The sequence below is a fragment of the Mytilus edulis genome, chromosome 8 (genome assembly GCF_963676685.1).
Source record: "Mytilus edulis chromosome 8, xbMytEdul2.2, whole genome shotgun sequence".
NCBI classification, from domain to species: domain Eukaryota; kingdom Metazoa; phylum Mollusca; class Bivalvia; order Mytilida; family Mytilidae; genus Mytilus; species Mytilus edulis.
Window position 1 is genome coordinate 66,466,471 of NC_092351.1, and position 265,192 is coordinate 66,731,662.

The 265,192-nt window shown below is 32.5% G+C and overlaps 9 protein-coding genes across 17 annotated transcripts; 7 read left to right on the forward strand and 2 right to left on the reverse strand.

Annotated features, from left to right (window-relative positions):
- The first annotated feature begins 1,683 nt into the window (after positions 1-1,683).
- LOC139486104 (GDNF-inducible zinc finger protein 1-like) lies at positions 1,684-9,256 on the forward strand. Of its 2 annotated transcripts, XM_071270816.1 has the most exons (4): positions 1,684-2,806; positions 5,051-6,717; positions 6,800-6,935; positions 7,121-9,256. In XM_071270816.1, the coding sequence occupies exons 1-2, from the start codon at positions 1,807-1,809 to the stop codon at positions 6,562-6,564; spliced, it is 2,514 nt and encodes an 837-aa protein (XP_071126917.1). In that variant the 5' UTR covers positions 1,684-1,806; the 3' UTR covers positions 6,565-6,717; positions 6,800-6,935; positions 7,121-9,256. The 2 variants fall into 2 exon arrangements, with proteins under 2 accessions (XP_071126917.1, XP_071126916.1); XM_071270815.1 differs by having other exon boundaries at positions 5,051-6,935.
- Positions 9,257-12,174: 2,918 nt separating this feature from the next.
- On the reverse strand, positions 12,175-32,333 carry LOC139486106 (tRNA (carboxymethyluridine(34)-5-O)-methyltransferase alkbh8-like). Its single transcript, XM_071270817.1, has 10 exons — positions 32,195-32,333; positions 28,048-28,291; positions 26,824-26,943; positions 25,503-25,694; positions 24,238-24,308; positions 23,584-23,834; positions 20,368-20,434; positions 15,750-15,905; positions 14,200-14,349; positions 12,175-12,808 (listed from the first exon to the last, which is right to left on the reverse strand). Exons 1-10 carry the CDS (start codon positions 32,318-32,320, stop codon positions 12,203-12,205), a joined length of 1,983 nt encoding a protein of 660 aa, XP_071126918.1. The 5' UTR covers positions 32,321-32,333; the 3' UTR covers positions 12,175-12,202.
- A 137-nt stretch (positions 32,334-32,470) lies between these two features.
- LOC139486825 (THO complex subunit 2-like) lies at positions 32,471-91,598 on the forward strand. Of its 5 annotated transcripts, none has more exons than XR_011655640.1 (40): positions 32,471-32,550; positions 35,561-35,711; positions 36,560-36,611; positions 37,010-37,080; positions 37,351-37,472; positions 38,605-38,738; positions 42,271-42,431; positions 42,688-42,774; positions 45,962-46,105; positions 47,114-47,286; positions 47,825-48,014; positions 49,678-49,838; positions 51,040-51,141; positions 52,888-52,972; positions 53,719-53,812; positions 54,472-54,552; positions 55,789-55,885; positions 56,667-56,784; positions 57,344-57,523; positions 58,439-58,603; positions 58,961-59,023; positions 59,908-60,002; positions 60,607-60,733; positions 61,206-61,347; positions 62,562-62,719; positions 64,483-64,611; positions 66,281-66,594; positions 68,568-68,634; positions 69,262-69,358; positions 69,786-69,915; positions 70,519-70,961; positions 73,362-74,902; positions 76,840-76,878; positions 84,545-84,613; positions 84,958-85,024; positions 85,752-85,849; positions 86,804-86,878; positions 89,160-89,243; positions 89,969-90,057; positions 91,381-91,598. XR_011655640.1 is itself a non-coding variant. In XM_071271819.1 (40 exons), exons 1-40 carry the CDS (start codon positions 32,486-32,488, stop codon positions 91,409-91,411), a joined length of 4,791 nt encoding a protein of 1,596 aa, XP_071127920.1. In that variant the 5' UTR covers positions 32,471-32,485; the 3' UTR covers positions 91,412-91,598. The 5 variants fall into 5 exon arrangements, 4 of the variants coding, with proteins under 4 accessions (XP_071127920.1, XP_071127921.1, XP_071127922.1 ...); XM_071271819.1 differs by having other exon boundaries at positions 73,362-73,402; XM_071271820.1 differs by having other exon boundaries at positions 73,362-73,402; positions 84,961-85,024.
- Positions 91,599-100,837: 9,239 nt separating this feature from the next.
- Positions 100,838-108,031, reverse strand: LOC139486827 (arfaptin-2-like). Of its 3 annotated transcripts, none has more exons than XM_071271826.1 (6): positions 107,951-108,031; positions 107,101-107,332; positions 105,146-105,556; positions 104,469-104,562; positions 103,084-103,258; positions 100,838-102,532 (listed from the first exon to the last, which is right to left on the reverse strand). In XM_071271826.1, the coding sequence occupies exons 2-6, from the start codon at positions 107,318-107,320 to the stop codon at positions 102,380-102,382; spliced, it is 1,053 nt and encodes a 350-aa protein (XP_071127927.1). In that variant the 5' UTR covers positions 107,321-107,332; positions 107,951-108,031; the 3' UTR covers positions 100,838-102,379. The 3 variants fall into 3 exon arrangements, with proteins under 3 accessions (XP_071127927.1, XP_071127926.1, XP_071127928.1); XM_071271825.1 differs by having other exon boundaries at positions 107,932-108,027; XM_071271827.1 differs by having other exon boundaries at positions 107,158-107,332; positions 107,932-108,025.
- Positions 108,032-112,880: 4,849 nt separating this feature from the next.
- On the forward strand, positions 112,881-116,930 carry LOC139486107 (uncharacterized). Its single transcript, XM_071270818.1, has 2 exons — positions 112,881-115,294; positions 116,756-116,930. The coding sequence occupies exon 1, from the start codon at positions 113,539-113,541 to the stop codon at positions 114,889-114,891; it is 1,353 nt and encodes a 450-aa protein (XP_071126919.1). The 5' UTR covers positions 112,881-113,538; the 3' UTR covers positions 114,892-115,294; positions 116,756-116,930.
- On the forward strand, positions 115,201-116,157 carry LOC139484294 (integrase/recombinase xerD homolog). Its single transcript, XM_071268030.1, has one exon. The coding sequence runs from the start codon at positions 115,201-115,203 to the stop codon at positions 116,155-116,157; it is 957 nt and encodes a 318-aa protein (XP_071124131.1).
- A 13,821-nt stretch (positions 116,931-130,751) lies between the features above and the next one.
- On the forward strand, positions 130,752-132,273 carry LOC139486108 (uncharacterized). The gene is made up of 2 exons (XM_071270819.1): positions 130,752-130,876; positions 131,487-132,273. The coding sequence occupies exons 1-2, from the start codon at positions 130,856-130,858 to the stop codon at positions 132,147-132,149; spliced, it is 684 nt and encodes a 227-aa protein (XP_071126920.1). The 5' UTR covers positions 130,752-130,855; the 3' UTR covers positions 132,150-132,273.
- Positions 132,274-171,883: 39,610 nt separating this feature from the next.
- Positions 171,884-238,189, forward strand: LOC139486829 (carbonic anhydrase-related protein 10-like). 2 transcript variants are annotated; one of them, XM_071271832.1, is made up of 11 exons: positions 171,884-172,076; positions 201,543-201,590; positions 205,554-205,690; positions 207,165-207,350; positions 227,301-227,396; positions 228,629-228,698; positions 230,157-230,311; positions 232,078-232,197; positions 236,520-236,562; positions 237,194-237,268; positions 238,000-238,189. In XM_071271832.1, the coding sequence occupies exons 1-10, from the start codon at positions 172,010-172,012 to the stop codon at positions 237,235-237,237; spliced, it is 966 nt and encodes a 321-aa protein (XP_071127933.1). In that variant the 5' UTR covers positions 171,884-172,009; the 3' UTR covers positions 237,238-237,268; positions 238,000-238,189. The 2 variants fall into 2 exon arrangements, with proteins under 2 accessions (XP_071127933.1, XP_071127931.1); XM_071271830.1 differs by having other exon boundaries at positions 171,921-172,076; positions 237,127-237,268; positions 238,000-238,068.
- On the forward strand, positions 209,234-224,917 carry LOC139486826 (uncharacterized). Its single transcript, XM_071271824.1, has 8 exons — positions 209,234-209,349; positions 213,323-213,739; positions 214,146-214,234; positions 215,232-215,363; positions 216,386-216,505; positions 217,599-218,549; positions 218,842-219,063; positions 221,578-224,917. Exons 1-8 carry the CDS (start codon positions 209,334-209,336, stop codon positions 223,090-223,092), a joined length of 3,462 nt encoding a protein of 1,153 aa, XP_071127925.1. The 5' UTR covers positions 209,234-209,333; the 3' UTR covers positions 223,093-224,917.
- Positions 238,190-265,192: the final 27,003 nt, after the last annotated feature.

Genomic DNA, 265,192 nt, shown 5'->3' on the forward strand with positions numbered 1-265,192 from the left:
AAGTCAGATGGACTATTAGTGAATTCGTGATATTCTTTTTTAGAAACTCTATGTAAAATTTATGCCAAACAATAATGATATTGTTAGATAGAAGTGCAGATAAAGTAGGATATATGGGTTCCGGCTGATTGCCATTCAAAACAATGATTTTTCCCCCATATAAGTGGGAGGTTTCGCTAGCCATAAATTCAGGTTCAACCCATCATTTTTTTTCTTATTTTTTTTTGTCCTGTACCGAGTCAGGAATATGCCAGTTGTTATCTTAAAATTAAAATCACAAAAATACTGATCTCCGAGAAAAATTCAAAACGGAAAGTCTCTAATAAAATGGAAAAATCAAATGATAAAACACATCATGGAAAAATCAAATGATAAAACACATCAAGTGTTATCATGGTTATCTGATAGTCTCTATATTTTGTTGTAGTTCAGTGTTATAGTGCCTAACAAGATTTTGTGAGGTAGACGAAATTGACTTTAAAACGATCGTATTGACTTTTGATGTCCAGAAATAGGCAGATCGGACATATTTTGACTTTATTTACTTACTTTTTAAGTTTGTGATTAATTGTAATTAACATATTCCAATGAGACTGAAAAATGCTTTTTTTTTGTTATGATAAATAATAATTTTACCTGCCGTAGTCGTGCGTAAAATATATTTCGGCATTTCTCTTAAGAAATGACTTGTTTAATGGAACAAAACGTCTTATTTGTAAACTTTCTCTTTTATCTCCACAATAGGCTTTTAAAAAATAATCTTTCAACTGTGTATTCAGAAAATTTTGTGAAAATAGAAGAAGTGGCAATTCTTACCTTTCATACCTTAACTTTCATTGATAAAACATAATATTGACTCGTCCAGTGTCCAGTTTGAAGGTCATTTTAGTTACCGTACACATTCATGCACGTTCTAATTAATCAATAGTCATGTATGAAAAGCATAAACAAGTTTGTAGGTAAACTAATAACAACTTAATCCAATCAAATTGCCTACGATTCAATAACAATGACCAGTCCACATCATAAAAATTTATAGGGGTAAACTGGGTAGGGAGAAAATGTCAGATATTTTAAGTTCATTATTTTGCAACAACGAATAAAAATTTGTTAACCAATAGATTTGCTATAATTTCATAAACATGTCATTCTGTATTGGTATAGTTTTTGGATCTTTTATTTGCGTATTTAAGGCTGTAAAAAGTTTGGCCTTCAAAAGTCAACATAATCATTGACTTTCTACAGAAAATTCGCCTTTTTAAAACATTGAATGTATCACGAATAATACGCGACAACAAAGTAAAATCATTTCTTAAAACACTGCAAAAAAAATCATTCTGATTGATACAGTGGTGTTGTCATAAATTGCGCTGGAGTGAACAGTGGTAGAGCAAACGTCGAATTCCCTCACACAATGTTATCACACACTATAGCTCAAATTAACTTCCGTCTGGATAATATCCGTTGCGAATGTGTTCAACAATTGGACGGATATATACATATAGAAGAAGAAGTTAGTCGTAATTTTCTCTTCATATCTCGAATAAAGGATAAAAAAATAATAATAAGTGCCGAATTGACTTTAAATATGTGCCGATTTGATTTTTTATAGGTGCCGAATTGACTAGGGGACGAATTGACTTGTATTCCAGAGTGGGGTTATGTCCCGTGTAATAGTTTTTTGTTGAGGAGGCGAAATCTGTGGTCCGGACAAGTTTTGTTGTGAAATGTGAAAATCAACAAAAATAAAAACAAACTAGCATGAAAATTTGAAATACTTGAAAGAAATCTCAAAGAAATAATATAATGGCATTTACAATATTTTCCCATACATCAGCAATTCTTTCATCTGAAGTCTTAGCGAAATGTGGAGATTTCCCATGGGACCCTAACAGTCATCTCCACAAAATATGCTTAGATAACGATGTAAAAACTTCTTTCACTGAACAGAAGCAGTGCCTGATGGAAGGCAATTGGGCTGCTATTATCGAAATTTACAACAGCATTTCAAGATATCTGCAGACGAACTATAATATAAACCCAGGTATACTAACCATACACAACTTGGACATGGAGAACACCGATAACCAAATTCAAGTTCAGGATATGCAATTAGTCAGTTTGCCACAAGATGAAATTCCGACAACGACAGATCATGGTACTGCTGACAAAAAGCAAACAAAATTGAAGATACCAGATCCAATCGTGTACTCGTTTATTACCAGTGACACTTTGATTAATAGTAATACACATCCAGTAATTGAGACGATAACTGACACAGTCACAGAATACATCAAACAACACACTTCTGAACCAACGCAAGATCATTCCCAAGAAGAAAAATGTCCAGAAATTAAAGAAGAAATGTGTGAACCTCGTACAAGTAGTCCAATGTTGCAGCAAAAAGAAACAAATAACAGGAAAAAGACTGACCGGTCATTTACTAGAGTAAGGAGGAGGAAAAGTTTGACTCCCAAAAAATCGTCAAAATCATCGTCAACCAAGAGACAAATAAACAAAAAAAGCTTAACAGAAAATAAACAAGATAAAAACATTGCAAAAAGACCATCAAGTTTAAAACCAAAGAAATCTTGGAGTCAAAAGCTTTTGCAAGATGAATTTTCTGTTAAAAACCTAGAAGACCAAGTAAACATGAGAAATGAAATTAAAGATAATGAAGTATTTGTTGAAAATGGAACAAATGATAATAATCTGACCAGTGAAGTTGAAAGTGTTAAAGAAATGAAAAGAGATTTAGAAATTGACTGGACACCAGAGAACAAGGGAGAACTATTTCAGGTGAAAGGTAAAGTTTCATTTATACTATATAAATCTGATGTAGAGTTATCACTGGTTCAGATGTACTTATACATATATCATTATCATGATTATAGTGCTATTTCTGATGTTCTGTATTGGCCCTGTTATAGATTCCAGGTTAGCTGTATTGGACCCGAGACTTGAAAAGTCGAGGGCCAATACAGCTGATTGCGAATCTATAACATGTACAGGGCCAATACAAAAACAGCCAGTTCATAACACTTTTATTAAATGATTTTAAGAAAATTAAAAACTGGAAGTGAACATCCAGTATTAGCCCATGGGCCAATACAGCATTATCCATATTGGCCCTGTTTTTTCCGTTTCAAGACTTTTTAAAGACATGAACACTTTTCCATATTGGCTCTGTTTTTTCCATATTGCCCCTGTTCAAAAAGCAATATTAACTCTCGATTTTTATCTACCGTTGAACGTTTTCAGTATTTGATTTATCCATATACTAGGGCTGATTTGCTCATATCATTTAATAATACTGTACATACTTTGTTATAGTTAGCCAGAAACAGAGGATCACAGATATCAGGATTGAAATTTTGTATGACAGATCGGATTCACATTTTATATACAAAAGACTCATCAGTGACACTCAAATAATGAATTTGAACATGTTGAAGAGCCTGAAAGTTTGCCAAATCAAATGCAATAGAATTGAACCATACATTGTTAACCTCAAATTTGTAAAAAATATTGAATACACACAAAGCTTATTATATTTCCAAAGTTTGACATGAAGGTACTTATGTACCTAATAAGTTTCAAACATGTTACAAAGGGGAAACTTTATAAAAATTGCTGTTGTAAAAGCGGAGGTAAATCTACTTAAATGTTATTTATATATATATGTAGGACTCAAATCTATCATTGTCTATGGCGGGTTCCAAATCTATGGCAGATTCCTAATCTATGGCAAATGTGACGTTACAAACGCCAAACAACTCAAATCTATGGTAGATTTTTGTTTTCCCTAAATCTATGGCAGATCTTTGAATTGTGTCACAATTGAATAACGCCATATTACATTGTCGCCCCCACAAACGTTGGCGGAACCCATAAATTTGAACACCATTCCAGATATAGGCATTTCCCTCGACAACAATTTGCGGATAGTCTCAAGGAAGATGTGACCTATTACTAGTATTCGGAAGGCAGATGAAATGTGCTGTACCGACCAAAGCCCGCGATGAACAGCAACACCGATTTTTTCTTCGATTTTTTAGATAAAGGGGTTATAGAAAACATTTTGCTGTCTACGGCTGGCAAAGTTTATAAAGTGAAAGATAAAAAAACGGATATCAATTTGATTTAAATCGTCATTTAAGAAAAAAAGATGCATTTTAACGAAGAAATGAATATTACTTGAAAATTGAAACTGATCATTTCTGTTTTATAAAAAAAATACCTTCTTGTTTGTTAAGGGACTTACTAGACTAGTTAGTTTAATGAATGGGTTAAACAGGTACCATGCAAAGATAAGAAAATGTTTATTTTTACAGGGCACATCCTTTCAATCTTGAAGTCTGTATTAACATGATTAAGGTACATGTATTTGAATTTATCATTTACGTTTTATTTTTACCATCACGATTTGGTTGACCATAATTGAATGTTTATTTCACAAATGTTTATAGACATGCTTCCATTGTCTTACATGTCCACTTGTTTAAGACAAATCATTGGTCGTATAGGTACTGCATTATTTTCCATTTGCACATCATTTGCAATAGATTTGGAAACCGTGAACATAAATCCGCCATAGATTAGGAAATTACAAAACTTGCCATAGATTAGGATTATAAAAAAATCTGCCATAGATTTGGGATGGCATGACGTCACATTTGCCATAGATTAGGAATCTGCCATAGATTTGGAACCCACCATAGATTTGAGTCCTACATATATATGCCAATTCATGCAAAGACAAAAAAAAAGGATGAAGGTATAAACAAACAGAAAACATGTCATTTTTTTTAGGGTCCTTTGTATATTGCTTTTCTGTGTGAGCTTAAGGTCCCTTGTTGAAGACTGTACTTTGAACTATAATTGTTTACTTTTACAAATTGTGACTTGGATGAGAGAGTTGTCTCATTGGCTCATACCACATCTTCTTATATCTATTGTAAATGTCGCATTTAGTTTAAAGATTTATTAAAACAGAAGAATATGTTTTTACTATATATAGCATGTTTAATATACCTTCATTTTTCAACAGGTACCAAAGCTCTGAAGATAACACTTAAGAAGCAGCAAAAACCAAAGTCTTTGAAGAAACGAAGTAATAAAACTGAAGAAACAGAACCAAGCAAGCAAGAGTTTACCTGTACCCAGTGCTCCTATGTATCTAGTAAACGAGCAAACCTTAGAGAACATGTACAGAGAATGCACAAAGACAAGATATGGTCGTGCGAATTTTGTGATAAAATATTTAGCATTCAAAAAGATTTGGTTCGACATGAAAAATGTCATCTGAATCCACAGTTATGTTGTGATTTCTGCGGTAAAATGTATAAATCACGCCGAACATTTATCCAGCATAAGAAAAGCCATGAGGAAAATTATATAAAACCTGAGTATGAATGTAAAGTTTGTAAAAAGTCTTTCAGCACCAAATATGTATTGAATTATCATGTAAAATCAGAGCATTTAGGGATGAAAAAACAATTTCTTTGTCCAACATGTGGGAAAAGTTTTACCCAGAAAAACTCCTATGTTCAACATGCCAATGTTCACATGGGACTGAAGCCTTATCAATGTGAACATTGTGGTAAAAGCTTCGCATATGAAAAATCTCTGAAAGAACATCGTTTTATGCATGATGAAGTGCTACATTTTAAATGTGATGTTTGTGATAAACTATTTCGCCAAAAGTCAGCATTACAAATTCACAAGAAAATTCACAAAGTTACAAAAGATCATTTATGTGGTACTTGTGGTAAAGGTTTTACTCAGAGACAAGCATTATTACGTCACGAAAGAATACATAATGGAGATAAACCTTTCTCTTGCGCTATCTGTTCTCGTTCTTTTAGTGATGCATCTATAATTAGACGTCACATGATACTGGTACATAAAAAGCATACTAAAGAATGGAGAGAAGATGTCATTTGTGATTTGAAAGGAGCAGAAGATTATTGGATAGAAGGGAAAAAACCTGAAGGTCGTATTAAAAGATTGCCAGCTAAAAAGACGGACAATATTACTGAAGTTCAAGGTCCGCAAGGCAACAATAATGAAATTAGTCAGGTAACTGCTGATGACACCATTACTAACATTGTTGATGAATTGAGTCTACATCAGCAATCTACAGAAGAACAAAGTAGGTTACAAAGTGATGCAGTAGACCAGTCATCCCCGGATGGAAGGTACATACAACAGTCCCTATACAGTGTATCTGAAGAACAAATGAAAGAAACTGCCATCTACCTTAGAAAAAATCCCACAATGCTTCAGACTGCTGCTGACACGTCAGAAAATGATATGCTGCTGAGTTCGTCTAATATATCTCAATACTTACATAACCCACAAGACAGTAACCATTCCGTTAACCTTGATCACACATTTAATGAAACTTTCACAAGTCTTCATGATCGGAAGAGTGAAGAAAGATTAACTAACCCTTTTCATACCAACGTTCAAATGAGAACAAGTAACCAATGGACTGCAGAACCTTTCTCTTATAATACAGTACATTATATGTCACAGTATCAAAACTATCCAAACCAATAATACAGTACATTATATGTCACAGTATCAAAACTATCCAAACCAATAATACAGTACATTATATGTCACAGTATCAAATCTATCCCAACCAATAATACAGTACATTATATGTCACAGTATCAAAACTATCCAAACCAATAATACAGTACATTATATGTCACAGTATCAAAACTATCCAAACCAATAATAAAGTACATTAAATGTCACAGTATCAAAACTATCCAAACCAATAATAAAGTACATTAAATGTCACAGTATCAAAACTATCCAAACCAATAATGCAGGTTTATATTTCATTATTTTTATTACAAGTGTGCCTTACTTATGTTACATGAACAAGGAGGGAGAATTCTTTAGTTTTTGACATGCTAGCAGTTACTTAAGGGGGCAGACCTTGGTTCAGGGAGATAACTCTTTAAATCAGTTAAGCGTTTGTAAAAGTCAAGTTCATCAATGTAATTTGAAAATAATCAATGTAACCTAGAAGCTTAGAATATATTTTTGAAAATGGTTGACACAAACGTACTGATGATTTTAAGAGTTATTTCCCTTAACCTAGGTCTACCTCCTTAATAAGTTTTTTTTTTTTTATTGTACGAAATTTTTTCCCCTTACTGTCATTTAAAAAAAATATTGAAAGAAGTGATAGTAATCATAGTATTATAGAATTTTAAAAACTCACACTTGATTCCCAAATTTTGTGTTACATTTTGAATAAACACTAAAATTTGGAAGAAAAAAATACTAACGAATTGCTTTATCTCTACATGTCTTATGTTTCTTAAAACCTTATTGGAATGTTGATTTCTAATTGACATTTTTATTTGTTTATTAAAGATTAGATGTTATTGATAATGTACTGAAATTTGTTTTCATTTTCTTTTATCAATATACATATAAACATAGACTTAAAAACAAGTCTTTCATTCATAATTTTGCTAGACTTAAATCAAATGTCAGTCACTTAAAAAGATTTAATGTGGGTATCTTGTTTCATTGTGAGTTTGAAATAATGTTTTTATTTTGTGAGAAGTATGTTTTTTTTTTATTGTTTGTTTGTTATTTTGATATATATAATAATATCAACAGAACTAAGCTCTAATTTTAAATCATTGAGGTGGCAATAAGGCCAGATGTCAGAGTTTGTCATGTATTTTAAAAAATTAAAACCTACATGCACATTCTTATATTGTTATAAAAATGTATACATTTTATTTAAGGGTCATTAGGGGGCATTTTTATTTCGCCTTACATGTAGTATTTACTTCCTCAATATTAATTTATGACAACATTAGCAGTGACTTCACGCTGAACCACAGGCCACGCAGTCCAGGCTAGTAAAATTAATGTTGGGCCTGTAAAAATCATCCGTACAGGCCAACAGAGTCCATCTAAAATTTTCATCAATTAAAATTTCGGGTATGTAGATTTGAAAGTTTATTGTGAAGACTGCATTTAAAAGGATAACCTACAGGTAGCTCTCTTTATGCAATGTAAAGAAGATGAAACTAGTGGCATTTGTTTATCGTGTGATGACTTTATATCAAATGTTTATAAGTTAAATAAGATATATATGAGTAAAATAAGCTTATCTTTTTTATATTAAAAGATCAATAGGGAAAAGTTCAGTCTTTTTTAAAGCCCAATAATTCAAAAAATACTAATTGCAGCTAAATGCAAAACAAGCATTTGGAATTGGCCGTGGGAGATATTTTGAATTCCCTTTACAATGTATCTTTTGGTTACCACAGAAGTGTCATTACCTGGTTAGTTTGATATTTGTTATACAATTTATTTTTTGGTAAAATGAAAAGTGAATTAGAGAATGGACCCACACTTTTTACCAATTGTATTGTAATTGTTAAATTCATGAGTTTAGTGCCTTTTCATTAAATATGCAACATACTTTTTAACATAAATGTATCACTGTATGCTATATAAGATACTATATATATTATATTTTCTATTAAATCTGATAGATGACTTTATTAAGGGATCTATCCTACCATTTCCTCTTTGGATGGTAAGGGCTATATTTGGAAGTTATATTTGCGCTAGATACTTTTTTTTTAACATTCATTATAAAAAAAAGGAGGCTATATTGAAATCGTCTTATTCTATAATCATATATTCTTCCAACAAATATTTTAACCACTCTTTTACCAGAAATTACTAAACAGAATGACTTTATAATTGTTCAGCAGCTTGGCTGTTATTTGTTGTCAGGTGTACATGTGAGCACTTTTGGAATTGTTAGATACCCACTTCCTGTTTGTGGATATCATGACTTACAAAAAAAATGTCATATATTTCTTGATACTTCTGAATAGAATACATTCACATTTGGTCAACAGCTCAACAATGATGAGTTGTAATGACTAATGTAAGTGTGCTTTTTATAACTGTCTTAATCTTCTTCCTGTTTTCTAATACCTTAAATGATGAGTGGGGGTATGGTAAGCACCACAATATGTGTGTTCTTGTTGAGTTCTTGGATTACTGAAATTAAGAGCCGAGACAATTTTTAGGTAATTTTAATGATATTTATGAAATCTTTTTACTTCTAAAAGCTTAATTTTTTATACCGGATTTATTTCTAGACTGTTGGCTTATTTTTTATTTGTTGTACATGTATATAATGTAGTGAAATATTTATTTAGACTTTTTATCATAAATAAACATTATGATTCATTGATTTCTTTTATTCTGCTGTGCTTAACAACACTTCAGTTTGTTTCCCTGTACACTGGATATTGCTAGTAGTGTACTATAGATTGAAGCCAATTTACCTGAAAGTAGGAGAGCTGAAGCGCATCATGATATCTGTCTTTCTATGTGGTTGAATTTTACAAACTACATCTCAAAATTATCTCCCATATGTGAATGTTCCTTGCAACACCAGTACAATACAACTAATACATGTACATGTATCTGCATAGACAAACATTGAAAATTAACATATATTCCCAAGAGGTTGTGACATCAGAAAAAGAGCAATGCAGTAGGAATGACCTCTTGAAAAAAAGATGTTAAATAAGCAATGACAGATATTATATCTATGATTTAATGCAAAATGTGAAAAAAATACCTGACTTGTGTTTGTTGCTTGCCTCACAATTCCCAGTACAATCTATTGTACACTAATGGGTAGACAGTGGACAGGAATTTGATGATAAATGCAGTTGATTCCCTACACAGAAAAAGGTTCAAAATCAGTTTTCTTAACCAATCATGCATATAAAAGTCCTTATCAGAACTGGTATCATGATATTATGTCATATGTTGGTTGAATATTTAAATCTATCAACTGTTGGTTAATTAGGTAATCAATTCTGTCATCAGTTGGTTGGGTAATCAATTCTGTCATCAGTTGGTTGGGTAATAAAGTCTGTCATCAGTTGGTTAGGTAATCAAGTCTGTCATCAGTTGGTTGGGTAATCAATTCTGTCATCAGTTGGTTGGGTAATCAAGTCTGTCATCAGTTGCTTGAATATTCAAGTCTGCCATCAATTGGTTGGATATTCAAGTCTGTCTTCTGTTGGTTTGGTAATCAAGTCTGTCAACTGTTGGTTTTGTATCACGAATGTCATCTGTTGGTTGGGTAATCAAGTCTGCCAACTGTTGTTAATCAATAAAATTGAGAATGGAAATGGGGAATATGTCGAGGAGACTACAACACGACCATAGAACAGACAACAGCAGAAGGTCAGCAACAGGTCTTCAATGCAGCGAGAAATTCCCGCAACTGGAGGCGTCCGTCAGCTGGCCCCTAAGCAAATATATATACTAGTTCAGTGATAATGAACGCCATACTAAAGTCCAAATTGTACACAAGAAACTAAAATCAAAAATAATACAAGACTAACAGAGGCTCCTGGCTTGGAACAGGCGCAAACATGTGGTGGGGTTAAACATGTTTATGAGATCCCAACCCTCCCCTATACCTTTAGCCAATGTAGAAAAGTAAACGCATAACAATTAAAATTCAGTTCAAGAGAAGTCCAAGTCTGCCATCTGTTGGTTAAGTATTCAAGTATGTCGTCTGTTGTTTTGTAATCAAGTCTGTCGACTTTTGATTAGGTAATCAAGGCTGTCAACTGTTGGTTGGATATTCAAGTCTATCATCAGTTGGTTGAGTATTCAAGTTTGTTATCTGTTGGTTGAGTATTCAAGTATGTCAACCTAATATAGTTGTCCCTAACGATATAGTTCACTGAAACATGAAAATGACTTTAAGGACAATCGATATCTGCCAGAAGTAAACTTCAGTCTCTGGCCTTTGGTTATAGTCTTGTATGTTTTTTTTAAATTTTAGTTCAATTATATGTTTTGAAGTTAAGGGTGACTTCCATTTTCACTGAACTAGTACACAATTTTATTAAGGACCATCTGAGGCTCACCCTGGGGTGCAGGTTTTTCTTGCTTTGTTGAAGACCTATTGGTGGCCTTTGGCTGTTGTCTGCTGTTTGGTCAGGTTGTTCTCTATTTGACATATCCCTATTTCCATTCTTAATTTTATTCAGTCTTAGATGCATTTTGTTATTAGTTGTTATTGGCATCAAACTAGTTGTCAGTAACTGTGAGTACTCTCAAATTTGTACTTAATTGTCTTTTTGCTGTTGGGATGGATAAGTACCCACCCATGTCTGGTCTTTGTTTTTATTAGATGTATTTCTGGTGTGTATCAATCTGATAATTTAAGCCTTGATTTTTCAAGTTTGTTCTCATGTTAAACTGTTACACCAATGTCCCAGCTTAGCGAGAGGGTTGCACCTTCAAATTAATTTAACTCTGCCACATTATGAATATAATATTGAGAATGGAAATGGGAAATGTGTCAAAGAGACAACAGCCGAAGTCCACAAATGGGTCTTCGATACAACGATAAACTCCTGCACTCAAAGGTGTGCTTCAGCTAGCCCCTAAACAAAAATGAACTGTGTACTTACTGCCTGTCCCAAGTCATATTTGTTTTTCGTTCATTATTTTCTACATAAATCAGGTTGTTAGTTTTCTGGTTTGAATTGTTTTACATTTGTCATTTATTTAGGGGTGTTTTTATAGCTGACTATTGGTATGGTTTTGCTCATTGTTGAAGGCCGTACTATATAGTTGTCTCATTCCTCACTGGCAATCATACCAAATCTTATTTTAATAATAACAAGAATGTGTCCCTAGTACAGGGATGCTTCATCTGCACTATCATTTTCTATGGTCAGTGGACTGTGAAAATGGGGTAAAAACTCTAATTTGGCATTAAAATTAAAAAGATTAATATTCTAGGGAACATGTGTACATAGTTTCAAGTTGATTGGACTTCAACTTCATCAAAAACTACCTCAACCAAAAACTTTAACCTGAAGCAGGCGGACAAATGGACCAATGAACCAACAAACAAATGGACGGAGGGACAAACGAACAGACGCACAGACCAGAAAACATAATGCCCATAACTGGGACATAAAACACAAGGCATCTGTAAACAAGAATAGCCTAAATGGGAGGCATATCTCTTTTTTGTGGATATTGTGTACCGGTAAGTGTACTTTTATGTTGGTCTAAGTGCATCTTCCCCCAATACAATACTTAGTAGTCTGGTGTTAACAAAATAAGTAATAAATAAAATTTATTTTTCTATTGATCATTGTTTCTGGACAATAACTGCCCAGTTTCCTTGATCATAATATTTTTCAAGCACATGACATCCACTTATTCTACCACACATTTCCTCTAATTCTCCTTCCTTAAAAACATGATAGTATCTATGGAAACTTGTGGTATTATTGTCCTGATCTTTCCTTTCCCATGGCACCAGAACATCTTGCTGTTGAAAATAAGTTCTATTTTTATGCACAGTTAAACAACAGTTTGTTTTGTTGTCAGCCTGACTGACAATTGTTTCTTCTGTCCCTTTTCTATCACTACCATCAAATGAATCTTTCTTATTACTTTGACTATCACATGCTAATTCACTGTTTGAATCCTTTTCGCTCTTATGGTTCATAACTTGACTGTCACCTTGTTGAGTGTTTTCTTTGCTTGCCGATTCCTCACTCGTTAATTTGTCAGAGCAGTTAACATTGCTGCACAAACTATGATCTTTGTCAGTGTTGTGTAATTTGCTCTCTTTCAGATATTTTGATTTGATTTTATAGCGTTCCTGTTCCATGGCCCATACATATATCAGAAGTTTTCCACCTGATCGTAAGATTCTTAATAATTCTATTATAGCTGCCTCTCTTCTTTCCTGTAATGTAACAAACAATTACAATACTGTAACCAACTTATTTTCGTGACTTTTGCAAATAGAAAAATGATGCAAATATAAATCATGTTGAATATGTAAAACTTGGATTTTTCCTTATTTATTTAAATCAAGTCAATTTAAGAATTGCAAAATTAAATCATTGCGAACTAGACTAAAATTGTTAAATGCAAAAATAAAGTATCCGTGAAAATAAGTTGGTTTACAGTAACTCACTTAAAGCTCTGATATTTATGCTAAATGAGTTTAATAGTTTCTTGACTTTCCAAACTTGATGATACTGATATATGTTAATCTATAAAGGAGTAAGGGCCTTTTTTCGCCCCAAATTTCAATTTCATCTGAAGAAAGATTATGGACACTTTTTTAAACACTTAAGGATGTACTTAGGTGACTCATAAAAGGCCATTTTCCAAAATTTAAGCAATTTCTTAATTTTCGTTCCATCGATTTGAGATCCAAACAATACCAAGGCAAATGTTAGGTAAAAGTCTGAGTCAGCCTTTTCAGGCTTTTTTTTAAAACTCAAATATCTTGAAAAGGAGGTCCATGATCTATCAATATTTTTAGCTTATTTTGTTCCTTAACTGGTACTCTTTCAAAATGTAGTATCAATTTTAATTTCTTGATTTTTTAAATTTCACCTAAGTCATTGTAAGTACATCCTTAAGTGTCTACTTCAGTTGATTCAATTAGTTTATGTGAAAGATTTGAACTGATTTTGTCGTTTTGGACACTCAAATTCAATCTTAAATATGAAAATCTATCAAATATGCCATAATATGTTAGTTTTCGGAAGATTTTTGTTTAAAATGAAAGTGACTACATCCGTGTTCACTCTCAACCTTTATATATAATATGTATTATCATCAAATACAACTAACATTTAAATATTAAGAATGAACACAAATGCAGCCACTTCCATTTCAGACAAAAATTGTCTAAAATTTAACTCAAGTGCTAGAATTTTCAGGATTTCAGTAATTTAGCATGACTTAATGATGAAAGTACCCGATATGTGTGCATTGTATGGTAAAAAAACAGCCCATATTTATGTAGCAGAAGTATTCTACTTTCAAAAAAATTTCTTAAAGTTTATTTTTTAACAATTATGTAAAACTGCTATATTTTGGGGCCAAAAAGAGGTCTTACTGAACGGTTGAACCTACTCCTTTCCTTTGTAGCATATACATTTCGAGGGATATGTTCAATCATCTTAATTAAATTCAATTAAATGTGTACTATGATAACTAATAATAACAAATTTTCCAGGCTCATTTACTTATTTTAAGTATGGAAGGATCTATGCTAGATTGAATCATTAAAAACTTTACAATAAGTAACTTTCATCGCAGACAATAAGTATGGTTTACCTGAGTAGACATATGATGAATGACAGCTATACATATACAGAAATCAAAGGAAGAGGAACGTAATGGAATGTGAAGGACATCTCCAACATACACCTCGTGGGAACGGCCATGACAAATCTCTGATAGGTTAACACTCCGGTCTGATCCAACCTACAACAAAACAATAAATAAGGTATATACCAGTATATGGAATCATAACATTGTGATCAAACATAAAAACAGAACTACTCACTAATAAAAGCAATACTCGATTTCCATATGACTGAGGGAGGGAGACCATCTTACTACATTCTAATTTCCCAAATATTTTGTGCAGTATATAATCAAACTTTTTCACCTGTTTGCTCAACATGTGTTGGAAGTGATGGAAGTCACATGACAGATTCCTTTATACTGTATTCTGTAACTGCTGTATAACGGTAAAATCCATGAAATTTTGTAATCAACGGAGACAATAAAGAATCAATAGTATTTATGTGGACTTTTATTTAAAAGAGAGTGGATGTTGTTACCACTATCTGACTGTACTCATCTATAATACTAAAATTACGAGGTCCAATTTGTCAGCCGTCATCACATAAAAACGACGAATCAAAGAATTCAACTTTATACACAACTAATATAGTACACAGGTGTAGATTAAAAATTACACCACTCCAGGCCCTTTTGTTTTCCACGTAATTAATATTGCCAATAATTAAGAAGTTCCGGGTCCAGTCCGCTACCGATACCAATAGTATAATCACCTGTTACCTATTACCTTATCTGTACGTTCCGCATCTGACAGGCGCACCACCAAACGGTGTATTCAGGATTAATATGCTATTTACACGGGTCATAATCACAGGGTTGACACTACTAAATTGTCAAATTGTTACCTATTGTAGTATTTTAATCCGTAAGACTTTCTAAGATAACAATACGAATACTAAAAATCTGGACTAAAAATAAGTTTCAATTTGTTAGCGGGCATGACGTAAAATAGCGAATCAAAGAATTCAACTTTATTTATAACTAATACAGGACAATGCTGTTGATTAAAAAATACTCCATTCTAGGACCTTTTGTTTTCCAAATAATTAATATTACCAATAATTGATAAGTTCCAGTTCGACGGGTTCAAACGGAAAGATTTGAAAGCAGAGAAAATTGTGTATCTTATAATCGGCATGACTTTATCAGATGACAGTACTAATACTAAAATAAGGCTTGCGCATAGTTATATACTTTAATTCAGTCATGGACCCGCGATATCACGGGTGTGTTCTTGTAGTAATTTAAACATCCTCATCTCTCTCTTTCTGCAAAATTCATAAAAGGGGAGACAACACCTCTTTCTGACATACTTATTTTTGCATTTCTCATAAACTTTCTTTAGTCCTGAAAACAAGTCTCTTTTATTTTCTATGGCAAAAAGTTAATGTTACATGTTACATACAACACTCAAATCAAAACAATTACCAGAGATTCAAATCAAAATGTCAAACTCTAATAAACAAATGTATTGTTATAAATTGAAAATATTTGTTTTTCTTATCATTTGCTCATACCTCATATACAGACTGATTGAGACCAAGATATTTTCCATTTCCACAGCCAATATCTGCCATCAATGATCCTACAGGCATATCTTTGATAAACTGAGATATCTTAGGCCATGGTGTGTGTCTTGTTCCACTGAAATGATCTGCTATTTCTTCATATACCTGTAAAGCAACATGTTTTACTTTAGTTTACACAATATTGGATGGTGCAAAAATACAGTTACTAGTAATTATTTTCATTTGCATATATCTTAAATGGAAAACAGTTACTTTGAGATCAAATACAGATAAAACTCAACAAGATTTCTTACATTAATATCAAGTTCATTTAATGTATGAAAAAAGCAAGAATTTTTATGAAAATGATTGTAAATTATCGTACCAAACCATCTTGGTTGCAAGTGTGTGTCACTATTCACCCTGATCACACAATGATAATGACTAAATAATGTTATAAATCAAGAGATCAAGATTTGGAATCAGTACCAAACATCTAAGAAAATACAGTAATCTTCAGGTGTAACACCACTAATTAAGGCACCGGCCAGAAAGCACATACCAGAAAGTAGTACATATTTAACTCAAAATAGTTCCTACGCATGAGTGTAACTTTCAAAATATGTAGAATATTTAGGTATTTTTGGTATGAAATGAAAGCTGAAGGACTGGTGATCATTGTAGAACACTTTTTGACTTTTAATTTTGAATATTTAAAAAACTGCATCAAATTTTAAAAAGAGGGTACATCCGAAGTTCTGGGAACCAGTTCTTTCTTATATGCCATTTAACTTTTAAGGTATGTTGATTTTTGCAGTACAAGACACCATATAGTGTTGCTTGTAAATGCAATGATTGCCACTTTATTTGAACTTAAAACAAAAGAGTTGTGCCTGCTAGAAACGGAGGAATTTAACATAGAAAGCAATGGGACCATGAATTAGTGGTGTACTCCCTTCAGACTGTAGAAACTAGGTTCTAATTGAATAAACTAACCAAGATAATCAGACAGTCATCTTTACAAAGACCACATATAGTTAACTACTTTATATTATAATAAATGCTTCGCTGAGCGCAGCCTGATATGACCACAAAGGCCTAACTCTGAACAGTTGGGGCAAATTTGGAAACAATATTCAAGCTTGATACTGTCTGAATTTGGATTGTTATCAAATTTTTGACATAATAAGGCCCCATAACCCCTAAAATGAATGCAAACCTTCTACTTGTGGTATCAAACATGGTGGTACAATTTAAGAGCAATCAAAATATTTATACACAAGTTATTATCCTGAAACTAGAAAAATGTTTGTTTTTTTGCCCCTTTTTGACCCCTAAATCCTAAACTGTTGGCCCCATAACCCCTAAATTGAATCCCAACTTTAATTTTGTGGTATGGAACCTTCTTTAATAAACTGTTATCACAGAGATATGTCTCGCCTTTTTGCAAATGTTGAAATCAAAATAGCAATACTTTTAACATCTTATACAAGTTATGCAAATACAAAGTCAATGAACCATGACTTAGTAACATGGCTAAAAAATCTCCATGTAAATGAGATGTGCCAATGCTGATACGACTGCATACCAAATACCATTGAGTTATTATAATTCGTTCCCAAACCTAAACACAAACATTAACTTGTAAACTATGTAAAAGTTTCAGTCAATGAACCATGAAGAGGGGGTGGGGCTATATGATCTCTATGGAAACGATACTTGCAAATGCCAATAAATTTGCATACCAAATATCATTGACTTAACATTAGCAGTTCATCTTAAACTGATTTAATCACAAACTAATACATGTAAATTAAGATAAGTTACAAAGTCATTAGACTGTGACTGAGGGGCGAGGCCAAATATTCTCCATCGAGGTGAGATGTGCCAATGCTTTTACAACTGACTACCAATTAACATTGGCCTACCACTAATGGTTCCCCTAGAATTGACCTTATCACAAACTAATACATGATAACTTAGAAAAAATTTCAAAGTCGACCATGACTAAGGGGCAGGGCCAAATGCCAATGCTTATACAACTGCATACTAAATAATACTAACCTACCAATTGTGATTCCCCATAAACTGACCTAATCACAAACTAATATATGTACAGTAAAATAAGCAAAAGTTTCAAAGTCCATTACCATGACTGAGGGGGCAGAGCCAAATAATCTCCACGGAAATGAGATGTGCCAATGCTTATACAACTCCATACCAAATATGATTGACCTACCACTTGTGGTTCACCATAAACTAGACCTATTAATCACAAACTAATACATTGTTTATACCATCGTCCTCGCCGTCGTCGCTGCCGCCAGAAACAGCATACCTTGGTCATTATAAAAAAAAGTGCAAATTTCGACGAGGTAATATTTTGAAAAATGATGTCATTGTTTAAAATATTTGAATGTGGCCCTCTATTCTATAGTATGGTAGCAACGATATTCAGAAATATGCAATGGGGAAAATGAAGAGTTCCTTCAATTTTAACAATTTTAGGTCATCCTTTGATAGAATCGTGTCAATGGTGTTACCAATTTAAAACATACATTTAGGTACTAAATATTATTGTTAAACATCAAACAACTGTTCCAATTTGTTGTTTAGGTTTAAATTACGACTTATTGACATTATTCATATAGCTGTGCATTCTATTCAAACATAAATCTCAGAATACATTGTCATAAAAAAGTTGGCTGTCCTAATTATGGCCGTTGTAAATACACTTTAACTGAATATATGTAAAATGTATCAGATTAAATGATAATAATATACCTAATCCTTCGTATACGGCCTAAAAACACTTTCATTCATGAATAAAAATAAAAAAATGTCGCATTTTTATATAGTTACACCACCGACCCTTCAGCAACTCCAATGACACAAAAGTACCACCATTGACATCGCATTTCAGATTTTACTTTTAATAAGTACTGAACACAGAGCAAAGAACACTGAGCAAAAGAAAAAGAGGAAAAAATAATTCTTATGCTAAAAATTCTCAAATTATATAACATAACATCCATAACTAAAAATGTCAATAGTGTTACTAAATAGTGTCATTGTTACCAGCATACATCAGTTTGTGAAAACTTTGTAAATGTAATACATGATATTGTTAAAACATTGTTAAATAAGTATTGTTTCATAAATAATATGATGTTTCGCTTGTTAAACATGAAATAAGCACAAAACAATGCTGATTTTCATGATATATTCAGTGGTGTTACTTAACTGGTCAATGGTGTTATTTTATCAAAATGGTCTCACCATTGACAAATTAAGAATCTACATACACAGTTAGATTCGGCATATCACAGAACCCCAATTATTCAATTTTTGATGAAATCAAACAAAGTTTAATTTTGGACCCTTTGGGCCCCTTATTCCTAAACTGTTGGGACCAAAACTCCCAAAATCAATCCCAACTTTCCTTTTATGGTCACAAACCTTGTGTTAAAATTTCATAGATTTCTATTTACTTTTTCTAAAGTTATGGTGCGAAAACCAAGAAAAATGCTTATTTGGGCCCCTTTTTGGCCCCTTATTCCTAAACTGTTGAGACCTTAACTCCCAAAACCAATCCCAACCATCCTTTTGTGGTCATAAACCTTGTGTTTAAATTTCATTGATTTCTATTCACTTTTACTAAAGTTATTGTGCGAAAACCAAGAATAATGCTTATTTGGGCCCTTTTTTGGCCCCTAATTCCTAAACTGTTGGAACCAAAACTCCCCAAATCAATCCCAACCTTCCTTTTGTGGTCATAAACCTTGTGTCAAAATTTCATAGATTTCTATTTACTTAAACTAAAGTTATAGTGCGAAAACCAAGAAAATGCTTATTTGGGCCCTTTTTGGCCCCTAATTCCTAAACTATTGGGACCAAAACTCCCAAAATCATTCCCAGCCTTCCTTTTGTGGTCATAAACCTTGTGTTCAAATTTCATAGATTTTTTATTTACTTATACTAAAGTTATAGTGCGAAAACCAAATGTCTCGGACTATGACGACGACGCAGACGAAGACGCCAACGTGATACCAATTTACGACCAAAAAATTTTCAATTTTTGCGGTCCTATAAACAAGAGTGCACACACTGAAATGTCTCGCTTCTTTACTAATCATTGATATTATGTTGATATTCCTTCCATACACCAAATATACTAGCCCTATTACTTATGAGGTCGAGGTCAAGTGTAAACTGTCTGACAGGCATGAGGACCTTGCAAGGTACGCACATACCAAATATAGTTATCCTATTACTTATAATAAGAGAGAATTCAACATTACAAAAATTTTGAACTTTTTTTTCAAGTGGTCACTGAACCATGAAAATGAGGTCAAGGACATTGGACATGTGACTGACAGAAACTTCGTAACATGAGGCATCTATATACAAAGTATGAAGCATCCAGGTCTTTCACCTTCTAAAGTATAAACCTTTTAAGAAGTTAGCTAAAACACCGCCGCCCTCGCTGGATTACTATCCCTATGTCGAGCTTTCTGCAACAAAAGTTGCAGGCTCGACAAAAATTGAGCTGGGTAAAACTGACACACGGAAATCTATTGAATGTAAATTAAATAAGTGGAGCCTTATAGCAAGTATCATCCATTACCTGTTGAACATGAGAATTCTCTAATTTTTCTGCATCTGTGTCACATTTTGGAAGCATTATACTTAAACTGAAAGGAAAATAATCATAAAAATCAATACATTAATGTTTGGAGGCTTAAACACAGGTCTCAGATTTTTATTGTGCCCAGTACGTTTTGATATTTCAAGATAACAGTGTGAGGGATGATTACTCACACAACCCAGATGCTCCGCAGGGCGTAGCTTTATACGACCGCAGAGGTTGAACCCTGAACGGTTAGGGCAAGTATGGACACAACATTCAAGCTGGATTCAGCTCTAAATTTGGATTGTGATTAAATAGTTGACACAGCATAGATTTCTGACACAGAATGAATGTGTTCTAATGAACTTAAAATTTTTGTTTCTCTTAGAGCAATTCCCTATGCTGTTGAATATTAATCCTCTCAAAAAAATGTTTGAAGAAATTTTCTTTTTTATTTATGAAATTTCAAATGAGAAAAATTGAACCCAATTTTTTTAATCACATCCCCCTTTCCCTTATTCCAAAACTAATCTCAATTAAAATTTCTAATGGAGTTTGCAACAATAACTACTCATTTAAATACATCATAAAATATTAAGATGTAAAAAAACTGCTTGTTAACACTGAATGGTAAAGATTATTTTAATTTATCAGTTGGTAGTAAAAAGTGAATATACATTGTATATTGTATATAACAAAGATTTAAGTTGATTCTGGACAAAGAAAGATAACTCCAATTAAAAAAAAATCTTGCTATTGCACAATATTTTGCAATTAGATATTTCTTGCTTACTATTCTGGACAAAGAAAGATAACTCTAATTAAAAAAAAAATTGATATTTCACAATATTGTGCAATTAGATATTTCTTGCCATTGCGCAATACTGTGCAATTGAAAAGACTTGCTATTGCACAATACTTAATATAATAATTTTAGATCCTGATTTGGACCAACTTGAAAACTGGGCCCATAATAAAAAATCTAAGTACATTTTTGGATTCAGCATATCAAAGAACTTCAAGATTTCAATTTTTGTTAAAATCAGACTAAGTTTAATTTTGGACCCTTTGGACTTTAGTGTAGACCAATTTGAAAACAGGACCAAAAATGAAGAATCTACATACACAGTTAGATTTGGTATATCAAAGAACTCCATTTATTCAATTTTTGATGAAATCAAACAAAGTTTAATTTTGGACCCCGATTTGGACCAACTTGAAAACTGGGCCAATAATCAAGAATCTAAGTACATTTTTAGATTCAGCATATCAAAGAACCTAACTGATTCATTTTTTGTCAAAATCAAACTAAGTTTAATTTTGGACCCTTTGGACCTTAATGTAGAACAATTTGAAAACGGGACCAAAACATAAGAATCTACATACACAGTCATGACAGTTAGATTCAGCATATCAAAGAACCCCAATTATTCAATTTTGATGAAATCAAACAAAAGTTTAATTTTGGACCCTTTGGGCCCCTTATTATGTTGGGACCAAAACTCCCAAAATCAAACCCAACCTTTCTTTTATTGTTTAAATTTCATAGATTTCTATTTACTTATACTAACGTTATGGTGCGAAAACCAAGAAAAATGCTTATTTGGGTCCCTTTTTGGCCCCTAATTCCTAAACTGTTGGGACCTAAACTCCCAAAATCAATACCAACCTTCCTTTTGTAGTCATTAACATTGTGTTTAAATTTCATTGATTTCTATTTACTTAAACTAATGTTATTGTGCGAAAACCAAGAATAATGCTTATTTGGGCCCTTTTTTGGCCCCTAATTCCTAAACTATTGAGACCAAAACTCCCAAAATCAATCCCAACCGTTCTTTTGTGGTCATAAACCTTGTGTCAAAATTTCATAGATTTCTATTAACTTAAACTAAAGTTATAGTGCGAAAACCAAGAAAATGCTTATTTGGGCCCTTTTTGGCCCCTAATTCCTAAAATGTTGGGACCAAAACTCCCAAAATCAATACCAACCTTCCTTTTGTGGTCATAAACCTTGTGTTAAAATTTCATAGATTTTCATTCACTTTTACTAAAGTTAGAGTGCGAAAACTAAAAGTATTCGGACGCCGGACGACGACGACGACGACGCCGACGTGATAGCAATATACGACGAAAATTTTTTCAAAATTTGCGGTCGTATAATAATATACTATACTATTACATGTATTATACAAATATATGTAAAATGAATTCAGAACTAGTCTAGACTAACTGTGATAAAGAGCTTAACATGGTCAAAAGATATTTTCTATTTTTACTCAAAGGATTAATAGTGCTGAATTCATTAGCAGTTAAATGTGGTTTTTTTTCTCTCTTTTGGTTGCCTTACTCAATGATTTTGACCAGTCATCATTTTTAATTGATAAGAAAATGAAATTTGGCTGGTCAATATAATTTTATAGCTAAAAGTTGAACTATCTTGTTTTCAACAAAAAGTACATATATTTTATTCATTTGTCAAAGACTGAAAAATAGATTATCAAAGTGTCTATAATCATGTTCATTGGCTTAAATCTTTTTGTACTAACACTACATATCTTGTCTATTCCCCATTGACTTTGCTCAGTATTGTTTATTCAGTTATAGTATATTTTTAAAGCTTTTAATTTCAAATCATTAGTTTATAAGATAACTGAAAATAAAGAAAGTTGTTGAGAGAAAATCTGAAATTCTACAAAATTCAGCTTAATCAGGTGAAACAATATTCTGAAATGACAAAAAGTAAAATGGTTACAATAGAATAGACCCTTTTTGAGTTATGTCCTTCACCAGAAAAGTTTGTCAATTATGCCACCTTTATGACCTCATTTACCAGATAGAGGCTGTATCCCTGCACTATTAAAGTTCATCAAGCTTCTTTGTGATTGTCATTATGCAAGATAAACTAGAAATATGGTTTGTTCCGTAGCTACTTAATCACAATCACCTAATGACAGCAGTGCTGATTATCAATTCATAAGAATTTAATTTGATGAATAATTCATGCAAGATAGCATTACATTTTTTCAAATGCTCGCTCAACATGGGAAGGTAGTGATCATGCCCCTAAACTCATGAATGGTGTTCACTAAACCCAAAATATTTTGACTGAAATGCAACTAACTGGAAAGTGGTCTATTGATTTTGCACTTTAAGATCAATATCATAATTGAATGGTGCTTATTCTGAATAAGTAGAACATCTTTAATCACTTACTCTGCAGTTTGGAATGGTACAATTCTACCAATTCTATCTTTTGGATGAATTATTTTTCTGAATGTAAACGATACCCTGGTTTCCCTCATAGTTAAATCTAAGCCATCAGCTGTTGTGATGATATCAGACTTTCGTGGAGTTATACCATGTGACCAGAGATAACGGGACTCTCGAGTCATAATTAACAAACTACGTCTGGGTAACAAAACAGATATTTGTTGACCTTCAGGATGACTGAACTCCATGACAATCTATAAAAAGGTATGTAAGATATAGAAAATCATAATTCAATAAATTATCCATTACAGTAACAAAATAAATGCAGGTATCATTCCCTATATATCATTGTATAAACATGTATATTTGTGTATTGAAATTTACTATATTTTGTGATATAGATATAAAAAGATTTGGTAGGAGTGGCAATGAGACAACTATCCATCTAAGTCACAATTAGTAAAAGGTAAACCATTATAGGTCAAAGTACGGCCTTTAACACATAAAACTGTTTTGGTTTTAGAAATCAAGCATTCCTAAAAAAAGTCCAAATTCATCTGGCTTACATTAGAATTTTGGTACAATTCCTTGGTTAGCATATCATATCTGTAACAATAGGCTCTAAAACAATGATTAGAAAACACTGTAAACCTTTACCTGAGATAACAAACTTAACGACATTATTCCGTCTTCAAAAGCTGGTGGTGTGTCAACATGTGGAGGAATTCCTATAAAACAAAACTGTTCAAGTTGATTGCATGAACACAAAGTGTTTCCAAAGTTAGCAACTAGTTATAATATATAAACATACTAAAACTTAAAAGAAGCAGTATACAAGGAAATATAAAGGAATTACCGGCACCTCTTACAATTACACACTGGGTATACTTTCAAATTATCACGAAATGATCTATTTTTGTCTTTTTTGTTGTTGTACTGTTTCATTTGTGTTTCATCAATATACATCTAACATCTCCTTTTAATCATACATTTGTACCTATGGAGTGGTTCACCATTGTTATCTGGATAATTTAATCTAATACAAGGATGTGTGTCATTTCTTGTTCACATACATTTTTGGAGGATTTTTCTTCATAGAAGACTTATGCCTAGGTATATTTGTTAACCTTTGAACAATAAATTTCTTTCAAAGTGAGCCTCTCTTTTATAATTACATGCTATACATAACATTTCATTAACAAGAATGTGTCCTCAGTACACGAATGCCCCACTCGCACTATCATTTTCTATGTTCAGTGGACCGTGAAATTGGGGTAAAATCTCTAAATTTGGCATTAAAATTAAAAAGATCATATCATAGGGAACATGTGTACCTAGTTTAAAGTCGATTGGACTTCAACTTCATCAAAAACTACCTCGACCAAAAACTTTAACCTGAAGCGGGACAGACGGACGAACGAACGAACGGATGGACGAACGAACGGACGGATGAACGGACGGACGGACGCACAGACCAGAAAACATAATGCCCCTCTACTATCGTAGGTGGGGCATAAAAATCAATCTATTGTTTGTTCAATTCCAGGAAACAAGAAGAAAATACAATATTAAATTATTTATTCTCACAATTGGTATCTTGTCCCTCTATTTTTCACAGACCTTTATAAAGGTGGTTATTTCTTTTCTGACCTTGTCGAAGTGTATTTTTGCTAAACTGGCCTTTCCTTTCTTATCATACTGACCTTTTCTGTACAGTTTGTTACATTGACCTTGTCTCTGTACATGTTTGTCCAATTACAGTTATCATAAAAAAGAAGATGTGGTCATTGTCAATGAGACAAATATTTACAAGAGCAGAAATTTATAACTATAGGTCACTTTATGGCTTCAACAATGAGCAAAGCCATACAACATAGTCTGCTAGAAAAAGGCCCTGAAATATAATGCTTGTTACTACTGACCTTGCCCTTGAACATATTTGTTGACTGTAAGTTGATCTGGTAAGTGATTGATATATCCTGTTTGAAGGGCCTTCTGAAGTATTTCATTACATTCTGCTGGTATAGACTGAGGCAGAGGGTCATCAGCATCCACATCATTAATGTCATATCTAAACTCGTACCCATAATGCAGCACTTCTCTGTGCTTCATCTCTGAAAATAAATAAAAATTCTCCCAAATGCTTCAAAACAATCATACAGTATAGTTTACATTACCAAAGGACAATGGTTAAGGCACTCAACTACAGAACAAAAAACAGGGAAACTGTATTCTTTTTATTCAATGATGTGTTTTGATGTTTATTGGCATTTTGATGTTTTAGAAAAAGTAAAGTAACAATAAATGGGGAATGTGTGCATGGAAGACAGATGATGCCCCTGCTTGCATATAACGTTATAAAGGTATAAAGGGACATAACCCAAGAACTGTCAAAGTAACACTTCCCAATCTGAGTTTTGTAGTACAATGTAATAAGTATTGTGTACACTTTTCATCACATAAGTTAAGAGAACGAAAAAGAATATTTCAATTTGTAAAGGTATATAACTCTAGAACACTAAAAGTGATTCCACCAAAATTTAAACCCTATCTGTTTTTTGTGATATTAAGCATTGTGTATCAGTTTCATAACATTAAGTTGAGGCAAACTCAAGTTAGAGATTAGATATAAAAAATTCAGCAATTTTTCCATTTGTAAAGGGGCATAACTTTAGAATGGTAAAAGTGACAACAACAAAATTCAAACTTGTTTTGTGTTTTTTTGGAATTAAGCATTGTACATGTTGTATTTAAGTTTCATAACATTTGTTTGAGGCAAACTAAAGTTAGATATTGGAAACTAATTTTGGGATGTACAGACATATGTAAGTACGGTCACAAGGGTAAAACTTAATGCTTCCTCTACTATGGTGGGGGCATACAAATACTGAACTCCAAGGTAAATTCTAATTGGAAACTTCCTTGTCAAATGGCAAATTCAAAAGGTCAAACATATCCAATGAAAACAACAGTCATATTCCTGGCTTTGTACAGGAATTTCCTAATTGTAGCAAATGGTGGATAAAACCTGATGTCATAGCTAGCTAAACCTCTCACTCGTATGACTGTGACATGATATAAGGCTTACATTTATCAAATTGCCAGTGTAAAATGGATATCAAGTACTTCTTTGCTTCTTTAATGTGATGTTTTAGACAATTACCAGTGAAAACTCAATATCAACTGATTCTGTTCAGGTTCTTTAATGTGATGTTTTAGACAGTGAAGTTATCTTGTACTTACGATTATCATTTTGCCAGTGTAAACTGGATATCAACTGATTCTCTTCTGCTTCAGACACAAAGTTTTCAAGTACAATCAGTCCAGGTGGTAGGTCCTTACAAGGTAAAATATTGGATGGAACTATAACATATAAACCAAATTTCATTCAAGTAAAAAATATCAAGTACAACGTACGATTAACTACTTTTAGTAACCTTTATCAGTAATAAATTTAATGATTGAATTAAATCATACAGTGTAAAAATTCAATTGTGCTTTTGAGAAAACAGACAAATTTTAATGATTTATTTTTTTCTAATTAACAAGACAAATTATTCAGTTATTATACTCTCCTTCCTGAACAAAGACCACAGAAATGAACATAAATCAGTTTAGCTGTAAATAGTTTGATTTCTATTTATTCTCTTTAAATGTGCATCTTTAACAATTCTTAACCACCCAGAAAACTTGAATACCAGTCTTAAATGATTTTCTTTGTAGCAAACATTTAATGAAATAATTATATCTTTTCAACCCAACAGTTTCCCAAAAGACCCTATAACATGTATAATGAGTTTTGTGGAACATATATGTTTTTTCTTCAGATTACTTTTCATTTGTGTACTACTTGACTTTTCCCTTTCACACTCAGTCTATTTTTCGCTGAAATTATTATACATATGAGAATAAGAATATGTGATTACCAATGAGACAACGCTCCAACAGAGACCAAATGACACAGAAATTAACAACTATAGGTCACCATATGAGCAAAACCCATACCCCATTGTCAGCAATAAAAGGTCCAGAAATAGTCCATCAAAAATGATTGCACTATATATTTATAACACATTATTTCCTGCCAAGTTATTTAGCATATATGTTGATGTGCCTCATGGTTGTATGAATCCTTTACAGTTCTGAACTTTTTTTATATTTTAGAACAGTAACTGCAAAATTGCATTGTCTGTTATTGACTGAAGGTTGTTGATCATGTTGATATTATAAACCCATTGTTTGTGTTCTTTAATTGGAAATGTAGTATCATCAACACCAAACAAATATTTTCACTCAAACTAAACTATGGGAGCCTTTAACTTGTACTAAGGCCAGTTTTGAAGGCCTTGGTGTGACTTTGAGATGAAGAACAGCATTCTTCTTTCCCTTAAGTTCAAGAAAGGAATTTATGTCATGTCCATCAATCTGTAATATAACCTTCCTTGGTAAAGAGAAATTAAAGTTTACCTTTGTTTACATATGACAAATAAAGTATAACAGAATGTTTTCTTTTCCCATTAGGTGGCATCTCAAGGCCATTAAACTCTTCACAACATTTTGTTGCGTCTTCAGTTGTTTTAAAGCAGACAATTGAGTATGGTTTCTTTGGCAACATGATGACATCAATGAGAGATCCATGTTTGTCAAGAGCTGTTGAAATTTCCTCTCTACTCACAGAATTGTCAAGTCCACCATTGTGAACACATATAATCTGTAATGAAAATTAACAAACTATATTAGGCCACACCAGTTTAATTTCTTGTTCTACGGACTTTTGGACTCCAAAATTTGGGGCGAGCAAGCAATTTGAAAATTTTAATAAAAAAAATATTTAATTTGCAAATTTTTGAGGCGAAGCTTGAAAAGTTAAGGCGAGTAATTAATTTTTTTTTTGTAAACATAAAATAGTAGGTTTTTACATTTATTAAAACTTGATTTATCACTTGTACTTTGACATTTCTTTAATTCTTTAATTTATGAAGTATTTTTCCCTCTTCACCAAGAAATAACTGAATAATTAAATCTGGTCTATGAGACAATTCTCCATCCAAGTCATAATCAGTTTGGGAACAACCCCTTAATTTTATAAATATCCCTTTTATGAGGGGTCAATATAAGCAGGGACTTTCTATACTAAGTAAGTAAGTATAGAAAGTCCCTGATATAAGTTGTAATATATATTTTTTTGTGAAAAAAACCCCACTTTTTAGTAAAACTAGAGGCTCTAAAGAGCTGGTGTCGCTCACCTTGCTCTATGTGACTATTAAACAAAGGAAGCAGATGGATTCATGACAAAATTGTATTTTGGTGATGGTGATGTGTTTGTACATCTTACTTTACTGAACATCCTTGCTGCTTACAATTATCTCTATCTATAATGAACTTGGCCCAGTAGTTTCAGTGGAAAATGTTAGTAAAAATTTCAAATTTTATAAAAATTGTTGAAAATTGACTATAAAGGACAATAACTCCTTAGGGGGTCAATTGACCATTTCTGTCATGTTGACTTATTTGTAAATCTTACTTTGCTGAACATTATTGCTGTTTACAGTATATCTCTATCTATAATAATATTCAAGATAATAACCAAAATTTGCAAAATTTCCTTAAAATTACTAATTTGGGGGCAGCAACCCAACAACAGGTTGTCTGATTTGTCTGAAAATTTCAGGGCAGATAGATCTTGACCTGATAAACACTTTTACCGCAGTCAGATTTGCACTAAATGCTTTGGTTTTTGAGTTATAAGCCAAAAACTGCATTTTACCCCTATGTTCTATTTTTAGCCATGGCGGCCATCTTGGTTGGTTGGCCGGGTCACGCCACACATTTTTTAAACTAGATATCCCAAAGATGATTGTGGCCAAATTTGGATTAATTTGGCCTAGTAGTTTCAGAGGAGAAGATTTTTGCAAAAGATTACTAAGATTTACGAAAAAATGGTTAAAAAATAACTATAAAGGTCAATAACTCCTAAAGGGGTCAACTGACCATTTTGGTCATGTTGACTTATTTGTAAATCTTACTTTGCTGAACATTATTGCTGTTTACAGTTTATCTCTATCTATAATAATATTCAAGATAATAGCCAAAAACAGCAAAACTTCCCTAAAATTACAAGTTCAGGGGCAGCAACCCAATAACGGGTTGTTGGATTCATCTGAAAATTTGAGGGCAGATAGATCTTGACCTGATAAACAATTTTATCCCATGTCAGATTTGCTCTAAATGCTTTGGTTTTTGAGTTACAAGCCAAAAACTGCATTTTACCCCTATGTTCTATTTTTAGCCATGGCGGCCATCTTGGTTGGTTGGGCGGGTCACCGGACACAACTTTTAAACTAGATACCCTAATAATGATTATGGCAATGTTTGGTTAAATTTGGCCCAGCAGTTTGTAAAAGTTAACGACGCCGGACGACGGACGCCGGACGACGACGGACGCCAAGTGATGGGAAAAGCTCACCTGGCCCTTCGGGCCAGGTGAGCTAAAAAAGGGCTCATATTTTCCCAAAGAACTGTATATTTATCTGATATTATGGGGACGAAGTCATCAATTACGGTAGAAAAATCAATAAAAAATTTTTTTTTTTTAAATCGGGAAAATTTTCCCGACTTTTTCATTCTAATAATGAACTCAAAATCGTTAACTTTTTTTTTTCAGATCTACTTCCTGTTTCGGTCTTGTTGCTTCCTATTCCAGTCTTGTTGGAATGAGACTTTGAATAAAATGTATATTTATCAACATATCAACAAATATATTTTAAATAATTGTTTGATATGTCCCCTATTACAGTAGAAAATTCAATAAAAAAAAAAAAAAAAAAAATCGGGAAAATTTCCCAAATTTCCATTGTACTAATGAACTCAAAATCGTTCAATTTTTTTTTTGACATGTTTTTTAATTTCCGGATCTGTGTAGAACACATAACTCTACTTCCTTCTTCCGGTCTTGTTGTTGTGAGACTTTGATTAGTCTAGTAAAATATAGGAACTCAAGGAACACAATACCAATATTTCATTTTTAATCATTCTTTGTCTTTGGTATGAATAAACGTTAGGCCTACCTGATGCATTGCGTTTCTTTGTTTACATTGAACATGACGTCATAACTTAAATAACGTCACAAGTAAAATCCCTAACAACAGAACCAAAATCGGAAACGTTACCGTATTTCCGTATCTTTTTTTTAACAAATATTTAAAATACAAAAAAATAATTTAAACAAACTTCGTCCCCATTCACAGGTAATGCCTGCCTCATATTATGAAAATAACGTTACCTGATAACAGCGTTTCTTTGTTTATATTGAATATGACGTCGTAACTTAAATAACGTCACAATTAAATCCCTAACAACAGAACCAATATTGGAAACGTTACGGTATTTCCGTTTATCAACATGTTTGAATAAAAAAAAAATAATACAGACTTCGCCCCCAGTCACAGGTAAAGCCTTCCTCATATTAAATGGTCAAAACATGTCCAAGAATTTTTACGGTAGAAAAATTAATTAAAAAAAAATAAAATAAAAAAAATCGGGAAAATTTCCCGAATTTTTCATTCTACTAATGAACTCAAAATCGTTAACTTTTTTTCAGATCTACTTCCTGTTCCGGTTTTCTCCGCTTTTGCGCAGATATCTGTCTTGTTTGCATGAGACTTTGAAAAAATTTATATTTATCAGTCTAGTAAAATATAATCTCAATACAAATTCAATTTTAATAATTGTTTGATATGAAAAAACGTTACCTGATAAAAGCGTTTCTTTTTTTTACATAGAATATGACGTCATAACTTAAAGAACGTCACAGTTAATTCCCTAACAACAGAATCAAAATCGGGAACGTTACATATTATTTTGGTTTCTTTTATCAACGTGATTGAATTAAAAAAATAATACATACAGACTTCGTCCCCATTCACAGGTTATGCCTGCCTCATATTATTCCTGGACGTTTACCATGTTAACATCAGAAGGGTGATTGGAGCAGATTTCAGGTCATTCTTAATTCCTAAATAATTTGTCTACTGTAAGTGTAATATGGGGACGAAGTCCCCAATTACGGTAGAAAAATCAATAATAAAAAAAAATTAAAAAATCGGGAAAATTTCCCGAATTTTTCATTCTACTAATGAACTCAAAATCGTTAACTTTTTTTTTCAGATCTAGTTCCTGTTCCGGTTTTACCCGCATTTGCGCAGAAATCTGTCTTGTTTGCACGAGACTTTGAAAAGAAAATTATATGTATCAGTCTAGTAAAATATAAGATTGGAACTCAATACAATTTCATTTTTAATAATTGTTTGATTTGAAAAAAACGATACCTGATGGAAGCGTTTCTTTTGTTTACATTGAATATGACGTCATAACTTAAGCAACGTCACAGTTCAATCCCTAACCACAGAACCGAAATCGGGAACGTTACGGTATTTCCGTTTCCTTTATTATCATGTTAGAGGTAAAAAAAATAATACATACAGACTTCGTCCCCATTCACAGGTTATGCCTGCCTCATATTAAAAACTGTAAATAGTGAAGAGAACACTTTTTTACACATTTTACAGACAACACCTGCCTAGTACTAAACTAATTGATTCTTAATGTGTTAAACCTTTGTTGGTGTTTCAGTAATTTGTATCCCTTCATTCTTTTCTAACATGTCACGAAACTTCATCTGCTTTTTCTTTAATTTTTTGTCGACTTTTGACATTTTTGTCGTGGCACTGGGCGCTGCCATCTTGAATTTAATCTCTGGTAAAACTGATATTTGAGTTTTTATAATTATTACTATTTTAATTTTAAGATATATTATTTTTATTAATTTTTATTCTCAAGTATCATGTTTTATGTTTTGTACAACAACGAAAGTTATTTAGAGACTAAATTATTTGACGTCAGAAAGATGGCGGCGATGGTGCTAGCCGACGTGAACTCTAAATCATGGGATAAATCAGTAAAACATGACTTGTAAGAATGAAATCCTTGTGACAGTATATGCTTTCTTATAGAAACAAAAATATATAACATTTAAATTTCAAAATAAGCTCGGCATTCCGTGTATTTGCGGAGAATATTTAGAAAGCGAAAGTTGATCTTGTCCATGTGCAAAAGCCAAAACAATCAACACTGGACATCACTGACCAAAGATTCTGATTTAGTGATGATATTGATATAATTTAGCAGTATATGAAACACGATAAACCTCAAAGTCAGACAATAAAAGCACTTAAAATATGTATCACTGCCTATAAAAAGACAAAATAATTGGAAACAAGTAAAAAAAATCTTTCTTAAAAAAATAGTGAAGACCATGGGCATGGCATGAGTTAGTCTGAAATTACTCTGACGTCCAACAGCTATTTTGCCAGACAAACTGGGGCTGTGGGATGTCTGAGCTCGTTTTACATCAAAAAGTGGATATTTGCCCGTCCAAAATAGATGCGCTGCTTTGTCGCTTCTAGTGCCAACTAACGGCCTAGGAATCATATAAATAGGGTATCAATTTGTTCATTTTTCATTTATCTCTTCGTTAATGTAAGTTTCATCTACCTGCCACCCTTTATTTTCTTACATTCAGACAGTTTTCGCAGTGACCCATCGTTTCAGACATTTTTATACGACCCCAAAAAAAATTTGGGATCATATAAAGGTATGATGTCGTCGTCGTCCAAAGACACATTGGTTTCCGGATAATAACTTTAGTTTAAATGAATAGATCTTTATGTAATTTTTTCAGAAGGGTCAATACCACAAAGGGAAGGTTGGGATTGATTTTGGGGATGATAGTCCAAACTGTTAAGGAATTAAGGGCCCAAAAGAGGCCCAAAACAAGTATTCTTCTACTTTCAGGATAATTACTTGTGTACATGTATTTCAATTGCTCTGAAATTATACCACATTGTTTAAAACCACAAGTAAAAGGTCTGGATTCATTTTAGGGGTTATGGGGCCAAAGTTTAGGAATTTTAAAGGGCCAACACAAGAAATTTTTTAGTTGCCAGACAATAACTTGTGTGTAATTGTAAGGTTCTCTCTGAAATTGTACCACAATGTACCATATAACAAAGGGGAGGCTGGGATTAAGTTTTTGGTTAATCACCCAAAATATGTAGGAATTAGGGGCCAAAAAAGGACCAAAAAGAAGCATGTTTCTAGTTTCCAAACAATCATGACAAAACTTGTGTTTAAGTGTATGGATCTCTCTGAAATTGTACTGCAAGGTTCAATACATACAAAGGAAAGCATGGGATTGAGTTTAAGAGTTATTGCTCCAAGGGGGGTTTTAAAACAGGGGGGGGGGGGTTGTTTACCATTTTTTTAAGGAATTCCTTTTTTTCAAAATTTTCAAATTTTGAAAAGTTTTAAGAAGAATATTGTGCAATAGATTTGTTAGATCTTTGACCACATTAATTTTGTGACATAAACCTATATTATGTCAAAAATTTGATCACAATCCAAATTCAGACAGTATCAAGCTTGAATATTGTGACCAAATTTGCCCAAACTGTTCAGTGTTCAACCACACTGGGGTCGTATAAAGCTGCGCCCTGCGGATCACTTGGTTACAATTATTTTCAAATGGTTGTCAAGTTACGTGAGACTTTATGACCTCGAGACGCAAAAATGCAAATATTTATACTTTTTTCAACTCCTTTATAGATCCGTATTTTTACATTTAGAAGCCAACCACAATAACAGTCGGAAGCTCTCGGACATTTAGATTACTTGCATCGTAAATGAATGAGGTGTTAGATTATGGTCATTTGCATAAATCATCACTTTTTTCTCGTGGTCACGTGATAATCTTTGAAAGTGAAAGTCAAAATGCAGAAATTGATGGGTCACTGTGAAAACTGTTTAAATATGGAAAAAATAAAGGGTGGCAGGTAGGTGAAGCTTACATAAATGAAGTGATAAATGAAAAATGAACAAATCGAGACCTGATTTTACAGTCTTCACGCTGAGTGGCAGCCCTGGCAGCCCAGGCTTGTAAAATTGCTCTCGGGCCTGTAAAAATCATATCTACAGGCCAACAGAATCTAACTAAACATTTTCAAAAATTGAGCTCCGGGCCTGTAAATTTAGCAGTTCATCGTGAAGACTGGATTTATATAATTCCAATGTCGTTAGTCGACACCAGAAGCGACGAAGCAGCGCATCTATTTTGGACAGGCAAATATCCTCTTTTTGATATGGGACAAGCTCTGACGTCCCCAGCTTGTCTGGCAAAACAGCCGTTGGACGTCAGAGTAATCTCGGACTAGGCATGAGGGTATTCCAATGTTATTTTACAGCAGACATTTCTACCCACAAGACTTGCTTTTTTGATTGATTACCTAATGTAGTTTGTATAATTACGCAGATATTGTAAAGTGCAAATCAACATTCCCTATCACTTGTTATGCATACATTAATTTCAATAATAAATATTCTTACAGTGCATCCCAAACTCTGTTTAACTGACAAAATGTCAGACAAAAAGTCATTTGGTCAGACAGAATTTAAAAACATTTTTAGTTGAAAATATATAGTCGAACGTGTACAAATGATGAAGAAAAAGTTTCTTTTTCAGTCAGAAAAAATTTTAAAACAGTTTGGCAGAGGGAGAATGATTACCTAAAACATAGATAATGATAGATAATGACATGAACATTTTTTATCGTAAGAAAAATATATACAGGGATTTTCCAACCTTCATTTTGGGTCCAAATTTGGGCCCCAACCCTAATCTCGTTAGCTGGGCTCACTCTCCAAAAATGTTCACATTGTGTCTCACGGCAGATATTTTACAATATCGATGTGGAGAAAACCCGATAATCTATACTTAAGGTGCAGGACATACTGCTTTTAATAATCAGAAATAGTTTAACATTGAAACTTATTACCTTATGATATTATTTTTTAACATGATTAACTTCCAGCTTCCAACTATTAATATATTTTGAAATGCAATAATTTTCTTTCTGTTTCTTTGCAGCTTGAAACAATGTAAATCATTTGTAAATGATAACAAATTATGGACTCCAGGACCCAAGTCACTTAAGCAAGCTTTCTATGACTTGTGTTCAGTTGTATCTAAAGGCCATGTCAAACAGGAACAAGCTGTATCAGTATTAACAGATCTCTGCGTGAGTAATCCACCTTCATATCAGGTTTGAAAATACATAGGCTATAAGAAATAGAAAATAAGAAAAAAATTATATCGTCGCTGTTATGCAAAAACCTCGTATCTCAATTTTTTGTGGAAATCTTTTTATTGATTATTTAGAATTAAATATGTATGTTCCACTGTATGCGAAAATATCTGATCTTCTAACCAATCATTAACCTGAATTCTGACATGTGACGAAAAAGTGTAGTCGGATTGGTGAGAAATTTTGTTGTTCGAAAATATCGTATCTCAAAAGAAAAACACACGGCACGGCAGCTGGCATCATAACAGCTACAGTTTACTGAATCAATTTTAGGTTCTCAAAGCTAATAAAGCTTAGAAATAATATGAAAAGCTTTTAAAATACAATATAGGTGCAGACATTTTTGCTCGTCTTGGTAATTTATTGGTTAGAAGATCAGATATTTTCGCATACAGTGGAACATACACATTTAATTCTAAATAATCGATAAAAAGATTTCAGTTTTTACTGCCTGGTGTAAAATAATCAAAACCTTAGATACGAGGTTTTTGTATAACAGCGACGATATTTCTAAGGTCAATATTAAAGACTCAAACTGTAAACCAGTATCCTGAGGTTTGACCAATTATCCAATGTCTCATTAACAGATAGAAAAGACCTTTTATATCAAGTAAAAACAGTTTGAGAATCAAACCATTAGAAAACCTTTAAAACAAAGGTTGAACCAATAACATTTTTGCGATAGTTTCAACCAATGAAATGTAATTTAGCTATCAGTATTTGCACAGTCATGACAGTGGAATGATACTTATAATAAAACACATTTTCTTTTATGATTTCAGGATTTCAAGAAGGAGGTTCCATTATTACTTGTTGATGTCTTTTCTATATTTGGTAAGATTCTTTTAAAGTAGAAAAGCTACTGTTCAATGTTAATTATTTGGGTACTGGTTACTGAATACACATTACATGTTACTGGTTACTGAATACACATTACATGGTACTGGTTACTGAATACACATTACATGGTACTGGTTACTGAATACACATTACATGTTACTGGTTACTGAATACACATTACATGGTACTGGTTACTGAATACACATTACATGGTACTGATTACTGAATACACATTACATGTTACTGGTTACTGAATACACATTACATGTTACTGGTTACTGAATACACATTACATGTTACTGGTTACTGAATACACATTACATGTTACTGGTTACAGAATACACATTACATGTTACTGGTTACTGAATACACATTACATGTTTTATTTACAGATATAGAGACAACTTGTTCTGAGGATAAACAAGAAAGAGACAGATTTATCTCATTGGTATCAGCTATAGAGGTAAGAGTTATTTATGAATTACAAAGGGATTGATGCTTGTTTAAAAAAGGTATATACAAAGCTCCGCCTCATTATCATTAGATAACATGGGAAAGAGCATTCATTAACTGAAAATTACTGTAAGATCTTGGATGATCATATTACTCTATTAAATGTTTGACAAAGCATATTGATTACAAGGCAACCCAAAACAAAACTATCTTTTTGTTCTTTTTATTAGGTAATCTCAAAATCATGTATTTGGATGTTAATGTGACTTGTTTATTTCAGGGATTAATAGCACCAACAGTGTTTAAAGAACGTCTGGATTTTGACACATTGGAAAATGTAGGCTTGATTTCCTCTAGACAGCAATATCAAGCCAAATATGTCAAAACAAAAACACGATTATTGTAAGTACAGCAGTGTTATATGGAGTAATGTACATTTATAATTAAAAAAATGTGTAAGGGTTCCGCGGAACCCAGTGTCTCACCTACTTTTGCTGTTAATCGCAGGCTAAACAAAAATGAGCAAATAACTAATAAGAATATTCCTCTGTATACTATCTTTTGATTGCAAGAAGCTTCTGACCAAGTTTGGTAAAAATCCACGATAGTTTATGAATCTAGTAAATGTTTTAAAAACTTTATCTGCAGACTGTATGTAATGTAAACTGGAAGAAAAACTAAGTCCATTTATAAGTAAAATACGGAAAACAAGAACAAATTTTTAACAAATTTAATTATAGATACTAGCTTTAAATCATAAACAAGCTTACCAGTATGTCTAAGTATGATACAAAGCCAAGATATTTAAAAAAGTTATTAAAATTTTAAAAAATTTAACCACAGAGGGAAAGTCATGTTTCCTGGCAGAAAAACTAAGTCCATTTATAAGTAAAATATGATAAAAAATGGTTTGTTTTTTTTTCACAAAATTTACTTCTGTATACTACCTTATGAACATAAACAAGCCTCAGGCCAAGTTTGGTAGAAATCGGGATAGTTTAAGAAAGTTATTAAAATATTTGTGGACACCAACGCAGACAGAATGTAGGATCGCTATGTCTTGCTTTTTCGACTAAAGTTGAAGGCTCGACAAAAAGAAAGAATTTATGGATTATCTATTAAACTAGTAACTTGACTTTTATGCACAAAGTTCTCAAATTTACTCAAACATCACAGCAGTAAGCACTTGAAGGCTTTATATTATATTAAACCACTGGACAGAAAGTTGTTAAACTTTGGTGACTGGTCTAAATCTATTAAAAATAACCTCCCTTTAGTTTATTATAAATTTTTGATAAAACATTGAGAAGTTATTGAACTTTATTCTTTGAATAAGCAACAACTGTATCATGCTCTCATGCTGCAGGTTTTTATTTAGAATTTTGCATTTAATATTAAAAAAATTAATAAATGAAATGGTTAGAAATCTTGTCATTTAAAAGATGTTATTCTATGGTATTCTGAATTTTACCTTAAAGAGATTTATTTTTTATGGTTGGATGCTATCTTCTTAAAAGATTTAATTGATTTGTAGTTACAAACAGATGAAATTTAATTTGCTGCGGGAAGAAAATGAAGGATATGCCAAACTTGTAGTGGAATTAAATCAGGAAATAACAGAAAAAATCACACCTTTACAAGTTATAGAAAATCTCAAATCACTGATTGGTAAGTTAAAGAGAAAAAATATCACCTTTACAAGTTATAGAAAATCTTAAATCACTGGTAGGTAAGTTATTAAATATTTATAGATTATCGTTGTTTATCTCAACGTGATTGATTTTCCTACTTAAGCCGGTATAGCAAAAGTGAGAAAAGCAATCAAGTTGACATGACCAATGATAATCGGCTTATGGCTATAAAACCTTTGACAGTGTTGTTAATTCCATTGACAATGGCATGTGCACCCTTATTTTCTAGCGATAATTTTTCATATCACTCTACTGTGCTGAGAACGGATCAGTCAGTAATATCAAAGGAAAATTTGGTTAAAAGGCAATAACAGGAATCCTCACAAGATTCTGAAGTTTGGGAGAAAATCAGTAACATCTGTTGGATGAAACAGAATTTTTATAACAGAATACTTGTTATACTGTGAATTCATTTACTTTCATGGGTACTAATTTTCGTGGATTAAGGACAAATTATAATTTTCATGAATATTTGATTTCATAGTTGAACATACAAACATTTAGAAAATTTGAAATTAGTTAAACATATAGAAAATTTGAAATTAGTTACAGCTATTTCCTAATGTATGTAGTTTAAAGGTTTGGTTGGCTTGAAAATTAGTATCACAAACACTACTTTGCAGATCGGCCATTGGCTGTAGAGAAAATCAAAAGAAATCTACGCGAGACAGCGTTTCATTGATGAATATTTCATGAATGAACATTTTCCTGCACTATTTTTTACTATGTACGATATTTACAACTGTTCATTATTGAATAAGTAAAGGCATGAGTGTACCGAAAGAGTGCGGTATGCGAGAACAAGTTGATATTTGACCAAGTTGTCAGATAATTGACAAGTGATAATGGTTTGATTTATTTTAACAATACAAAGGTGAAAGAATATAAAATAATAAATAATTATATGGCTATGTCTCACGCCAAGGACGAGTAAAGGTAAATACCGGCTTTAATAGAAAAGTGCATTGTTTTTGTCAAACTGACAATGATCTGAAAGTTTTGATGCCAAAAATCATTTGAAAACTTTTAATTCCGTTATTTAAATACTAGCTGTTTCACATTCCAATGTGGATATAAGGACTTTCACTCATTCAGCATGCTCAAATGGATCAAACTGACAACAGAAATACATTGTCTTAATGACAATTAGTATCATAGCATCCGTATAATTTAAAAGCAACCGAGTCATCATCTACTTCTTAGAATATTATAGTTCATGACCGAGATCAAGCTACAGACAACTGCTGTAGAAATTATTAAAATGATTTAATAACATTTGTTCATGTACTAGCAAAATGACTTTCTTAGTGCTTAAAAATGCAGTAGCGGATCCAAAACTTTTTATCCTCACGCTTTATTCCTGGGGCAGTATGATTCTTTTAGATTGACCTATAATTAACAATGTGTCGTCCTAACACAGAGGCAATGATTACTGGTATATCAATAAATGGCTTAAAACAAAAATCTCAAATGTCATTGCCTCAATGGTAATTACACAGCAGCAACTAAAATGTGTTACAGGGTTATACAGATCAACATTGTATGAATCTAGTGTATATAAACTTTTTATTCCTGAGGTCATTCTACTATTGTTATGCCCACATCATATTGGGTTTTATCCTGTTTTTTTTCTGTAAGTATGTACGTCCCTTGTATATGTCCATACATCCCAAAATTGATTTCTGTTCCGTCTTAATTACTTTAGTTTGCCTGAACCAAATTTTATGAGAAACTTATATGCACTGCTTATAACCACAAAACACAAGTCAAGTTTGAATTTTGTTGGCGTCACTTTTACCATTCTAGATGTAAAAGGGTGAAATTTTCAGTATATTCTATCAAGTATATATACCCTTATATATAAGTTTGACTTGTAGTTTTCTTTGGTTATACATTTATCAGGTTAACATAAAAACAGTCTTTAGATTTAGAAGTATAGATATATAAAACAAGAATGTGTCCATAGTACACATATGCCCCATCTGCACTATCATTTTCTATGTTCAGTGGACTGTGTTGGCGTGAAAATTGAGTAAAAACTCTAATTTGGCATTAGAATTAGAAAGATTATATCATAGGGAACATCGATAATACCAAAATAACGAGGTCCAATTTGTCAGCCGTCATGGGGTAAAAACGACAAATCAAAGAATTCAATTTTAAATATATCCAATATAGGACAATGGTGTTGATTAAAAATTACACCACTCCAGACCCTTTTGTTTTCCACATAATTAATATTGCCAATAATTAACAAGTTCTGGGTCGAATCCCATACCGATACCAATAGTATATTCACCTGTTACCTATTACCTTATCTGTACGTTTCTTATCTGACAGGCACACCACCAAACGGTGTATTTCGGATTTTGCTACATGTATATACATGGGTCATAATCACAGGGTTGACACTACTTAATTCAATCATTGTCAAATTTTTCCCTACTGTAGTATTTTAAACAGTAAGACTTTCTAAGATGACAATACGAATACTAAAAATCAAGACTTAAAATAAGGCGTATAGGTACAGTTTTCAATTTGTTAGCGGACATGACATAAAACAGCGAATCAAAGAATTCAACTTTATTTATAATTAAATTAATTAATATAGGACAATGCTGTTGATTAAAAAATACTCCATTCCAGGACCTTTTGTTTTCCAAATAATTAATATTACCAATAATTGATAAGTTCCAGGTCGATGGGTTCAAACAGAAAGATTTTGAAAGCAGAGAAAACTGTGCATCTTATAATCGGCATGACTTTATCAGATGACAATCACAATACTAAAATAAGGCTTACACATAGTTATATACTTTAATTCAGTCACGGACCTGAGATATCATGGGTTTGTTCTAGTGTGTATTAAGTTTCAAATTGATTGGACTTCAACTTCATCAAAAACTACTTGACCAAAAACTTAAACCTGAATAGGACAGACAGACAGACGAACAGAAGGAAGGACGGTACAATGAAAGGATGCACAGACCAGAAAATATAAATGGGGCATAAAAAGTGATTTTTGGAAATTGCTGGCGAGACAATGGTTTAGTTTGAAAAAATCAAAACTGTGATTTAATACATATTTGAAATAATACACGTCTATAACCTTTTTGAAATAATACACATATACGGTTGCAAACTTTCCCGAGGTGCTATCCAGCACTTTGATTAATTTTAGTTCTGTTTATCCATTTGAAATGTTATTTATTGAGTTTTAGTGTCTAAATATATAAGTACTAGACATTTATATGAGGATTTCTCTTATTTTTGTTTTATTTTCGCATTTTCCGAGCTGTTCTCAGCAAATGATTGGTCAACAGTTTAATTTAAATATTTAAAAAACCTGGCAAGCCACACGCTTTTTAAAAATATTAAAATAAAACTCTTGAGTGTAGAAATATTGTAACACACTTGTTTTTGCAGTGATAAATCTATATATAATTATCAGGGATCAACCTACATGTAATACATATAGTATTAGCTCAATGTTTTCATATTTATTTTAGGATGCTTTGACCTTGACCCTAATCGTGTGTTGGATATATTGTTGGAAACGTTTGAGAATCGGCCAGAACATGATCAGTTTTACATTCCCATGTTTAGAGAGTATGTCAGTGAGCCGAAGACACTTTGTAACATCATGGGATTTAAGTTTAAATTCTATGCTGTAAGTAAATTTAATACGGGAAATAAATGATGTCTAGAGGATTGATACATTTTGTCTTGGAACATTTTTATACGATCAACTTGAATAATATTGAAATAAAGTTGACATTACTTAAAGGATAGAGGTCTTCATTTCTTATTTTAATTTCATCAAGATCTTTCTTAATTTTATTATAAAAAAAACACATGAAAAGTAGAGTTTTGAAATTGATATTAATTAATCAACATTTTGTGTAGTTGTTTATTTTATTTTATAGTCAGAAGAAACTCCACAGTCTCTGTATAAGATGGCAGCTGTTTTATTGGAAAATGGATTGGTTGATTTAGACTTACTTTATCCACATGTAAGTATACATTCTATTCATCCAACATTTACCTTGAGGTAAAATCTTTGACTATCAGATTTTAGTTTTTAAAAAAACACCATTTAGAGACTTAATGTACCTATTGGTTGTCTAAGATTGTCTTATATCCCCACTCAAACCCCATACTCTGTCAATCTTTTCTGAATACCTTTTAGAAAGGAACAATATATACATCATAAAGCTTCATGTAATTAAGCTGCATTATACTAACAGATAACTTTTCTGTTTATTTAATATCACTTCCTGTTTTCCAAAACCTTAACTCTTTCAATTTTCATGCTCATATATGATGTTTTGTCTAATTTAGTTGACAGCATTGAACAAGAAATAGTTAACCCTTTCCTCCGTAATGACGCCTTTGACACCACCCCCTTTACTCCATAATGACGCCTTTGACGCCACCCCCTTTACTCCATAATGACGCCTTTGATGCCACCCCCTTTACTCCCTAATGACGCCTGTGTAGTGCCTCAGTTAAAACATTCTCCTACGAAAAATCTGTGTCAGACCTAATAAAAATTTGTATCTAATTTAAAAAGGATATTCATGAGAATATACGACTGAAATTTCATTAGGGCTATTCCAGTAAAAATTATCCAGGGGGGGTGGAACGCCACTTATTTTTTGACCCCCCACCTATGGAAAAGATTAAAAAAATACACCCCCACCTAGAACATGTATTTTCTTCCAAGACCCCCTACCTAGAGAAAAAAAATAAAAGTTAGCTAGTTTTTTAAAGTATACAAAAATGTTGTATCCTGTCAAATAAATGTAAAATTTGTTGGTTTATCTATTTCAGTGCATCCAAAAAGGGGGGCCCCCTGGCCCCGTCCTAAATCCGCCTCTGGTCTCAATGGCAATCATACCACATCTTCTTTTTTATACTAGCTATGTTGCTATTAAAATATAAAATGAAACATGTAACAATGTTATGGAGCAGCAGACGACAGATGCAACATGACGACAATAGCTCACAGTGACCGAAAAAGGGGGGTGTGATTTTAATTATGGCCCATTTTATTTTTAAAACTGTCAATAACATTTTCAGGTACGACATATTCTTCAGGTGGGGAAACTGGTTGGCACCAACCATTTGATGTTTCAGAGTTTAGTTTGAGCCATAAAATATTTTTGGTAGGCACAATGTAATTCTTTTTTTATTTTTTGTATTTCTTATATACATTTTTTTTTCAATAGGCAAATGTTGAGGAAGATGATATACTCTCCTGTGTAACAAGGCCATATTTTTCCGCAAAAATTAGGCCATTTTTTTCCTTCAATACCACCCACGCAACATGTGCAATAAAAATCTAATTGACTGTGCCAAATATAAATATTTTTTTATGGACCGCATAGTTTGGATGTCACCCACACATATTTTTTTGTGGGGAGACGGTATACAAGGGAGAGGGTACTTGAAGTTGTTATAAACTGTATGCAATAAAATATTATTTGGGACAAAAATTGCAAAGAATTGGCCAGTCCACCTTATTAAAGACATATTCTTTGCAAGGAAAGAGATTTAAGTACAGCAAATTCTGCCATTTCAATTTCAATGAATATACAATAACTTCTTCCAACCGCAACAATATTTAAGTTAACCTTTATTTACAATGTTTAAACTGGTACTGTTGCCTTGTTCATGTTCATGTTGGTTTTTTTTACATTAAATTTGGGTCTTCGTCGATACCATACTTATTCCAGACGTTCCTTTCAGAGGACATTTCAGGCAATTCCTCTGCACTTCTTGTATCATTATATCTTCATCACGGTGACAAGAATAACAGTATAGAGTACCATTTATTCATAGAACAAAACAACAAATCGCTGAAGAAGTCATGTTTACAAAATGTCAAAATGAGCCAAAGACCAAAAAATGACAAGGACAGTTAAGCGTCTTTTATGGAGACAAAAACTATATTCCTAAAAAGTCTTTGGGGTTCTTCAATCGAAATAATAGCAAGCTAAACTAAATGAGATTATTATAAGGGCTAAATCTCGTCTGTACTAGCCAAATTTAACAAATTTAAAGTTGTTTATAAAAAAAATATATATCATGAATGATGGTTAATTACGTTTTTCGGGTTATCAGTTAGACCGCATGGTTTTATTATTACAATAGGAAAACACCCGAGACGTGAAATCGCATGGTTCTATTATCATAGGTAAACATCCGAGACGTCCCAAAAATATATAGGTGCTCCTATTATTGGAGGAACATTACACAGTTGTGTACACACACATGGCGGCATGGAACACGATCGGAAACTTCATTTGACGATATCTAAACGTTTCGAAACGAAGTGAAAAGTATCGTGCGCCACGTGGGCGCTTACATTTGTCACTGTATGCGCCATTTCTTTTCAATATGCGCTATAGGCGCAGGGGGCACGTCCTTCCCGATCACTGGTTTGACAAGAACAAAAACGGACGCTTAAAATTAGTGGTCTGCCAACTTTATTTGCAGTCGGATGACCTTTTCAGGAGAATCTTCCTTCATAACAGGGGGAACAATATGTTTAACCTATCATTCAGAAACCCCGGCCACCAACAGAAATGAATTTAAATCGGGACCACCACCCTCCAGAATACAATTATGTTGATAACCCCCACCTATGGAAAAAAATATCGTCGGCGTTCCGCCCCTCCTAGGTAAATTTTACTGGAATAGCCCTTAATGAAATATTTGTTTTCCCAATGCATTAAGACTTTAAACCTGACGAATTTTTTTAAATTGAAAAAATCCTATGCAAATCAAAGTATGTTAAAAAAAAAAATCTATGGAGGAAAGGGTTAACAAAACTGACATGGAATGTAGTCTGTAAAATTATTATTGTTCTTATACATTGTTCCTGTACATATTTCTCAATTTTAAGCCTGCCATGCACGTAGTGTAGACTTTTTCAAATGCATATGTATTTAAAGTAATTCTATGTTAAGAATTCAGTGAACAAGACAAAAAAAAAATCATAAACAAACATGACCAGAATCACAAGTTGACAATTAAATCCTAAATATAAAATAAAGCATTTGCTTCTGCATTTACTTTCTGTAATGAATTAATGAGATATCTGGTGATTGTAAAAAACTGATGACAAGGTAGATGACACCTTTCATTGTAACCAGTTAATATAGTTATGATTATAAACATTTTAATTTTTTAAAGCTTTCCCCAGCGGACAGTAAGATTTGGGAATATCATGAGAAAGATGTGAACAATGCCAAAGCTCATGCCAGGAAGCTGAACATTGTATCGTTAGCTGATAAAGCTGAGGATAAAAAGACAGATGAAGAGGCTATGATAGATGTGGTAAGGTTGAATTATCATTGCTGGAATAAAAGTATTTATTACATAATTTTTTACATTTATCTGTCACATAAATTTATCATATTATCTTCTCAAAGTACAAACCAGAGCTTCTGGAAATTTGGTAACACAATTCTTGTGAGCATGATATACCGTGTGATAGATATAGGAAGATGTGGTGTGAATGCCAATGAGACAACTCATCCAAATAACAATTTAAAAAAAGTAAACCATTATAGGTCAATGTACGGGCTTCAACACGGAGCCTTGGCTCACACCGAACAACAAGCTATAAAGGGCCCCAAAATTACTAGTGTGAAACCATTCAAACCGGAAAACCAACGGTCTAATCTATATAAAAAAAATGTATGTTTTATCAATTTCCAGTTATTGAATACTGGCTATGTGGGAAATTTTCTCATGAAATACAATTCAGAGCTTTTTGAAAATTGTTATCACCTTCAAGTAAGCATGCTATTTTGTAGAACACATATATATTCACATACAATGCTCATCAACTTTTTGTTTACCAAATTCTTGTATGTTCTCACTCAAATTTTATTTGTTTATATGAGCATCAGGTTTACAATTTAGATAACAATGGATTGATGAAAATTAAGTTAAAGCTACAATGATGACAATTGCATAAGTTTGAATATTGACAAAGATGCTTATAAAAACCAGTTTCTATGCTAGATTGCATATGAAATGTCATGAGAGTAATAAAATTAACCCATAATTTAAAAGATTTAAAAACGCTGTCAATATGTAAATCTCACTTCTATACATATAAATGAGAAAAATTAACTACAAAAACATTTTACAGAATTCCCCCAAATTGATGTGTATGGTACAGAAAGACAAATCTTCTGTTTACAGATAATTTGAATTCTTGTCAACTAATATTTGAAGAAGAATTAAAAAAAAAATTACAAAGAGAAAATAAACCTTGCTATTTATAAGTCTTTAGAAAAGAACATGTGTTGACTTCATTCTATTTGATTTGTTTAGCATCAGACCAATCAGAAGTTAGGATTATGTGGAGAGTTACTACAGTTTGGATGTTGGAGTAGTGTGAAGCAGATTCTAGACAGATTACCAGAGTTCTTTGCCACATCATATAGACCTGTTACTATGAAGCTATGTGAAACTGTCCATAAGATGATGGAATCTTTTTATAGAGAGTATGTTTCCATGCATTAAATACCTCACCAGTATTACATTTACTTTGTTCTTTCTATTTTCATATTTACTGTTGGTTCAATCCTATTTTTGCAGCTATTGATTAAGCAGCCATCATTCAATCAATAAATCCCGTTTGATCAATGATCTAGTAAAGGTTAATTTGGTCACAATTTACTACTTGTTAAAAATTATGAAAAATTTATTTGTTACATAAAAAGGTGTACGATATAAACCAAATAAAGTCATAAAACCTAACCTGATATCCTGATCAATTACCTCAGGAAAAGAATAGGAACCAATTTTTCAGCATATGTATTTTGCATGGAGTTGGTCGTCTGTAGGCAGTATTGATTTCCATGTGAAGATTACATTTTATCATTAATTTGTGATATACATGTATAGAATACAAATTAAAAATAACTTGTGTGTACTGTAATGATCTGATTGTTTAATGAATATAGTTTTCACTTTTAAGAATTTCAGAGAAAGGGAGACAAATAATGGATCTTATATCTTTATCTTTTGTTTTCATTTCAGAAATTGTGGCATTCCTAAGAAGATATTAAAAGGAAAAATAAAACAAGACAAGAAGGTTCCACAAGTGACTTCTTACAGAGAGTTGCACTTACAAGTGTTTTCTATTTTACGTTATTTGGGCCCATACACAGCATATGACCCAGTTCTTATTTCCAAGATAATCAGACTTGGAAAGACATTTATGTCAAAGGTAAGATGTTATGTATTGAACATCACTGGACGTTAAGCAACCAACAATTAACACATATTGAAAAATGGTCATTTGAAATCAATTTAAGATGTAGAAAAACTAGAAATCACCAATAAAATTGAGAATGGAAATGGGGAATGGGTCAAAGAGACAACAACCCTACTATAGAGCAGTAAACAGCCAAGGCCACCAATGGGTCTTCAATACAGCGAAAACAAGAACTATCTTTAAAAAAGATATCCAACGAATTTAAATTTGAGTATGTATTTAAAACTATCATTTCGATAACCTTCAGCAGCACAAAGATACCATCTAAATAACGTTTTCTCTGTTTGTGTTCAGTATTCTCGGTCCTCGTATCTTTCTGTTTACATTCACCAAAACCCTGCGGAAATCTCACATACGTAGGTGCGTTCTAAAAGTCATGTACGCTCGTACAACAAAGTTTACATTAAACATATAATTGTCCCGAATAAACAGCTGTCACAGATGCAAAGAGCTATTGGAGAAACAATTATTTTAATAAAAATATAAATCTTTGTAAGATCTAGTTCAAATATTTATAGTTTTTCACTTGCTTTCCATCACGATATAATTAACATAGATGCCAACCATTACGATTTTTCCGTAGTTTTTCCGATTTTGCGATAAAAACTACGCTATTACGGTCAAAGTCGAATAGTTACGGATTCCCAATCATCGACGTTCAATTTTGTAAAACACGGATTTTTATCATTACTTTTCCGTCCTGGTCCAGTATTTAGGAAACGCCAATGTAATGCTTCCGGTTTCTCGGGAGTTATCAACCTATTGTTGGGTAACTAACTGACTTCCGAAGAGGCAAACTTGCATTTTATTAAGTAGCTTTCCCCCTTTCTCTACTTCTCCTTGACAAAACAAAAATGTTTGAGTCGAGAACATCTGAACAATCAATGAACGGAATACATACTACAGACAACATGTTAAATGACAAATTTTAGTGTACATCACTTTGCAACCACTCGTCAGTAATTTTTATTGGTAAATGCACGTTTATGAATGATTACTGAAAACTTTTCAAAAATACGGAAAATTTGATAGTTTGTTACTGATTGTGTCAAAAGGGGGTTGGCATCTATGAATTAACGAGACGTTTTTTCAAACACAACCAAATCACCCACCATGACAGCATTTTGTCTAATCACAGAAAGGATTTCCGAGCATGTGTATTCTGTTGCCATAGTTAAGCGTTCTTCAGTTCAAAGGGCACAAACCGAAATTATACTGACTATGTCGGAAAAAGTTCAGCATGATAGTAAGAAATTCTATTTTTATTACAGAGACAGGATGGAGGCATTACACCAGAAGATGTTGGGTTACTAATTATGATATTGTTTTGTTATTTTATTACAGAGACTGACAGGATAGAGGCATTACACAAGAAAATGTTGGTTTACTAATTATGATATTGTTTTGATATTTGGTTACAGAGACAGGATCTGGATGGAGGCATTACACCAGAGGGTGTGTGTTTATTTGACATATTTATAACATCTTTGTTGTTATTTTGTTACAGAGACATGATGGAGGCATTACACCAGAGGATGATATAGCTTACTATGGCTTCCTCAATATGTTGGTTCACTTGACTTATTTATAACATATCTTTGTTACTTTGTTGCAGAGACAGGATGGAGGCATTACACCAGAGGATGATATAGCTTATTATGGCTTCCTCAACATGTTGGATGAAGTACTCCTACCTAGTATGTCTGTGCTGGCCAACAATTGTTGTTTGTCCGAGGAGTTATGGTCATTTCTCAAATTATATCCGTATGAACTCAGGTAAATTATTACTGTTTACAATAAGTGTATTGGAATTTCCTTTTCTTTATTCTTGGAAATGATTTATTTCAAGTTCAGCTTTCAATTTTCTAATAATATTGCTTTTATGTTCTAATCTGAATCAGAAACTCAATAGAATCATTTTTGAATACATACAGAACAATTTATCTAAATGACCATTAAAAGTATAGTAAAAACTTGTTTAAGAGCAGCCTATTTGAATACTAGCAGTGTTTCAGAAATAATTGATAATAACATTAACGGTACCAATTTTTCTGCACCAGATGCGCATTTCGACAATACATGTCTCTTCAGTGATGCTTGTGGCCAAAATATGTAAAATCCAAAGCTTATATAAAAGATGAAGAGCTATAATCTAAATGTTGCAAAAAGTATAGCCAAATCCGTGAAAGGAATCAGAGCTTTGCATGAGGGAGATACATTCCTTAATTTATAAAAAAAAATAATATTTTGTAACAGCAAATTTAATAACACAAAAAAATCCGTATTTTCATGCCAGTACCGGAGTACTGGCTACTGGGCTGGTGATACCCTTGGGGACTAACAGTCCACCTGCAGAGGCATCGACCCAGTGGTAGTAATAACATTAACGGTACCAATTTTTCTGCACCAGATGCGCATTTCGACAATACATGTCTCTTCAGTGATGCTCGTGGCCAAAATATGTAAAATCCAAAGCTTATATAAAAGATGAAGAGCTATAATCTAAAAGTGGAAAAAGTATAGCCAAATCCGTGAAAGGAATCAGAGCTTTGCATGAGGGAGATACATTCCTTAATTTATAAAAAAAAAAAATATTTTGTAACAGCAAATTTAATAACACAAAAAAATCCGTATTTTCATGCCAGTACCGGAGTACTGGCTACTGGGCTGGTGATACCCTTGGGGACTAACAGTCCACCTGCAGAGGTATCGACCCAGTGGTAGTAATAACATTAACGGTACCAATTTTTCTGCACCAGATGAGCATTTCGACAATACATGTCTCTTCAGTGATGCTCGTGGCCAAAATATGTAAAATCCAAAGCTTATATAAAAGATGAAGAGCTATAATCTAAAAGTTCCAAAAAGTATAGCCAAATCCGTGAAAGGAATCAGAGCTTTGCTTTGATAATATAGACAGAATGTTTTGACCATATTTTCCATATTGATCATATACATGATTTTACTTTATCTACAGGTATAGATTGTATGGAAACTGGAAGAATGATACATACAGTCAGCATTCTAAGTTAATCTGTATCCGAGCTGATTGTTTGGAGAAAGCTAAATATATCATGAAGTAAGTTCTAGAAACATATATAGAGGCCACATAATATTATACTTCCCTTCAAAATTGTTATTGGAGCTAAAACATTTACAATTCAAAAGACAGACTTACAAAATCGATTGTTTGATTAATTAACCAAATGAATTAAAAACTTACCTATATTTTATTAATGCATATGTGTGATTTTCTTGTCAGCTGACTGCATCTGTTTGGTTGCAGTAGCATGTTGGTCTGGAGTACAGGAGGTTGTGGGTTTTAACATCTGTTTGGTTGCAGTAGCATGTTGGTCTGGAGTACAGGAGGTTGTGGGTTTTAACATCTGTTTGGTTGCAGTAGCATGTTGGTCTGGAGTACAGGAGGTTGTGGGTTTTAACATCTGTGTGGTTGTAGTAGCATGTTGGTCTGGAGTACAGGAGGTTGTGGGTTTTAACATCTGTTTGGTTGTAGTAGCATGTTGGTCTGGAGTACAGGAGGTTGTGGGTTTTAACATCTGTTTGGTTGTAGTAGCATGTTGGTCTGGAGTACAGGAGGTTGTGGGTTTTAACATCTGTTTGGTTGTAGTAGCATGTTGGTCTGGAGTACAGGAGGTTGTGGGTTTTAACATCTGTTTGGTTGTAGTAGCATGTTGGTCTGGAGTACAGGAGGTTGTGGGTTTTAACATCTGTGTGGTTGTAGTAGCATGTTGGTCTGGAGTACAGGAGGTTGTGGGTTTTAACATCTGTTTGGTTGTAGTAGCATGTTGGTCTGGAGTACAGGAGGTTGTGGGTTTTAACATCTGTGTGGTTGTAGTAGCATGTTGGTCTGGAGTACAGGAGGTTGTGGGTTTTAACATCTGTTTGGTTGTAGTAGCATGTTGGTCTGGAGTACAGGAGGTTGTGGGTTTTAACATCTGTGTGGTTGTAGTAGCATGTTGGTCTGGAGTACAGGAGGTTGTGGGTTTTAACATCTGTTTGGTTGTAGTAGCATGTTGGTCTGGAGTACAGGAGGTTGTGGGTTTTAACATCTGTGTGGTTGTAGTAGCATGTTGGTCTGGAGTACAGGAGGTTGTGGGTTTTAACATCTGTGTGGTTGTAGTAGCATGTTGGTCTGGAGTACAGGAGGTTGTGGGTTTTAACATCTGTGTGGTTGTAGTAGCATGTTGGTCTGGAGTACAGGAGGTTGTGGGTTTTAACATCTGTTTGGTTGTAGTAGCATGTTGGTCTGGAGTACAGGAGGTTGTGGGTTTTAATGGTCTGGAGTACAGGAGGTTGTGGCTTTTAATGGTCTGGAGTACAGGAGGTTGTGGCTTTTAATGGTCTGGAGTACAGGAGGTTGTGGGTTTTAATGGTCTGGAGTACAGGAGGTTGTGGGTTTTAATGGTCTGGAGTACAGGAGGTTGTGGGTTTTAATGGTCTGGAGTACAGGAGGTTGTGGGTTTTAATGGTCTGGAGTACAGGAGGTTGTGGGTTTTAATGGTCTGGAGTACAGGAGGTTGTGGGTTTTAACAAGTGCTGGTTCAAACCAAAGACTTAAAGTCACTTTAAAGTGATATTTGCTGCTTGTCTGCTAAGAACTCAGTATAAAGAAGTAAAATCTAGGACTGCAAAATGTATTCTCCAGTGTAGCCTTAGTTGAACCTAGTTAATTTATTTAAATCACAGAAAGTTATTTGAATTGTTGTTGATATTATTTACACATACATATTGTCAAAAAAGATTCTGACAACTTTAAACTGAATTATTACCTTGTATTCCCCTAATTGATGGACAATTTTTTTAGACGCTTGTCAAAGGAGAATGTGAAACCATCAGGAAGACAGCTTGGGAAACTGAGCCACAGTAATCCTGGTGTATTGTTTGAATATGTAAGTAAATAGATCAGTGATTTTTGGACTGCTCTATTTTAAAATAACAATCTTTTTAAGACTGTCATAAATTGATGTTTTGTGAATAAAGGAACAAATAAGCAGAAAAAACTGAAGGGTCCATGTGCTTGTTTTTCAAGATATGAGCCAATGAAAATTTGGATGGAAATTATTCTCTTTACATTTTTCATACATTGAACATTGACACATTTTTATCGAGCCTTCAACTTTTGTCGAAAAAGCGAAACATAACGATCCTAGATTCCAGTGGCGGTGGCCACGTCCACAAATATTCACTCTATGGTTAAAGTTTTTGAAATTTTAATAACTTTCTTAAACTATCCTGGACTTCTAACAAACTTGGACTGTTATAAAAATTTCCTGTTTTTCCACAAGTACCTTTATATGGACTCAGTTTTCCTCCAGTTAACATTACATACAGTCTGCAGTTGAAGTTCTTCAAACTTTTATTAGATTCATGAAATAGGCTAGACACTGGATTCCACAGATCCCTTATAAATTTTTCCTTTCAAAAACAATGAAATAATAACAAGGATTTTATTGGATTTTCAATATGACTTTAAACTATATGTATTTTAATTTTGAAAAGAAAAGGACTCAGAATATCTAAATTCAAAACTGAAAAGGGAGGGAAAACATCCTTTACTGCAAATGCAAAAATTGAACGGAATTTTAGGTTGTACAAAGTATGCAATAGAAACATAAATAATGATATATTTTTACAGGTATTATCACAAATCCAGAGATATGACAACTTTATTGGACCTGTTGTTGATTCACTGAAGTACCTAACATCACTATCATATGATGTCTTAGCTTGTATCCTTACAAAACAAGTTGTTGGTTAAATGGTCATTACCATTTCTGTTATAATATCAATGAACACATTTTAAGAATTTCTGAATGGCCATATACCTTACTCTCAACATACTTTAACATCATTGGAAATCCTTTAAAACTGAAATGCCTTCATTAAACTGTTACTTTTCTTGTTTCAAGAAGAACTCACAAGTGTTAATTCAATTTTCAATAATGATTTTTCAACATAAAGATCTGCTTGTCAAACATTAATTTCAAAATAATCCAGAATTATTAGATTTCTGTATGTGAGTGTATGACATAAATGTAAATTTTTAGCGTCCAGATAATAGGTTTACTTTTCTACATTGGTTAGAGGTATAGGGGGAGGGTTGAGATCTCACAAACATGTTTAACCCCGCCGCATTTTTGTGCCTGTCCCAAGTCAGGAGCCTCTGGCCTTTGTTAGTCTTGTATTATTTTGAAGACCTGTTGGTGACCCTCTGCTGTTGTTTTTTATTTGGTCGAGTTGTTGTCTCTTTGACACATGCCCCATTTCCATTCTCAATTTTATTACACAATTATCATCAATGGCAAAATGTAGATGATACTCAAGTTTGGACATTAGTGGGTTCTGATTTATATGTTTACAGTAATTATTCTTCCTTAATTATAACCAGACTGTATCATTGAAGCTGTAGCCAACCCAGACAGGGACAGAATGAAGCACGATGACACAAACATATCACTATGGTTACAAAGTAAGTTACATTCAATAAACTTTACATCATATCACTATGGTTACAAAGTAAGTTACATTCAATAAACTTTACATCATATCACTATGGTAACAAAGTAAGTTACATTCAATAAACTTTACATCATATCACTATGGTAACATAGTAAGTTACATTCAATAAACTTTACAACATATCACTATGGTAACATAGTAAGTTACATTCAATAAACTTTACATCATATCACTATGGTAACAAAGTAAGTTACATTCAATAAACTTTACATCATATCACTATGGTAACAAAGTAAGTTACATTCAATAAACTTTACAACATATCACTATGGTAACAAAGTAAGTTACATTCAATAAACTTTACAAATGTATCGCTATGATAAAATAGTAAGGGACTTAACAATACAGATGGATAGAAAGAAGTGTGATGAGATAAACATCCCAATTTTGTCACAAAGTTGGACGTTGAAAGAGAAAATAAAAAACGATAAGAGATTACTGTGAAAGTACTTTAATTCATGGGTATCAATTTTCGTGGTTTGAGCAATATTTACATGTTTGTGGGTTTTTAAATTCGTGTATTTTAGTTTTCTAAAAAATAAATGAAAAATTAAAGCCTTTAGAAACGAAGGTTACAAATAGTCTGGATTGAGGAAATTGTAAATTTAACATTGAGCCAACATGTAAATCGTAGTAATAACACTAATTAACCCATGATAAAGTGATCAATAGATTAAAGACCATCGAAGGTGTTAATTAGGCCATACACATCGTGACATGTCACCTAAAGAAAACAGTAACATAAACAAATACTTTAAACATATCTTGAATTGTCAAATCATTCTTATCAAAATCAAGCCCAGCATGAAATTATAATTTCCCATATATACCAGAACTTTGAGGATATAAAATGAACACTTTATCATACTAGCATATCAATACTGGAAATCCGATTTTCATTGATCAAAAATATGTTTTAAGAGAATTAAAAGATCAAAAGTTGTACAGTTTAGGTTATTAAAGATAAAAAGGTTATAATCCTTAAAATTCGTAAAGTCATCCACGAAAAACAACGAAAATTGCTACACCATGAATAAAAGTACTTTCACTGTATATAAATGTCAGAATATTTCGTTTAGTCCTTTTTCTTGGAGACTTAACATTTTTCATGACATAGTTGAGGGATTGTAGGGATTGAAATTTACCCTCTAAGTCACTTTCATATTTTTGTATTTTATCTGCACAGGTCTTGCCAACTTTGCTGGTTCTATATGTAGAAAGTACACCGTAGAATTAGCTGGACTTATGCAGTATGTAGCAAATCAGCTTAAAGCTGGTAAAAGGTAAGTTGAAAGGTGTTATATAGAAGTAAGGACATGTGGCATGATTGCCAATAATATATTCATCAGGGTCTAATTGATGTAGAGATAAATAATGAGCTGTTTTTGTATTTGAATACTTTTGTAGTATTTGGTTAGGGAAAAATGTTTGCTAATGGTGTAGAAACACTAATTAAGGCCCTGTCGGAAAGAACATACAAGAAAGTAATACATAGTTTAAACAAAATAGTTCTTAAGCATAGCTGTATCTTTGTCAATAGGTGAAAAATTGGGGTAGTTTTGGTACCAAATGAAAGCTTGGGGACTTGGGACCACTGTAGAACCCTTGTTGAAGATTCTTTTAAATAATGAAAAAGAATTTACATTTATAATAGGAGGGCACATTTGCCCTGTTGTTTAGATCAGAAGTACCTGTTTTTGTAGTATGTAACTTCCAGTAACCAGTATACTCTTAATATGCAGGATAAGGTATAATTTGGACATGAAATGACTGCAACTTAATCTAAACTTAAAACAACGTAGCCATTAATGCTTGTAATTACAGACTTTAACATAGAAAGTAATGGGGCTATGAATTATTGGTTTATACCTTATAGGTTTTAGAATTAAGCATTTCAATCATTGAGTTGGACAACTAAATATACTGAATAAAAAGTCTATTTGTTAACATGTCTATATCATAGCAAATATACTTGCAAGACTCATTATATGATGTCCAAAAGAAAGATTATATTTAAACATTGCTCATAATCTTAAATTATATAGTTTTAATGTATTTATCTAGTTTTGACCTTCTGATATTGAGGGAAATTGTACAGAAGATGGCAGGAGTTGAGATGTCTGAGGAAATAACTAATGATCAACTAGAGGCTATGTCTGGTGGAGAATTACTAAGACAAGAGGTGTGTAGGAATAAGGGATTTTATAGGCTGTCACAAAAGTTTCTAATACAGAAAAGTCAAAATGGTGTTTTGAACAAAAGAATATTAAATTTTGTCTATAAGATGCATCCCCTTTTGCCTTCATCACAGATATACATTGCTCATATATTGAAGTTGTGTACCTGCTATTATGGATTTGCTTCATTTACTTTTATTTCCATTTTTCCACACTTGGGTACTTGTTGGGTTTTTTCAGAGAAATTTTCAAAAGATTGTACCAATTTTTGTTTCCAACCCAGAAACATTCTGTACAACCTTGCCATTTGAATCATTGATCCATTTTATTATTTTAAAATGGACAGAAAGGTGACTTTTATATGATGAAAGTTAATCTAGGATTGTGTTTTAGACACAATTAATTAATGAAGGGCTAATGTTTACATTTCCTAGTACCAGGTCAAAATCTCTTCTGATTATCTGCCAAAGTTAGCCCATTAGTGGAAAATTTTAAAGGAATGAGTTGAGTACCTGTTAGACAAAACATTTATACGTATCATGTGTATTTTATTATGTTTTATAGGGAGGTTACTTTACTCAAGTAAGAAATACAAAGAAATCTTCGACTCGGTTGAAGGATACTTTACTGGAGCATGATTTGGCATTGTCACTCTGTCTGTTGATGGCACAACAACGTGATGGTGTGATATTCCACGAGAGTGCTGCCGGACATCTCAAACTGGTGGGGAAACTCTATGATCAGGTAAGTCTTTTGTAGCTGGTACATCTTGGTGCACAATGTAATATACATCAGTTTACAGTATCTCTTAGATTTCATATTTATACTCAAAGCTTTTGAAGATTGCAAATCTCTGTTTGTCTTTTAAACACTGTAATTTGGTCAACTAGACATAAATACATAATTCTAATGCAACAACGTTTGTAACGTTCATTTTGATTGGATAACGTCACTTTCTTACATGGCATCAATTGACAATTGATGCTATGGGACGTACGCGCAAGCGCAGACGGCATATGACAGATTTTAAATACATGTTTTAACGTTGTTTTCTGTCAGTTTCATTAGAATGGAGATAACAATCTTGTATTTTAAGCTCCGATGGCATCAGTTTGTGATTTGATGGTCGCAAATACCCGTTTACTGTCTCCGCTAACGCGTCGCCAGTAAAATTAATTTGCGACCATCAAATCCCCAATTGATGCCGTCGGAGCTTAAAATACAATACAGTTATCTCCTAATTGATTTTACAGTTTGGAAAAAATCATTCAAGTAAATGTCTTAATGTCATTTAATACATCTTGCCAACTAAAACATCTGTTAAATTTGAGTTACAATTACCTACATTTTGTATATACAACATATTTGAGTTTGATTTTAAACTTCATTTTTTCTAAGACATTGCATAATATTTGTAAAAAATTGTTTTTATAAACATTTATAAAGATTTTAACCCTTCATTAACATTTGTGGATGTTTTGAAGACATGTGTATATAAAACGTGTGGTTTTGAATGTATTTCATGGAATATTTTGGGAATATATTTAATGATGCCGCCAAGGAAGCTTCTACTCCTATTATATCTGATCTTCTGCTCCTATTATATCTGATGAAGTATTTTAATGCTGTATCTTGAACAGAAATATTTGTTTGTTGCAGTGTCAGGACACATTGGTACAGTTTGGTAGCTTCCTGTCCATGCAGCTGAGTACAGAAGAGTTTGTTAAACGCCTTCCCAGTGTAGATACTCTGATAATGAGTTACAATGTGCCAGCTGATGCAGCATTCTTTCTCTGTAGAACACAGTATGCTTATGCAATAAATGTAAGGATACATATAAGTTTGTGTACAAGTTCAGGCACTAATGAGACAATAATCTTTTTGTTAATGTTTTTGTTCTTGGAAAGAAACTGTTAAACCTTGAAGCTAGATAATTACTTTTATAATAATTCTATCAAACTTAAATGTGTTTCAAAGTCCTCTAAAAAGTTATGAGGAACAAAACTTCATTGTTAGTTGTGTCTCTTTTTGTTTAATTCTGGAACAATTGTTCTTTTCTTTTTATTCATATATTGCAGATTGATTTAAAATTAAATATCACATAAATTAAGAAAATATAAAACAAAGAAATCAAAGTAATCACATTAACTTTGTGTAAAGAATTTATATTTATATTTTCAGTTGAAGTATGATGAATTGAGGAAGATTGACAAAGCTAACAAACAGACCTCCAGTCAGCAAAAGGTATTATATATATATATATATATGCTTTGAACAGTGGTGATGTTTCAGGTTGATATATGCCTTGTTTCTTAATAAACAGACATTTTGTAATTGCAGTTCTGACTTTTGTGTCTGAATTGGAAACTTTGAATACAAGTCTTATGAAAAAAACTCATTTAGACAGGAAACTTTGAATACAAGTCTTATAAAAAAACACTCATTTAGACAACTTTTGAAAATGTGGAGCAAGCGAGCATTTTGAAACTTGTACATGTTGTAAAGTTTATGAACCATTTTTTAAGCTTAGTTTGTTGTTTAAACAGGACCCTAGAGAGCTTCAACTGGTTTGAAAGAGATGATTAATTCCAGAACTACTCTGTTTAATTCCAGAACTACTCTAGAATTGAATAAATAGCGATAAGGTGTACTGTGGATTCATTTATTTTCCGTTCATACTAATTTCCGTGGATTGAGGAAAACGTACATATTTGTGGATATATTATTTCACGTTTTTGCCGAAGTCTGCATAACAAGCCTTCACAAAATTTGGTATTTGTTTGAACATTTATTGATAGCTTCAACTGTATTGAAAGAGTTGTCTAATCTCGAAGCTACTCCAGAATGGAATAAATATGTATGGATAAGGTGTATACCGTTTATGAAATAAAGTTTTATACTAGATTTGATATGTGTCTTTTTATTTCTGCTTTTCATCTTATACAGATTTTTATGCTACACATATGAAAGTATGTGGTAGTATGATTTCAGTCTTGTTTCTTCCTTATCAATTTACAAGATTTCGTTTAAGGTAGTTAACCCTGACATTGCAGGACATGGTGGCCTATGGACACATAATCTTATTTGTTTTAAAAACATGTTTATATAGACTTAATTGTTGATTACAGACCCAGAGGTATATAGAAGCATCAGAAGGTGTTATGGAACCTGTGATAAACTCAATACGTCCTGTGTATAATGCTAAAGTATGGGAAGATCTCAGGTTAGTTTTTGTCGCATGCTTATGTTTAAGGATTATATTTACATCAGTAAAAGATGCCTGGGGTATGTGTCAATGAGCCATCAAACCAGAAGTAAACATATATTACTAAGCCTTACATATTCAAGTCACAGAAGGGATACTATGACATCTTCGATTCAGCATTTTGCACATCAACATTTACATGATTTAGGTTCAGTATGTGAGGAATTTTAAGACATCAATTATTTTGTGGATAGTTGTAAACTTGTACAAAAGCTAATCTTCAAATTCAAGAAATAGCATCTGTAGAAGAAAGTTATTTTATTTTCATTAATATTTTATCGATAAATAGACTCACTTTTGAACAGCCTTCTTGCACTGATATACTGAAAGAAGCAATCACAAGCAGGACACAGAGTTCAGTGAATTTGTTTAGGATAACAGAAGTCCATCGAAAATTTTATGAGATTTTATGGACTTGTTCTTCCATAGGACATACTTTTCATTTTGCTTTCTTGTATGTTTGTTATTTGTTGATTTCTATATTTGATTGTCATTCCCTTCACTGTACAGCAGTTGATCAATACCAAAATTGATAATCATTGTTTTTATCTTTTTTCCACAGCCCTTATTTCTTCGTGACATTCTGGTCTTTATCAGTGTATGACTTAGCTGTACCTACCAGTGTGTATGAGAAACAGAAGAACAGCCTGGACTCACAAATCAACACAATTGAAGATAACAAAGATCTGGTTAGTCATTTTATATCATTGCATTGAGGAATAAAAAAAAAGGTTGCATTTTGTTTTTTGAAAAAATCATATTTAAATGCCACAATGATTAAAAATTCCTAAATGATTATGTGATCTGAATTTGAGCGGTTTATATGACGAAGTTAAGTGTATTCATGTCTAATGCAAAATTACAAAAATTGTATCAGTAATAGAATTGAGAATGGAAACAGGGAATGGGACAAAGAGACAACCCGACCAAGGAGCAGAAAAAAAAACCAAGGCTACCAGTGCATCTTCAACAGAACAAGAAGTATTTAAATGCAAGTTCTTCTAAGTAAGGGCAACTTTTAACTTCTTGGATTTACCTCATACTTTCACTTCTCTAAAAGATTATAATTTGTAGAAATAGAATGAAAATTGATAAACTACATTGTCTTCTTTTCAATGTCTGAATGGGTTAAATTATCTTTTAAATATGTAAAATTTTCAGCCACAAAGCAAAAAGAAAAAAGAAAAGGAAAGATGTACAACATTATTGGAGAAATTAAAAGATGAAGAAAAGAAACAGTCTGAGCATGTCTCAAGAGTTCATTCCAGATTAAAGGCTCAGAAAGAACAATGGTTTATTTCACGTATGTATTAAAAGCTAAGATTTTGGTTTATTTATTTTGGTTTTTTGGTATATGCCTCTGGTCTCTCGTTCCTGTTTTTGTTAGTTTGTCTGTTTGGCTTCAGGTTAAATTTTTGGTCAAGGTAGTTTTTGATGAAGTTGAAGTCAAATCAACTTGTTCTCTATGATATGATCTTTCTAATTTTATTGAAAAATTAAAGAGTTTGACCCCAATTTCACAGTCCTCTGACTATAGAAAATGATAGTGCAAATGGGGTATCCATGTACTATGGACACATTCTTGTTAAGTATATTTTAAAAGGTCAGAAACAATATTTATCTATAGATACCTTGTAATATAAAATCTCTGAATGTCTGGTATTTTTTAAATGTCAGACACTTCATTTTGCATTGTTCATTTTGTACATGTAGTTAATTTCTGCATTTATTTTTTATGGTCTAAAATAACCTATTGTTGAATAGAATTAAGGATTTGTGGTAATGTCAACATTTAAATAGAATGCAAGTTTATAAGTTTAATATATATTACTATGTGTTGCCCAATATAAATATTTGAAGTTTTCAATAATTCAAATAAGAAGTTACAAATGCAAGCAGTAGTTAGAATAGATATTCAAATGTGTGAAGTTTCAATTAGAAATTTTATTAAAAGAAATATTTCAAACATATTGTTTAAATTGATCTAGCATTTGGTAAGTTGAATTAAATTTCATTATGGATTTTTCTGGGAAAAGTTTGCAGTGCCTGATAAAAACAGCATTGTTTTGTAATACTGGTTTGGAAGGGCACCACATCATAATCTTTTTGTGCAAAATATGTATGATTTTTGTTTTAAAGGAAGGGAAATTCTATTTGTTAAAGAACTACCTACAAGGACCATCAATTATAAATTATACATGAAATATTTGCTAATTGACATTAAGCAGACAATAAACAGATTAAGAAGTTCACAGTCTTATGAACAAATCCCATTGTATACTTTTGTTTTTGTAATTAGTTAGGTAGAAGTGTTCTCTGTCAGAGAATCGTCATTATTCTATGACAATATGCATCTTAGTATTCCTTTTGATACTATGCAAGATTTATTCATAGCAGTTTTTATAGAAACTTTTAATCCCTATTTTACAGATATCTTTAACGATGAGGAATAGTTTATAAAAGTATGATGTAGTGGCTTCAGTACTATTTTTAAGTTGATTTTAATTTGTGTTGTAGGTTCCACAAAGAATGAGACAATCACTCAGTTTCTACAGCTGTGTATTTTTCCTCGCTGTTGTTTTACTGCCAGTGATGCTGTATACTGCGCCAAGTTCATACATATATTACATGATTTAAAGACTCCAAACTTTTCTACACTCATCTGTTATGATAGGGTAAGATTTGTTATGATAGGGTAAGATTTGTTATGATAAGCTAAGATCTCACACCTTTTATGAAATAGTGAACTTTGATAATACATTCATGACATTATTGAAAGAAGACAAATGTGTATTTGTGTGAAAACATTTGGTGTAATTAAAATATTGGCATTTAGGCCAACTAAAATTAATAAGTAGATTTTCATCCAAATTTTTGAAAAAAATGGGGCGGGTGGGAGGATTTTATTTTTTAAATTTGATTTCATATGAAACCTTTTTGTCATGTGTTATTTATATATGCAAGTGTTATAATAAGCTTATATCATGTAAATACATCCATAAGGTATCGTGTATCAGACAATAACAATCAAAACCAAGGAGTAACCAAAGACTCATAACCAAAAGACATTTACATCAACAGTTACAAATAATAAGTAGGTAACAACACAACTCCACTAAAAACCAGGGGTGAAATCTGGTGCTCCGGAATGGTAAGCATTTCCTGCACCGTATACGACACACGTCGGGTTATTTCTTTGTTCAGTTCGGTAATGATGAAAGGTTGTTATTACTGAGGAAGAATATCACTGAGACATGATTTCTGACACACTTTTGTCATAATGGCCAGTCAGGTCATGATGGCAACCATTAAATTGCTTGAGTGATGACCTTAATTTGATTGATTCATAGCCCTGTCTAAGCAACTTTTGAGAAAGTAGTATTCCTCTTTCAACAAAATCAACGTACTTTGAGCTAGCTCTAGAGTAACGTATCAATTGAGACACATATACTCCATATGCTGGTTCCGCTTTCTCAAAATTATAAATATAAAAGCTAAATCTAAATCTAAGAGCTTGCTATGAATTAATAAATTAAAAAAGCGTATGTTTGTTGATTTTTTTTAACTCAATATACGGTAACCAATCTAAAAAGTTCATGCTTGTGTCATTTCCTTTATTCCGGTCAAATGTGTTCCACGATTCTAACACTTTTGGGTTTCATTCACAGTCCAAGTTTTTTGACACAAAGTTATTGCATACATAAAATAAATCCAAGGTGTTTTACTCACAAACACTTGTGTCATTTGTGACATACGCTACGTCGATTTGCGTTCTTGGACACAGCGTATTACTCGTAACCTGAATATTTCACGCCCTTCTCGTAATCAATCTCTATTCTCGGTAAATGATGTTGTCATCATAGATCAGCAGAATATATCGACTTAATCATTCAGTAAGAATACTCTACGAAATAAGAAAACCAAAATTTAAACAGGAAGTTTTACATGAAACGAAATTATCGACAGTTACCGGTAACGAAAATGAACAAAATCCGGAAATTGTATTTTTTTTCAAAAATAAAAAAAATCGGGGAGGGAAGATTTCAGAGTGGTGGGCGGGGATGAAAATCTATCAATTAATTTTAATTGGCCTTATTGGACTGAACTGAATTTTACTGTTCCTTCATAAATATTAATCTCCCAATCTTCCGACTACTGGAATAAGTAAAGTTTGTATATTATATTTATAAGAAATGACTGAAAGTAATGGTATTTTTCTGACATTGGCCAAATATTGTATAATGTATGCAGAGACCTACCCCATTGCCTTTCAAGACCATATGTTGTAAAGTAAAACATATTGTAATGACTAAGGAATATAAAAATCAATTTTTCTCAGGATTAAAAAAAAAAATGTTTATTGGAATAGATACTCACAAGACTAGTAGGTAACTGTTAAGCAGGTGTTAACTTAATATTATATATATATGTATTGTAGATATTCTGTGATATTACTTTTACTGTGACAAGCTGTACTGAGAATGAGGCTCATCGGTATGGTAGATTTCTGTGTTCTGCATTAGACACAATCATGAGATGGCATAGTGAGAGGAAAATATATGAAAAGGTAAAAGTGTGAATAAAAGTAAGAGATTGAGACAGCTTTGTACAACATTAAAACCAGTGAAGAACTGCACATTTATTAATGTATTTGTAGGTGTATTTCTTTTGGTGAAGTTGTACTGACAATTAGTTTCACGCTCTTAAATTGTAATATTGGTGAAGTATATATAGCCTTATGGCTACTCCTGAACGATGCTGTTGAAGGTTAAACTGGCATGTATTGAAAAAAGAAAAATAGGGAAGTCTATGGTCTTAATAATTATTAATCCAACATTTAGAAATTGACCAAATTATTCTCTCAGACCAAACATCTTGGAAACTACTTTTACGAAGATAGACCTCATGCACAGAATGTATCCACAGGGGTAAAGGATTACTGTAAAACAACATATAAAGTTTTATTTTATCTTTGTTAAATAATTGAATTAACATGTTTTCACTACAAATGTATTAATTGAACATGAACCTGTTCAAATTTAGTTTGTGTTAAAATCAAATAGATAACTATGGTATTATAACTTATCCTAGAATTGAACATTGGAAAATATTTAATATGTTTAACTTCTGACTGAACAACACTTCAATGCATGAATGCACATAGTGGATGAGTGATTTATAAGAGTAGTTTGGTAATGAATGTTTTTTATGCCCCACCTACGATAGTAGAGGGGCATTATGTTTTCTGGTCTGTGCCTTCGTTCTTCCGTGCGTCCATCCGTTCATTCAGGTTAAAGTTTTTGGTCAAGGTAGTTTTTGATGAAGTTGAAGTCCAATCAACTTCAAACTTAGTACACATGTTCTCTATGATATGATCTTTCTAAGGGCTATTCCAGAAAAAAATGTATGAGGGGGTTGGAAGGCAGTTTTTGTCAGCACCCGCCACCCAGACAATTGTAATTAAAAATTATAGTGCATTATAGTGTGTAAAGTTGCTCTGATACCCATCACCCATGTATTATTAATACAATGTGCCTTCCAACCCCCCCCCCCCCCCCCCCCCCCCCCATACATTTTTTTCTGGAACAGCCCTAATTTAAATGCCAAATTAGACTTTTGACCCCAATTTCACGGTCCACTGAACATAGAAAATAATAGTGCTAGTTTCAGGTTAAAGTTTTTGGTCAAGGTAGTTTTTGATGAAGTTGAAGTCCAATTAACTTCAAACTTTGTACGATCTTTCTAACTTAATTGCCAAATTAGACTTTTGACCCCAATTTCACGGTCCACTGAACATAGAAAATAATAGTGCAAGTTTCAGGTTAAATTTTTGGTCAAGGTAGTTTTTGGTGAAATTGAAGTCCAATCAACTTCAAACTTGGTACACATGTTCCCTATGATATGATCTTTCTAATTTAATTGCCAAATTAGAGTTTTGACCCCAATTTCACGGTCTACTGAACATAGAAAATGATAATGCGAGTTGGGCATCCATGTACTATGGACACATTCTTGTTTTTAAATAAGTTATTCATTGTATTATATTATATGACAATAATCAATGATAAAAAAAAAAATCCTTGATTTTCCTCCCACCCTCATTGAGCAAATAAAAAGGATGTATGTTTCAAGAGTCCTCTACTCAAGAAAAACACTCTAAATCTGGTCATTATTGACCATAATTTACCCAGGATGTAGGGTGGTTTTTAATGAAAATATTGTTTTTTATGTTTTAGGAGTGTGCCAGTTACCCTGGATTTGTAACGGTGTTCAGGAAAGGAGCTGACAGTGTTAATAAAGCTGATCAGTTAGACTTTGAAAATTATCGCCATGTTTGTCACAAATGGCATTTCAGAATTACAAAAGCTATGGTAGCATGCCTGGAAAGTGGGAACTATATACAAATACGCAATGCCTTGATAGTACTGACCAAGATCTTACCAAATTATCCCAAGATCACACAGTTTGGTCAGGCTTTGGAGAGGAGAGTAGATAGACTCAGACAAGATGAGAAAGAGAAAAGACCTGATATCTATGCCTTAGCTATGGGGTAAGTGTCATAGACATGTTAGAGATGCCTTAGCTATGGGGTAAGTGTCATAGACAAGATGAGAAAGAGAAAAGACCGGATATCTATGCCTTAGCTATGGGGTAAGTGTCATAGACAAGATGAGAAAGAGAAAAGACCTGATATCTATGCCTTAGCTATGGGGTAAGTGTCATAGACAAGATGAGAAAGAGAAAAGACCGGATATCTATGCCTTAGCTATGGGGTAAGTGTCATAGACAAGATGAGAAAGAGAAAAGACCTGATATCTATGCCTTAGCTATGGGGTAAGTGTCATAGACAAGATGAGAAAGAGAAAAGACCGGATATCTATGCATTAGCTATGGGGTAAGTGTCATAGACAAGATGAGAAAGAGAAAAGACCGGATATCTATGCCTTAGCTATGGGGTAAGTGTCATAGACATGTTAGAGATGTAATGTAGACTGAGACAAGATGAGAAAGAGAAAAGACCTGATATCTATGCCTTAGCTATGGGGTAAGTGTCATAGAAAGAGAAAAGACCTGATATCTATGCCTTAGCTATGGGGTAAGTGTCATAGACATGTTAGAGATGAGAAAGAGAAAAGACTTGATATCTATGCCTTAGCTATGGGGTAAGTGTCGAGAGAAAAGACCTGATATCTATGCCTTAGCTATGGGGTAAGTGTCATAGAAAGAGAAAAGACCTGATATCTATGCCTTAGCTATGGGGTAAGTGTCATAGACATGTTAGAGATGAGAAAGAGAAAAGACTTGATATCTATGCCTTAGCTATGGGGTAAGTGTCGAGAGAAAAGACCTGATATCTATGCCTTAGCTATGGGGTAAGTGTCATAGAAAGAGAAAAGACCTGATATCTATGCCTTAGCTATGGGGTAAGTGTCATAGACATGTTAGAGATGAGAAAGAGAAAAGACCTGATATCTATGCCTTAGCTATGGGGTAAGTGTCGAGAGAAAAGACCTGATATCTATGCCTTAGCTATGGGGTAAGTGTCATAGACATGTTACAGATGTAATGTCTTATAAACAATAATTATTAGTCCCCTACCGATGAAGTCTAAGAGGACTCTTAAGTTTGCACTCTGTCCCGTCTGTCCGTCCATCTGTCAGTCCGGCAAATCAGTTTTCCAGAATTTTATTCTTCATGCTTGAAGATATTGATTTGATATTTGGTTATTGTTTTATCATGAAAAGTTAAAGGTCAAGTTCAGCTTTCACGATTTTAGCTTTTCTCTTTGAACAGAGCACTTTCAATAAAATGGATTTTTTATGACATACTTAATAATTAGTAGATTTCTGAACAAAGGGAAATAACCCATTTTTTAAAAAGACAAAATGATATTCTGGATTTTTTCCCTTTTCTTTGGTAAATTGTTTGAAGAATTTAGTGGTAGGTTTGTTTGTCATTCTTGAGGATATTGATTTTAAAATTTGCATGTTTTAACATGACAAATTACAGATCAAATTTTAATTTTGTTCCAGTGTGATGATTTTGTTCAGATTTATGGTTGTTCCATTACAATGAATTTTAAACTGGTATGGGACTATGTATTACATGCAATACTCACAGAATGCTTGTTGGAATATTAAATTGGTCAATACAAAGACAATAAAGACTATTGAACCATATTTACTGATGGAATAAAGTACTATACCTAAACTATTTAGTTTTCTCAACATCATATTAAATAGTTATAATGACACATACTGTACATTTACTGATGACTCCACAAAGTTCATCAATATTCATTCTTGATTAATTGTTTAGCTAAATAGTCTTGAAAAGTCAACATGATGAAAGACCATTTAAAAAAAAAAAAAATGGAGTTTTTCACTGATGTTTTCTTATGTAAGTATGTTGTAGACATACAGATCTACAAATATAGATATGTGTCTTTATCATGTCAGGCTGAGTTTTCGTCTGATGATATGAGTGATCAATTTTAAACGAACATTGTTATGTTTTTTCTAGATATTCAGGTCAGTTGAAAGGAAAGAAAACATCATGGGTGGCAGAAAATGAGTTTCATCAAAAAGATGTAAGTAAACTGTCCATTGTTGTATCCTGCCTTTTATATCAATTAGTCAAGTAATAATTTGATTATCATTTAACCAGTTACAAACAGTCGTAAAAAGATCAAATTGAAGAGGAAATAAAAGCTGTTGTACTGAGAAAAAAGAAAGAAAAAAAAAACTTATGATGACATTTTTTTGCCCACGCAGTAGCTGAGGGGGGCATTATAAGTTTTATTGTTGTACTTCTGTACATGCCAGTTTATCCCAGAATTGGTTTGTGTTCTCTAACTTAAGTTTGACTCCAAACCAAATTTTATAAAACTTATACACAATGCTTATTACCACTAAACTCAGATCAAGTGTGAATATTGGTGATATCACTTTGACTGTGGACAAAGTTCTGCCCGTTTACTAATACCTCTACAAAATGTTATGAATTTTAAATACTAAGCCTACTACCACAAATCTCAGATCAATTATAAATTGAGTAGTTTGTCTTTACCATTCTTGAGTTATGTACCTTCATAATGTTATAAGCCAGCTGGGGCATCATCTGGGTCCCATGGACACATTCCCATGGACAGGTAACCATTTATTTAGAAATTACTCAGAACAAACAATTGTAAAGGATAAGATTTGTTAATTTGTAGAATAAAGCTCAAGCCAAGGTTCAGTCATCTAAAGGTGGTACAGCTACACCTACCAGGAAAGCAGCAGACGACACTAAAACAGGCAAACAGAATGATGGTAATAGATTATATTTAGATCTTTTGATGGGTTTCATCAAAGTAAATTTATCTGTCAGTTGTTACTAAAAATTGTTGAACCTATTTTTATTGATTTCAACATACAAGCTGCGGTTGATAGAAATTGACCTTATGCAAGTGCATGTATGTATGTACATGTATAACACTTTGATTGATTTTGACACATTCAAATACGTAATAAACGAAGAAATTTGGTTATCATGAAAACTTAAATCATATATCAATTTTCTATTATTAGATGAAATAAGCTCTGCTCCATGAATAATGCAGATAATATAAAATGATTCATGTAAGATATCAGATCATATACTTGACACTTTAAAACAAATCTAGCAGAGCGAGAAAATTTATCAAGGGGAACTCCTGGTGAGGATCATAATAGTTTATGAACTTGTTTGTTTTTACAGTCAAGATGAAGGATAACAAAGATTCTAAAGATCAAAAGGAGAAGAAAGTAAATGAGAAAAAGGAGGTGAAGACTGATGTCAAAGTTAAAACAGACAAAAAGAATGAAGAAAAGAAGGAACTAGTGAACGGGTTAGTAGCCACACAATGTTGGTATACCTCTAATGTTGCTCCCGACATTGACCTGGAGATCAATCTGCTGATATCTTTGATTTGTCTGTTCCCACTGAGCAGCCCGGTGGTTCTCTCTGAGTACTTCCTCCACCAAAATAACACATTCTACCGGGTGTCCTAACACTCCCTGGTGTTGGTGTTGTAAATATTGAACATTGTATATACACTAGTGACACATCTCTATTAGTCCTGATAGGGAGTGTACATGGATTCCACTGTACCTTCGCAGCTGTCGAGGGATTTTTCGGATAACAGAGGAATTTGCTAGTACATACATACAGTACTGGAGTAGCATGTTTTATATTTTTTGTGTGATTAGTTCAATTTAAAAATTTTGGTTTCAGTTAGTCTGTTATCTTGTCAATGTGAAACTCAGCAAACATTTTCATTATTTGTATATCAAATAAAAATGTAACACATAGCCTTATTTCCTAAGGTACTGATGAATGGACTTAGGTTTTTGGGGGAGGAGTATGATTGCTGTTGTTGTTTATATTTATTGTAATTTGTATGATTAAAGTCATTTTAAATAAGGAATTTTACTGGTTATTTTATTTTTAGAACATCAAAAGAAAAAGATAGCACTAAAGAGAAGGTAGAAAAGAAAGAAAAAATTAAAGAGGAAAAGAAGGAGAAAAATAAGGAAGAAAAGAAAGAAAAAATTAGAGACAAAGATGAGAAAAAGAACAAAGAGGACAAGAAAGATAAGTCCAGTAAGGAAGATAAAAGAGCAAAGGAAAGTAAACACAAAGATGTATCAGATACAGTTGTAAAAGAAGAGAGACATGATTCTCCAAGAGAAACTAAGGCAAAAGAAGACCATAAAGACAGAAGAGAGAAGGAACGTCAGGAAAAACATGAGAAGACTTTAAAGAGATCCTACACACCAGACCATGAGCACAAAGAGCCAGAAGGACGGGAGAAGGAGGTACACAGAGTGGAGAAGTCATCAAGCCATACACACCATAGTCCAGAGATTAGCAAAAGTCATACTGATGAAAGAGGTAAGCATTTGTACAAAACATCAAAGTTATATAAATTTCACAAATGATTTTACAAACTACTGTAAAAGCAGAAATTTTTTGTGGAGGATTTAATTTCATTTATTTCATGGAAAGAATATATCAATGAAATTAAAACACCGACAAAATTTTAGTTTCATATGATATCACTTCCAATTGATGGAAACCACGAAATTAAATCCCCATGAAATCTTATAAATCTACAAAACCATGACATTTTAACCCCATGAACATTAATGTTTCTACAGTAAATGAAATTGAGGTCATGTTCCACATGATACAGTTCAAATTAATATGGATACTAAATACATGTCATCTTGTAACTGTAACCTTCTTGAGCTAACACATTAAACATTTGGCTCTGTACGGGTGAACATGGTTTTATATTGTTATCATATTTGTATGATTTCATTACTGAGAATGATTGAGAGATTGATCATTTGATTTTGAATTTGTGTCTTGCTTCTTTTATTTAGTATGGTAGGGTCTTTTAAATTCTTCAGCCGTAGGAAGAGAACCTTCTTTGAGAACATTAAGGCATCTGTTGCAAGGCAAATATTTTATCACTATTAAATATGCCTCCTGTTTTCAGTGTCAATAGAAAGTTATTGCCTTTCATCCTGATTACTCCACGTTGGAAAACCTACGTATATGAGAATATGGGCCAAAAACTCATATAGCAGGGGTTGAATTTAAGCTTTTTTATGTACTGGCCAGCTGGACCAGTGGACTGAAAACTCTACTGGTCGGGCTCCAAATCTACTGGTCCTGCAAAAATGACATTCATTTGACAAACTAATAATATAAATGATAGATGTTTAATTTTTAACCGGATTTTTGTGTCAAAAATGTCGGTTATTGATTTGGGGATGTACGGCGGGCGGGCGGGCGGCAACCAAATGTTGTCCGTGCATTTACTCATGAAGCGTTCAACCAAACCTTTTAAAATTTTAATATGTTGTTACTGACAACAAAATGGAGGTCAAGTTCAATAATGACGATTTTGACTTTTACCGTTCAGGAGTTACGGTTCTTGAAAGTTTAAAAAATGTTGTGTCCGTGCATTTACTCATGAACCGTTCAACCAAACCTTTTAAAATTTTAATATGTTGTTACTGACAACATAACAGAGGTCAAATTCAATAATGACGATTTTTACTTTTACCTTTCAGGAGTTACGGTTCTTGAAAGTTTAAAAAATGTCGTGTCCGTTCATTTACTCATGAACCAGTCAACCAAACCTTTTAAAATTTTAATATGTTGTTACTGACAACAAAATGGAGGTCTAGTTCAATAATGACAATTTTGACTTTTACCGTTCAGGAGTTACGGTTCTTGAAAGTTTAAAAAATGTTGTGTCCGTGCATTTACTCATGAACCGTTCAACCAAACCTTTTAAAATTTCCTATTAGGAGTTTTGGTCCTTGTAATATTGATAAATGCCAGAACACAAATAAATGTTAAAGAATCCGGTTTACTGTCATTTGGACAGCTCTTGTATTTTGATGCTTTCGTTTACATAAGTTAGACAGGAACAAAAGGATCGTCTTGATTCTGATTTTGATAAAGGCTTTGATAATCTCAATGATTTTCTTTATCAAAATCAGGATCAAGGACAGAAAAAATATCAACATTTTCTTCTACGTCATCGCAATCCTCACGACGACCATAGGGTGCCTGACTGGGTCGTCTGGAGCGCTGTCCAGAAATATACAGTTCATTAAATTCCGATCTACTATATAATTCAACCATTCACGATCTTTTCCCCATGACTTTTAGCATTTGCGTTTCCTTTTGTCAATTTCATATACTTTTCACTTATTTTAATTTTTTTGTCCTGCGGTTTGACTCCTTCCAAAAATTTCCACATTTTATAGTGTTGTGAAGGACGCTCACCCCAGATATTAATTAACTTTATCAATTGTAATATCCCAGTACCCTGTAATTGATTTCACAGGTAAATTGTTTTGTAAACAAACGGAGATTGCGATCCAATCAGTGATTTTTATTGACAAATTTCTATTGGTCCACCAGACCACCAGCTGACAAAATCTACTGGTCCCTGACCACCGGACCAGTGCTAATTTTGACCCCTGTATAGTCAGGAACATATACATAACATACTTTTATTTTCACAAAAAAAACTGAGAAAAATACAGAAAAAGTATGAATGCTGCTATTCAGAACTCACAATATTTAGAGTTACAGATTTGCAAAACTGTCATGAAATTCAATCAAGTTGTTTTTTAAGATCATGAATTCTAAGCCAAATCTTGGCTAATTTATTTACTCTAAATGTTACTGAATCTAGTAAAAAAATCAGTTATAGTAAAAAAATCCTGTTTAAAAGAAATTAAAGATTTGTTTCTTTAATCTTTGTAGATGTTAAAAGACGCAAACTGGATTCTCCAACTGGGTCAAAGGTTAGTATGTTGGAAATGGTAAATGGTTGACCAGTGAGAGGGCATAAAGGGACACTTGACCAGTCCCTTTTGGTATTTAATCCATCTTTTTAAGTTACAGGGTTATTTTATGAAGTCAAGGAGATTAAAGAAGAAGATAAAGTTCAAGAGTCTCGCGACAGAAGTCTCAAGACCACCACTATTAAATATATGAAGAGAAAGCGTGCTCTTAAAAAAAATGGAAGTGAAGGAAAAGATAAAATATAAAGGAAAAGGCAGATATTCAAAGAAAGATAAAGAAAAGGCTGTTAATAAAATGGGAAAATAAGGAAAAAGCTGAAATTATGATATGCATAAAAAAATGTTTTCAAAAGCTGCTTTCAGGCAAAGTCTGGGTTTTTGTATGTCAAAATGAAGGAGTAAGCTGTTTTTCTTTCCTATTTTCATGTTTATCCAGAAGTTGAAAAGACTTGAGGTGCTATTTATTATGCCATTTTTTTATCGCAATATTGAGAACTGTTTGTAATAAAGGGGAAATCCAGTTGTTTAAGTTTACGCATAATAAAAGAACTCATGATAGAAGTTCAGAAGAACTTTTATCATTTTCTGATGGTGCCATTTAGTGCTAAAAGTCCCTCCTCTCATTTTTCAATGACGTTTGAAGTTTATAATAGAAATGGAATTACCAAGTCTCATTTATCAGGAAGTTTTCTCAGGAATGACCCGATCTCAAGTTTATGATGGTCACAGGAGAAAGATGTTTCACTCAAAGCCATAGAACTTTGCTATATTGTTAATGCTAAAATGAGGGTAGAGCCAAAGGGAGCATGGAGATATATGCCACTTTCTGAAGGCCGTCCATTCAAGAAGATTTAACCCATTGCCAATTGGATTTATGAACTTTTAAATGGTTAAGATATTTGAAACAGTTTCAGTCCAGAAATTTAACATGATTAAGACTCAAATTCAGCTCTTCCATAACTGTTTTAAGATGAATTTCGAAATCAGAGAGATTGAGATATATAATTTCGATTTTTTTTACATTTTTATTTTATATTATTTTTGTTTTGGACATTTTACATTGTGTTATTTTTACATGAAATTTACAATTCAGTTAAAGTTTTTAATAAAAGAACTATTTGCATTTGGTTTTCTTCTTTTTTTTTTTATTAATTTAAAAATACTTTCTTAAAGTATTGATGATGGGAAGTACGGCAAATGTTATTTTCGGATAGAAATCACTTTCGTAGAGCCGTTGAAAAATTAGTTTTGAATGGATGATGTTCAATATGGATTAAAAAGGAACCGTTCTCAATTGGAAAGTTACCGTTTCACTCAAATGATATCTTATTGTTGAGATAAGCTGTGCATTAATTCGCTGGAAAGATCTTTTAGAAATGCAATCTCTGAAGATTTCTGTATTAGGGAAGACGAAAATAATGTGGAAATATCATCACTGATTCCTGAAGGAAGTTTTTGCTTGAGATGAAGCAGAAAAAGGAAGGAGATTAAGAGTGAAAGGTCTCTTATGTATTATATAATGTATCAGATGTAAATATTTTATTTTGTTAATACTTGTTTTTTTTTGCTTTTTTTTTTTAGAAATTTAGTTATTATTGTAAAAAGCACATACAGGACAATATCTGTGATTTTTCTCTAGTAAATTTAATTTTTAAGTGACACACATAACTTGGGGGGAAAAAAGTCTTCTCATTTTAATGTCAAATTAAAACCAATGTTAAGAAACTGTAATGCTTCAGTGGTATGCTTTGTTAGATTGATCTTCTGGTCAAATACATGTTATTAGGTGTGGACTAAAATAAGGGGTGTGTCTCAGCCACTAAATCAAGAAAATGAGCACTCTGTGTAATTAATTCACATTATCTTTGTCAAAGAAGACACATTGCACAATGTCATATAAAGAAATAAGAAGATGTGGTATGAGTTCCAATGAGACAACTCTCTATCTAAGTCATTATTTGTAAAAGTAAACCATGTTTATAGGTCAAAGTACAGCCTTCAACATAGATCATTGGCTCACACCCAGCATATGCACTGTTTCAACTGGGTTTTAAACAAAACCAAACTTATTAAATATCTCTATGTCTATAACAGTTTATTGATCAATTGAAGTGTTCCTCATTACCAAAGATTTTTAAGTGTAATTGTAAAATTGGTAAAATGGAACTAACAAGTTAATAAGTGTATTAGTATATGTTTTTTTTTTATTATGTAAAACATGTTGGTGTGACAGAATTCTTTTCTATAGAGTTTGAATAGAATTTAAATATTTTAAAATGATAGCTGAAATAAAGGATATTGGAAAATATGAAGCATCATTCTCAATATGTCCTGAGAAATAACCATACATTAGAGTAACATTCATTTTTATGCTGTTCTTCATCTTACAGTCATTTGACATGTCACTTGAATATCTTCAATTTTGAATTTATTAATAACCAAGGAGCAGCTTTCAATTGTTGAATAGCTACAAGAAGATGTGGTATGAGTGACAATGAGACAAGTCTCCATCCATGTCACAATATGTAAAAGTAAACAATTATAGGTCAAAGTGCAATCTTCAACATGGAGCTTTGGCTCACACCGAACAGCAAGATATATAGGGCCCCAAAAATGACTAGTGTAAAACAATTAAAACGGTAAAACCAACGGTCTAATCTATATAAAAAACAAGAAAATAGAAACACTTTTGAACCACATCAACAAATGACGACTACTGAACATCAGAAGACTGTATATGGACCTCTAGGTGTTTAAGTTGCTGTCTCATTTACATTTAACCATCATTGAAGCTACTTCTGAGGTCTGTACAAAGCAGAGAAGTTTCCTTTCTATAAAAGTCACTACAAGGCCTTCACCAATGAGTTGAACACTTATAAACCAAAAATAAGTACAAGTTGATCCGTATAAACTGTTCATAATCATATGTAGATGCATGCACATATACAGGGTATATTAATCGCTAACATGATGGAAAGAGTCATCTTGTTTACATTTTCACACTACTGATGCAATTATAGTAAAACATGTTCAGGTTTTAGGAGAAAATGTGTACAAATAATTGTTTCATATAAATGTGTATGATGATATTTATTATGTCATGTCATTTGGATCAATGTATTGTTATGATAATATTGAAATGATTAAGATAATGTTTTGTTGTTATTTGATGTTATTTGTTGTTATTATAATTGGTAGAGAATTTTGATGACTGTAAATCTGGGATACATCAGTAGGATATATTTCTTTGTTATTCTTTAGAATTTTTTATAGAAATAAATATTTTTAAATTGGGGGGGAAACATCCAAAGTAAAATTGTATTCTAGATTCTAGAAGTGACTTTTAATTATATTTTGTATCATACATTATTTGTTGTGTAAAAGTCATCAAAATCCCCTGATCACAGATATTTTGAATGTTTTGTCCATTACTATAGGAGAGGAGGAGAAGCCAGTCTAAAGACACCCATAAAAGGGTAGGTACAATTTCATTCAGGAGATACCATCAAATACAAAACTTTTGTATTCCTCCAGGGGGGCATTAAGTTTTACCCTTGTCTTTCCGTAGGTCTGTACGTCCCAAAATTGGTTTCTGTTCTCTTTACTTCGTTTGCATTAACCAAATGATATGAAAATTATACACAATGTTCATTACCACAAAAAACAGATTAAGTTTTAATTTTGGTAGTGTCACTTTTACCTTTCTTGAGAAATGTCCTTTTATAACATTATATGCTAGCAGGGGCATCACTTGTGTCCCATGGACACATTCCCTATTTATTTATGACTTTTTTCTAGCTGGACTGTTTAGTTCAAGTATTATATTCAAAGAGGTTCTTGGCAATTGGAAAAAAAAATCATGACTATTCTTTGTTACTTTTATATGACTGAGTGTCCAATGCATTTCAAATAAAGCAATGTGATAAAATCAGAGAAAATAAAACCCTTCCCATTTTCACACAGCGGCAGATCAAGGGGGAGGGTTACGGGGTTTGAAGCACCCTCTTTTTTTTGATAATCAATGTACTTCAATTGAGACATGGTTGGAACCTTCCCTTTATCATGCGTTCTGAAACCCCCCGCCCCTGTTTCAAAAAAGGCTGTGTCTGCCCCTATTCAAAGTAAATTTAAATGTGTTGCGAAAGGAGAATAATGACCAGTTGGAAAATGTAACTTCCTTTCTAAGGATAATTTGAAGAAATAAAACCCTAAGACACTGATCTACTGTATCACTAGCTTGTCAACACTTAGGTTTTGAGTTTGAACCCCACACGTTTTCTCTGTACATTCTAACTTCCTCCACCAATGAAAACTGACAGCCAGGATATAACCAAAAGTGCTGAAAGTGGCGTTAAACACCAATCAATAGATAAAACCAAAATTTGAAATCAGGAAAAAATGTAACATTTATTTTAAAAGTTGTACTGCATTACTAGACAGAGTTAACATGGAAAACTGAAATTGATTATTGGAATACAAAACAAAATAATGGTTCAACACCTTAAAAATACAATAGAAGCAAAGTTTTCATTATTGTTATTGAAAAGATGGGAGATGGTTAATTAAGGAGTGGGGGCTATATTTGGCCATTTAAGTTAATGTCTGCTAAAGGGGGATGGATGGTCCTTTCTGAGGGGTGTAAAATTTATACATCTAAGGGGATGTAATTCTGTTCTTGTTTTTTTTTTATTTGAAATGTACAATTATACGCAAAAAACTTCTGAGGGTCATGCAGCAATAAATAGTTTGCAAGGGTCAAAATAATTACATCTTAGGGGTTACAAAAATGCCTATTTCAGATCTTAGGGGTGCTTTGGTATCTAGACAGTTTTGTATCATACATTGTCTTGTATTGTATTTGAGTGTCAGCAAAATTCTGATGGGTACACCCCTTGCAGTAAAAAATTCTAATAGGTCAATTTTCCCCATGAAAGCCCATCCACCCAATATGAACAGAAACTCTACACCTGATAGGTCTTTTAATATCTAGATCTGATAGGTAGTTTTTCATGATGTTTTTTCTGATACATATAAAAAAAAAATCTCCCCATCTGATATTAAGCAGGTTGCCAGCACTTGAATGTGTTAGACACCTCTTTAGCAGAGGGGGCATTAAGTTTTACCCTTGTCCATCTGTACGTACGTATGTTCCATAGTTGGTTCTGTAACTTTAGTTTGCCTCAAACAAATGATATGAATCTTATACACAATGCTTATTACCACATAATACAGATTATTTTCGAAATTGGGTGGCGTCACTTCTACCGTTCTTGAGTTGTGCCGTTTAATAAACATAAAAAGGTGCTGAATTTTTTGTGTCAGTTCTCTAACTTAAGTTTTCCTCAATTAAATGTTATGAAACTTTTAAACTCAATGCTTATTACCACATAATACAGATTAAGTTTGAAATTGGGTGATGTCACTTTTACTGTTCTTTAGTTATGCTCCTTTGTAATTCCATTCTCTAACTTTGGTTTGCCTCAATCAAATGTTATGAAACTTATAAACAATGCTTGCTACCACATAATACAGATTAATTTTGAATTTTGGTGCTGAAACTTTTACCATTGTAGAGTTATTCCTGTTTACTCATGCAAAAATTGCTGTTTTTTTTCGTTTCTGTTTTCTAACTAAAGTTATCCTGAACAAAATGTAAAGAGACTCTACCAAATACTTATTACCACAAAACTCAGATCAAGTACAAACGTTTACTGTTCTTTAGTTATGTCCTATTATAACTATATATGATATACAACTTTGGGCACCTATCTGTGTCCTATGGACACATTCCCCATTTATCTGATATTTTAAATAACATTAGGATATGTTTAGCTTGTCAAATTGTGTATTCTTGTTAATTAAAGAAACAAAACGCTAAAAGCTCTTAACAAAATCTCATGCAACTGTTGATCACTTTTTTTACTGATTTTCATCTCAGAAAGTGATGCCTCCTGCACAGAACAAATGTACACACCTCACTGCAAGTTCTTGTACATATTTATTGCTTACTCAGGTCAAATTCACACATTTTTAAGAATGAATGAATCTAAAATACAACCAATGGATGCAGAGTTGCAGACATGTTTTTTAAGTGTACCAAGTCTGGTTACTTTTACCCTGATGAAAAGTCAAATATTTTAAAGGGGTCCAATTTGTTTGATTTTCAAAGAACATTGAAACCCATCTTGGCTGATTAAGTCAAAATTTCTGATCCATGATGTAATGATTCCCATTAGCCACAGTTTATGCTATGAAGTATAACATTGAGAATGGAAAAGGGGAATGTGTCAAAGAGACAACAATATGATCAAAGAGCAGATAAAAGTTGAAGACCTCCAATGGGTCTTCAATGTAGCGAAAAAATCCTGCGACACGAGGTGTGCTTCAGCTGGCCCCCAAAGAAAAATGTATACTAGTTCAACGATAATGGAGGTCATACTAAACTTCGAAATTTATAAAAGAAACTAAAATTTAAAATCATACAAGACTAACAAAGGCCAGAGGCTCACGACTTGGCACAGGTGCAAAAATGCTGCAGTGTTAAAACTTTTTTTTTTTTTAGATTTCAACCCTCCCCTGTATACCTCTGGCCAATGTAGAAAAAACAAACACACAACAATAAGCATAGTAAAACTCAGTATAAAAGAAGTCTGAGTCTGATGTTAGATTAGGAAACTAAAGAAACTAAACAAAATGATAATGATACATAAATTAAAAGGACTACTAGTAGTTACTAACATGCCAGCTCCAGACCTCAATTAAAAAATTATGAATATCAAGCACAATCCCTCCTGTTAGGGGTTTAGTATTATACCATCATAAAAGTGTCTGTTTGTCTGTTTGTCTGTCTTATGTCTTGGTGCGAAGGGGGCAATAAGTTATACCCTTGTCTGTCTGTATGTACATAATTCCCAAAGTTGGTTTTTGTTTTCTAACTTTCGTTTGCCTCACCAAATGTTTTGAAACTTATACACAAATCAAGTTTGAATTTTGGGTCATAACTTTAACCGTTATAGAGTTGTGCCTCTTTACATTTGGAAAAAAATCACATACAATTTTCTGTCTGTATGAACTAACATCCATAAGTTGGTTTCTGTTCTTTAACTTAAATTAGCCCCAACTAAATGTTATGAAACTTATACACAATGATTTTTACCACAAAATACAAATCAAGTTTGAATTTTAGAGGTGTCACTTTTAAAAATATAGATCAAGTTTGAATTTTTAGGGTGTCACTTTTACTGTTTTAGAGCGATGCCTGTTTACATTTCAGTTCTCTCAAAAAGCTTTAACTAACTTCTTAAAAGCTTAATATTTTAGAAGGTGAAAAACCTTGATGCTTCATACTTTGTATATGTATAAAGATGGCTTAAGTTACTAAGTTTCCATCTTTCCCATGTCGTTTGTTCATGACTTCATTTTCTTGCTTCAGGTACTACTTGAGAAAAATAATTAAGAATTTTTGTAATGTTCATTTCTCTCTTATTATGAGCAATTAGATATGTATATTTTGTATGTGCCTACCTTGCTAGATAGTTATCACTTAACCTCGACCTCATTTCATAGATCAGTGAACAAGGTTAAGTTTTGGTGGTCAAGTCCATATCCCAGATACTATAAGCAATAGGTCTAGTATATTTGGTGTATGGAAGGATATAAGGTGTACATGTCCAACTGGCAGGTGTCATCTGACCTTGACCTCATTTTCATGGTTCATCTGTCAAAGTTAAGTTTTTATGTCTTGGTCTGTTTTTCTTTAACTATGAGCAATAGGTCAACTATATTTGTTGTAGGGATGGATTATTAGCTGTATATGTATGTCTGGCAGGTATCATCTGACCTTGACCTCATTTTGGTGGTTCATTGTTCAATGTTACATTTTCATGGTTTAGTTCTTTCTCAGATAATATAAGCAATAGGTCAACTATATTTAATGCATATATTGATTGTAATGTGTATGTTCCAGACCGTATGAGTATTTGGACCGTACGCGTACGGTCTGGACCGTATGCGTATATTTTCAAAATACGCATACGGTCGGACCGTACGCGTACGGTCTGACTAATATTAAGAAGTTGGTCACGTTTATCAGATACAAATGTATATAACAGATCAACATAGCTTACATCTCAAATTAATGTAAAAAGTTCAATAGTAATTGAAATAAAACAAAATAATGTTATAACTATTTTAAAAAATCATGTTTATTTAATCTGTTAATCTCATTTAGCATGTCAGTAATTCATATATTGAAGCCAAGTATGCTAATTAAAATTGAAGTTATCGGAAGTAAACTTAGAGTGGGAGGACAATCGTTTCAGAATATTAAGAAACTTTACAAAAAAAATGCAAAGCAACGTGCATGAACAAATTATGTTACTGTAAAAAAAATATGACGTTCTTTGTGGAAGTCAGTGTCACCATGAGTACCAAAATAGGAATCACGGATATTAAAATAAACACATATTTAATTTCAATTGTTCGCTTAATCATTTCATCCATATACATGTAATAAAATCAATTTGTATAACTAAAAATAATGATTTTGATAAATATTTGTTTAAATTTAACCAATGTGATCCCAAAACATCAGCTGGACCGTACGCGTATACTCATACGGTCGGACCGTACGCGTATGGTCGGACCGTACGAGTATACGTATACGGTCCGGACCGTACGCGTACGGTCCAAATACTCATATGGTCTGGAACATGTACATGTCTGCCTGGCATGGTTCATCTGACCTTGACCCCATTTTCATGATTCATTGGTCAATGTTTACTTTTCTTGGTTGAGTATGTTTCTTAAAAAATATAAGCCACAAGTCAACTATATTTAGTGTTGAATGATTGTAAAGGTGTACATGTCAGTCTGGCAGGTGTATTGGCCTTGACCTCATTGCTTGATTTATCAGACCTTGACCTCATTTTCTTGGATCATGTTAAATTTAATGTGATTAATTTAAACAATATTTTATTCAAATAAATATTGAATTGGATTGGGCAACAGGCATAGCCTATGTAAGCCCTCTCCACAATGTTAATGTGATAGTTGTAGTAAGGCAGATATATTTAATACTATCATTATAATACCAATGGTTATTAAAGAAGGCTAGACATTTCAGCATGTTCTTTTGTTTATGTTTCGATATGTTTTCTTAAACTATTATCAAAAGTTCAAAAATGTTTACAGTATGGACTGATTGTCAGGTGTAAATGTCACTCTGGCAGGTGTTATGACCTTGACCTCTTTTTTCACAGTTCATTGCTTACTGTTTTAACTTTTTATGATTTGATCTGTTTATATAAGACAGCAAAAAAAAATTGTGGTCATATAAAGGTATCATGTTGTAGTTGTCCCAAGACATGGTTTACGGATATCTTTAGTATAGAAATCTATGAAATTTAAACACAAGGTTTATTACCACAAAAGGCAGGTTGGTATTGATTTTTGGAGTTATGGTCCTAACAGTTTAGGAAAAAGGGCCAAAAAGGGCCCAAATAAGCACTTTTCTAGTTTCCAGACAATAACTTGTGGAACGGTGTATGGATCTTTCTGAAATTATACCACCAGTTTCCATACCACAAAGGGGTGGTCAGGATTGGCTTGGGGGAGGAAAAGAGGGGGGGGGGGGGTTATGGCTCATACTGTGCAGGAATTGGGGGCAAAAAAGGGGGAAAAACAAGGGTTTTCTGGTAAATGAACAATTACTTAAGACAATTTAAAAGCAGTCTTGTATTGTCTTGAGGTGGTTAGCTGTCAATTTATTTTTAGAAGTTTCTATTAAATGCTGATTAAGGAATATTGATTTTAACCATGATGATTATGCATGTCATTTTCTATTTTAAAGGGGCACTAGCTACGAAATATATAAAAAATTTAATACATTATTTTTATTGCTCAATCATCAATGAAATGCAAATGGTGGAATAATGATTCCCTTTTAGCAGCCAGTATAGTTTAATTTTGTCAAAATAAGCTAAAAAAAACCATTGATTATGAATTATTCACTTGCGATTTAACCATTAGCTTGAGATGGATAACACGTGATTTGTATGTGTAAAGTTATTTAAAGGAAAAGAATGTCAACATTGAAAGTGAAACAAAGGTAAATCATTTGGTTGACTGATTCGATCCACATAAAATCATTCTTATACAGGTAAAAACAGCGACAAACATTTATTTTTCATCTATAATATGAATTAAATTAACCCAGAAAAATCCAAAAGCACGAGTTTGCTTAATCTATTTATATCTATATTTATGTTTACATTGCTAATATTGTCATTGGATGACTATAGAGATCAACTAGATAGTTAATAAGATGGGGTCTAGACTAAAATACACACGAATCGAAGTTATGTATTTTCATGACCGTGCCCTGTAAGTTGTTTATTTTAGACTTTTAACAGTTTGAATAAATGTTTTAAATTGTTATAAATCAAATATGAGAATTTGATTAAAATCGGTGAACATGAATTTGACAGCTAGTGGTGCCCCTTTAAGACTTTTATGATGTATTTAAATGGGTAATTGTGGTTCTTCAAATAATTTTTTTTTGGCCAAAAACGGGGGGGGGGGGGGGGGGGGGGGGGAATTATTTATTTCAGGTATGGGGCCGATAAGCAACAGCATAGTGAATTGCACAAAAGCATAAAAAAGTGGGGTACATTTTTTTATGGGGAGGTCAATTCGAAACAGCATAGTGTATTGCACAAAAGCAAAAAATTAAATATAAATTCAAACCATATTACCAATTCTAAGTTCTTTGACCACAGTTATTCTGTGTCAGAAACCTATTTTATGTCAAATATTTAATTAAAATCAAATTCAGACCTGTATCAAGCGTGAATATTGTGTCAATTTTAGCCCCAACTGTTCAGGGTTGGTCCTCTCAGGCTCTGTAGTCGTATGCAGCTGCGCTTGGCGAAGCAATTTATTGTATTTTGGGTAAAAATTAAAGTAGATAAAAAGAATCTGAAATCAGAGAACAAAGATCAACAAAAAAAGATACAAATATCAGACCTAAATTATTAATACATGTTAAAAGAGAAGCTGTTGTTGAAAATTCACATAGATCCTGGTGTTTAATTATAATCAAAGCTCTTATCAAATTATTTATACATATGTTTACAATTTTAGAGTCCATCACCAGTTCCAGAAGTAGACAGACACCGAGAACGTGATAAAGAAAGAAAAGATAGAAAAAGAGTTAGTAATTTCAGTTTTTTAGGGGTTTTTTTTGTTTGCTACGGAGGGGGCAATAAGTTTTACCCTTGACAGTTCTTTGGGAGAGAGTGTCTGGCTGAGTCCAACAATAAACTTGGAAATTAGTATTTGCTAGTTCTTTGCGTGGCACGCAACATTTAGGAGTAAGAACAAACACTGGTCAGCTCATAATCAGAATAAAGGGTTCTGAACTCTCATAAATTATTCCTTCATATTTGTATGTTCGATTAACATTTTCATTAAAAATCGCATTCAATAATTTCTTAATTGTCAGTACAGGCATTATAAAGAAAGCATTTTTATAATTTTGATTTCATTGTTTTTAGCAGGATTGGGAAGATGATGCTAATCATGATGAGGTGAAGAAAAGAAGAAGTCTTGAACCATCGTCAAGTAAGTAGTTCCAAAGTACAAATAATATTTCTGAGAAGATTTTAAAGTTTTGTTGGAGATTTTTCAGTTTAAGAAAAAGTGACTGTTTTGTTATTTTTCTATTTTTATTTCCTGCTTATAAAAGAAAGTAGCAGTAAGTTTTCTGGTCTATATCAGGTTAAAGGTAGTTTACAATGACAGTCTTCACACTTAACCACAAGTCTTACTTCATTGGCTTGTAAAATTAGAATCCAACTACTGGTAAAATTTTCAAAAAAACTAAGGCTTGTGGACTCAAAAGTTTATCATTGAGGCTGCAATGAAGTTGTGGTCACATGTACATATGTTCATTTTGATGTGATTTTGCTTTTGATAGTTTATAAATATATACCAAATTAGGGACCAAGAATTCATGGTTCACTAAACATGGTAATGTTATAGTGCAATTTGTGTATGGTGTCCTCTGGACACATTGTTATTGTTTCTCTTATTTATAATTTCTTACCCACTAAATCTATGAAAAATAAACATAATCTAGGTTGAAAGATTTAGTTGCTATGACTAACACCAAAGCCAGATGGGATTCTGTGGAGACCATATTAATATATCCAAAACATGTAGCAGGTAACAATTCTGCACTATATATGTCTTGGATCGTCAATGTCTTGACAAAATAAAACGAGTTCCAAGGCCTTCTATCTTATCAATAACAAAAATCCATAACAGTTTATAATTTATTTTATTACAGGTCGTTCTAGTCACAGTAAAATAAATGGTGACACAGAAAAACATCTAAAGAGACGAGAGAGTGATTCCTCTAAATCTGAGGTTCATCTGGTTAAAAAGGTAGGTCACATGATAATGTGTTGGTAGGATATGTCACATGATAATGGGTTTAGGATTTGTCACATGATCATGGGTTGGTAATATAGTTGCATGCTTTAGAATTAGATTATATAGCACGCATCACATCATATCATCAAAAACTAAATTGAAGGATCCAAAATAAGAAAATTCCAACTTTAACTAGATAAAACTCGATAACAGCAAAAGAAATGACTGTAAATATGAATTTTACAAGCAGAACTAGTAATAAGATATCCCCAGATTTTTGTTTGATTTTCATCAGACCAAGAATACACTATTCCTTTGAAAATAAATGACATTACATAGACCTGTTTTAATATAGAATAAAATTCAGTAATTTTCATTATTAAAGTTTACTCCATGAATAAAGTCATCAGATACTGTAATAACACTTATTTTCTTTGGTACCAATTTTTCATGGATTAAGGAAAACTTACATATTCGTTTATATCAAATTTTATGGTTTTTATCGTGGATTGCATACAAGCCTTTAGGAAATTTGGCATTCGTTGAACAGTTTAAATTTCATGGTTCACCTTTATCCCTGAAATCCATGAAAATTGGTATCCAACGAATAATAATGAATCCACAGTACCAGCTTTTGACATAATCCATATCCGGTAAACACAATCCCATATATTACAGTTCACTTAAAAATCTTTTCCTCAGTTTACATGCAAGTAATGAAGACCCCTTACACAAATATTTGCAAAGCAATAAGGGAATGGAATAAAAAGAAAAAATGTAAAGATAAAAGAATGTAAAAAAGATGTGATAGAATTGCAAATGAGACAACTCTCCGCCAAATCAGAAGTTACCAACTCTAGGTCACTATATGGCCTACCTATTCTTTATAGAAGGCTAACTAAGCCTATGGAAACAAGACATGTTTATGTTATAAATGGAAGGGAATATCCTTATTGTTTCTTATAGGAACCAGTCGCCTCAGATGATGAATCTCCGACAAGAAAGTTCAAGTCTGAATGTCAAGTTGTTAAAATAAAAAAGGTTAGTTTGGTCATTGTACACCATACATGTTAAGTCAAAGATTCCAACCCATCAGAGCAGTAGATTGGTGTTTAATGTTTAGTGGCAAACATTACAGGCATATCTTGACATGAACATGTTGATATGATTTAATAATAAACCCTGATTTTTACTAGACCAACTGGCAACACTACTTTAGAAGGTAACTGTCTGTAGTATGACATGTCAACTTTTTGACACACATTATTCTGACTCAGAGCGAACCAGAATTTGATATCTCTTCAAAATGTGGTGCATGTAGCAGAGATGCAAGAAACACCTATTTCCAAATGGTTTGACCAGACTAGTGATTAAACAAGTATCTCCCTCACTTGAGGAAAGCACACAGCCTAGAGGCAGTAATTTTTATCCAAGTCTGACAGAAACATATACATGTCAATTCTTTCTATTACCAATTGTCAGAGGGTCAATATTTAAAGTTACACTCTGTAGGTATAAGAATATCAGTCATTGGTAGGTGCTTTGCACTTTATACATTCCTGAATTTTCCAAATCATCTTTTTTTGCATTAAAGCTTTCCTTATTTGAAGGAAAATCAGGCACTTTGTTTTAGATAGAAAAAACATTTACCTCATTATAACACAATTACTGCCCTGAAAGAATATTTTTATCATCAAAACACAACGACTGTTCTTGATTAAGTATATTTCTACAATCAACTCTTGTGATAACACTGATGCATCACAATTTATCATAATTAAAACCATGACTAGATATGAAATAGGTCTTTTTTTTAATATATAATATGAAAATGTAAAGCAGGTTATTTTTGGCGTGTGTAAAGTTTTATGAATTTCATTGAATAAGATATACAAAATATTTTGGCAGTTATTATTTTGGCGTATTCAAAACTCTTATCAATACCTTTTGGATGTACACTTTTAAATTGGCGGAATTTATTTCAGCAATTTTGTTCTATCCGCAAAAATAAGCAAAAATTTACACCCCATGAAGATAACCCACTATACAGTATATAGTTTTGTCATGTCTTTTATACGTGTACTTTCTTTCATATTAAACAGAAAAGAGTTGATTGTATTTATATTTAGTGAATGGGAACGCAGCATTTTGCCCACACACATTCATAATGAAGCAGCTTCTTGCATGATTGATAAACTTGCTAGTTCACTGCATTTAATTGGTTTTTTAAAAGGCAATATTTAGAATGTTGCATGCAAGGTGCTGGAATCTGAACTAATCTTGCAATGTTTTATGTATTATAGGGATTTGGTGATAGTGATATGTTGTCATGGTTTCTGTTGAATTAATTTACAACTTTTATATATTCTAGAGTTAAAACTTGACATATTGTATAGACACTTGGGTTTATTGTTGACCTGAACAGTCTTTCTGGATTGTTGTATTTTTTGGTCAGGTTGATAGTTTTATTGATGTTTACCAGTAGGAAGAAACAAATTTAAATTAATATTAACATTTTTAAATGTACATATTTCAAGTTAATGGTGTGAAAGTTGTAACAAGTATGTCATAACTTTATAGCCACTAGAAATGAAGAGGATAGGTCATTAAAAAACTAAATAGACAACATTCAAGTTCAATACATTTCTGACAAAAAAATTGGTTTTATTGAACATCATCTATATGTTTAGGGGCATCATCACTTCCGTTCCCATGTTGAGGAAGTGGTTAAAAAATATGATGCTATACTCCACAAATTATTCAGCAAAGTTAATTCTTATAATTGGCAATTAGTACTGCTGTCATCAGGGAATTATGATTAAGAACCTACAAAAAAAACATTTCGTCTAGTTTAACCTGCACAATGACAATCACTAAGATGCTTGATGAACGTTAATAGTGCAGGGCACAGGCAATCTCCTCTTTCTGGTCAATGATGTCTTAAAGGAATAATTGACGATTTTTTATGGTGAAGAACACAACTCCATAGAAGTCTATTCTAAGCCTAAGGAGGTATGGCTGGCTTACCTTGAAATCAGATAGAAACCCAGCCAAAAGAAAAACACATAAGAAAGAGAACCACAATGGGCATTGTTTGACCTTGTCTTATAGGCCTTTAAGAGATTCTATGGAACTTATATGAAAAAGAAAAAAAAACGATTTACTTTTAGCAATTTTACTATAAAAGAATCACAAAGTGACTAACAAACTCAGAATATAAGGGTTCCTTGTTAATAACATACTTGTGTTTTAGCTAACATGAGAAAAAATGACAATACTGGTCCATATTTTAAAGTTAACTGAGGAGTAATTATATTTACAGGAACCACATGAGCCTACAGATGATTCACCTCCAAGGTCGAAATCAAGGTCGACCCAGGAGAGCAAAGTTGTCAAAGTGAAAAAGGTTCAAATATTATTCATTTTGAAAATCAAAAATTATCAGACCTAATAGCAACATTTCAGATATAGCTTGATATAATAATTCCTTTAACCACTAAAATTTCTGATTTGTTCTGTTGAATTTGTTATTGACCTATATTAATTTTTGTAGTTTAAATTGTGCTTTATTTTCTAAATTATTCACAATGCACAAAAATGAGCGACACCTGAAGGCTCTTTAGAGATTCCAATTTTATTGTGTGAATCTTTTCAATATTATTTATATATATATATATATATATCACAATTTGGCCTGTGTCACTGATCAAAGACAAAATTTTCAGAATCAAAGTGTTTCACATGAACAGTATTGATTGATGTTGTAAAAGTAATCCATTACAGGTCAAAGTACAGTCTTCAACACAGCATTGTCTCACCCCGAATAGCAAGCTATAAAGGGCCCAAAAATTACAAGTGTAAAACCATTCAAATAGGAAAAACCATGGTCTTATCTATATAAAAAAAAACAAGAAACATTTGTGAAACATATCAACAAACAAAACCACTGAATATCGGGTTCCTGACTTAAGACAGGTGCAAACAAATGCAGCAGGATTAATTGTTTTAATAGGTACCAACCTTCACCCTTACCTGAAACAGTGTTACATGACAACATAGAAAGACACAATATAGCTACATGATATTTGTAGGTTGTTATAAGATATATTATAATGTGAGATATCTTTGTAGGACAGAGAGAGTGTTGAAGAATCTCCCACTAGAGTCAAGACAAAAGAAAAATCAAAGAAGAGTGATAAAGACAGAAGTCGGGATAAATCGTATCTTTTTTAATACAGCCTGTGAATTAAAGAAATATGCCTTCTAGAAATATGAGGAAAAATTTCTTAGTACATGTAGAACCTTTTTACACCAGAGAGAGAAGATTCAATATTCATGATTTTTTATGTTATTTTCAAGATTATTTCATTCAGTATTTACTGTGAACAATTTACTACAAAATTCATTTGAAAGGTAGGAGCAATGGTTTCCATCTAGCAGAAATTTGCAGTATTGATTATAAATTTTGGTAGCGTTGTAAACTGTTGAACTTTACTAGTTTAACATATGCACACTTTCAATCAAACAATCATTTATGAATTAATATTTGTAATATTTGACAGTGGTGAGTTGTAACATGTTTCTCTAATTTTTAGCTATTTTCACATTTCTTGATATATGTGAGAAAAATATTTCTACTCACTAGTGAAAATTAGATTAGACTAAAATTAATTATGACATCAAATTTTCTTGATTTCCTCTGAAATTTACTATTGCGAAGTCATGAAATAAGGAGTCACATATAAAGAACACAACTTTCTAAAAAATCTTTGAAAAAGGAAAGATCAAAATCATTAGAGAAACAGATTCTACCACTATAATGTGTGTACTACAACATTTCTCCACTCTTAACAGTTAAATTTAAATAATTTTAAAAGCTCAGCAAGCCTTGTGCTTAAAATAATAAAATTTAACTGTCTCAAGTGAAGAAATATCGTAACACACTTGTTGCAGTGGTGAAATCTTTATATTTCACACTGTCACACCGTATCTTTTAAATGCCTACTTCCTGGATGACGGCACATTACATTTTTGAATATGATTAACTTTTTGTCAAACATTTTGACCAAATTTGTTAAGCAACCCAAACAGACATAATAGATCAATGTGACAATAATTGGGATCCAGCAGTCAACACAGGGTAAACATTCATTGCAGACGAACAACAAAAATTCAGTCAAACACACATAGGAATTAATCTTATCAACAGCACCAACCATTAAAGGGGTAGTAAATAATAACAAATTCATCATTGTGGCCAGGACTAAAATTGTGACACCTAGACTTGCATCTTGTTTGCAAAAAAAACTCATCAGCGACATAAATTGGATAATGACATCATCAACGAAAAAATATGTTTTTCTTTCATTGCACATACCATATATAGTATACAGTTTCTCAATAAAGTAAAGAGAAAAACAAGTGTGAACAAAATAGAGACAACACTGTAAAAAGCCATTATGTCTACATGTAGATTTTATAGGAAACACTTAATAATTGATTATTTCTGATTGATGTATTTATTTCTCCTTAACTAATTTCAGATCAAGTTCATCTAAGAAGAGTAAAAAGTGATCTAATTGTTACTCATTTAATTTATTTTAACAGACTGAATTATTGTTTGATTGATTATGTTATGAGATATTGTGAAAAAGATATATTATGTTTTAACTCCATCTGTAAAGATTTTGTACAGACCTCATAGAACATCCAATTGTTGGACCATTTTCATAAAAGTCATGCTCATCAAAAACTTGTATAAGATGTTGTTATTTTTGACTGGCCAAAGTTTACAGAAATTGAGACATAGATATTGCTTTTCTATAGGTAGAAACAGCCGAATAGTTGTTACAATGTAAAACAAATATTCTCCTCACAATAAATTACTTTTAGCAAATGCCTTGACATAACAAAATATGATACATTTTTATTACACCTTGCTTTAAAAATGGAGGGGTATACTGTTTTACCTCTGTCCGACAGTCCATCTGATGAATTCTTTTCATCACATTTTTCTCAGGAACTACAATACAAGGATTTCTGAAATTAATTTTCACGGCTTTACTGTGTGAATTAATTTCAGATTCATCACTCAACAACTTGCTGTTTACTGAACACTTACATGTACATCAGTTTACACATGAGTAGCCAAGTTGAAAATTTTTGTTCCATTTTTCTCAGGAACTTTCAATACAAAGATTTCTGAAATTTGGTAACAGGGTTTATAGATTTCAGGTATACCATGTATTGTTTTTAAAGATTCATCATTCAACAACTTCCTGTTTACTGAAATATTTGGCTGGGAATATGATCAGTGAGCAGAAGCTTGAAGTCTCACTTGTTTTGTCTCTTTCACCAAGTTCAACACTTGTTGTGCTTATACATAAAGGCAGGAACAATTTAATAATATGTAATCTTTTTTATTATTATAAAATTTGTTCATTTTCTATAAACTTGCATGAAGGAGGGATTTTGATTTGTTTCAATTATTCACAAAATAGTTACCTTATTGGGATTCAAATTTTTGTGGGTTTAATAAGGTGAATTATGAATTCATGGGGAGACAACCCGTTATTAGGTTGCTGCCCCTAAATAGGTAATTTTAAGGAAATTTTGCTGTTTTTGGTTATTATCTTGAATATTATTATAGATAGAGATAAACTCTAAACAGCAATAATGTTCAGCAAAGTAAGATTTACAAATAAGTCAAGATGACCAAATTGGTCAGTTGACCCCTTTAGAAGTTATTGCCCTTTAGTCAATTTTTAACCATTTTTCGTAAATCGTTATAATCTTATAGAAAAATCTTCTCCTCTGAAACTACTGGGCCGATTAAACCAAACTTGGCCATAATCATCATTGGGGTATCTAGTTTAAAAAATGAATCCGGTAACTCGGCCAACCAACCAAGATGGCCACCATGGCTAAAAATAGAACATTGGGGTAAAATGCAGTTTTTGGTTTAAAACTCAAAAACCAAAGCATTTAGAGCAAATCTGATATGGGGTAAATTTGATTATCAGGTCAAGATCTAATAAAATCAGCCCTGAAATTTTCAGATGAATCGGACAAGCTGTTGTTAGGTTGCTGCCCCTGAATTGGTAATATTAAGGAAATTTTGCTGTTTTTGGTTATTCCCTTGAATACTAGAATAGATTGAGATAAACTGTAAGCAGCAATAATGTTCAGCAAAATAAGACCTAAAAATAAGTCAACACGACCAAAATGGTCAATTGACCCCCTCAGGAGTTATTGCCCTTCATAGTCAATTTTTAACAATTTTCATAAAATTTGTAGATTTTCACTATTATTTTTCACTGAAACTACTGGGCCAAGTTCATTATAGATAGAGATAATTGTAAGCAGCAAGAATGTTAAGTAAAGTAAAATCTAAAAACACATCACCATCACCAAAACATAATTTTGTCATGAATCCATCTGTGTCCTTTGTTGACCAAGGTGAGCGACACAGACTCTAGTTTTGATTTGTACTTGTGATTTATCTCCCTTAAAAACATCTTGAAAACATATAATAGCTCAATTTGATAAATATTAAAGATCCCGAGTCCATGTTTAGCTTACAACACCGCATCCTACTTTTTGTGTTGATAAATAAATCAACCAGCTGAAAGTATATTTCACAGAGGGTGAATAACCTCTTTACTTACTATTGATTTCATGTTGAAAGTCCTAAATATAAAGCTTTACTACAAGTATTACATTATTTAAACATGATCCAGCAAAAATGAGGTCAAGGTCAAATAAACCAAACCGAAAAATGTGTACACCTTACAATCATTCCATACACCAAATAAAGTTAACCTATTGCTTAAAGTTTATTAGAAACAAAATTGACTAGGAAAAATTAATATTAACCAATGAACTGTGAAAATGAGGTCAAGGTGAAATGAACCATGCCATTCAGACATGTCCACCTTACAATCAATCTGCATTAAATATAGTTGACATATTGCTTATAGTATCTGAAAAAAAACTAACTTGACAAATGAACCATGAAAATGAGGTCTAGGTCAGATGATACCTGCCAGACAGACATATACCCCTTATAATCATTCCTTCACCAAATATAGTTGACCTTTTTCTTGTAGTATAAGAAAAAAAGAATGTGTCCATAGTAAGCAGATGCGCCATGGGCACTCTCATTTTCTTTGGTCAGTGGACCGTGAAATTCTGGTCCCAAACTTTTTTTTGGGAATTGGAATTAGAAAAATAGTCTCATTTTAAACATGTGTACTAAGTTTTTAGTTGATTTGACTTCAGTTTCATAAAAAACCTACCTTGAGAAAAATAGTCTCATTAAACATGTGTACTAAGTTTTAAGTTGATTTGACTTCAGTTTCATAAAAAAATTTAACCTGAAGCATGACAAACAAACACACAGACCAAAAACATAATGCCCCTTGGCAGGGCATATAAAGATCAAACCACAAAAACTTGATACTTTGCAAAGAACTGTAAAAATGAGGTCAAGGTCTGACATGTTCATTATGAAATATTCCCATGCACTTAATAGTTGACCTGTTGCACAAAGTATTAGAAAAAGAAAAAAAAACACAAAAACGTAACTTTAACCACTGATTCATGAAAATGAGGTCAAGGTCAGATGACACCTGCTGGTTGAAATTGTACACCTTACAATTCTTCCATACACCAAATAAAATAGACCCATTACTTATAGTATCTGATATATGGACTTTGCCTTGGTCACTGATCTATTATGAGGTTGAGGTCAAATGAAAACTGTCTGACATGCATGAGGGCCTTGCAATATATGCACATAATAGATATAGTTATCCTGTTACTCATAATAAGAGAGAAATTGACATTGCAATAATTCTGCATTTTTTTAAGGCACTGAACCATGAAAATGAGGTCAATGGCAATTGATATATGACGGACAGAAACTTCATAACATAAGGCGTCTATAAACAAAGTATGAAGCATCCAGGTGTTCCACCTTCTAAAATATTCAACTTTACAGAAGTTGGTTTACACTGTCACATCACTATCCTTATGTCAAACTATGAGACAGAAGTTTTAGGCTTGTCAAAAAACAACACTTAAAAGAAATACTTCAAAAATTTGTTTTTGTAATTCAAACTTTACTTCCTTTCCTTTCTAATGACAATTTAAAATACATATATTCTTCAGAATTTTAGGCTGCATTACCATAGCAAAGAAGCCAACCAACCCCCTTTGAGTGCAATCAGTAAAAAGGCATTAAATGTCCATGATTTTTGACGTTTTATACTTTAGAAAAAATTGATAAGAATCATATGAATAACTTGGCACACAACAGTGATATGATTGATTGGATATTGGTTGCATAATGTCCAGTAGCAAATATTTCATGTATATTCAGGAAGAGAAAAAATTAACAATTAATGCACAAAAGGTAAGTCCTTTAACAGAGATCACACTGGATGAGGGTCGGAAATTATTTACACTGGAAACTGAGGTATAAGGGATATGTGACAGAAATTTTGCTTTTCAAAAGGCCACCTACAGATCTATCAAAGAATTTTTTCAACGGTATTAAAAGTAGCAAAAGTGTTTCACTCTTCAAGAGGCATATGAATCAACTTCCTCATTATTACTGGACATAGCTGCGTACTTGTACATCTACCACAGCCGAACAGACGTCCTACAACCTGTAGTGACCATATTTCTATTCCTCAGTCACATTTTAGGGTGGCACTCTGTGACAAGATGATTTCCTCAATTTATCAGAACTATGATTCAAAGTTAATGAGCAAATGAGGAACACTGACACCATTGCATTAAGTGGAAATATTTTTCATATAACATGTGTATATGCAAAAGGCATAATGGTCCAGATTTCTAGCTTCTTTCTTTGCATTAGAAATTTAAATTGTTTCATCAGACATTGTAAAACTTATAACAAAGACTTGTTTTGTTCATTAATTATTGAGAATTGAACAAGAAGTAGACCAATTGTGTTCTACTGGTAATCCTGATTGATGGTTAGTTGCTTAACGTCCGGTGGCAAATATTTTATGCATGTTCAGTTTAATAGTTGGCATCTATGTCCTAGTAGCCATGAAGTGGAATTAAATTTTATAGAATTGGAGAACTGAATCTAGACAAATAGATCAAAAGTAAAATCACAAAAATTCTGAACTTTGAAGAAAATTCAAAAGGAAAGTCGGTAATCAAATGGCAAAATCAAAAGCTCAAACATATCAAACGAATGAATAACTGTCGTATTCCTGACTTGGTACAGGTATTTTCTTATGTACAAAATGGTGGATTGAACCTGGTTTTATAGCAAGACTACTGTCCTGGTGAAATGAAAACTGACAAATACAAAGTTATCCTCATTTTTTTATTTATTTAAGATACCATTGATAGCTTGTTTCACATTGTGATACACATGAATTGCTAACATTTATTTACACATGATAAAGTGTTCAAACAAACATGAATAAAACTTAAGTAATCATGATAAAATGAGATGCTTAACATGCTGCAGGGTGTCACATGATCCTGTAATTCGTAGACCTGGATATATTACCTTTACCGTAATATTTGGCTCCGTCAGATAGAAATCGAACTTATGCAAGTGAATATCAATATTTGTTATCCTATTTCGGCTTGAAATAAAATCTCTATCAAAAGTCTGTAACTGTTTGAAGATTGAGTTGTAATGAAAACTATAAAACAAGACCAAAATTCACCTTTTACTTCGTATTTGAAAATATTGAATGTTTCTAAAATGAATCAAAGTTTTATACATATACATGTAAAGTTCACTTTTATAAGGTTGATTTCTACCTGTCACACCTCATTTGTAATGTACAAATAATTTCATGATGCTACTTATAAGTTACAACTGAGAAATATTGCTAATTTCGGGCAACTTCCAAATTTCAACAAAAAAGTGAAATTTGAAATTGTAAGAATTCAAATGCTATACATAATCTGCATAAATGCATATTCAAGTATTTTAAAATTACATTTGTTTGGCAGTTGAATGACTATCTAGACGGATTGATTAATTGATACATGTTTGCTTTACACAACCAAAGTATAACAAATTTATTGATTTTGACAGAAATAAAAGTAAACTTAATGTATAGCATTGCATATCACATTCTTTGTTTAATTTATCAAAATGTTATGAATTCATTGAATTGATGTTAAATTTATCAAAATGTCATGAATTGTATTAGTCATAGTTCCATCAAAACAAGATTTAGATGAAACCCTTCTTTATTTCTCAGTATTAGGATATTTGAGTATTTCCATAAGCTTCATTGCTTGACTACTAAGTGATTTAAAAAAAAAAAGTAAAAACACTTCACTTTTAAAGCAACAAATGTTTACAGTACAGGAATGCAGAGAAATAGCTTTATCCATATATATTTAAGTGTGCTCATCAATTCCTTCCTTTCAATACATCAAATATATCTTGAATAAACCATGAGTCTTAAGAATTATGAAGTGTTTGGTTTGCTTTTTCTTTCACTGATAATGAACATAATGTTTTCATTTTCCTTGCAGAAAGAAAGTATCACAAATACATTTTAAAATTTATTCACAACCTATTCAGAAGTTGAAAAATAAATAATCATCAATTATAACTACTTAGTTTACATATGGATGGAATTCTTTCTTTTCACAATTATGACAACACAATATGGTGAAATTCTTAAACATGATCTATGAAAACAATGCAACATATCAAATAATGATTTGAAAGACTTATTGTCTTGAACTATCAAAATACATGGTATGGAAACTAATTATTTAAATGATCCTATTCATAAATGAATGTAAGTTACTGTTCTAACACTTGGTGTATCAAAATTTAGCCCAGTCATATTCCTATGTGCACAGGGGAAAACAACAGTTTTATTTTGTTTTAATCACTTCAAAACAGTCATACTTGTGCTCTTTGGAAGGTAGGAGTCAAAATTCTGAGAGGAAAATTAAATAACTAATTCCCAACCCTTTTGTAATTATTGGCTGATTATTTTCAGAGAAAATATTCAAAATAATCTATTACCATTCTGTTTTAGTATTGATGTATATTTTAACCTACAGAATCACAAAATGGCTTTACCCTAGCATAACCAGACATTACTTTTATGCACATTTTAGGAATAACTCAGACCAAGTTAATATACAGATGATCAGTATTTCTTTTTTACAAAAGTTGTCAAACAACAGCAACAGCTAGCATGGCCAAAATATGCCAATGAACCATCAATAGAAATGAAAATGGAAACGAAAATGTGTCAAAGAGACAACAAATAAAGTTTGTGTTTATTTTACATTAGGTTTATTTATTGTATTTATTGGTTGAATTATTAGTATTGAATAAGGTACTGGGAATAAAAATCATTTGATTTGTTCATGTTCTGTTTAGAACTGAAATGAAATATTCAAATAATGGCATTTTTGAAATTTTTAATGTAACAACATATACTTATTACTTTAGCACAAACAAAAGTCCCTCCACCAATGACTAGCATATTTTAAATACATTTGGATTTCACATTGTTGGATCTATTGTTCATACTTTAAAGAGTCAAATGTACAAGCTTTTCAGTTTCCAACTAATCATATATTGTTCAATTGTTGAAAAATATTATATATTATTAATTTCTGTACTGATAAATGAATATTCTACAATGTGTTTTGAGTGATCAGCCATTTCTCGTACATTTCACAACTCATAAAATTCAGTTTGGTCCCAATAATAGAATTTATAATACAAAAGCATTTAAACTACTGACAGGATAAATATATGTACACAAGCATTTTATACAGGTGTCAGTTGTTTAATACAAGTTTTTAAGCATCTATATACTTAGCATTATAACTTGCTTTTAAAATTACAGCTAAGCAAGCACTGTTATCTAGGAAGTTTAACGGCAGTATTGCACTTTATTGATTATGGGTACGACTGTCTTGAAAACAGCTGATGATTGTGTATTTATAGATCATTGTTGTTCATCTCAATGAGATTGATTTTTTCGCTTGAGCCAGTACGGCGAAAGTGAGAAAAGCAATCAAGTTAAGATGACCAATGCTTATCTCTACTAGTATTTCCCCTATGACAACGTTATTAATTTTGATAATGACACATGCTCCCATAGTTTCTAATTTTTCATATCAGTAGGTGAAAATTTAGTAAAATGGAGAAATCAGGAAATATCTTTCACCTATTCTTGTTTTACCAAGATTTCTGCTTTTTTGCTTCCTTGTGATATTGTTGTAGAAAAAATGTTACAAGTAAGAATTTTCATCTATCTATGGTATCACAGAATGTTAACTTAAACTTTAATATTTAAAATATAACATCATTTAATAAACAAACAAGAGGCTCTCAAGAGCCTGAATCGCTCACCTTAATTCTTTTGGTTAAATCTCTCATCAATGATTATTTTGGCTTTTCAATTTATTTAAATGTTTTTTGGATCGTCCTATTTTCTTCAAAAGCCAAAAAAAAAATAATCATTTTCTCCTCTGTTCTATTTTAGCCATAGGAGCTATGTTTCTTGACATACAAGGAAATAAAATATAAAATTTATACTAGATACTCTGAAACTCATTTAGCCTAAGTTCGGCTGAAATTGATACAACAGTTTCAAAGGAGAAGATTTTTTAAAGTAAGTCAACATGATGAACAAATTGTGAAAAAAAGTCTTTAAAGGGCAATAACTCCTTAAGGGGTCAATTGACAATTTTGGTCAAATTGACTTAATTGAAGATCTTACTTTGCTGAACATTATTGCTGTTTACAGTTTATTTCTATCTATAATTATATTCAAGATAATAAACAAAAACAGCAAAATTTCCTTAAAATTATCAATTCAGGGGCAGCAACCCAACAACAGGTTGTCTGATTCATCTGAAAATTTTGAGGGCAGATAGAAATTGACCTGATAAACAATATTACCCACGTCAGATTTGCTCTAAATGCTTTGGTTTTTGAGTTATAAGCCAAAAACTGCATTTGACCCCTATGTTCTATTTTTAGCAATGGCGACCATGTTTGTTGATAGATCATAACTTCGGATACAATTTACAAACTAGATACCCTAAGGAACATTCAGTTAAAGTTTGGAAGTATTTGGCCCAGTAGTTTCAGAGAAGATTTTTGTAAAAGATTACTAAGATTTACGAAAAATGGTTAAAAATTGACTATAAAGGGCAATAACTCCTAAAGGGGTCAACTGACCATTTCCGTCATGTTGACTTATTTGTAAATCTTACTTTGCTGAACATTATTCCTGTTTACAGTTTATCTCTATCTATCTAGAATAATATTCAAGATAATAACCAAAAACAACAAAATTTCCTTAAAATTACCAATTCAGGGGCAGCAACCCAACAACGGGTCGTCTGATTCATCTGAAATTTCTGGGCAGATAGATCTTGACCTGATAAACAATATTACCCCATGTCAGATTTGCTCTAAATGCTTTGGTTTTTGAGTTATAAGCCAAAAACTGCATTTGACCCCTATGTTCTATTTTTAGCAATGGCGACCATGTTTGTTGATAGATCAAAACTTTGGATACAATTTATAAATTAGATACCCTAAGGAACATTCAGTTAAAGTTTGAAAGTATTTGGCCCAGTAGTTTCAGAGGAGAAGATTCTTGAAATAGTTTACGACGACAGACGACGGACGACGACGGACGCCAAGTGATGGCATAAGCTCACTTGTCCCTTCGGGACAGGTGAGCTAAAAATCTTCAAATTCCCTTCTCCAAATTTTTGGTGAGACAAAAATTTCATGCCTTAAAAATACCAAAATCAAGAAATATTACAATAATTAATCGTAGTTCCTTAGAGGAATAAAATAAAGGGAAATTATCTAGTATCACATCCCCAATTTGCAGTATATATATTTATATTTAATACATTACATCTATAATACAGTACCTCCAAAATAATAATTTATAATAACATGAAATAACTTTTTTTACAATTTCATATAGGTTATTACAGATTTGAATTATTTTGATATTTAATAACAAGCATTATAAATTTGAATGCAACTTTAGTTCTACAAAAATACAACACTTATTCTCAAATTTAAAATGTTATAATGTTATGTCTTCATTTAATTTTCCAACTAATAAATTAACCATATGCATATTCAAATGTGGATTTTACGGAAATTGTTTGGTCTTTACAGATCCTGAGAATATATAAATGTTTATTTGCTACCTCATCAAACAGTTTTAGTGAATAGCTAAATTCTCAATCATGCATTATATATATCTATATACAAAATAAATGACACTGAAAACATCATTAACAATTGTTGTGAGTTTCTAAATGACTCTCATGTCCTCAAACAATATTGCTTATTTCATACTGTATAAGAACTCAATTTTAATGTAATTGTATGGCATTTGTTGGTTCACTTTTTAAAATAATCTTAAAATCCTAGATGCCCAGGAGAGATATTTTCTAAATTATATCTTAATGTTAAATCTCCATATTATCCTAGTCGGCTACTATAATTAATGAAAAACGGTATCGATGGTAAGTTAAAATCTACTGGTTATTTTTTTCAAAAATACTACTAGCATCTATTTAACCCCTGCTGTGCTTGAAGACATGGACTGGATTTATTGTGACAGTCACATCTAATAAACATTTAACAAAATTACTTACATTGCAATAACTAATAAATAAATAAATAAACTATGTAATTTCTTTTGATGTGTTAATTATGCAAACCACTAATAACCACTATCGACAAATGGTTTTACTATGTAAATAAATATTCAATTCAGCATAAAATAAAACTTTCTCATGTAAACCAGATTTTAATCCTGCTATGATGTACTTTTAGAAAAAAAAATATCTTTAAACACAATATTATGATATAAAACATATTCAAAAGAAAATCTTCCACAGAGGAGAAGGTATAAAAATGCAAATTTTTGGACCCTTGAAATCAAAAAGTGTAATTAATCCCATAATCATAACATTCTGTTCTCCTCAATAGTCGACATGTAACCAGTTGGATTTGAAAGATCGCCGCAATAACCTGATTTTGAAATTAAGATATTAGCAAAGTTTTACAAAAGACATAAAAGGTCTTATACCAAGGTGATGATGTGTGGTCAAATAAAGCTTTGGCACATAAAATTTGCCAAAGAGTTTTATAAAATTGCCATTTTAGGTTAAATCAAAATGATCACGAACTCCCTCTTACGGTTCTAGATCACAGTGTGTACATTGATCAAGTAATTAGCCATTTGAATTTCCATTAGTGTTCAATTATTACCAAGTGTTTATGCAGTTTAAACTTTATAATTGTAAGTTACATAATCTTAACAAATAAATGTCCATTCAGCAGAAGTATATCCCTCACATTGATATATATATATAATGGACAAAATTAACAAGACATAACAGGGATTTGTAAGTATCACATAACATAAAATAAAACATTAAATGAATAAAATAAATACTTCAAAAAAGAAAAAACGAAAAAGAAAATCTCAACAGAAAAAAGCTACAATAAAATTATTGTTCTATCCACGATGGTTTTTCTGTATTTGCTGGTTTAAGTTTTATATTGAATTGTTTTAACGTTGCCTCTAATGCTGAATCATTGCCGGTAAAATAAGCTGATACAGCGTTGTGAAATAATAACAACTGTTTGTGCATGACTTTTACCTGAAATAAAAAATAAATAATCTTTTATTATACAATAATAGAAGAATAACAAAGAAGATTTATATATCTAAGAGGCAAAAACTAAAATTTACAATACAAACTAAAACACAATTTTTTGGATGTTTTAAAAACATATTAAAGAGGAATTCTAAATCATGTTAGCAGTCAGTTAGATTAAATTTAGTAAATTCATTTGAATCCAAATTCAGGCAACACTAAGTTTGTTGTGCATGTGCGTAGGGTGTTCAGTTATTACACAAATAAAATAATGTCGGCTTTGATATGTGAAACAAGAGAGTCACTAAGAAAAACCATTTTCTTTGAGAGTTGGCCCACAAAATATCATTTGCATAAAGGTAAAACAACCATTTACATTACTTTAATCTATGACATGAAATGAAACAGGTCTATGCAATCATCATATAAATTGCTTGCATGTCAGTTTATATCTATTTAAAAGCCTTTCTGGCAAGTGTAAATTAGATCTTCTCAGATTTAATCATATTAGTTAACTTTGGTTTTAAAAAAAAGATTAAGAATTGGACTATTACCCTATTCTCATCTAGGAACTTAAGTTTTATAGACACATCTGCTCTAAGCTTTTCAAACTTGACTTTATGTTCATCAAACTTTCTTTTGGAGCCATCCACTTTAGAAGCCGATGTTGATTCTCTAGGTGCTAGCTGTAGAGCTTCCATCTCATTTCTGTAAGCATCATACTCTAACCTGAAGTAAAATAAAACAACAATAATTGTATAGGTGCTAACTGATAATAATGAAGTTGTAAGTAAGCATTCTAATCTGAAAATCAAAATTTCGAGTCAAGGAAGGCTGCAATTAAGTAAGTTAATTTTTGTAATTTTAAACAGTGGTTTGCTTATTTCAATGTTACAGTTACAATTTACTTAAACAGTTTGATTAACAATATACAGTTTTATCTAAATATTCCTTTAAATTTTTTTGAGATAATTTATTGTTGGCCTTCTATTTCCAGTAGGGCGGTCAAAAGATCTGAAATTTAGTATTCGAATACTTGAATCCTAAACATCTATTGAAAAGTTTAGATTTTACGTGGGATTTTTTGTGTTTTTGTTATTACTTTTCATAAACATATTAATGAAAGACAAACGTACTCATAGCTTGCTCCTCTGTGTGTTTGTGTCAAATTAAACAATGAATTACTGACAGTAGTTTCTACAAATCATAATAGCAATTATTGTTTGTGTATGTGTTCATGAACCACATTCCAATAAAATCGAAAATATTTGCATATAAAGTCCGACAAATGCACAAAGTAGACAATATATGTATCATCTGTTCCTGCATGAGGAGTTGGTATTTTTTATAATCCGACTTGTCAATTAATTTTTCATCAACAATATTGGACTTAAAATTACTTGTGTTCTTTTGTGTTGCTCAGTTTTACTTTTTCTGTGTTTTGTTTTTTTGCACCATCATTTGTCCAATTTTCTTTTTTTTAGTCATGACGTTGTCAGTTTATTTTTTACTTTTGGGTTTGAATGTCGCTCTTGTACTTTCGCCTATCTCTAAATTGTTAATTAAACAATTATTGTTAAGTTTCAAAAACAGAGTAACTAGATTAATATTTCAACAGAATTAAAGTGAGTGGAAATGTGAAGAGAACTATCTCAAGATGTATAACAAGCTAACAAGTATTTGAGAACTAAAACTGTACTCAAGTACTCAGCCTTCCAAGCGAGTACTCGTTGCCATCTATAATTTCCAGCTATGTACTGAATGATGTGAATAAGTAAGTTGCTTTACATCTTATTCTTGAACAAATAGACATATAAAAGTCTAGAATAAATTTATCCTTTTCTTAACGTAGTGCCACTTTTCTGATTTTATCTTTTTACATATTTGTATCCAGTTAAATGTGAACTAATTCCATTAAAACCATATTTAAATGTCCTACCTTGCAGCTTCATACTGTCTGACTGTTAACAGTGTGTCCTCCATGGTCTTGTTACATAAAGTGTTAATGGTTGATGTGAAAAAATTCATAGCCCCTGAAAGAAAACAGACCAGTGTTTTAAAGATATATATATATCTACAATAAATTACTAATTTGTGACAACTATGCAAAGGAGAACATATCAGTATTTATAATGTTTGTTACATGTACATCATATTGATCAAAGTAGAGGGTATTAAAATATTTCTCCTTAACTTCTTAATCCATTTAAATTATTTTTCTTATCAATAGTTGCATTTTTTTAATTGAAAATCCACAATGATCTATTTTTACAAATAGCATGCTAGAAATATAGTATCCATTCGAAGATGAAAGAGAATTCAATCAAAAACTTATTGCACATACGACAAACACCTTTTTTCTATCATTAAGTGCTCATCCAACATTAAAATGGTAATAATTGCCTTAAAAATAAAATCACAATACATGTAATACTGTAATCCTAGGAAAATTCAAAAGGAAGGTCACTAATCAAATGGCAAAATCAAAAACTCAAACACATCAAACAAATGGAAAACAGCTGTCATATTCCTGACTTGGTACAGACAAAAATGAAAATGGTGGATTAAACCTGGTTTTAAAGCTATCTAAACCTCTCATTTGTATGACTCACTTACCTAATAATACTTCCCCATTTTTTACCAGAGCCCTTTGTGTCTCACAGTTATATGAAAACTCCTCCTGAAGTTCTGGAGAACGTTGAGCTTGCTCTGAGAAGGCTTCACCTAATGCCCTCTGGGTTTGTACAACATTACAGAAATGACTATTTAAGTTCTTGGCCAGTCTTAATATATTAGCATATTTTCTTTGCATATCGCGTAATACTTCTATTTGTGCTTCTAGTTCCAGATCGACAGTTTTAGAACCTTTCCCCAGTCTCTCAGCAATGTATTGTTTAGTACATTTGAAGGTGTTGACACTCCATGATTTGATGGTTTCTATTTTAGATTGTGCTGTTTGTACAGTTTTAGGTAAGAAGTCTCCGTTACTGGATGTAGGGTTGTTTGATAATGACACATGACTTGTTGCTGAAATAAAATAAAATATCAAAATTTTGAAATTTTAAAATTTGAACTTAAAAATTATGACACAAATGAATTTTTACTTTTGGTTAATATATATGATAATGTTAATGATTATTAGTATGATAGTATCAGATAATTATATTTTATCCAATTCCAAACTTATAAATATTGAAAAAGGTCTATGCAGCTACATTGTATGTATTGATCTTTAATCTCCAGTTCCAAAATGTATGTGTTAATAGCAGTAGGAATAACGTATAGCCAAAACAATTGAAATACCAATGTTTAAATCTTTATAGGTACAGGTTAATGGGTTTATTGCTTTATCTTTTCTTTAAAAAAAATATAATCCAAAATGCCAAAAATAAACAACCGCATACCTCATGCAAAAAAAGATTTTACCCAGGTTTTGCATGCCAATGAATAATTGGGATACCACCACCAAAAACAAATGCTTTTCTTGTATTTCATGCAGGTATCATTAATCAGTTGCATGAACATGATGAAGTCATGGCTTATGTATTCAAATAAATAAAACAAAAGTATCTGATAAAATCTAAGATTTAACCCTCCAGATGATTAGTTTGTACTCCCAGTTCTCAGAAACAACCCTTTTGTTTTATTGAAGGTCTACTCTATTAAATAGTATTAAACCATCTTCAGCTAATGAATTAATTTCAATAATGTGTATCAAATTTATTTCAGGAGATTTTTCCCCCATGAAAACGTTTCACTTTTCCCTCTGTCATAACAGAATCTATAAAAAATATATTTAAAGAATGCAGAAATTATCAATGAATTCATACACAAGATTCCATAACAGCAAAACTATGTTTAGAATGTCAACAAGCAATTGCAAACTTTAGCACATATAATATGTACCTTAGCCGTAGCTATTCCTGCAATTTTCATTATGTTTTTTTCTCTTTCTTGAATAATGAACAGATTTTTATTCATATTTCTCTCTAACATGTCTAAAGGCTTCCAAAACTTTTGGAAAAAAATTGTTAAAAAAGACATTTAAAACAACTGATGACAAACAAAACTTAAGTTTATACTGTAATTTTCACTTATACTGTAAATTAACACAGTGTAATTGTTTGCCTTAAATTAATGGAGAATAATTATAAAGGCTTTTTCCCCTGGAGAAAAATCCCAATTTGAAAAAAAAATGGCTTAAAATTATTCCCAAAAAGACAACTTTTTTCCCAAACAGTGCAGTCTCAGTAGTAATTTTGCATGAATACAAACTGAAAAACACTAGTGTATACATTTTACAAGCCTAAAATTACTATATGTGCAGATTTGAGGGTCTATTTATGTATCATCATTGACAAAAGGAGTCTTATTTTTAAGCAGGGTTTGACTCTTGAAAGCGGGTCTGTAAATTGGAGTTTCAGTCAAATTCATTGTTTAATCTAAATTTCCCAATTTGATGAAAATTACGCATATTTTCCCAATAAAAAAGGGTACAGGTAGTTTTGAAAAAAAACAACAATATCACTGTAAAAAAACAATATATGTGAACAAGAAGCAGAAACACACACCAGGTGGCATAGTTTGAGATCTAGGTAGCTGAGAAGATCCAGTGTTATCAAAAGAACCTGATCCGCCTGGATATGATGATGTCATTATTTTTTGTGGAGATCCGGTCTGGACTGTGTTATGCATGTCATTTAAGTTTGGCCCATCTTCTAAAATTTCTTTCAAATCTTTCTCAAAAGTATCGACTTCTCCTCCACCATTAACCATATCTCTTCCTGCCATAATTGAATGTACCTAAAAATAGAAAATATATGACAACAGAGATGTCCTGCCATAAAAATGGGGTTTTCAGGAATGAAACTTAAGTGTCTGGAGATGGCCAGAATGCAGGATTTTACACCAATTATCCTGAACATACCAATATATATTTGGATGCTACACCTCTGCTGTAGTTTTCTTTGAAAAAAAATACACATTGCTTTGTATGCCAGATAGCTCTAACTGGGTGAAAAAAAATCTGTGTAATTTCAGAGCTTATCTGACGACGATGTGTAACATACTAACATTGTACAACCAACCCTTGTGGACATGAATTTACAAGTTTGTCTGCAGGCCAAGCGTGAAGACTGCATAACATAATTACTTAGTAAGGTCTTGATTTTTTGTTGTCATGCAAATCATCATTACTTAAAATGTGTTAAACTATAAGTCAAACGATGATAGTGTGTTCGTCATGCCAGATGCCGGTCACAAATTTATCAATCATTTTAATTTATCGAGAGAAAATCATATCATATATGCGTTCTTTGAATACGTATGCGTTCCTATTTTACATAGACAAGAATAACTACAATTGGTTAAGGGGAGATTTGCTTGCTTGGCATTACGCTTACGGTATGGCTTATAAATTACTGTATTTGGTTTATCTCGTTGGTTGTTTTCCTATTATTTCTGTCCGTGTGTCTTGACAAGTTGTCGGTGTTGACGTCACCAGAATCTAGTCTAAAACCAGACGATTAACAATTTTACATTTAGATCAATATTTGCTAACATCATCATATTTTATTAAGAAAATATATTTTGGTATCAATTCTATCATATAATCTATACTTTTATGTACGTAAATCATTTGTTGTTTATTTTTTTTCTTTTAAAACTGGTAAGTTGTGGTATATAATTTTATAATGGAGTTCATATATATCATTAGAACTGGAACCAAGTTAAGTTTTGTACTTAGATACTACCAGTACAAGGAACAGTCGTCAAAAACAAATTTTTGCTTTCTAAAAAGCTGAAATGCTATATAGTGACGAAATAATTACATCTGAAAACTAGATTTTCAGTGGCGGATCCAGGGGGGGGGGGGGGGTCCGGGGGTTGAAACCCCCCTTTTTTGGCCGATCAGTACATTTGAATGGGAGCATATAGTTGGAACCCCCCCCCCCCTTTACTCTGGGTTGGGAACCCCCCCTTTTTAAAATGGCTGGATCCGCCACTGATTTTTATGCCCCACCTACGATAGTAGAGGGGCATTATGTTTTCTGATCTGTGCGTCCTTCCGTCTGTTCGTCTGTTCGTCCGTTCGTCCGTCGTACCGTCTGTCCGTCTGTCTGTCCGTTCGTCCGTCTGTCCCGCTTCAGGTTAAAGTTTTTGGTCAAGGTAGTTTTTGATGAAGTTGAAGTCCAACTGACTTCAAACTTGGTACACATGTTCCCTATGATATGATCTTTCTAATTTTAATGCCAAATTAGAGATCACGGTCCACTTAACATAGAAAATGATAGTGCGAGTGGGGCATTCGTGTACCGAGGACACATTCTTGTTTGAAATGATATTTTTAACATCCCCTTTTTATCGTACAACCTAAAAAGAACAGAAAAAGGACTACAAGCAACTATGATTTAAATCTTTCGTCTCATCGTACGTACGGGTTTCATTCCGTCCCGTCGAGAGCTATGTTCCCAACAGACGTAGACATGGTTACTAGGCTGCGGTTTGATAACGTAGCATGCAGTGCAAACTAAAATGTAAAGATATCGATTATTCAATGAAAAAGGTGTACCATATCAAATTTTTGCAAAATTTTTGTTTGTTATTACGAAAAAGCCCTGACAAAGACTCATTTTATGATTGAGTCGTTGTTTTAAATTTTTAGGGATTATTAGATTTTAATCTATGCAGAGCACTACGTCAAAATACAAGAAAAACGCCACAAGCCGCAAACGTATACTATACGTATATAACCAGCCAGATTTTTGCCAATACCTTCTCTGAGGAAACTTTGCAAATTGGGCACTATATAAGGGTTTCAAACCCATTACATGGTATGCTTACCTCTGAAATACAAAGCTTGTTTTGTTACGAGTTATGTCTGGAAAACGATTTTTTGGTGTTTTTTGCTTTTTGTTTTGCTTTTGCATTGTTTTGGTATAAATTAGAAAAGGGGGGATACCTTGAAATAGATTTTTCAAATGATAAACATCAGCTATAAAATGCGAAATACCTTCATTGTTTAGTAAATAAGCAACAACTTGTTGACACATAAAGCAGTCATATGAATCATAGGAGATGCAGTGTATACATCAATCAAACAGCAAGCCGACAACACAAAACTGAACGGTATGAAATTCGCTGTTTTTTGTTTGTTGTATTATTATAGAAGAATCTCAGTGTTAAAATATGCACTTCTGTTCACGTGCAAGTGGTGGAGTTTCAAAGCCGTGACGGAGTTTTTTATTTTCTTTTCTGTTTGGTCATTTTCCTCTTCGTTTACTTTTTGCTTATTTGTGTGTGTCTGCAGAAAACTAGTAAGACTTACGTAAGTAGAGCTGCGCTAATTTTTCAAAACTGTGTGTGCGTTAATTCATTTGTGTTTTGTTTCGCTTGACACCACCAAGAAGGTATATAGACTATTTCGGGCCCGGTCACAAAGAACATACGAGAAAATAGTACATATTTTAGACAACATGTAGTTCCTACGAGTAGCTGTAACTTTGTGCAAAAGTAAAAGAAAATGGGTAATGAATTGATATCAATTGAAAGGATGGAGCATTTTATATAAATACTTGATACTGATTTCAAACAGACAGTGCTAGTTTTTACGCATCTGCTGATGTCTTGATGATGGACGTTTACGAAGAAAGGAGAAAACTTTAATTTCTAGAATTCAACTGTATAAACATATTGATGTGTGCGTTTCCAAAAAAGGATTTCTTTTTAATGCATTTTGATATTTTTCATTGTTTGGTAGTATTATCTTTAATAAAACAGTTGTCGCAGTATTAGTGCAGAGGCGGGATCTGGCAAGATGACAGGGGGGTCATGACCCTATAACTCTACGTTAGACCATATGTTAAATATTCTCCTGTGGTACCACAGGGAAGTTGTGTTTTTTTATAAACGGCTTTCTCTTGTTTACAAGAGCGGCCGGTTCATCACTGTTACCAGTTTTGAATTTTATCCTCCAAGTACCGAGGAAGCGTTATTCAAGTTTTCAAAATTTTTACAACCTATTAAAATATTATCATAAAATTCTTTTCTTAAAAAGTTATAAAGGGGACACTGACATATAAAATGTTCTTCGTCTTCAACTTTATCTAAGGTGCATTTTAATTTACATAATCTTTGTGATTTATCTATATAGGTTTTAGCATATATGTATATGATGATGTTTATTTCTTCGAGTTTAACGCAATAAAATGTGAAATATAGATTATAATACTATAGTAACAAGCCTATTGTTATTTGATAAAATGAATAAAACAGGCTGAAGACTGAAGTTTTTATATAAAAATGAGGTTTAGAAAAGATAAAAATTATCGGGATTATACATCTTTCAAATCAAGAAAATCTTTTGAATATTAAAAAAGAGAAAGGAGAGACTTTACCATATCATAACAACAAACTTAAAGAAACGAATATTCGATATATTTTTGGTAGGGATGTGCCATTTTGCCTCAAAAAACGTACCCATTTTAATATAACATTCACTGAAATTCAGTACCTATAGTTATATAAATATTTAAGAAAGAATGACCTATACGTTATATACTATATTTAAAATATGACCCATGCTTATAAGAATAAGAATAAGAATAAGAATAAGAATAAGGATAAGAATAAGAATAAGAATAAGAATAAGAATTTTTTTAACCTAATCAAGAACCCATAAAGGGCACCATTTTACAACACAATATGATTGGAAAAAGCAAAACAGAAAACTAATACCATACTATAAAGTTATATAAAGTTATATAAGCACTAACTCATCATCACTCATAATTCATAAATTCATAAAAATTAATAAATATACCAGCTTAAGGTGAACTTTCAAATGAATTGATTTAATTTAATACAAAATATGACCATTAATAATGTAAGATTCTCAATAGCATATTTATATATGATATGTAGACCATACCCCAAATCTGAGACTACTATATATAGTCTCAGCCCAAATCAATATATAGTTATCAAACGTAAATGCATTTTAATATTATAGGATGTCATTAAAAAGGAGGGTCATTTTTATATAAAATCTCGCAAAATTATGACCCATATTTTTTGAAACATCCCCGTATACCCAATAATAGTTACCCCCCCACCCGTGACATAGACAAACAATGTCAACCTAATTCAATATATTAAAACATGCAATCTCCATAATTCATAAAGGTTTCACAAGGTTTGGTAAACAATACTTCCCAAACAAGTGAACAATATTAATAAAAATTTACGCACAAATGTATTTATTAAAGTTGAGCATACACGTGTTTTCTATTATGTAAACAATCACACGTGATTGTGTGTCCGCATAGTGGTCATCTATTGGTGTTTATGTTAGATAAACAGGTTTGTGTTTTAAATATATGATATTTCGGATTGGTCAATATTTGTCGCATTGCGTAAATATATTGAGTATGATATTTGTTATGTAAATAGCACGGAATTTTTAAAGCGCGAATAGTTGTCTTGTTTAAGTAATTTAAGATATATGGTCATTCGAAGCTCGTATACCGTTCAGTAAGGCAGCTTAGTTTAGGTAAAGATATGTCCGAACCAGTGCTCGATCTGAATGAAGAAGATTTGTTAAGGGACCCCTTACATGGTCAACCCGAACGTCTTAATGCTTCAAATTCACAAGCTAATCAAAACCGTGACTTAGTAGACACTTTTGGCCTTTTTAAAGACTATTTGGATAAGAAACTTGTTGATTTGAAGTCCGACATTCTGTCAGAACAAGACAATCTATCTAAGAAATTCAGAGATGAGGCTAATATTAAGTTCAAATCAGAAGGGAACCGTATTCAGTTTCGATTTAATGAGAACATTTTGGATGGCCTTAACAAAATCCACAAGGATCTCGTATCTGTTGCTTCTCCCCTTTCTTCTATTACTGGTGATTTGGTATGTAAACTTAAAGAAAGAAACAAACTCATCAGGATCGCTGATAACTCCACTGGGGGATGGGCTACGGTTAGAGAATATGAAAGTAACGATATCGCTGAAAATGATGAGGACGAGAAAAAGATTCGCCAGGCTGAGACTAGAGCCCTCAAAACTATTAAGGAGAAAAAGACCCGCCCTCAGCCGTATTCAGCTAGACCTTCTCCAGCAGTTGGGAGTATCACTACTGCCACTGCTCCTCCTCCAGCTTACGACTTCAGTCGATATCAACAGCCCTTTCGTAGCAGCACGCCCCATGGACATCTGTCACTACTGCAAGCAGTATGGTCACTGGAAAAGAAACTGCCCACTCAACTTCAAGTCAGCCACAGCTTCTGCACCCAGTTACCAGCCATCCAAACAGCAATGATACAGTTACTGTTAATGATAAGTATCTAGATATAAGTTTATTATCTTCTAGCTATGAATGCAATAACGATGAACTTGATGAATTTATGTCACAAGTTCAATTTCTTGAAAAATTAGAGTTTTCTGCTAGTCATAACTTTAAAGGTGTTAAAGGCAGGCTTGCAAAACATTACGATTTTTGGGTTAAGATTGGAGCTAATGATTTTGTTTTAGATACAATTAAAAACGGTTATGTAATCCCTTTTTTAGTGCCTCCCCCTAGTATGCACATGAAAAACAATAAATCTGCTGTTACTAACTCAGAATTTGTGGAAAAAGCCGTTTTAGAATTAGTTGATTCTGGATGTGCATATGAAGTTCCCTTTACGCCTTATATTGTTAATCCTTTATCAGTTGCCACCAATAAGTCCGGAAAAAAGAGGTTAATATTGGATCTTTCAATTTTAAATAAATCCGTCAAAAAAGAGAGATTTAAATTTGAAGACTGGAAAACAGCTATTCAATTTTTCAAAAAAGGTTCTTATCTGTTTAAGTTCGATTTAAAGTCTGGTTATCATCATTACGACATTTGTCCTCAGTAACAAACGTTTCTTGGTTTTTCCTGGAATAACAAGTATTACTGTTTTTCAGTTTTAGTTTTTGGTCTAGCTTCTAGCCCTTACTTATTTACGAAATGTTTGAGATCTATGGTCAAATATTGGAGACAAAATTCGATTGATATTGTTTTGTATTTAGATGATGGTTTTGGAATGGCTTCGGATTACGAATTATGTCGGAAAGATTCCGATTTTGTCAAAAAATCACTAGAAGAGGCTGGTTTTGTAGTCAATGTAGAAAAATCTGTTTTTGAACCTACCCAAAAGTTAGAATGGTTAGGAATCACTTGGGATTCTGTTCAATTCTGCATTTCTATTCCCGAAAGAAGATTAAATGATTTGTTACAGTCTATAGATGAAATTTTAGACAGATTTTTGTTTTTCTCTGCTAGGCAATTAGCTCAAGTGACTGGTAAGATCATTTCTTTATCACCAGTTCTCGGAAATTTGACTAGATTGATGACAAGATATTGTTATTTGTGCATCGTGGAAAGATTGAGCTGGGATAAATTATTACAAATAGTTTATCCAGCTGAGATTTTGAATGAGCTTAAGTTCTGGAAATCCAATGTGGTTACTTTGAATAAAAAGAAATTGGCTATGTACAGCCCTTCTTCAATAGTAATTTTTTCAGATGCTAGTAATGTAGCCTGTGGGGCTTATACTGTAGAATTGGAAAATAAGATTTTTCACAAAATGTGGAACGAATTAGAAAGATGTAAAAGCTCCACCTGGAGAGAGATGAGAGCAATCGAACAGGCCCTTTTGTCGTTTAGTACTCTATTTATGGGCAAAAGTTTAAAATGGTTTACTGATAACCAAAATTGTGTACGTATAGTACAAGCTGGAAGTATAAAGGAAGATTTACAAAATCTTGCCTATTCTATTTTTTGTATTTGTAAAGAGCATAATATATTAATTGAATTACAATGGATTCCCCGCACATTGAATTCAAAGGCAGATTACATTAGCAAAATGAGTGATCATGAGGATTGGCAAATTTCAAATGAATTTTTTGAATTTTTAGAAAGTTTATGGGGACCTTTTACTGTTGACAGGTTTGCTAGCGTGATGAATAACAAGACAAAAAGGTTTAACTCACTTTTCTGGAATCCGAACGCAGAAGCTGTAGATGCGTTTACACAAAATTGGAATGGAGAAAATAATTGGCTTGTCCCCCCTATTTATTCAGTTATACGCACAATTAAACATCTGATTTACTGTAAGGCTAAAGGGTCTTTAATTGTTCCAAGATGGGTATCTTCGCCATTCTGGTCATATATTTTTAATAAAAACTTGACTTACAAAGCTTATGTTAAAGATGTGCTAGAATTTAAAGAAACGAATAGAATCTATTCAAAAGGAAGTAGTCCGAAGTGTATCTTTGGAACTGAAAATTTTTTATCAACTGTTCTCGCAGTTAGATTAGACGCTAGTCTGTGATATTTCACATGGTCCTGATATCAATTTTGGTATTGCAGAGACATGGTGAATGAGATTTTACGTTGTACATATTACTCAGTGGAGAATGTAAAGATGAAGTATTTTTAGCGACATGGCCCTAGTATCATATGTTGTAGTATGATATTGTAGTAGGCATGGTTGATTGTTTAATGTCATATGCATTTTATTATAATAATTTATATGAATACTTGTTTAATTTTCCTTTATTGGGTAACACATTTTTCAGAAGTTTTCAAAACCAGAAGATGGAATGATATTGATTCTTTTCGTCAGTCTCAATCTCCAGCCATGCAGCTCCTGGTAGACCAGATACCTTCCTTTTGTTTGTCATCTAGAGCAGCTAACACTCAACGACAGTATAGATATGTTTTCAACGCTTTTTGTAAGTGGTGTTTATCTATTAATTTTTCAAACACGTTACCTGCTTCAGTTATTTCTGTCGCATCGTATTCAGTTTATTTGACTAATATTGGTAAATCTACTAGCAGTATAAATGAAGCTTTTTATGCTATAAGTTGGGCTCATAGATTAGCCGGAGTTGAAAATCCGTGTAAATCGGATTTGGTTATTTCTGTGAAGGAAGGATCTTTGAGATCTGTTGGACACATTGTGGTTAAGAAAGAACCTATAACACCAGAAATTTTGTATCAAATCGTTATGCTTTATGGTAACGATAAATCTAATCTGAAAGATGTTAGAATAGCATGTATGTGCCTTATAAGTTTTGCTGGATTTTTGAGGTATTCAGAATTAGCAAATCTGACAAGAAATAATATTGTTTTTCATGATTCGTACATAAGTTTACTGATAGAGAGTAGTAAAACTGATATTTACCGTGAGGGTAGAGATGTACTCATTTCAAAAACGGACAAAATTACATGTCCCGTTAAAATGTTGATGAAATATTTAGATTTAGCAAACATCAAGTCGGACAGTAATGATTTGATTTTTCGTCCTTTATCTTTTTGTAAATCTGTAAATGGTTACAAATTAAGAAATGGTAAGCTTTCTTATACTACTGCAAGAGACATTCTGTTATCTACTTTAACATCTATTGGTTTAGACAAAAAGTATTTTGGTTTGCATAGTTTGAGGTCCGGAGGCGCCACTGCTGCTGCAAATGCGCACGTGGAAGATAGAATCTTCAAAAAACATGGTCGCTGGAAATCAGACCGGGCTAAGGACGGATATGTCAAAGAGAACATCAGTGAACGTCTAACAGTAACTAAAAATTTAGGAATTTAAAAGCACACAATTGCGCCTTTCTTTGTTTAGTCGAAAATAGCTGCACATGCTGGCGAGCTATTCCTATGTAACAAGTGTTTGTTTTTATTTTATAAATACTTTATATGCGTTTGAGGTGACGAATTAGAATATAAATGTATTTATTAAAGTTGAGCATACACGTGTTTTCTATTATGTAAACAATCACACGTGATTGTGTGTCCGCATAGTGGTCATCTATTGGTGTTTATGTTAGATAAACAGGTTTGTGTTTTAAATATATGATATTTCGGATTGGTCAATATTTGTCGCATTGCGTAAATATATTGAGTATGATATTTGTTATGTAAATAGCACGGGATTTTTAAAGCGCGAATAGTTGTCTTGTTTAAGTAATTTAAGATATATGGTCATTCGAAGCTCGTATACCGTTCAGTAAGGCAGCTTAGTTTAGGTAAAGACCCCCCACCCCCCCCCTCCCGGATTAAGATGCTTGTACATTTGAAATGTTTTCGCGCATAGATAGAAAGATATTTATTCTATCAGTAGGACATTGTTTGTTCGATTATTAAGATTTATATGTATATATGATTTCTGATTTTGTTTTTCTATTTTGTAGGCTGTCGTGTACTACGCAGCGGTGTGACCGATATCATGACATCGGGACTCAATATTTTGATTTAATAAAATTTAACAGTAAGCTGCACATGCTGGCGAGCTATTCCTATGTAACAAGTGTTTGTTTTTATTTTATAAATACTTTATATGCGTTTGAGGTGACGAATTAGAATATAACTGTTTTCTAAAATCGTCCCACAACTATCAGGCCACACAACAGAAATTAGGCAAACATAAACTAATTACAAAATCATAACATATTATCAAAAATTAAAGACAAGAATACACAAATTTACCTTGGATGTATAAGTACAGAGCCACATAATATGTGTATCAAAGAAACATAAAAAGGCATTTTACAGACAAAGCACATTAGCAAAAATGAAAGACAAGAATGCAAAAATGTTTCATAATAGCACAATAACGGGATGTATAAATACAGAACTACGTCATTTGTATTAAACACCAAAAGGCATATACAGACAAAGTATATTAGCAAAATTGAAAGACCATATTACGAGATTTAGTTGATAGAACAATAACACAATGGCGGGATGTACTAGTACCGAGCCACGTCAAATGGATATCAATAAAACAGACTAAACAGTAAAAGTAACATTCATGGAGACAAATACTGAAAGAATAGAATATATCACATGCTATTTAGATGATAATCAACGTCAATACTTCGAATCTACACTTCAAGATCATCGTGTATTATTTGTGAAGTTGATACAGACTATTTATCAACAAGGTCCTGGTACCTTCCGATGGACTTTTTTAAAGAAAAAATGACAAGACGATCTTGACATACCCCTGGTTCGTCAACTTTCTGCTCAGACACTGGTGAATAGTGAATACGTTCAACAAAAACTCAAATTTGCTTTACAAAATTTTAACGGAACATTAGTGTTGAAAGAAGGAGGCTTCTTTTTGATATTCCAGATAGGCCCCTATACCGTTTGGTTTTGAAAATTTGTAAGATGAATTGTCATTCCATTGTTATTGGACTTTGACGGTAATATTAATAACGGTATTATTCTACATGACATGCAATAAATATAGTATGATTGGATATTAAGCTACTAAACTTTACACTGTTGTTGGTATTGGTGAAAATAGACTCTATATAATTTATATATGTGGATTTTGAAAATGTTATGGTTTGTCGTTCCAGAGTTATGGGACTTTTAACAGTCAATTTTTACGCAATATTCATTTGCATATTGAAATTTTTACGAATGTTTTCTACACAGTAAGTTTGCTAACTTGTTATAAGATGACTCCCCAGGATTCCAACTAATTTTCGCAACAATTCTAATTCAAAATTTAGGGGATTCCAACGTACTCTTAACGTAGCACTTACAAATCTCTCTCTCAATAAATTTATATATATATATCATCTGGTTTTATAACATGCATTCTGACAAAATGCTTAAATATTTTTGGTAGTAACATGTGTTTTATTTGTTGATATATATGCATATTATATTCAGATGAGAACCCCAACGTTCAAGAAATATATTAATTAGACTTTTCCCACCTCATGTTAATGTCACCAATGCATCGGAACATATAGAGAGGTTGGAAAACAAAAGCATTGAGACTTTGCTGTTCTAATTTCCCCATAAACTATTGACATAGAACGTAACCATCTGTGTTCCTATTGCTGTTCCGTTTAAAGTTAAAAAGGCCAAACAAAGTATGAAGTTAAAGTAGTTATCAAAGGTACCAGGATTATAATTTAGTACGCCAGACGCGCGTTTCGTTTACATAAGACTCATCAGTGACGCTCATATCAAAATATTTATAAAGCCAAACAAGTGCAAAGAATAGAAAGACCCTGGCTTTATGTGGTTTAATGTCAGTTTTGGTCATATTTTCATTAATTCTTTTTACCATAATTTAGTTTGGCCGCCATCCCTGATCCAGAAAGTTTGGTGTCTATGGATTCAATGTCATAATTGGCAACTATTGGCCAAATAACATTCTGGCGCACCAAGGGTTTCCTTCAGCATTTAGGTCCAAAAAATGCACCAAATAATCTTGTTTTACAATATATCCAAAATGTTCCTACTTTGAAGCCTAGCATGTACTTAAATGAAGATATTTGTTTAACCTAGTAGTAAGGCTATTGAAACAAACCCATCTAAGAATAACATTATGGCCATTTTGATATTTTTTTTAAAAATTTGAATTTCAAGGCCATATTAATCTGAAGTAAATATTGTCCCTTTTTTCAAATTTGCGATTCCGGGAATTTTTCCAGTTTCTGTCAATAAAGGATTAAGGGGGTTTGTACTCGTATACTGTATTGCAGACACAAGTGCCAATTTTTTATATTTCGTTCGTCGTAAAATGAGAAAATAATTACAATTTTCCACGTTCAACTGTGCACATACCCTCTTCTTCACCTCTGTGAATTATTAATTATCGTTGGTCATCTCAACGAGAAAAGCAATGAGTTGAGATCACCAATGATAATCTGTTTATCGCTATTTTACCTATGACGACGTTGTTAATTTAATTGACAGTGGCACATGAGCCCTTAGTTTCTAGCGATAATTTTTCATGTCCGCACTCTACTGTCCCGAGAAAGGAAATTGTCAGTCAGTAAGATCAAAGGAAAAAATAGTATAATAGGGATAAAGACGTATATTTTATATTTGCGTAAAAACATCATCAAATTATATTAGCGAACAATATTTCTATTCCTAAGTGAATGTAAGAAATGAAAATGAAAGAGGACACTGGCTGACTTGTAGACTATATGTATTGTTTTAATGTTGGCTGTTGGTATCTTTTTATGTCTTAAATGCAACAGGCATTTAAAAATACCTGACAACTAATTGGACTACATTTCGATAATTTTAAGATATCGTTTTACGGCACCAGTATTCTATACGTTTACTTATCACACCCATTATGCTGTATCCGGTCGCCGCAACAATACATTTTTAATTAATTTGTTTGTATAATTTTATCTGATTTCGGTTACCTAGTAAAACCGGAAATCACTATAAATGCTTTTGCTTTGCCTCTTTATTAGGATTAAGGCTATTCTTACGACGTCTCTCCAAGACCTTTGTCTCTTCGAGAATTTCCGGCGTCTTTTATTACAAGACATAATAGCATGATAATTCGTTTTTATGGTATTGCGTTTATCTTTATACATTTGTAGTGTGGTTCAAAACATGATTTATTGCATGTCAAAGTGAATTTCCAATTTCAAATACAAAATTTTGTTTGAAAAATTGATGAACTTGCATCATGCAATTGCTGGCGTTGGTCTGGTTTTAAATAAATGAGTTTTTACAACGAAAAAAAACCACAGCAATTGCCAACATGCAAAATGTTAGGGTTTGTCGTAATTGTTTATAATTTAGCTGTCTGCATTTAAATAAGACCAATAATTGATAAAGAATCAACAATTGTCAGTAACTAAACATTTTCTAAGAAATCTTATCAACTTTGTTGCGTAACGCTCTTTACTTTTAAAGACTCCGAATTGGTATCTACAGTTACATAAAATCAAATTTGCCATATCTGATTTGTTTCTAGACTTCCGATGAAACTGGAAAAAAAACAATGCCACAATCAGATATGAATTTGAACGGAAACCGTGAGGATTCAAGTTCTCTTTTGTTTAATACCATGGAAACGTGAGAGTAAATAAAGCCAACAGCAGTATAGGGAAACAAAGGAACAACAGAAACACTGAAGTGCAACAAAATCAAACACCAACATACATAGAAACCAACTACCGTATTTGATAACAACTGCCATATTCCTGACTTTGAAAAGAACATAATAAGAAAACAAATGCGGGTTAAACCTCGCTTAATGGCTAGCCAAATCTCCCGCAGTAGTATTCACTATTGTGAAAATAATTGTATTTTATGTTAGTTACGTAATCGCGTCACTGTTGTGATATCCTGTGGTGTCTGTCGCGGATCGTTGATGGAACATGTTCGTTGTTGTTCTACGGATTGCATGCTGTGTCGATTATAATATTATTTGTATGTGCGTTTCTCTGTTGTGTGAATGTTCTTGCGTGTGTTTGTGTTGTATTTCTGTCATGTAGTGTTGTCATTTTAGCGATATTATTTTAACATTGTCCTGAAGCGGGAGATTTGGCTAGCCATTAAGCGAGGTTTAACCCGCATTTGTTTTCTTATTATGTTCTTTTCAGTGTTTCTGTTGTTCCTTCAACTGTAACTAGTAAAAAAACTTTCCGGTTTGATAATCTGTTATGTCTTATCGCTGACAGTAGTCCAACTAAAAACGATAAGACATAACAGATTATCAAACCGGAACCATAATAGAAACAAAACAAAAAATAAGTACATGAATTTTGGATACATGCGGTATGGGCTTTCCTCATTTTTGAAGGCCGTGCCAGGACCTATATACATAGTTGTTATTTTCTGTAAAATTTGGTCTCATATGGAGAGTTGTCTTATTGGCAATCATACCATATCTTCTTTTTTATACTTAACAGAATACCCTAAAGCATCTAAGTACATTTTTGTAAAACGGAAAGTTACAAGAAATAAATGCATGTTGTAAATCAAGTCAGAGAACTTTAGTATCATAAATCACGTGACATCTGGTATGCAACAAAAATATAAGCAACACTCTAGTAATGGCATCCGTATTAAAGATTGATCGGAATGAAACAAACAGATATTCATTTACCTCAACAATTAGCAAATTGTCAGTAACCATCAATAGCAATTAAATAAATGGATGTCAGAAAAAATAACAGAAATTATGGCGGAATGGCCCAGTGACTCCGGATATCATTTGTGATGTTGCAACAAAATTCATTTAACACAAACCAACTATACCATACCGATGTATGAAATCTGGTCATAAAATCTCACTAAAACTAGAATATAGAAACAGAGTAAGGAATAATGGAAACAACGGACGATCTTTAATGGCAGTCCTGTCACGTGAAGATCATATGTCATAATGATCCAATTATATGTTATTTCAGGTACTGTAAATTCGGAAATCAATACCTGAGTGCAAGTATTATTGTAATTTTTGAAGAAAGAACAAAAATACGAGATTAAATACCTGAGTGCAAGTATTATTGCAATTTTTGAAGAAAGGACAAAATACGAGATTAAATACCTGAATGCAAGTATTATTGCAATTTTTGAAGAAAGGACAAACATACGAGATTAAATATTGCGATTTCGGGAAATTCTGAAATACAGATATATGTATCAGATATCAGAATGCTAGGTATTAGTTCGATACTCAACAATTCGCCTTATTCGAAACTCGAAATTTTAAACCTCACAATACTTTCCCAATTTACAGTATTGTATACCAGTCTATTTAATATTGAATGATATGACAGTTTCCGAAAACGATAGCTGACAAAAATATCACTCTATATCCAACTCTAATAATGTGTCGTTCACATACTATTGGTTACTTGGGTTGGTTAGTTCAATTCTTCCTTAAGTTGTGTTTATGCAAGGTTAATATGCTGCCTCATACCACGGTGGCATTTACATGCACAGAACGTTCAGCAAGAGCATATCCATTTGTGGAGACATTAATATTGTGTAATGGCACCTTTATGCCGATGTGAAGTAAAGTTTGATATTTGTTGATTTAAAAAGTATTTGGGCGACCGTGATCATTCTTGTATCTTTTTCATTCGTGTTTGTGTTTGTGCTTGTTCGTGTTATTTGTTTTAGAAATTAAAAATTGATTGAAACAAACCACCATCAGATGATGTATAACCTCCGAAATAAAGAAGAGTACATAAAACATGGAGATGACATCTGCCAACGCACCATTCAGTTCTTAGAGGAACTCACTCTTTTTCCTTTTAAAAAAATCACCTTTTGGATCTGTTACCTGCGGCTTACAGTGCGTCAAATTTTACAAATTGACAAAATAACCCTATTTTACCTTTTCGCCAAATCAGTTGTATTGATAATATTTTCTACATGATTTTTCAGTCAAAACAATGTTCATTTCTTTCTGAAATTTTGATCATCGTTGCTCTTCAACTTTGTCCTTTATTTGGTCTTTTTAGGGATTTGAGGGTCGATGAGTCTTTGTAGGCGAAACGTGAGTCTGGCATACACGTCTTCGTATCTTTGATGATTTTATTTGGAATAGCAAAAAGACATCATAGTTCATCAACAATTTTGCTTTGATAACTAATTAAATTTGTTCATACATTCTCAACTCTTACCCGTATGTGCTGAAGTATTTAAAATAATGTGCATCTAATCTGGAAACATCATTCTTCTAACGGGTCAATATATATGTTCCTGATCTTATGAAACAATTTTGAATGAAAAGATAGCCACACATAATCTTCCATATAAGCGGAGCTGAACAGAAATCTCGCTACAGTTGTAGTTCCATCAGATTGGCAGGTATGGGAGACACATACGGCTAACTGTTTAAATACTTGGCTACAAGAGAGACGCGCCAGTATATCAAATTAAGTAGGCCTTCAAAACTAAATATAGACAAATAATATTCTCATAAATTCCTGATCTGATGAAATAATTGAACAACAAGCCATGGTCAATTCCTATACTTACCACACCGCACCGTGTGTTTGAGAAGACTGACATATATCAAGGGACATATTTTATGTCAGCTGCCATGCATTCCTTATTGCTTTATTGACATTTCTGTCTTTAAAGTAGCAGTATATAGCTCGAAGATGAGTCTCGAGTCACAATTGGGGTTTAGAGTTTTCCTTTTTGATATCTGTGTCCTAATCTGGTTTTAATTAGGGTTCATAAAACATAATGTGATATTCCCTTCGGAAAATCGCCAGTTTGTTATCTTGTCAGATTTGCTTAAGAGCTAACGAAATTCGATAATTATTAGAACTGTATTTCTGTGGTTTAGATAAAAACGCACATGCCTTCTTACAACAACGACAGTTAAGTCTTTGTCGTTCCAAATAGATGATCTTGAAATACTCTTTTACAGACGGAGGGTAACAGTTTAATGTGTTTAGTCATTATCTTATTTTTGTATGCTCAGACCGGTCAATGATAATTCTTTTCCCCCCGTATTAAACAATTAACTATGTTGGTCTATCTGTATGTTTATATTTGGAAAAATCTAAAAAAAAAAAAGATCAGGAATAGAGAGGGAAAATGTAGATAAGGCTAGCTGTTATGAATGCATAAATCTAACCTACCATTGGGTGCATACATTTAAATTGAGTCTTCTCTCTGGGTATTTGTGCTTTCAAATTTCTGCAGGGTATATTAGATTTGAAATTTCTAAATTCTTTGGATAATTAGCACAGCAAATATGTAACAATGATTACATATATATCTCTGTTAATGTTAACAAAGTTTCAAACTTAGTAGGCAGAAAATTAACTTTGATAATCAAATAAGATCTACACGGATGATTCGTCTAAAAGTGCACATTACCTGTTAATGAAATCTGTAACGCAATAAATGTAGATTGTTCCTATAAATTTTGACACATCTTTGTAATTATTTGTATTGCTTCAGTTTAAACATTGATTTATGTTATTTAATCGACCGCAGTACTAACGCTAACATTGAATCTCTCAGATTTCCACAAACTGTATAATAACTTTTAGCATCGACTACTTTCTCCTTTATTTTTTTTCTCATTAACAATTAAATTAAAAGCCAAATTGTTAGATAACACCTAAGACATCGTTCCCGGATATTTAATTAGTATTGGGAGCATCAATAAACTCATTATATCTGCCTATGATGAATGTTTGATATGTACTTCAGATTACTTGATGTATTAAATTCACCAATGCTCATCACTGCCAAGTTTACATACAGCAAAGTATGACAAACCCAGCTTTGTTTGTCAATAATACGAAACTACCATTGGCTTTACATTGTAATTTCCCCTGAGGTGACGAATCACAAAACATCGACTCACCACCGATCTTTATTTAACACATTGTTGTCTCCGCGTAAATTATTTTCATTTCCAGGCTTTTTCCACAGGATTAGATGGGAGTACACATACAAAGAGGCTATTCGATGATATACTCGACCCGAGGGGTATTCCAATGTCTAATTTCTTTGATTAATAACATATCATTCCACATGGATTTGTCATTACTATTTTATTACATTGGTCCAGTTGTCCAGGAACAAAGAGGCATATTGATGATCGCCTACAATTCATTATTTTTACTATATTCTAGCGTACTCTTGTTACATATTCCTAAATATTTTATTAGACTATGTATTGGTCCAGCTGTCCAGGAACAAAGAGGCATACTGATAATCGCCTACAATTCATTATTTTTACTATATTCTAGCGTACTCTTATTCCTATTCCTAAATATTTTATTAGACTATGCATTTAGATAAATTTTTATACTAAAAATATGAAGTACAGAATATGAGCTTAACTGTGTTATTATTAGGGATTTAAACACTGGATTGACAATTCTAACTCAGAATGCTCATACTCCTTCGCACCATACGTTCCTGATAAAATACTATTATTTTTAGCAAAGCGCATCGGACACACCAAATATATTAATCACACATGCCTTTTATTTATTTTATGCTTTCTAAGCCCATGATTACGAACATCCCTGTTAATTAAAAGTTTTCCCAGAAACATGTGTTGTAGTCATGAAAATCATGTCATTTGAATTGCCCTTACTCTAGATATATACCTCAACTTTTTGACTAGCAAACACCGGCAAAGATTGCTACTAGCCTGAAGCCAGTCGGTTGGCCGGTATTGACGTAATTTATATCATACATTTTTGAACTGTGTCCAAAACTGACCAAACCTGGAATAAAACAACTTTTAAATGTCGTGCACACCGACGGCAATACTATCACTTGCTTTTGTAAATGTATTTCCGGAGCATATTCCCATATAACTTTGGACGTTCGCGTCATATACAACAGACAATTATATTTACATCTTTTAATTTACTTTTTTCGATTTTTTTAACCATCCTGTTAACCTGACTTAATCTGGAACAACATTTAATAATCAGGTACCCGTATGTTAAATTTTACTGACGCCATCACGAGTTGGTTGACCGTCATGAAATAACCGTTTCACAGATGATATCGGATGTGTTCCTTACGTCGTAACTACAATCCCCTTCCCTTTCATGATTGTGACCTACCGAATTAGTCCCTTTAGTCCTTTGTTATAACAAGAGCAACACGACGGGTGCCACATGTGGAGGAGGATCTACTTACCCTTCCGGAGTACCTGAGATCACCCCCAGTTTTTGGTTGGGTTCGTGGTGCTTATTCTTTAGTTTTATATGTTGTGTCATGTGTACTATTGTTTGTCTGTTTGTCTTTTTCATTTTTAGCCATTGCGTTGTCAGTTTATTTTCGATTTATGAGTTTGACAGTCTCTTCGGTATTTTTCGTCCCTCTTTTAAGACGGTTTTGATTTTTGAAGAAACATATTCACATAGAATTTCAATTCTCTCTCTTCTTGAACTGATACAGAATGTGACTGAAAGCGTCTTGACGCCAAACAAATACTACATAAATTGATGTCAACATTCTTTGAAAAAATAATATACTGTAATTGCTCCTGACATTTCAAACGTCTTTGAACTGAGTCCAAGTCAGGAGCTTACTATTCAGTCGCCTCCTTTGTTGCTGTGTATCGTATTTCTTTTTTGTTCAGTGTGTGCTTTGTACACAAATCTGGACACAAAGTTTAGGAGTAAAACTAATAAAACGAGTTGAAGTCGAAATAGTGTGTTTCGCGAGTCTGGTAACATGTCTTCCTGAGAACAATACCCTTGTAACATAGCATGTTAAAGATCTGACTCATCATGTCGGAAAAGACAAAAGTAGAAAGTATCTTTATATAACATTAACATGTTAAACCCCTGTATATGCATGTAATATATCATGGTAACGTAAGCAGCAATTAATCAATTTGATTTGTTTTAATATACACCTTTCTGTTAATCCATTTTTTCCGAGACAAAATAATTTTTGCACTTTGAATTTGAAAATTCTCACCAGATTCCACAAGAATGTTTATACTGCTATTGGGATCTAGCAAATTCTCACCAGGCAGAGGAAACAGTAGAAACAATAACGGAGGAAATAGATGCTATAAAGAGCTTTGTGCTATTGGATTTCGTTCTGATGAAAGATTGACTTCTAGCAAATACAGTTTCTTTTGACATTACAGTTTTACCAGCATTAATGCAGTACCGAGTTATATTAATGTCGCTTTCTTTCATTAAGTTTTTAACACAAAGTTTTCGTAAATTAACTTGAACTCTGTCAATCATTTAAGATGAGTGTCAAAATAAAAACTATTTAATAAGAATTTCAATTAACGCTCACAGTCTGTTTAAACGCTTTGATGGCAACAGCAAGTTAGAAGCTTACAGGCATCGTTTCAGAAGGATTGCTTTAAATTGAGGTCGTGTTCTTTTGAAAATCACAAAAATATCAGTTTAGTGCATCCTTCAAACTATCTGGAAAACAAACTCAACTTGAAAATGTTCGGTGCCAGCGTTGTTATTTTCTTTTAAACAATTTACACAGATAATCTTTAATTTAATGAAAAGTGTTTCAAAATGCATATATTTTGAAAAAAAACTACCAATATCATTATTCTTCAAAGTCCCCAATTGTAAAATTGATGATGATTAAAGGGGTGAGAGCATACCAAAAGGAAGTTTTTCCCAGGGTTTCTTTATTCGATTTTAGAATTCAAATTTATGTCTGTAAGCTTTAATCTTTACTATTAATATACATTCATATTTATTTCTAGTCTTTGGCATTTAAAAGCAATACCTCTGGTTGAATTATCTATTGATTATATTTATGGGCATTTTTTTTATAAAATTATTATTGTACAGTTATTTCTAGCTCACATGGTATAATAACATGGCTAACGGTAAAATTAGATTTATAATTTGAAATTATTGAAATTTAATTTGTCAGGCATCATAATTTAAAAAAATGTAAGAAAACTTGAGCTTTTTTTATACTAAGGACTATCATTTCTAACAGAGACATCTCTCACCACCAATCTACATATTAAATAAGGGAGAGGGAAGCGTAAGTCAGAGACGGAACCAGGATAAGAGGGCCAGTAAAAATGGTCATGTGCAAGAACATTTTGGAAGGAGGAAGTAGGAATCAGTGACCCACTTTCTACCCACCAGAAGCAGAAATAGAACGAAACCACGCTTCAAAAGTACCTTTGAATAACATACGCATTCATAACAATATATATAGTACGCGAAAGTATAAGTACGTGTGTATAAATCAAAGTTTATCGTTATGGAAGTACACCACTAATTCATGGTCCCATTACTTTCTATGTTAAATTCCTCCATTTCAACCAGGCACACCTCATTCATTTTAAGTTCAAATAAAGTGGCAATCATTGCATTTCAAAGCAACACTTTCTTCTACTGAAAAAATCAACATACCTTACATTGCATATAAGAAAGAACTGGTTCCCAGAACTTCGGATGTACCAAAACAGGTACTTCAGATCTGACCAACAGACTAAATGTACCCTCTTTTTAAAATTTGGTGCAGTTTTTTTAATATTTAAAATTAAAAGTCCAAAAGTGTTCTACAATGATCACCAGTCCTTTAGCTTTCATTTGATGCCAAAAATACCTAAATATCCTACATATTTTGAAAGTTACACTCATGCGTAGGAACTATTTTGCGTTAAATATGTACTACTTTCTGGTATGTGCTTTCTGGCCGGGCCCGAATTAGTGGTGTTACACCTTATAGGATTAAATGCATTTTTTAAAGAATTCATTGGTATGTGAACTGGACCAATTAATTCACAAACAAATAAAAGTTCGATGATATACTGCATTGATTAGTTTATCCACATATAACATGTACCATTCTGTAGAAAGAGTTCAAATATGAAATCATTCTTAATTATAATTCAGATTCAATGAACTTGTTCTATGATGGAAGATTAAAAGTATTTAAAGACTTTTAAAATTTAGGAAGTATTGGAAGAACCCTTCGAAATTTGTTAACTGATGTCACGATTAAACCCGTGGGCATAATTATAAAGCTGTAATACATCTTTTTGATTGAGGCAATTTTAACTACTAAGGATGGAAAACAGTTGATATAATTGCATTTCAATCAACAGATTTATTTAGAGCATCATCTGGAGACTGTGATTTGTGAATTTAGAGGCTAATTTTGAAAGTAATACTACGTTTAAAGATTGATCAACGTGTAGCACCAAACCATGCACGGTTTATGTATATGTCTATTTATCACAAAATGACCTTTTTTGTGTTTAAATGAGACAAAAATGGATTGACCACTTTATGCTTAAGTTGTTTCTTCGTCTGTGCGCTCTAATCTCCTTTTTTTAACTCATGTATGCAATGTACTTATCATTTCGGTTGTTTCTCGCTTTTAAAAATAGTTGGCAGAATCTTTGGTTTCTTAGCTGTATTTCGCAAAACTTTTAGGAAGTTTTGGTCCTCAATGCTCTTCAATACTCTATTTGGTCTTTAAACATTTTTTGATTCGAGCTAATGAGTCTTTTGTGGACGAAAAGCGCGTCTGGCGTAAATATAAAATTTTAATCCTGGTATCTATGGTATCTATGATGATTTTATTTTCAACCGAAATGGGATGGAACCAATGCCTATTGCATTGGACGCAACTGTATTACCTCGTGATCTCCGAGGCGATTACAACTTTATATATGACGTTCTTGTTTTAATGAATCTCGAGATAACGTCCTCATTGAGAAACTAAGTCAATGCAACATTTACAATTTCTTAAATATAATTGTTATTTCATGGAACTGAATTGTCTTGACATGAGCCCATGGAGTTCATGTGGTCTATATAGGGGATACAAAATTTATTAGAGCACAGCTATACGTCTTTTTCTGTAATAGGGACACGTTGGAAAATCTCAGAAACCAAGACTAACTTATCAAGCAGTTTACGGAAACTCTATCGTTATAACATATTTAAAACTCGGGCGTATTAATTGTGGTCAAGGGAATGAATACAGGATTGAACTGTATAAAGAAAAGACTTTAAGAACACAAGTTTTCACATAAGTTTTAAATCCGTAGCTGTTATTTTTACGGACTGAAAGGTATGTTCTACACTAAGACTAAGGGTTAGCAATATTCTAATAATTAATTATTATAGAATAACTGCACATATCTGTAAAGGAAATCAATAATAAGAACTTTGTTATAGCTAGTGACTAGAATGTATCTTTAAATGGAACAAGCAAATTATATAAACGGTCTTTTATTTAAAGGTGGAAGAATTTATGTCAACTGATACTTTGTAATAATCACAGACAGAAAGTGGTTTTTTTTTTATTGCAAAGATACATTTTTCTAAAAATAAAATGACATTAAAGATAAAAATGGAGTTTGTACACTGTTTTCTTTTTTTTTTTTAAAGATTTTGCAAGATACAATGCGATCATCACATTTATTTTATTACTATGATGTTATATGGAAGTATATTCAATAAAAGAAAATTGATGTATTTTGTGTAATAAACGTTAAAATTATTGATTAAATCACGATGATGACATTGATAAAACAAATATAGCTTCAGCAATATAGGTTATTGAAATGAATGGACACACGATATGTCTTGATTTTCTAGAAAGTCAAACATCAAATTATATTAACCCATTAATGAAATAATAAAAAAACACATTAGACTTACAACAAGAACAAATTGGATATAATTTAATGGACCCGAGGGTATGAAACGAAATAAAGGATAAATTGTCCAAATACTTGCTTCAGTTTTATATAGCGACTGACATTAACTGAAGACACGTTATACAAATAAAACTAGTGTTCTTGTGACTAAAACGAAAGGCTAATATAATGCTAGTATTGACGACAACAGTATCTTACGAATACTAGAATGTGTAAATTTCACAGCAAACTGCCACTGAGAAAAATATTTAGGTCAATCTTATCTCTACAATTGAAGTTGTAAACGTGGTGTAATGACCGTCAATTTTATATCTGTAATTTTTTTATCTATAAATATTCGTATTCCTGTTTGTAACACAAATAGATAAGAAAGCTAGTTGGAATGACTTGTGCAATGTTAAAGGTAAACTATTCCTATTTAAAATAACGGCCAAATGATTTTTAGGATCATGATCTATAATATGATATAATAGATTTAAAATGTATCTTTGATTGGTATTTACGTGTGCTTCTTTCAAGCTGGCCTAGCTACGACGACCGCTTTTTGAAAAAAATCATGAAAATCTTATATTTCTTTCTCCATTGTCAATTGACCCTCGCTAAAATTTATCTCATATGATTGTTTAGTTGATTGATTGATAATAAACTTTATTCCAACCTAGTGTAAAAGGTTCCTTCCTCGATTTCGTCTAAATCAGAATGGTATCCAAAGAGTCTGTAAATTACAGTTAACGTGTACATTTCGAACATGCTGGTTTTAGAAGGAATAGTTTAAGGAATTACCACAGACCATATACTATTACTATTACAAGGCTTCTACTTAAGACTCCGGTTACAGAACATATAAAACAAGACTTGAATGATTTACATATGCATACATGTATTATATGTTTGTGTAAAATATTGCCAACTGTTGAAACAAAAGGAGCAGTTCGGAAATCATATCGTTTCGTTACAATAATATTTAAGAATATTTCAAAATGATATTTGATTTTAGCTTTCCTTTTTTACAGGTCCTACTGCTATTACATTTAACCACGACTGTTTTAGTTGCAAAGGCTTCTTTTTTAACCCCACCGTTATGGCCATCATCATATTCCGTTGATTTTCAAGAAGAGGGTCATGCACCAGGATCAAAACCTTTATACACCAACAAAGGATCGTGGTATTACGACTTTAAACAAAACATAGGTCGATTTGATAAAGGTGCAGGGCAACAAGATTTTGCCTGCCAACAGCAAGCACACCATCTAAGTCCCAATGATCTACACGCACCCTGTCAATTGTTATTTGCTAAAGACACAAATATGTATGTGATTTATCCTAATACCAAAACATGCTGCACGCCATGTGGAGAGAAAGAATTCTGTAGTTTAATCAAACCTAACTGGTTGTCAAATTCCACGTACGTCGGTACACGTGTATATGAGGGAAATGCTTGCTATGGTTGGGAAATTAATGGTAGTACCAGCAAGGATTATTGGTTTGTAACCAAGATGAATGTTCCTTGTGAATACCACCAGATCCCATACAAAGTCAGTGAGGCCATTGTATCCATGAACTTCACACAGGAGAGCTACACGACAGACGAACCTGACCAATCCTTGTTTATCATCCCATCGTACTGCAAAGAAAAGTGTCCATCAGCAATGCATTCTTTACATGCATTTCCCTGATCACAGTTCCTGTGACCAAAAGTCAACATTATAAGTTATTAATATTTAACTAGTTTTACATTATATAACTGAACTGACCAGGCTACTTTAGTGGTTTTTTTTTATATAAAAGATGCCAATACTCTGTTTTGTTCTATTTTTACCCTTTCGGTTAATGCACTTAAAAGATTCTCATTTTTGGCAATCAAAACTTATACAAAAGTGAACACGATGAAGGTTTTCCAGAAAAGCGCATTGTCAGTATGGAAATACTATCTTCAGATTTTTCTACCTTTAATTTCATTTCTTACTAGTCTATTCTGTTTAAGCCTTTAATATATGACTCATATATCCTTTCTGATTAAAAGTTTCATGAATCAATATTTATTATGAATACCCCGATTAAAGTCGTGTATTTTTTTTTTTATCATATACAAACTTGTAAATGTTTTTATTGGAACAACGTATACACTTGATGTGGATTTATAGATAAAAAATAAAAGACAATCAGGACATCAATTTGTCCTTACCAACAACGTTGTACTCGCGGCCCTTCCAAATGTTTTACGAAACGTCGTTCTAAACTATCAACATTTATTTCATCAGCAATCAAAACTGGGGCTTTAAAGTTCCTATTCTAGAGGCGGTTTGAATGAGATGTGGATACACACACAATCCATAGCGGACATACAATCTAGATTCTTTTATCTTGCAATAGTAATGAAACATCTGACTGTTCTATACTTTTCATAAGTACTTCTCATTCCAAACTAAAAGACAAATTGAAAGAGTCGAAAAAAGACCAACGGATATACAATTATCTTGTCGAGATACAATTGTCGTGCTTTAGGCATGGATAAATCGTACCTTAAAAACACTCTGATTAAAAAAAAATCAATAAAACTGACATTATCAAGATGCTTGATTTCTTAATTGACAACATATTGTTACGTTGGCGGGCGTTTTTTAACAAACAATCGACATTCCAATAGAAACCAACTGTGCTCGTTTTCTTGCCGACTTGTTCGTTTATTCATACGAGTTAGACTTCATATATACAGGAGCTCATAAAACAAGATGAAAAGAAACTAGAAATATCCTTTAACTTAATTAAATTAACAAAACTTTACGACAAAAGAAATGATTTTAACTGTGAACTTTCCATTTCTATGTAGTAACATTCCAACAGCGTCCGTATATGGAGTATATATTACGGTTGATACGATATGCAAGGACTTGCGTTTCCCTTATTGAATTCATAGGTTGCTGCCCACAAAGTGGCTATGTTCCAGACCATATGAGTATTTGGACCGGACCGTATACGTATACCCGTACGGTCCGACCATACGCGTACGGTCGGACCGTATGAGTATACGCCGATACGGTCCAGCTGGCAATACATGTTATTGAATCAAATGGGTTAAATTTAAAAGAAGCATTTATCGAAATCTATTTTTGATTTTACAAATTGTTATTATTACAATTAGACGGATAAAGTGAACAAGCGAACAATTGAAATTAAATATTTGTTGAACTGTACATCTGAATCCTATTTTTGTACTCTCGCACTAGGTGACACTTGCTACCGCAAGTAACGTAATATTTTTTTTACATTTACATGTTTGCAGTTCATGCATGATCCTAAGCTTTGCATATTTTTTTTGTAATATTCTAAAACAATTGTCCTCCCACATTATGCTTACTTCCGATATCTTCAATTTCAGTGAGCATAATTTAATACAGAAAAAATGTAATATATTACATCGACATGCTTATTATAAGAGATTAACAGATTTAATTAGCGTACTTTTTTAAGTAATTAAAATCTAAAGTTTGTATTTCAAAAAGACAATTACAATTGAACTTTTTATATTAATTTTAGAGTTAAGTTGTGTTGATCTGTTATATGCACTTTTATCTAATAAACTTGACTAACTTCTAAATATTAGTCAGACCGTACGCGTACGGTCCGACCGTATGAGTATTTTGAAAAAGTACGCATACGGTCCAGACTGTACGCGTACGGTCCAAATACTCATACGGTCTGGGACAGCTATTAAACCAGTTGCTCCAAGTGGTAAAGTTGTAATTACCCCTTAGAAATTTTACATAAGTTAACCGTTACGGAATATCTGTTTCACAGATGACGACGGATATGTTTCAATCGTCGTTTTTACAAGAACTCCCTTCTTTCCCCCGAATGTGACCTACATAATTAGACTTTTCATCGCGTTTGTACTTTTATTAACAACATGATAGATTGCCCTTCCACAACACCTGATATCACCCTTGTTTTAGGTTGTGGTCTTGTTCTCGGTGTTTGTTTGTATGGTTTCCATATGCCATGTTTTATTTTCTGTTATTTGTCATTTTGTCTTTTTCGTTTTTTGTCATGGCGTTGACATCTTTTTTTTTCGACTTTCGAGTTTGAATGTAATGTTTGGTATCTTTTAACTCTCTTTTTGAAAAAAAAGGATAAACTGGAGAAGAATTTATAGGTAGAAAAAGAAGAAAGTACAACTTTTCAAAAATAGGGTACACATGAGTAAAGTTATTAAGCACACAAAGCAGAACATACACTGCTTCGAACTTAGTGTTCACTAGATTAGATACTATTGGGAGAAGACACTGATAAGAACAAAGGTTACACGCTTGAGTAAAAAAAGAAAAAAGAAAAAATAGACAGGAACAAAGGGATCACATAAATCAAAAGAAGGAGAAAAAAATAGAAAGCACTTTGAATAAAAAAAAAAACTAGATACTAGAGTAAAATGTATAGGAACGAAAAAGCAGAAAACACACTGAATCTAACATTGAGTACTTTGGAGCAGAAAATATAGACGGAAAGAGCAGTCAACACACTGATTCGATCACAAGGTACACTGGAGTACATGTAGAATGCTTAAATAGACAAAGTAGGAAGAAAATTCATTCGAACAGTAGAAAGTATGGGTATAAAAATAGAAAACACACTTATTCAGACATTGGGTGCCCTGCTGTAGAATGTAAACTTAGAAAAGGAATAAACACAGATTCGAACATGAGATTCACCGGAGGAGAAAAGTTGTGTTTGTAGAGAAAATGAAGACCCACACCTTTTTAAAACTTAGAAATCACCTTAGTTAAAAAGTTTTGTTGAAAGAGAAAAGACAAAGTGCATTAATTCGAACATGAAGAACACCTGTACTTTATTAGCACGTCAAGTGTAGGCCGAAAAATGGCTGACTGATTTAAGCATTTAGAACACTAGTACTTAGTTGAAAAAGACAGAGGGCAAATCCATACGGACATATGGTACAGATAGTAGAATGATCAGTGTAAATGTAGGAAGGTCACGCCAATTCGAAGATTAAAGTTCTAAAGTAGAATGCACTGTTTGAATTATGGATTTAGACACAATAACAAACGAATATTGTCATTGAGCTTGTTCGACATTTCATGCGAAATGTTTGGTGTAATTGCACAATCGATTTATATACGGTAATATCGTTCTACGTCTACATATCTTAGATTGATTGTGTCTATTTTTAAGAATAATACATTTGCTGATATAGGTTAAGGTTAGAGTAATCATATATATACAACATTATTACACCAACATACAAACTTGCTAGTAGCATTAATAATATAAGCATTTTAAAACAGGCATACAGATAAAGTTTTATTTTTACAGCTTTCCCCAATATTCAGGACTATCCCTTCATTTTTGAAACATTCTAACGATATTCGAGGTTTTTTTCTCGTTAACATAATTTTTAACTGAATTTTACAAATTCACTGCATACGAATATTCCTTTTTTAATATCCAACAGTTATATTCAGACAAGAATTATCCATGCTAATAAATCAAAAAAGTAATTTCTTGTATTAATTGTGATGAGATATTTTTATGTTATTGTTTTACTTATTTTTTACTTATTTTTTTAGTTATTTTACTTTAAGGATGTATATATTATCCATGTAATACCAATACAATTACTACTGAACACGAACAGCATCAATACGACAAATAGCAACAGTGACAGTAAAGCGTTTTTATTCTTTTTAGAATAACTTTGTTTCCAATTGAAAGAGTCGAAAAAAGACCAATGGATATACAATTATCTTGTCGAGATACAATTATCGTGCTTTAGGCATGGATAAATTGTACCCTTAAAACACTTTGATTAAAAAAAAATCAATAAAACTGACATTATCAAGATGCTTTATTTCTTGATTGACAACATATTGTTACGTTGGCGGGCGTTTTTAACAAACAATCGACATTCCAATAGAAACCAACTGTGCTCCTTTTTTTGTCGACTTGTTCGTTTATTCATACGAGTTAAACTTCATATATTTAGGAGCTTATAAAACAAGATGAAAAGAAACTAGAAATATCCATTAACTTTGTTTTCCGCAACATAGATAATTTACTCTAGTTAAGTACTAATTAACAAAACTGTACGGCAAAAGAGATGATTTTAACTGTGAACTTTCCAGTTCTATGTAGTAACATTCCAACAGCGTCCGTATATGGAGTATATATATCACGGTTGATACGATATGCAAGGACTTGCGTTTCCCTTATTGAATTCAAGGGTTGCTGCCCACAAAGTGGCTATTAAATCAATTGCTCCAAGTGGTAAAGTTGAAATTACCCATAGAAATTTTACATAAGTTAACCGTAACGGAATATCTGTTTCACAGATGACGACGGATATGTTTCAATCGTCGTTTCTACAAGAACTCCCTTCTTTCCCCCGAATGTGACCTACATAATTGGACTTTTCATCGTGTTTGTACTTTCATTAACAACATGATAGATTACCCTTCCGCAGCACGTGATATCACCCTTGTTTTTGGTTGTGGTCTTGTTCTCGGTGTTTGTTTGTATGGTTTCCATATGCCATGTTTTATTAACTGTTATTTGTCATTTTGTCTTTTTCGTTTTTTGTCATGGCGTTGACATTTCATTTTTTCGAGTTTCGAGTTTGAATGTCATTTTTGGTATCTTTTAACTCTCTTTTGAAAAAAAAGAATAAATTGGAGAAGAATCTATAGGTAGAAAAAGTAGAAAGTACAACTTTTCAAAAATAGGGTACACATGAGTAAAGTTATTAAGCACACAAAGCAGAACATTCACTGCTTCGAACTTAGTGTTAGATTAGATACTATTGGGAGAAGACACTGATAAGAACAAAGGTTACACGCTTGAGTAAAAAAAGAAAAAAGAAAAAATAGACAGGAACAAAGGGATCACATAAATCAAAAGAAGGAGAAAATAAGCACTTTGAATAAAAAAAACCTAGATACTAGAGTAAAATGTATAGGAACGAAAAAGCAGAAAACACACTGCATCTAACATTGAGTACTTTTGAGCAGAAAATATAGACGGAAAGAGCAGTCAACACACTGATTCGATCTCAAGGTACACTGGAGTACATGTAGATTGCTTAGGTCGACAAAGTAGGAAGAAAATTTATTCGAACAGTAGAAAGTATGGGTATAAAAATAGAAAACACACTAATTCAGACATTGGGTGGCCTGCTGTAGAATGTATATAAACTTAGAAAAGGAATAAACACACTGATTATAACATGAGATTAACCGGAGAAGAACAGTTGTGTTTGTAGACAAAATGTAGACCCACACCTTTTTAAAACATAGAAATCATCTTAGTTGAAAAGTTTTGTTGGCAGAGAAAAGACAGAGTGCATTAATTCGAACATGAAGAAGACCTGTATTTTATTAGCACGTCAAGTGTAGGCCGAAAATGGCTGACTGATTTAAGCATTTAGAACACTAGTACTTAGTTGAAAAAGACAGAGGGCACGGCACATCCATACGAACATATGGTACAGAAAGTAGAACAATCAGTGTAAATGTAGAAAGGTCACGCCAATTCGAAGATTAAAGTTCTAAAGTAGAATGCACTGTTAGAATTATGGATGTAGACACAATAACAAACGAATATTTTCATTGTACAGTACTTGTTCGACATTTCATGCGAAATGTTTGGTGTAATTGCACAATCGATTTATATACGGTAATATCGTTCTACGTCTACATATCTTAGATTGATTGTGTCTATTTTTGAGAATAATACATTTGCTGATATAGGTTAGGTTAGAGTAATCATATATATACTACATTATTCCACCAGCATACAAACTTGCTAGTAGCATTAATAATATAAGCATGTTAAAAACAGGCATACAGATAAAGTTTTATTTTTACAGCTTTCTCCAATATTCAGGACTATCCCTTCATTTTTGAAACATTCTAACGATATTCGAGGTTTCTTTCTCGTTAACATAATTCTTAACTGAATTTTACAAATTCACTGTAACATATATATGCTATTATATGCATACGATATCTTCCTTTGTTAATATCCAACAGTTATCTTCAGACAAGAATTATCCATGCTGATAAATCAAAAAAAGTAATTTATTGTATCAATTGTGATAAGATATTTTTATGTTATTGTTTTACTTATTTTCTTATTTTTCTTGAAATTTTATTTTTAGTTATTTCACTTTAAGGATGTATATATTATCCATTTTATACCAATTAATGCTATTTTCACAATTACCACTGAACACGAACAGCATCAATACAACAAATAGCAACAGTGACAGTAAAGCGTTTTTATTCTTTTTAGAATATCTTTGTTTCTTCATTTATATGGTTAAATTTATGAAACATCTCGTTACAAAACTTTGAATTGTTACAAAATACTTAGAATTGTCTACAACAGGAAAAGAGGACTTTTAAAGTATTAGACAAAGCCTTTCGGAACTTTTTAGTTTTTCTACACTCGTCAACTTCAGAGCTTATTTGTTTTTATTTTTATTCGAGCGCCACTTATAAGCCCTGTGAAGAACAAAGCGCGTTTCGTCGGTTGTAAAATAAAACTATCATTTGCATATCACTTGTATCTTTTTTTTACACAAGATAGCCAACAATCGTGGTTGACCGAAATGTAGAGGTGTTGTACTGACGTTAACGTTAAAAGTAAGAACAATTCAGCAAACGAATTTATTTAAATACACACATATCAGTTTACAAGTAAGTGTAGTGGAAACGATGTTACCGTAAATAAATAATCAGATTCTGATGTCATCAAAAAAAGGATTTGGACATTTTTCTTTACAGTACGTTGGTATTTTGAAGATAGTTTCTTCCGGTTGTCCTGCTTTAAAACTGGCTTGATTAAAAGTTAAGGCGTGTGAAATATTGTCTTTATATGATTTTTCGGTGTACAAACACGGTACGTTGTTGTCTGTGGCGTATAGTGTATCTAAAAAGGCAAACCCTGGCGTAGTCCAGCCATGACACGTAGATCCCTGTATAGTTTTATCTCCGATGTATGAGCCATTCGCTATCCATGTTGGTTTTAGTACTGTGCAGCCTTTTTGTACACCACAAAGATCACAACAGGTCTTCGCTTCGGGATAATAAACATACATGCTACTGTGATTTGTAAATAACAAACTACACGGCGCATGTGGGTCATTATCACTTAATTTCTGACCAAAACAAAAATTGTCTCTCTGTCCACGTAAATGGTCATATCTAGCTCTACCATTAGGATAATCATAATACCATGCTCCTTTACTGTAAAATGATTGACCAAACACGTGTAATTCTTCTTGAAAATCTACTGTGTAGGCTGGCGGTAGCAGTGGTACCTTCTGTGAAGCTGCTGACACCACTGCAAGTACAAGAAATTGAAATACCTCCTTCCACATCTGAAATTAATAACATTTTGTTTTTAAAAAGAGACAGAAGATACGAAGGGAATATTCCAAACGGTTAAGTCGTAAAAAAACTGATAATGCTATGTCAAAAATGAAAAAAAAGACGAAAAGACAAACTTGCCCACAATGTACTACATAGAAAATGGAAGAATAACCAACACGACCACTTCCAAAAAATTTGGGATGATCTTAGGTCCTCCAGAAATAATTGGAGATCCTGCTCCACATATGACACCCATCGTGTTTTCTACATAAAAAAAAAGGCGAATTACCTAGAGGACTGATTTTATCTGGGTTTTTTTTATTGTTGTATCTTTTATGCATATTATATATTCATTCTTATATTTGTGTCTCATTTTAACATGACTTACTGAATACATACACTATATTTCAGAAATAACGCAAACGAATAAAGGTGAGTTTTTGCAAAGATTTTTTCAAAAATGCTTACCAAAGAAAAACACTGTTACGAATGATGATTGAGTCATTATTATTGTTCCCTAGATACTTATAGTACTAAAGGACAGAGCTCTTATGATTTATGAGATTTACCCATCGAATGACTACTGTTGCCTTTATTTACCATTTTTTAGTAACAGTATTCAGCTTGGAACATTCACAGCCAAATGTTGAGAGATCTAAGTAAAACATTATGAAAACTTCATTTTTGACATTTTTTTACACATATCATGCAGAACCAGAAGATTTTTCAATTTTTTCTATTATGTCTGATTTTAACAAGTTTCTTATGCATACATGATAAACTATCAAATGACAGGTGATTTTAGAGAAATCTGGCGAAGATGATTAGGCTATCATATAATACTCATGGTTAATCAAATTGGGGATAATATTATAATACTATATTTAAACAAATATTGATTTGAAATAAATAAAATAATACTGGGACGGTGTGTAAAGGGGGCCTGGTAGTATTTCTTTGCCACAAGGAATAATGATAGCCTTTTTAGAATTTTCGTCACTTTCTAAAACTGCCAAAAATTCTACATAAAAGAGTTAACTGAAGTACTTTCATTGTATTATTCAGAAATGAATTTGAAAATGAAAAGGACCGTTTAATTTGTTTTGATATCTTTAAAAACACAAGGCCACTAGTGCTTTTATGTCTTTTATCATGCAGTGAATACAAAACTTTCTCAAAAACTAGTTTTCACCAGTATGTAAAATTATTTCATATTTTCTACACCTGATTCATCCCTCAGTTTTGGAAAGTATGTTCAGTTGATACTGTACTTATTGTCCAATCACACTGTTCAGATACATTATCTGAAGTAGGGTACACAAAAGAGCAACCTAAATTCTATTATGCAAATACCACCGTGCTACCTAAAGGACAATTGGAGCCAAACATTACGGTTTTAGCATAACATTTTTGATAGTCATTGGATATACGATCGTGAAAAATCAGTATGTCTAAGAAAATGGTAAATATGCAGAAAAATTGCAATACGACTCAAAAATACAATTTCTAAGAAATAAAAGACATGCGGAAGATAGCAAAGGCACAGTATGTAATACGTTACATAAAGATATATTTTGATGGTTATAAATAGGTGATAATTGTGTCATCCAATTATTATACTTAAGATTAAGGATATATGAATTGACGTCAAATTTCATTAACCTGATCAACGTATGCAACTGAGAAATATATTCAACTGCTTTCCCTCATTGTCTTCGCTGGTAAAACAAGTATTGCTAACAAACAATATCGCAACAAATACCTTTTTATGAAATCTCATTTCAGAACTCCGCTCATATTTTGTTTTAATGACAGAAGTTCCTTCTACCAAAGCGTTTACATAGCAAACATTATATTCATCATCATCAACAATTAAAGGAGGAGACCTAATTATACATTCAACAAACGCTTCCAAACCTAGCAGATATCAAGGCAGTTTTTATAATACTACTGCTGAAAATTACATTTGTAAAATGACACTGGTTTTTATATTTGTAACCAATGTCAATCCCTTCATGAAATAAAATTCACATAGAAAATCATTTTAAGAAAACAATCATCATGTTCCCCATACTTAACATAACAAGTAATTAGATACAGAGTTAACTTCCGTATCAAACTTAACCAGAATATGCTTAACGCTAGAAAATAAGTCCAACAAGAAAGAGACTATTATATGTTACATGTAAATTAAACTAATTTGATTTTTCTTCTTCGCCAAAAAATTAATTCAACATATTCAAGGAGGACGTGTTACGGAGGGAGGAAAATTTTGAGAGGAGGAAAAAAACAGACGTTCTGTTACTATAATTAAGTTAATAGTTTAAAAAATGTTTGTTTCAGTTCTGCAAAGAACGATCTATAACAAATATTGCGATACAAACTTATTTCTATCATTATCATAATATCAGGTACCTGACACTGACTAGAATATAAGAGAAAGTGTTGATCAATTATGTTTGTTTATGTCGTTCATCCAATTTTGGCAAACTAAAGGAACTGTAAACATATGTCATACACATGATATAGGCTTAGAAAGCTATAAATACAGGTTAACCCACAATTTAAACGATTTATTCCTGTACCAAGGGATGAATATGGCAGTTGTTTTCAATTCGTTCCATTGGTTGATATAGTTTAGCGTTTGATTTTGTCTGGTCTTATGAACTCCCCCCTTTTTTATTTACATTGTTCGGTATTTTTGTAAATACTTTTTTTCTCTATTCTGATATCGATATCAATACCAAACTTTGTAGTTGCCATTGCTGAAAGTATTAAGGATTTTAGAAATTGATATAGAATTGTGTCTTTACGATTGTTTAATGACAATATTAACAAATTAAGCAATGAAAATATTTGAAATATGGATATCTCAATGAAATGTTTGGCTTACTGCAAAAACATTTTATTGCTCACTCAATGACATTTGAACAGTTCTTCGGCAAAAGTTAAAATACAATTGCATAAAACAAGTTATGACAAAATAATATATCAACTTTTGTAGTTCAGTTATACAATGATTGCTTACAATTACCTCTGTGTTGTATTTAAGAAATTGTATTTCTGACTTATTTAAAAAATCATAAAAAAATTGATTGGTTTAATGATTGATTTATACATTTTGGCAAAATAAAATTAATTGAGAACATATACATACCTTTATGGATGAAGAGTGACCATTCACTGACCTTTTATTAAAATGTATCAAAGATTTTATCAAGTTTAGCATACATATATCAGCAGACCATATTGCTTGAGGATTATCTTAGTTTGAACCCACTGTGGCTATCATTTAAGACTTTATGCAAACATCTGTCATAACTATTGTTCATTGCTTAGGTTATTTCTGCATATAATTATTTCAATTATTGATAATGTAAAATCACTCAGACCAAAGGCAAAAGAAAAAAAGCGAAAGAAACAAAACAGAGAACAAAAAAGCAAACTAAAATCAAAAACAACAAAAACCAGACAGGACCACGTATCAGGTATTAACTATTTGTCTGGCTTTGTTTGTTATCGTCAAATTTTCAAAAAACACAAGATACTAAGATAAAACTTAACATGTACTTGTCTGTAAAAAAGCAACATACAAAATAACACACGTTTATATTGTCATAGACCTCTATATAAAGGTGTTTTGATTATTTGAGGCGTCAGATGACAATGACTGGCTGACGTTGTCCCTTTAGATTGTAAACAGATAATTGAAAGCGGGAATAAGATACGGAAATTTGACATATTAACTTCTATATTATTTCATGATAATTATATAAAAAAAAAAGCATTTTACGAGTTTTGTCATAATAATTTTATCTTAAATGACAGAAAGACACCTTTTAACATTCAAAGTGAAAACTACAATTTATTGTCGGGGTTATTCCCTGAAATGAGTTTGGAGTCTATAATTGGAGAAGTTTGAAAACCGGTAACATATTACAATAAATGAAGTCATAAAGAGACTGAAATGGTTCATGTCTGTCATATTTGTTTTGTTGTAAATTATGCTTTTGGTTTTCTTAATTGACATGCTTCATATTTTTCGTAGCCAACTATATGGTATGTTTTTTTCTCAGTGTTGAAGGGGTTTAATGACTTACAACATTTTCATTTGAACTTTTATGGATAGTTGTCTCATTGGCAATCATTCGATATCTGCTTATTTTTATAGAGCACTTAAAACTGAGCAACAAGAATCAACGACTAAAACATTGATTCAAACATAGGGTACACAAAAATGAAAATTATAGGTAGAAAATACAATGGAGTAGAATAGTTTTGTTTGTAAAAAAAGGTAAAGATCACACATATACATAAAATAAAAAACATTTGAGTAGAAATGTTTGAGTCGACAGAGAAACATGAATTACACTTTTGTCAATTATATAAAAGTTTGTAAAAGTCACGGGATAAACCCATACGTACAGATCTTCAGATTATAAAATGTTCTGTATACATGTAAAAAAATTAATAAGATTCTAACCTGCTCTATCAATTTGAGCCTTTTCGAGTTTTTAAAAGCGTAGATGTATAGCTTAGGATTTCGTCAATGCATTCAATTAGTTAAGGAGTCATTTTGGAAGACTCATATCGTTACTAACCGAGAGTTATAACGGTGTGTTCTCATTTCGCCTTAGCTGTGAATTCCAGGTAAAAAAGGTAAAAAATATACAAAGGCGAGATGGGAATTGAACTAAGGCGAAATGTGAATTTAGATAAAAATATTAAAACAAATTAAACCTCTGTGTTTTTATAGCAATTTTAACAACATTTATTTAGGGAATTGTTTCTCTGGGCGTATTGCATTTCCGCTAATTTTTCAAAGTCACAATGCTACGTTTCCGTAAATTTAAAGTATACGTTTCCGCAATTTGCATTTATTACTTTTCCGGAAATTTACCTGGTAAATTATAAATAATTGAATATATATTGACTTGAAAAATATTGCTATGTCCTTATACAGAGACAGGCGAAAGCAGTTTCCAAAATTGTCTAAATGTAGATTAGAAATTCACGAGACATTAAGACAAATAGATTTGAACATTAACAAAATTGAAACTTATTTTAACTTTTATTAGTCAATGATTTTGATTCGGGAATCGTTATACTTTCATGTTTCACCAACTTGGTATGTCTATGTAATGAAATGACTGATATTTTCATAGATGGCACATTTAAATCCTGTCCGAAATACTTCTACCAATTCAGTATATTCGATACATGGATGTAAAAATGGTAACTACATTCGTCTTGTATTTGCGTTACTTCCACTTAAATCCGAGGAATGTTACACGAAACTGTTGGATCGGCTTATTGATGTGTGCACTACCCGAAGAATAACTTCCCGAGGTAGTTCATAATGACTTTGAATGTGTAATTCATATTGTTGTTACGAAAACACGAATAGTGCCGAGTCTTTTCATGCCCACTTGAACGAGCAGTTTTACGCTAGCCATCCTAACATTTTTTGTTTGTTTTACATAAAGATGAGAACTCTAACTGTAAAAGCACCCGTTTGGAAATGTGAAAAGGAGAAGATGGACTTCCTTAAGTTCTTGAACAAAATACAAAACTTGTAAACGGTGAATGTACTTCTGTGGACTTTGTGCGGCGTGTTGGCTACAAATATTCTGCCAGAACTGACTTATGAACTCATATCAAGATATTTCTGATTAGTGCTGACTTTTGGACATACGTTTTCATAGATTTAAATGATGAAGTTTACTTGCATGTTATGATGACCTTTGACTTACTTAATATTTATTTTAATTATGGCTTTGCTTTCGATCAACAGGTATTCCTCAATTATTTGCAGAACAGCAATAATTTATTTTTTCAGGAATAGTTACTTTTTTTCCGGAAAAGTAAGATATTTATTTGCGGAAATGTAAACTTTTTTTTCCGGAAACGTCATCTTTTTTTTTTCCGGAAAAGTAATGCCAATTTGCGGAAACGTAAAACGCCGGTTTCTCTTGAATTATCATTTTTAATAAAAGTGACAATTTTGTGAAAATCTTTATGATTTTAAAAGAAAAAAATTCACAATAAAACATGAGTCAGTAGGAAAGTTGCTTCTTTTATGCTTAATTTAATATAAGTTTCAATTGTATAAATTTTATGCAGAAAGTTCTTAATAATCGGTTAATTATCCTTTACATTGTGCAACACAAAGAGTTAAAAAAAAGTAAGTAAAAAATGTATTCCCACAAACTTGTTTACATATATTACAGAAACTTTAATAAAATTAATATAATAATATACTTTTTTTCAAATTGTGTTATTACAATTATATATAATAAAGATAAAGAAGATAAAAAAAAAAGAAGATGTGGTATAATTGCCACTATGATGAGACAACTCTCCACAAGAGACCAAAACAACACAGATATCAACAACTATAGATCAACATACAGCCTTCAACAATGAGGAAAGCCCATCATACTGCATGGTCAGCTATAATAGGCCCGGAAATGACAATGTAAAACGGCCTTATTTATGTACAAATAATGAACGAAAAAGAAATATGTAACACATAAACAAACGACAACCTCTGAATTACATGGTATACTATGACTTGACTTCTTCAAGCTTGGTCCAAATTATATAAGATTCTTCAATCTCCTGGAAAAAATCGCCAACCATCATTTTAACCTCAGTATGGTGATGCAGCATCTTACATCCTCAAACTTGGAAACTAAACGAACTTTGAACATTCAAATGTGTACATCAGTGCCTTGTTTTTCACACGATGAACTGTATCGTGGGAAATAATTCTTATGTTATATGTATTAGACTAAGTGCTTTTTTTCTCATGCTATTATTAAAAATATTACATGTACATTTTCTATATAAGTATGTAAATTTAAAACTGGGTTTTGAATTCTGTGCTGATTTAGATATGAAATATTTGTTATGATAGTATGATATTTGTCTTTTCTTTATTCATTGAAATATGAAATATCCATATACCATGTGTCATATCTAATAAGACTTTATTTACAAAATATAACACATGAGTAAAAAAATTCAGAAAAAGAATTTTTTAAAAGTGGGACACCAAACATAAATAATATTTCATGGTAGAATTTGACATCAAAATAACAAATAATAACTAATTGCAATACAAACAAAACATAATTAATTACAATGTTTACAGAAGCTCCCTTTTCGCCTTTGTTAATTCTTATGTACCTGAAAATTTATAGTACTAAGGCAAACTGGGTTTAATTTTATATAATTATTTTGACAGCTAAGGCGAAATGAGAATAAGCCCATATAACACACATTACAAAGTTTTCTTTTCTTTACAATTTTCATGAGACTCGATCATGCAGGTAAATGAGTTTCTGTAGTTCCAGGTCATATATATCTTCATGTAGTAGACATTTCTGGCTTCCATGTGTTCCGGTTTTGACGTTTTTAATGAAGGTGTACATAATCGTGGACAGAGCGTTGGGGGCATCATTGTATAAAGTTTCCTCTTCTACTAAATTAGTGATGCTTATAGTGGTCCATATACATATCTCCTTTTTTGTCTATATTTATCAAAAAGTTATCTTCTGTTAAGAACTATCAACGTTGGAAAATTATGTAACGACGCTCTATAAAATTGCAATGTTTTTGTGTCAATGGAACTTCAGTTTTTGTTTTTGTTTAAGTAAATTTATCTATTTTCAAAATCATTTATATAATACAAATAAATGGTGTTTTTTTTCATTTGTCACAATTGAAAACGAACTCTGTCAGAAAAGTGTGACAAATATGACCAGTAATGCTCTCTTTAATATCATCTTTTCACAATGATTCATTTCTGTGGTCGTTGACTGAAATGTACAAGCGTTCTTTTGACTACAATTCAGAAATTCATTTTCTTTTGTAAGGCATATACATATGAGTTCATTGATAAATAACAATTTCCCATTGTCGTCAAAGTATGGGTTTACAAACAGGGCACGTTACTGTCGGTTCGGTTCAATGTATCCACGATTAAAAAATCCTGGTGTTGTCCAGTCATGCTGCGTTGTTCCCTGTAAAGTTTTGCATCCGATATTTGAGCCACAATGATCATAACAGGTCTTTGCTTTAGGATGATAAACATAAATGCTTTTTTGATTTTAAATAACGAACTACACGGCGCATGTGTGTCATTGTCATTTAATTTCTGACCAAAGCAGAAATTTTCCCTCCGTCGATGCAAGTGGTCATATCTAGAACTTTCATTCAGAAAATCGTAATACCATGTTCCTCTATTGTAAAAGAAACATTTGATTATTGATGATTAACCACTGTTTATGCTGGAGGTGACACTAAGAAGCTGTTGACACTACCGCAAGAATAATTGAAATGTCGCCTTTCACATTTAAGGAATGACTGTAGTATTTTGTCTGTCGATGAAGAAATAACATAAATAATTTGGTGCACACTGAATAACGCGCGTAGCGGGCTATTTAACAGTGTGCACCACATTTTTTAATGTTATTTCGAATAGACAGAGAAAATATTACAGTCATATCTTATAATTTTATTCTAAATTCCATTTTAAACCGTAGAAAAACTTGAAAAAACGTTGATGACGTCACGGTCACATGACTAAATTATGTTTATGGGCTGATAACAAAATAACGTCAGCCAATCAGAAGACGCGTTACATTAAATTATGGTAATCTGAAATGAAGTTTATTAAGAAAAGAGGCTGAAGATACCGACAGGCCATTTTAAACTTAAAGGTCGAAGAGAATGTTAAATGACTACATTGACAAAAACAGCATGAGCAACACACACACCACCAACAACCGAGATAATTCCAGGTGCTTCGGAAGGGATAGAAGATCCTAACCCAATTGTGAAAACCATCGTGTTATTCTAATAAAAGGCAAATGAATTAATTACTATTACTATTCGTATCCTATTTTTATGCTCATCAGGTATATTTTTGATCACATGTTAAAATAAACTGACATAACTGTAAACATATACATTGAACGATGTTTGTCGACGATATATATCAAAAGAAAATGTCAATCATTTTCTAAATATTGAATTATTTTCCTCTGTATTGAAGATGGAGATTAAAATCAAATTAGTACTTTTTTATTTTTACTGTTTTGATAATGAACTGGAGACTGGCAGACTTTGCGTTTTTCTGGTTTTGTCTACTACGTCGATTCATGAGTGTTGAACAAAGTTAAAATCATATTGTGATAATTTACCCTTAATAGTAACGTTCAAAACCAAGAATTGAAAACCAAGAATGTATCAACTCCAGGACCTTCATAACAAAAAGATATCTAAATAAGGCAAAATCATCTTAGATAAACTTTGACTGCGATTGATCAGTCGTAGTAAATAAAAACTATACATTATGACAATGATGTGTGTGATGCGCATTTCCTGAACAGCAGTCATTAGTTTTGAATGTTAAATTCCAAATTCGAAGGGGCAATAAATAGTTATCCATTTCTGACTGACACGTGCGATTATAACAATGTGTTCATACATTACAGCTTAAGTATAAATAACCTTATTTGGGGGTCTCATTGGGGGGTTCCGATCCCGGATCCCGCTTACTGTTTTGTCAGATTCCCGTATCCCGCTTACACTATGTACGTAAGCAATTCTCATTTTTTTGTCATTTCCCGGGTCCCGCTAGACCTCATTTCCCGTTTTCACGACACAATAATTTGACTTTCACGTGTCACGCTTACAAAAAATCGGCAATCCCGCGTCACGCTTAGACCCCAATGAGACCCACTTATTTGTATAATCAAAATGAACAAATAAACATTACTTTAAACAAACCTGACCATGATGATTATGGCTATCTTATAATACACATGACATAGATTAAGGATAGTATTTGTACAAAATTCCTAAACAATTTATTTGACATATGTACCAAGAAACAGTGTGCAAGGGCGAGATACGATTGGGGGCCAAATTTGCAGAATTAAATGTTGAAGCACTGTCGATTCAAAATATTTTGCGTGTTTTAGCTTAAAATAGTCAGTTATTGGGAATACGGTAACGAAAACATACCAAATTTGAATTCAAATATCATCAGAATTACAAACGCATAGAAATAATATAGAACACAAGGTTTTCTTATCAAGATATGCAAACAGTGTATGTATGTAAAGTTTATATATTTGCTGATGTTTGTTTATTACATTGTTGATAATGTTATAGCATTGCTGAAATAAAAACCAATGCTAATTATCGTAATGGTGCTAACTAGAAAACAACCTGTATGCCTTGTAGCAGCAAACATGGATTTTAAACTAGAATGCTAGACTAGTGAAGAACATTGTTAACAACAGAAATGCAATTTATTGTTGAATAAGGAAACCAATACATAAATTAAGATTTGTTTTTAGATTGAATATCAGCCAAAAATATTCAGCAATTCTCCAACAATAGATTTCAAGCGTTGATTCTTTGAAAGCTTCATAGAGATTATTCCACATTATATTTATCATCAGCAGCCGTTAACATTATTCACCCAACGATAATTTTAAACAGTTGTTTCCAAAACATAGATAACCTCGTGTGAATTTTACCAAAGTGTTACTGAAAGACAAAACTTTAACCTAAAACTATTATAAAACTTTCACGAAACAAAATTGATAAAAATAAAAATCCTTAGGATACAATGTACCCGACGTATAGAATAATTTATCTATCGTATCAAACTGAAAGAAATTGAACATATTGGCAGTTGTTATCTATTAGTTTGATGTGTTTGAGCTTTTGATTTTGCCATTTGATTAGGGACTTTCCGTTTCGAATTTTTCTCAGTATTTTGTGATTTCCCTTTTTGTCATGACAATAACGGCATTATGTTTTTTTGTGTAGATATTTGGACTACAAACGATTAGACATACCACAGTATGAAACCAAAAACAGAAACAGAAACATCAACTATATTTAGTAAACACATGAATGTTGAATATGCAAAATACCGAGAGACAACGTATAGCAATGAAGATATTCACACTCGGATAAAAGAGTCATATCCAGGCATAGGTCATGTTCGGTACATAGCTGTTCAGCCACACTCTAAGACGTGTTAAAAATGTCGTTAGTTAGTTTAGACTTAGATACATTGTATAGATCAACCGATTAGTGTTGGCGTCCTTAAAATTAAAACAGCAGTTTCTACGTAAGGAGCATACTCCTGTTTATGAAGTCTGTATAGTGTGAACGTGAACTAGAATAACGTATGTATTGTTTCACACCTTGGTCTACTCCTGGTAAATAGGAAAAAATGAACAGCAACAGATGTACCAATGTATGTTTTTACACCTTGATCTACACATGAATACTAAGAAATGAAGAACAACAACAGATATACCAAGGCATGTTTTCACACCTTGCTCTACACCTTAACACTAAGAAATAAACACAACAACAGATGTACCCGTGTACGTTTTCACACTGAACAATAAGTAATAGGTCCAACGGAAATGAAGTGTTAATTTCTCATTTTGAACTTTTCATTCATTTATGTCATCCCCTACTTAAAGGTGTTGGTCCCTAAAACTGCCGAACTTTAAAAAACCACAAACATAGCAATAGTATTGTCTATGACAAAATTTGATATTCAACATGCAGAAAAGAAAAATAAACATATTTCAATAATGAAAAGCTACAGACAAGATATTTTGCTTTATTTTCACGTGCAGAATCGTATTTTTGTTAATAAATTAACGTTCAACCTGTCGGGAGCTTTTATGTTGTTTTACTTGCCTCCGATATATTGACCCAATTGTATCCAATCGTTGTATCGCTATCTGGGTCATCATTGACCTATATTGATTGCCTTTATTGTTTGTGTTTTCATCTTTAAACGAACTTATAAATGGTACTTGAGTAGTTTGCCATGTTGTTCGACATCATTATCAGTTTGTAAACTATCATGTCAAGTTGACAGGTCACTGATCAAATTTATCCTGATCTTCAAAATAAGTATAAAACATGTAACTCTTTCACCTAGTTTATTAGTACTTGGATTTTTGAACTCTGAGGTATGTTAGATCGAACAAAAAATATTTTTCAATCGCAATACAAATTATAGTTTTATTGTGTTCTATGCCGTTCACCGTAAGATTTGATAAATATTCACAAAGTACGGGAAAACCTTTAAGGCAAAAAAAATAACCCTTTTAAACTTACCATTGAAAAGATACGAACCCATGTTTAAACTAGACGATTCTGTAGAAATCAATAACTTAATGACAGGACTGCTGTTGTTGTTATTTAGCTAACGATTCATTTATTTAGCAATGAGCAAAAAACATAATCTACATCTTTATTTCAATTTGCTATCTGTTCATAATTAAGAGAAATATTATTTCCTAGGCAGGCTTTCTTTCTTCTTAATATTTGACAGAGTTTATGAATGTAAAACAGGCCCTGTTTCGATGAATATGCGACTAAATGTACTGAGTTCAAGACAAAGTATATTTATTGAAGATATCTTAATGTATTTATTGCAGCAGATATGGACAGACTAGGAGTAGCTCTCACAGTGTTGTCTGTTTCCATGCTGACTAATGCAGCTCCACCAGTGTGGCCGTCAGCTTTTAGCGTAGACTTCCAGGAAAAATCTCGTTTGTCGTTTGTGACTTTATTTATAAATAACGGTTCTTGGTATTACAATTTTGACAATAAGCAAGCCCGGTTTGACCATCTCCGAGGACAGAAAGATTGGTTCTGTATGAACCAACATCTCAGTGACCACGATAAACAAGCTCCATGCAACATGTTGTTTTCAAATGATACCAATTTATACATTCATTATCCTGAAGCAAAGACGTGCTGCCGTTTGTGCGGACAAGAAAATTATTGTACAGTTATGGAACCTAATTGGTTGAAGAATGCCACATTTATTGGTGATGAGATGTTTTATGGTTCCAAATGTCATGGATGGCAGACACCTGGATTTACGTTTATGGACACGTGGTATATGACGGATGAGAATGTTCCTTGTCAGTACCATGAGAAATCAGACCATCTCGGCACTATACATAACATTACATTTAACCAGAAATCATTCAACTTAGGACCTCCTAATCCGGATATATTCAATGTTCCTTCCTATTGTCACAAAGAGTGTCCTAATCCATTCAAAGGACAGAAAAGGTTTCTATAAAACTGCATGTAATTCGAAAAAAATGAATTCAATATTATATCAACTTTTTAATTGAATATTTTATTATTTGAATCAGTTAAAGAATAGATGTAAAACAAGGGAAGATTAACAAAACAGTGACCAAGAAAATTCAACAAAATTTAACAAAACCATTGCGAGAAAAACTCAATTCGTCCAAATCATTGATAAGAACGAATGTTCATATAAAACGGACGTCTTTTTTGCAAGACTGAAAACGTTACATCATAATTCAACCTGTGCATACTATATATATATGCCATTTTTTCTCCACAAAATCTTATTTTCTTTATTTTAGTTTATATGATTGTTAACTTATATATATTATCTACAATAGTTCCAAAATATACAAAACATATGCCATAGCAATGCTTGAGATCCACAAAAGAACAATAATTACATCTCCACTTCATTCAAATCTCATTGTTTTATATTGACCACTTTAGAAGATTAATAATAGTTCGAGGTGGGGGTTTTCCACCGTTTGTACCGATTCAAGTGCATTAATCGTCCAAAAAGGGGGTTCCAATCCTCGGACCCCCTCCCTCTGGACATGCTACTGGCGCAACTATAGAAAATATTGGTACAATAAGATATATATGAATTACAAATAGATTCTAAATGGTCAAATTATAATTCTGAAAATCGAAGAAAGGTCACACACAGTAAGTACACCAAATAACACTGTAGTAGAAAAAGCAATGCATCCTAATTTCTACGTTCGGAGCATTTTAAGGCTTAATAAATTGTTTTACATTAAGTAGACCGTAATACTATATTTACCTCCAGATTTTTAAAAGTTTTTCATTGGTCAAGATTTCTATAATATCCCTGACGTGAATACAAATTCTTCTTTTAAAAAACTACAATTGTAGATTTTATTAATGAGTCCTTTAGTTACATCATTAAATATATCAAACAATGCATACTATTTAATTATATATATATGTTACAGACATTTTCTAAATTTAGGCATTTTGTAAAATGACTGCATTTTCCGGCAACTTATAAAATACCTAGCCTTGACAGGCATTATACAAAATGACTAAAGATTCGTAGTCATTTTGTAAAATGAATGAAATTTTGAAGAAAAAAAATCAACAAGTTGCCGGTTCAGTTTCAGGCAATTTGTAGAAGAATGATATAATTTAGATGCATATAACAGAAATGATCAAAAACACAATATCTTGCAAATAAAAATAACTAATAGTTCTTTTACATCAATTTATTCTCCAAAAAAAGTTTTTTTATGTCATATGATGTTTTCTTTTTAGTGAATTACTCACTCTGTATTCCACATAGTACATTTATGATATTTTTTCCAAATGACAGCAAAACAAATTTACAGCAGAACAAATTTCTCTTTCAATATAACAAAATTAAAAACAAATGGGAAGATCTGATTCAGTCCGTTAAAAGCTATAAGTCAACTTATACAAATCAAACTAAATTAAATCATGAAAATGTACTTTGAATCTTCTGGGAACATATGAAAAAGAAGATATGTATGTGTGACGTGTGTGCTCATTGCGAAACCCAATATTGTTGAATGTTAAGTGTTTTATCAGAAATGGTAATGGAAGTCCTTAATTAGTGATAATCCAGGTTTTACCAAATGTGGTTGAAGTGCTTAACAAAATTTTACACCAATCAATATATTTGCAAAAAATGAGGACAAATATTGTGCTCATTTCTGTCATCCAAACATTTTGAAAAAAACAAATTGTCGAGTTCTGTGCTTTTGTGAATTTGGAATAATTCAGTAAAATTTATTCTTGATTATTTATACTCTTATTTTTTAATTCCGTTATTGTTATAAATAAAACTGCTTGATTTCAGCCATTTTGCAAAATGCCTTTCATTTTTTTCAGGCATTAAAAAAAATGCATACACAAATTAGTCATTATGTATAATGACCGAAACTTGCAAATGCCTAAAGTTTTCATGCATTTTACAAATTGCCTAAACTTAGAAATCTTATTTTTTTTCACAAATCTCATTTTTTTTTAAATTTTAGTTTATAAGATCATAGTTTACTAATATATATTTTCTACAATAATTCCAATGTATACAAAAGAAGTATACCATAGCAATGCTTGAGACCCAAGAAAGAACATTCACAGTTACATAGGAAATACAAGTCCGTATCAATTGGGAAACATATACTCCGTATGCAAAAGCTTCAGTTATGGTGCAACATAGTAATGGAAGCGCATTAGGTACACCCCTTGTAAAGTTATTTTGTTGCAAATAAGTCGGAATTATTAGTTATGTTGTGTGTTATAAGCTGGAATCAAATCACCATGTAGAGTCAACTTGTCGGAAGGATGAAGAAAAAATGGCATTATAATGTCGACTTGCTATAATAAATGTAAGAACAAAGTTATAAGAAGTCGACATGTTGAATTCAACTTGTTAACTGATTAGGTCGACAACTTGCTTATTTGATGATAATGTAAAACCACGTGACCGTTCTGGAATAACATAGGTCTATTTTAAACCGATGTCCATCACCCCGTATAACCCCGATACAAATGAAACCGGACGTTGACGCGTTCGAAGCGATAATCAGGACAATATTTAGGATGACAACAATTTGAAATGCCCCTCTAGAACTTATTTGAGTATATATAAATATGTCAATGTGCATGATAGTTTATTTATTCAATTATACAGTTGTTGTTAGTTTTAGATATTGCATAGAACGATTGATAAAACTACTAGATGCAAAACGCACAGACATGGTGCAATTTCATACGTTTTATGAGATAGACAATGCTGAATATCTTTTCGTGCATACACCTTTGCGTATTAATACCTTAAGCAATAACAAATAACTATACTTTGAATTACTACGTGTCTTCAAATGTTCCCTAGAACTAAGAATAAACGCAATATCACAGTAAATAAGTTTTCTCTTACTGTATTGTTCGTTCCACTAAATGTGTCGCGTTCGTTGTGCGTTTTAAAAAAATCACTGTACAGTTCGTTGACAAAAACCGTACATCTGATAGGAATGTTTCTATTGAAAATTGGGACTTTCAACGTTATTCCAGATGAAATGAACAGTTAATAAATATATTCCAGAGGAAATAAAGTTTCAAAAAGTATAGAACAGTCATTAATGACTTCCTATTCACAATTCGAGCCTCTTCAAAATACTGATGTTGGTCCAAATTCGCATAGACGAAAGCAGACATAGGAGCTCGTTGAACTTAGTTTGCCGAATGCCTTAGATGGCATTCTAATTGCTTTATCTATGGGTGTTTTTTTTTACTTTTTTTTTTTTTTTTTTTTTTACATATAAAGCTTTTTAGATGTGGTGTGATGGCCAGTGATACAACTTTCCACCAAAGTTTAAATGAAGTGGGTGAATAAAGCAATTATTATAGTCCAATGTACAACATTTCACAGTGAGGAAAACCTATACCATATAGTCGGTTATAAAAGACACCAATATAAAAAAATGTGAAAAAATAAAAACGAGAAAACTAACGGTTATTTATTTATAACTTATGGATTAATTATCGAAGAAAAAAAAATATGACAGATCTATATAACCTATGTTATACAGGCCCATGACGTAGGACCGACACGAAAAAAATGCGGCGGGATTAAACATGTGAGCCCCCAACCCTCTCCTTAACCTGGGACACTGGTGTAACAGCACAACTTATAAAAAAAAACCCATAAAAAACCTGTACAGTTGCAATTGGCTCAACTCAAAATGTTGGTACAAGGCACAAAAACCATATACATAAAATATCGACAAAGGAGTAATTGAAGTAACTGGTAGTTATTTCAAAGCGAATTAAAACTAAGAGGTAAATCATGTGTATCTAAAGTATTAGTCAGTGATTATGTTCCAGACCGTATGAGTATTTGGACCGTACGTGTACGGTCTGGGCCGTATACGTACTTTTTCAAAATACTCATACGGTCGGACCGTACGCGTACGGTCTGACTTATATTAAGAAGTATACATAAAATATCAACAAAGGACGAATGGGAATATACGATCCAATGTCTCGTGTACTTTACGAACCCTTGAAAAACTTTTTGAGAGGTCCATAAATGGCCTGTTGAAAGGCAACATTTGTGTCCTTATTCAATATACCTCATTTTATCCAGTGGCAGTAATTCCGGAGGGCCTCCTTCCAGGACCTACATGTAGTATGTGTTGCTACTTTGTGCTTATCTTGAACGTTAAGCAGCCAACAATCAGCTATTACGTACGCGTGTCATTAACAAATAAAGGGGTCCAGAAATTGTTAAGTATCAACTGTGAAACGTTTCAATTTTTTATTGATAACTAAGACATGATAGAAGAAACATAGCAAATGTCTAAGGTTAGGTTGGTGGTTGATGATTGATGGTTTGCCCAATTGCATAATTTACCGATGACGCCAAAGGTAACTGGGGAATATAAATATGGTCCCTTTGGTTCACCGAAATAAGTCAAAATTTGAATGAAATGCATATGGATGGGTATAGACTTCAAGGTGCTTAAAGTACCAGAATTACCAATCATGTAGATTTTGGCATCACAGTAGAAAGACTGTAATGTTCGAGGAAACTAAACATAATCGTTATAATACATTAAAAATTAAACAAACAAAAAAAACATAATCGAAGAAAGCAATTCAGTTAATAATAAGAAGTATCTCTTCATCTTTATACCTGTACATTAAAGAAACTGTATTACTATTGACGGTTATAAGTTACATGTTCATTGTATACACATGTTCTCTAGCCTTAATGTAACTCTATTGTACTCTATGGATTAGGACCCTTGGACCCGCCTCTGAGATTCAGGCCAAAAACATATAATCCATTAATTGTTTTTGATTGCCGTCTACATCAAAAAGAAGATGTGGTATTGAAACAACTCTTCGCAAGAGACCAGACGACACAAAAATGAACAACTATAGGTCCCCGTACGGCCTTCAACAATGAACAAAGCCCATACCGCATAGTCAGCTAAAAAATCACACATAAATGACAAATGTAAAACAGTTCATAAGAGAAAACTAACAGCCTATTTTTTGCAAAAATAGTGAACACAAAAATATATATAACCACTGATTACAAGCTCCTGGCTTTAGACAGGCACATGCAGAATATGGCGGGATTAAACATGTTACCGGGCACCTAACCCACCCTTAACCGTACAATGACTGTCGTATGGTAAACATTTTCTAAAATGCTATCAAATGCGATATTCGGACGTGTGTATCTGTATGCTTAGTCATATTTGTATCTGTCGAGTAAATGTATTTCTACCAATTCAACTTTCGTAAGGATTTTTTTTTTACATGTACAAAATACCTCCAAGAGTGTTTCGACAATACAACGGATATTATGGGTTGCTGTCTCTATGTTATGGTGGTAAATTATTTATTTTTTAAACATGCATATTGGTTATAATCATATCAAAGCATTATTTCATACACGCAAAATTCATTGAAAAACGCAATATTGTGTCAACGAAGCGTACAGTATAAAAAGGTGCAATGACAACGAAGCGTACACAACATGAAAATAAAGACACTTTAAAACGTGTATTTGTTTGTTTCTAGACACAACACAAACATACGACCTTTATAAGTTTGTTAATTTTAACTATGAAATTTTCAAAAATGTATGTTATAAAAACTATGAAGTACAAGAAACATTAAGTTTTGAATATTTAAAAATACCAAGCACGTTTTATCATTGATTATCGTCGTGCGTTATTTGATGTTTGTATATAAAAATTCAACATATTTAAAAAGCCTTTTAGTAACTAATGAATATTATGGCAAAGAATATATTGGAGCAAAATATCCGAAGAATAGATATTGGATTTTCTTTAAAAGTATTAATTTCTTACTGTCTGAACTCATTGTTACACGATGTGTTCGATTCGAACGCGTCAACGTCCGGTTTCATCTGTATCGGGGTTATACAGGGTGTCCATATCAGTCGTTTTTTAATGTGTTTCGGATGTTTGAAGCTATCCCTTGAGTTCGAGTTCAAATTAAAGATACACAAACATAACTAATAATTCCGACTTATTTGCAACAAAATAACTTTACAAGGGGTGTACCATATGCGCTTCCATAACATAAAAATGGAAAATACACAATTTGGGAAGGTACAATCCTCTCTTAAAATTATGTTTTTAACCGACCCTCATGGTCAATTTCTAGTTGTAACGTCAAGATATGAGACAGACTTAACTGTATCTGTTGTATCCTTTATCTTTAGTTCCATGGGTTCAAAAGCATATATATCATATAAACTACAATAAGTGTTTACATGGTCAGATTAACATCATATCGGTCACGTGTTTTGTATTTCGTCATTTGCAATGTATATCATTTATCTTGTGACATGCACTTCGTCATTTGCATCTTACATCATTGATCAATCAAATATCACTTATCAAATCATTATCAAGTGCTTGTGGGTATTGACAACGTTAAACTCTTATTTTGTTACATTATAGTTATAATGTTCATTTTTTATTTATACATTAATGCATTTACTTTGTTTAAAGGTGCATTTCTTTTACAAATTGTGACATGGATGGATAGTTGACTCATTTGCACTCAAACCCGGCCATCTCATATCTATTTCATCAATAACTTTTAAATCGTTAGCATGAGGCCTAGATTAAGTACACCCTCATGATTAACACTAATACAGCTGACCAAGCTGAAATATTTTAAAATTTTAAACAAAAATTTCAAGTTAATGCAGAGAACATCAAAAAAGTGATTTTCCGAGTCCTTTTATTTATTTATTTTTTTAATTCAATCTCAAGGATTGGTTTGTGTCATGAAGTTATCCGTATATATATAATCCTTATTTCCAGTGAATGAAATGTATATATTCAGTATTCATGTCATCGGCAATGGTTTCATTATGCCTTTGAAATATAATTACGACAAATTATTTTACATCGAATATTTAAGAATTGAATTTAGAATCAAATAAATTTTATTTTAAAGTCAAATCAACCTTTTATATGAAGATAATTTGAAAGCATAGTAATTAAAACCGGATTATTTTATACTTTTAGCTGATTGTATGGCTCGTGTTTTAATGTTTCAAAAGTAACTTACAAAATTCATGAATTAAAGAAATTGATAAGAAAGTAAAATCAGCATGTTATCTTACGGAATACGCATTTACCTTTTCTACCCATTCCATAAATAAATGTAAGTTGTTTACACAACTTAACAGTAAAGAAGGTTCGTGCGGTGTGATTTAAAGGGGGCATGGTAGTATTTCCTGGTCCATAAGGGATAATGAAAGCCTTTTTAGAATTTTCACCACTTTCTATCACAGCCAAATATTCTACATAAACAGTAAACTGAAATACTTTCGTTATACTATTCAAAAGTGAATTTGAATATGTATCATGCCCGTTTAATTTTTTTTATATCCTTAAAAACCCAAGGCCACTAGTGCTTTTATATAGTTCCCTTTAATTATAGTGTATTTTTTCTTTATTTTTTTTTCTTACCTTTCTCATACATTTCTTAATTTTTTCTGGGGTGGAAAGGAAAGAAGAGAGCTTAAATAAACTTTTGGATGTTTTATTTTAACTGATTTTGATATGGAAAGAGTGATTAGGCCAGATGCAAAAAGGTAATGTTTACACTTTTCGGAACATCTCTTGACTTGCCTATAGGGGTAGGGATGTGTAATGACCAAATTTGAGGTAGGGCCAATTTGCCGGGGATTTTTTTCACAGAAGGGCCAATTTCAAAAAGTGCCGACAGAATAAAATTTACAATAAAAACAAAAAATAAAAATGTTTTTTTATCAATATCTCGATTTACATATATTATGATATGTGTAATCAATAGTTAAGTTAACCCTAAAAAAGGATGAAAGTCCAATATGCGGATTTTCGGGTGTTTTTAGGTAAGAAAAACAGGGAATCCCCCAGAAGGACATTTCAAACCCAAAAAAAGTTATGCTTTTTATGACTGTTGTTATTCATACTACTTTTTCCCTTAAAAATGAAATTGGTTTAGTGTGTCCTTATTACATAAAAAACTACTTTTTAAAGAAAAAATTGTAACATCGATAAATTGTACTGATATATATAGCTTCTTAATAAGAGATATATGTATAGGCATCGCCGTAGCTGCATCAGCAGAGCACAGAACTAAGTCTGTACTACTAATAAATGATGGTTTTGAACAAAGGGTTCGAATCTCGCTCAGAAAATTTGCATTTTTTGTGTTGTTATATTAAATTTTAATGTTTCTATCATATTTTTTCGGATGTTTGCTTAATTAATAGAGTCATTCTGGTTCATTTTGTCTATATAGTTTACTAGTATATCATTTTACATGTATCAAAGAAAAAATAAGGTATCACTTATTGTGTGCATTCCTATGACTGTCCATACTTTTGACACACTCAAGTTCTATTCATGTGTTTACATTTATTACATATATTCAAGGAACAACTGCCATTAAACTGATGTAGGTGCCTGTACATAACCAATAACACGAGAATTAATTCTATAGCAATAAAGCCTACATGTGATATACACATAACTTCAAATAAGGCCATTGTATACAAGTTTCAAAACAATACAAACAATTTTTCGAAACCTTTTTTGAAGATGGTATTATATGTAACAAATGCAGCCAACAACAATTTTGTCGCCAATTCACAAACAGTATATAGATACTAGTACTGAAATGTTTACCACCGTCCCTACACCGGTACCTAAGTCATCAGAAAATAAAACAACACAACAGAACAAATCAATTACACTACAAATCGTGATTGTAGGTAAAACATCAAGAAGCTGTTGCATCTGTATCACAACGAAGGACCGATTTGTTAAAATGACATAAAAGACAATATAACATGTGCTAGTAACACAGGGTGATCTATGACCAACTGATGTAAGATGTTCTCCGGTTAAAATATATACATGTATTATCTTATCTTATCTTATCTTATAGACGATAAAACATTAAAAGACCAGGACAAATACAGCTATACATATATTCAGAATGAGAAAATCACGATTTGAATTTGTTCGATATTATTTGGCTCCTTGACAAGTTACGTGGTATGCCACCTTGCATAAAGGATGATAATAATAAAATAAAAACAATATTAAAAAATCAATAGTCTTGGCCTTGTTTTTGTAGGAATACCTGTTCAAGGTATGAAAATATATAATGTGACGTATTTTCATGTACTATAATTAGCATCTATCGGGCTATTTAAAACATGATTTACCTATCTTATCGAATGAAACAAATCCCCGGCAAATTGGCTCTACCTCTTTGTATGATGTACCAGCAATTTTTCTGAAAATTGGATATACTTTTGGACTGTACATTACACACACACACACACACACACACACAATTAGACAAAAAAAACCAGGGCAGTTTTTTTTTAATGCGACAAAACGTTATAAAGAACTGATAGAGGAATTAATTGTGGTCTCGGGCCTAAGATGATACAGTATTTTTAGTCCAATCACACTGTTCAGATACATTGACTTAAGTACACAAAAGAGCAACCTAAATTCTGGAATGCAAATACTACCGTACTACCAAAAGTTATACATTTCATCATTAGTATGTACACTTTTCGACCTAAAAGTTCAAGCAAAGGCCACACACATGCTTGAAGATACTGATAAATAAAGAAGTCACGTTATTTCAAGCAAACATGCACTAATTAAATATATATTATCATTGTGTGATTAAAGTCGACATTGATTCTTGTCCTAACCTAAGAAAAGGTGAGTTTGTAAACGCTTGTTACTTTTCCATTTTTTAAAATATACAACGAAATAACAAATAAATGATTTTATAAGTGTATTCAAAATATTTGTTTGTTTTTTATTTTATCAAACAGATGCACTTTAATATATGAATACATATGTATTTGCATTCCAAATCAAAAGTTGAAAATTTTAGATTTGTCTTAAATTTATATTTCAACCTAAACGACGATATATATGTTTTACAAAATTAAGTAGACAAATGATTCCAAATCAAAATCATGGCCTTCGATCAGTGCTTACAAGTGGTAGAGTTATAGTGTCGGCGGCCTGTCTCTTTGTCGGTTATCACAATTTTCCTTTCATTCAAGCGATACTTATCCCAATTGTGGTAAAAGGTTGTATTATTGTTAACGTTTTATCATTAGGAAACGAATTATAATGTATATAGATATAATACAAGTCAATATATAAACTAGTAGAAACTAGTAGTTTCAAGTGAGGTAACTATCAATCCTATATTTAACGTTTAATCCTTTTGTTCCCTTCATATCCGCTTATGGTATTGAAAAATATTATAGTTGGCATTATTTGATATAGTTATAAGTCGCAGAGCTAAAAATCCTTTTCAAGAAAATTACCGTTTGTTGAACGAGTAAGGAACGCAATGTTTTGTTCTTTTTCTCCTTAAACAGAGGACAACTACTTGCTGTGGCCAGAAAAAAGTAAAAACACAAAAATACTGAACTCCGAGGAAAATTCAGAAAGGAAAATCAAAAATCAAAAGGCAAAATCAAAGTCCAAACACATCAAACGAATGGATAACAACTGTCATATTCCTGACTTGGTACAGGCATTTTCTAATGTAGAAAATGGTGGATTGAACCTGGTTTTATAGCTAGCTAAACCTCTCACTTGTACGACAGTCGCATCAAATTCCATTGCATTGTCAACGATGCATGAACAAAACAAACATACTCAAAGAGAGAATTGTTTGTTCTGCATTTGGAAATCGGAGGGGAAAGTCGACGTTGTTTTAAAACTCTCTCGATTAAATACAAATACTATGTCCTTGCTTCGATTACTTTCCGTTCTGGTAATGATAATATCAGCTAATGAAATACCTGCCTACAAATTTGTGAAGGTGTGTATTATTCAAACCCCAGCAAGATAATCATTTTGTTTTATCTCTGCCTAAAAAAATGTTTTAGAACATCCAAATACTTCAAAATCATATTTGAATTAGTTCCGTGCTTTTGAAGAGGTTAAAAAAACAATCAAAATTTGAGTATCTGCCACAACAGAAAAAATACTCAGTTATGATTTGTCATAAATCGATTTAAAAATGCATCAAACAGGACATAAACTCGGGGAGAAATTGGTTATGATACAGCAAACAAAAATACAAAATTAACGTCAGGATTTCAACTTTACTTGGTTTCAAAACTACGTAAGGCAATATTTATTTCGGCATGTTACCCCAAAACTTATAAACTCCCAATAAGATACATATCCCATCATATATAAGCAAGTTCATGTAACAAAAAAATCCCAAATGTTAGTAATATATACATAACAGAAGTCTATAGTATGGCTAAAACAAGAATGTGTCCGCAGTACACGGATTCCCCACTCGCACTATAATTTTCTATGTTCAGTGGAACGTGAAATTGGGATAAAAATTTGGCATTGAAATTAGAAAGATCGTATAGTAGGGAACATGTGTACTAAGTTTCAAGTTGATTGGACTTCAACTTCATCAAAAACTAACTTGACCAAAAACTTTAACCTGAAGCGGGACAGTTTTTCTCTCTTTTGTGTTTACAACCTTATTATATGTTTTGTTTGTTTTCAATCTAGCGTAACATTGTTATTATTTTTTTAATTTTCTACTTCTTGAGTATGACAATACGAAATGTTCTTATTTGAATTAGGAAACGGATTAATATATATAAGCTAAATAAACTCATCATAGATACCAGGACTAAATTTTGTATATACGCCAGACGCGCGTTTCGTCTATAAAAGACTCATCAGTGACGCTCGTTTCTGAATCCTATTAATTATTCACTTGCATTAATATGTAAATGCCAATTTGTGCACATTACTTAACCTGAATTTAATTAATAAAATATAATAACACTAAGCAGGACAGACAGACGGACGGACGGACGAACGAACAAACGGACGAACGCACGAACGAACGGACGCACAGACCAGAAAACATAATGCCCCTCTACTATCGTAGGTGGGGCATAAACAGCAGCAGTTATCACGCAAACACAACACCCTTAGTAAAGCTACTGTAAGGGTGGGTGGGATTAATGCTAACAAAAAAAAAAATTATTATGCCTGCAGCCATGAGCAAAGAACTGTTTAAAAGCATGTACAACTCAAACGAGGCTTGACAAATTGCGGTATGAAAAATGCATAAAAAAGCGCGGAAAATTCAAATCTACGTGCTAAAAAAAATATTTACGAATAAATACATTTAAGTCAACGGCGAACAAGTGTCTATAGCTTAACATTTATGTCAAGTTCTAAAAAGTAACGAATTTATACAAAATTTTGAATAAATTTAACAGAAACAATCAAAAATCTGCTATTAAAACATAATACTTCAAACCATATAAGAATTTAGGAAAAACATGAATATTAGAATAGTTTATAATTTTAAAAGTAACCAACCTTTTACTATTTCCCCCTTTCAGAGAACTTTCCAATGAGCCGTGGGTTGAATCAACAGTTATTGGACAATGCAATCGGTATATATCATTTTATCTGCACGGTCGGACGATTCTGTAACACGAACTCGTACAATGTTAGGGTCAAGTAGGTTCAGCCGAGCAAATTGAATAACTTAAACCAATTTGTTTGTAAAGTACATATAACCTAATCAGATTGAACAAATTATACCTTACGTCACATTTATCAGAAGTTATGTAATTAAGTCTATATACTACGAAGATATTCAGATAAGAGAAAAATATTCTTGGTGTTGAAATAAACTTGTCAAGAAGTCCATATAATCGCTTGACAAAATAGTATCTATTCTTTGGAACAAATATTCAAAACTTTCCAAATGATTTTAACAATTTCCGTATTTATTCATATTATAAATTTATGTTTTTATTTTACTTTTAGATGAACAGAAGCTTGTTAACGTGCGTTTTTACGGCTTTGGTTGTGATTCTAACATTCACTGATGCAATTCCTCCACCGGTTTGGCCATCAGCCTTTTCTATTAACTTTAGCGAAATCTGTTATCTATCATTTATAACCTTATACCAAAACGATGGTACCTTATATTATAACTATTACGACAAACAAGCACGGTTTGACCATAACAGAGGACAAGGGGATTTTTTCTGTATGTTTCAACGTCTTAGTGAACATGATAAAAAGGCTCCATGCCAAGTTTTGTTCTCGAACGACACTAACTTATACGTCCACTATCCGGAGGCTAAGACTTGCTGTCGTGTGTGTGGCACGGACCATGCCTGTGGCGTCCTGAAACCTGATTGGCTAAAGAACGGCACCTACCTTGGGAGCGAAGTTGTTAATGGTACCAAATGTAATGGATGGGAGACACCCGGTTATGCTTTTATGGACAGTTGGTATCTTACAGACGCTAATATTCCCTGTCTTTATCATGAAAAATCGGATCATATTGGAGCAATACATAACATGACATTTAACCAGAAATCGTTCACATTAGGCGCACCGAATCCAGACATTTTCAATGTTCCATCATATTGTCATAGACAATGTCCATGGGATCCTTTCCATCCTATTGGGAAATGATGTTCCTGCCTTTTAAGTTTTGTTTCCGGGTTTTTAGTTTTTGGACAGATTAATTACCATATATAATAACAATTATATTATCATAATTATAATAATAAAATAAAGGAATACATCTCAATCATGTTCATGTACATGTGCTTTATTTAACACGCGAGATTACTACTTTATTTGACCTTTTTAACTTTTTTTTATTCGACCGTCACTGATGAGTCTTATGTAGACGAAAGTGCGTCTGGCGCAAATACAAAATTTCAATCCTTGTATCTATGATGAGTTTATTAAAAAAAATATTAACAAAACGTGAACAGACACAACTTTCTTATCCATGTTACCGACACCAAAGGGTTGACTAGGGATGAGAAATAGGACAGCCTCGAAACCTCCACTTCGGTAGTAAAACAAATGCAAAAGAGAGGTTCTCGTGCGAGATGAATATATACGCGGCAATGTCCGGTCGAAAAAAGGGACACAATACTCCCTGCTTTTCAAGGGACAATGCCACTCTCTCTGCAGGTTAACGAATGCTTATATGCTTATATCAACTCTTTGAGGACTTAGACGGTTGCATGTTGAAAGGCCAAATTTCGTTTTTTTATGTAGAATATCCCCCCCCCCCCCCCCCCCCCCCCCCCCCGCGTGACGAAGGTACTAATACACGCATTTTACACTTGTCACCCTTCTAGGTATGAATGTTTTGTTCATATATTCACGAGAGAAAATGAATTGCAATATGTTATCACCAGTGTTATCACACGCCTCTCTTTTCAAATATGGAGTGGATTTCACTATTCTATAATACATAATATAATGATTTGATATACTAGGAGCTTTTATGCTTTAAATGCTTCATATTAGCTAAACCATCTTGATATGTTTTATATGCGCCGACAGTTGTGAAATATTTGTATCTTTAGTTACTAAAAATGTCGTAGCACCTATCCGTCATATTTTCTACAATTTAAAATCAATGATTACCGAATTTTCACCTTTCAACTCGCCGTGCGCCACTAGCTGAATCAGGAAGTAAGAAATGTAACACTTTAGAGACAATAAGTTTTCCACTTGTTTTATTTTGTGATGTTCGTGTTGCTCTATCTGTAGCTTCTGCATGTGGTGATTTGTTTTATTGTGTGATGTTTGTGTTACTCAGTCTGTAGCGTATATGCATGGTTATATTTTGTTTTGTGATGTTCGTGTTGCTCAGTCTGTAGCCTCTGCATGTGGAAGAGTTTTGTTTAGCGGAATATTTTTACTCAATCTGTAGCTTTTACATGTGGCACCGTTTTATTTTTTGATTTTCCGGTTTCTCAATCTGTAGCTTCTGCATGCATGTAGTAATGGGTTTATTTTATGTTCGTGTTGCTGAACCTATAACATATGCATGCGGAAGTGTTTTTTGGGAGGATGTTCTTGATGCTCAATCGGTAGCTTCTGCATATCGAAGTGTTTTGTTTTGTGTTGTGATGTTTATATTGCTAAATATGTAGCTTCTGTATGTGATGGTTGCTACATCTGTTGTTTCAGCATTTGGTATTGTCTTGTTTTGTGATGTCGTGTAGCTTAATATGAAGCTATTGCACGTGGTAGAGTTTTATTTTGTGATATTCAAGTCGCTTAATCTGTAGCTGCTGCATGTGGTAGTGTTTTTGTTTGTGTTGTGATTTTTATGTTGCTCATTCTATAGCTTCTGCATGTGGAAGTGTTTTATCTGGTGTTCGTGTTACTCAATCTGCAGATGCTGCATGTAGAATTAGTTTATTTTGTGATGCTCGTGTTGTTCTATCTTTAGCTTCCGCATGTGGTGGTGTTTTGGTATGTGATGTTTATGCTACTCAATTTATAGCTTTTGCATGTGGAAGTGTTTTTGGGTTTGTTTTTTTTTTTGGGGGGGGGGGGGGGGGGGGGTTCTTGAAGCTAAATCTGTTGTTTCTTGTTTCTACGTGTTGGAGGCTTTTGTTTAGTGGTGTTCGTGTTTTATTAAATGATTGACGCGTAGTTTTTAACATAAACCCCAAAACACTTAATTTTTTTCAAACGACAAAACAAAATCTCAAAAACTTACGACAAATTGATTTTTGTATGTTTTGTTTTAGAAGCTTTTCCACTTACAAATTTCCATTACTGTCCTCCTTTAATTAGATGGATTCTGTGTGTGAATCATATGAGTGTCAATGTGTAGGTTTTCAGTTCTGTATGCTTCATTTTTATGTCGTGTTTCATTTTTTTTCGTGTTTTTCCCATTATTATTTCCTTTATTTGTTATCCCTATTTCGCTTTATTTTTTCGCCATTATTCTCCATTGAGTAACTGCACCCAGTCTCAGACTCTCGTATATGTATTTATACAATGTAATTACTTTTTTTTCGAATCAAGGAGGGGAGATTTGTATTTCAATCTAATGGGTTTCAGAAAAAACAACACACTAAGCCTGTCGAAGATATGTGATAAAACGAAAATGTAAAAAGGAAAAGGGACAAAGAAATTAATACTTAGTATAGTGTAGTATTTTGTATAACAATGCTTGTGGAGATCTATTTATAATGTTAGATAAAAGTATGACGCAATTTTACAAATGTTAAGGCGAACTTGTCAAGTTTTATCATATACTAGTATTTGATAATCGACTTTGTGACAGCCAAGGTCCATGGTATGTTATTTGTTGTAGATTAAATGCACAATTTATTTAAGTCAAGGTATTTTTTCAATAATAGCTACAAATTTATCTAAGTTATTCTGCTGTTTGTTTTGAATCCATGAAGTTCTTTATTTAATTAGACAAATAGGTTTTTTTTGCGCACTAACTTTTCTTAGAGACGGTCTGCACTAATTTAAGACTATACTATCTGAGGATTTCGAAATATCTGATACAAAAATATACAGAATGCATAAAGAATATAATAAAAATATACGAATATCTATGAAAACATTATTTCCTTATTTCTGTCAAAGACATAAGAAAAATGTTGTGTACATTTTAGAAAACCATGACGACTACAACATGGCTGTTGAGTTTTGTTTATGTCATGCTGGTTTCCAGTTTACAACCACCGTTACTTCCACCCGCTTTCTTCGTTTCATTTATAGAAAATTTCAATATTGATGGACTAAAGATGCAGAATAATGGATCTTGGGCGTATAGCTTCCAACTAAATTCAATGGTGTACGACAAATTTGAAGGTCAGATAGACGTATGGTGTCACTTATCTAATCTCCACCCAGAAGATCGTTCTGCGCATTGTAGATTGTTATTTGCGAACGACAAACAATTTTATATATTTTATCCAGAAATTAAAAAATGCTGCATTCAGTGCGAAAAAGACCAACATTGCACAGCCCTTAAACAAACGTGGCTATCGAACTCATCTTACATTGGAGACCTACATTTCAATGGAACGATTTGCCACGGATGGCAGATCAAAGGGGCATCAACAACAGACACATGGTATGTGACGGACAAAGGTGTACCATGCAAGCTCCACACCAAGTCTTTCAGGAGTGACATAGCTCATAACATGACATTTAATCAAAACAGTTTTATAAACAACCCTCCCCTTGATCCGACTATATTTGCTGTTCCTAACTATTGTAAAGAAAAGTGCCCTATACCTTTCCCGGGATGACATTACTAAACTTGTACAATTTTCAAATATTGTTTCATGCTTCAAAATTGAAAATAATAAAATTTAGATCGACTTTTAAGATGAACTAAAACGACCTTTCTACAGGATGTTACTGCAGTTGACCTTTAAATGCATCAGGGAATTGTCCTAATAAAGTAATTAGTATATCGATGTCGATTCGAGTTACTCAGTAAATGCACCTTAATTTGTCTTCCTTTCACGTCAATATTTTGTAATTTATTCAACCATCTTATTATCTTTTCCAAATGAAATATATCATGCAGGCAGTTTTAGCATTGTCACTGATAGTTCATTCTAGTTTTTTTCCTCTTCACCTGCCCTATATTGTCCGTTCGTTCGTCGTACCGTTCGTCCGTCCGTCCGTGCGTCCGTTCGTCCAACTGTCCGCTTCAGGTTAAAGTTTTTTGTCAAGGTAGTTTTTGATGAAGCTGAAGTCCAATCAACTTGAAACTTAGTACACGTGTTGCTTATGATATGATCTTTCTAATTATAAAGCCAAATGAGACTTTTGACCAAATTTCACGGTCCACTGAACATAGAATAAGAAATTGGGAGTTTAAGGTTAAAGTTTTTGGTCAAGGTAGTTTTTTTATGACGTTGAAGTCCAATCAACTTGAAACTTAGTACACATGTTTCCTATTGTATAATCTTTGTAATTTTAAAACCAAATTAGATTTTTACCCAATTTCACGATCCATTGAACAAAGAAATTGATAGTGCGAGTGGGGCATCCGTGTACTTTGGACACATTCTTGTTTCTCGTTGTTTTTGTAACTTTTCTTACATTGCTTTATAGTTTTCTCTATTTCTTGCACAATATGTTTTCTTGCGTCTTGCGTAATTTTCATTTACGGTTTGGTGATAATTTAGGGAAACGTGTATATATACGTACGCCAATCTTGAGTTTGGTGAATTACTATGTAACAACTTTAGTGATGAATTTTCGGCCGTGAATACTAATTTATTGTTTTTAGTAACTTTAATCCTCTATCCGAACGTATTAGCGTATGTTAATCGGTGCTATATTTCAATCAATAATCCCTTTTCTATGGACATAAAATTGATTGACTATTCTATAAAACGATGTACATTTGTAAGGGTAAATTGTTTTCAATTATTTCTATTTAAAAAACTAATTAAAATTACAAATAAAAACTTCTCTCAATTCAGCAACTTTAATTCATCCTTGTAACTTATTAATTAAAGCACACAACATGTACGACTAATAATCAATCTATGGATGTGTAAAACAAAATATATGATGGCTTTCGGAAGAACATAAATGTTTTTTCATTAACTTGTGATCGGAAAAACAAGATAAATACCTCATCATTGATTTCTAATTACAGCTCACCTGCCGGGACAATATTTTTTATTTCAATGTCACTTTCATCTTCCTCAAATTCATGATACAAAGTCTTGCATGCTAATGTCTCATTTCATTAATTGTTTATGAGTTTAAGTATAACACAAAAAGAACAAAAGAAGATGTAGGAAATCTCCTGTCTCTGTGAATTCCCTGATATATTGTGTATTGCCTTATTAAATTAATTGACAGTTGTAATCAAAACAGAATAGAACTGTGACAGAGAAACTGTAAATCTGTTTTCGATTGGTTTACTGCTGGTAATATTGATCCAATGGGAGAAGTTGTTTTATTCATATAAAGTTGCTATACGTTATTAGTTTTGCATTTTGTACCATGCAATTCACGTAACTAAAAGCAGAATTAGTTCTTTTCGGTGCTAATTAATTCATCTTCAATGTGCCTAATTCAAAGTATATGTATCACGTGATAAATATAAGGATGCTTGGATTTGTTTTGATTATTCTATTTATTGCAATTACAGGTAAGAAAACTTTTCTAATAAAATTTGAGAATTTAAGAAGATTTGTAAAGATTTGTTATAACTTCTTGTTAAGTTTTTCATTGCCTATATAACTATCCATTGCAACTAGTTGGCATTATCATTTTAAAATGATTATGCTCCTCTCTCTCTCCCCTTGACTTTACATTTTGGTACAGTTGTTTCATCCTGCTCATTGTAACAGGGTAAATACGGCCATATAACAATCGACTTATTGGTACATGTATATCATTCTCTTTACAATTTGAATGTTAAGTTGCATGAACAAATTTTACTGTTACAGATTATACTAATAATATTTATTTATATGTTTTGGTAGTACGTGATATATGTGCAACTTTTAACTTTGTTTCAACTTACATGTAGTAGAAGAAGCATTTTATCCTTACGACTATCAATGCAGTCAGAAAAAATAAATTTATCGTTCGATTGTCAATACAGTTCTAGTAAGAACTACATTTTTATCGTTCAACTTGTCAATCCAGTTTATATTAATAGAAACACATCATGATCCGATTGTGAATGCAGTTGGCATGCATAACAGTAAAAGTCAGAAATTATTCCTATTAAAAAAATGAATATACATATTCATATCAAAGCAGTTTTCACAAGAATGGCGAATTGTTATAGCCCATAAAATCTTTAAATACTATTCTATAACTATTTGATTTAATTTGTATTTAATTTCTGCAGCCTATATATTGCATTGGAGTTATATATAAAAAAAAAAAAAAAAAAAAAAAAAAAAAAAAAAAAAAAAACCTGTTCGCTTGGTTCAATTTGCATTTCTCCATTCAATCTTTATAAGAACAAAAAAATACGCCATAAAAACATAAAATATATTACATGGAGAGGTATTACATCAAAAAGGTTTACCAAACTAGTGTATTATATCATTTGACAGACTGTATCGCTATTTTGCGACAAGTGACCAAAGATTTTATGACGTTTGAAATTGTAACATCATTCAATCTTTGGGACGAAAGAAGTTTGCTCTTTGTCCCTTAGGAGTAAAATCCGAAATGCGCATGCGATAAATGACATTTCAGTGTTGAGGCTTTTTCTTAATTTTCTGCTCCAAAGTGTTTTAATTTCTCTTCCTTTTATTTTGTTTCGTTTTGTTCTATAGTATTTGACATAATTTATAATATCTGAATCACGTTGGAGAGACGAATTGTTCCATGAATAATGCAGGAAAAAGAGGATAAAAAAATGTCTGATATTGAAATGATTTACGGATGTGTAATTAGAATTGTAGCAATCGCTCTCTTCCTCTTTCGATAAACAATTAGTTTCTTATGTTTCCTATTCTGAAATTGGAATCGGACTTCTTTCGAACTAAATGTATAGCGGAAGGGTTGAGATCTCACACAAAATGTTTAACTCCGCCGCATTTTTAGCCTGTCCCAAGCCAGGCCTTTGTTAGTCTTGTTTGCTTTTTAATTTTTTTTTTAGTTCATTTATTTGTTTACTTAGTATATGCTTTTGAGTTTAGTGTGACGTCGATTTTCACTGAATTAGTTCACATTTTGATTATGTGTTTTATCGCTGTGTTGAAGACCCATTGGTGGCCTTCGGCTGTTTTCTGTCCTTTTGTCAGTTTGTTTTCTCTTTGGCACATTCCCTGATACATTCTCAATTTTACTATTCAAAAGAAGAACGTCAGCTTATTTCTTGTTTTCCATTAGTTTTCCTTCGATATTTCCATTTTTTGCTGTTTCATTACACTGATAACGTGATTATTGTTTTACTTTGTTAAAAAAAAAAAACTTAATCTCTACTGACACCGTGAAATATAAAGTTACAAAGTTGTCTACATTCCTAACATATATATTACACAGATTACAATTGTCTGTGGAAAGATATTGCGTGACTTTCTCTCATTTTTGTCGTTTAGTTTCCATTTCATCAGTTACAATCACAATGTTTCTAACGGAATCTAAAGAGAATGGAAACATTTTTTTACATTTTGAAAATAAGTTGTATTATGTGATTGACAGATGCATGTGTATATTTCATATTTTTTTTAGCTTTAAAAAAGTTAAATATTTCTTAAAATACATTTAACATAATATGTAGTTGTGGTGTGGTTTGGTAGAGTTTTAGTGAGCGCTCAAAAGATTCCAGTTATAATTGCAACAGCGGAGGCGAATTTAGGGGGGGCAGGGGGGGCCGCCCCCCCCCCCCTTTTAGGGAAAAAATTGGTTGCTTATATAGGGAATCACTGAAACGTGACTGGAGTGGGCCCCTCTTAGGCAGTCAGTGGGCCCCCACTTTTGAAAACTTCTGGATCCGCCACTGAACAGTGCGTAAACCACTGATTGGCCATATAGGTTATGATTATTATGGCGGAGGGGAGGGTGCGACAGGGTGAACAGTTAAAATGCATCGGTATTGTATACCAAGGTATTTAAGGAAAACGTTTAGAATGTTAGTGATAATCAGAATAAGCGATATGTTTAAGCGATATGACGGGCATGTAATAAATTATGAATATATGAAATAATTATAACATGTTGACTTGGCATATAGGACCATTCTTACACATGTGTTTTATGTACATGCTACATGTGTGACATAGGGCGACATAGGAACAGATTAGTTTATATTTTAACATGTGTGACGCAGGGCCAAATTAGTTGTATATTCTAATATGTGGGACATATGGACCAGATTAGATACAAATTTAGTCTTGGATGCATGATTCTTTTTATTAGTTGTTATTGACTTTGAACTAGCTTCCAGTAGCTGCGAGTACTCTTAGGGGTGTACCCAGTGTTTTTTGTTGTTATTGGGATGTACAAGTACCTGTCCACGTTCACTCTGTGTTTATGTTAGATATATTTCTATTTGTAGCCATCTGATAACTTAAGCATTTTTCAACTTATTTTTAAAGTTTGTTCTTATGTTGTACTATTACACTACTGTACCAGGTTATGGGTGGTTTGGCGCCTGCTAATATGTTGAACACCGCCACATTATGTTTGAATGTGCCTGTCTTAAGTCAGGAGCCTGTAATTCAGTTGTTGTCAGTCGTTTGTTGCTTTGTTACACATTAGTTTTTCGTTCAAAATTTTGTACATAAACTAGTCAGTTATTTTCTCATTTGAATTGTTTTACATTTGTCATTTCTGGGTCTTTTTACCGCTTAATATGCCGTATGGGATTCTCATATGTGTGATATACGGCCAAATTGAGTGTATACTCCAACATGTGTGATGAAGGGACTAAGTTAGTCGTATCTAACATGTGTGAAATGAGATTAGTTGTATATTTTGTATGTGTCATGCAGGGACACGTTAGTTGTATATATATAATGTGTGATATCGGATAGGGCCAGATTAGTCGGATATTCTTATATGTGTGATGAAGGGAAACAGTAGTTGTATCTAACATGTTTTATAGATACAAGAGTATTCTTACATGCGATATATATATATATATATAGCCAGATTAGTTGAATCTAACATGTTTTATAGATACAAGAGTATTCTTACATGTGATATATATATAGGGACAGATTAGTTGTATCTAACATGTTTTATAGATACAAGAGTATTCTTACATTTGATATATATATATATATAGCCAGATTAGTTGAATCTAACATGTTTTATAGATACAAGAGTATTCTTACATGTGATATATATATATATATATAGCCAGATTAGTTGAATCTAACATGTTTTATAGATACAAGAGTATTCTTACATGTGATATATATATAGGGCCAGATTAGTTGTATCTAACATGTTTTATAGATACAAGAGTATTCTTACATTTGATATATATATAGGGCCAGATTAGTTGTATCTAACAAGTTTTATAGATACAAGAGTATTCTTACATGTGATATATATAGTACCAGATTAGTTGTATCTAACAAGTTTTATAGATACAAGAGTATTCTTACATGTGATATATATATAGTACCAGATTAGTTGTATCTAACATGTTTTATAGATACAAGAGTATTCTTACATTTGATATACATATAGGGCCAGATTAGTTGTATCTAACAAGTTTTATAGATACAAGAGTATTCTTACATGTGATATATATAGGGCCAGATTAGTTGTATCTAACAAGTTTTATAGATACAAGAGTATTCTTACATGTGATATATATATAGGACCAGATTATTTGTATCTAACATGTTTTATAGATACAAGAGTATTCTTACATGTGATATATATATAGGACCAGATTAGTTGTATCTAACAAGTTTTATAGATACAAGAGTATTCTTACATGTGATATATATAGGGCCAGATTAGTTGTATCTAACAAGTTTTATAGATACAAGACTATTCTTACATGTGATATACATATAGGGCCAGATTAGTTGTATCTAACAAGTTTTATAGATACAAGAGTATTCTTACATGTGATATATATAGGGCCAGATTAGTTGTATCTAACATGTTTTATAGATACAAGAGTATTCTTACATGCGATATATATATAGGACCAGATTAGTTGTATCTAACATGTTTTATAGATACAAGAGTATTCTTACATGTGATATATATATAGGACCAGATTAGTTGTATCTAACATGTTTTATAGATACAAGAGTATTCTTACATGTGATATATATATATAGGACCAGATTAGTTGTATCTAACATGTTTTATAGATACAAGAGTATTCTTACATGTGATATATATATAGGACCAGATTAGTTGTATCTAACATGTTTTATAGATACAAGAGTATTCTTACATGTGATATATATATAGGACCAGATTAGTTGTATCTAACATGTTTTATAGATACAAGAGTATTCTTACATGTGATATATATATAGGACCAGATTAGTTGTATCTAACATGTTTTATAGATACAAGAGTATTCTTACATGTGATATATATATAGGACCAGATTAGTTGTATCTAACATGTTTTATAGATACAAGAGTATTCTTACATGTGATATATATATAGGACCAGATTAGTTGTATCTAACATGTTTTATAGATACAAGACTATTCTTACATGTGATATACATATAGGGCCAGATTAGTTGTATCTAACAAGTTTTATAGATACAAGAGTATTCTTACATGTGATATATATAGGGCCAGATTAGTTGTATCTAACATGTTTTATAGATACAAGACTATTCTTACATGTGATATATATATAGGACCAGATTAGTTGTATCTAACATGTTTTATAGATACAAGAGTATTCTTACATGTGATATATATATAGGACCAGATTAGTTGTATCTAACATGTTTTATAGATACAAGAGTATTCTTACATGTGATATATATATAGGACCAGATTAGTTGTATCTAACATGTTTTATAGATACAAGAGTATTCTTACATGTGATATATATATAGGACCAGATTAGTTGTATCTAACATGTTTTATAGATACAAGAGTATTCTTACATGTGATATATATATAGGACCAGATTAGTTGTATCTAACATGTTTTATAGATACAAGAGTATTCTTACATGTGATATATATATAGGACCAGATTAGTTGTATCTAACATGTTTTATAGATACAAGAGTATTCTTACATGTGATATATATATAGGACCAGATTAGTTGTATCTAACATGTTTTATAGATACAAGAGTATTCTTACATGTGATATATATATAGGACCAGATTAGATGTATCTAACATGTTTTATAGATACAAGAGTATTCTTACATGAGATATATATATAGGACCAGATTAGATGTATCTAACATGTTTTATAGATACAAGAGTATTCTTACATGTGATATATATATAGGACCAGATTAGATGTATCTAACATGTTTTATAGATACAAGAGTATTCTTACATGAGATATATATATAGGACCAGATTAGATGTATCTAACATGTTTTATAGATACAAGAGTATTCTTACATGTGATATATATATAGGACCAGATTAGTTGTATCTAACATGTTTTATAGATACAAGAGTATTCTTACATGTGATATATATATAGGACCAGATTAGTTGTATCTAACATGTTTTATAGATACAAGACTATTCTTACATGTGATATACATATAGGGCCAGATTAGTTGTATCTAACAAGTTTTATAGATACAAGAGTATTCTTACATGTGATATATATAGGGCCAGATTAGTTGTATCTAACATGTTTTATAGATACAAGACTATTCTTACATGTGATATATATATAGGACCAGATTAGTTGTATCTAACATGTTTTATAGATACAAGAGTATTCTTACATGTGATATATATATAGGACCAGATTAGTTGTATCTAACATGTTTTATAGATACAAGAGTATTCTTACATGTGATATATATATAGGACCAGATTAGTTGTATCTAACATGTTTTATAGATACAAGAGTATTCTTACATGTGATATATATATAGGACCAGATTAGTTGTATCTAACATGTTTTATAGATACAAGAGTATTCTTACATGTGATATATATATAGGACCAGATTAGTTGTATCTAACATGTTTTATAGATACAAGAGTATTCTTACATGTGATATATATATAGGACCAGATTAGTTGTATCTAACATGTTTTATAGATACAAGAGTATTCTTACATGTGATATATATATAGGACCAGATTAGTTGTATCTAACATGTTTTATAGATACAAGAGTATTCTTACATGTGATATATATATAGGACCAGATTAGATGTATCTAACATGTTTTATAGATACAAGAGTATTCTTACATGAGATATATATATAGGACCAGATTAGATGTATCTAACATGTTTTATAGATACAAGAGTATTCTTACATGTGATATATATATAGGACCAGATTAGATGTATCTAACATGTTTTATAGATACAAGAGTATTCTTACATGAGATATATATATAGGACCAGATTAGATGTATCTAACATGTTTTATAGATACAAGAGTATTCTTACATGTGATATATATATAGGACCAGATTAGATGTATCTAACATGTGTGACAAAGGACCAGATAAGTTGTATCTTCTTAGACCTCATCGCTATTTGGAAATCTGAGGCACTTGACCTGAAAATCTACTCCACTTGAACTTTTGACGTAAATAATACAACAATCAGTTTCGTTTGGGGCGTCAGACATTTTTTTTTATTGTGACGTCAAAATTTTACGGGAATGGCGGAAAAATAGCGATGGTTTATTTTGTTAAATATATTTCCCAAGCATCGTTGTTTTAAATATAACTATAATACCGTTTATATGCAGAAGATAGAAAACAAATCCACGAGAGATATAAATACTGAGTTATCTTTAGCAGAATGTACATGATCATCTTTAAAGAGTGTCTAGCCAATTACAATCTTAATTCTCAGAAGAATAATAAAGCCTTCTACATACGAGAAGTTTACATTAACCATACACAGCCTGTTGCTTAATTTCGTTAAATTTTGATAGACCATTAATTTTTGGGCTGATCTGAATGTTGATAAATGAGTTTCGACATATGTTTGTAAAAACATCAGACTATGACACGGATTATAGGTATGATATACATCAAGCGCTTGTTCTAATGAAATCTATCCCGTCTTTATTTACCGAATTACCACCGTAGTTTTACTTGCAACGAGTACACTAGTGGAACAAGCACTGCTTATCCTTTCGGAGCTAGCATCCCCGGTTTTGGGTGTAGTTTTTATGCCCCACCTTCGATAGTAGAGGGGCATTATGTTTTCTGGTCTGTATGTCCGTTCGTTCGTTCGTCCGTCTGTCCCGCTTCAGGTTAAAGTTTTTGATTGAGGTAGTTTTTGATGAAGTTGAAGTCAACTTGAAACTTAGTACAAATGTTCCTTATGATATGATTTTTCTAATTTTAATATCAAATAAGAGTTTTTACCCCAATTTTACAGTCCATTGAACATAGAGCGAGTGCTGCACCCGTGTACTATAGACACATTCTTGTTCGTTATTGTTTTTAGTTTTGACCATAGTGTGGTCTGTTATTGGACTTAAGATTTTTGTGTCCCTTTCGCAGAGTCTTTTTCCTTTTAACTTGACTTGACTTGAACTATGTCAAGAAGTATTATTATTGATAAAGTTGTGGTGAATGACAGCCTATCCTGAATATGACTTGAAGAACCCTTATCCTCCGCTAGATTCTCTTGACAACAATTGATATTTGAAGTTGTTTGATTCCCTTGATCTATTGAAACACAACACAGCACAGTTTCCGTTTCTGTTAAACTTAAGTCTTTGTCAATACCAACACTATGTAAGACTTGTAACTTTTTATTAATATATTTGTAAAGACGTTGTGTCATTGTATGTATTAGGTCGGCTGCATGACTGTCGGTCATTGTTTATACCTCTAAATCAATTTTAAACACAGTTTGATTGCAGTTGGTGATCAATGTTTTATGAACTTGGACATCCTCTGGTAATTACTTTTTGTATATAGTTACACATACATTTATCTCCTCTTTCAGAAAAGCTAGACTTTGTCGTCCTTTAATTAAATTGTAGTATATTGGTATTACATCTAGAGCACAGTACGGTGATCGAGGTGATCTTTGTTGTAATGTTCAGGTTATTGTTTATTTATTATGTACTTACTAACACGTGTCTTTGATTGCTATTTGTCTGTCACAAAGAAACAATTCATTTTGCCCATAATCTATAGAATACTTTAATAACTTGTTTGTTTTGTTGTCTAATAGTAATTTACGACTGTTATTATACAGATTTAGATTAAAAAGGGGGATTGAAATAACTAAAAGGCCATATCAAAGATCTTCTCGGAAACTACAGAACCAGAATATAAAATGAACAAAAAGTACATGAAAGAAAAAAGTAAGACTATTTTCATATTACCTACTTTTGACAACGGAATATATATATCTTCGACAGGTTACCTATACTCTGGGATAGGACATTCTCCGACTGATACTCGGTCTCTCAGACAGGTTACCTATACTCTGGGATAGGACATTCTCAGACTGATACTCGGTCTCTCAGACAGGTTACCTATACTCTGGGATAGGACATTCTCAGACTGATACTAGGTCTCTTCGACAGGTTACCTATACTCTGGGATAGGACATTCTCAGACTGATACTCGGTCTCTTCGACAGGTTACCTATACTCTGGGATAGGACATTCTCAGACTGATACTCGGTCTCTCAGACAGGTTACCTATACTCTGGGATAGGACATTCTCAGACTGATACTAGGTCTCTTCGACAGGTTACCTATACTCTGGGATAGGACATTCTCAGACTGATACTCGGTCTCTTCGACAGGTTACCTATACTCTGGGATAGGACATTCTCAGACTGATACTCGGTCTCTCAGACAGGTTACCTATACTCTGGGATAGGACATTCTCAGACTGATACTCAGTCTCTCAGACAGGTTACCTATACTCTGGGATAGGACATTCTCAGACTGATACTCGGTCTCTTCGACAGGTTACCTATACTCTGGGATAGGACATTCTCAGACTGATACTCAGTCTCTCAGACAGGTTACCTATACTCTGGGATAGGACATTCTCAGACTGATACTAGGTCTCTTCGACAGGTTACCTATACTCTGGGATAGGACATTCTCAGACTGATACTCGGTCTCTTCGACAGGTTACCTATACTCTGGGATAGGACATTCTCAGACTGATACTAGGTCTCTTCGACAGGTTACCTATACTCTGGGATAGGACATTCTCAGACTGATACTCAGTCTCTCAGACAGGTTACCTATACTCTGGGATAGGACATTCTCAGACTGATACTAGGTCTCTCAGACAGGTTACCTATACTCTGGGATAGAACATTCTCAGACTGATACTAGGTCTCTTCGACAGGTTACCTATACTCTGGGATAGGACATTCTCAGACTGATACTCGGTCTCTCAGACAGGTTACCTATACTCTGGGATAGGACATTCTCAGACTGATACTCGGTCTCTTCGACAGGTTACCTATACTCTGGGATAGGACATTCTCAGACTGATACTCGGTCTCTTCGACAGGTTACCTATACTCTGGGATAGGACATTCTCAGACTGATACTCGGTCTCTTCGACAGGTTACCTATACTCTGGGATAGGACATTCTCAGACTGATACTAGGTCTCTCAGACAGGTTACCTATACTCTGGGATAGGACATTCTCAGACTGATACTCGGTCTCTTCGACAGGTTACCTATACTCTGGGATAGGACATTCTCAGACTGATACTCGGTCTCTCAGACAGGTTACCTATACTCTGGGATAGGACATTCTCCGACTGATACTCGGTCTCTCTGACAGGTTACCTATACTCTGGGATAGGACATTCTCAGACTGATACTCGGTCTCTCAGACAGGTTACCTATACTCTGGGATAGGACATTCTCAGACTGATACTCGGTCTCTTCGACAGGTTACCTATACTCTGGGATAGGACATTCTCAGACTGATACTCGGTCTCTTCGACAGGTTACCTATACTCTGGGATAGGACATTCTCAGACTGATACTCGGTCTCTCAGACAGGTTACCTATACTCTGGGATAGGACATTCTCAGACTGATACTCGGTCTCTTCGACAGGTTACCTATACTCTGGGATAGGACATTCTCAGACTGATACTCGGTCTCTTCGACAGGTTACCTATACTCTGGGATAGGACATTCTCAGACTGATACTCGGTCTCTTCGACAGGTTACCTATACTCTGGGATAGGACATTCTCAGACTGATACTCGGTCTCTTCGACAGGTTACCTATACTCTGGGATAGAACATTCTCAGACTGATACTCGGTCTCTTCGACAGGTTACCTATACTCTGGGATAGGACATTCTCAGACTGATACTCGGTCTCTTCGACAGGTTACCTATACTCTGGGATAGGACATTCTCAGACTGATACTCGGTCTCTCAGACAGGTTACCTATACTCTGGGATAGAACATTCTCAGACTGATACTCGGTCTCTCAGACAGATTACCTATACTCTGGGATAGGACATTCTCAGACTGATACTCGGTCTCTCAGACAGGTTACCTATACTCTGGGATAGGACATTCTCAGACTGATACTCGGTCTGTCAGACAGGTTACCTATACTCTGGGATAGGACATTCTCAGACTGATACTCGGTCTCTCAGACAGGTTACCTATACTCTGGGATAGGACATTCTCAGACTGATACTCGGTCTCTCAGACAGGTTACCTATACTCTGGGATAGGACATTCTCAGACTGATACTCAGTCTCTCAGACAGGTTACCTATACTCTGGGATAGGACATTCTCAGACTGATACTCGGTCTCTTCGACAGGTTACCTATACTCTGGGATAGGACATTCTCAGACTGATACTCGGTCTCTTCGACAGGTTACCTATACTCTGGGATAGGACATTCTCAGACTGATACTCGGTCTCTTCGACAGGTTACCTATACTCTGGGATAGGACATTCTCAGACTGATACTCGGTCTCTCTGACAGGTTACCTATACTCTGGGATAGGACATTCTCAGACTGATACTCGGTCTCTCAGACAGGTTACCTATACTCTGGGATAGGACATTCTCAGACTGATACTCGGTCTCTTCGACAGGTTACCTATACTCTGGGATAGGACATTCTCAGACTGATACTAGGTCTCTTCGACAGGTTACCTATACTCTGGGATAGGACATTCTCAGACTGATACTCGGTCTCTCAGACAGGTTACCTATACTCTGGGATAGGACATTCTCAGACTGATACTCGGTCTCTTCGACAGGTTACCTATACTCTGGGATAGGACATTCTCAGACTGATACTCGGTCTCTCAGACAAGTTACCTATACTCTGGGATAGGACATTCTCAGACTGATACTCGGTCTCTTCGACAGGTTACCTATACTCTGGGATAGGACATTCTCAGACTGATACTCGGTCTCTCAGACAGGTTACCTATACTCTGGGATAGGACATTCTCAGACTGATACTCGGTCTCTTCGACAGGTTACCTATACTCTGGGATAGGACATTCTCAGACTGATACTCGGTCTCTCAGACAGGTTACCTATACTCTGGGATAGGACATTCTCAGACTGATACTCGGTCTCTTCGACAGGTTACCTATACTCTGGGATAGGACATTCTCAGACTGATACTCGGTCTCTTCGACAGGTTACCTATACTCTGGGATAGGACATTCTCAGACTGATACTCAGTCTCTCAGACAGGTTACCTATACTCTGGGATAGGACATTCTCAGACTGATACTCGGTCTCTCAGACAGGTTACCTATACTCTGGGATAGGACATTCTCAGACTGATACTCAGTCTGTCAGACAGGTTACCTATACTCTGGGATAGGACATTCTCAGACTGATACTAGGTCTCTTCGACAGGTTACCTATACTCTGGGATAGGACATTCTCAGACTGATACTCGGTCTCTTCGACAGGTTACCTATACTCTGGGATAGTACATTCTCAGACTGATACTCGGTCTCTCAGACAGGTTACCTATACTCTGGGATAGGACATTCTCAGACTGATACTCGGTCTCTTCGACAGGTTACCTATACTCTGGGATAGGACATTCTCAGACTGATACTCGGTCTCTTCGACAGGTTACCTATACTCTGGGATAGGACATTCTCAGACTGATACTCGGTCTCTCAGACAGGTTACCTATACTCTGGGATAGGACATTCTCAGACTGATACTCGGTCTCTTCGACAGGTTACCTATACTCTGGGATAGGACATTCTCAGACTGATACTCGGTCTCTCTGACAGGTTACCTATACTCTGGGATAGGACATTCTCAGACTGATACTCGGTCTCTTCGACAGGTTACCTATACTCTGGGATAGGACATTCTCAGACTGATACTCGGTCTCTTCGACAGGTTACCTATACTCTGGGATAGGACATTCTCAGACTGATACTCAGTCTCTCAGACAGGTTACCTATACTCTGGGATAGGACATTCTCAGACTGATACTCGGTCTCTCAGACAGGTTACCTATACTCTGGGATAGGACATTCTCAGACTGATACTCGGTCTCTCAGACAGGTTACCTATACTCTGGGATAGGACATTCTCAGACTGATACTCGGTCTCTCAGACAGGTTACCTATACTCTGGGATAGGACATTCTCAGACTGATACTCGGTCTCTCAGACAGGTTACCTATACTCTGGGATAGGACATTCTCAGACTGATACTCGGTCTCTCAGACAGGTTACCTATACTCTGGGATAGGACATTCTCAGACTGATACTAGGTCTCTTCGACAGGTTACCTATACTCTGGGATAGGACATTCTCAGACTGATACTCGGTCTCTTCGACAGGTTACCTATACTCTGGGATAGGACATTCTCAGACTGATACTCGGTCTCTCAGACAGGTTACCTATACTCTGGGATAGGACATTCTCAGACTGATACTCGGTCTCTTCGACAGGTTACCTATACTCTGGGATAGGACATTCTCAGACTGATACTCGGTCTCTTCGACAGGTTACCTATACTCTGGGATAGGACATTCTCAGACTGATACTCAGTCTCTCAGACAGGTTACCTATACTCTGGGATAGGACATTCTCAGACTGATACTCGGTCTCTCAGACAGGTTACCTATACTCTGGGATAGGACATTCTCAGACTGATACTCGGTCTCTCAGACAGGTTACCTATACTCTGGGATAGGACATTCTCAGACTGATACTCGGTCTCTCAGACAGGTTACCTATACTCTGGGATAGGACATTCTCAGACTGATACTCGGTCTCTCAGACAGGTTACCTATACTCTGGGATAGGACATTCTCAGACTGATACTCGCAGACAGGTTACCTATACTCTGGGATAGGACATTCTCAGACTGATACTCGGTCTCTCAGACAGGTTACCTATACTCTGGGATAGGACATTCTCCGACTGATACTCGGTCTCTCAGACAGGTTACCTATACTCTGGGATAGGACATTCTCAGACTGATACTCGGTCTCTTCGACAGGTTACCTATACTCTGGGATAGGACATTCTCCGACTGATACTCGGTCTCTCAGACAAGTTACCTATACTCTGGGATAGGACATTCTCAGACTGATACTCGGTCTCTTCGACAGGTTACCTATACTCTGGGATAGGACATTCTCAGACTGATACTCGGTCTCTCAGACAGGTTACCTATACTCTGGGATAGGACATTCTCAGACTGATACTCGGTCTCTCAGACAGGTTACCTATACTCTGGGATAGGACATTCTCAGACTGATACTCGGTCTCTTCGACAGGTTACCTATACTCTGGGATAGGACATTCTCAGACTGATACTCGGTCTCTCAGACAGGTTACCTATACTCTGGGATAGGACATTCTCAGACTGATACTCAGTCTGTCAGACAGGTTACCTATACTCTGGGATAGGACATTCTCAGACTGATACTAGGTCTCTTCGACAGGTTACCTATACTCTGGGATAGGACATTCTCAGACTGATACTCGGTCTCTCTGACAGGTTACCTATACTCTGGGATAGGACATTCTCAGACTGATACTCAGTCTGTCAGACAGGTTACCTATACTCTGGGATAGGACATTCTCAGACTGATACTAGGTCTCTTCGACAGGTTACCTATACTCTGGGATAGGACATTCTCAGACTGATACTCGGTCTCTCAGACAGGTTACCTATACTCTGGGATAGGACATTCTCAGACTGATACTCGGTCTCTCAGACAGGTTACCTATACTCTGGAATAGGACATTCTCAGACTGATACTCGGTCTCTCAGACAGGTTACCTATACTCTGGGATAGGACATTCTCAGACTGATACTCGGTCTCTTCGACAGGTTACCTATACTCTGGGATAGGACATTCTCAGACTGATACTCGGTCTCTCAGACAGGTTACCTATACTCTGGGATAGGACATTCTCAGACTGATACTCGGTCTCTTCGACAGGTTACCTATACTCTGGGATAGGACATTCTCAGACTGATACTAGGTCTCTTCGACAGGTTACCTATACTCTGGGATAGGACATTCTCAGACTGATACTCGGTCAAGTAAAAGAAACAAAAAAAGTCTTACATATACAAAGAATACATTCAAACAGTCCCCCCCAAACCTGCACCGATTGTAACCCTGATGTAACTTCTTTCAGTTACGCTTTTTTGACCGAGTACCAAAAATGTCCGACCACATAGTTTGGCGAAAAGTTGAATACTCCTGAGTGGAAAGTAGGTAACATGAAAACAGTCTAATATCTTAAAAGTCAAAATAGTTGAAGAAATTCTGACGGGATGATATTTTTAGAATATCAAGCTCTACCAAAATATCAAAGATGCCAGCTTTGTACACCACACGCGTCTACAAAAGATTCATCAATGACGCTCGAATTTAAAAAGTTCAAAGGCTGAATAAAGAACAAAGATGAAGAACACTGAGAGCCAAAAATTCTTCAAATTTGCAAGACCACTGCTAAGAGAAGTTATTGCAAAAAAGGACAATTTCTAACAATTTTATTAGTTTTGTCTATTATCTTAAAATATATGATTAAGATAGAGAGAAACTTTACATAGCAAAAATTCAGGAAGACAAGTCCTACAAATAAATCAAATGGACATTGGTATGGTTCACCATGCTTTATTGGTATCAGATTTAACCGTGTAACATAGTTATTTATTCCTTTTGATCGTAGTAGTAAATCACATTGAATTTTTTTTTTAAAGTAAACGTTTAAAGTAAAGAGATATTTATGCAACTGATTATACAAATTTGTACATTTTGAGCATACGACAGCCTTTATCAGTATTTATAAATACATTTGACTTCAGATTGTAGCCTTTGATATCTGCAAGTTTAACACAGCATTATTCGATCCATCTATTTTATACCATTTCAAGTTTTAGTTATTAGAATTTAGAAAGGTTAAACAGTTAAACAAAATCGAAAAGGAATACAACGCATTGTATAATGATAAACGATTTAACACGTGGAAATGCAATAACATTTCTCCGAGCTTCTTATTGAAGTCATGTTCAGAACAAGCCTTAGCCTTTCAAAAAGGGCTAGTCGACTCTTAGCTGATGAAAATGGAAAGTGCTCTCGCTTTGTAGATTAATTCATTTACTAGAATAGCCACGTGCATCAATCAACAAATTTTACCACACACGTGAGGTCACACGTTATGAAGTAGTAATAGATAAAAGTTACCTGTGTATCAATATCATGAATATGCATGATTAATGACCAGGCAAAATCTAATTGCTAAAATAGAGAGGACAAATCCGATACTCTACGGGATTGAAGGACATTTACTAGGTTTGGATTGTCCTAACCAATCAATAAACGTAGATTATTCACGTCTCGTAATATCTTCCAATCAGGTAGCAAGAAAAATTCACGCACTAACTGTCCATCGTTCAATTCTGAGTCGATAACAATTTTTCTTCGTCTTAGTTCATTCTTTATTCTATGAAACTTTCTGTGATATCCAAAAATGGAATAAATAGTACCCAAATCAAAACTGAAAAAAATCCTGTGGGAAACAAGTAACATTAACAAAAGAAAATGTTCATATATTGTATTTCGCTCCCCTTTGCTTTTTGATGTTTATTCGTTTATTTGTTTATGTATTGTTGTTGTTTGTTTATTTTTATTGTGTAGTGTTATACTTTATTGTGTAGTGTCATACTTTATTGTGTAGTGTTATACTTTATTGTGTAGTGTTATACTTTATTGTGTAGTGTTATACTTTATTGTGTAGTGTTATACTTTATTGTGTAGTGTTATACTTTGTTGTGTTCACCTCGAGAAACTAATATACACAATAGTACTGCGTCTATATGGATCTTTTGCTGTCTCGCGTTTAAAAATATACCAAGGGAACATTGATTTTAAGTCTAAGCGAAACTGACAACGCAAGGAAAAATACAAAATGACAGACGACGAAAAAACTAAAAAGTCCTCTAAACATCATATAGATCGAAAGACTGAGTAACACGAAACTAAAAAAAAAAACTTGGGTAAATCACAGACGTTCATGAATGGTAGGCAGCTTTTTTAATTACATCACTTGTCCTATGAAACTTTGAAACGGTAGAAATGTTCTCATCTCTTGCCTATTTGAGACAGGCACAGAAAAAGAACAAATATACATCAAACCGTTTTGTAAATGTAAATGTGTCTATAAATAGACGTATAATTAGTATATGGAAAGGTCAGTATGTCCTGCAAAACCATAGGGATTTTTGAAAAAAAGTACCTGAGACTAAATTGATTATTCTATGTCTCAGAGGTAAATACATAACTAAGTGGAATCAATGATTATTTCTCTTTGACACCGATATGTATTGTATAAGTGAGACAAATACTTTATTAATTCTTACTACATTAACATTTGTGAATATTAGCCTTAACGATTTCAATTTGCATAATTATTTTACAAAGGGAATGCGCAATGAGGTTACGTATACAATTCTGCATTTTTAAAGATTACTGTGACATTACAAACATCACATGTGTATCCCCTTGTGACACTTCTTTCATATGATTAGAAGGAGATGTTTATTAAAATTGTCAATAAATTAGATATTTATGACAAATGAGAAAAACACGCATGCTTTCATCTCTTTGCACTTTTCTGCAATTACTTTTGATGACACGCTCAGGACACTTTAAACTAAAGTTCATTTCACAATTTCACGCACATCATAAAAAAACATCAAACAAAGTCTGGGGTAACTTCATTCACTGTTGTCAGAGATAATAAGAAAAGAGAGAAAAAAGTAACTACTCAATTAACAGCTTTTTGGCACAGTTGCTATTCATTACGTGGGGTCATTTCACATTCAAAACCTTCATAATTAAAAAAAAAAAATCCAAAATATTTAACGCTCCAGCTGAAACAAACTAAAAGGAAAAGCTCATGGTTTGTCAAATGTATATAAATTGACGGAATAGTCCTGAACTGTGATTTACAAATACAGTATTACTGTGGTATATTGATGGAAATTTTATTTACATTCCTGGAAAGAGTTCCTCAATGTAGATTTAAAAAAACTGCAAACTAAATGTTGAGAGAAAAGCATTTTGGACTACTAGATTGTATGTTGTATCTGCGGGTTGAATCAGTACACAGGCCACTGCTGGTCAGAATGAGACGTTATATCGCTTAAAGAGATAGTGCATGCCCTCTGTACATTAAACAACTCTGCAATAACTCCTTGCAGGAATTCTTATATAGTCTGTTGCATTTCAGTCCATTCCAATATTGTTTGGCGGAAATTCATTGTTTTTTGCTAATGTGGTTAAAGGTAGAATTTGCTTGTTTCAATATTCGAGATCAAAGTAAAACTGATTTAGAAAACTGTTGGTGCATTTGATTTGACAAGTAAAGACGTGCCATCATAAAGTAGCTGTATTATACAATATTTGGCATGGTATGAAAGGACTAGCAAGTTTGTTGTCCCAGAGATGCCTACTAAGCAAACCCGAGGACAACAAAATTAAAAAGGACAAGAGTCTTGTTAAATCCCTCAAAGCCAGTCACTACGCTTTTTTTATACCGATCTTTTAAAGTAATCTAAATGTTCCACTTGCAAAACATATTTGTGTTGATGCGTATTAGGCATTCTTGTGATAAATGCTATATATATAAATTATATACACAAGGGTTTGTAAATTAAATCTGATGTACAAATCATTCCAGAACAGTTGAGTAAGCAACCTTACAATTGTTATATTGTAATTCTCGAAATATGCTTCTTTTCAGGTAGATTGTTTGGTTTGAGGTCAACATTGCTCTTGATTGTTAATTATAGTTTTAAATCATTGCAAAGCTAAGAAATTTTATCAAAAACTTTGAATATATTGACTAACAAGTAGTCCACGGAATGAAATAACATGAACATTTCATGTTTTATAAAGAAAGAAAACCCCTACATATTGCGACACAAGAACTACGTCTATGAACACTTTTTTGTATCGATGTGGGTAATATTGACAAACAGTAGACCAAATCTATTGAATTAGTTTGCAAAGATACCGACTTTGTAATTGCAGATAAACTACAACCTGACAAAACTAAGCACTAATTGATTGTTTACATTTTATCTAAACTGTCAATAAATCATTTGCCGCGGATCTGCTGTAAACCTCTTTTTTACGATTGTCAGTTCTTACAATTAATCAATGACAATAAAATAATAAAATTATTTACCAAAGACCTATTTAAACATTTGTCATACAAAACCGTCTTTCAGGTTTTTTTTCTCTCATTATGAGTGATGACCAAGGTCATTAGCAATAGCTTGAGTTACATTGCGAGTGAACCCTGTAACTCTGGAATGAGCTATGCTAGAGTGAATTATAGAAAAGTGATAACCAGATGTTGATATGTATGTAGGCGTATTTTCGCATAGGTCGCGCGATTAAGGTGCAGGAAAACATAATGCTTTTGCGCATTTGACTTACAAGAAATGTCATCGTTGTTACTTCACCATGGATAGATAGACAATAACTGTTTAGTGTCGTTTAATATCAGGGTTGATTTCAATATCGTAGCAGCTACGTATCAATATTTATGTAACAACTAGTATATAGCTATACGTTCAATAGTGAAGCACTACGTAGCTGCTATCAATATTTATGTAACAACTAGTATATAGCTATACGTTCAATAGTGAAGCACTATGTAGCTGCTATCAATATTTATGTAACAACTAGTATATAGCTATACGTTCAATAGTGAAGCACTATGTAGCTGCTACGATATTGAACGCAGCCCAGCTGTATTTGTACGAGGATAATAAACAGGTGTAATGTGAGCTTTAGCGAGCTATTACTCTTGTTTCGAGCCTAGTACAAATACCGCTGATATCTAAAGACACTAAACAGTTATTGTCTTTATCCTGCAATTACTTCTGTATATTATTCGTGCTTTGAAAGACACAAAAACTCTCATTTTTTGCATTTATTTTCGATTTGAAATCCCCTGAGGCCCGCGTAGTAATATTAAAATCACACATTCAGCTGAAGACGGTTTCGCAAAAAAAAAATCTCGAATGGTCAACAATAATACATCGCTCAACAATAAATAATATTACAACTCATTTCAACAGTAAAAACAAATAACAAAACAGTGTCCAATTTGAAACAGAAGTGTACGAGTTGTCATTCGCTTCAGAACTTTGAACTCAACTTGACATTCACTAACATGCACGCTGAAATTGACATGGTTGATTTTGTTGCACAATCATACACATTCAAGTTTTGAAATTGACGATTGTCGTCGTAGAAAATATTGCTGACCTGTTCATGTTTGTCTGTTATCAGAAAATTGGATAAATAATTATTGCTTTAAAGAAATGTTTGAAAACAAACGGAACGTTTAAAAGTAATCGTTAATTCGCATAAGGTCAAACAATACGTCATTGGAATACTTTCTTTAATAGCGGTACAATTAGATTATGAAATGAAACGATTGTCAGAAAAAAAAGGTTAATTATAATTCATCTCATATGTTTACAATCTTTGTATGATGTGGAGAGGTATATAGCCACGCTTTAGGCCAAAATGTTTTTTCACTTTCTATTCTATACACATGAATCTTATTGCAGAGAAATTAAAAAAAAATCGCAGTCAGTTTACACTTCCAAAATTTGAAAATTTGATAAAGATGATTTGTTATCCTCTTGTGATACAAAACTTTTTCACAACTTAAGAACCTCATCTAAACGAACAAACCCAGTTATCGGATTTATTTTAAATAACTTGTGGTCTTGTTGATAGTATCTGACTATCAAGAAAATTCCATCTGAGGAACTATCATATACAGATGATCCACCATAAATAGCGTACCCCGAATCGACAACGTTGAAAACGTACGAAAATCGTCCAGTGGACAAACTTGCAAGACATTTCATTTCTTTGAAAACGAAGTTGTTTTGACTACGCAAGTTATCAAAAAGTATGTAGCTGTTTTGTAAAGTTAAAGCACAATTACGGAATAGCACTATTTAGCATGCAACTAATCTAAATTTTCAATAAATAACGTCGCAAATGACAATTTATTTGTAAAAAACGGCGAAATTCGACATTGGACATCTTGCAAGACATTTGCCAGAAGGCGTTGCATTTTTATATGTAGTGTGAGTGTTGCAAGAATTCGATTTTGATATGGTCTATGTATGCACTTATGTGAGCCGAATTTACCCAAACGAAATATCATATAATCTTATATTTTAAAACCTATAAATTTTGATAACTTAACATCTTCCAAAATCTGACCCTAATAAACACTATTTGTTTTGGCCAAAAAATAGCATTGGTCGTTACAGGAACGCATATGCAGTAATATTGTTATACTTTATACATAAAGTATATCATTCATGCGAATTTTCGTGGATATAACACTATTTTGAAGAACACAAACACCCCTGCTAAAGTGATTATGCGTATAGTCTATTACGTCTGACACGCATATTTTTGACGTTTTGTCAATATGTTGTCCTTATTTTAGACTAAAGTAAAATATGATAAAACAGTTTGTACTTTTTTCGGAATAGTATTTACCTGTCTAGTCTATGGATATAAGTTTTATATAACTTAACTGTTATGATTTTATAGAAAAGCTGTTTATTAGTGTGGACTGGTTGATTACACGGTATTGACGCAATAACGTGCGTAACGTCACTGCAATACACATTTTGAGGTCACACAGGTTCATACAACACTCGTCAACAGCAATACACAGACGTAGTCCGGCAGTGGGCGGACTTTATAGACAATAACTGTTTATAGTGTCTTTAAATATCAGCTGTATTTTTACGAGGCCAGGAAACAAGGTGTATTCGAGCTTTTAGCTTTTAGCAGTTATTGTCTTTATCCTGCAATTAATTCTGTATATTGTTTGTGTTTTGAAAGACACAAAAACTAACATATTTAGCATTTATTTTCGATTTGTAATCCTTTGAGGCCCGCGTAGTAATATCAAAATCACACATTACGCTGAAGACGGGTTCGCAAAAAAGAATCTCGAATGTTCAACAAAAATACATCGCTCAAGGTGAACAATTATCTATTTTAACATAACAACTAATTTCAACAGTAAAAACAAATAACAAAACATTGTCAAATTTGAAACAGAAGTGTACGAGTTGTCCTACGCTTCAGACTTGACATTCACTAAACATGCATGCTGAAATTGACATGGTTAATTTGTAACACAATCATACAAGTTTTGAAATCGACATAAATATTGATAGCAGCTACGTAGCTGCTACGATATTAAACTCAACCCTGGAATACACATTCTGAGGTCACACAGGTTCAAACAATACTCAGTCCGGCAGTGGGCGGATCTTTAAAGCTATATCTGTATAGTATACAGATACAGCATAGCGATATCTGTAGGACTGTATGAGGGTTTGGATGGGGTTAAATGATTAGAGAATAATGGCCTTAAAAAATGAAGATTAGAGAATAACGGGCAAAAAAAATAAAGATTAGAGAAATGCGTGGTCTAAAAATATAATGAATATTGAATGATTAATAAAAGAAAACGCTAAAAATTAACTGTTAACAGAATTTTCCCTTCTTAAAATTTAAAGAAAATTATCAAAATTAGCATTGTAAAAATATGATTAAAATGAAAACAAACTTGGTAAACCTTTTTTGGTTTCGTGATAACAGACTATAGGATTCAGTCAATGTGAACTGGTTTCCGATACTTCAACTCGGACTTTTAATTCAGTGGCGGATCCAGAGGGGGGCGTAGAGGGCGAATAAAACGTCTCTCAGTCATTTTGAAATTCAAATTACAGTAACACATTGCGTAGGCTGAGGATAACAATCGTGACACCTTCAAAGCGACACAGGATTTAGCAAAAACATAATGACTTCTATTTCACTATTCCACCAAACAGAAAGTAATGCTCTATAGACTATTACACTCTCATGAAAAAAAAGTTCCACATCAATTGTATCTAACTACGGAAACATGTTTAACCCCAAACACCCCAGCCTATTTTAAAATAATATAGCTGAATAACGATCCCCAGTCAGCATAAGCTCTATACAGATTTAAAGTCGTAAGTACGAACCATTTGATTTGAGGAGACAGTCTTAGATATTTGAGAGAAAAAAAATTAACTCTGATTTTTGCCTTAAACAAAAATTCTAGACGCAAAACAAAAATCTTGTCCACTTTTTTGCTATTAGAAACGAAAATTCCCAACAGAATTATTTAGCATTAAATGAACATGATGAATAAAAGCGGGCATATTTTTTTGTGGCAGGGGTTTTCATGTCTGACCGGAATGTCTGTTTCGCCGAACTGATATATGGAATACTTTTTTCAAGACCAGACTGCAACCTGCCTGCTGGGTGTGGCCTTTATGTCTTCATTTGTCGGCCGGCATTTATAAATTCGTTGTCATTTCAGACTCATTCTTAGCCTTTGATTGATTTGGAACCCTTTATTTCCCTTAATGTTGTTGGGTGAAACATATCAACCAAACATTTGGATAAAAATTGCTTGTTTGTCTTTCTTAACTCGTGTCGGTCGTATTTCAAATTCAATCGAATAGCCCAGCGTATATCTTGTTAACAACAAGAACTCTGTGAGGTTATTCTAACTTAACTTACAACAAACGTGCGATAATTTTCCATGTCTATGTTTTACTGACAAATCACACATTGAATGTATCAGTACATAGCTCTTGGATCCAAAGGGAGATACAGCATCTAAAATGTCCAACCCTTACACCTTACCAGCAACTACAAAATATGCATGCCCCACGCCAGGAACCGTTTAAAAAGTGCATATTTCACTTATTTAATGTTTTTAGTCCTAAAAAGGGGCCAAAAAAAAAAATTTCGCATCGCTCCGCTCGGCGATCTTTACAAACTACGACCCCTCTTTCAAAAAACCTGAATCCGGCCCTGTTTATAGCTGACTATGCGGTTGGCTTTTATTCATTGTTAAATGCCGTAAAGTGACCTATAGTTGTTAATTTATGTGTCATTTGGTCTTTTTGAAGAGTTGTCTCATTGGCAATTACACCACATCTTCTTATATGTAGTCAAAATCACTGGAAAGAACTGATGAGAATTTGGACTTGTTACTTCAAGGAACTAGCACTTTAATCATGCAGAACAATACACATCAACACGTCATTGTTGAGAAACAAATGAAAGCCTTGCTGTTGTTTGGAAATCACCGTTCTCATTCATTTAAAAGAATGTTTTTTTTTACTTTTTTTTTAAAGATTAAAGAAAATTGGGGAAAAAATTAGAGAATAATGCGTAAAAAATCACTTTTAAAGAATAGACTTATTTTTTGAAGATTAGAGAAAAAGGGGGTGAAAATTAAATGTTTACAGAATAACAGACCCCCCCCCCCCCCCATTCAGACCCTCCTGTATCTGTATAGTAGGACACCCAATTGCAGGATAAAAAGCGATATCTGTGTATAGTATACAGATACAGCATAGCGATATCTGTAGGGCTGTATCTGTATAGTAAGACACCCAATTGCAGGATAAATATGATTAAAGGGGCACTAGATGTCAAATTCATGTTCACCGATTTTAATCAAATTCTCATATTTGATTTATTACAATGTAAAACATTTATCAAAACTGTTAAAAGTCTAAAAAAAAAAAAAATTAACTGGGCACGGGCATGAAAATGCGTATCGTTTTGCTTATATAATAGTCTAGATGCCATCTGTTCTGGTTTAGAAAATCCTTCAAAGGAGCACTTCGCACAATGACGAATATATTTTTATTATATACTTAGTAGTAAATACAGATAAATTGTATGTGTAATACAACCAATGACAAGTGTGCTGTATCAGCCACCCGTGATGATATCGATATCAGCACGATTGCAAAAGCTTTATCACACCTTTAATCTGCATGACGTCACGTCATCGATTGCAGTCACTGTTGCAAAGCTTTATCAAATCCCTAATCTGTATGACGTCATGTCAAACCTATAATCTGTATGACGTCATTTCAAAACTCCTTATATGTATGACGTCATGTCACATAAAAAAAACATCTACTTGAGGTAAATGTATATAATAAATAGAGAATATCATATGGCTTTTTCAATACATAAAAAAAAATAGTATATTAGATTGTTCATAAAGTTATATCTCGTAGCTAGTATTTAGCGTGAATAACATGTTAGTGTGGATAAATCAAATCGGGTACGAAATCTGAGACACCTATCATTTCGAATTTAAAACAAGGAGTTTTGACTGGGAAGCTGGCAATGCGTCCCATACTATAGCCATGTAGTCATGTCTTTAAAAATTGGTTTCAACAAAAAACCTCAAAATCCGTGGCCACAGAAACTTAGAAATGTTCGAGAAAACAGAGCACTGGGAACGACTACTTTTGAAAAGGAGAAATATATGTTAACCGGTACCTACCGTGCAATATTATTAGTTACATAGTGTGCTAGTGACCTAATACGGTATATATGGGGTCAGTAAATTCCATATGGGGTGAGAGCGAACTGACCCCATATATACCGTATTACGAGCACACTATGTAACGAATTTATCTTACCGACTATCTTAACGTGTGAAATTAAGACTAGTGATTCTCAAAACGAGCAAGTCTTCAATACTGTTAGCGGTAGGAAAATACTTCCATTAATCCTACAAAAACAGATGCCAACAATAACGACTTGTAAGGTTTAAATGTGTTTTATGACTTTGTTTCAATCTGAATCATCAATTTCTTCGTCTGTTGGAACTTTTAAGATTTTTTCTCAGTACCGTTTTGTTTTTTACAAAGGGACATAACACCATTACTAACCGTGTATTAAATAAGCCCCGCCCCCTTCTTACCTAATAAGGAATATAAAGGGACGTAACTCCACTACTAACCGTGTATGAGATAAACCCCGCCTCCCTACTAACCTAATATCAAATATACACGGTTTGCCCGCGGACGCTTTTAACCAATCATATTCCTGGAAATGTATAGGAGGTAAGATAAATCATTTTCTACTAACTATTTCCAAAAAGACCATATCTATCTAGATCTATAGTATTGGGTTTTGTTTTGCCTTTAGCGTATTTATTCGTTCCAAAACACCACCTTGTATCACACACAACAAATACCCCGAATGTGGCTTCTTACATGTTATGTTAACTGATCACAAATAACAACCGGCAGGAGTCGTAATACAGATGTGAGAAATCAAAAGACAAACAATTATGAATGTTAACAAAATTTATGTTTAATATTCACCCTTTTACGTATGTATAACCGGTTGGACTATTACTGTAAATATTTGTGTCATAAATGTTGCTTCCGAGGTTAGGTATTGAGTCGAAATTAATAAAACAGACGAATATCATCCAGTGCTGTTTATTTTTTTTTTTATAATAAATACATAATGTGTAAGTGAACAACATAACTATATCAAAAAAGAGGGCATATGTGAGATACACTGATGATTAAATAATTTTCTGTAAGAAATAATCAAACAATGTAAACTTTGAATGATATATTTATCAAGCATAACCATTCTTATAGTGTCGTGGTTATCAAACACGTTGTAGTCTTGACTGAATACATATTCTTTCGAAGTGTTCCTTTAAAAACAAAGTCAGTTTCTTTGTATGTTGGTTAATGTTTTTGTTCAGTTGTTTTCTCTTAAAGTTGATGCGTTTCCCTCAGTTTTTATTTGTTACCTGGATTTGTTTTCGCTAAATCGAGTTATGACTATCGAACAGCGGTATACTTCATTTTTATTCTATGTTTTCCATCTAGACATCAAAGTAATTTAATAATTCGAAAATTTTATGAGTTATTGTGCATGTATCTCCAAAACAGTTTCAATTTAAGACTTTATTACACAAACGAATAATAAATTGATATTTTTTTTCATTATCGTGCCTCTTGAGACTATAAGCATGAGCGAAACCATTCAATAACACTTTACAACTTCTGTATACATAATACAAAATTACAAAGACCTTAAAGTACGTGTTTAAATAAGTTTCTCAATATAATTCTATTCCAGCAATTTGTAGATAATAATTTATAGATGAGAAACCTGTCACGGAAGGTCTTTGAGTATAGTGTTTCAAAATATGTCGTTTTACTTGCCTTTGTGGAATTGATAATTAATTTTGATTAATGTCTTGGCATCTGATATATTCATTGAGGTGAACAAGTTGGCGTTATCAACTTTGTGTCTCCTAATGAACAAGGAAGTAATATTTTCTCAATTTGTTAACCCCTCTGTAGTCATCACACAAGTGAGGTCACGTGGAAACAATTTTTTAAGTTAACTGTTTGAAAAAGATATAAACTTTACCCTGAAGAAAAGCATTTAATTCGTCATTTTAAAATCTTATCAATTTGGTTTAGTATTATAATTAGTTTATTGATATTATTTTTCATAGATAATATCCTGTATAGACCTTTATATAAAACATTAAATAAATAAACCATTTGTTTTTAAATCTTGCAATTGTCATCGACGATATGTTTATAAATGGAGCTCTTCTATTTTGAAATCTGAATTAATCTTATTTAAGTAAAGAAGCTATGCACCGAGATCACTGACATGTTTATGTTCATCCAAAGACGAAGTCATAGATCTATCTACCTTCTCCTTATTTGAAATATAATGTGTGTCCTAATAAACAACGTTTTCTGAGTACATTTGGATTTCTCTTTGTAATCATCAGACACTCTATTATTGTAGTCAGACTATAGTAAAGTGACATTCATAATGGTACCTGGTCAAATGATGATGGAAGTGATTAACGACCTTGACTGGCTATACCGCCCTCACACGGTCGGTCCTGGTCAAATTATATCTTCATGTAAATTACATTAAAATCATTCTTAATCGTCATACATAAAAGATTTTTTGAAAGTGGATTTTGTCATGTTTGCAGTAAGTCGAATTATATATATGGTTTTGATGCAATACATGAAAAAGAAAAAGAAAACATAAAACAATTAATATCCCCTTAATTGAACAACAGAAACAATCTCTTTAAACAAAAACTAGATGAAGGTATGATAATTTTCATTTTACCATAGAAGACCTCCCTCAGACATTCACATGTTTCCTCCTAATCATATTTTTGCAAATTAATATTTGTATTATATAATTTCATTGCATTCTCACGGAAGCATTTGTAATCGCTAAATAATTTTTACATGCTATTTTCCCCCAAGCAAAACATTGTTTTTTTACGAACGTTTACCTGTTTTGCTATTGTTTTTTTTAATGTATTTCATCATGTTGTCTGTTATGGCTATTTATCCAAAACATGGAATAATCGATGACAATGAAACGTTCCTACCAATCTGCTGAATCACGTTGAAGCATTTCTAGAGAACAAAGTTTTCGAAATTAAATTCTGTTTGAATTGTAAACCCTAGTTAGTTCCTACCAACAACAAACCTAATATAACAATTCTGAACATCAAGTTGGGCTATTTTCCTGTTATAAAATTAATTTACTAATGAATAGTGAATGCATCAGACAATTAAAGTAACGTAAACTGGTATGAAGTATCGTAAACTGGTATGAAGCATGACCATTAGTAGTGGTCTTGACGACAACAATAGTTATTTCCTGTTAATTAGATCAGACCTGAGCAACGACATCATCAATGGCAGATACAATGGTGGGACAAATAATTGATTTAGGTGTTCGTGCACTTTAGTGGACAATCACAATACCAACAAATGATACCGGAAATTGATCATCTAGTTTTATGCTCTTGGCTCTTTTATGTATATCAAAACCTTTTCTTAATAAATCAACTTCAATATATAAACTAACTTTATTAGTACAATGTCGTATACATTTGTTAATCGGTACCGTTGAAAGACCAGAAAAAAGACAATAGAAACTATGTTCGTATTATAGTTAGCATTTTCTGCTCATTGATGTTTGGTACTTTTGATTTTTTATATATTTGATTCGCCGAGAACGACTCAAGAAATGTTGATGACTATTTGGTGACCTCTAGAAGTCGTTCTTTGTTATGAATAGTATCAAATCATTTTCATAAGAAAATTTAACTCTATCACACTCTCGTCATAAGCATTCTTTTAATACACATTGATGGATTGTCAAAACTGAGGTTGTACGAATGTAAATTTGAGTTCAGCGGTTGGCAGATGCCTTCTTGCATTGTTTTTTTTTCCTTTCATTTTCACAATTTGTTACTGAACGCTTTACTCCAGTTTTGCACTTCAATTTTCTCCGGAAAACCTTTAAATACACAATATTGTTTAATATATTATGTAATTTGATGTTTCCACGATATAAGTTACTATTGACTCAGTTCATTTGGTATGACATATTTATACTGACCATTGTAGTTTAAGGAAAGTTCATCTTAAAGTTGACAGGGATTCGTATATTCATTTCTTTTAAAAAAAATGTTTGGCTGTGCCATTTAATTACTTAATCCAATGCATTAATGTTAGGATTTAGCTTTTGATAATTTCATTTTTTATTTTCAGATTGCAGTTCACCGTGGCAAGAATGGTGGATGTATGAAGGGGTTTCAGGTAGGTTTTGTTTGTACATTGAACATGTTTTGATATTGCACGTACTTTACATAATCACAAATAATTCATGAATAAAGTCAGCTTTTTTTCACTTTCCCTGCTTGTGTCTATATTTGACGGATTTTATCTTCTTCTTAAACCAAAATTCACTCTCTCAAAACAACAAAACAATATTGTTCCAACATTGTTAAGTGTCCTAGTCGATAAGGGGTTCAAATTTGTAACACGTTTCCCTGCCACGTAAAGTTATAGTTCAAATATATAAAGCAGTTGGATTTTCTAGGTATTCAAAAATCAGTCGGCTCTTTTTCGGATATATTCGATCCCCGTCTTGGTATTTGTTACCCTGTTTGTAGGTAGTGTTTAGCGATACTCACTCTGTATATCTTGTGTTGTATACTGTTGTTTGTCCCTTTCATCTTTTGCCATGCAGTTTCAGTTTATTTATTCTGACTTATAAGTTTGAATGTCCCTTTGGTATCTTTTGCCTCTCTTTAAAGCTCAATGCTCTTGGAGTTATGATTGATATTTAGCAAATCAAGAAGTCTTTTTCTAAATTCCGTAAAAAAGACAATTGTTGGCTACTGAAAGTACAAAAATGTAGATGTAAATGAATAATTATCCATTCTCTATATAGCTCGAACATCTCATAGAAGGTTTGAAGGTTTTAGTAGTTTCATTGAGTTTATTACTTCATAAATAATCAGATTTAATTAAACATTATTGTTATTTGACAACACGCATTACTATATTAAGTCGAAATAAAATTCACATCGAACACTGCAAACACAGCAGTAATAAAACACAGACAGATACAACTGCATCGTTTTATTCCACAAATTATGACAGTGAACGTCAATGTTTGATGAATTCACGTGTAATAATCAAAGTTTATGCTAATGTAAATATATCCCCCGACGAGCAACACAAAGCGTCTGATGATTTAATTGCTATAAATTATTCAAATAATAATCATTTTATTATTATTCTAAATAGCACATTCAATAAAAACTAATAAAGAGCATAATTAGTCAAGAAAATCAGTCAGTCATTTGCTGACACATTCGATCCCCAAACGTCTTGGTTGTTATTTACCCGCTTAAAGGACAGGTTCGTGTTACTTACTGTTTAGTTTTGTATGCTGTGTTTCTGACTTATAAGTTTGAATGTCCCTTTGGTATCTTTCGCCTCACCTTAAAGCTCAATACTCTTGGAGATATGATTAATATTTAGCAAATAAAGAAGTCTTTTATTTCTAAATTCCGTAGAAAAAACACTTTTTGGCCACTGCAAGTACCAAAATGTTTCTGCAAATGAATAATTACCCATTCTCTATATAACTCGAACATCACAGGCAACTCAATTCACAGAAGGTTTGAAGGTTTTATTTGTTTCATTGTGTTTATTACTTCATAAATAATCAGATTTAATTAAACATTATTGTTATTTGACAACACGCATTACTATATTAAGTCGAAATACAATTCACATCGAACACTGCAAACACAGCAGTAATAAAACACAGACAGATACAACTGCATCGTTTTATTCCACAAATTATGACAGTGAACGTCAATGTTTGATGAATTCACGTGTAATAATCAAAGTTTATGCTAATGTAAATATATCCCCCGACGAGCAACACAAAGCGTCTGATGATTTAATTGCTATAAATTATTCAAATAATAATCATTTTATTATTATTTTAAATAGCACATTCAATAAAAACTAATAAAGTGCATAACCAGTCAAGAAACTCGGTAGAAAATATATTCCTATAATGGATTAAATGGATTTACTGTAATAAATAAACCAATCATGGTAGTACAACTAATATGTACTTTTGTTGATGTTGAATTTAGAATTGATGACATCAAAATAGAAGACCGTTATATGCTTATGATGAATGGCACTGATAGTATATAATGTTTTATTCTAATTCAAAATTATTAACTGTAACATGTACACTTTGGAGCAAGCACCGTTAATTGCACATTGGAAAAAAGTTATGTTGAAGGACAGTGATGTTCTCATGTATGTCTCTTCATAGTTGTGACCATATTTCATTTTATTCTTTAAGGGGCACTAACTGTCAAATGCATGTTCACTGATTTCACTCAAATTCTCATATTTGATTTATAACCATGTAAAACATTTATCCAAATTATTAAAGGTCTAAAATAAACAATTTACAGGGCATGGTATGTGGCTTGGTGTCGTGCTTATTTTAGTCTTCACGCCATCTTATTAACTATCGAGTTGATCTCCGAAGACCTCAAATGGTCAAATTGGTGATATAAACATATATAATGATATAAATAGAAAGTGTACTCATGCAATTGGATTTTCTAGGTCTATTTAATTTCATATCATAGATTAAAAATATATGTTAATAATCGTTTTAACCTGATAAGAATGATTCTTTGTGGATCGAATCAGCCAATCAAATGATTTACCTTTGTTTCACTTTCGATGTTGACGTTCTTTTCCTTTAAATAATAGAACACGCACAATGCATGAGTTATCCATCTCTAGCTAAGGGGTTAAATTGAATTCTCATGAATACGGATGCAATGAGGTCGTATTATTCACTTGCAAGTGAATAGTTCATCATCACTGTTTCTTAGCTTAATTTGACAGAATTGAACCACAGTGGCTGCTAAAAGCAAATTATTATTGCATTATTTTATTTTCATAAATGATTGAACCAAAAAAAAATTCATACTTTACATTTTTATATATCTCGTAGCTAGTCTAACAGCCCACATTTTCTATGAAATTTACCTGGGTCAGTGTTAGGTGTTCACGTTGAAGTGAACTGTGATTAAAAGGACATACACGTTTTCAAACAAAACGAAAGATAATTATCCGAAATTCCAATTTTTAATAAATGAAAAGAATATAGGTGAACATATATATATATATATATGTATTTGCAATTGTTTGCAACTGTTTTAAGTCAGGAATCTGATGTTCAGTAGTTGTCTTTTTGATGCGGTTCATATGTGTTTCTCGTTTCTCATTTTTTTTTTTATAGATTAGACTGTTGGGTTTTCCCGTTTGAACGGTTTTACATTAGTATTTTTTGGGGCCCTTTTTAAGTTGTGTGCAGAGTCTCCGTGTTGAAGACCATACCTTGACCTATAATGATATACTTTTATAAATTGTGACTTGAATGTAGAGTTGTATAATTGACACGCATACCACATCTTCCCATATCTATTAGATTGACTCCTGTAGTACTATATGTCCTCGGAGATAAAATCTGCCCAGTACCTGCATGATTCGAATAGTACATTTTGTTTGTTAAATCCATTTCATAAAATTATGTCATTGTGTTTATATCACTGTTTCTACTACCTTAGGCTAAACTGACTTTAGATTCTATTAGGAACATTTCGATTTTATTACTTTTATCCGTTTCATAATTGTGCTTTAAAGCTTATAAATTTTTAGCTATGAGCGTATCTGATGAAGGATATTCCAGAATTAAACAGAAACACGGACGGAAAACAAATCAATTGTGTTTGTCCTTATTAATCTCGCCGCTCCTAGTGCTATTTAAGTGATTAAAACTGTCATAGATTTTACCTAATGACATTGCCATACGAATGTTTTATTTATTTAGACTGTATTTTTATTTCTGTAACATGCCTTGATAAATGACCAAAATTTAATTGATTATTCATACAGGTGCGACAGTAACTCTAATAGTCTATCAAGGAAATAATGTAAACGAAGCTCTCGGAAAATTGCACCAGTTTAAAATCGTATCAGACTCTTCAATTCCAATTTTACAATAAAGTTATTACAATTCCCCTACAAAACTATAAAAATATAGCACATACAATACTATACAAACCATGAAAAGGTAAATAAACGCCACGAAAGCCGAAAATTCACAACTGCTTTTTGGGGGTTTGTGTTGCTTTCTTTTTGAGTGTGATTTCTATATATTTTCAGGTCCTCATTACTGGGGGAAAATTAACACAAAGTGGATATTATGTAGTAAAGGAAAGAATCAGTCACCAATAAATATTGAACCAAAGGATTTACTTTTTGATCCAGGCTTAAAGCACATCAAGTTAACTGGAAAACAGGTAAATAAGTAAACAAAGCAAAATTTTACATACATTACTTTTATTTGAAATAATTACATATTGCGAATGTATTTCATAGATCCAACGTGTCATGTGTTTAATATATTCATATTACACCGGCTTTCATCAACTTTTATATTTTGATCTCGATAGGGATGACGTCAGTGATATAAATTCAAGGTAAAGTTTGCATATCTCTTTGTTAATCTATTTATCACAAGATCTTAACTTTAAACGATGGGGGTTGATGATTGAAAAAAAATATCAACAAATCCAAAAACTCCATTCGACAGACGAAGAAGAAGTTTAAATGGTACTCTTATCATTTTTATGTAAAGACGTTTCAACATCTGCACATATAGATATTTTTTCTTTCTATATTTTAAGTTGGTGTTTGATATCGGACTTTTTCTTGAGGAAACCTGTATGAATGGAGGTTTCTGAATCCTTAATTTATGCACAAAGGAGTAAGGGCTATAATGGTTTTCTAATTTAAATTGGTCACCATGATCGATAATATTTACGCAATACCAGTGTTAGAAACGCCCGCATGCATGTTTTATTTTTCATGTTCACAATCTCGTTTATGAATCATGCCTTATCTTTATGCGCAGGTTGAAACGAGGAATGTCTTATACACCGTGATCACTAGAGTTGATACTCGTCCTGCACATTCTATGATAACATTGATAATTACCGTAGCTGTATTTGGCAAAACTTTTAGGAATTTTGGTCCTCAATGCTCTTCAACTTCATACTTTATTTGGCCTTTTTAACTTTTTTGAATTCGAGCGTCACTGATGAGTCTTTTGTAGACGAAACGCGCGTCTGGCGTACAAAATGTAGTCTTGGTATCTATGATGAGTTTATTTATGTGACTAATATGACCTACCGAATTAGACTATTTACCGGATTTTTAATGATATAAGCAACACGACGGGGATCTGCTTACCCTTCCGGAGCACATTTGATCATCCCCCAGTTGTTGGTGGGGTTTGTGTTGCTTATTCTTTAGTTTTCTATGTTGTGTCTCTTCTGTACTATTATTTAGCTGTTTGTCCTTTTAATATTAGCCATGGCGTTGATAGATTATTATTAGCTCATTTTTAATCTATGAGTTTGACTGTCTCTCTGGTATCTTTGATGCCTCTTTTATCACCATGATGTAATGACGATACACGATGTCGATTAAGGAAGTGATCTTAATCGTTAAGGCTTAATGGTTGATTGATTTGTGTTTGTTTTACGCCGCATGAGCGCAAAAGGGCTATATCGCGGCGTGAGCTAATTCAAGTTAAGACTAGTACGAATGCTACATATTCATAACTATCCCATAACTCTTCATTCATAGTGAAATTCGAAAAAAACGTTCATTTTCTTTGTAAGCGGAAATGACATTCATGACTAAAGACACAATATAAAATTCTACAATTGTTTTCGTGTTGGTGTTGACATTTTGCATCTTGTATTTCAGATAAACGGCACACTTATAAATAAAGGAACAGATTTAACATTTGAACTGCACTCAACAAGCATCGTTTTGATATCATTAGGTCCTTTATCGTACATTTATAGATTACATCAAGTCAAGTTTCACTTTGGAGGAAATGATAATTTTGGTTCTGAGCATTCTGTAGATGGTAAACATTTTGCTGCTGAGGTAATTGGTTTATTTTATTAGTTTAAACATATTTATTTATAGTGGATTGGGAAACAAGTTATTGCAACTTATATTAATCCCTTTCCGCTTTGCGGGTGAGAGTGCTGCCTTGTAGCGGTTTTTTTTCGAAATCTACAAGGGTGTCTTTTACGTGCAAGAGATATGGCTCTCTCTCAACACTGGTCAGCCATTTATCGTCCCCTTTCGACGGAGTATCATCGCTTCATCAAGACCATACTCGCAAATGATGTCAAGGGAGAGCCGATAATTCAGTCCCTGAAATGTTCTCACCGGAGAGGAGATCGAACCAGAAACCTTTGTGTTAGTAGTCCGATGAACTAACCACTACACCACGGCTCTCATTTATTTATTGATTTGTTTAACAATGAAAACACAGTTAAACTGATTTGTAATGTTTAAGTTCATTGTAATATAGTATATAGCCAACTGATAATATCTTATTATTGGTATGGAATCGTTTTCTAACGTAAATCATTTTAAAAACAAAGTGATATATGTAAACATTACCTATGGTATGGACAAGGAAGTAGTGAACGACTAAAGTAATGGTATATTAAAACTGTTGCTTTGACGTCAGTTTTCTCTTTCAAAAAATACTAGAACACACCCGCGAAATCGCGGGCATTCAGAGCGTATTTGAAAGGATGTAAAGTGTTGTAGGAATAATTTTGTAAAAGATTTAATGACTTGAGAATTTCAGGAAAAGTATCAAAAGTCATAGGTACTTGGGGACAGGAAAATGTTTTTTTTAACCCTCCTCCTTTATTTCCAAAATTCCCATTTTTTGTTTTCTATTAATTTCATTATGAACATACATTTAGTGTACATGTATTATGAACATTCCAGTTAGGAGCCTGTAATTCAGTGGTTCAGTGATATTTGTTTTTCGTTCTTTTTTTGTACATAAATAAGGCTGTTAGTTTTCTCATTTGAATTGTTTTACATTGTCATTTCGGGGCCTTTTATATCAGACTATGCAGTATCGGCTTTTGCTTATTGTTGAAAGTTTAAAGGTGACCTTTAAATGCTAATGTCGGTGTCATTTTGGTCTCTTGTGGAGAGCTGTCTATTTGGCATTCATACCATATCTTTTTTTTTGTAAAACATTTAGTGACTTGAGAATTTCAGAAAGGTATCAAAAGTCATAGGTAATTCGGGATAGGATAATTGTTTTTTCTAGCCCGGCTCCTCCTTTTCCCACAAAAAAATCCTTTTTTTTGTTTGTTCTCTGTTAATTTTACTGACACATTTTTTAAGAGGCTGGGACATGAATCATTGAGCTTTTCAGCCAAAAAATGGAAAATAGAAAAAAATAGAATTTCTTCAAATGGTGATATTTTCATGCATCCATCGTGTATAAGGCAAAAAAAAATGTTTTGTTGTTGAAATCCGTTTTTATTGTTTGTATTAGGACCCTTATACCTGGGACCCATATATAACCAATGACTGTTTTGTACTTTGACATATTATACACATTTTACAACGTAATAAACACTTAAAAATTAAAGAAAATGTTTATACTTAAGTAAAAAGTTAATAAATCAAGGAAAAATTATAGAAATAATAATTATAACATTTTGTAAAAGGATATTTGAGTGGTTTGTGTAATATATTGCCCCTTTTGATCGATAAATTTAATTAATGTTCAACATTCATTTTTTCAAAAGCGCAACATATTATCATTGAAGTTATACATTTAACAACAAGCAGACATGCTAGTTGAAAAATAAATAAAAGAAAATCGGGTAGCAAATGACTAAAAGGACAGTTACGGAAAGCTGAAAATTTGAATGAAATGCAGTTGGAACATGTTTTGATTATCTCCCCTGACAACTGAGATACTCGATTATCTCCCTTACACACTTCCTGTACAGCAGACAACAACATTGATTTGAGGATTGCAGACGATTTACAAGATTTTTGCAGCAATTAGATACTGTACATACAATATGAACAACAATTATGACACAACAATCAGGTAATTTGAAAAATATTAACCACCACACTGCAACCATTCAGTTTTCTAGGTACAAATAAAAAATATGAGCACTGTCCAAATCAAAAGCTGTTTTGCCATAAAATTTCTGGATATATACTGCCTTACTGGGTTGACTGGAGGATAAAAATTACTTTTCAATTTCCATAGAGATAAAGATAGTACAGTAAGTTCCCAACCATAAATTGTCCTGTCATTTTCAACTGAAATTGACATTCTTGAAAAAAATATTGCAAATACAAAAATGTTACTTCAAGTCAAGACCACAGGCACTTGTTTCTATCCATAGAATATATAAATATGGATAGTCTACCTTCCTGTGGTCATGACCCAGTTCTATAAAATAATTACCAAAAGATGTAGAATTTTTTTAAGTTTTCTTATTCATTTGGCCATTAATTTAGTCAGACTCGTTTACATTTTCTCGCAATAAAGCCAATATGAGTACAAATGCAGGGCAGAATTTTTCTGGATGTGTATAATATCACTTTTGCTTTCAAGCAGTTTTTTTGTTTTTTTTTTATGTGCAACTATTCATTTCAGTGGCTGATCCAGGAACTTTCATAAGAGGGGGCCCACTGACTGACTAAAAGGGGGCCACTCCAGTCATGCTTCAATGATTCGCTATATTATTATATTTAATCAGCCAATTTTTTTCCTCAATAGGGGGCCTGGGCCCCTGAAAAACCCTCCAAATCTGCTTTCCCATTTTCAACCCCTTATACAACTTAATCCAGAGTTTTCCTTTAGTATCTATAGAGAAAAGATTAATAATATTATTTATTTTTTCCTGAGCCGGGCTGAGTTACTTATTTTCAGCTTTTTCCAGGACAAGTCATTATGCCCCACCTACGATAGTAGAGGGGCATTATGTTTTCTGGTTTGTGCGTCCGTTCGTCCGTCCGTCTGTCCCACCTCAGGTTAAAGTTTTTGGTCAAGGTAGTTTTTGATGAAGTTGAAGTCCAATCGACTTCAAACTTGGTACAAATGTTCCCTGTGATATGATCTTTCTAATTTTAATGCCAAATTAGAGATTTTACTCCAATTTCACAGTCCAATGAACATAGAAAATGAGAGTGCGAGTGGGGCATTCCTGTACTGAGGACACTTTCTTGTTTTAATAATTTCTGTCCCCTCTCTCTCCTTCCCCCTAGAATATCAAATGTTTGTCCCTTTACAAAGCATGTACAAATACTTTAAGAGACACTAAAGGTGTTATTGTACATGTTGTATGTAACAGGTACTGCAATCCCACTTGGAGTGTACATGGTGTACATGTATATTCAGTTTGCAGTCTTTAAACATTGTCTTCATTTGTGGACACGGCATAAAACACATACTACAATACATGTATACTGTTTAATAAAGTATTCATATTTGGCAATTTTTAATTTAAAACACAACACATGCCTATAAAAAATCATCCATAATTTGGCCATTTTTATAAATATAAAACACAACACACGTTGATATATATATATCTAATATTTGAACATGTTGAATATTATATATATAGTTACAACAGAGGCAGAAATTTCAAATCAAAGTGTAAACTATACACTGGCAATATAAGCTGTGTGCGTACGTTCCTGTAGGGTTGGCATCATGCAAGTTATTATTTAGAACTGAAACGGAAAAGTTAATTCCTTAAAAGGGCTGGACTGCAGTTGAAAGGGTCCTCGGCATTTTATACTTCTACTGAAAAAAAATGTGATATATATGTTGTTATCATGTTCAATAGGAACAATATTTCCCCTTGAAACATGTCACCTACAGACCCATCAAACTCGAAGTGTTCTTGCAATGGTTTATTATATGTTCAGTGTGCGTCACAATTTCTACAGGAGCCAACATGTTTAAATCACATCCTTTAATAATATATTAAATCAAAAGTTGCTGCATATTTATACATACCGCATATATATTCAAAAGGATATGTAAACATAAAATATCAGTTAAACCTAAATTTGACTGTGTCCATCAGATATACAAATGTAAAATGCAATAGTCAATCATGTAAAAAAAAAACCATTTAATTTGATGGTGCAGTGCATGGTTAGCATGCTAGTCATGCATTCGGGAAATCTATGGAATATTTTATTAGGGTCAAATTATGAACTTTAAAATTTTAATTTGTTTTGGACGCAAAATTATTAAGTAAAAAAAAGTATACCAATTTTTTTTAAAAAGTTTAAATGGAGCATATTTGAAATTGAGAATGGAAATGGGGAATGTGTCATAGAGACAACAACCTGACCATAGAAAAAACAACAGCGGAAGGTCTCCAACAGGTCTTCAATGTAGCGAGAAATTCAAATTCCTGCACCCAGAGGCATCCTTTGGCTGGCCCCTAAACAAAAATATACTAGTTCAGTGATATTAAATGAACGCCATACTAATTTCCAAATTGTACACAAGAAACTAAAATTAAAATAATACAAGACTAACAAAGGCCAGAGGCTCCTGACTTGGGACAGGCGCAAAAAATATTGACTTGAATATTTAGATAAACAGTAAACAATTTTTGTTTTGAAGGTCTGTGTAAATTCATCGTTTAGCTCCACCCAAGTCGCAATGTATAAAAAGGAAACAATTATAGATCGGCCTTTGACACTGAGAATTAGCTCACACCAAAAAGCGTGCTATATGAGGATCCCTAAATGACCAGTGGAACACAATTCAAACCAGAAAATCAACGGTCTAATCTTTTTACAAAACATTTATTTGAATTCTTTCCTTAATCAAAAAATCTTCTATTCCTACCTACCAATCCTTTAGTTGTATTTCAAGAAGGTGAAGTTATTAAAATTGTTTTTGAAAGTGTTATTTAATGTTGTATTTGAAAACGTCAGACCAAAGCACAACAGCAACACCATCGCACTATGCTTCCCCATCACACCTCTGAGTCCTACATGTATAAAAAAGAAGATGTGGTATGATTGCCAATGAGACATTACTTTCTTTAAGAGACCAAAATGAAATAGAAATTACAATAACAGGTAACCATACGGTCTTCAACAATGAGCAAAGCACATACCACGTAGTGACTAGTCAGTTATATAAGGCCCCTATATGACAATGTAAAACAATTCAAACGAGACAACTAATGGCCTTATATTTATATAAAAAAATGAGCGAAAAACAAATATGTAACACATAAACAAACAACAACCACTGAATTAATGGCTCTTGACTTGGTACAGGCGCATACATACAAAAAGGGGGAGGGGCAGCTATTCAATATAACTTCAACTTTGAATTTGATGCTTGAATTTCCAGAAAAAGGTTCGATTTTGGACATTCTTGCTTAAATTTCCCAATTTTAAAGTTTTGGCTCTAACAAGTCCAGTTCAATGTTAGAGTTTTGTGCAAATAAGAGTCACTGAATATCTGGCATAATATCATTTTCTTTTCCTGAATATGCATTTACTTTAACCTGCCACTGTACCGTTTTTAAACAATTATCCATCCAATAACTTAAAAATATGGTCATGGGAATTATTTTATTTTTTGTATGTTATTTATGATAATAGACCTTTTACAGTCATTTCAATTTTGAGGTCAGAAATATTTTTTGGGTTTTGGAAAATAAATTAAACTTTTGATATAAGGCCTAAAACAAAATATTGTTTGTTTCCCCAATCCCTACCGACCCTTCAAAAGTGATCCTACTCATGAAATTTTATTGTCAAAAATAAGTCAAATATTATTTTATTCATTTCTGATTTTCGGGCCTGCAAGATCATCCAATAATATTCAGGCTTTTTGAAAAAAAATAAAAAATTGTACCTACCTACCTACCTACCCACACCTGGCTTGGCAGGGTCAGGATTGGGAAAACAAACAATAAATTGATTTAGGCCTAAGACATGTGTTAGATATGTTTGCTGTAAAAGCGATATTTCACTATTGATTTTTTCTAACTTTATTGTTAAATGATTCTATTTTTTTGCAGGTGGAAATCCTTTATGCTGTAGCTTTGGAGAATTTACTAGTGTAAATAATATATTTTGTGAGTCAAATGCTAAAGCTGATTGTAACAAAGTTCTACCTCTTATATCATGCAACAAATCCATTGAATCTCACTGCAGACGTTTTCATATAAACTTTAAAGATGTCAATAGTGAAGCTGACTTATTAAAATATCGTGGAGGATTGTTTGATATACCAACAGAGCAATGCACAATTTGTCCAAACCATAGGTACAGATTAGGCTTAGGATGGAGAAGTAGTCAATTATGCATGCTGAAATATTGTTCAAGGGGAAAGGAAACACAAAAAAGAAAGAAACCTCTTTTGAAAGGAACTATTGCTTTGTGTCAGTCCCTTTATCTGTGGAAACAAAGACACCAGTTAATACAGATTGGATCAGGTAGCAATCTATTTTAAAAGAATAAGTCCAATGAACCAATATTCAAACTATGAATAACAAACCTTTGAACCTCCTCATGGGGTTATTGATTATAAATGTGATTATTTTGCCATTTGTTACTGATTATTTGATTACTAAACCAAATTTTACATGATTTTTTGATTACAGACTCTTGAGTTTAAAGAAATAGAAATAGTTAATGATGAATGTGATTATGGGAACACCCCCCCCCCCCCCCTTGTGGGGCCTCACTTTTCACTCTGTAATAAATTGTAACTACATGTAACCCATGCTGTACATCATTTACATTATTTGTATGTTTTTGACCTATCATGCTTTGAATGATTTTTAGTCATGTCCTCCACTTCAATATAAAGTAAAGTTTTTTTTTACATTTTGCTTACAGGGGTGTGTACTTTTTGTCGGAAAGAAATAGTGAAAGAATTAAAGGACCATGAAACAAAGGATACTAAAGATTATGAATGCCAGCTGAATGTAAGAATCAATTATAAAAATATAAAAAAGAAGATATGGTGTGATTGCCAATGACTCTTCAAAAGAGATCAAATGACACAGAAATTAACAACTAAAGGTCACCATACAGTCTTTAACAATAAGCAAAGCCCATACTGCATAGTCAGCTGTAAAAGGCCCTGAAATGACAAATGTAAAACAATTAAAACGAGAAAACTAACGGCCTAATTAATCTACCAAAAACATTAACGAAAATTAAATATGTAACACAGCAAACAGCAACCACTGAATTTCAGGCTCCTGACTTGGGATATGCACATACATACATAATGTGGTGGGGTTAAATATGTTAGCTGGATCCCAACCCAACCCCTGACTTGAGACACAGGGGTGTAGCAGTACAACATAGGAACGAACTATAATAAATCAGTTGGAAAAAGCTTAACTCATCAGATGAATACAAATAGAAATAAATCTAAAAAAAAAACACACAGTGGACGTGGCTGGGTACTTGTATATCCCAACAACAAAAAGAATTAGTACAGATCTGAGAGTACTCGCAGCAGTTACTGATCATGACAGCTAGTTCAAGTTAAAATCACAAAAAAATTTCTGAAACCATTTACTGATTTTAAAGAAGCAAATCCCTTACAAATTGCTTTCAAATTATATATATAAACTAAATGTTTTCTATTCTTTACCAAATTATTATTATTGAGACTTCATCATAACAATTGATCTACAATCAAGCCACGTCAGGAAATCCTTATATTGGCGGTGTTCAAACTCCAACTTGGCCAAAAGGCCAAAACGAAGAAGAAAAAAAAATTATGGATGAGCTGTCTAGTACAATACCTTCTAGTTTGGGTCCTTTTATCATGATATAAATATTGATAGGGTTACTGGGTATCCTCATTTTTATATGATTTCCAAAAACATAGTAGATTCAGTTATTTTCTATATATATACATATTTAAATGATGCTGCCAGATTAGAATTGATTGATTTTTTTTTCCAGAATGAAACTTGTATTGAAAGAGATCTAGAGACAAATATGGAGTTGCACAGTCAGTTTTACCTAGCAGATCAACTAGACTATCTTATGGAAGAATCACAATCAGTAGAAGAAAGTGAGAGATATGAAATTACAGTAAGTCAGCTGTTTATAATGTACATGTATATATCAAGTCATATTTGACAGAGCTTTTATGTTTTTATGCAACACTTGTTGATAAACAGGTAATATGCATAAGCCTTATCTGTCTGTACATTTGTATGTCATTCCCCAAATGATTTCCATTCTCTTACTTAAATTTTCCTCAAACAAAAATTATAGAACTTTATATAATACATAATGCTTATAACCTCAAAACATAGATCAAGTTCCAATTTGGTTGGTGTTACCTTTACCAATTCTTAATTGTATGCCTCTCAATGGTATTATATCTGAACGAGGGCATCATCTGTGTCACAGTCTCCATTTATTATATAAAGTGGGGTACAAAAGGTCAGCACCTGTTGTGAAGCTTTCTATTTCAAATCTGATTGGTATGCCTCCGCCGCTATGTTAATGGGGCATTATGTTTTACCCATGTCTGTCTGTATGTATATGTTCTTATGAATATCAAAAAATTGGCTTCCATTCTCTGACTTTAGTTTAAATTTGATGAATTATTTTGTCAACTTTGCTGTCATTTAAATTCTGGTATGGAAGTGTTGAGATTTTTTTGCAGAAAATTAAAAATGGCAAATATTTTGCATAGAGCTCATTAAAAAAAATAATATCTTATAGAATCTTTAATTTTTTAACTAGATTTTCAAAAAAAGATCATACAATTTATATTTTGGTTGTATGTATTGTATGGCACACAGGCAGGTTAGTTGGTAAGCCAGCAGCTCTGGTCCAGTGTCTATGTATAATGATAACCTTTGAACTGTTGCTTATATTTTTCATAAAAGCTTTTTGAATTTAACATATTGTTACTGATGGAACAATGAAGGTAAAGTTTGATATTAGCAAATTCCACTGTCATGGTTATAGATTAAAAAATGGTGTGACACAAAAAAAGAAAAAACAAGACTGGTTTAATTACCCTCATTGTGTTATTCTTGTTTCTATTTGTTTTTAATTTAAGAATAAAATAAAATAACAACAAATCTCTTTTTTTATAGAATGAAGTGTATGTGAAAAACAAGCAGAAAGTGGAATACAGCAGTCCTGGTTACCTTGCAGAATTTGACAAATTTGTAGAAAATGAATCAGTAAAAGAAAGTGAGACAACTGAAATTACAGTAAGTTTAAAACTAAAACACATTGATATTGTTACATTATATTCAAGATGATATATATGACTTATTTACTCTATCATCCGTTGTTAGTGATTTATATACTGCCTGCGTCAGTGTCTTCATCGGTGGAGTCGCAAAAACTTTTGTCACACTTTTCTCATCAACATAACATTGGGCACAATCTTTATATATGGCTTAAAGCTTTAACATTGTGTTATAGTGTGTGTATTTATTTCATTGCCTTTCAACTTCCTGTTGAAACTTGTCACTTCTTGGCAACATATGTTTTCCATGGAAATATAAAAAAAGAAAGATGTGGTATGATTGCCAATGAGACAATTATCCACAAAAGACCAAAATGACACAGACATTAACAACTATAGGTAGCCATACGGCCTTCAACAATGAGCAAAGCCCATAACGCATAGTCAACTATAAAAGGCCTCGATAAGACAATTTAAAACAATTCAAACGATAAAACTAAATTTTTATGAAAACAAATGAACGAGAAACAAATAAATGTAACACATAAACAAACGACAACCACTGAATTACAGGCTCCTGACTTGGGACAGGCACATACATAAATAATGTGGCGGGGTTAAACATGTTAGCTGGATCCCAACCCTCCCCTAGTACAACATACAACATAAGAACGAACTATAAAAGTCAGTTGAAAAAGGCTTAAATCATCAGATGGAAACTCACATCTAATGTTATTTTTAATCCTCCTTGCACTTTTGCGGGGACATAGAAATACTGGATGTCCAGTTTTGTAAGTGCTCCCAAAGGAGGAATTCCTGTGAGGTTTTTTGTATATAACTTATACTAGTACTAAAGGTTAATATCAGCAATATCTCCGACAAGTTCTAAAATGAACTTTTTTTAAAAAGAGTTGCCTGCTTGGAAATATTAATATTATGGAAAATTACCTCGTTAACACTCTCATAGGTATAAATTCATTAAATGTGTATATTGGCTATACCTCGATCAAATTTTAAGTTCAGCACTAAATGTTATAACACTTAATTTTTTTAAATATTTATAATCAGTGCAAGATTTTTTATTAAATTTGATATAAACATATTCTTTGTAGGAATTTTGCCAGACAGATTTTACAGATGATGAATCTCAGGGTAGTGTTTGGCGGCCTGACAGCCAAGAGTCTGTGCCTGAAAATGACTTAAAAAGAAAAGCCCTGGATTATTTTTTGACTGTTTGTGGTCTAGATCCAGTCAGCCAGCTACAGTGTAATTGGGAGGAAGCGTCTGAGCGCACTAGAAGAAATCACACAAATACAGCAACTTCAATCTTTCAAGAAGTTTTGAATGTTATTGCTCCTGGACAAGTGTCTTCTTTATCAAATGCTGTGCTACAAAGATTGTCTTCAACACAATCAGATGACAATAATATGCTTGAAGTTTTATCTGCTGCATATAACCAAGCCACAGATTGGGGAACACAAAGACAGATTTTATCTCTGTTTGGGGGAAATTACTCCTTGAAAGCAATTAAGGAATTTATTCCTGACTTGTCAAAATACAAGTACACCACAGCCAGAAAACATTCTTCAATGATTGGTACTGGACAACCTGTTAGTAAAACATCATATAGTCGAGAGGGTTTGACAGATGAGCAGATAAGCCATTTCATGGACTTCATTATGAGTCCATCCATAATGACAGATGCACCATATGGAGAGACACATCTCAAGATTTCATCAGGGGAAGTGTTTCATGTGCCAAAAATAATATTGAACAGTGTAAGAACCCGTGTTATTGAACAATATGAATCCTATTGTAAAGACACACATTTTGATGCCACAGCAAGTTCAAGATCCTATTTGAGAATAATGGAGGCAGTTGAACCAAACATTAGAAAGTGCATGAAGGGGTTGGACAACTATGCTGCTGATGGAGCCAAAGCATTTGAAGATCTAAAAAAAGTTGCAGAATTACTTGGAAAACTGGGGAAGGGAGCACTATGGCAAGAGTCTATCCAGAAATCCTTAACCTTGGGGAAGCAGTACCTCAAAATAGAATACAAGGTAATTAACTTATTATTTGTAAGAAATGTCATGTTGTGTATCAATGTAAAAAGAAAATGAGAATATTATGCACATCTAAATTTTCCATTAATAAAAATGAATTTCTGAATTCCATAGAAAAAAAATTCTCCAATATTTGAGGACATTGTAGACCAGCAACTGTTAAACACAACTGTGCTAACAATACCAAGTAGCTACACATTCAAGAAACTCTTTCTTAACTTCCAGACTTTCCTCTCAGTTGCAACAAAAATGAAGATAATTATAACATGAACTTTTTTATTCTTTTCAGTTGCATATTTCCAAAGAATCTGAAACTGCAGACCATTGTTGTAACTTTGCCTTATCAGATCAATCAAAAGAATATACTGCTTCTTGTCAACATGAGCACAACCAAGTGTGTAAGAAATGTGATGACTTAACAGAAACCCTGGTAAAAATAGAGAAATCATCAGATGAAGTATTATATGAGTCAGCTGATCAAGAAGATGACACCATATACATGGTTGAACAGGTAAAAAATCCCATTGTATATTTGCTGATATCTTCCAATTACCCATAAAGCCCCTTACCGTTGAAGCTGAAGTGGACTTAGGGATTTCATCCTGTCTGTCTGATAAATCAGTTTTCCACATTTTTAGCTCACCTGGCCTGAAGGGCCAAGTGAGCTTTTCTCATCACTTGGCGTATGTCGTCCGTCTTCGTTAACTTTTACAAAAATCTTCTCCTCTGAAACTACTGAGCCAAATAAAACCAAACTTGGCCACAATCATCATTGGGGTATTTATTTTAAAAAATTGTGTCCGGTGACCCGGCCATCGAACCCCAGCAATCGAACCAAGATGGCCGCCATGGCTAAAAATAGAACATAGGGGTAAAACGCAGTTTTTGGTTTATAACTCAAAAACCAAAGCATTTAGAGCAAATCTGACATAGTTTAATTGATTATCAGTTCAAGATCTATCTGCTCTGAAATTTTCAGATGAATTGGACAACTGGTTGTTAGGTTGTTGCCCCTGAATTGGTAATTTTAAGGAAATTTTGCTGTTTTTGGTTATTATCTTGAATATTATTATAGATAGAGATAAACTGTAAACTGCAAAAATGTTCAGCAAAGTAAGATTCACAAATAAGTCAACAGGACCAAAATGGTCAGATGATCCCTTTAGGAGTTATTTCCCTTTATAGTCAACTTTTAACCATTTTTCGTAAATCTTAGTTATCTTTTACAAAAATCTTCTCCTCTAAAACTACGGGGCCAAATTAAACTTTACTTGGCCACAATCCTCATTGGGGTATTTAGATTAAAATTTGTGTCCAGTGACCCGGCCAACCGACCGCCATGGCTGCCATGGCTAAAAATAGAACATAGGGGTAAAATGCAGTTTTTGGCTTATAACTCAAAAACCGAAGCATTAAGAGCAAATCTGATAGGGGTTGATATTGTTTATCAGGTCAAGATCTATCTGCTGTAACATTTTCAGATGAAGTGGACAACTGGTTGTTAGGTTGCTGTCCCTGAATTGGTAATTTTAAGGAAATTTTGCTGGTTTTTGTTATTATCTTGAATATTATTATAGATAGAGTTAAACTGTAAACAGCAATAATTTACAGCAAAGTAAGATCTAAAAATAAGTCAACATGACCAAAATTGTCGATTGACCCCCTAAGGAGTTATTGCCCTTTATAGTCAATTTTTAACAATTTTCATAAAATTTGTAAATTTTTACTAACATTTTCCACTGAATCCAATCATTATAGATAGAGATAATTGTACACAGCAAGAATGTTCAGTAAAGTAAGATCTACAAAAACATCACAATCACTATAAACACAATTTTGTCATGAATCCATCTGTGTCCTTTGTTGAATATTCACATAGACCAAGGTGAGCGACACAGGCTCTTTAGAGCCTCTAGTTTTATGTCATTCTTGAATATATTGATTTTATAGTTGGTGTATAGTTTAACCATGACAAATTACAGATAAAGTTCCAATTCTGTTGTGGTCTGATGATTTTTGCAAAGTTATGGTTCTTGGACTTAGGAAATTAGGAAACTAAAAAACGTAATCAGTCTTTGACACTTTTTTTCATCATGTTTAAAGATTTTGATTTTATATTTGGTATATAATATAGTTTAAATATGACAACTGATACATCAAGTTCCAATTTTGTTTTGGTAGAATAAATTGTCAATCCTTAGGAACTATTTATTGCCATGTTATAGTCTTAGAATGGTGGATACTATTCATGCTGGTTTGTGTCCACACTTGTTCATTAATAATATTTGGCAGAGTATTCATCTGTATATGTATATCTATACTGCATATATCATAATGAAAAAAAAATATGAATGAGGGTAAATGTTTATTACACAAAAGTCCATCTTAATAAAATTGAGAATGGAAATGGGGAATGTGTCAAAGAGACAACAACCCGACCATAGAAAAAAACAATAGCAGAAGGTCACCAACAGGTCTTCAATGTAGCAAGAAATCTTAATACCAGGATAAGATAAAACTGGTATGAAATGATGCTGCGATATCATTGTTTTTCTTCATCTAAAAGTCAAATTCCAAAAAAAAGAACTGAGTAACTGTATTAAATGAAAACATACTGTATTACACGTCAAGTAAAGGGAAATACTGAATTCACATAGTGCAAGAGATCAAACAAATTAGGTTATCTATCATCAACATTTTTTTGTGTAATACATATACCTTAATATCCCCATGAAACACAGTGAATTACAAAATGATACATTCATTACAAAAAGAAAGAAAGTAATAATGTCAATCACTAGAAATATAAATGAATCTAATTTCAAATTAGCTACAAGCAAGCATTTTTCTTACACCTATGTGAGAACCATCAAATAGTGTTCTTATTTTACAATAAAAGAGCATTATAAATAATAAACTCCTTTTGAAATTACAGCTCTAAACCCAACTTTAACTTATATAAATAAATGCACCATTTCACATATTTACTAATATTCATGTACCTGTATAATATTTTATATTTCAGAGTATAAAGGCCATCCAAGAGTGGAAGAAACACCTCCTGAGATCCTATAACCAGGACACAGCAAGAAGCGAAATTCTGCATAAATTATCAAAAGATGAAGTTTTGGTAGAGAGAGACTGGGCTATGAAATTCCTGCCCATGCGCTATAGAGAGTCTCAGTCTAAATGGTTTGGCAAAAGAGGGTTAAATTGGCATGTTAGTGTAGGATCATATCATACTTCTGATACGGATGACCTAAAAATGCAAACTATTATCCATGTCTTTGATAATGCTTCCCAAGATGCAAGAACATCAAATGCTGTACTAAGAAACACTCTCCAACAATTTCAACAAATGAATCCTTCCCTCAAAAAGGCTTACATAAGGTCAGACAATGCTGGATGTTTCCATGGTTTTTTGGCAGTCAGTGAAATAGCACTTATCAACGAAGAAGAAAACATTAAAGTTGTGCAAATGGATTTTGCTGATCCTCAGGGAGGAAAATCTATCTGTGACAGGAGGGCTGCACACATAAAATCAGCAATTAGAAAATATGTGAATGAAGGACATGATGTGTGCACTGCAGCTGATTTTAAGAAAGCACTTCAGATATGCAGTTTAAGAAATGTAGCTGTGGTTGTTGCACTACCTCCAGAGAGCTGTAACAAGAAAGAGATCAAATCTCAAATTAATAATATTACAACCCTAAACAACTTTGCCTACCAACAAACAGGTATAAGGGTGTTCAGACAGTATGGCGTAGGGGAAGGAAAGTTTCTTACCAATTCATCACTAAAGCTGCAGTTGTTGAGTTGCAGTAATATTACTGTCGTAGAAGCTTTTGCTGGCCACCTTAGTTCAATTCCATCCAGAACAGCCAGGCAAGGTGTTATAGTTCAAGAATGCAGAAATGAAGCATCAAATATTGCAGTAGATCAATCAGATGTTGATATTGAGGAAGAGATTGATGATATTGGGAGCAACCTGTTTACCTGTTCAGAACCAAATTGTCTATCAACGTTTAGCAAGTATGGTAATTTGGTCAGACATTTGGATGTTGGTTCTCATAGAATAAAACCAATGGTTTCATCTTTAATTGATAAGTCTAAGATACAATATGCTAGTAAAATTGAACAGAAATTGGTTGTTTTACCTAGCTGTTGCCACGAAACTACAGAACGTGAAAATTCCTGCAAATTGGGTGAAGGATGGGGTCTAAAACAAAGACGAACTGTAAAAAAATTCACGACCACACAAATTTCTTTCTTGAAGGAAAAATTTTCAAAGGGAGAAAGAACTGGACACAAGTGTGACCCAGAAGAGGTTTCCCTAGAAATGAGAAGTGCTAAAAGCAGTCTTGGAAAAAGATTTTTTTCCAAAGATGAATTTTTATCAGCTACTCAGATTGCTTCATATTTTAGTAGACTTGTTTTAGAGAAAAGAAAAACAGCATGCAATTCTTATGATGAAGAAGATATGGAAGCTGGAATAGCTGCAGAGACATTGGAAGAGTTACAAGTGTTGGCCAGGAACTAACTTTACCACTAACTTTGTTATATTATTCAATTTGTAGTCTATGCTCAATTATGGTATTTCTGTTTAATTGTCTTTCTTAAACTCTTTTGGGTTCCAATTGGTCTATAGAAAATAGCCTGTTTTTAAATATTTCTGTATTATTATAAGATAAAAAAGATGATATTTATTGTTAGATCCCTCTCTGTCTTTCCATCATTATTATTTTGGTGTCTTTAACTTTTGGGGGAAAAATCATTCAATAAGCAAAACATGATTTGCAGAACAGGATGCAACCCTCTGGCGCACTGTGAAAAGTCGTAAGGTTGTAAGTCACTGGCGTAGATGGAATAGGCTCGTAAACTTGATCTGCTGCAATTCAAATCTTGCTTAAAATGTAAATGTATTCATTGTTATGAATTCATGTCTTTTGATAAGGTACATCATAAATATTCTATGTTAATTTTATGTTAAAAAACTCTCAGTCATGGCTTACTGACTGAATTATGTCCATGGTTTAAGTTTATGATAAGTTTATATTGTAAGAAAACCTATGATGTTTGGTATGTAGTTGAATAACCATTGACATGTATATATATACTATAGTATCCATGAAACTATATGACCCGACACCTTCAGACATGGTTCATTGACTTTTTAAGTTCAAAGTTAAAGTTAGGCATCTATGGTGCTCAGGAAGGGTAAGCGTGACTTGCATCTTGCATGAAACATACATATGTTTCTCACAATGGTTATGTTCTGGAATGGAGAAATGGGATTATGAGTATGTGTTTATCATTCAGTAAATTATTACAACTGTTGTAAGCTGAAAAATCCTCACTTTTCTAATTTGTCATATAAGGTTGTTAATACCATTTGATTTTTTAACCTATATCAAAGTTGTCTTGGTTAGAATGATAGAAATATAAATGATCTGGCTTAGCTTTGTGTTGCAAAATTCAAAATTCTTCTTACTTTTTATTAAATTTTATCGCTCCAAGATTTTTTTTAACCTTTTTAGCACTTTTTAAAAAATGTTTCATGAATAAAGTACAGCCAGCAATAATTGACATTGGTAAACAATTATATACCCATCTTTAATCATAAAAAAAGATATTCTGTTCTCAACACTTGATAAAAAGTAATAATGAAATACGTTGCTATGGCCTTTATTTGGTTGCTATGCAACATTTTTCTTCAAAATATTGATATTTTGAATCTGATTATGTGTGAAACATATTAAGTGTTGTTTATATATATGTTAATTCTCGTGGTATAATAAAACACCAGTATTTTTAAGTCTATTCTGGAAAATAAGATTATTTTTTTTTGATTTTTTAAAATTTTCACCAATGCTAAAAAAAAAATTTTAATCATTTGCTACCCATTTTTTTTTTTTTAAATAAATTATTATACTATAAATGAACAGGGAATAAGAAAGAACTTCAAATTAACTGTTGCGATTTTTTTTAATTGGCATAGGAAAAATGGTGTTTTTTGCATTTATTATTATTATCAAAAAGTTGTAAGTTTTATGTAACCATAGCAACAGAAAAAATAATTGTTCACTTAATTTTTTTTTTTTTTTTATTTATAAAATAAATGATTAAGCAATGATAACTTATAAGATACCATATGCTTCAGCTTTTTGTTCTTTTCAAAGCTGAAAAAGTTGTATATTTTGTTTAAATTATTGCATTTTTAGTCCGTATAAAGTGTATTGTATTTAGTTGCTATGGAAACCATCAAATTTGATAAAAATTGAAAAAAACTTTATTTATGTGTTATTCTTGTTTCAGCTGAGCATTTATCATCATTTTTATGAAAATAAAAAAATATCACTTTCCAACCTTAGCTCAATGATTCATGTCCCAGCCTCTTAATTATTTTAGCGCTTATCTGTATATTATGAACATTCATTAAAGGGGGGTCGGGGCAGAGGCGGATTTTGGGGGCCCGGCCCCCCTTTTCTGGAAAATAATTGGTTGCTTATATAGGGAATCACTGAAGCATGACCGGAGCGGGCCCCTCTTAGGCAGTCAACGGGCCCCTGCGTATGAAAATTTCTGGATCCTCCACTGCGAAGGGGCCCTAATCCCAATATCCCGGGCTTGAAAACATGAAATCCCGAGGTTTTGAATTTATTATACAAATTAAATATCTCGACATCCCGAAATTTGAAAAAAGAAATCCCGGATCCCGAAATGGTCAATCCTGAAATTTCGATCTTAAAAACACCCGTTCCAGACGTCCCGAAAGTGTATTGTCTTTTTACAGTCAATTCACAGTTTAGTTTAATCGGGCCTCTCTTAGGCAGTCAATGGGCCCCTGCGTATGAAAATTTCTGGATCCACCGCTGCGGAGGGGCCCTGATCCTAATATCCCGGGCTTAAAAACATGAAATCCCGAGGTTCCGAATTTATTACTAGTATACAAATTAAATATCTCGACATCCCGAAATTCGAAAAAAAGAAATCCCGGATCCCGAAATGGTCAATCCTGAAATTTCGATCTTAAAAACACCCGTTCCAGACGTCCCGAAAGTGTATTTTCTTTTTACAGTCAATTCTCAGTTTAGTTTAATAATTGATCCACAGCGGTCATTGATATATATTATTCAGACCCTCTCTATTAAATAAACCCTGTGACTGCCGTGGATAGTAAACTTGAAAATGATATCAGACAGAAAATACACTTTATTCGTAGTATGTGTATTTGTTTCAAAGTAAAAAGAAAAACGCAAACCGGAGGTCTAATCTGACTTAAATTTCGTCCAATGACGGATATAAGACAGAAAATACACTGTATTCGCAGTATTAATGTATGTTCAAAGTATACAGAAAAACGCAAACCGGAAGTCTAATCTGACTTAAAATTTCGCCCAATGACGGAAACATATCCGTAAGTCTTTTTTCTCGTTTTTCACCCAAAATAACTCAATCTGAATAATCATATGAATGGATGACAAATGCGATTATGCACTGTACCGATAGGACACAGAGACATGATGATGATTAACTTATTGTGGAAAGAAGAGAAGCGACACCCAAAATGAGGTCTTTTCGTTTAATAGTATAGATGAGCCTGATATCTTTGAGGAGTTTGTACAGCAGGTTCTTTTCATAGATTATAAACTAATAGGATTTGTTTGTTCCATTAAATTGTCTTCCTGTTTATATTGGGTAATTTATGATTTCTGTTTACAAATAAATTTTGTTTAGAACAAACGATAATTCAATGATGGTTTTTGTCAATCTCGTTTACTGTTTTCTGTTTCTTTGTTGAAACAGTTATTTGTTTTTACAGCGATTAAGATTATATTACAATGTTGATTGCTATACCCCAATTTTTGACGTTTTTACCTATTTTATCATTTGTTTGGTTAACACGTTGTATAAAAAAAATTATCAGATCGTCATGCAAGTGCACGTGAAAGGCGTAACTAGCTTAACATCAAAATTTCATCAACCCTTTTCTCCATCGAGAAATGAATGTATGAAGTAAGCAATATGACAGTTGTTTGCCATTTGTTTGATGTGTTTCAGCTTTTAATTTTACTTTTTAATAGTGGACCTCCTGTTTTGAATTTCCCTTGGACTTCGTTATTTTTGGCAATTATACTCTTTTCTGTCCTAAACTGACATTCACCATACTTTATGATTATGACTGTATCGTACAACTATATCACTTCTGCTGTTTGGGCTGGATCGCCATTTTAGTAGTGTATAAAATCTTTTCATATCTGAGTGGCGACCACCTCATGAAACGTCTTACAATCGATGTATTATTCCATTGTGATAATTATTAAGGGCCGCATGGATTTTATAATTGAAGGAATTTTTTTCGAATCTGATTCTTTTGTATCATGGTTAATCTGTTACCAATAAATAAGTTTTTGAAAAGAAGGTAAACCTGGATGACAGAAGGGTTTATGTGTTAGAACAACATTTTACGCTTCGTCCTTAGTAAGATGTTATGTTACAACGTTGGTTTTTTTTTTACCTTTTACACTTTTCGAACACAGGGAATAAATACATGTCACTATGTAATTATCTGTTAAAGATAGATTAAAACCCTTTTCATGTCAGTAACAATAGCGAATACTTTATGAAATCAGTTAGTATATAGTAATAAGAGATATATATACTTATAATTTATTTTATCCTTACACATATGGTGTATAAGGGAGTCTTTTTCGTGACATAATATAAATCTTCTTTCTTTTTACATAGATACAGTTGATGTTTTATAATTCTGATTTGTATACAAATTTTACACAAGCTGTTAATTTGTCAAGAGGTGTAGTGATATTAGCAATTTTTGTAAAAGTGAGTATTAAATACTTCAGATTTAACCAAAATATTTTAAACAATTATTTTTTAAAAAAAATGATTAAAAATGTGAATAATATTATTTCACAGTTGAAAGGTTCAGTTCTGGTATGAAACATTGATTTACCGTATTTCCATAATAGAACTATATTTACGAGAGAAAAAAACTGTACCAAAATAAATAGATGAAAGGTATTAGAATAACTTTTCCGACGTATTACCTCATAAAAGAGGGACGAAAGATATCAAAGGGACAGTACAACTCATAAATCGAAAATAAACTGACAACGCCATTGCTAAAAAATGAAAAAGACAAACAGACAATATGCATGTAGATAAATTGATTTCTTTCAACTAATATCTGACTTCTTTATTCATTTTACAAAGGATTGCAATTCACTGATTTGTAATTGCAATTATTTCTTTGTAAAATTTATTTCTATTGGGAATTGACTCTGTTCGCTGCGAAACTATTTTATCACAAACCGTTCCATGCTATAAATATTAGATTATCCCTAATGATATAAATCAAATATTTGTCTTCCTATAATTAATTCTTATGATATAGTATGAGGTCTTTTGAAATAATTGTTTTTATTGTATGTTAGTCAATACGTTAAAAAGTATCGACTTTTTTCCACAGCTGTTATAAATTTATTGTAATTGATTACAAACATCATCCGTAAGTCAGTTTTAAACATGATGGAAGATTAGTGGAAAACACATATGAAAAATAGAAGAAACCAAATACCACAACCATAGTTTCACTGCTGTCTATATTGTTATATTCTCATTAAGAGCTGTAGTTATTTTAGACTTCATCTCTGTCAAAAACCTATCATCTCTCTTAATAAATCTGAAACTTCATCAACACTCCATTCCTTAATGTTAGCAATAGATACATGGTCACATGCAGTATTTTGAATTTTATCTCGCACCAGTTCGAAAAAAACCCCAGGTGAAATGAAATACATCCTTTAATACATTTAATAGATTATTGAGGGTTTGATACAAAATGATCAAGAGCAAAACCAGTCGTTACCATTTTACATTTAAAAGTCATTTTCTGCTAGCATTTGCAGTTTTCGTTCATCTAAAGCATTTTACTGACTTTCTGTGAAATGCCATAGAGCATTTAAACAAATAACGTTATTGTTTAATTTAGCAAATCAGATTAACTTTTATTATAACACTTCAATGTAAAAAAGATTTTTTTAATTTTTCACTAGGTGAAAGACAACGAAAACCACAACGAGCTATCCAAGTTAACAAACTTTATTGAAGATGTGCGATATAAAGGTAATATTTCTATCAACGACTATAATAACCAAGAAAAGGCATATTTTTCTCATGAAAGCTACAAGTCTATTGAACGAACTAAATTTTCTGTTCTTTTTTGTTCTCTTTTAATAATAAAACAATTTCTGTTTTAAACATATTTTGTGTGAATTGAAAGCTAGTGAATCCATATGACCCCGTCTCTTTAGTTAAAATTGAACTGTGAATAAAATATACAACTTGTTGAGAGCTTAAGAACAGTCATTTTAGATATAACATTCATTTTAGACAAGTTGTTAAGTGCTTTATTTTAAACAAAAAGGTATAATACAAATTCCAGTGCACGAAGCAAAAATATATGTAAAATAACCGTCATCTTGATAAACTTCAAAAACTTGTATATATCTCTTTTGGGTTTTGGAGAAGTTGAGATTCAGTATACAACAAGACTAGAAGGGTTGCTTCATTTCTTAATCTTTTCTCTAAATATTGACAGACTATATTGGACAACTTCAAACTTAAATCTGTGAAGAAATATGAGGATTTCAATTTAACAATTGTTACCTTCCAATTTCTCACCAGTAAGATAACCTTTGCTCCATTGCATTGCGTTTAAACCTATATCAGTTAATGCATTACCCACATGCGTATTCACGTGAAACAGTTGTCTTTAATCTGGTAGTGCGCCTGATACAAATGCTACTCCAACAGATTTTCTACGAAAACCACTTAAATCAACATATTATAACTTTAAATATCACCACCAAGAAACGATGTGTCTTGCCAAATATCAATAGCAACATGTGTGTAGTCTTTGATTATTAACAGATTTCCTAGAATCTATAAGCGATAATGTCCTTTTAAGTTCTTAAGGGGTTGTTTCAAAATGAAAATAGAACTTTATAATTTGCTGTGTCCTAAATATTAATCTGGATTAAATTTTCTAAGGAAAGTTCAGAGTAAAATGTTTGACAACCAAGGATTTATAAGTTCCGACACAGGTAGAGAGCTATTACAAAAAAAGGCCTAGAATAGTAGCCTATCCAACTAACAGCTACAGATTAACTGGCCAATACTTATTGTCAATTTACCATCTGTGAACAAATGTTGATTGCCAAAAGAGAAGAAAAACAATAATGAAAAAAACAATTTATAAACAGAAGAATCGATTGTGCATTTCATTTGTGCAACCACTAAAGATATGAATTTCAAAGTCGGCCGATTGTCGTGTATGATGTTATACCTGCTTGGTTGTCGTGTTGCATGATGTTATACCTGCGTGGTTGTCGTGTATGGTGTTATACCTGCTTGGTTGTAGTGTATTATGTTATACCTGCTTGATATATTGATTGAACAGTGAATTGTACCACACACCAGACTATTACTTAACCATAGTTTCATAAGTATATATGATATTTTCATATGTTAATGAGACATCTTACCATATGTTTAAAACATCATTTTTTAAATGTTTTCAAGGTGAACAAATGGAAGTCAATAACATAGATTTACTGAAACTCATTCCGGATAGTCGACATTATATGACATACGATGGTTCCGTTACACAACCTGGGTGCCAGGAAACAGTCACGTGGATAATTATGAATCGACCTATAACTGTATCAAAAGATCAGGTGAGGCGAGTACTCTTGTTAAACAGGTCTGAATCTAATGACCTCTTTGAAAATAAATATTTAAACTTATGGTTAATATTTTGGAAATGCAATTTTACTAATAGTTTAAACATTTCCAATCAGTAAGAAAACCCTATAGCGGGTATAGTTTTGTTATACAACGTTCAAAATTAAAATTAAAAACATATCGTGACACGAATGATAACCTGATTTTATCCATACTGTTCAAAGCTTGTAATAATTTAAAATTTGTCATGTTAAAAGAGGTAAGGCAGATTAAGTGCTTGTGGCAGGTCAAGTGTGTGTGGCTTGTGGCATTTCGTTTGCATTTATGGTAACACACTGAAAACGAGGCCATCTTTCATTTGATAATATTATAAACATCATGTAGCAGGTGGCTGAATTGTATTGTTTTCGAAAAAAGTTGAATATAGTATTGTAATTATCGTTAATCGTTGCCCTTAATATACTTAACTGACAATATCACTAGAATCAACCTTAAAAGATATACAATAATTCTTTATGAGTATCTCACAAGTATATTCACAAAGTGTATTCATACATGACGTATTTAAATAATTTGCAATGTTTCTATTTCTGGGTCAATTCTTAACATTCAATGTGCTTTTAAACTATTTTGAATTGATTAACTGATACGAAATGTTCATGTCTCTACTTTTTAGCTTTAACAGTCTTTTATATCTTGAGGCACTGAAATAGTCGTCTGATTTGTAAATTAACAGATTGTGATATTTTCCCTATTGTGACATATTAGCTGTTGATTCACGACGGATGGTGTATGAAACGCATACAATGTCCATGCATCATGTTTTTATATTTTGAGGGTTCAAATGATGTATTTTTGTGAACCTTGTTTAGGTTGAAATTTAACTTAGAAAATCAAAAGGTAAAAAATAAGTTAACCAAAAACAAAACTATTACAACAATATTATTCAAAAATAAGTTATTTAGATACAAATAATGTATACATATTGTACTCTATTCCCGATAACAACCTATTAGTTCCCTTTGTCGGTTTTGCATGCAATAGCGGGAGACGTTTGTCTTCTTGACACACCCGCTCTTTTTAAATTCGTGCGATCCGCTCAATTTATTTTTTTTGCCTAACTTGTATCTTTTAATGGATTTATAAAAAACAATAACAAGATTTCTCTTTATTGTATGAATGTCATGAACAGTATCTGAAAACATAAAAATAAGGAATTACATAAATAAAATACTTATCAATTAGAAAGGTTCAAAATTATTTGTCGTAGTAAATCTTTCAAGTTGAAGTTAGGTTTAAGATTAATTTAAAAAGTTTATATCGAAGCATCTCAGATTTCATGAAAATGGATTCGAACAGATAGTGCATATGTAAGCCAAACACTAACACTATGTGTCAACCATGCATAATTTCGTGTCGGTTGTTTTCTCGTATACATATTCCCCATATACATTCTCAATTTCTTTGTAAACAATTTCAGATATTCAGGAACATCTTTTTTTGTTCGTATACCAAAATTACCAACGAAGTTTTTGTTAAAGTAAAAATATAAATGACCGGGTTTTGTTTGTTTGTTTGTTTTTTAATGAAGATATCTGACAAGCATTTGTTCACATTTATCATGAACATTTAATTCATAAATAAGAATTATCAATATTTTATCAAATCTAATCGAATACATGGTTTTCACATTTTATTCACTAGTTGATTTACTGTATTATATATTTCATACATTATTTCTTGTATCTTTTGTTTACAGATTTATGCCATGAGGACTTTACGTCAAGATTTGCCAGAAAACCCTCAAGCATTAATGTTCAACAACTATAGACCCACACAAACATTAAACCAAAGAACTGTTAGAACTAATATTAATTTTGTAAGTTATCCAAATTAATATCTCTATTCTTGTTCAAAGCTAACCATATTGAAAATTTTGTTAAATCTGAAAGATATTTATAAAGATAGAGGCCGAAAAATAATAATAAAAGCAAACACTATCAGGGACGACATTAAACGTTCAATGTAGGATAAAAAGTTTAATTCATATAGTTGTTTCACTGACCCCCCTACCCCCCTCTTAACCTAATTTGGGAAAAATTGATTAAACAATAAGGATCTATATAAAATCGATGTCAATTGAACAAAACTTGCAGCATTTGTATCCCCTCCCCCACCCCCAAACTATTTGAATTAAGTTTTTTATCGTTCATTCATATCACTAAGTCAATGACACAAACAACACAAAACAATTCATACAAAACCTTCTCCATTACCTAAAATGAAAGACATTTTGAAACGTTCATTTATTTCACTTCCTTGACAATCATTCATCCATATTTAAGCGAAATCTTGATTATAATATAGCCCTGTGAACTTGAGATAAAGGATACAACCAAAAACAAGATGGTTGCTTCGTATCTTGAATTTTCCCTCGAAATGAAACATATGTACTTCACACTAGATTCTATGGCAAACTATTAGGGATAACATCAAAAAATCAATGAAGGATAAAACACTTAAATCAAATAGTTTGGGTCGGGGGGGGTTGCAAGTTTTGTTTAATTGAAATCAATTTTACATACACCTTTATTGGTCAATCAATTTTTTCCAAATAAAGTTAAGAGGGGGTTGGGTGTCAGTGATACAACTATATGAATTAAGCTTTTTATCCTACATTGAACTTTTGATGTCGTCCCTAATGAGTTCAACTGTCCAATTATCAACTTCCCATTCATCAGCTCCTTTTGCTCGTGTCTGTTCGTACACGGATTACTTTAGCTGTGGGTAAGTTAATCACATAAAATTTGCCTCTTCGTTGTTATCATCTTCGCTAGCCAAGGGTTACGATCCACTCTCGTTCTCTCCAATTTCGGAGACACAGAGTAAGTCTTTTTATTGGTTGCAGTCGAAACTCGCTGCATCCAATCAAAAAGCAAATATAACATGATCATGTGTATTTGTAAAAAGTGTTTGTAAACAATTGCCACGTGTTTATTGTGCAACAAGTCTTTACATCCATAAACATACGACTATATTTAGTGACAAATTGAATGTTTTTAATCAACTAATAGAAGTTCCTGTGTATGTTACATGCACAATGCATGAATGTTGACGTATATTTTCGTTTCCGGTTTTACCAAGTGTGTAGAATCTAGACGCTACCGTGTTTTTACCTCCAATTGAAGAGTTCAAGTGCTACCATTGGTCAAGAATAATGTATTCGGAATGGGCGTGACTTTAATATTCCGATAGATGGCGCAACATTGTTTTCACAATTGTAAGCTTAATCTGCCAAGGGTGGAGAGAACGAGAGTGGATCGTAACCCTTGGCCAGCGAAGATGCAATGTTATGAGGAAGAACAGCTTATATCGGCGATACATGAGTTTTGCTGTCACTGTCATGAATTGGTTGACCGATAGAATATGTGTCTCAAATCACTAATGACATGTTTTAACATTTTTAGATCTTAAGATATCACAATGGTAATGAAATATAAAGTTTTACTGATGTGTCCTATTTCAAATTGTTAAATCTGCACCGATGAAAGGACTCGTATTTGATTTGAGCATAACTTTGAATGCCTACATATACCCTGTCGATGGATTTGTAACGGCCTTTCTGGAGTTTAACTTTAGTTGGTGTTTGCTACATTGATTTTATGAATTTTTAACATCAGTAAACTACTGTAATTGTCTTTTAATCATATTGAATCACTTGTAATCATTGTATGTAATTAATGTTGATTGTTCTGCTCCTTGTTGGCGCTTTGATTAGCAATAAAATATATTTGAATTTGTCTTGATTTGCCATTTCAAGTTTCATGTATGTTTTCGTTCACCAAATTTTATTTCTGTACCAAACACATATTAATCTCTAAATTATGTTTATACAACCAGTGAGTCACTAGTTAGTCTTTTGTTGCAGAAACACGTGTTTGGCGTTAAAAAAATATTAGCCTGATACCTTATATGAGTTTTTTTGCCTCTTTTTAATTATGTTTCTATAGATATGTTCATGACGTCAGATGTACCAAGAATGTCTCCGTATTTGTCTATGTAAAGTTTGTGAATTTGTGTAATTCACATAACATTTGAATTAATTAAAAAAAAGTATCTCAACTGTTACCATATTCTACCGACCCTATCCCAAGTCAAGTTCTTTCATTTAATACTTTTTTCATTCTCTATCATGAATACACTTTTATGTGGGGTTTTTACAAATTGTGTTTTTTTCAAAATCGGAGTAACCCGAAAACCTTTTGCTCCAAATGAATTCAAGATTATTTTCAAAAAGAAAGGATGATGTGGGTCAATTTCTGTGATAGCTAGTCAATCAATACTTTTAAAATATACAGAGATATATGTATATATATATATATATAATATGCAATTCTTACAGGAATAGCTAATGCTTTTGAATTTCAACTTATACACAAGTATTAGTTGTAGTAAAATATTCAAAACTTGATAAGTACTGAGAAATAAATCATAACAAATCAGGAAACATTGCTTTCTGATGAACCGATAACCAGAAATGGTATATTTCGATTTATTGCCTCTGTCTTTTCGTATAATTGCTTGGTTTGATGTAAATGTCGCGTGCTTTAATTATGTAAACTACTTTCTCATAAATAATATTCATACATATAACAAAATATAATATAATTGATGAGATTTGTTCTTTGAAAACATATGTTCCTCGAATGTATCCAGAGAACTTTGGTAACTCATGTGTGATTTATAGACATGGTAGTTCTCTATCTTTTGTCAAAGAAATGGAATTTATATTACATGATAATGAATTATTCAGAGAGAAGATGTTAAAGAATCCTTTGTTTGACATTGTTGTAATTAAATTACCACAAAGAATGGTTTGTGTGTTTGTTATATAGCTTTTAATAAAGTTTTTTTTTATTCACGAAGACAAGAAGCAGTACTGACACGCATACCCGCTGTATAAAGGTCAAGGTTTTATTGTAATTATGTACGATCTAAAGACATCAAACAGAATATTAGAGAAGTTCAATAAGAAATTATACTTGACAACTATTTTGATACAAAAACTCATTCAATATTGAAACGTTTGTGTTTTTATGGTTGTATTGATGACGTTGTGGTGTAATCTAAGACATTCTCAATACATATAACATTCGTTTTTATCCTCATGATTATGGAATTATCTAACTTAACGTTTTTATATTCTGTTAAGATAAGAGGTTTTTTTTGAAAGAGCTACATAAAAAAACGTATAGAAGAATTAATCCGAAAAAAATATATGGCGATAAGAACAGAATTCATGATTTTCCTTAACTATAAAAGAGAAAAAAATATACCATAAACTTAAAAGACTTCGAAAGCAACTTGTCCTAAGAATAATGCGGTAATTGTGGGGGTTATTATAACATTAAGTCCTGTTCATAAATTGATATTATAGACTGTAAAATACATACCACTATTTACGTATTGTTTAATGTGTTAAGAGAGCTAGAAGATATCAAGAGGTTAATCTAATGTAGGTCGAAGAACAACTGACAGCGGACTAGAAAAAATACTCCAATATGACTAGGAAAATACGACATTAAGACAATCAACCGTTAACAAAACACTTTAAAGAAAACTAAAGATTCATAAGAATACAATTAACAAACGGTATTCACTAAAATGCGCAGAAAGGATCCCACTTTAATAGTTATTCTAAACCAGGTTTAATCCACCATTTTTTACATAAGAAAATGCCTGTACCAAGTCAGGAATATGACAGTTGTTTTCCATTCGTTTGATGCGTCAGAGCTCTTGATTTTGTCATTTGTCTTTTGTTTTAATTTTCCTCGGAGTTCAATATTTTTGCAATTTTACTGTTGACTCGTGTAAGAATATGTTGGCGAATCATGTCATATATCAATTATTTTGTTTAACTCTGAGATGTTACGAGATTTTTAACCATTGGTAAGTAATAATTAGTTTCCCATAAAAACTTATGTTTTCAGGGGGCGAGGTAAAGGAAAGAAAGTTACCGGCAGAAATAACACAGAAATTTAAAAGTAAAAAAGCTTCCAGGTCTATTTGGCAATCAGGTTGTCTCTTATTGTAGGGATTCCTTATAAGAATATAAACAAAATGCAAGACAGAGCCGTTCTTAAGCTCTACTGTTTTCTTTCCTTCTGTATGTCTTATCGTCATTTTCATTTATTTTCTCAGGTTGTAAAGGGGTGTTCTATGCAGCGAGATATGCAATATAAAGGTAAGATTGGCCTTTCTAATTACCCTGGTAGATTCATTCCGACTTAATCAAAACATAACACGGAACAAAATGTCTAATTCATATCAACATTTATTTGTTGAAGGTCACTTAAAAGTGGCGCATCACACACGAATTTCTCTTTATACTTGAATAATTAACGCAAAATAAGGTTACTTAAAAGTGGGGCATCACACACGAATTTCTCTTTATACTTGAATAATTAACGCAAAATAAGGTTACTTAAAAGTGGCACATCAAACACGACTTTCTCTTTATACTTGAATAATTAAGGCATTATGCATCGACGTCACTGGTGTATGACCGTAATAGACCTGCTTTATAGGTCTTTTGTACTTTATATTGTCATCTTATTTAAAAGTACAGCCTCGATATTGATATTCACAATTTGTATCTGCTATGTCAATACAATATCTCCTACTTTATTATGCGTTCTAAACAATAATATTTAAGCTACCTGGCTGCATGTTCTGAACTCATTATGTCAGTCAGCGTTATAACAAATTGGTATTAAGCTTTTCATTTAAACAGCCAATTTATTTTCAGTTAACGAACAGATAATGACCAGAAATAGATAACCTGGTTCTGATGAGGGGGTTTTGTATATTTCAAGGGACAGTAAACAGACTGCTGAAAGAACGCCCGATCTGGCAATAAAGAGTTTGTAGAACCTGCTTAAATTGCAGAGGTGTGTATAGTTTTAATTCTCACTACTACTGTTGCCTTTATTAATCTCATGTTATAACCTGTTATTGGTACTACTGTTATTGGTTACAGAGATCAAAAGCTAAAACAGACGACTGCAACATCCATTGTATTGCAATGCCAATTGGAAACTCGGGCAAAAATCTTTTATGTACAATAGACAAAACAATTGCTTTTAAAAAGTCAATCTGGAAGACATATCGTATCTACCATACCGATAGTTGGTGATAGGGTGTGTTTTTTTTTATTGTAAAGTTCAAAGACAAATTTATTCTTATAAACCTTTAATTGCAGCTTCCGCAAGCAAGCTTGGTCATATATTGTTTTTTGCTATTAATCTTTTAGAACATTTAAAAGAGGGGTTAAAGAAACCAGAGGGACAGTCAAACTCATAGAACGAAAATAAACTGACAACGCCATGGCTAACAAAGAAAAAGACAAACAGACTTTCTGTTTCCAAACTTAGATATTGAGCATTCTGGATGAAAGTTATTTCAGATATAAAAGTCGAGCAGAAATAAGTTTAAGACGGGTTTTTCACAGGACCTTGAAACAAAATAGATCACACGTTCTGTTAACTTCATATATAGATCTTGAAAATTGTTGATATCAAATTTTAAGAATTTATAAGACATATTGATAATATCATTTTTAACAATTCATCTTTTAGAATTATATACAAAATATACTCAGTGTTTTTGAATTTTATTGCAGGAAAAGTAAGTTGAAGTTATAGTCGATTGTTACATCGTGTAATGATGCTATGTTTGATTGTTTTACCAGAAACTTGGACCACAGTGTTCTTAGTTCGAATAACATAGTGCGTTAACTAAGCTGACTTTGTGATCATGTTATTGCTTAAAAACATCATGTGATCGCTTTTATATAAAATGATTAATTTTAGTATTTGTGTTTTGTATATGCACCATACCAACGTTTAAAATTTAGTTTGCTAATCAACATCGGTGAGTTGGGACAGAAACATTTGATTTATGAAAGATTCAGTAAAATAGTGTTTAAATTTGCTATATTTGAACGTTTTGTTGTGTTATTATCAACTGCCACCTGGTAAACACAGAAATATGCAAAATTGAATCTCAATAAGTATCAAAACTTGAGAACACGTAATCTTTGCAGACTTTCTGTCAATGGTGTCTTTCCTTAACTAGTCCTATTGCCTGGTATTACGGAAATAATCACAGTGATCGGAGGAACTCATGCAAATGTGACTGTTTACCCGTTTAGCTTCAGAGTTTGCCAGATCTTCTGGATATATCATTATGAAAGAAAACATATGAATGAGAATACGGTAAGGAAAAATCAGTCAGACTACGACAAATAGCAAACATCTGCAGTTCAACATAAGGTTTTTTATATATGTAGGACTCAGTTCTATGGTGGGTTCCAAATCTATGTCAGATTCCTAATCTAATCTATGGTAAATATGACGTCATGCCAGCCCAAATATATGGCCGATTTTTAGAAAATTCTAATCTATGGTAAGTTTTGTGTCTGTTTAATCCATTAAGTAAAACAACTAGTAAAAATGGATGTCCCTTATCATGAAATTATAAACCTGGTACCTTTGGTAACTATTTACAACACTGGTACGATGTTCGTCCCCGAGTATCACCAGCCCAGTATTCAGCACCTCGGTGTTGACATGAAATTTATTTAAATGTTTATTTTTATAAATTTACTGATTGCAAAAGTATAAATTATTCGAAAGACTCAGGATCTTTTTTTTTATCCCAGGCAAAGATAACCTTAGCCGTATTTGGCACAACTTTTTGGAATTTTTTATGCTCAATGCTCTTCAACTTTGTACTTGTTTTGACTTTCAAACTTTTTTTGATCCGAGCGTCACTGATTAGTCTTATGAAGACAAAACGCGCGTTTGGCTTATAAAATTATTAGCCTGGTACCTTTGATAACTATTATCAAACAAGAAAGCAGGTTTTTTTTATATTTTTATTTCAACGTTAATCAATTTTAAGTGGTGGCGATTTAAGTCAAGGTGGTATCCTGTAATTTCACTATCTCACTTTAAATACTTTACCAGCCGTTGACGCTAAAATATTTACTATAACTCCATCCCCAAAATATCCACTCCTAAAAACAGCTGTGCCTTTCTTGATCGCAGAATTCGAACGGTATATCACGAAATAACTGTTCCTCATATGGATAAAAGATCGATCACATCTTACTTTAAACCGTCGGCAAATTTGTTCTAGAGGTAAAGCGGAAAGAGGTTTCCTGAGTATTTTAAACACAGGACTGCAGGAAAGTTTGAAGAGCCAACAAGTTTGCAGAAGTTGGCGACTACTTATATGGCGTAATTTTATTGTGACATATTTTACTCTTTTCCGAGGAGAAATGTGTAATTTCTAAATCTGCCATAGATTTAGAGAAAACAAAAGTCTGCCAAAGATTTGATTTGGTTGGCGTTTGTAACGTCATATTTCCCATAGATTAGAAATCTGCCATAGATTTGGAACCCGCTATAGATTTGAGTCCTATATATATAAGTCGTTTATTTAATTTCCTTTGTAATAACTCCCTATTACCCTTTCAATGTTCTTCAACAATTAATAATAGTCTTTGGCATATGTCAAGTTCTAAATCGCCTAGAGTCGAGACAGATTTTATATGAATCCAACCGAGACAACAAAAGATATGCCACCAACAGATAATTTTGCAATGTTGAAAACGTTTAGAATATAAAGCAGACGTACTGTAGCTACTGATATGGTTCCTTTCATTCAATGGCTATCATTTATCCTTGGAAATGAACTAGACTTTTTGTGTCTTTTCCATTGTTGTGCTATGTGTAGGATTTTCCATTTTCTGTCTATCTCTGGTTAACCTAATGGTGTTAAGAAAATATTGCTTAAGGTCTTAGGTTAACCTTTTTATAATTTTAGAAACAATAGCAATAATATTTGAACTTTCAGTTTCAAAAAATAGGTAATTTAAAATCTAGCCAGATTAAATTCTTCGGATTTTATATGTTGGTGCACCCTATTAATATGTTGTTCGTGTTGATTTTGTCGATACCCATGGAAATTCACGAAAAGTAACGGTAAGCCGTTATTTATTTCACGGTGATGAAACGGTGTCTATATGCGGATTGGAGATCGTAAGTTTAATACAAATTGTACCTTGGATGGAGAGTTTTCTAAGTGGCACTCATACAACATCCTCTATTATCTATCTATAGAAAGATTGTTTCCACGATGATCAAACCATGACTATAGATGGATAAAAAGATCAACTCAGTACTTAATCTATTTACTTTCCTCAGTAACTTTGGATACCAAAATAAGTCCTGCTGTGGGATAAGCAACTACTGCTCCGTTCGGAACAAATGCCTGTTACTAAAAACCTTCTATCCAAAGCTTTCATTAGAATTTAACTTCTTTGTCCATTTACCATTAGTAAATTGACCTCGGACAAAGTTCCCTTACAATTCTTTTTTTTTATTAAATCTGAAATGATGCACATCTAGCTGCCGGTGTTAAGAAATGTGAATTCACATTTTTTTTAAAGAGTTAAATTTCATCTTAAATCGTTCATCGGAAGGTTATTGGGATACATAAAATTTGTTTTCGTAATCTTGTTTATTTGTACATGTTTCGCTTATATCAGTATACATATATATACGTTGAATGTAAACTTTAAAACCCTTGTCAATGAGTTTGCCAGTTAAAAGAATATGCCTTTTTATTGAGAGGAATGAGCGGAGAAATGGAGTGAACATCATTGAAACACAACCAAAACGACTCAAACCAAAAAGTTATAACAAAAATCTATAGACGTGTACAAGTTGGAATTCATTTCTTTTGGAATTACCAAAGACGACTTATCAATGACAAATAAAGAGAAAATTTAACGTTACTCTTGCTCCAATGAAGGAACAAACTAACAATATAAAATCGGAGTATCAATCGTTAAGATATTTATCAAAAGTACCAGGATTATAATTAAGTACGCCAGACGCGCGTTTCGTCTACATAAGACTCATCAGTGACGCTCATATCAAAATAGTTATAAAGCCAAACAAGTACAAAGTTGAAAAGCGTTGAGGATTCAAAATTCCAAAAAGGTTGTGCCAAATACGGCTAATGTAATCTATTCCTGGGACAAGAAAATTCTTAGTTTTTCAAAAAATTCAAAGTTTTGTAAACAGGAAATTTATAAAAATGACCACATAATTGATATTCATGTCAACACCGAAGTGCTGACTACTGGGCTGGTGATACCCTCGGGGACGAAACATCCACCAGCAGTTGCATCGACCAAGTGGTGTAAATATTTATCAAAAGTACCAGGATTATAATTTATTACGCCAGACTAAACATACGATCTTAGATAGATCTTAGATCGATATATGTCATGTTCTATCTTCGAACATAGACTTTTATAAGAATTGAAACTCAATCTTAATTAGTATAAATAATAATTTCAATTTCTATTGTAAGTTATTAAAATTTCTATTTGCAACAGACGGATTCTAGATCGTACTGAATTCCAATTTGTACTCTAACATAAATATAATTTTGAACACTTGTATTTTCATTCCTGCAAATCATATTAATTATTTTTATTGATATTATCGAATTGTTATAATCGTGATATATAATGCAATACCATTAAAGCATGCCTGTGAATGACGCTAGAATTTTATTTCACCAAGCATAAAACAAGATAAGATATAGTGATGCATGATTTTAAGTCAATTTCTTTATATCGTTGAATACTAGCATTTAATCACATCGGGCTGATTATTGGGAAGTCTTTAAGATTCAAAGATAAACGAAAAATATACATGACGGTTTCCTAAGAAATCATCACTCCTCAATCTAAAGGAATCCAGCAGACAAAAAAATAACCAGAAAAAATAAACACAAACAAAAGTAATAAAATACTTTTGTAGTATATTTTTTGTACTCTAGCATATACAATAGAATTGTGGTACATGTCACACGATATCAATACAACAATAGTTGTTGACCAAAATAAACCTTTACAGACAATGAAACGTGTATCTCTGCTGACAAAAAATATTTCTATACAAAGATGACCAAACTAAAAATAACGTCAAATGTGCACGACCAGAAAATGTCAGACATCCAATTTGAGGGGCCTGGTAGGATGTATGATTAATTTTTATACCTGTTCATTAAAATAGTAGTGTTATCTAGTAAAACAGGACCCGTCTATATATTGTTTTGTTTTCTTCAGCGTTCTATTATAGTTTGAAAATTATTTAAAAAAAAATAACACCTGATTGCTTTCGTGCGTTTGAAGCGGTTTTCTGTATTTGATAAAGGACTTTTTAAAGACATGCACAGTTTGCAGTGTGTATCATCTCTTGTTTTCAAATCGTACCAAGTATACGAGTATTGAAAAGAACTTTGTCAGATGTAAGCAGATAAAAAGACCACGTGGCAGGTTGTTTTAACCTTTTCCCTCATTTTTAGAATCTGTCTGCAAGTAACACATAACAAGCAGCCAGTACTTCGATTCTGGCATGATAATGCAGATAATTTAGTTATTGGATTTTGCTGATATAAAATTTGAAATCGTTTCAAATCAAGAATTTATCTCCATCAAGTATAGCTCTGATTCCTTGTATGGTTTACTTTAACGTTGGCTCTTTTGTTTTCAGCTTTTTGTAGGTTTTGGATCACTTGAAGGATATTATTGTCGTACAGAATTTCTATTGTAGTAAACCGTGTGCCACTGATGTTATTTGAACCTTTTTAGTTGTTCAAGTTACTTCCCTTTAAATCTTCATAACGGAAATGTAGAGTAAACGTCATATCACCAATTGAAATATCTGAAACGGTTTCAATTTTTAAAATGTCTTTGACATTGAGTTACATAAGTTCTGCTGTACTAGAATTAATTACTAACATCAATCATTGTAAGTGTCCCATAAAGAGAATGAACATAAACAACATACAATCAAAGTACCATTTCTGATTTAATTATAAGTTTTATGCTATAACAAATATTGGTCATAATAAAGTGACAATATATCAAACACGAACATAAAAAGGAAAATAAGCATATTAGAACTGAAAGGGTGTTTTTATGACATCTTTGCCAAAGACAAACTTCAGATATAATAAGTTGATAGGTTCTAAGATTAGACCAGACTCGTACAATTGTTAGCTAGGTGGGTGCCACTTTAATGATGACTGTTGATTTAAAAGTACACAGCTTCCCACAGAAAACTATAAACACTCATTCAGTGTGACATGGCTATGTCAATAACTGGTCACGGCAATACTTAAATCATTTACCAGGTTTTATTGTTATCATTGACTATCGATTATTTTGAGTAATAAGTATAGTTATCATCGAATAAATGGTATACAATAGTTACTATCTTTAAGTAAAAAAGGTTTGTCCTAGGACGCAGATAAAATGTGTCAATACGTATAAAAACCAGTCATTTTGGTATTTAGAAGAGGAATTGTGTGCATGCCTTAAAATATATACAAAAAAGTCCATGGAAAAATGTCTGCCTCATGAAGAATGCGTACATAAATGTTTTCATATAGACAGCAGTTTATTTGCAACACATTTTGTATCCTAGGACTACTGAATGCATGACTTGGTTCATAAAGGCATAGCTTAAGGGTAAACATGCTGTCCCAGGTCGACGGAGTAGTCTCTTTAGAAGAATATATGTCCTATAACAAATTTGTGCAATAATCAGTGCACACATATATAATATTATGGTAAATTTGCCTTTCACAGAACGACTCGTCTTTTGGCAAAACCTTTTGTTAATTAGAAAAACTGTGTGAAACGTTGGTCACATAGAAATCGTCTTATTTTTTTTAAATTGCATTTCAAAAACGTGGTTTCCGTTTGTATAATCTATATTCGTGTTAATAGATATTCCTAGATGAATTTTTGTTCGCCTATAAAACAAAACTAAAAAACTAGTTTGATTATTTCAAATGTAGTATCAGAGTCGTCTGAAAAAATGGTTATTCATATTGGTTGTCTTTTGGTTAAATCTTTTATAGAAAGACTATATTTTATGCGCACGACTGTGTATATAGACTTGTTGTTCTTTTAAATTCCTATATACTAAGAGTTCTTCGATTATTCCCTAGAACAAATGTAAGTAGATTTATTGTGCAGTTCATGCTAATCAATCGTTGTATAGTTTTTATTTTAAATATTTGCATGATATCTCACATTTGATTCTACATGAAAGGTAACTGTCTTGTCTCTAAACGGATGTTTGCATAAATAATGAAACAGCGACTCAATAATTTCCTTTTCTATGACTATTACACTAATTAACCTTCAGTTCATGCAGTAGGCAATTCTATTGAAAATCAAGATAGGAAAGATAACCAAACCAAAAATATATATCATGATGTAAAAGGTCATATCCATTCGTTTCTACTAACTTAGAAAGTTTGTCGCTCGTGCTTTTTTGGGCCAAAATTTCTCCTTGCTCGAGTAATGCCGTGAAGTTATACATAACATTCATATTCTTTTTTATCAGACAACCAGAAACAATACAGACAAATATATACCAGTAAGTATTAAACACCCAAAAGTTAAAACTGCTTAGATAGAACATTAGATTGGAGCAACTATATGCAAGGGATTTGTTTGTTTTTGCACAGTTTTATTTGGAAGAAAGGCTTACACGGTAAGAGAGTGCAACTAGTTACACCATTAGTGTATTAATATTCTTGTTATTGATAGATAATGCATCAAATAGCACCATTACATACTGAATTCCGATTAGGTATTCAATTTTTAGAAATTTACCTGTGACGTCACTTTTTGATGTGTTGATACATTGGCGTGAAGAACAGTTCATAAATTTATTATGCTGCATGCCGTAAATTAATTTTAGATTGTAGTTGTTAATGTGTGGTTAATATGTCAAAATGTACTATTATCTTATTCATTTGTGTATTTCTCTGTCTTGAGTGTTTTCGCATTTATTTGTACTGCATTGTGTCATGATATTTCGCCATCTTAACGGTATTTTATTATTGCCATATAAGCGGGAGGTTTGGCTAGCTATGAAACCAGGTTCAACCCACCATTTTTTTTAATTTCTTATACCAAGTCAGAATTATGGCAATTGTTATTAATTAGTTTTTGCATTGGCGTTTGCTTTTGTTGCACTTCAGTGTTTCTGTTGTTCCGTTGTTTTCCTCTTAGTACATGTGTCTCACTCGGTTTTAGTTTGGAATCCGGATTTGTTTTCTGTTAATCGAGTATGACTTTTAAACAGCGGCATTCTTCTGTTGCCTTCATAAGTTTATCATTACAACAACAAAAACACATAACTGAAACAGAAAGAAGACAAACAGAGGACACAGCAGTCCATAAAACGCTGCACAAAAAAATATACATAGTACAATATAAATACCTTAATAAAAATGAATGAACTCAGTTTAGAAAACACTTCCTGCGACACTAATGACTCCGTCAATATGTTGATATTGCATACTGATAAATCTTGTTTCAGTTTTACGTTGTTTTTTATGTAATTTGTTTACCTTTCAGTTCAAAGGAAAACGTTATCATAGACGTTTGTTTAAGTTACACGGTGCAATACAGCATTATCTTAATTTCAAATTAAAAACAACTGTTAAAGTACATTAATGTTATCTAGAAAAGAAAACGATTATTTCTAAAATATATTTTAAATAAAATGTATCGTCTGTTTGAATAACCTGCAGTTGTGCATTTCAAAGAAAGTACCTGTTAAACTATGTCATTTGAAAGAAACATGCAAATATTAAATTTTGATTTGGCTGATTTGTTTTTAAACTATCAATCTTTTTACATTAATTTGTGATGTATGTGTCCGTGACGTCATCAACGTTTTTGTTTTCATAATTTCTTCATTAAAAAAATAGAATCTTGATTAAATTATGAGGACTGACTGTGATATTTTTCTGTCCATTCATGTAGCATGTGTAGACTAAACGTGCGTCTGACGAATTAAATTATAAGCCTGGTACATTTGATATACCACTATACTTACTGGTACAAATTTCTGGGTTTCACACCATTTAAATAACGTTAAACTACAGTATCATTAGATGTAAGATACTACAGTATCATTAGATGTAAGATACTACAGTATCATTAGATGTAAGATACTACAGTATCATTAGATGTAAGATACTACAGTATCATTAAATGTAAGATACTACAGTATCATTAGATGTAAGATACTACAGTATCATTAGATGTAAGATACGGAACAGAATCCACAAATTCTTCAAAAGACTTGAAGTTAGTTTCGATTGAAATGTTAATTTTGTCCTTTTATGTCATCATTTTCCACTATTGCAAACGACATTTGATAAATCAGTTATACGAATGTACCAGGCTTGTTTTTTATATATAAAAGATGCCTTATCCGTTGATATAAAGCGATTGCCGGGATGTTTGCTATCGGGTATTTTTCATGACTAAAATGTTTCATTTAAAGTATTTACCTTTTTTCAGTTATTTTTTTTTTACCATTTGCAACAACAATGTGACCTTTAATTCCTAATTGAAATCTAAAGCAAATACTCCGTACTTATTGAAGTATAATACACTCGTTGATTTGTTTTTATCGAGCATTTAAAGAAAACAAGAATTTGAAACATTGATAACATATGTCAATTTTATCGCTTTGTTAATGTACGAGGAAATCTCCAATTATAACAAAAATCTTTAAAATTACGAACCCCACTAATTACGAAGTCAACGATCAATTAACTTTGTGATAAACGTCTGCAAGTAAACTCTAGTCTTCATTAGACGTCAGTAATAATGACTGATTTGTATCTCACAGGAAACCATTCTCCGTGATAATCAACTACAAATGTCATTCTTTTAATTGTTTTACCTGGGACCCGGAAATAGTTCGGAAGGCTGCATTCTGTTACTATCCTAAAATGAGAATTATTGACCGACTGACCAATTTTTAGCGAGTGTTGTGAAACGGAACCCGGATATATTAATCCTACGTAAGAACATCATTTTTTAGAAGATTACTTAATAATTGAAGTGTGCACTGTAGCTAAAACAAGTGATTTCCTCACTTAACCATTTGTAAAACCTTTTTGTCCTTTTTCGGCAGTGCACTGCTTCTTTGGTTTAAACCTTATGTGTCCGTTTTGAAATTTATACTGCATTATTTATTGACGATCAGTATGTTGATTAATCAAAAAAATTTCAATTGATACTATTGCAGGGTGGAAACAATTCGTTGCAAAAGAGAGGTGAAAAATACCAAAGGGACCTTCATTCCAACTCAAAGTCGGAAACATAACTAACTAAAAACGCCATGCCAAAAAATAACTAACTGAAAACGCCATGCAAAAAAAGAAAACAAAACAATCAGAAAACAAATCGATATACAACGCACAGCATAGAAAACTAAAGACCGAGCAACACTAACCCCAAATAAAACTGGGTTGTTCTTAGGTGCTCTGGAAGAGAAAACAGAACCCGGTAAACTGATACATTTACCGACGATTACATCCACTCGGGCTCACGAAATGATACAATATACAGCGTAAATTGTTGTCTTTCGAACAACAATGTGAGTTATGTTTCTCTTGAACTTTTCTTTACCAAAATTGATTGGAATATTTTAGAGTAAACACCTAGTCCGCCTTATTTCAGATATTTGAATCTGACCCTTCCGGTGAATGTTGAATAAGAGAAAAAAAATTGAGCAGCTGTGTTCCTCTGGATTTTACTCACACATTACTTATCTATCATTTGATCGCTGATGTCACAATGGTCATTACTTTTTCATAACATCTCTGTTTGTAGATTTTGCACTTCTTACTCTACAGATAAAAGTAATCTTGGACGGCATTCTTTTTTAGACAAGCATAGCCGACTGTCTTTAAGCGCTCCACTCTCGACCAAGAGTAAGATACAAAATTGAATATATGTTCGTCTCTCAATCAAAAGAACTTGTCTTTGAAAAAAGAAATTACCTATGTACTTCAATAGAGGTATATTTTTTTCAGACAATTGCCTGTGATCTTACTAATAAGTTTTAAAGGTGATCGCATTTTTTAATAGCTCGAAAGCATAGTTTTAAACCTCCCCATTTCAGTCGAGCTCGGCATCACGAAACCACAAATGTGAATATCAATGCTTGGAACGTGATTATTAGGATTGAAAGAGACGGCCGATCTCAGTGACATAACTTTAAAAGAATAGGCAGCTATCTTGAAAATTTCCTGTTGCCTATATGTCTAAGTACCAGTATAATCTCACTAAAGTCATGTGATAAAAATTATACTGATCATGTAATGGATACTTTTGCATAGTGTAATGGATAAATGAGCATAATGTCATGGATAAATGTGTATAACGTCATGGAGAACTATACATCGTGTCATGAATAAATTTGTATTACGTCAAGGATACATGTGCATCGTGTCATAGATAAGTGAGCAACATATATGCTCCGACTGATAATTAAACTAATTTGAAATTGCAACTCACAGATTGATTATTAAGATCTATTAATGGTACACAGAAATATTCTCAATTATTGTGACAGTCTCTAAAAGTCTGGAACGAGAATAGTTACCTGCCGAACTGTTACTGACTTTGCTGTGACATACATCTGATTTTATCACAATAACTGATTGGTTTGTGGTTTGTTTAATGAATAAAAGTTATAACATGTGATCAGATTACATAATTAGATATTAATAATAATGGTTTTATCTTTAATATGCAACAGTTATTGCAGTTAATTGGTTGTGTCCATATTTGTTAGAGTATTTCACTTTTAGTTTCGATTAAATGTCAAAAAACACATAAATATTTTCAGGTAAGTTAATGCCTGTCTATTCGTGTAATAGCATATCTTTTAGTATTTTATATTTCAAGTAAACTGTTTCGTTTAAATAAATAAAGAATGTAAAACATTTAATTCATATCATCCTGCAATTAGCCGACTAGTGTACAAATAACAGGTATACAAATATTTTTTTTCATTTATTTGTACTTGCACAATAAAGTCTCCTATTACCCCACTTCAATGTTGAGCAAGCGGTCATATGGATATTTCTGTTTCCTTACCTAGTCTTATGACCAATATTTAAGATTTCATACGGGAACAGTATTACTATGGGGAAAAGCAGAAAACAAAAATGCACATGCTATACAGATATTTAAAAAGTGAAAATGTAGTTTTAAAATACAGAAAAACTATGATCAAAGGGGCACATTTTGAAAGACGGATTAAAAACGATGTAAATGGACAATCAACAAGGTAACAAAAATGTAAATAGTATTATAGAGATATTTTTACATGCTCTGCTTTTATTAAATATTCTTGACTGATAACGGTTAAGAGCTAGACATATTGTATAGTCCTTGGATGATTGTTGACGATTCTATAACGTGTTGTGTCTTGTGTCGTTGGGTTGCCTAGCACTTGTTGTCGTTTCTGTCATGAGTTCCAAATTTGAAGAGACTGTCAGTGAACTATATTGATTATACTTTTTGTGAACTGTTTTAGAAGATATATATACTTCATTAACATCCTATCAGAGAGTCTATAACAAAGCAAAGACAATTACAACTAGTAATCATGTGTAAGGTCTCCAAAACAGACCACAACCATTGTACCGCAGCCATTTTAGATATTCGAAAGTCAAAAGTCAAGTCAACATATGCTAGGCAACATTTGTTTTAAGTTTCATTTAATCTTCATTTTGATTTTTTTTTTTCATTTTTGCACTTTCAATGATAACGGCGGCCATTTAGGAAATTAAAAAATCAAAAATCAACTCTACATATGCTAGGCAGTATATTCAGGACGAGTTTGAACATTTAAAAATATGTTGTTTTTTTTAAAGTAGAATTCCTTTTTATCATTTTCAACTTCTTGTTTCATCATTTAAAAGTTTATCGTATTGTCTCACCAGTTGCTTTTTATTCTGTAAACTATTGATGTTAATATGTTGATTTTTCTGTAGATTAATAAAAATAATGGTTTATAACTTATTTGAGAGTTTGAGGTATGAAGTAAGATCACAAAAATAAAATACTGACCTCCGAGGAAAATTCAAAACGGAAAGTCCCTTATCAAATGGCAAAATCAAATGATAAAACACATCAAACAAACGGACAACAACTGTCATATTCCTGACTTGGTAAAGGCATTTTCAAATGTAGAAAATGGTGGATTCGACCTTGTTTTATAGCGCTTAACCTCTAATGTTCCAGACCATATGACTATTAGGACCGTACGCGTACAGTCTGAGCCTTATGCGTACCTTTACACATACACATACGGTCGGACTGTACGCGTACGGGTCTGCCTAATTTTTATATGTTAGTCAAGTTTATTAGATAGAAATGTACGTTACAGACCAACATAACTGAAAGTTCAACTGGAAATGAAATAAAAACGTTTTATTTTAACTATTTTAAAAAACTCACATTAATCTAACTTGTTAAGCTCGTGTATTTAGCATGTCAGTAATACATGAGATTTAATTATGCTCACTGAAACTGAAGTTATCGGGAGAAACCATAATTTCGGAAGAACAGATTTGGGAATATTTCGGAACTTTATTACAAAAACCGTCAAAAATCCTAGACATAAAACTATAAAATTCATAGAGAAAATATAATAAACGCGTGTCAAAAACTTACTAAAAGAATGAATAAGGTAGATCTTATACTCTATTAATACCAGTTGTTCATATGATCTTTTCCGATTATTGTGTAGGGTTGAACATATATTAATTTGTAAATTCAATAAAAGATTTTGATAAAGGTTTGTCTAAAATTGACCGCTCCAAATTCATTTATGGTCCAGTTCGTCCTAGACTGTATGCGTATACTTATATGGTCCAACCGTACGCGTCTCAATACTCATATGGTCTGTCCACATACACATAATTGTTTCAATTGTATTTAGTTTAAAACAGAATATTGTCTAATTAAAATATTATGAGTTATAATAGACAAGTAATGTTCTAAAACTCTAAGATTTATTACTGGCAAACCTTTAAAGACTTCAATATAATAGTCTCTGGAAATTAATCTTCTTAAATATCACTTTACTCAGATTTAAATTAGAAACGTTTAACTATAGAAATTGAGACTCACTAATGCATTCTAATGTAGGGCAAAGTGTCTCCTAAATTATAAAATGTAATAAAATCGTGGCTGATTCGTTCAAATAAAGAATTCCTCGGGGATTCAAACCTTCCTTTGTGTGATTATTTGATTATCAGAAAGTCACATTGCTGAACTAATTTTAAAGCATCGTTAACTATAATTCCAAACTTCATTTAAGATCAAGATCGTATCTGAATTAAAATATCATATCATATATTGTTTAATTTTCGGTGTATTGACTTTTTTCTGATTTTTTTTGTTCTGAGTTTGACTACTTTGGTATAATTCTTGTATCAGAGAGAAATAGTAAAGAAATAAGGTTTTGAAATTGTAAGATATCATAGATTATCAGATAGTCACACCACTGAACTAATCTTAAAGCTTCGTTAACCATAATTTCAAACTTTATTTACTATTTAATATTCATTGATAGCCTAATATTAATTGATAGCATTAAAGTATTATGAGACAGTATTAATCGCCGTTTCCATATTTGTTTTATATACATGGAAAATGTCGGTATCTGAACTTTTTATTTATATGAACAGACACATTAAAGAATACAGTGTGTGAGCCCTCAATCCTCCCTTTACATGGGGCAGTATAGCACAACATAAGAACAAACTATAAAAATCAGTTCGATACAAAGCAAAAAAACATATAACAAAAAAGGAAGTTATATAGAAAATCAAAGATAACACTTTTAAAGGTTTTCTTGATAATATTTTTGCATTATAAAATTTTGAATTAGATTTACGTTATGCTTAGTATTCAATGCTGTGCGGTGAACTTTTATTGTGATTTGTTCTTTGGTGTATAGATAGCTGATTTACAATGACACTTTTTTTTAATTTTATTTTAAAAATCTAACATCATTCGAAAAAAAATTATTTTATATGGCTTGCAGTAGTATTTTTTCTTTTGGAAAATGCTACGAATTTAAGATTTGAATATTTTTCTTCATGATGTCTTGGACAATATACCTGTTGAAATCCAACTTGAAATTTATTTTGTGGTGTATTCTTTAAAATTCTGTAAATATCACTAGAACATAAGTATGCTTTACCTAAGATTTTATGTGATTACCTCGTTGAATTATATGATTTGCTTAAATCGCAAAGTGTTGACCCTACGGAGCATATTCGGAAGTTGGTGTTGCTCAATTGGCAGCTTTCTGCGTAGCATTTTCTTTGTCTTTACGTTTAACGGAAATGGTATTGTCTGGGTTTTTTTCAACTTGTGGTTTTTGATGACTCGTTTAATAATTTATCATTTGTAATGTTTTTTCTAACATCTCAATTAGAACTATCTTTTAAGAAAATAATTGAAAGCCCTCGCAAAATAGAAGAAGGGACAACTGAGCGTATGAATGTAAGTGTATGTGTACTAGACAATTTTATTTCTATGGTTCAGCGGTTAAATTGGTCAATTCAACCAATAATCTGCTGATTTTGTTATCTGTTAATAATCTTAAAGACTATTTATGCCAATGCTTTTAACAAATCTAATTTCAGTATAGATGTAATATACATAATACATATTGTGGTGACGTCTCGTCGTTATAATTTCTTGTGATTTTGAGTATCAATGTTTCAAATAAAACTGTAAATATCTATTATTTTTTGACATTGTCACTGTAAAATAGATTATTTTGTCTATCTGAAACTTGAAACATGGTAATAAATTGTATTTGATCTAAAAGCCATTTTGATATTAATCTCATATAGACAATATTCTGACTGAGCACGCACGACAAACACTTTAATGGCCAATGTCAATTCAATTGACTCTAAAATCATTTGTGCAATTTAGATCTCCCATTTTATTCTAATAGCAAATACGAATAAATAGAGGGAATAATGGTAGATAAAAGAGATCAGTATGATGTCTGTAAATATCTGATGATGGAAATGAAAATTGAGATAAAACCGAAATTCTGAATTTCAGCTCCATTTTCCGTGTCACTCCGTTCGATACATCACATGATGGACTTCATTTAATCAGGCTAGTGATAAAAATATAATTTTGATCGACCTAATTAATTATCATGATAACTGATTTCTGACGTCATATGCGTTATCTAGAAATTATATATACAATCGTTTCTTATGGTTTCTTAATGATGGAAGAGGAGACAAACCCATTCAAATGGAAAATTTATAACCAAAGCAACAATTTTATATGTTGCCTACACATCTACAAAGTCTGAAATGTACGGATGAATGATTTTAATAAACATATTTTAACACCCATGAAATTAGCATCTTGCAGTTTAAGATCTTTTATTGAAACTAAGGTTGAAACTCCACCTAGACAAAGTTGACCTCAGATGAATTTCGGTTATGCTGTTTAGGTTCTTTTGGGTTATATAGCTCCAAATGTTTCAGTGTATTTACGCATCCATAGATTTAAAATGTTTAGGTGTTAACGTTACTGACGACGGAGGTAAATTAAAACAAACACATTTTTAAAGGAGTGTCAAAACATATTTATAAATATACCGAATAAGAGCAGAATAGCAGTACCATAAATGTATACCATATTCAACACCAACAAAATTATCGCATTTTTTACTCGCTGTTATTGAATAAGGAATGCCTGATAAATGATTCGTCTCGCACAGAAAGGAAACATGAAACTGACCCTGATTTAATCATGTTAGCCAATAGAGACTGCATGTCACTTGACAAAGTAATCCGGTTATAGTACGAATTACAAGTTTGGGTAGAAGCCATCGATATGATTAGTACATTTCAAACAGTGTCCGTATAATTGAAAGGCAATGTCAGTTATTGTCAGCGCCGTCTATTATGTGACAATGTCGTTTCGTCTGCCTCACAGGAAATTAAAAACCTTCTGTAACGATGGTAGAATAAATACAGATTAAAGACGTTTGCATTTACAATCCAATAACTTATTGTTTGCTTTTGTTCTATTGAGGAAAATTCTTATGACAAATCAAATCTAATTTAAAATTAAATTGATGAAACGGGATGAACTCAAAAGAAAAGCAACTTAGAAACTCGTATTTGTCGTGCTTTAAAAGATTTACAAATAAAGTTATATGTTTTCTTTTTTTAATATGTGATACATATAAAGATTATTGCTGTAAAGCAGGAAATAATTGCCATTTTCAATTTCCCAAAGATAGAATTTGTTAAACATTCTGAGTTTTTATAAATTAAACTTTAATATAATTGTGCAATAAATGGTAAAGCACTCTACTAAATCATTATAAAACGTAGCAATAAAATATAATCAATGGTCGGAATATATTTCAACAGAGAAAATAAATCATATATATGCTGAAGAAGCAATTCTCGATAAGGGTTAAAGCAGTGATTTCTATTACGTCATCGTTTCAAAATAGATCTAAAAACAGGTAGAAGCAATTTCATCTGAATTTACTTTACACCTAATCTTAAACGTTTTCAATATTTTCTAAAATTGCAAACATCAAAGCTGCATGTGCGTATTTTAAAGTTCTAACAAAGAATCGCTTAGTTCTTAAATCATAAATGTCTGGAATAACTTCAATTTGAGTTGATCTGAATAAACTGTGAGTCATTAAAAAAACAAATGTTCATGAAAATTCTGAAACGATATGCATGTAAAATCTAAAATATCACAAATATTTTCAGCAGCAATAATGAAACCTGGAAAAATCAGGCATAATATCTTAAACTACTCAAAAAGTTTTAATTTTAAGATATAGACTGACTATTTCATTATACACACATCCGCAGGATTATAATTTGAACCCTTAAAGGAAAATAATACAGAGGCATTCTGCACTACTCTTTAAAAAACCACTAAATAACGACACATCAATTGTATTGAAAGGGCAATCTGAGCGGCAGACAAAAATATTCTGTACACCAAAGCAACAAATTGTTTTGAAAGACAATCGGGAACACAAACCCTAGTTCATCTTCCTTTCTGAAAGCTGGTAAGAGTGCTGATTTTACATCTACTAATGCTAAGCAGATCATAAGCTAATGTCCTTGTACGTTTATGGAGTCAATCAGAGATGATTGAGTCGTACTTTCGGAATATTACATTAAAGCCTTGCATCTTGTGTTGTGAAAATTATAGTTTCGATTTGGGTTTTTCTTGATTTTTTTTAATTCTAAGATGAATTCCATATTTGTGTTTGTAAAATTCACAAAATTCATTTCATGATCAATTCATTTAAGGCAGCCTTGAAGGTATACGACTACGAAGTTTATATTAACTGTAAGAAACCAATTTTATTTGAATTTGCGTTATTGTCTTTTGAAATATTTTACTTTATTAAAATCATCATCCGTATATTTCATGCCTTGCAGGGGTGTAGGCAACATATTTAATTTTTGGTTTAGTAATAAAGATGTTAAATATAATTTCGCGACTTGCTTTTTGAAAAAAAAACTGTCAATAAATGTGTCAAACCTATGAGGGAGTTTCTTTATTTCACCATTTCTAATAGGATTACAGTTAACTTTACTTTGTAAATAAAGGCAACAGTTGTATACCGTTGTTCGAAATTCATAAATCGATTAGAGAAAAACCAAATCCGGGTTACAAACTAAAACTAGGGGAAACACATAAGAGAAGAACAACGACACAACAGAAACACTAAAATGCAACACACACAGAAACGAACTTTAAGATAGCAATAGCCATTTTCCTGAATTCTGGAATGCCATTCATAAGGTACGTCTCTCGGGGATACATATCTTTATAGATGTGCTTGGCTCGACTTTTAAGAACAACCTTTACAAACTGCGTAAATTCAGACATTGTTGTGTGCATTCATTATTCCCGTAGCTGTTCAAATAACAGTATGCAAGATTAAAAGAGGGACGAAAGATACCAAAGGGACAGTCAAACTCATAAATCTAAAACAAACTGACAACGCCATGGCTAAAAATGAAAAAGACAAACAGAAAAACAATAGTACACATGACACAACATAGAAAACTAAAGAATAAACAACACGAACCCCATTAAATAACGCAATTTCAGGAATAACTGTATAAAGCCTTCAGAATTTCAAATGCGTCTTATTAATTAACCTATGTACCAGTTACATCGCATTTGCCTCAATGACAAGTATATTGCAAAATCTGAATTAACAATTATCACCTTGTCTCTTGTTGAGAGTTGTCTCATTGGCAATCATATCACATCTTTTTTTATATATATATTATCAACTTTCGTATATTTTTTACAAGTAACGTGGGCTAATTGATCTTCAAATTTGGTGTATCTCTCAAGTAATGCCAACAAGAATGAATTGCTTGGACGTTTATATTTAGCTAACTAAGAGACAAAAACAGAAAAGCCGGATTATGAAATGTCACTAACTAGTCTAGTGATGTATAATTTCAATCATTTAATTGTTGTATATCCCGAAAGTGAATAAACTCTTTGTTATAAACACTATGAAATAAGTACCCTCAGGAATAATCTTCCTGTAGCATTCTGTCACATACGTGCCTGTTCATTTATAGAACATTAAATCTATATAACATTGATGTCTAGTCGTATCATTTCAATGAAATATTATTACCACGTAATGGCGTGGTATTTTGACGTCGGGTCTATTCATATGTATCCCAAAATTTATTGTTCGGTGTCCTCAAAGGGAAAGAAATGAATGTGATGTTATTTTGTACTAATCTTTCAGATGACGATCGCCATTCTCCCGGACATGACAGCGGAAATGGAATGTGTTGTCATTGCTTAATTAGTTTTTTGTAGCATTCGATAATGGACAGATATCCTCTTAATAATGTTAAGAGAATTTGCGTGGCCACGTAATCATGTAAAAAAAATAGATCTTCTTCTTATATTTTATGATGGTTTTACTTCAAAATTTATAAATTTGATGGTTTAATAGTTCTTTTCGGAAAAAGTTTCGCCAATATACGAACTTATCAATCATTTAAAAATAAAACAAGTAACACAATATATCCGTTATCTAGAGCTGTCACTCAACGGTCTATTTCGTTTGCATCATTACCTTGGCATCATGTAGTGTAAATTACATCTGTCTGTCTCTGTCTCCCGACTTTAATTCAGAATGAAAAAAACATTTGGAATTAAATACGAGTTGAAGAAGCTGACTGTACAATTTGATTTGCATGATATGCTGACCTTCGGAAGACTCTAAACACTAAAACACTACATGTGAAAACAATTCAGTATGGGTATTCAGTTATTTTTTAAATATCTTGATACGTTATACCAATCCAAGAAATGTTCTTATCGCAGGAATAAATGACGTGAGCCGTATTTGGCATATTTTTTTGGAAATTTGGGTCCTCAATGTTCTTCAACTTTGTACTTGTTTGACTTTAAAACTATTTTGATCTGAGCGTCACTGATGTGTCTTATGTAGACGACACGCGCGTCTGACGTATTAAATTATATGCCTGGTACTTTTTAATGTGTCGGAATTTCTAGTTGTAAAATTAATTCAGGAAATTACAGCTCGAGCAGTTGAAGACAGTTATCATTTTGATGAATAATTTATATTAATCATATATAACACTTTTGAATGTGAAAAGTCATTCTGTCATTTATTTTTTACTCCATGGCATAACTGGCGTTAGCCAAATTTGTCACAGCTGTTTAGATTCAACTTCGTCCATGTATTAGTATTTATCGGACCACAGATGAATTATCACGTTGTGATTGGTTAAATGCCGTCACGTGGTGACCCCCTATGAGACCGTATGGGGTTAGTAAGTTTCATATGGGGTTCATGACGCGTTAATGGCGGCGTCATCTATTAATGTTGTTGTGTTTCATTGTTTATTTTTCAACAAAACGCCGCAAAAAAAGTCCAGCGTCCGATAAATTCGTTATACGGTTAACTACTGACCCCCTACGGATCCATAGAGGGTGAATAAAATTCATAGGGGACTCGACCTCTGGCCTCACCCCCTATGGATTTTACTCACCCTCTATGGATCCGTACGGGGTCAGTAGCGAACCATATAACTTATAATGGTTTGGTCCCCCATCTGTTTGTAATTTAAGAAATATTTATGATCCTATTTAGATGAAATGTGCTAAGCCCAGTACCTTCGACATGTCTTTGTAGACTGGTTTAATCATACGATTGCACATATTTTAGTCCAGACTTATTGGCTGTTGATTTCAAACGCCGTATTCACTAGTTTTATTTTGTAAGAGAAATTTCCTTCCATTGTAACATAACAAACAGTTCAAAAACAGAAAATTATGTGCTGTATTATATACAAATGAACAATGAACATCCAATGGCTCGTTAAATCAACTTTCCAAAAATTAAGCCATCAGTAAAAAAATGTATATTGACATTAAAAGAAAATCAACGATGTTTTTTTTTTATTGCGTCCAGATTTTAACTCAACGACAACTGCAACTAGCCTTTCGAAGTACAAATGCCTTCTTAAAAAATGTATTTCCTTTTTATGCCCTTGAAAGAAGCATGCTGACTTTGTTAAAAGATTTTCAAAATAATGCAATGAATGCTCAAAATTCGAATATGGAATTAACACCAACCAACAGTGTTTATTCAGAAGGTTGGTTTCTACCTTCAGATCTTCCATTTTAATAGCACACCGGTTAAAAGAGTGTATTGTCTTAATTGATACAATACTTAATGCTTGAGATTTCTGATTTTTATCTATTTGAACTAAGGTACCTGCATGAGCGTTCATTTTTAGTTACTTTGTACGTTACATCAGAGTCACGAAATTTTTGAAGAGGCTGGTTCAATTGAGACAAATTATGGCCTCTTTTTCTAATATCCATTTGATGTGTAGTAGTGTGGTCCTACCCACTCAACAATATCATTTATTTATGTCTTAAAAGAAAAGGACACTAAGATACCACATCCAACATTGATTATATTAAATAACTTTTTTGGACACTCAAGTTCATTTGTTAATCAATTGACATTCTCGCCTACAATAGATAGGGTATAATGTTCTGGATTTTAGCGTACGCCCATCCGTTCCTCCACTTGCTTTATACATTATAAGCGGGATTGAGTGTCCATTGTTCCGGTTGTTTTCTGTTTGGAATGGTTGTAAAACGAAACAGTTTAAGCAAATAATATCCACGATCTTTCTTCATGGCAAAAGCACCTTTGTTTGTTTAAAATGTAATTGAGACCTTTTTTTTAAATAAAGATAAGAATTTTGGTTGTACGTTTGATCATTTATTGCCAGGATAAGATTCGACAACTTTCTGCTATATGACAACATTGTTTTATTCATTTCTTTGGTTGATATCGTTAAATGTTTGATTTTGCCAAGCCTGTTTTATATCCACATTTTGAAACCTGGGAATTCCGAAATTTTGTTTATATTTATTTACTGTCGCACATAACAGTTTACTATTCTCCGCTACTCGACGCTAGGTCAACCCAAAATGAATAGTATTCCACCTTCACACAATTTACTGAAACAAAGGACTTCCGTTTTTGTATATTTAATAAGTACATCCGTAATGGTTAAATGGACATTTCTGACTTGAGTACAAAAAATGGTAAGAAAGAACGTGTCCTACCTAATCAATTATGTATGTTGTATTATTTTATTTTAGTATACAGCGTACCATATAAAGGCTAGTACAGAAATTAGAAGTTTACATTATATTAACAAACGTTTTTTTTCTTCTTCATGTTTTCATTTTATTCTATGTTGGGATGAAAATAATTCCCATATACACACTTCTCAGTCAATACACGGAATAACAAATGAACTGAAAGGTCATTATAGGTGTATGTCTGAGTAAAACCTCTTTATTGAAACGTTTTTTAATACAATAATTTCCTCATTGAAAGACTGACAAGAAACAAAGGAAATGAAAAACCATTTGTCTTTGTTTATTTCTACAAAGTGTAATTGAGAACAACTAATGTTATATATTCTGATCATTTAATTGATTTTATATGAAAAATTTAGTGGTAATGGAATCAGATGGCTCATATTCTCATACAAAGCTCTGATATACAGAAAAGATAAATAGTAGTAGTTGGAGGAGTAAAAAATTAAATGTAATAGCATTAATGAATTAACTATTTAAAACCGGTCACTATTTGTAAATTATAGGCTTACGAACATAACCATTACATTTAAAACAATGATAGCTTTTTGTTCGGGTTTTTCTGGGTATTTAAGAACATTGGCAATACACTGCGATTTATTAAAGTGAGGAAACAGATCTGAAATAAGAAAGAAACAGACTCCATAGGGACACAAACTGCGTGGCAATATTCTTTATCTGCAAAAAACTAACATTGGAATCATTGAGCCAAAATATAACATAACAATCATCAGTAGGATACAAAGTATTTGCTAAGTAAGCTTATACTCAAACTCATGAGTCTATTTTCAACATTTAAGATAAAGGACAGTTGTTTGTTATTATGCAGATTTTGTGGGTACTACACACCTTGAACTTACATTACATTTTATCTGAAAACATAACGGTTATAGTACTTTGTTTTTGAACTCTTGGTTCTTCCCCTCCTCCAACTATATCATTTATTTTATCTTTTCTGTATATCAGAATTGTGTACAAGAATATGAGCCATTTAAGACCATTACCATCAAACTTTTAATATAAAATCAATTAAATGATCAGAATATATAACATTGGTTGTTCTCAATTATCCTTTGTAGAAATTAACAAATACAAATAAAGGGTTGGTAGGTAGTAGTAGTTTGTTATTATTCAGGAATACGTTATAATAAGCACATATGGTCAAATGATATTTTTTTGTCGACGTCTGCGCTATAAATTCCGCATCCTTTGACTAAGGTACCTTATGAATATATATAGCAAAATTCCTGCCTTTATCTTTGCTCACGTTCTAAACAATATTCGTTCCATCGAGTTACCTTATGACTATATATAACAAAATGCATTTCTTTATCTCTGCTCCAATTCCCAACCGTATTCATTCCACCAATTTACATCTAAATGACTATGTATAACAGCGGTAAGCAACTTTCCTTTCATTATCTCTATTTTTCATCCCCTTAAGTAAACCAAGTTATAGCATATAAATATATAAAACAGTTGTTAGTATGTTCCTATCTTTATCTCTTGTCTCTTGTTTACATTCGATAATTGTTTTACTATTTGAGGGGTGTTGACATGTTTTCATTTTCCACAACACGAAAGCTGTATAATACAGCAATTGCTATATAATCTCATATATAATACATGGGAAAGGTTGGTACATTTAGCAGCATATTGGCAGAATGCTGGGTTGTTCAGCAACATGATGCAAAATGTCTTTTGTTTGTTGAATGTAGGAAACTGGTTATGCACATTCTGTCATGTTCAGCTTAATATTTGCTTTTTTAAGCACTGATCAAGTACAATGGAATACATCAATAGTTTGATAGGCACACACTTACATAATACGACAAGTAAAGACTCCGGTGATCTCTGACTAGTTTATTCCAGACTGTTTCTCTGATATCTAAATTTTTAAATATATATGAAATGCATTTGCTATTTGTCCTTGTTTATGTAACATATACTTTGATATCAGAGCACACAGCAATATTCTTCTTTAATATTGAGCTCAAGTATTGGATCACTTCGGTTTCATCGCCCATCTGTAATGTTCGCCTGTGAAAGAAACTGTTGATAAAATTCCACGTTCTTTTTCATCATTTTTTACAATTTTGCCAGCTAGTATTCACTGAATCAAAAAGTTAATAAAGATTACTCTTCCATAATAGACAATTGCTTATTTACAACATTTACTTCTTATCACGTCTCGTTTATTCCTTTTAGAAAACTTATCAATGCGTTTTTGTGTTATCAAATATTAATAATAAACATAGAACTAGAAGTATTGTGATACAAAACGTATACCATATATATTTTCCGTTCTTTATGACAAAGTTAACAACCCAGGAAATAGAAAATGCTTCCTTTATTAAGGTAAAATGAAGTTTATGAGGCATTAATGTTACAAACATAGTTTTTATTTGACAGTTAACCATGTGGAAGGCGATACTTATTGCATAATTGAAAATTCACAAAAGTCAAACCGGTATAAACTTACCAATTACGGTAAGAATAGAGCATTATACATAAGAAATGAAATATTCATATTTCCGAGACTCTTTGAAGATAAATTGATGTTATTTTCGAGTTGGTTCTGATTGTTAAATCGATCCCTTAAACTAAAACAGAAAGATACAAAATATCAACATCTAATCCGACTTTAACATCATGTCATCATGTCGCTGCTATGATACATTCATGGTAATGCATGTAAGAGTCAACAAATATAAACAGCATATCGTAAGAACTCATTAAAAATATATTTTATAAACATATCGAGTTAACTGAAGCAATTGACTTTTTTGGAAGTTAGAGGTCTGTGGAATCGAAAGAAAGGGAGAGAGAATTTTGCATTCGAAAAATCAAGTCTGCCTAAACTTTAAACTGAATAAAATGGTTCGATTTAAAACTCTTATTTAGAAAAAAAAACCATAGTCAACTAAAACTATCCAGGGAGACATACATAAAAATAAGCCCTTTATGATGCCAATTGAATTAAAAGACCTAGGTTTGTGAAGTTATCCTCAGCAATGGTCAATAATGTACTAGTTATAACCTGTAAATATAAGTAATATTTTTTTGCTTACGCTAGATACCATGAATTAAATTGTTTACATTGTGCAAACACTTGTATTAATTCAAACTTCAAAAGATTGTAGGTAAAAACAGAGTGCTATGATGTATTTAAACTAGGTTTGAAACTTTGAGTATTCAGTTTCGATATGGTCATGGATAGTCTTACAGGTCTATCTTTCAAGAGGTTTGGACAAATATTTGGGTATTGAGTACAAGAAAAGTTATTTACTTTAACCTGGCAGAACTCATTCTAGCTTTCTTTGAAAAGGAACACCCGTTGCGGTGAATAATCATAGCAAAGATCCTTCACATCCCCCTAGGGATTACAAGAGTTTGACATTAACGGATGTCCGATTACTAGGAACAAGTGAACGGTAAAAGCAACCGTGTACTTCGATGGCCAAGTACAAAATAAAATGTTTTATGGACAGTCTTTCGGCACATGAATTCACATCAACAATTCTCTCTTGCAATACGTCATATAAATTAGAAAATGATGAATTAACTTTTTTCTCTAAGACTTGTGTTCGTCACGTTGAAAAAATCTGCAGATATTTCTACAGTCGATAGAAGATGTGTCCGTTATCGATATCATTGACAGTGATCATGTTTTCTTATATTAACTTTAACCAGTAAATTTAATTCTTTGTTTTTAATTTTCTGATTTATATATTTCATGTACACCAAATCTCTATAATAGAGGAAATAAAGTTATACAATGTATATAAAAGCAGAAAATACCGAATCTAGTTTCAACTCTGAAATAGCATATCAAACAACCTTGACAATGTATACAAATGTACGTATTTTTTTTAAATATTTTTTCTTTTTCCTTCATAAAAACGCTTAGAAAATATTGGCCAATTAAAAATTCAAATCTATTCGTTGATGAATTAATTAGAATAGACTCGCCGAGACAAGACATAAAATTCGAGACTACCATGATATAATATCATCTGTTTTCAAAACCTTTGATCAATAGAATCCATTTATTGCTAAGACTGCATTAATTTCATCCCGTTATATTTTTTATTGTTTTATGACAAATTTTGTATTCTTGTCTTTCATTTTTTTCTTATGTGTTTTGTCTATTATAGTTATCAATGGTACTAGGATTATAATTTTTAAAATACGCCAGGCGCGCGTTTCGCCTTCATAAGACTCATCAGTGACGCTCAGATCTAAATGGTTATAAGGCCAAACAAGTACAAAGTACTATAAGCCTCTTTGTGTTTCTGTGATACAAATGACGCGGATCTGTAATTGTAAATCCCGTAATTATGCTATTGTAAAACTATTTGTACTATTCGGATGACTTCGGCAACAAACTCAAAAGTTAGTTAGCTTGCGATCAACAATCACTGAATGAAATATTTTTGGCCGATAAAAATACATGCATTGGTTCAATAATGTCCTTTACATTATAACGAATAAGATATTCGTTTCATATGTTATTTTAAAATAATGACATACTTCCTTTCCTTTGGGGTTTTTAGTTGTTGTAATCGCCCAATTTCTAATGTTAATTTAAAAGTTTACTTGTTTAATATCATGAGTAGTTAATAGTAAATGAAATGTTTGGTTTGCATGATTTTATAAAGTTAACGGGACAAGAGAGATAACTGAACGTTATATATAAGCAATGGCTAATAGATCACATATCTATGATTAGTTTATTTTTGCTCATTACATGAATGCGACATAATTTGTCAAAACTATATATATATAGCAATATCAGTTCATTTATGAATAAAACACATCGATGCTATTCCTGATAAAAGCAATATTCAAAGATCTAACTGTGATCTTACAGAATAATTTTATTTAATGGACCAATGAGTAAATATGTAGTGTATACATACTATCAACATGGAATTTTTCAAATTTAATGGCAAATATTCTGCATAGGATACTGTTCGACCATGAGTTCCAAGTAATGAAGTTAAAATCATTTCTTCTTAAATTTTACGGACGTCGTCACGAGTTGGTTAACCATTTATATGGAATGTCCATTCAGAGATGATAGCAAATATGGTGCAAATGTCGAAACTACAATTCCGTACCCTTTTTTTGCGAATATGACATACCGAATGAGACT

What these genes read in the sequence shown, in the direction of transcription:
- LOC139486104 (XM_071270815.1), top strand. Translation starts at nt 1,807, where the DNA reads ATGGCATTTACAATATTTTCCCATACATCAGCAATTCTTTCATCTGAA. An exon ending in AGAACTATTTCAGGTGAAAG is followed by an intron (nt 2,807 to 5,050) that starts GTAAAGTTTCAT and finishes ATTTTTCAACAG; the next exon opens with GTACCAAAGCTCTGAAGATA.
- LOC139486106 (XM_071270817.1), bottom strand. Translation starts at nt 32,320, where the DNA reads ATGGCAGCGCCCAGTGCCACGACAAAAATGTCAAAAGTCGACAAAAAA. An exon ending in TTACTGAAACACCAACAAAG is followed by an intron (nt 28,292 to 32,194) that starts GTTTAACACATT and finishes TTTTCATTACAG; the next exon opens with ATTATATGTGTTCACAATGG. An exon ending in TCAATCAGTCTGTATATGAG is followed by an intron (nt 14,350 to 15,749) that starts GTATGAGCAAAT and finishes GTTTTGTTGTAG; the next exon opens with GTTGGATCAGACCGGAGTGT.
- LOC139486829 (XM_071271832.1), top strand. Translation starts at nt 172,010, where the DNA reads ATGTATCACGTGATAAATATAAGGATGCTTGGATTTGTTTTGATTATT. An exon ending in GATGTATGAAGGGGTTTCAG is followed by an intron (nt 201,591 to 205,553) that starts GTAGGTTTTGTT and finishes ATATATTTTCAG; the next exon opens with GTCCTCATTACTGGGGGAAA. An exon ending in GCGAGATATGCAATATAAAG is followed by an intron (nt 236,563 to 237,193) that starts GTAAGATTGGCC and finishes GTATATTTCAAG; the next exon opens with GGACAGTAAACAGACTGCTG.
- LOC139486108 (XM_071270819.1), top strand. Translation starts at nt 130,856, where the DNA reads ATGACTTGTGCAATGTTAAAG. An exon ending in TGACTTGTGCAATGTTAAAG is followed by an intron (nt 130,877 to 131,486) that starts GTAAACTATTCC and finishes CCTTTTTTACAG; the next exon opens with GTCCTACTGCTATTACATTT.
- LOC139486825 (XM_071271819.1), top strand. Translation starts at nt 32,486, where the DNA reads ATGGCGGCGATGGTGCTAGCCGACGTGAACTCTAAATCATGGGATAAA. An exon ending in CAGCTTAAAGCTGGTAAAAG is followed by an intron (nt 55,886 to 56,666) that starts GTAAGTTGAAAG and finishes GTATTTATCTAG; the next exon opens with TTTTGACCTTCTGATATTGA. An exon ending in AGACCTCCAGTCAGCAAAAG is followed by an intron (nt 59,024 to 59,907) that starts GTATTATATATA and finishes TGTTGATTACAG; the next exon opens with ACCCAGAGGTATATAGAAGC.
- LOC139484294 (XM_071268030.1), top strand. Translation starts at nt 115,201, where the DNA reads ATGCAGCTCCTGGTAGACCAGATACCTTCCTTTTGTTTGTCATCTAGA.
- LOC139486827 (XM_071271826.1), bottom strand. Translation starts at nt 107,320, where the DNA reads ATGGCAGGAAGAGATATGGTTAATGGTGGAGGAGAAGTCGATACTTTT. An exon ending in ATCTCAAACTATGCCACCTG is followed by an intron (nt 105,557 to 107,100) that starts GTGTGTGTTTCT and finishes ATTTTATTTCAG; the next exon opens with CAACAAGTCATGTGTCATTA. An exon ending in AAATGGGGAAGTATTATTAG is followed by an intron (nt 104,563 to 105,145) that starts GTAAGTGAGTCA and finishes GTTTTCTTTCAG; the next exon opens with GGGCTATGAATTTTTTCACA.
- LOC139486107 (XM_071270818.1), top strand. Translation starts at nt 113,539, where the DNA reads ATGGTCAAATATTGGAGACAAAATTCGATTGATATTGTTTTGTATTTA.
- LOC139486826 (XM_071271824.1), top strand. An exon ending in GTTAATACAGATTGGATCAG is followed by an intron (nt 213,740 to 214,145) that starts GTAGCAATCTAT and finishes TTTTGCTTACAG; the next exon opens with GGGTGTGTACTTTTTGTCGG. An exon ending in GTGAGAGATATGAAATTACA is followed by an intron (nt 215,364 to 216,385) that starts GTAAGTCAGCTG and finishes CTTTTTTTATAG; the next exon opens with AATGAAGTGTATGTGAAAAA.